The sequence below is a fragment of the Phyllobates terribilis genome, unplaced genomic scaffold (assembly GCF_046119375.1).
Source record: "Phyllobates terribilis strain yellow unplaced genomic scaffold, ASM4611937v1 Scaffold_5__5_contigs__length_657084704, whole genome shotgun sequence".
NCBI classification, from domain to species: domain Eukaryota; kingdom Metazoa; phylum Chordata; class Amphibia; order Anura; family Dendrobatidae; genus Phyllobates; species Phyllobates terribilis.
The window spans coordinates 328,317,326-328,605,683 of record NW_027362765.1 but is presented as its reverse complement, the minus strand read 5'-3'; the positions used below and the strand labels follow the sequence as shown (position 1 = coordinate 328,605,683).

Below are 288,358 nucleotides of genomic sequence, written 5' to 3'. Positions count from 1 at the left end.
TTAAGCTACTGTGACCTCCACCACTTTTCCAAGGGGCATTAAAACCGTCTTGTTAAGCTACTGGGAACTCCACGTCTCTTCCGAGGGGCAATAAAACTGTCTCGTTAAGCTACTGTGACCTCCACGTCTCTTCCAAGGGTCATTAAAACTGTCTTGTTAAGCTACTGTGACCTCCACCACTTTTCCAAGGGGCATTAAAACAGTTTTGTTAAGCTACTGCGACCTCCACCACTTTTCCAAGGTGCATTAAAACCGTCTTGTTAAGCTACTGGGACCTCCACGTCTCTACCGAGAGGCATTAAAACCGTCTTGTTAAGCTACTGTGACCTCCATGTCTCTTCCGAGGAGCATTAAAACCGTCTTGTTAAGCTACTGTGACTTCCACCACCCTCCCAAGGGGCATTAAAACCGTCTTGTTAAGCTACTGTGACCTCCACCACTTTTCCAAGGGGCATTAAAATCGTCTTGTTAAGCTACTGCGACCTCCATCACTTTTCCATGGGGCATTAAAACCGTCTTATTAAGCTACTGGGACCTCCACGTCTCTTCCGAGGGGCATTAAAACCGTCTTGTTAAGCTACTGTGACCTCCACCACTTTTCCAAGGGGCATTAAAACCGTTTTGTTAAGCTACTGGGACCTCCACGTCTCTTCCGAGGGGCAATAAAACCGTCTTTTTAATCTACTGTGACATCCACGTCTCTTCCGAGGGGCTTTAAAACCGTCTTGTTAAGCTACTGTGACCTCCACCACTTTTCCAAGGGGCATTAAAATCGTCTTGCTAAGGTACTGCGACCTCCACCACTTTTCCAAGGGGCATTAAAACCATCTTTTTAAGCTACTGGGACCTCCACGTCTCTTCCGAGGAGCATTAAAACTGTCTTGTTGAGCTACTGCGACCTCCACCACTTTTTCAAGGGGTATTAAAACCGTCTTGTTAAGCTACTGGGACCTCCACGTCTCTTCAGAGGGGCATGAAAACCATCTTGTTAAGCTACTGCAACCGCCACGTCTCTTCCAAGGGGCATTAAAACAGTCTTGTTAAGCTACTGTGACCTCCACGTCTCTACCAAGGGGCATTAAAACCGTCTTGTTAAGCTACTGTGACCTCCACCACTTTTCCAAGGGGCATTAAACCGTCTTGTTAAGCTACTGTGACCTCCACCACTTTTCCAAGGGGCATTAAAACCATTTTGTTAAGCTACTGGGACTTCCACGTCTCTTCCGAGCAGCATTAAAACCGTCTTGCTAAGCTACTGTGACCTCCACCACTTTTCCAAGGGACATTAAACCGTCTTGTTAAGCTACAGGGACCTCCACCACTTTTCCAAGTGGCATTAAAACCGTATTGTTAAGCTACTGGGACCTCCACGTCTCTTCCGAGGGGCATTAAAACCATCTTGTTAAGCTACTGTGACCTCCACGTCTCTTCCGAGGGGCATTAAAACTGTCTTGTTAAGCTACTGTGTCCTCCACCACTTTTCCAAGGGGCATTAAAACCGTCTTGTTAAGCTACTGGGAACTCCACGTCTCTTCCGAGGGGCAATAAAACCGTCTCGTTAAGCTACTGTGACCTCCACGTCTCTTCCAAGGGGCATTAAAACTGTCTTGTTAAGCTACTGTGACCTCCACCACTTTTCAAAGGGGCATTAAAACAGTCTTGTTAAGCTACTGCGACCTCCACCACTTTTTCAAGGGGCACTAAAACCGTCTTGTTAAGCTACTGGGACCTCCACGTCTCTTCAGAGGGGCATTAAAACCATCTTGTTAAGCTACTGTAACCTCCACGTCTCTTCCAAGGGGCATTAAAACAGTCTTGTTAAGCTACTGTGACCTCCACGTCTCTTCCAAGGGGCATTAAAACCGTCTTGTTAAGCTACTGTGACCTCCACAACTTTTCCAAGGGGCATTAAACCGTCTTGTTAAGCTACTGTGACCTCCACCACTTTTCCAAGGGGCATTAAAACCGTCTTGTTAAGCTACTGGGAACTCCACGTCTCTTCCGAGGGGCAGTAAATCTGTCTCGTTAAGCTACTGTGACCTCCACGTCTCTTCCAAGGGGCATTAAAACTGTCTTGTTAAGCTACTGTGACCTCCACCACTTTTCCAAGGGGCATTAAAACAGTTTTGTTAAGCTACTGCGACCTCCACCACTTTTCCAAGGGGCATTAAAACCGTCTTGTTAAGCTACTGGGACCTCCACGTCTCTTCCGAGGGGCATTAAAACCGTCTTGTTAAGCTACTGTGACCTCCATGTCTCTTCCGAGGAGCATTAAAACCGTCTTGTTAAGCTACTCTGACTTCCACCACCCTCCCAAGGGGCATTAAAACCGTCTTGTTAAGCTACTGTGACCTCCACCACTTTTCCAAGCGTCATTAAAATCGTCTTGTTAAGCTATTGCGACCTCCACCACTTTTCCATGGGGAATTAAAACCGTCTTGTTAAGCTACTGGGACCTACACGTCTCTTCCGAGGGGCATTAAAACCGTCTTGTTAAGCTACTGTGACCTCCACCACTTTTCCAAGGGGCATTAAAACCGTTTTGTTAAGCTGCTGGGACCTCCATGTCTCTTCCGAGGGGCATTAAAACCGTCTTTTTAAGCTACTGGGACATCCACGTCTCTTCCGAGGGGCATTAAAACCGTCTTGTTAAGCTACTGTGACCTCCACCACTTTTCCAAGGGGCATTAAAATCGTCTTGCTAAGCTACTGCGACCTCCACCACTTTTCCAAGGGGCATTAAAACCATCTTTTTAAGCTACTGGGACCTCCACGTCTCTTCCGAGGAGCATTAAAACTGTCTTGTTGAGCTACTGTGACCGCCACGTCTCTTCCGAGGGGTAATAAAACCGTCTTGTTAAGCTAATGTGACCTCCACCACTTTTCCAAGGGGCATTAAAACCGTCTTTTTAAGCTACTGTGACCTCCACCACTTTTCCAAGGGGCATTAAAACCGTCTTGTTAAGCTACTGGGAACTCCACATCTTTTCCGTGGGGCAATAAAACCGTCTCGTTAAGCTACTGTAACCTTCACGTCTCTTCCAAGTGGCATTAAAACTGTCTTGTTAAGCTACTGTGACCTCCACCACTTTTCCAAGGGGCATTAAAACAGTCTTGTTAAGCTACTGCGACCTCCACCACTTTTCCAAGGGGCATTAAAACCATCTTTTTAAGCTACTGGGACCTCCACGTCTCTTCCGAGGAGCATTAAAACTGTCTTGTTGAGCTACTGTGACCGCCACGTCTCTTCCGAGGGGTAATAAAACCGTCTTGTTAAGCTAATGTGACCTCCACCACTTTTCCAAGGGGCATTAAAACCGTCTTGTTAAGCTACTGTGACCTCCACCACTTTTCCAAGGGGCATTAAAACCGTCTTGTTAAGCTACTGGGAACTCCACATCTTTTCCGAGGGGCAATAAAACCGTCTCGTTAAGCTACTATAACCTCCACGTCTCTTCCAAGGGGCATTAAAACTGTCTTGTTAAGCTAATGTGACCTCCACCACTTTTCCAAGGGGCATTAAAACCGTCTTTTTAAGCTACTGTGACCTCCACCACTTTTCCAAGGGGCATTAAAACCGTCTTGTTAAGCTACTGGGAACTCCACATCTTTTCCGTGGGGCAATAAAACCGTCTCGTTAAGCTACTGTAACCTTCACGTCTCTTCCAAGTGGCATTAAAACTGTCTTGTTAAGCTACTGTGACCTCCACCACTTTTCCAAGGGGCATTAAAACAGTCTTGTTAAGCTACTGCGACCTCCACCACTTTTCCAAGGGGCATTAAAACCATCTTTTTAAGCTACTGGGACCTCCACGTCTCTTCCGAGGAGCATTAAAACTGTCTTGTTGAGCTACTGTGACCGCCACGTCTCTTCCGAGGGGTAATAAAACCGTCTTGTTAAGCTAATGTGACCTCCACCACTTTTCCAAGGGGCATTAAAACCGTCTTGTTAAGCTACTGTGACCTCCACCACTTTTCCAAGGGGCATTAAAACCGTCTTGTTAAGCTACTGGGAACTCCACATCTTTTCCGAGGGGCAATAAAACCGTCTCGTTAAGCTACTATAACCTCCACGTCTCTTCCAAGGGGCATTAAAACTGTCTTGTTAAGCTACTGTGACCTCCACCACTTTTCCAAGGGGCATTAAAACAGTTTTGTTAAGCTACTGCGACCTCCACCACTTTTCCAAGGGGCATTAAAACCGTCTTGTTAAGCTACTGGGACCTCCACGTCTCTTCCGAGGGGCATTAAAACCGTCTTGTTAAGCTACTGTGACCTCCATGTCTCTTCCGAGGAGCATTAAAACCGTCTTGTTAAGCTACTCTGACTTCCACCACCCTCCCAAGGGGCATTAAAACCGTCTTGTTAAGCTACTGTGACCTCCACCACTTTTCCAAGGGGCATTAAAACAGTCTTGTTAAGCTACTGCGACCTCCACCACTTTTTCAAGGGGCACTAAAACCGTCTTGTTAAGCTACTGGGACCTCCACGTCTCTTCAGAGGGGCATTAAAACCATCTTGTTAAGCTACTGTAACCTCCACGTCTCTTCCAAGGGGCATTAAAACAGTCTTGTTAAGCTACTGTGACCTCCACGTCTCTTCCAAGGGGCATTAAAACCGTCTTGTTAAGCTACTGTGACCTCCACCACTTTTCCAAGGGGCATTAAACCGTCTTGTTAAGCTACTGTGACCTCCACCACTTTTCCAAGGGGCATTAAAACCGTCTTGTTAAGCTACTGGGAACTCCACGTCTCTTCCGAGGGGCAGTAAATCTGTCTCGTTAAGCTACTGTGACCTCCACGTCTCTTCCAAGGGGCATTAAAACTGTCTTGTTAAGCTACTGTGACCTCCACCACTTTTCCAAGGGGCATTAAAACCGTCTTGTTAAGCTACTGGGAACTCCACATCTTTTCCGAGGGGCAATAAAACCGTCTCGTTAAGCTACTGGGACCTCCACGTCTCTTCCGAGGGGCATTAAAACCGTCTTGTTAAGCTACTGTGACCTCCATGTCTCTTCCGAGGAGCATTAAAACCGTCTTGTTAAGCTACTCTGACTTCCACCACCCTCCCAAGGGGCATTAAAACCGTCTTGTTAAGCTACTGTGACCTCCACCACTTTTCCAAGCGTCATTAAAATCGTCTTGTTAAGCTATTGCGACCTCCACCACTTTTCCATGGGGAATTAAAACCGTCTTGTTAAGCTACTGGGACCTCCACGTCTCTTCCGAGGGGCATTAAAACCGTCTTGTTAAGCTACTGTGACCTCCACCACTTTTCCAAGGGGCATTAAAACCGTTTTGTTAAGCTGCTGGGACCTCCATGTCTCTTCCGAGGGGCATTAAAACCGTCTTTTTAAGCTACTGGGACATCCACGTCTCTTCCGAGGGGCATTAAAACCGTCTTGTTAAGCTACTGTGACCTCCACCACTTTTCCAAGGGGCATTAAAATCGTCTTGCTAAGCTACTGCGACCTCCACCACTTTTCCAAGGGGCATTAAAACCATCTTTTTAAGCTACTGGGACCTCCACGTCTCTTCCGAGGAGCATTAAAACTGTCTTGTTGAGCTACTGTGACCGCCACGTCTCTTCCGAGGGGTAATAAAACCGTCTTGTTAAGCTAATGTGACCTCCACCACTTTTCCAAGGGGCATTAAAACCGTCTTTTTAAGCTACTGTGACCTCCACCACTTTTCCAAGGGGCATTAAAACCGTCTTGTTAAGCTACTGGGAACTCCACATCTTTTCCGAGGGGCAATAAAACCGTCTCGTTAAGCTACTGTAACCTTCACGTCTCTTCCAAGGGGCATTAAAACTGTCTTGTTAAGCTACTGTGACCTCCACCACTTTTCCAAGGGGCATTAAAACAGTCTTGTTAAGCTACTGCGACCTCCACCACTTTTCCAAGGGGCATTAAAACCATCTTTTTAAGCTACTGGGACCTCCACGTCTCTTCCGAGGAGCATTAAAACTGTCTTGTTGAGCTACTGTGACCGCCACGTCTCTTCCGAGGGGTAATAAAACCGTCTTGTTAAGCTAATGTGACCTCCACCACTTTTCCAAGGGGCATTAAAACCGTCTTGTTAAGCTACTGTGACCTCCACCACTTTTCCAAGGGGCATTAAAACCGTCTTGTTAAGCTACTGGGAACTCCACATCTTTTCCGAGGGGCAATAAAACCGTCTCGTTAAGCTACTATAACCTCCACGTCTCTTCCAAGGGGCATTAAAACTGTCTTGTTAAGCTACTGTGACCTCCACCACTTTTCCAAGGGGCATTAAAACAGTCTTGTTAAGCTACTGCGACCTCCACCACTTTTCCAAGGGGCATTAAAACCGTCTTGTTAAGCTACTGGGACCTCCACGTCTCTTCCGAGGGGCATTAAAACCGTCTTGTTAAGCTACTGTGACCTCCATGTCTCTTCCGAGGAGCATTAAAACCGTCTTGTTAAGCTACTCTGACTTCCACCACCCTCCCAAGGGGCATTAAAACCGTCTTGTTAAGCTACTGTGACCTCCACCACTTTTCCAAGGGTCATTAAAATCGTCTTGTTAAGCTATTGCGACCTCCACCACTTTTCCATGGGGCATTAAAACCGTCTTGTTAAGCTACTGGGACCTCCACGTCTCTTCCGAGGGGCATTAAAACCGTCTTGTTAAGCTACTTTGACCTCCACCACTCTTCCAAGGGGCATTAAAACCGTTTTGTTAAGCTGCTGGGACCTCCACGTCTCTTCCGAGGGGCATTAAAACCGTCTTTTTAAGCTACTGGGACATCGACGTCTCTTCCGAGGGGCATTAAAACCGTCTTGTTAAGCTACTGTGACATCCACCACTTTTCCAAGGGGCATTAAAATCGTCTTGCTAAGCTACTGCGACCTCCACCACTTTTCCAAGGGGCATTAAAACCATCTTTTTAAGCTACTGGGACCTCCACGTCTCTTCCGAGGGGCATTAAAACCGTCTTGTTAAGCTACTGTGACCTCCACCACTTTTCCAAGGGGCATTAAAACCGTTTTGTTAAGCTGCTGGGACCTCCACGTCTCTTCCGAGGGGCATTAAAACCGTATTTTTAAGCTACTAGGACATCCACGTCTCTTCCGAGGGGCATTAAAACCGTCTTGTTAAGCTACTGTGACCTCCACCACTTTTCCAAGGGGCATTAAAATCGTCTTGCTAAGCTACTGCGACCTCCACCACTTTTCCAAGGGGCATTAAAACCATCTTTTTAAGCTACTGGGACCTCCACGTCTCTTCCGAGGAGCATTAAAACTGTCTTGTTGAGCTACTGTGACCGCCACGTCTCTTCCGAGGGGCAATAAAACCGTCTTGTTAAGCTAAAGTGACCTCCACCACCTTTCCAAGGGGCATTAAAACCGTATTGTGAAGCTACTGTGACCTCCACCACTTTTCCAAGAGGCATTAAAACCATCTTGTTAAGCTACTGGGAACTCCACATCTCTTCCGAGGGGCAATAAAACCGTCTCGTTAAGCTACTGTAACCTCCACGTCTCTTCCAAGGGGCATTAAAACTGTCTTGTTAAGCTACTGTGACCTCCACCACTTTTCCAAGGGGCATTAAAACTGTCTTGTTAAGCTACTGCGACCTCCACCACTTTTTCAAGGGGTATTAAAACCGTCTTGTTAAGCTACTGGGACCTCCACGTCTCTTCAGAGGGGCATTAAAACCATCTTGTTAAGCTACTGTAACCGCCACGTCTCTTCCAAGGGGCATTAAAACAGTCTTGTTAAGCTACTGTGACCTCCACGTCTCTTCCAAGGGGCATTAAAACCGTCTTATTAAGCTACTGTGACCTCCACCACTTTTCTAAGGGGCATTAAAACCTTCTTGTTAAGCTACTAGGACCTCCACGTCTCTTCCGAGGGGCATTAAAACCATCTTGTTAAGCTACTGTGACCTCCACGTCTTTTCCGAGGGGCATTAAAACCGTCTTGTTAAGCTACTGTGACCTCCACCACTTTTCCAAGGGGCATTAAACCGTCTTGTTAAGCTACTGTGACCTCCACCACTTTTCCAAGGGGCATTAAAACCATCTTGTTAAGCTACTGGGACCTCCACCACTTTTCCAAGGGACATTAAAACCGTCTTGTTAAGCTACTGGGACCTCCACGTCTCTTCCGAGGGGCATTAAAACCGTCTTGTTAAGCTACTGTGACCTCCTTGTCTCTTCCGAGGAGCATTAAAACCGTCTTGTTAAGCTACTGGGACCTCCACGTCTCTTCAGAGGGGCATTAAAACCATCTTGTTAAGCTACTGTAACCTCCACGTCTCTTCCAAGGGGCATTAAAACAGTCTTGTTAAGCTACTGTGACCTCCACGTCTCTTCCAAGGGGCATTAAAACCGTCTTGTTAAGCTACTGTGACCTCCACCACTTTTCCAAGGGGCATTAAACCGTCTTGTTAAGCTACTGTGACCTCCACCACTTTTCCAAGGGGCATTAAAACCGTCTTGTTAAGCTACTGGGAACTCCACGTCTCTTCCGAGGGGCAATAAAACTGTCTCGTTAAGCTACTGTGACCTCCACGTCTCTTCCAAGGGGCATTAAAACTGTCTTGTTAAGCTACTGTGACCTCCACCACTTTTCCAAGGGGCATTAAAACCGTTTTGTTAAGCTACTGCGACCTCCACCACTTTTCCAAGGTGCATTAAAACCGTTTTGTTAAGCTACTGGGACCTCCACGTCTCTACCGAGGGGCATTAAAACCGTCTTGTTAAGCTATTGTGACCTCCATGTCTCTTCCGAGGAGCATTAAAACCGTCTTGTTAAGCTACTGTGACTTCCACCACCCTCCCAAGGGGCATTAAAACCGTCTTGTTAAGCTACTGTGACCTCCACCACTTTTCCAAGGGGCATTAAAATCGTCTTGTTAAGCTACTGCGACCTCCATCACTTTTCCATGGGGCATTAAAACCGTCTTATTAAGCTACTGGGACCTCCACGTCTCTTCCGAGGGGCATTAAAACCGTCTTGTTAAGCTACTGTGACCTCCACCACTTTTCCAAGGGGCATTAAAACCGTTTTGTTAAGCTACTGGTACCTCCACGTCTCTTCCGAGGGGCAATAAAACCGTCTTTTTAATCTACTGTGACATCCACGTCTCTTCCGAGGGGCATTAAAACCGTCTTGTTAAGCTACTGTGACCTCCACCACTTTTCCAAGGGGCATTAAAATCGTCTTGCTAAGGTACTGCGACCTCCACCACTTTTCCAAGGGGCATTAAAACCATCTTTTTAAGCTACTGGGACCTCCACGTCTCTTCCGAGGAGCATTAAAACTGTCTTGTTGAGCTACTGCGACCTCCACCACTTTTTCAAGGGGTATTAAAACCGTCTTGTTAAGCTACTGGGACCTCCACGTCTCTTCAGAGGGGCATGAAAACCATCTTGTTAAGCTACTGCAACCGCCACGTCTCTTCCAAGGGGCATTAAAACAGTCTTGTTAGGCTACTGTGACCTCCACGTCTCTACCAAGGGGCATTAAAACCGTCTTGTTAAGCTACTGTGACCTCCACCACTTTTCCAAGGGGCATTAAACCGTCTTGTTAAGCTACTGTGACCTCCACCACTTTTCCAAGGGGCATTAAAACCATCTTGTTAAGCTACTGGGACTTCCACGTCTCTTCCGAGCAGCATTAAAACCGTCTTGCTAAGCTACTGTGACCTCCACCACTTTTCCAAGGGACATTAAACCGTCTTGTTAAGCTACAGGGACCTCCACCACTTTTCCAAGTGGCATTAAAACCGTATTGTTAAGCTACTGGGACCTCCACGTCTCTTCCGAGGGGCATTAAAACCATCTTGTTAAGCTACTGTGACCTCCACGTCTCTTCCGAGGGGCATTAAAACTGTCTTGTTAAGCTACTGTGTCCTCCACCACTTTTCCAAGGGGCATTAAAACCGTCTTGTTAAGCTACTGGGAACTCCACGTCTCTTCCGAGGGGCAATAAAACCGTCTCGTTAAGCTACTGTGATCTCCACGTCTCTTCCAAGGGGCATTAAAACTGTCTTGTTAAGCTACTGTGACCTCCACCACTTTTCAAAGGGGCATTAAAACAGTCTTGTTAAGCTACTGCGACCTCCACCACTTTTTCAAGGGGCACTAAAACCGTCTTGTTAAGCTACTGGGACCTCCACGTCTCTTCAGAGGGGCATTAAAACCATCTTGTTAAGCTACTGTAACCTCCACGTCTCTTCCAAGGGGCATTAAAACAGTCTTGTTAAGCTACTGTGACCTCCACGTCTCTTCCAAGGGGCATTAAAACCGTCTTGTTAAGCTACTGTGACCTCCACCACTTTTCCAAGGGGCATTAAACCGTCTTGTTAAGCTACTGTGACCTCCACCACTTTTCCAAGGGGCATTAAAACCGTCTTGTTAAGCTACTGGGAACTCCACGTCTCTTCCGAGGGGCAGTAAATCTGTCTCGTTAAGCTACTGTGACCTCCACGTCTCTTCCAAGGGGCATTAAAACTGTCTTGTTAAGCTACTGTGACCTCCACCACTTTTCCAAGGGGCATTAAAACAGTCTTGTTAAGCTACTGCGACCTCCACCACTTTTCCAAGGGGCATTAAAACCGTCTTGTTAAGCTACTGGGACCTCCACGTCTCTTCCGAGGGGCATTAAAACCGTCTTGTTAAGCTACTGTGACCTCCACGTCTCTTCCGAGGGGCATTAAAACTGTCTTGTTAAGCTACTGTGTCCTCCACCACTTTTCCAAGGGGCATTAAAACCGTCTTGTTAAGCTACTGGGAACTCCACGTCTCTTCCGAGGGGCAATAAAACCGTCTCGTTAAGCTACTGTGATCTCCACGTCTCTTCCAAGGGGCATTAAAACTGTCTTGTTAAGCTACTGTGACCTCCACCACTTTTCAAAGGGGCATTAAAACAGTCTTGTTAAGCTACTGCGACCTCCACCACTTTTTCAAGGGGCACTAAAACCGTCTTGTTAAGCTACTGGGACCTCCACGTCTCTTCAGAGGGGCATTAAAACCATCTTGTTAAGCTACTGTAACCTCCACGTCTCTTCCAAGGGGCATTAAAACAGTCTTGTTAAGCTACTGTGACCTCCACGTCTCTTCCAAGGGGCATTAAAACCGTCTTGTTAAGCTACTGTGACCTCCACCACTTTTCCAAGGGGCATTAAACCGTCTTGTTAAGCTACTGTGACCTCCACCACTTTTCCAAGGGGCATTAAAACCGTCTTGTTAAGCTACTGGGAACTCCACGTCTCTTCCGAGGGGCAGTAAATCTGTCTCGTTAAGCTACTGTGACCTCCACGTCTCTTCCAAGGGGCATTAAAACTGTCTTGTTAAGCTACTGTGACCTCCACCACTTTTCCAAGGGGCATTAAAACAGTCTTGTTAAGCTACTGCGACCTCCACCACTTTTCCAAGGGGCATTAAAACCGTCTTGTTAAGCTACTGGGACCTCCACGTCTCTTCCGAGGGGCATTAAAACCGTCTTGTTAAGCTACTGTGACCTCCATGTCTCTTCCGAGGAGCATTAAAACCGTCTTGTTAAGCTACTCTGACTTCCACCACCCTCCCAAGGGGCATTAAAACCGTCTTGTTAAGCTACTGTGACCTCCACCACTTTTCCAAGCGTCATTAAAATCGTCTTGTTAAGCTATTGCGACCTCCACCACTTTTCCATGGGGAATTAAAACCGTCTTGTTAAGCTACTGGGACCTCCACGTCTCTTCCGAGGGGCATTAAAACCGTCTTGTTAAGCTACTGTGACCTCCACCACTTTTCCAAGGGGCATTAAAACCGTTTTGTTAAGCTGCTGGGACCTCCATGTCTCTTCCGAGGGGCATTAAAACCGTCTTTTTAAGCTACTGGGACATCCACGTCTCTTCCGAGGGGCATTAAAACCGTCTTGTTAAGCTACTGTGACCTCCACCACTTTTCCAAGGGGCATTAAAATCGTCTTGCTAAGCTACTGCGACCTCCACCACTTTTCCAAGGGGCATTAAAACCATCTTTTTAATCTACTGGGACCTCCACGTCTCTTCCGAGGAGCATTAAAACTGTCTTGTTGAGCTACTGTGACCGCCACGTCTCTTCCGAGGGGTAATAAAACCGTCTTGTTAAGCTAATGTGACCTCCACCACTTTTCCAAGGGGCATTAAAACCGTCTTTTTAAGCTACTGTGACCTCCACCACTTTTCCAAGGGGCATTAAAACCATCTTGTTAAGCTACTGGGAACTCCACATCTTTTCCGAGGGGCAATAAAACCGTCTCGTTAAGCTACTGTAACCTCCACGTCTCTTCCAAGGGGCATTAAAACTGTCTTGTTAAGCTACTGTGACCTCCACCACTTTTCCAAGGGGCATTAAAACAGTCTTGTTAAGCTACTGCGACCTCCACCACTTTTCCAAGGGGCATTAAAACCATCTTTTTAAGCTACTGGGACCTCCACGTCTCTTCCGAGGAGCATTAAAACTGTCTTGTTGAGCTACTGTGACCGCCACGTCTCTTCCGAGGGGTAATAAAACCGTCTTGTTAAGCTAATGTGACCTCCATCACTTTTCCAAGGGGCATTAAAACCGTCTTGTTAAGCTACTGTGACCTCCACCACTTTTCCAAGGGGCATTAAAACCGTCTTGTTAAGCTACTGGGAACTCCACATCTTTTCCGAGGGGCAATAAAACCGTCTCGTTAAGCTACTATAACCTCCACGTCTCTTCCAAGGGGCATTAAAACTGTCTTGTTAAGCTACTGTGACCTCCACCACTTTTCCAAGGGGCATTAAAACAGTCTTGTTAAGCTACTGCGACCTCCACCACTTTTCCAAGGGGCATTAAAACCGTCTTGTTAAGCTACTGGGACCTCCACGTCTCTTCCGAGGGGCATTAAAACCGTCTTGTTAAGCTACTGTGACCTCCATGTCTCTTCCGAGGAGCATTAAAACCGTCTTGTTAAGCTACTCTGACTTCCACCACCCTCCCAAGGGGCATTAAAACCGTCTTGTTAAGCTACTGTGACCTCCACCACTTTTCCAAGGGTCATTAAAATCGTCTTGTTAAGCTATTGCGACCTCCACCACTTTTCCATGGGGCATTAAAACCGTCTTGTTAAGCTACTGGGACCTCCACGTCTCTTCCGAGGGGCATTAAAACCGTCTTGTTAAGCTACTTTGACCTCCACCACTTTTCCAATGGGCATTAAAACCGTTTTGTTAAGCTGCTGGGACCTCCACGTCTCTTCCGAGGGGCATTAAAACCGTCTTTTTAAGCTACTGGGACATCGACGTCTCTTCCGAGGGGCATTAAAACCGTCTTGTTAAGCTACTGTGACATCCACCACTTTTCCAAGGGGCATTAAAATCGTCTTGCTAAGCTACTGCGACCTCCACCACTTTTCCAAGGGGCATTAAAACCATCTTTTTAAGCTACTGGGACCTCCACGTCTCTTCCGAGGGGCATTAAAACCGTCTTGTTAAGCTACTGTGACCTCCACCACTTTTCCAAGGGGCATTAAAACCGTTTTGTTAAGCTGCTGGGACCTCCACGTCTCTTCCGAGGGGCATTAAAACCGTATTTTTAAGCTACTAGGACATCCACGTCTCTTCCGAGGGGCATTAAAACCGTCTTGTTAAGCTACTGTGACCTCCACCACTTTTCCAAGGGGCATTAAAATCGTCTTGCTAAGCTACTGCGACCTCCACCACTTTTCCAAGGGGCATTAAAACCATCTTTTTAAGCTACTGGGACCTCCACGTCTCTTCCGAGGAGCATTAAAACTGTCTTGTTGAGCTACTGTGACCGCCACGTCTCTTCCGAGGGGCAATAAAACCGTCTTGTTAAGCTAAAGTGACCTCCACCACTTTTCCAAGGGGCATTAAAACCGTATTGTGAAGCTACTGTGACCTCCACCACTTTTCCAAGAGGCATTAAAACCATCTTGTTAAGCTACTGGGAACTCCACATCTCTTCCGAGGGGCAATAAAACCGTCTCGTTAAGCTACTGTAACCTCCACGTCTCTTCCAAGGGGCATTAAAACTGTCTTGTTAAGCTACTGTGACCTCCACCACTTTTCCAAGGGGCATTAAAACTGTCTTGTTAAGCTACTGCGACCTCTACCACTTTTTCAAGGGGTATTAAAACCGTCTTGTTAAGCTACTGGGACCTCCACGTCTCTTCAGAGGGGCATTAAAACCATCTTGTTAAGCTACTGTAACCGCCACGTCTCTTCCAAGGGGCATTAAAACAGTCTTGTTAAGCTACTGTGACCTCCACGTCTCTTCCAAGGGGCATTAAAACAGTCTTATTAAGCTACTGTGACCTCCACCACTTTTCTAAGGGGCATTAAAACCTTCTTGTTAAGCTACTAGGACCTCCACGTCTCTTCCGAGGGGCATTAAAACCATCTTGTTAAGCTACTGTGACCTCCACGTCTTTTCCGAGGGGCATTAAAACCGTCTTGTTAAGCTACTGTGACCTCCACCACTTTTCCAAGGGGCATTAAACCGTCTTGTTAAGCTACTGTGACCTCCACCACTTTTCCAAGGGGCATTAAAACCATCTTGTTAAGCTACTGGGACCTCCACCACTTTTCCAAGGGACATTAAAACCGTCTTGTTAAGCTACTGGGACCTCCACGTCTCTTCCGAGGGGCATTAAAACCGTCTTGTTAAGCTACTGTGACCTCCTTGTCTCTTCCGAGGAGCATTAAAACCGTCTTGTTAAGCTACTGGGACCTCCACGTCTCTTCAGAGGGGCATTAAAACCATCTTGTTAAGCTACTGTAACCTCCACGTCTCTTCCAAGGGGCATTAAAACAGTCTTGTTAAGCTACTGTGACCTCCACGTCTCTTCCAAGGGGCATTAAAACCGTCTTGTTAAGCTACTGTGACCTCCACCACTTTTCCAAGGGGCATTAAACCGTCTTGTTAAGCTACTGTGACCTCCACCACTTTTCCAAGGGGCATTAAAACCGTCTTGTTAAGCTACTGGGAACTCCACGTCTCTTCCGAGGGGCAATAAAACTGTCTCGTTAAGCTACTGTGACCTCCACGTCTCTTCCAAGGGGCATTAAAACTGTCTTGTTAAGCTACTGTGACCTCCACCACTTTTCCAAGGGGCATTAAAACAGTTTTGTTAAGCTACTGCGACCTCCACCACTTTTCCAAGGTGCATTAAAACCGTCTTGTTAAGCTACTGGGACCTCCACGTCTCTACCGAGGGGCATTAAAACCGTCTTGTTAAGCTACTGTGACCTCCATGTCTCTTCCGAGGAGCATTAAAACCGTCTTGTTAAGCTACTGTGACTTCCACCACCCTCCCAAGGGGCATTAAAACCGTCTTGTTAAGCTACTGTGACCTCCACCACTTTTCCAAGGGGCATTAAAATCGTCTTGTTAAGCTACTGCGACCTCCATCACTTTTCCATGGGGCATTAAAACCGTCTTATTAAGCTACTGGGACCTCCACGTCTCTTCCGAGGGGCATTAAAACCATCTTGTTAAGCTACTGTGACCTCCACCACTTTTCCAAGGGGCATTAAAACGGTTTTGTTAAGCTACTGGGACCTCCACGTCTCTTCCGAGGGGCAATAAAACCGTCTTTTTAATCTACTGTGACATCCACGTCTCTTCCGAGGGGCATTAAAACCGTCTTGTTAAGCTACTGTGACCTCCACCACTTTTCCAAGGGGCATTAAAATCGTCTTGCTAAGGTACTGCGACCTCCACCACTTTTCCAAGGGGCATTAAAACCATCTTTTTAAGCTACTGGGACCTCCACGTCTCTTCCGAGGAGCATTAAAACTGTCTTGTTGAGCTACTGCGACCTCCACCACTTTTTCAAGGGGTATTAAAACCGTCTTGTTAAGCTACTGGGACCTCCACGTCTCTTCAGAGGGGCATGAAAACCATCTTGTTAAGCTACTGCAACCGCCACGTCTCTTCCAAGGGGCATTAAAACAGTCTTGTTAAGCTACTGTGACCTCCACGTCTCTACCAAGGGGCATTAAAACCGTCTTGTTAAGCTACTGTGACCTCCACCACTTTTCCAAGGGGCATTAAACCGTCTTGTTAAGCTACTGTGACCTCCACCACTTTTCCAAGGGGCATTAAAACCATCTTGTTAAGCTACTGGGACTTCCACGTCTCTTCCGAGCAGCATTAAAACCGTCTTGCTAAGCTACTGTGACCTCCACCACTTTTCCAAGGGACATTAAACCGTCTTGTTAAGCTACAGGGACCTCCACCACTTTTCCAAGTGGCATTAAAACCGTATTGTTAAGCTACTGGGACCTCCACGTCTCTTCCGAGGGGCATTAAAACCATCTTGTTAAGCTACTGTGACCTCCACGTCTCTTCCGAGGGGCATTAAAACTGTCTTGTTAAGCTACTGTGTCCTCCACCACTTTTCCAAGGGGCATTAAAACCGTCTTGTTAAGCTACTGGGAACTCCACGTCTCTTCCGAGGGGCAATAAAACCGTCTCGTTAAGCTACTGTGACCTCCACGTCTCTTCCAAGGGGCATTAAAACTGTCTTGTTAAGCTACTGTGACCTCCACCACTTTTCAAAGGGGCATTAAAACAGTCTTGTTAAGCTACTGCGACCTCCACCACTTTTTCAAGGGGCACTAAAACCGTCTTGTTAAGCTACTGGGACCTCCACGTCTCTTCAGAGGGGCATTAAAACCATCTTGTTAAGCTACTGTAACCTCCACGTCTCTTCCAAGGGGCATTAAAACAGTCTTGTTAAGCTACTGTTACCTCCACGTCTCTTCCAAGGGGCATTAAAACCGTCTTGTTAAGCTACTGTGACCTCCACCACTTTTCCAAGGGGCATTAAACCGTCTTGTTAAGCTACTGTGACCTCAACCACTTTTCCAAGGGGCATTAAAACCGTCTTGTTAAGCTACTGGGAACTCCACGTCTCTTCCGAGGGGCAGTAAATCTGTCTCGTTAAGCTACTGTGACCTCCACGTCTCTTCCAAGGGGCATTAAAACTGTCTTGTTAAGCTACTGTGACCTCCACCACTTTTCCAAGGGGCATTAAAACAGTCTTGTTAAGCTACTGCGACCTCCACCACTTTTCCAAGGGGCATTAAAACCGTCTTGTTAAGCTACTGGGACCTCCACGTCTCTTCCGAGGGGCATTAAAACCGTCTTGTTAAGCTACTGTGACCTCCACGTCTCTTCCGAGGAGCATTAAAACCGTCTTGTTAAGCTACTCTGACTTCCACCACCCTCCCAAGGGGCATTAAAACCGTCTTGTTAAGCTACTGTGACCTCCACCACTTTTCCAAGGGTCATTAAAATCGTCTTGTTAAGCTATTGCGACCTCCACCACTTTTCCATGGGGCATTAAAACCGTCTTGTTAAGCTACTGGGACCTCCACGTCTCTTCCGAGGGGCATTAAAACCGTCTTGTTAAGCTACTTTGACCTCCACCACTTTTCCAAGGGGCATTAAAACCGTTTTGTTAAGCTGCTGGGACCTCCACGTCTCTTCCGAGGGGCATTAAAACCGTCTTTTTAAGCTACTGGGACATCGACGTCTCTTCCGAGGGGCATTAAAACCGTCTTGTTAAGCTACTGTGACCTCCACCACTTTTCCAAGGGGCATTAAAATCGTCTTGCTAAGCTACTGCGACCTCCACCACTTTTCCAAGGGGCATTAAAACCATCTTTTTAAGCTACTGGGACCTCCACGTCTCTTCCGAGGGGCATTAAAACCGTCTTGTTAAGCTACTGTGACCTCCACCACTTTTCCAAGGGGCATTAAAACCGTTTTGTTAAGCTGCTGGGACCTCCACGTCTCTTCCGAGGGGCATTAAAACCGTCTTGTTAAGCTACTGTGACCTCCACCACTTTTCCAAGGGGTATTAAAACCATCTTTTTAAGCTACTGGGACCTCCACGTCTCTTCCGAGGAGCATTAAAACTGTCTTGTTGAGCTACTGTGACCGCCACGTCTCTTCCGAGGGGCAATAAAACCGTCTTGTTAAGCTAAAGTGACCTCCACCACTTTTCCAAGGGGCATTAAAACCGTATTGTTAAGCTACTGTGACCTCCACCACTTTTCCAAGGGGCATTAAAACCATCTTGAAAAGCTACTGGGAACTCCACATCTCTTCCGAGGGGCAATAAAACCGTCTCGTTAAGCTACTGTAACCTCCACGTCTCTTCCAAGGGGCATTAAAACTGTCTTGTTAAGCTACTGTGACCTCCACCACTTTTCCAAGGGGCATTAAAACTGTCTTGTTAAGCTACTGCGACCTCCACCACTTTTTCAAGGGGTATTAAAACCGTCTTGTTAAGCTACTGGGACCTCCACGTCTCTTCAGAGGGGCATTAAAACCATCTTGTTAAGCTACTGTAACCGCCACGTCTCTTCCAAGGGGCATTAAAACAGTCTTGTTAAGCTACTGTGACCTCCACGTCTCTTCCAAGGGGCACTAAAACCGTCTTATTAAGCTACTGTGACCTCCACCACTTTTCTAAGGGGCATTAAAACCTTCTTGTTAAGCTACTGGGACCTCCACGTCTCTTCCGAGGGGCATTAAAACCATCTTGTTAAGCTACTGTGACCTCCACGTCTTTTCCGAGGGGCATTAAAACCGTCTTGTTAAGCTACTGTGACCTCCACCACTTTTCCGAGGGGCATTAAACCGTCTTGTTAAGCTACTGTGACCTCCACCACTTTTCCAAGGGGTATTAAAACCATCTTGTTAAGCTACTGGGACCTCCACCACTTTTCCAAGGGACATTAAAACCGTCTTGTTAAGCTACTGGGACCTCCACGTCTCTTCCGAGGGGCATTAAAACCGTCTTGTTAAGCTACTGTGACCTCCTTGTCTCTTCCGAGGAGCATTAAAACCGTCTTGTTAAGCTACTGTGACTTCCACCACTCTCCCAAGGGGCATTAAAACAGTCTTGTTAAGCTACTGCGACCTCCACCACTTTTTCAAGGGGCATTAAAACCGTCTTGTTAAGCTACTGGGACCTCCACGTCTCTTCAGAGGGGCATTAAAACCATCTTGTTAAGCTACTGTAACCTCCACGTCTCTTCCAAGGGGCATTAAAACAGTCTTGTTAAGCTACTGTGACCTCCACGTCTCTTCCAAGGGGCATTAAAACCGTCTTGTTAAGCTACTGTAACCTCCACCACTTTTCCAAGGGGCATTAAACCGTCTTGTTAAGCTACTGTGACCTCCACCACTTTTCCAAGGGGCATTAAAACCGTCTTGTTAAGCTACTGGGAACTCCACGTCTCTTCCGAGAAGCAATAAAACTGTCTCGTTAAGCTACTGTGACCTCCACGTCTCTTCCAAGGGGCATTAAAACTGTCTTGTTAAGCTACTGTGACCTCCACCACTTTTCCAAGGGGCATTAAAACAGTTTTGTTAAGCTACTGCGACCTCCACCACTTTTCCAAGGTGCATTAAAACCATCTTGTTAAGCTACTGGGACCTCCACGTCTCTACCGAGGGGCATTAAAACCGTCTTGTTAAGCTACTGTGACCTCCATGTCTCTTCCGAGGAGCATTAAAACCGTCTTGTTAAGCTACTGTGACTTCCACCACCCTCCCAAGGGGCATTAAAACCGTCTTGTTAAGCTACTGTGACCTCCACCACTTTTCCAAGGGGCATTAAAATCGTCTTGTTAAGCTACTGCGACCTCCATCACTTTTCCATGGGGCATTAAAACCGTCTTGTTAAGCTACTGGGACCTCCACGTCTCTTCCGAGGGGCATTAAAACCGTCTTGTTAAGCTACTGTGACCTCCACCACTTTTCCAAGGGGCATTAAAACCGTTTTGTTAAGCTACTGGGACCTCCACGTCTCTTCCGAGGGGCAATAAAACCGTCTTTTTAAGCTACTGTGACATCCACGTCTCTTCCGAGGGGCATTAAAACCGTCTTGTTAAGCTACTGTGACCTCCACCACTTTTCCAAGGGGCATTAAAATCGTCTTGCTAAGCTACTGCGACCTCCACCACTTTTCCAAGGGGCATTAAAACCATCTTTTTAAGCTACTGGGACCTCCACGTCTCTTCCGAGGAGCATTAAAACTGTCTTGTTGAGCTACTGTGACCTCCACGTCTCTTCCGAGGGGCAATAAAACCGTCTTGTTAAGCTAATGTGACCTCCACCACTTTTCCAAGGGGCATTAAAACCGTCTTGTTAAGCTACTGTGACCTCCACCACTTTTCCAAGGGGCATTAAAATCGTCTTGTTAAGCTACTGCGACCTCCACCACTTTTCCATGGGGCATTAAAACCGTCTTGTTAAGCTACTGGGACCTACACGTCTCTTCCGAGGGGCATTAAAACCGTCTTGTTAAGCTACTGTGACCTCCACCACTTTTCCAAGGGGCATTAAAACCGTTTTGTTAAGCTACTGGGACCTCCACGTCTCTTCCGAGGGGCATTAAAACCGTCTTTTTAAGCTACTGTGACATCCACGTCTCTTCCGAGGGGCATTAAAACCGTCTTGTTAAGCTACTGGGAACTCCACATCTCTTCCGAGGGGCAATAAAACCGTCTCGTTAAGCTACTGTAACCTCCACGTCTCTTCCAAGGGGCATTAAAACTGTCTTGTTAAGCTACTGTGACCTCCACCACTTTTCCAAGGGGCATTAAAACTGTCTTGTTAAGCTACTGCGAACTCCACCACTTTTTCAAGGGGTATTAAAACCGTCTTGTTCAGCTACTGGGACCTCCACGTCTCTTCCGAGGAGCATTAAAACTGTCTTGTTGAGCTACTGTGACCGCCACATCTCCGAGGGGCAATAAAACCGTCTTGTTAAGCTAAAGTGACCTCCACCACTTTTCCAAGGGGCATTAAAACCGTATTGTTAAGCTACTGTGACCTCCACCACTTTTCCAAGGGGCATAAAAACCATCTTGAAAAGCTACTGGGAACTCCACATCTCTTCCGAGGGGCAATAAAACCGTCTCGTTAAGCTACTGTAACCTCCACGTCTCTTGCAAGGGGCATTAAAACTGTCTTGTTAAGCTACTGTGACCTCCACCACTTTTCCAAGGGGCATTAAAACTGTCTTGTTAAGCTACTGCGACCTCCACCACTTTTTCAAGGGGTATTAAAACCGTCTTGTTAAGCTACTGGGACCTCCACGTCTCTTCAGAGGGGCATTAAAACCATCTTGTTAAGCTACTGTAACCGCCACGTCTCTTCCAAGGGGCATTAAAACAGTCTTGTTAAGCTACTGTGACCTCCACGTCTCTTCCAAGGGGCATTAAAACCGTCTTATTAAGCTACTGTGACCTCCACCACTTTTCTAAGGGGCATTAAAACCTTCTTGTTAAGCTACTGGGACCTCCACGTCTCTTCCGAGGGGCATTAAAACCATCTTGTTAAGCTACTGTGACCTCCACGTCTTTTCCGAGGGGCATTAAAACCGTCTTGTTAAGCTACTGTGACCTCCACCACTTTTCCAAGGGGCATTAAACCGTCTTGTTAAGCTACTGTGACCTCCACCACTTTTCCAAGGGGCATTAAAACCATCTTGTTAAGCTACTGGGACCTCCACCACTTTTCCAAGGGACATTAAAACCGTCTTGTTAAGCTACTGGGACCTCCACGTCTCTTCCGAGGGGCATTAAAACCGTCTTGTTAAGCTACTGTGACCTCCTTGTCTCTTCCGAGGAGCATTAAAACCGTCTTGTTAAGCTACTGTGACTTCCACCACTCTCCCAAGGGGCATTAAAACAGTCTTGTTAAGCTACTGCGACCTCCACCACTTTTTCAAGGGGCATTAAAACCGTCTTGTTAAGCTACTGGGACCTCCACGTCTCTTCAGAGGGGCATTAAAACCATCTTGTTAAGCTACTGTAACCTCCACGTCTCTTCCAAGGGGCATTAAAACAGTCTTGTTAAGCTACTGTGACCTCCACGTCTCTTCCAAGGGGCATTAAAACCGTCTTGTTAAGCTACTGTAACCTCCACCACTTTTCCAAGGGGCATTAAACCGTCTTGTTAAGCTACTGTGACCTCCACCACTTTTCCAAGGGGCATTAAAACCGTCTTGTTAAGCTACTGGGAACTCCACGTCTCTTCCGAGAAGCAATAAAACTGTCTCGTTAAGCTACTGTGACCTCCACGTCTCTTCCAAGGGGCATTAAAACTGTCTTGTTAAGCTACTGTGACCTCCACCACTTTTCCAAGGGGCATTAAAACAGTTTTGTTAAGCTACTGCGACCTCCACCACTTTTCCAAGGTGCATTAAAACCGTCTTGTTAAGCTACTGGGACCTCCACGTCTCTACCGAGGGGCATTAAAACCGTCTTGTTAAGCTACTGTGACCTCCATGTCTCTTCCGAGGAGCATTAAAACCGTCTTGTTAAGCTACTGTGACTTCCACCACCCTCCCAAGGGGCATTAAAACCGTCTTGTTAAGCTACTGTGACCTCCACCACTTTTCCAAGGGGCATTAAAATCGTCTTGTTAAGCTACTGCGACCTCCATCACTTTTCCATGGGGCATTAAAACCGTCTTGTTAAGCTACTGGGACCTCCACGTCTCTTCCGAGGGGCATTAAAACCGTCTTGTTAAGCTACTGTGACCTCCACCACTTTTCCAAGGGGCATTAAAACCGTTTTGTTAAGCTACTGGGACCTCCACGTCTCTTCCGAGGGGCAATAAAACCGTCTTTTTAAGCTACTGTGACATCCACGTCTCTTCCGAGGGGCATTAAAACCGTCTTGTTAAGCTACTGTGACCTCCACCACTTTTCCAAGGGGCATTAAAATCGTCTTGCTAAGCTACTGCGACCTCCACCACTTTTCCAAGGGGCATTAAAACCATCTTTTTAAGCTACTGGGACCTCCACGTCTCTTCCGAGGAGCATTAAAACTGTCTTGTTGAGCTACTGTGACCTCCACGTCTCTTCCGAGGGGCAATAAAACCGTCTTGTTAAGCTAATGTGACCTCCACCACTTTTCCAAGGGGCATTAAAACCGTCTTGTTAAGCTACTGTGACCTCCACCACTTTTCCAAGGGGCATTAAAATCGTCTTGTTAAGCTACTGCGACCTCCACCACTTTTCCATGGGGCATTAAAACCGTCTTGTTAAGCTACTGGGACCTACACGTCTCTTCCGAGGGGCATTAAAACCGTCTTGTTAAGCTACTGTGACCTCCACCACTTTTCCAAGGGGCATTAAAACCGTTTTGTTAAGCTACTGGGACCTCCACGTCTCTTCCGAGGGGCATTAAAACCGTCTTTTTAAGCTACTGTGACATCCACGTCTCTTCCGAGGGGCATTAAAACCGTCTTGTTAAGCTACTGGGAACTCCACATCTCTTCCGAGGGGCAATAAAACCGTCTCGTTAAGCTACTGTAACCTCCACGTCTCTTCCAAGGGGCATTAAAACTGTCTTGTTAAGCTACTGTGACCTCCACCACTTTTCCAAGGGGCATTAAAACTGTCTTGTTAAGCTACTGCGAACTCCACCACTTTTTCAAGGGGTATTAAAACCGTCTTGTTAAGCTACTGGGACCTCCACGTCTCTTCCGAGGAGCATTAAAACTGTCTTGTTGAGCTACTGTGACCGCCACGTCTCCGAGGGGCAATAAAACCGTCTTGTTAAGCTAAAGTGACCTCCACCACTTTTCCAAGGGGCATTAAAACCGTATTGTTAAGCTACTGTGACCTCCACCACTTTTCCAAGGGGCATTAAAACCATCTTGAAAAGCTACTGGGAACTCCACATCTCTTCCGAGGGGCAATAAAACCGTCTCGTTAAGCTACTGTAACCTCCACGTCTCTTCCAAGGGGCATTAAAACTGTCTTGTTAAGCTACTGTGACCTCCACCACTTTTCCAAGGGGCATTAAAACTGTCTTGTTAAGCTACTGCGACCTCCACCACTTTTTCAAGGGGTATTAAAACCGTCTTGTTAAGCTACTGGGACCTCCACGTCTCTTCAGAGGGGCATTAAAACCATCTTGTTAAGCTACTGTAACCGCCACGTCTCTTCCAAGGGGCTTTAAAACAGTCTTGTTAAGCTACTGTGACCTCCACGTCTCTTCCAAGGGGCATTAAAACCGTCTTATTAAGCTACTGTGACCTCCACCACTTTTCTAAGGGGCATTAAAACCTTCTTGTTAAGCTACTGGGACCTCCACGTCTCTTCCGAGGGGCATTAAAACCATCTTGTTAAGCTACTGTGACCTCCACGTCTTTTCCGAGGGGCATTAAAACCGTCTTGTTAAGCTACTGTGACCTCCACCACTTTTCCAAGGGGCATTAAACCGTCTTCTTAAGCTACTGTGACCTCCACCACTTTTCCAAGGGGCATTAAAACCATCTTGTTAAGCTACTGGGACCTCCACCACTTTTCCAAGGGACATTAAAACCGTCTTGTTAAGCTACTGGGACCTCCATGTCTCTTCCGAGGGGCATTAAAACCGTCTTGTTAAGCTACTGTGACCTCCTTGTCTCTTCCGAGGAGCATTAAAACCGTCTTGTTAAGCTACTGTGACTTCCACCACTCTCCCAAGGGGCATTAAAACAGTCTTGTTAAGCTACTGCGACCTCCACCACTTTTTCAAGGGGCATTAAAACCGTCTTGTTAAGCTACTGGGACCTCCACGTCTCTTCAGAGGGGCATTAAAACCATCTTGTTAAGCTACTGTAACCTCCACGTCTCTTCCAAGGGGCATTAAAACAGTCTTGTTAAGCTACTGTGACCTCCACGTCTCTTCCAAGGGGCATTAAAACCGTCTTGTTAAGCTACTGTAACCTCCACCACTTTTCCAAGGGGCATTAAACCGTCTTGTTAAGCTACTGTGACCTCCACCACTTTTCCAAGGGGCATTAAAACCGTCTTGTTAAGCTACTGGGAACTCCACGTCTCTTCCGAGAAGCAATAAAACTGTCTCGTTAAGCTACTGTGACCTCCACGTCTCTTCCAAGGGGCATTAAAACTGTCTTGTTAAGCTACTGTGACCTCCACCACTTTTCCAAGGGGCATTAAAACAGTTTTGTTAAGCTACTGCGACCTCCACCACTTTTCCAAGGTGCATTAAAACCGTCTTGTTAAGCTACTGGGACCTCCACGTCTCTACCGAGGGGCATTAAAACCGTCTTGTTAAGCTACTGTGACCTCCATGTCTCTTCCGAGGAGCATTAAAACCGTCTTGTTAAGCTACTGTGACTTCCACCACCCTCCCAAGGGGCATTAAAACCGTCTTGTTAAGCTACTGTGACCTCCACCACTTTTCCAAGGGGCATTAAAATCGTCTTGTTAAGCTACTGCGACCTCCATCACTTTTCCATGGGGCATTAAAACCGTCTTGTTAAGCTACTGGGACCTCCACGTCTCTTCCGAGGGGCATTAAAACCGTCTTGTTAAGCTACTGTGACCTCCACCACTTTTCCAATGGGCATTAAAACCGTTTTGTTAAGCTACTGGGACCTCCACGTCTCTTCCGAGGGGCAATAAAACCGTCTTTTTAAGCTACTGTGACATCCACGTCTCTTCCGAGGGGCATTAAAACCGTCTTGTTAAGCTACTGTGACCTCCACCACTTTTCCAAGGGGCATTAAAATCGTCTTGCTAAGCTACTGCGACCTCCACCACTTTTCCAAGGGGCATTAAAACCATCTTTTTAAGCTACTGGGACCTCCACGTCTCTTCCGAAGAGCATTAAAACTGTCTTGTTGAGCTACTGTGACCTCCACGTCTCTTCCGAGGGGCAATAAAACCGTCTTGTTAAGCTAATGTGACCTCCACCACTTTTCCAAGGGGCATTAAAACCGTCTTGTTAAGCTACTGTGACCTCCACCACTTTTCCAAGGGGCATTAAAATCGTCTTGTTAAGCTACTGCGACCTCCACCACTTTTCCATGGGGCATTAAAACCGTCTTGTTAAGCTACTGGGACCTACACCTCTCTTCCGAGGGGCATTAAAACCGTCTTGTTAAGCTACTGTGACCTCCACCACTTTTCCAAGGGGCATTAAAACCGTTTTGTTAAGCTACTGGGACCTCCACGTCTCTTCCGAGGGGCATTAAAACCGTCTTTTTAAGCTACTGTGACATCCACGTCTCTTCCGAGGGGCATTAAAACCGTCTTGTTAAGCTACTGGAAACTCCACATATCTTCCGAGGGGCAATAAAACCGTCTCGTTAAGCTACTGTAACCTCCACGTCTCTTCCAAGGGGCATTAAAACTGTCTTGTTAAGCTACTGTGACCTCCACCACTTTTCCAAGGGGCATTAAAACTGTCTTGTTAAGCTACTGCGAACTCCACCACTTTTTCAAGGGGTATTAAAACCGTCTTGTTAAGCTACTGGGACCTCCACGTCTCTTCCGAGGAGCATTAAAACTGTCTTGTTGAGCTACTGTGACCGCCACATCTCCGAGGGGCAATAAAACCGTCTTGTTAAGCTAAAGTGACCTCCACCACTTTTCCAAGGGGCATTAAAACCGTATTGTTAAGCTACTGTGACCTCCACCACTTTTCCAAGGGGCATTAAAACCATCTTGAAAAGCTACTGGGAACTCCACATCTCTTCCGAGGGGCAATAAAACCGTCTCGTTAAGCTACTGTAACCTCCACGTCTCTTCCAAGGGGCATTAAAACTGTCTTGTTAAGCTACTGTGACCTCCACCACTTTTCCAAGGGGCATTAAAACTGTCTTGTTAAGCTACTGCGACCTCCACCACTTTTTCAAGGGGTATTAAAACCGTCTTGTTAAGCTACTGGGACCTCCACGTCTCTTCAGAGGGGCATTAAAACCATCTTGTTAAGCTACTGTAACCGCCACGTCTCTTCCAAGGGGCATTAAAACAGTCTTGTTAAGCTACTGTGACCTCCACGTCTCTTCCAAGGGGCATTAAAACCGTCTTATTAAGCTACTGTGACCTCCACCACTTTTCTAAGGGGCATTAAAACCTTCTTGTTAAGCTACTGGGACCTCCACGTCTCTTCCGAGGGGCATTAAAACCATCTTGTTAAGCTACTGTGACCTCCACGTCTTTTCCGAGGGGCATTAAAACCGTCTTGTTAAGCTACTGTGACCTCCACCACTTTTCCAAGGGGCATTAAACCGTCTTGTTAAGCTACTGTGACCTCCACCACTTTTCCAAGGGGCATTAAAACCATCTTGTTAAGCTACTGGGACCTCCACCACTTTTCCAAGGGACATTAAAACCGTCTTGTTAAGCTACTGGGACCTCCACGTCTCTTCCGAGGGGCATTAAAACCGTCTTGTTAAGCTACTGTGACCTCCTTGTCTCTTCCGAGGAGCATTAAAACCGTCTTGTTAAGCTACTGTGACTTCCACCACTCTCCCAAGGGGCATTAAAACAGTCTTGTTAAGCTACTGCGACCTCCACCACTTTTTCAAGGGGCATTAAAACCGTCTTGTTAAGCTACTGGGACCTCCACGTCTCTTCAGAGGGGCATTAAAACCATCTTGTTAAGCTACTGTAACCTCCACGTCTCTTCCAAGGGGCATTAAAACAGTCTTGTTAAGCTACTGTGACCTCCACGTCTCTTCCAAGGGGCATTAAAACCGTCTTGTTAAGCTACTGTAACCTCCACCACTTTTCCAAGGGGCATTAAACCATCTTGTTAAGCTACTGTGACCTCCACCACTTTTCCAAGGGGCATTAAAACCGTCTTGTTAAGCTACTGGGAACTCCACGTCTCTTCCGAGAAGCAATAAAACTGTCTCGTTAAGCTACTGTGACCTCCACGTCTCTTCCAAGGGGCATTAAAACCGTCTTGTTAAGCTACTGTGACCTCCACCACTTTTCCAAGGGGCATTAAAATCGTCTTGTTAAGCTACTGCGACCTCCATCACTTTTCCATGGGGCATTAAAACCGTCTTGTTAAGGTACTGGGACCTCCACGTCTCTTCCGAGGGGCATTAAAACCGTCTTGTTAAGCTACTGTGACCTCCACCACTTTTCCAAGGGGCATTAAAACCGTTTTGTTAAGCTACTGGGACCTCCACGTCTCTTCCGAGGGGCAATAAAACCGTCTTTTTAAGCTACTGTGACATCCACGTCTCTTCCGAGGGGCATTAAAACCGTCTTGTTAAGCTACTGTGACCTCCACCACTTTTCCAAGGGGCATTAAAATCGTCTTGCTAAGCTACTGCGACCTCCACCACTTTTCCAAGGGGCATTAAAACCATCTTTTTAAGCTACTGGGACATCCACGTCTCTTCCGAGGAGCATTAAAACTGTCTTGTTGAGCTACTGTGACCTCCACGTCTCTTCCGAGGGGCAATAAAACCGTCTTGTTAAGCTAATGTGACCTCCACCACTTTTCCAAGGGGCATTAAAACCGTCTTGTTAAGCTACTGTGACCTCCACCACTTTTCCAAGGGGCATTAAAATCGTCTTGTTAAGCTACTGCGACCTCCACCACTTTTCCATGGGGCATTAAAACCGTCTTGTTAAGCTACTGGGACCTACACGTCTCTTCCGAGGGGCATTAAAACCGTCTTGTTAAGCTACTGTGACCTCCACCACTTTTCCAAGGGGCATTAAAACCGTTTTGTTAAGCTACTGGGACCTCCACGTCTCTTCCGAGGGGCATTAAAACCGTCTTTTTAAGCTACTGTGACATCCACGTCTCTTCCGAGGGGCATTAAAACCGTCTTGTTAAGCTACTGGGAACTCCACATCTCTTCCGAGGGGCAATAAAACCGTCTCGTTAAGCTACTGTAACCTCCACGTCTCTTCCAAGGGGCATTAAAACTGTCTTGTTAAGCTACTGTGACCTCCACCACTTTTCCAAGGGGCATTAAAACTGTCTTGTTAAGCTACTGCGAACTCCACCACTTTTTCAAGGGGTATTAAAACCGTCTTGTTAAGCTACTGGGAACTCCACATCTCTTCCGAGGGGCAATAAAACCGTCTCGTTAAGCTACTGTAACCTCCACGTCTCTTCCAAGGGGCATTAAAACTGTCTTGTTAAGCTACTGTGACCTCCACCACTTTTCCAAGGGGCATTAAAACTGTCTTGTTAAGCTACTGCGAACTCCACCACTTTTTCAAGGGGTATTAAAACCGTCTTGTTAAGCTACTGGGACCTCCACGTCTCTTCCGAGGAGCATTAAAACTGTCTTGTTGAGCTACTGTGACCGCCACGTCTCCGAGGGGCAATAAAACTGTCTTGTTAAGCTAAAGTGACCTCCACCACTTTTCCAAGGGGCATTAAAACCGTATTGTTAAGCTACTGTGACCTCCACCACTTTTCCAAGGGGCATTAAAACCATCTTGAAAAGCTACTGGGAACTCCACATCTCTTCCGAGGGGCAATAAAACCGTCTCGTTAAGCTACTGTAACCTCCACGTCTCTTCCAAGGGGCATTAAAACTGTCTTGTTAAGCTACTGTGACCTCCACCACTTTTCCAAGGGGCATTAAAACTGTCTTGTTAAGCTACTGCGACCTCCACCACTTTTTCAAGGGGTATTAAAACCGTCTTGTTAAGCTACTGGGACCTCCACGTCTCTTCAGAGGGGCATTAAAACCATCTTGTTAAGCTACTGTAACCGCCACGTCTCTTCCAAGGGGCTTTAAAACAGTCTTGTTAAGCTACTGTGACCTCCACGTCTCTTCCAAGGGGCATTAAAACCGTCTTATTAAGCTACTGTGACCTCCACCACTTTTCTAAGGGGCATTAAAACCTTCTTGTTAAGCTACTGGGACCTCCACGTCTCTTCCGAGGGGCATTAAAACCATCTTGTTAAGCTACTGTGACCTCCACGTCTTTTCCGAGGGGCATTAAAACCGTCTTGTTAAGCTACTGTGACCTCCACCACTTTTCCAAGGGGCATTAAACCGTCTTGTTAAGCTACTGTGACCTCCACCACTTTTCTAAGGGGCATTAAAACCATCTTGTTAAGCTACTGGGACCTCCACCACTTTTCCAAGGGACATTAAAACCGTCTTGTTAAGCTACTGGGACCTCCACGTCTCTTCCGAGGGGCATTAAAACCGTCTTGTTAAGCTACTGTGACCTCCTTGTCTCTTCCGAGGAGCATTAAAACCGTCTTGTTAAGCTACTGTGACTTCCACCACTCTCCCAAGGGGCATTAAAACAGTCTTGTTAAGCTACTGCGACCTCCACCACTTTTTCAAGGGGCATTAAAACCGTCTTGTTAAGCTACTGGGACCTCCACGTCTCTTCAGAGGGGCATTAAAACCATCTTGTTAAGCTACTGTAACCTCCACGTCTCTTCCAAGGGGCATTAAAACAGTCTTGTTAAGCTACTGTGACCTCCACGTCTCTTCCAAGGGGCATTAAAACCGTCTTGTTAAGCTACTGTAACCTCCACCACTTTTCCAAGGGGCATTAAACCGTCTTGTTAAGCTACTGTGACCTCCACCACTTTTCCAAGGGGCATTAAAACCGTCTTGTTAAGCTACTGGGAACTCCACGTCTCTTCCGAGAAGCAATAAAACTGTCTCGTTAAGCTACTGTGACCTCCACGTCTCTTCCAAGGGGCATTAAAACTGTCTTGTTAAGCTACTGTGACCTCCACCACTTTTCCAAGGGGCATTAAAACAGTTTTGTTAAGCTACTGCGACCTCCACCACTTTTCCAAGGTGCATTAAAACCGTCTTGTTAAGCTACTGGGACCTCCACGTCTCTACCGAGGGACATTAAAACCGTCTTGTTAAGCTACTGTGACCTCCATGTCTCTTCCGAGGAGCATTAAAACCGTCTTGTTAAGCTACTGTGACTTCCACCACCCTCCCAAGGGGCATTAAAACCGTCTTGTTAAGCTACTGTGACCTCCACCACTTTTCCAAGGGGCATTAAAATCGTCTTGTTAAGCTACTGCGACCTCCATCACTTTTCCATGGGGCATTAAAACCGTCTTGTTAAGCTACTGGGACCTCCACGTCTCTTCCGAGGGGCATTAAAACCGTCTTGTTAAGCTACTGTGACCTCCACCACTTTTCCAAGGGGCATTAAAACCGTTTTGTTAAGCTACTGGGACCTCCACGTCTCTTCCGAGGGGCAATAAAACCGTCTTTTTAAGCTACTGTGACATCCACGTCTCTTCCGAGGGGCATTAAAACCGTCTTGTTAAGCTACTGTGACCTCCACCACTTTTCCAAGGGGCATTAAAATCGTCTTGCTAAGCTACTGTGACCTCCACCACTTTTCCAAGGGGCATTAAAACCATCTTTTTAAGCTACTGGGACCTCCACGTCTCTTCCGAGGAGCATTAAAACTGTCTTGTTGAGCTACTGTGACCTCCACGTCTCTTCCGAGGGGCAATAAAACCGTCTTGTTAAGCTAATGTGACCTCCACCACTTTTCCAAGGGGCATTAAAACCGTCTTGTTAAGCTACTGTGACCTCCACCACTTTTCCAAGGGGCATTAAAATCGTCTTGTTAAGCTACTGCGACCTCCACCACTTTTCCATGGGGCATTAAAACCGTCTTGTTAAGCTACTGGGACCTACACGTCTCTTCCGAGGGGCATTAAAACCGTCTTGTTAAGCTACTGTGACCTCCACCACTTTTCCAAGGGGCATTAAAACCGTTTTGTTAAGCTACTGGGACCTCCACGTCTCTTCCGAGGGGCATTAAAACCGTCTTTTTAAGCTACTGTGACATCCACGTCTCTTCCGAGGGGCATTAAAACCGTCTTGTTAAGCTACTGGGAACTCCACATCTCTTCCGAGGGGCAATAAAACCGTCTCGTTAAGCTACTGTAACCTCCACGTCTCTTCCAAGGGGCATTAAAACTGTCTTGTTAAGCTACTGTGACCTCCACCACTTTTCCAAGGGGCATTAAAACTGTCTTGTTAAGCTACTGCGAACTCCACCACTTTTTCAAGGGGTATTAAAACCGTCTTGTTAAGCTACTGGGACCTCCACGTCTCTTCAGAGGTTCATTAAAACCATCTTGTTAAGCTACTGTAACCTCCACGTCTCTTCCAAGGGGCATTAAAACAGTCTTGTTAAGCTACTGTGACGTCCACGTCTCTTCCAAGGGGCATTAAAACCGTCTTGTTAAGCTACTGTGACCTCCACCACTTTTCTAAGGGGCATTAAAACCGTCTTGTTAAGCTACTGGGACCTCCACGTCTCTTCCGAGGGGCATTAAAACCATCTTGTTAAGCTCCTGTGACCTCCACGTCTCTTCCGAGGGGCATTAAAACCGTCTTGTTAAGCTACTGTGACCACCACCACTTTTCCAAGGGGCATTAAACCGTCTTGTTAAGCTACTGTGACCTCCACCACTTTTCCAAGGGGCATTAAAACCATCTTGTTCAGCTACTGGGACCTCCACCACTTTTCCAAGGGGCATTAAAACCGTCTTGTTAAGCTACTGGGACCTCCACGTCTCTTCCGAGGGGCATTAAAACCGTCTTGTTAAGCTACTGGGACCTCCACGTCTCTTCCGAGGGGCATTAAAACCGTCTTGTTAAGCTACTGGGACCTATTTGTCTCTTCCGAGGAGCATTAAAACCGTCTTGTTAAGCTACTGTGACTTCCACCACTCTCCCAAGGGGCATTAAAACCGTCTTGTTAAGCTACTGGGACCTCCACCACTTTTCCAAGGGGCATTAAAATCGTCTTGTTAAGCTACTGCGACCTCCACCACTTTTCCATGGGACATTAAAACCGTCTTGTTAAGCTACTGGGACCTCCACGTCTCTTCCGAGCGGCATTAAAACCGTCTTGCTAAGCTACTGTGACCTCCACCACTTTTCCAAGGGGCATTAAACCGTCTTGTTAAGCTACTGTGACCTCCACCACTTTTCCAAGGGGCATTAAAACCATCTTGTTAAGCTACTGGGACCTCCACCACTTTTTCAAGTGGCATTAAAACCGTCTTGTTAAGCTACTGGGACCTCCACGTCTCTTCCGAGGGGCATTAAAACCATCTTGTTAAGCTACTGTGACGTCCACGTCTCTTCCGAGGGGCATTAAAACTGTCTTGTTAAGCTACTGTGACCTCCACCACTTTTCCAAGGGGCATTAAAACCGTCTTGTTAAGCTACTCTGACCTCCACCACTTTTCCAAGGGGCATTAAAACTGTCTTGTTAAGCTACTGGGACCTCCACCACTTTTCCAAGGGGCATTAAAACCGTCTTTTAAGCTACTGTGACCTCCACCACTTTTCCAAGGGGCATTAAAGCCGTCTTGTTAAGCTACTGGGACCTCCACGTCTCTTTCGAGGGGCATTAAAACCGTCTTGTTAAGCTACTGTGACCTCCACGTCTCTTCCCAGGAGCATTAAAACCGTCTTGTTAAGCTACTGTGACTTCCTCCACTTTCCCAAGGGGCATTAAAACCATCTTGTTAAGCTACTGTGACCTCCACCACTTTTCCAAGGGGCATTAAAATCGTCTTGTTAAGCTACTGCGACCTCCACCACTTTTCCATGGGGCATTAAAACCGTCTTGTTAAGCTATTGGGACCTCCACGTCTCTTCTGAGGGGCATTAAAACTGTCTTGTTAAGCTACTGTGACCTCCACCACTTTTCCAAGGGTCATTAAAACCATTTTGTTACGCTACTGGGACCTCCACGTCTCTTCCGAGGGGCATTAAAACCGTCTTTTTAAGCTACTGTGACATCCACGTCTCTTCCGAGGGGCATTAAAACCGTCTTGTTAAGCTACTGTGACCTCCACCACATTTCCAAGGGGCATTAAAACCGTCTTGTTAAGCTACTGGGACCTCCACGTCTCTTCCGAGGGGCATTAAAACCGTCTTGTTAAGCTACTGTGACCTCCACCACTTTTCCAAGGGGCATTTAAACCGGCTTGATAAGCTACTGTGACCTCCACCACTTTTCCAAGGGGCATTAAAACCGTCTTGTTATGCTACTGGGACCTCCACCACTTTACCAAGGGGCATTAAAACCGTCTTGTTAAGCTACTGGGACCTCCACGTCTCTTCCAAGGGGCATTAAAACCATCTTGTTAAGCTACTGTGACCTCCACGTCTCTTCTGAGGAGCATTAAAACCGTCTTGTTAAGCTACTGTGACTTCCACTACTTTCCCAAGGAGCATTAAAACCGTCTTGTTGAGCTACTGTGACCTCCATCACTTTTCCAAGATGCATTAAAATCGTCTTGCTAAGCTACTGCGACCTCCACCACTTTTCCAAGGGGCATTAAAACCGTCTTGTTAACCTACTGGGACCTCCACGTCTCTTCCAAGGGGCATTAAAACTGTCTTGTTAAGCTACTGTGACCTCCACCACTTTTCCAAGGGGCATTACAACCGTCTTGTTAAGCTACTGGGACCTCCATGTCTCTTCCGAGGGGCATTAAAACCGTCTTTTTAAGCTACTGTGACCTCCATGTCTCTTCCGAGGGGCATTAAAACCATCTTGTTAAGCTACTGTGACCTCCACGTCTCTTCCGAGGGGCAATAAAACCGTCTTGTTAAGCTAATGTGACCTCCACCACTTTTCCAAGGGGCATTAAAACCGTCTTGTTAAGCTACTGTGACCTCCACCACTTTTCCAAGGGGCATTAAAATCGTCTTGTTAAGCTACTGCGACCTCCACCACTTTTCCATGGGGCATTAAAACCGTCTTGTTAAGCTACTGGGACCTACACGTCTCTTCCGAGGGGCATTAAAACCGTCTTGTTAAGCTACTGTGACCTCCACCACTTTTCCAAGGGGCATTAAAACCGTTTTGTTAAGCTACTGGGACCTCCACGTCTCTTCCGAGGGGCATTAAAACCGTCTTTTTAAGCTACTGTGACATCCACGTCTCTTCCGAGGGGCATTAAAACCGTCTTGTTAAGCTACTGGGAACTCCACATCTCTTCCGAGGGGCAATAAAACCGTCTCGTTAAGCTACTGTAACCTCCACGTCTCTTCCAAGGGGCATTAAAACTGTCTTGTTAAGCTACTGTGACCTCCACCACTTTTCCAAGGGGCATTAAAACTGTCTTGTTAAGCTACTGCGAACTCCACCACTTTTTCAAGGGGTATTAAAACCGTCTTGTTAAGCTACTGGGAACTCCACATCTCTTCCGAGGGGCAATAAAACCGTCTCGTTAAGCTACTGTAACCTCCACGTCTCTTCCAAGGGGCATTAAAACTGTCTTGTTAAGCTACTGTGACCTCCACCACTTTTCCAAGGGGCATTAAAACTGTCTTGTTAAGCTACTGCGAACTCCACCACTTTTTCAAGGGGTATTAAAACCGTCTTGTTAAGCTACTGGGACCTCCACGTCTCTTCCGAGGAGCATTAAAACTGTCTTGTTGAGCTACTGTGACCGCCACGTCTCCGAGGGGCAATAAAACCGTCTTGTTAAGCTAAAGTGACCTCCACCACTTTTCCAAGGGGCATTAAAACCGTATTGTTAAGCTACTGTGACCTCCACCACTTTTCCAAGGGGCATTAAAACCATCTTGAAAAGCTACTGGGAACTCCACATCTCTTCCGAGGGGCAATAAAACCGTCTCGTTAAGCTACTGTAACCTCCACGTCTCTTCCAAGGGGCATTAAAACTGTCTTGTTAAGCTACTGTGACCTCCACCACTTTTCCAAGGGGCATTAAAACTGTCTTGTTAAGCTACTGCGACCTCCACCACTTTTTCAAGGGGTATTAAAACCGTCTTGTTAAGCTACTGGGACCTCCACGTCTCTTCAGAGGGGCATTAAAACCATCTTGTTAAGCTACTGTAACCGCCACGTCTCTTCCAAGGGGCTTTAAAACAGTCTTGTTAAGCTACTGTGACCTCCACGTCTCTTCCAAGGGGCATTAAAACCGTCTTATTAAGCTACTGTGACCTCCACCACTTTTCTAAGGGGCATTAAAACCTTCTTGTTAAGCTACTGGGACCTCCACGTCTCTTCCGAGGGGCATTAAAACCATCTTGTTAAGCTACTGTGACCTCCACGTCTTTTCCGAGGGGCATTAAAACCGTCTTGTTAAGCTACTGTGACCTCCACCACTTTTCCAAGGGGCATTAAACCGTCTTGTTAAGCTACTGTGACCTCCACCACTTTTCTAAGGGGCATTAAAACCATCTTGTTAAGCTACTGGGACCTCCACCACTTTTCCAAGGGACATTAAAACCGTCTTGTTAAGCTACTGGGACCTCCACGTCTCTTCCGAGGGGCATTAAAACCGTCTTGTTAAGCTACTGTGACCTCCTTGTCTCTTCCGAGGAGCATTAAAACCGTCTTGTTAAGCTACTGTGACTTCCACCACTCTCCCAAGGGGCATTAAAACAGTCTTGTTAAGCTACTGCGACCTCCACCACTTTTTCAAGGGGCATTAAAACCGTCTTGTTAAGCTACTGGGACCTCCACGTCTCTTCAGAGGGGCATTAAAACCATCTTGTTAAGCTACTGTAACCTCCACGTCTCTTCCAAGGGGCATTAAAACAGTCTTGTTAAGCTACTGTGACCTCCACGTCTCTTCCAAGGGGCATTAAAACCGTCTTGTTAAGCTACTGTAACCTCCACCACTTTTCCAAGGGGCATTAAACCGTCTTGTTAAGCTACTGTGACCTCCACCACTTTTCCAAGGGGCATTAAAACCGTCTTGTTAAGCTACTGGGAACTCCACGTCTCTTCCGAGAAGCAATAAAACTGTCTCGTTAAGCTACTGTGACCTCCACGTCTCTTCCAAGGGGCATTAAAACTGTCTTGTTAAGCTACTGTGACCTCCACCACTTTTCCAAGGGGCATTAAAACAGTTTTGTTAAGCTACTGCGACCTCCACCACTTTTCCAAGGTGCATTAAAACCGTCTTGTTAAGCTACTGGGACCTCCACGTCTCTACCGAGGGACATTAAAACCGTATTGTTAAGCTACTGTGACCTCCATGTCTCTTCCGAGGAGCATTAAAACCGTCTTGTTAAGCTACTGTGACTTCCACCACCCTCCCAAGGGGCATTAAAACCGTCTTGTTAAGCTACTGTGACCTCCACCACTTTTCCAAGGGGCATTAAAATCGTCTTGTTAAGCTACTGCGACCTCCATCACTTTTCCATGGGGCATTAAAACCGTCTTGTTAAGCTACTGGGACCTCCACGTCTCTTCCGAGGGGCATTAAAACCGTCTTGTTAAGCTACTGTGACCTCCACCACTTTTCCAAGGGGCATTAAAACCGTTTTGTTAAGCTACTGGGACCTCCACGTCTCTTCCGAGGGGCAATAAAACCGTCTTTTTAAGCTACTGTGACATCCACGTCTCTTCCGAGGGGCATTAAAACCGTCTTGTTAAGCTACTGTGACCTCCACCACTTTTCCAAGGGGCATTAAAATCGTCTTGCTAAGCTACTGCGACCTCCACCACTTTTCCAAGGGGCATTAAAACCATCTTTTTAAGCTACTGGGACCTCCACGTCTCTTCCGAGGAGCATTAAAACTGTCTTGTTGAGCTACTGTGACCTCCACGTCTCTTCCGAGGGGCAATAAAACCGTCTTGTTAAGCTAATGTGACCTCCACCACTTTTCCAAGGGGCATTAAAACCGTCTTGTTAAGCTACTGTGACCTCCACCACTTTTCCAAGGGGCATTAAAATCGTCTTGTTAAGCTACTGCGACCTCCACCACTTTTCCATGGGGCATTAAAACCGTCTTGTTAAGCTACTGGGACCTACACGTCTCTTCCGAGGGGCATTAAAACCGTCTTGTTAAGCTACTGTGACCTCCACCACTTTTCCAAGGGGCATTAAAACCGTTTTGTTAAGCTACTGGGACCTCCACGTCTCTTCCGAGGGGCATTAAAACCGTCTTTTTAAGCTACTGTGACATCCACGTCTCTTCCGAGGGGCATTAAAACCGTCTTGTTAAGCTACTGGGAACTCCACATCTCTTCCGAGGGGCAATAAAACCGTCTCGTTAAGCTACTGTAACCTCCACGTCTCTTCCAAGGGGCATTAAAACTGTCTTGTTAAGCTACTGTGACCTCCACCACTTTTCCAAGGGGCATTAAAACTGTCTTGTTAAGCTACTGCGAACTCCACCACTTTTTCAAGGGGTATTAAAACCGTCTTGTTAAGCTACTGGGACCTCCACGTCTCTTCAGAGGTTCATTAAAACCATCTTGTTAAGCTACTGTAACCTCCACGTCTCTTCCAAGGGGCATTAAAACAGTCTTGTTAAGCTACTGTGACGTCCACGTCTCTTCCAAGGGGCATTAAAACCGTCTTGTTAAGCTACTGTGACCTCCACCACTTTTCTAAGGGGCATTAAAACCATCTTGTTAAGCTACTGGGACCTCCACGTCTCTTCCGAGGGGCATTAAAACCATCTTGTTAAGCTACTGTGACCTCCACGTCTCTTCCGAGGGGCATTAAAACCGTCTTGTTAAGCTACTGTGACCACCACCACTTTTCCAAGGGGCATTAAACCGTCTTGTTAAGCTACTGTGACCTCCACCACTTTTCCAAGGGGCATTAAAACCATCTTGTTCAGCTACTGGGACCTCCACCACTTTTCCAAGGGGCATTAAAACCGTCTTGTTAAGCTACTGGGACCTCCACGTCTCTTCCGAGGGGTATTAAAACCGTCTTGTTAAGCTACTGGGACCTCCACGTCTCTTCCGAGGAGCATTAAAACTGTCTTGTTGAGCTACTGTGACCGCCACGTCTCCGAGGGGCAATAAAACTGTCTTGTTAAGCTAAAGTGACCTCCACCACTTTTCCAAGGGGCATTAAAACCGTATTGTTAAGCTACTGTGACCTCCACCACTTTTCCAAGGGGCATTAAAACCATCTTGAAAAGCTACTGGGAACTCCACATCTCTTCCGAGGGGCAATAAAACCGTCTCGTTAAGCTACTGTAACCTCCACGTCTCTTCCAAGGGGCATTAAAACTGTCTTGTTAAGCTACTGTGACCTCCACCACTTTTCCAAGGGGCATTAAAACTGTCTTGTTAAGCTACTGCGACCTCCACCACTTTTTCAAGGGGTATTAAAACCGTCTTGTTAAGCTACTGGGACCTCCACGTCTCTTCAGAGGGGCATTAAAACCATCTTGTTAAGCTACTGTAACCGCCACGTCTCTTCCAAGGGGCTTTAAAACAGTCTTGTTAAGCTACTGTGACCTCCACGTCTCTTCCAAGGGGCATTAAAACCGTCTTATTAAGCTACTGTGACCTCCACCACTTTTCCAAGGGGCATTAAACCGTCTTGTTAAGCTACTGTGACCTCCACCACTTTTCCAAGGGGCATTAAACCGTCTTGTTAAGCTACTGTGACCTCCACCACTTTTCTAAGGGGCATTAAAACCTTCTTGTTAAGCTACTGGGACCTCCACGTCTCTTCCGAGGGGCATTAAAACCATCTTGTTAAGCTACTGTGACCTCCACGTCTTTTCCGAGGGGCATTAAAACCGTCTTGTTAAGCTACTGTGACCTCCACCACTTTTCCAAGGGGCATTAAACCGTCTTGTTAAGCTACTGTGACCTCCACCACTTTTCTAAGGGGCATTAAAACCATCTTGTTAAGCTACTGGGACCTCCACCACTTTTCCAAGGGACATTAAAACCGTCTTGTTAAGCTACTGGGACCTCCACGTCTCTTCCGAGGGGCATTAAAACCGTCTTGTTAAGCTACTGTGACCTCCTTGTCTCTTCCGAGGAGCATTAAAACCGTCTTGTTAAGCTACTGTGACTTCCACCACTCTCCCAAGGGGCATTAAAACAGTCTTGTTAAGCTACTGCGACCTCCACCACTTTTTCAAGGGGCATTAAAACCGTCTTGTTAAGCTACTGGGACCTCCACGTCTCTTCAGAGGGGCATTAAAACCATCTTGTTAAGCTACTGTAACCTCCACGTCTCTTCCAAGGGGCATTAAAACAGTCTTGTTAAGCTACTGTGACCTCCACGTCTCTTCCAAGGGGCATTAAAACCGTCTTGTTAAGCTACTGTAACCTCCACCACTTTTCCAAGGGGCATTAAACCGTCTTGTTAAGCTACTGTGACCTCCACCACTTTTCCAAGGGGCATTAAAACCGTCTTGTTAAGCTACTGGGAACTCCACGTCTCTTCCGAGAAGCAATAAAACTGTCTCGTTAAGCTACTGTGACCTCCACGTCTCTTCCAAGGGGCATTAAAACTGTCTTGTTAAGCTACTGTGACCTCCACCACTTTTCCAAGGGGCATTAAAACAGTTTTGTTAAGCTACTGCGACCTCCACCACTTTTCCAAGGTGCATTAAAACCGTCTTGTTAAGCTACTGGGACCTCCACGTCTCTACCGAGGGACATTAAAACCGTCTTGTTAAGCTACTGTGACCTCCATGTCTCTTCCGAGGAGCATTAAAACCGTCTTGTTAAGCTACTGTGACTTCCACCACCCTCCCAAGGGGCATTAAAACCGTCTTGTTAAGCTACTGTGACCTCCACCACTTTTCCAAGGGGCATTAAAATCGTCTTGTTAAGCTACTGCGACCTCCATCACTTTTCCATGGGGCATTAAAACCGTCTTGTTAAGCTACTGGGACCTCCACGTCTCTTCCGAGGGGCATTAAAACCGTCTTGTTAAGCTACTGTGACCTCCACCACTTTTCCAAGGGGCATTAAAACCGTTTTGTTAAGCTACTGGGACCTCCACGTCTCTTCCGAGGGGCAATAAAACCGTCTTTTTAAGCTACTGTGACATCCACGTCTCTTCCGAGGGGCATTAAAACCGTCTTGTTAAGCTACTGTGACCTCCACCACTTTTCCAAGGGGCATTAAAATCGTCTTGCTAAGCTACTGTGACCTCCACCACTTTTCCAAGGGGCATTAAAACCATCTTTTTAAGCTACTGGGACCTCCACGTCTCTTCCGAGGAGCATTAAAACTGTCTTGTTGAGCTACTGTGACCTCCACGTCTCTTCCGAGGGGCAATAAAACCGTCTTGTTAAGCTAATGTGACCTCCACCACTTTTCCAAGGGGCATTAAAACCGTCTTGTTAAGCTACTGTGACCTCCACCACTTTTCCAAGGGGCATTAAAATCGTCTTGTTAAGCTACTGCGACCTCCACCACTTTTCCATGGGGCATTAAAACCGTCTTGTTAAGCTACTGGGACCTACACGTCTCTTCCGAGGGGCATTAAAACCGTCTTGTTAAGCTACTGTGACCTCCACCACTTTTCCAAGGGGCATTAAAACCGTTTTGTTAAGCTACTGGGACCTCCACGTCTCTTCCGAGGGGCATTAAAACCGTCTTTTTAAGCTACTGTGACATCCACGTCTCTTCCGAGGGGCATTAAAACCGTCTTGTTAAGCTACTGGGAACTCCACATCTCTTCCGAGGGGCAATAAAACCGTCTCGTTAAGCTACTGTAACCTCCACGTCTCTTCCAAGGGGCATTAAAACTGTCTTGTTAAGCTACTGTGACCTCCACCACTTTTCCAAGGGGCATTAAAACTGTCTTGTTAAGCTACTGCGAACTCCACCACTTTTTCAAGGGGTATTAAAACCGTCTTGTTAAGCTACTGGGACCTCCACGTCTCTTCAGAGGTTCATTAAAACCATCTTGTTAAGCTACTGTAACCTCCACGTCTCTTCCAAGGGGCATTAAAACAGTCTTGTTAAGCTACTGTGACGTCCACGTCTCTTCCAAGGGGCATTAAAACCGTCTTGTTAAGCTACTGTGACCTCCACCACTTTTCTAAGGGGCATTAAAACCGTCTTGTTAAGCTACTGGGACCTCCACGTCTCTTCCGAGGGGCATTAAAACCATCTTGTTAAGCTCCTGTGACCTCCACGTCTCTTCCGAGGGGCATTAAAACCGTCTTGTTAAGCTACTGTGACCACCACCACTTTTCCAAGGGGCATTAAACCGTCTTGTTAAGCTACTGTGACCTCCACCACTTTTCCAAGGGGCATTAAAACCATCTTGTTCAGCTACTGGGACCTCCACCACTTTTCCAAGGGGCATTAAAACCGTCTTGTTAAGCTACTGGGACCTCCACGTCTCTTCCGAGGGGCATTAAAACCGTCTTGTTAAGCTACTGGGACCTCCACGTCTCTTCCGAGGGGCATTAAAACCGTCTTGTTAAGCTACTGGGACCTATTTGTCTCTTCCGAGGAGCATTAAAACCGTCTTGTTAAGCTACTGTGACTTCCACCACTCTCCCAAGGGGCATTAAAACCGTCTTGTTAAGCTACTGGGACCTCCACCACTTTTCCAAGGGGCATTAAAATCGTCTTGTTAAGCTACTGCGACCTCCACCACTTTTCCATGGGACATTAAAACCGTCTTGTTAAGCTACTGGGACCTCCACGTCTCTTCCGAGCGGCATTAAAACCGTCTTGCTAAGCTACTGTGACCTCCACCACTTTTCCAAGGGGCATTAAACCGTCTTGTTAAGCTACTGTGACCTCCACCACTTTTCCAAGGGGCATTAAAACCATCTTGTTAAGCTACTGGGACCTCCACCACTTTTTCAAGTGGCATTAAAACCGTCTTGTTAAGCTACTGGGACCTCCACGTCTCTTCCGAGGGGCATTAAAACCATCTTGTTAAGCTACTGTGACGTCCACGTCTCTTCCGAGGGGCATTAAAACTGTCTTGTTAAGCTACTGTGACCTCCACCACTTTTCCAAGGGGCATTAAAACCGTCTTGTTAAGCTACTCTGACCTCCACCACTTTTCCAAGGGGCATTAAAACTGTCTTGTTAAGCTACTGGGACCTCCACCACTTTTCCAAGGGGCATTAAAACCGTCTTTTAAGCTACTGTGACCTCCACCACTTTTCCAAGGGGCATTAAAGCCGTCTTGTTAAGCTACTGGGACCTCCACGTCTCTTTCGAGGGGCATTAAAACCGTCTTGTTAAGCTACTGTGACCTCCACGTCTCTTCCCAGGAGCATTAAAACCGTCTTGTTAAGCTACTGTGACTTCCTCCACTTTCCCAAGGGGCATTAAAACCATCTTGTTAAGCTACTGTGACCTCCACCACTTTTCCAAGGGGCATTAAAATCGTCTTGTTAAGCTACTGCGACCTCCACCACTTTTCCATGGGGCATTAAAACCGTCTTGTTAAGCTATTGGGACCTCCACGTCTCTTCTGAGGGGCATTAAAACTGTCTTGTTAAGCTACTGTGACCTCCACCACTTTTCCAAGGGTCATTAAAACCATTTTGTTACGCTACTGGGACCTCCACGTCTCTTCCGAGGGGCATTAAAACCGTCTTTTTAAGCTACTGTGACATCCACGTCTCTTCCGAGGGGCATTAAAACCGTCTTGTTAAGCTACTGTGACCTCCACCACATTTCCAAGGGGCATTAAAACCGTCTTGTTAAGCTACTGGGACCTCCACGTCTCTTCCGAGGGGCATTAAAACCGTCTTGTTAAGCTACTGTGACCTCCACCACTTTTCCAAGGGGCATTTAAACCGGCTTGATAAGCTACTGTGACCTCCACCACTTTTCCAAGGGGCATTAAAACCGTCTTGTTATGCTACTGGGACCTCCACCACTTTACCAAGGGGCATTAAAACCGTCTTGTTAAGCTACTGGGACCTCCACGTCTCTTCCAAGGGGCATTAAAACCATCTTGTTAAGCTACTGTGACCTCCACGTCTCTTCTGAGGAGCATTAAAACCGTCTTGTTAAGCTACTGTGACTTCCACTACTTTCCCAAGGAGCATTAAAACCGTCTTGTTGAGCTACTGTGACCTCCATCACTTTTCCAAGATGCATTAAAATCGTCTTGCTAAGCTACTGCGACCTCCACCACTTTTCCAAGGGGCATTAAAACCGTCTTGTTAACCTACTGGGACCTCCACGTCTCTTCCAAGGGGCATTAAAACTGTCTTGTTAAGCTACTGTGACCTCCACCACTTTTCCAAGGGGCATTACAACCGTCTTGTTAAGCTACTGGGACCTCCATGTCTCTTCCGAGGGGCATTAAAACCGTCTTTTTAAGCTACTGTGACCTCCATGTCTCTTCCGAGGGGCATTAAAACCATCTTGTTAAGCTACTGTGACCTCCACGTCTCTTCCGAGGGGCAATAAAACCGTCTTGTTAAGCTAATGTGACCTCCACCACTTTTCCAAGGGGCATTAAAACCGTCTTGTTAAGCTACTGTGACCTCCACCACTTTTCCAAGGGGCATTAAAATCGTCTTGTTAAGCTACTGCGACCTCCACCACTTTTCCATGGGGCATTAAAACCGTCTTGTTAAGCTACTGGGACCTACACGTCTCTTCCGAGGGGCATTAAAACCGTCTTGTTAAGCTACTGTGACCTCCACCACTTTTCCAAGGGGCATTAAAACCGTTTTGTTAAGCTACTGGGACCTCCACGTCTCTTCCGAGGGGCATTAAAACCGTCTTTTTAAGCTACTGTGACATCCACGTCTCTTCCGAGGGGCATTAAAACCGTCTTGTTAAGCTACTGGGAACTCCACATCTCTTCCGAGGGGCAATAAAACCGTCTCGTTAAGCTACTGTAACCTCCACGTCTCTTCCAAGGGGCATTAAAACTGTCTTGTTAAGCTACTGTGACCTCCACCACTTTTCCAAGGGGCATTAAAACTGTCTTGTTAAGCTACTGCGAACTCCACCACTTTTTCAAGGGGTATTAAAACCGTCTTGTTAAGCTACTGGGAACTCCACATCTCTTCCGAGGGGCAATAAAACCGTCTCGTTAAGCTACTGTAACCTCCACGTCTCTTCCAAGGGGCATTAAAACTGTCTTGTTAAGCTACTGTGACCTCCACCACTTTTCCAAGGGGCATTAAAACTGTCTTGTTAAGCTACTGCGAACTCCACCACTTTTTCAAGGGGTATTAAAACCGTCTTGTTAAGCTACTGGGACCTCCACGTCTCTTCCGAGGAGCATTAAAACTGTCTTGTTGAGCTACTGTGACCGCCACGTCTCCGAGGGGCAATAAAACCGTCTTGTTAAGCTAAAGTGACCTCCACCACTTTTCCAAGGGGCATTAAAACCGTATTGTTAAGCTACTGTGACCTCCACCACTTTTCCAAGGGGCATTAAAACCATCTTGAAAAGCTACTGGGAACTCCACATCTCTTCCGAGGGGCAATAAAACCGTCTCGTTAAGCTACTGTAACCTCCACGTCTCTTCCAAGGGGCATTAAAACTGTCTTGTTAAGCTACTGTGACCTCCACCACTTTTCCAAGGGGCATTAAAACTGTCTTGTTAAGCTACTGCGACCTCCACCACTTTTTCAAGGGGTATTAAAACCGTCTTGTTAAGCTACTGGGACCTCCACGTCTCTTCAGAGGGGCATTAAAACCATCTTGTTAAGCTACTGTAACCGCCACGTCTCTTCCAAGGGGCTTTAAAACAGTCTTGTTAAGCTACTGTGACCTCCACGTCTCTTCCAAGGGGCATTAAAACCGTCTTATTAAGCTACTGTGACCTCCACCACTTTTCTAAGGGGCATTAAAACCTTCTTGTTAAGCTACTGGGACCTCCACGTCTCTTCCGAGGGGCATTAAAACCATCTTGTTAAGCTACTGTGACCTCCACGTCTTTTCCGAGGGGCATTAAAACCGTCTTGTTAAGCTACTGTGACCTCCACCACTTTTCCAAGGGGCATTAAACCGTCTTGTTAAGCTACTGTGACCTCCACCACTTTTCTAAGGGGCATTAAAACCATCTTGTTAAGCTACTGGGACCTCCACCACTTTTCCAAGGGACATTAAAACCGTCTTGTTAAGCTACTGGGACCTCCACGTCTCTTCCGAGGGGCATTAAAACCGTCTTGTTAAGCTACTGTGACCTCCTTGTCTCTTCCGAGGAGCATTAAAACCGTCTTGTTAAGCTACTGTGACTTCCACCACTCTCCCAAGGGGCATTAAAACAGTCTTGTTAAGCTACTGCGACCTCCACCACTTTTTCAAGGGGCATTAAAACCGTCTTGTTAAGCTACTGGGACCTCCACGTCTCTTCAGAGGGGCATTAAAACCATCTTGTTAAGCTACTGTAACCTCCACGTCTCTTCCAAGGGGCATTAAAACAGTCTTGTTAAGCTACTGTGACCTCCACGTCTCTTCCAAGGGGCATTAAAACCGTCTTGTTAAGCTACTGTAACCTCCACCACTTTTCCAAGGGGCATTAAACCGTCTTGTTAAGCTACTGTGACCTCCACCACTTTTCCAAGGGGCATTAAAACCGTCTTGTTAAGCTACTGGGAACTCCACGTCTCTTCCGAGAAGCAATAAAACTGTCTCGTTAAGCTACTGTGACCTCCACGTCTCTTCCAAGGGGCATTAAAACTGTCTTGTTAAGCTACTGTGACCTCCACCACTTTTCCAAGGGGCATTAAAACAGTTTTGTTAAGCTACTGCGACCTCCACCACTTTTCCAAGGTGCATTAAAACCGTCTTGTTAAGCTACTGGGACCTCCACGTCTCTACCGAGGGACATTAAAACCGTATTGTTAAGCTACTGTGACCTCCATGTCTCTTCCGAGGAGCATTAAAACCGTCTTGTTAAGCTACTGTGACTTCCACCACCCTCCCAAGGGGCATTAAAACCGTCTTGTTAAGCTACTGTGACCTCCACCACTTTTCCAAGGGGCATTAAAATCGTCTTGTTAAGCTACTGCGACCTCCATCACTTTTCCATGGGGCATTAAAACCGTCTTGTTAAGCTACTGGGACCTCCACGTCTCTTCCGAGGGGCATTAAAACCGTCTTGTTAAGCTACTGTGACCTCCACCACTTTTCCAAGGGGCATTAAAACCGTTTTGTTAAGCTACTGGGACCTCCACGTCTCTTCCGAGGGGCAATAAAACCGTCTTTTTAAGCTACTGTGACATCCACGTCTCTTCCGAGGGGCATTAAAACCGTCTTGTTAAGCTACTGTGACCTCCACCACTTTTCCAAGGGGCATTAAAATCGTCTTGCTAAGCTACTGCGACCTCCACCACTTTTCCAAGGGGCATTAAAACCATCTTTTTAAGCTACTGGGACCTCCACGTCTCTTCCGAGGAGCATTAAAACTGTCTTGTTGAGCTACTGTGACCTCCACGTCTCTTCCGAGGGGCAATAAAACCGTCTTGTTAAGCTAATGTGACCTCCACCACTTTTCCAAGGGGCATTAAAACCGTCTTGTTAAGCTACTGTGACCTCCACCACTTTTCCAAGGGGCATTAAAATCGTCTTGTTAAGCTACTGCGACCTCCACCACTTTTCCATGGGGCATTAAAACCGTCTTGTTAAGCTACTGGGACCTACACGTCTCTTCCGAGGGGCATTAAAACCGTCTTGTTAAGCTACTGTGACCTCCACCACTTTTCCAAGGGGCATTAAAACCGTTTTGTTAAGCTACTGGGACCTCCACGTCTCTTCCGAGGGGCATTAAAACCGTCTTTTTAAGCTACTGTGACATCCACGTCTCTTCCGAGGGGCATTAAAACCGTCTTGTTAAGCTACTGGGAACTCCACATCTCTTCCGAGGGGCAATAAAACCGTCTCGTTAAGCTACTGTAACCTCCACGTCTCTTCCAAGGGGCATTAAAACTGTCTTGTTAAGCTACTGTGACCTCCACCACTTTTCCAAGGGGCATTAAAACTGTCTTGTTAAGCTACTGCGAACTCCACCACTTTTTCAAGGGGTATTAAAACCGTCTTGTTAAGCTACTGGGACCTCCACGTCTCTTCAGAGGTTCATTAAAACCATCTTGTTAAGCTACTGTAACCTCCACGTCTCTTCCAAGGGGCATTAAAACAGTCTTGTTAAGCTACTGTGACGTCCACGTCTCTTCCAAGGGGCATTAAAACCGTCTTGTTAAGCTACTGTGACCTCCACCACTTTTCTAAGGGGCATTAAAACCATCTTGTTAAGCTACTGGGACCTCCACGTCTCTTCCGAGGGGCATTAAAACCATCTTGTTAAGCTACTGTGACCTCCACGTCTCTTCCGAGGGGCATTAAAACCGTCTTGTTAAGCTACTGTGACCACCACCACTTTTCCAAGGGGCATTAAACCGTCTTGTTAAGCTACTGTGACCTCCACCACTTTTCCAAGGGGCATTAAAACCATCTTGTTCAGCTACTGGGACCTCCACCACTTTTCCAAGGGGCATTAAAACCGTCTTGTTAAGCTACTGGGACCTCCACGTCTCTTCGGAGGGGCATTAAAACCGTCTTGTTAAGCTACTGGGACCTCCACGTCTCTTCCGAGGGGCATTAAAACCGTCTTGTTAAGCTACTGGGACCTATTTGTCTCTTCCGAGGAGCATTAAAACCGTCTTGTTAAGCTACTGTGACTTCCACCACTCTCCCAAGGGGCATTAAAACCGTCTTGTTAAGCTACTGGGACCTCCACCACTTTTCCAAGGGGCATTAAAATCTTCTTGTTAAGCTACTGCGACCTCCACCACTTTTCCATGGGACATTAAAACCGTCTTGTTAAGCTACTGGGACCTCCACCTCTCTTCCGAGCGGCATTAAAACCGTCTTGCTAAGCTACTGTGACCTCCACCACTTTTCCAAGGGGCATTAAACCGTCTTGTTAAGCTACTGTGACCTCCACCACTTTTCCAAGGGGCATTAAAACCATCTTGTTAAGCTACTGGGACCTCCACCACTTTTTCAAGTGGCATTAAAACCGTCTTGTTAAGCTACTGGGACCTCCACGTCTCTTCCGAGGGGCATTAAAACCATCTTGTTAAGCTACTGTGACGTCCACGTCTCTTCCGAGGGGCATTAAAACTGTCTTGTTAAGCTACTGTGACCTCCACCACTTTTCCAAGGGGCATTAAAACCGTCTTGTTAAGCTACTCTGACCTCCACCACTTTTCCAAGGGGCATTAAAACTGTCTTGTTAAGCTACTGGGACCTCCACCACTTTTCCAAGGGGCATTAAAACCGTCTTTTAAGCTACTGTGACCTCCACCACTTTTCCAAGGGGCATTAAAGCCGTCTTGTTAAGCTACTGGGACCTCCACGTCTCTTTCGAGGGGCATTAAAACCGTCTTGTTAAGCTACTGTGACCTCCACGTCTCTTCCCAGGAGCATTAAAACCGTCTTGTTAAGCTACTGTGACTTCCTCCACTTTCCCAAGGGGCATTAAAACCATCTTGTTAAGCTACTGTGACCTCCACCACTTTTCCAAGGGGCATTAAAATCGTCTTGTTAAGCTACTGCGACCTCCACCACTTTTCCATGGGGCATTAAAACCGTCTTGTTAAGCTATTGGGACCTCCACGTCTCTTCTGAGGGGCATTAAAACTGTCTTGTTAAGCTACTGTGACCTCCACCACTTTTCCAAGGGTCATTAAAACCATTTTGTTACGCTACTGGGACCTCCACGTCTCTTCCGAGGGGCATTAAAACCGTCTTTTTAAGCTACTGTGACATCCACGTCTCTTCCGAGGGGCATTAAAACCGTCTTGTTAAGCTACTGTGACCTCCACCACATTTCCAAGGGGCATTAAAACCGTCTTGTTAAGCTACTGGGACCTCCACGTCTCTTCCGAGGGGCATTAAAACCGTCTTGTTAAGCTACTGTGACCTCCACCACTTTTCCAAGGGGCATTTAAACCGGCTTGATAAGCTACTGTGACCTCCACCACTTTTCCAAGGGGCATTAAAACCGTCTTGTTATGCTACTGGGACCTCCACCACTTTACCAAGGGGCATTAAAACCGTCTTGTTAAGCTACTGGGACCTCCACGTCTCTTCCAAGGGGCATTAAAACCATCTTGTTAAGCTACTGTGACCTCCACGTCTCTTCTGAGGAGCATTAAAACCGTCTTGTTAAGCTACTGTGACTTCCACTACTTTCCCAAGGAGCATTAAAACCGTCTTGTTGAGCTACTGTGACCTCCATCACTTTTCCAAGATGCATTAAAATCGTCTTGCTAAGCTACTGCGACCTCCACCACTTTTCCAAGGGGCATTAAAACCGTCTTGTTAACCTACTGGGACCTCCACGTCTCTTCCAAGGGGCATTAAAACTGTCTTGTTAAGCTACTGTGACCTCCACCACTTTTCCAAGGGGCATTACAACCGTCTTGTTAAGCTACTGGGACCTCCATGTCTCTTCCGAGGGGCATTAAAACCGTCTTTTTAAGCTACTGTGACCTCCATGTCTCTTCCGAGGGGCATTAAAACCATCTTGTTAAGCTACTGTGACCTCCACGTCTCTTCCGAGGGGCATTAAAACCGTCTTGTTAAGCTACTGTGACCTCCACCACTTTTCCAAGGGGCATTAAACCATCTTGTTAAGCTATTGTGACCTCCACCACTTTTCCAAGGGGCATTAAAACCATCTTGTTAAGCTACTGGGACCTCCACCACTTTTCCAAGTGGCATTAAAACCGTCTTGTTAAGCTACTGGGACCTCCACGTCTCTTCCGAGGGGCATTAAAACCGTCTTGTTAAGCTACTGTGACCTCCTTGTCTCTTCCGAGGAGCATTAAAACCGTCTTGTTAAGCTACTGTGACTTCCACCACTCTCCCAAGGGGCATTAAAACCGTCTTGTTAAGCTATTGTGACCTCCACCACTTTTCCAAGGGGCATTAAAATCGTCTTGTTAAGCTACTGCGACCTCCACCACTTTTCCATGGGGCATTAAAACAGTCTTGTTAAGCTATTGGGACCTCCACGTCTCTTCTGAGGGGCATTAAAACTGTCTTGTTAAGCTACTGTGACCTCCACCACTTTTCCAAGGGTCATTAAAACCATTTTGTTAAGCTACTGGGACCTCCACGTCTCTTCCGAGGGGCATTAAAACCGTCTTTTTAAGCTACTGTGACATCCACGTCTCTTCCGAGGGGCATTAAAACCGTCTTGTTAAGCTACTGTGACCTCCACCACATTTCCAAGGGGCATTAAAACCGTCTTGTTAAGCTACTGGGACCTCCACGTCTCTTCCGAGGGGCATTAAAACCATCTTGTTAAGCTACTGTGACCTCCACGTCTCTTCCGAGGGGCATTAAAACCGTCTTGTTAAGCTTATGTGACCTCCACCACTTTTCCAAGGGGCATTTAAACCGGCTTGTTAAGCTACTGTGACCTCCACCACTTTTCCAAGGGGCATTAAAACCGTCTTGTTATGCTACTGGGACCTCCACCACTTTACCAAGGGGCATTAAAACCGTCTTGTTAAGCTACTGGGACCTCCACGTCTCTTCCAAGGGGCATTAAAACCATCTTGTTAAGCTACTGTGACCTCCACGTCTCTTCTGAGGAGCATTAAAACCGTCTTGTTAAGGTACTGTGACTTCCACTACTTTCCCAAGGAGCATTAAAATCGTCTTGCTAAGCTACTGCGACCTCCACCACTTTTCCAAGGGGCATTAAAACCGTCTTGTTAAGCTACTGGGACCTCCACGTCTCTTCCAAGGGGCATTAAAACTGTCTTGTTAAGCTACTGTGACCTCCACCACTTTTCCAAGGGGCATTACTACCGTCTTGTTAAGCTACTGGGACCTCCATGTCTCTTCCGAGGGGCATTAAAACCGTCTTTTTAAGCTACTGTGACCTCCACGTCTCTTCCGAGGGGCATTAAAACCATCTTGTTAAGCTACTGTGACCTCCACGTCTCTTCCGAGGGGCATTAAAACCGTCTTGTTAAGCTACTGTGACCTCCACCACTTTTCCAAGGGGCATTAAACCATCTTGTTAAGCTATTGTGACCTCCACCACTTTTCCAAGGGGCATTAAAACCATCTTGTTAAGCTACTGGGACCTCCACCACTTTTCTAAGTGGCATTAAAACCGTCTTGTTAAGCTACTGGGACCTCCACGTCTCTTCCGAGGGGCATTAAAACCGTCTTGTTAAGCTACTGTGACCTCCTTGTCTCTTCCGAGGAGCATTAAAACCGTCTTGTTAAGCTACTGTGACTTCCACCACTCTCCCAAGGGGCATTAAAACCATCTTGTTAAGCTACTGTGACCTCCACCACTTTTCCAAGGGGCATTAAAATCGTCTTGTTAAGCTACTGCGACCTCCACCACTTTTCCATGGGGGATTAAAACCGTCTTGTTAAGCTACTGGGACCTCCACGTCTCTTCCGAGCGGCATTAAAACCGTCTTGTTAAGCTACTGTGACCTCCACCACTTTTCCAAGGGGCATTAAACCGTCTTGTTAAGCTACTGTGACCTCCACCACTTTTCCAAGGGGCATTAAAACCATCTTGTTAAGCTACTGGGACCTCCACCACTTTTCCAAGTGGCATTAAAACCGTCTTGTTAAGCTACTGGGACCTCCACGTCTCTTCCGAGGGGCATTAAAACCATCTTGTTAAGCTACTGTGACCTCCACGTCTCTTCCGAGGGGCATTAAAACTGTCTTGTTAAGCTACTGTGACCTCCACCACTTTTCCAAGGGGCATTAAAACCGTCTTGTTAAGCTACTCTGACCTCCACCACTTTTCCAAGGGGCATTAAAACCGTCTTGTTAAGCTACTGGGACCTCCACCACTTTTCCAAGGGGCATTAAAACCGTCTTTTAAGCTACTGGGACCTCCACCACTTTTCCAAGGGGCATTAAAGCCATCTTGTTAAGCTACTGGGACCTCCACGTCTCTTCCGAGGGGCATTAAAACCGTCTTGTTAAGCTACTGTGACCTCCACGTCTCTTCCCAAGAGCATTAAAACCGTCTTGTTAAGCTACTGTGACTTACACCACTTTCCCAAGGGGCATTAAAACCGTCTTGTTAAGCTACTGTGACCTCCACCACTTTTCCAAGGGGCATTAAAATCGTCTTGTTAAGCTACTGCGACCTCCACCACTTTTCCATGGGGCATTAAAACCGTCTTGTTAAGCTATTGGGACCTCCACGTCTCTTCCGAGGGGCATTAAAACTGTCTTGTTAAGCTACTGTGACCTCCACCACTTTTCCAAGGGTCATTAAAACCGTTTTGTTAAGCTACTGGGACCTCCACGTCTCTTCCGAGGGGCATTAAAACCGTCTTTTTAAGCTACTGTGACATCCACGTCTCTTCCGAGGGGCATTAAAACCGTCTTGTTAAGCTACTGTGACCTCCACCACTTTTCCAAGGGGCATTAAAACCGTCTTGTTAAGCTACTGGGACCTCCAGGTCTCTTCCGAGGGGCATTAAAACCATCTTGTTAAGCTACTGTGACCTCCACGTCTCTTCCAAGGGGCATTAAAACCGTCTTGTTATGCTACTGTGACCTCCACCACTTTTCCAAGGGGCATTTAAACCAGCTTGTTAAGCTACTGTGACCTCCACCACTTTTCCAAGGGGCATTAAAACCGTCTTGTTAAGCTACTGGGAACTCCACCACTTTTCCAAGGGGCATTAAAACCGTCTTGTTAAGCTACTGGGACCTCCACGTCTCTTCCAAGGGGCATTAAAACCATCTTGTTAAGCTACTGTGACCTCCACTTCTCTTCTGAGGAGCATAAAAACCGTCTTGTTAAGCTACTGTGACTTCCACTACTTTCCCAAGGAGCATTAAAACCGTCTTGTTGAGCTACTGTGACCTCCATCACTTTTCCAAGGTGCATTAAAATCGTCTTGCTAAGCTACTGCGACCTCCACCACTTTTCCAAGGGGCATTAAAACCGTCTTGTTAAGCTACTGGGACCTCCACGTCTCTTCCAAGGGTCATTAAAACTGTCTTGTTAAGCTACTGTGACCTCCACTACTTTTCCAAGGGGCATTACAACCGTCTTGTTAAGCTACTGGGACCTCCATGTCTCTTCCGAGGGGCATTAAAACCGTCTTTTTAAGCTACTGTGACCTCCACGTCTCCTCCGAGGGGCATTAAAACCATCTTGTTAAGCTACTGTGACCTCCACCACTTTTCCAAGGGGCATTAAAACCGTCTCGTTAAGCTACTGGGACCTCCATGTCTCTTCCGAGGGGCATTAAAACCGTCTTCTTAAACCACTCTGAACTCCACAGCTCTTCCAAGGGGCATTGAAATGTTGTTTTTAATTACCTCTAATCTCCACGACTCTTCCAACTGACATTGCATTTCCTCCTAATTTTAGTCAGTTCTTGCTTTTCAATGCAAAGGCAAAAGCTAAGGGAGACCCACTCCCCAATAAAGGTTAGAACGTTTTTAGTACGCTATAATCTACGTCTGTTTCAAGGGGCATTGCAGTTCCTCATAATTTTTGGAAAGCCTTCCATTCACTGCTTAGGCCAACAGTGTACAGGAGACCTAGTTGCTATAAATGGAAAAAACTGTTTAGTTTAGGCCCTCTGACCTCCGTGTCATTTCCAAGGGGCATTGGAGTGCCTCGAAATTTTTGGTAGGCATTGCACTCACTGTATGCCCTATAACTGTGTAGCCGAACCGCTCCTTTTGTTACAGAAACATATCCTACAAGACATATGTGGTTGACTGGCCTGATATTGATGTGAATGGTCCCTGTTCCTCCTGCTCTTTCTCCTTTGCCACCACCTCATCCATCATTTATCACCTGAAGCTTTGTTTTAACGGGAGTCATAGAACTGGGATAGTAGCGGGAAAACATCCAGCAATCCTCGGAGGAGGTAGGATATGCGCCAAAACGCTGACCACCTCAGGCCTAGCCGCTACTACATACATGCGCTTGTATGGCACCGCAGGTCTGGTTGCCACAGTGGCAGCAATGTCATGTCTGAGAGCAGGTGGGAGGTTCCCTGGTTGGGGACAATTAGCATGCAGCGCATCCTGCCTCAGTCCAGGGAGGGGAGAAATCTGCCCTTTATAAACTGGATCTGGGGCGGGGTTAGAGAGACAAGTTAGAGACAAGTTCCAGACAAGGTTCCAGTGAAGTGGCAGATAGGGACAGGTCAGCAGCAGGCTGAGGAGTCCCTGTAGGCAGAGGAGGAACACGAGGTCAGGAGTGGAGCTAGCAGAGCTCGTCCTGGCTAGAGACTTACAAAGCCGGACACTGGAGTCCAAGGCTGTGAGGGTTTTAGGCCCAGCAGCAGTAAACCACCACGCAGGGGACTTCAAGTCCTCTGGCCCAAAGAAGACCGGAGTCTCAGCCACACGAGAGGGACCACTACTGACCCGGAGGTGTGAGAAGTACGGAAGGCCCGAGTCGCCAGTCATACAGGTGAGAACAACACAGTACACTCAGAGACGTGGGCTACCACCACACTACAGCGGGATAGCCAAGAAAGAGTGAAGTCAGCACGGTGGGCCTACAAACTCCCCCTGACCAGCGGGATTTCCCACTTTCTCTCAGACTGACCAGGCCTCCATTGTTAACCTGTATTCCGGAAGGGTCCCTTAATACCGCCAACAGTAAAGACCCTGAATTGCATGACAGACTCCGTGTGGTTACTGCTGCTCCCGCGCACCATCACCACCAACATCCCTATTTACTGCCCTGAGGCTATGCTCCTCCCGTGGGGAGTTATACTACCCTCCGCTGCACCCACAACACCAGCCTCAGCGGTCTGCCCAGCAGCGGCGGCTCACTCTGACCGCAATCCACGGGTGGCGTAGTCGGACATTTAAGCACAAAACCCTATAAATAGACAGCCATTTGGGTTGACTACCCTGAGCCACGGGACCGGGTCCCCACCACGCAAGGACTACAACCCCCAGCATCCACAACAGGTCCGGTTCCGGGTATCCCCCCACACACACACGGCCCAGAGGGTGCGTCACTTGCATTCCAAGAAAACAAAGCAGATGCTAACTACTATCATCATCATCATGCTCCTCACCTTGGCACTCTCAACTCCCCTGATGGAGAAGCCAGGGCCCACCGGAAGAGTCTGGTTCTCTGGTGGGCTCGTCCAATGCTGCCCTAAAGCAGGCCAGGCTAAGAAAAGTGTGTGGGAGGGTGACAGGAGAAATAGGGGCGGGTACCGAGTATGGACAGCCGGCCGCCCTCTGGTGGCTGGGGACCGAGTGTGGACACCCGGCCACCGGGCGACTGGGGACTGAGTATGGATACCAGACCGCCAACTCAGCCATGACGTGGTGGCCAGATTCCGCCTCCACATTCCTAAAAGGCCCAATTTAAAGTGCAAGCAAGCAGTATGGTATTGCAGCCTGGGGGTGGGTGGGTGGCAGGCTGCATACTTGCGCTTTCATTGCAAGGAATGGGAGAGGTACAATTGAACACTGCCCTGGGACAAGGACCTGAACGGGGATAGTTGCAAGTCTGCAACGACAGGTGCAGGGTGGGAGGCATCTTCGCATATACCATGAACAGGGGTTTGGCATGCACACACTACAACGGAATAGGCTGTCCTTCCCACTAAATGCACTGGGGAGGGCACAGGTAATGTTTTGGTATGCGGGCTTATTCTTATGTATAAGTCGCACTGGGACAAATAGGGGCGGCTGGGGACCGAGTATGGATACCTCGCTGCCGAAGCAGCCATGAGGTAGTGGCCAGCTTCGGCCTCCTCCAAACTAAAAGGCCCCATTTCAAGTGCAAGCTAGAAGTATGGTATTGCAGCCTGGTGGTGGGTGGGTGGCAGGCTGCACACTTACGCTTGCATTCCAAGAAAACAAAGCAGATGCTAACTTCTATCATCATCATCATGTTCCTCACCTTGGCACTCTCAACTCCTCTGATGGAGAAGCCAGGGCCCACCGGAGGAGTCTCTGATTGTCTGGTGAGCTCGTCCAATGCTGCCTTAAAGCAGTCTAGGCAAAGAAAAGTGTGGGGAAGGTTCCCGGGACAAATAGTGGCGGCTGGGTACTGAGTATGGAGACCTCGCCGCCGACGCAGCCATGAGGTAGTGGCCAGCTTCAGCCTCCTCCAAACTAAAAGGCCCCATTTCAAGTGCAAGCTAGCAGTATAGTATTGCAGCCTGCGGGTGGGTGGGTGGTTGGCTGCATATTTGCGCTTGCATTGCAAGGAATGGGGGTGGTACAATTGAGCACTGCCCTGGGACAAGGACTTGCATGGGGATAGTTGCAAGTCTGCATCTTCTGATGCGGCAAGGATCACTTCTGATGGGCACACTTTTAGGCAGTGACCTGGGTGTCAGAGATGTTTCCAGGGGTCTTCCCCATGCTGTTCCCAAGTCTTTTCAGCACTGTATGCATGTGTCACACAGCACATGGCCAGTTAAGGTTGTAAAATGTTAAAATGTCATTTCCCGGTGAATGCATTTGTCACGGTTGAAAGTAATACAAAAGTGCAAAAACGCATAAAAAATGCTACTTGTGAACATAGCCCAAGGTGTGGAGGAGTATTTTTTGGGGGGTTATTTATTTTACCTTATACACAAGTCTTTACCCTGGAAAGAAACTTCCTTAACATATTTCACAGGAAAGCAGTTTCAGTTTCGTTTTTGAACATTTTATTGTGAGCCCTTAAAAGTGGCTTAATACCTCTGACCACGTTGTTGACAGCAGTGACCTGGGGGTCAGAAATGCTTCCTGGGGCGATCCCCATGCTGTCCCCATCTCATTTGAGCACTGTCACTATCGTTTTGGGCACTTTTTAGGCTTTCTACAGACTGCCGGGGGTGCTGCCGCAAAAATGCTCGGGTCTCTCATAGACTAACATTGGGCTCGTTGCTCGGGTCGAGCACCCGAGTATCACGGCGAGCTCGGCCCAAGCTTCGAGCACCCGAGCATTTTAGTGCTCGCTCAACACTAGTCCTTATCCATTAGATTTGGTGTCTGTAAGGGAGGACTCATATTGTCTAGTCTGGGGCGTTGTTTGTGAGGGGTTAAGTTAGGTGAATAGTCCTGTGAGTCTTCATCTGACTCAGGCTGAAAAGATGCTGCTGCCCCTTGTAACATCGCTGTTGTCACTAACTAGACTCTTCCTTTTGTTTCTCATAATGGGTTCTTCATGTAATATTAAGGATTTATTGGCATCGATATCTTTAGGTGCCTGTTCTTTTTATATGAAGGCTCCTTTATTTTGGGCCTGGTAATGGCCTCTGTGTCACTATGTGTTCTGGGATCTGCTGCATTCTGTGTCAGTGGGAGGGATAGAGCTTGTGACTCACTGAATCCTTTCTGCTTGAGGGAATTTCCCCGAAACAGAGACTCTTCCAAACACTGAGGGGATGACTCCTTGTGAGAGACAGCATAGCTGTAATATTGGGGAAGGATGTAGCCTTCCTTTGGCACTAATGTAGAGAATGTTTCCGAAGTTAGACCTCTCTGAGCTGTTGGTAGGCTAAGCTAAGGGGTTATCTGCAGTGGTCTGGTCAGTAGAGTAGAGGGGGAACTTAGTGCCATGGTCAGACATTGAGAAATGTCTAGAGCTTAGTTTAATTCCATGTGGGCTGCAGTACTTGTATCCAGCCACAAGATGCCACTGTCCCGGATGCAGATGCCAGGTTGAGTCTGCCAACAGTATTGCAGACAGTGATGGGGTTAATGGTTGTGATGCCAGCCCACAGAGGGTGGGCACATTAGGAAAATCTCTGCTTAGTTTCCAGAAGCAGGAAGTGATGAGTGAGTGAGAGTTTGGACAGTGAACCTTATGGGCAGCCTGAGTATATGGTGGCTGCTAGGGTAGACGTGAGCTTCGTTCCCTCAGACAGTGGGATCACCAGTGTGAAGATCTCCCTACGCAAGAGTCCTGTTAGCCGGCCGGAGAAACTCAACGGAGGTATTGAGGACCCGGGGCACTTCTAGTCTGCAGGTAGCAGAGGAAGATAGGACTCCAGGCTAAGACGTGGGGGAGATATAGTATCCAGAAACACTGTTGATATTGAAGAAGATTCTCTTGGGCTAGAGATTAGAGTCACAGAGATGCTTCACTTAAAGAGGGAACCAGGGCTGAAGATGTTTCCAGCGCCTGTGAGGGAGATGATAACCTGTCGGGCCTTATCCATTATATCTGTCTGTAAATATTGTACATATTCCTCTTCCCCAAGTAAAGTTCAAGTTATGGTTAAGAACCTCGTGTCCTCTGAAATTATTGCTGCCCTGGTTCCAGAAGAGAAATGCCTGGAGACAGCCGCAATCGGATGGTCTGAAGTAAGTGGAGAGCCCCACATACACAGACACATATCAGAGGGAGGACACATATTGTCTGTGGGGTGCCAGAGCGAGCAGGGGCTACAGCTCGCCCACAACTACCGCGCTGGGGCACCTTACAGAGTAGCCCGTGCGAAGCCTAACATGTCGCTCTGTGTCACTCCCAGTGCGAGTGACGCTGCGCTGAGGTAATGGAATTTCACTTACATTTGCGGCATTTTCAGATCATCCTGTAGTGACAGGATGTTTCTTCGGAGGTAACGGCTCTTTCTTCCGGACACCTGACGGATGACCAATTGGGTCTTGGGTAGGTGGCACCGCATCTTCCTGTCAGTACAGCTATTGAAGGCATCTCAGACATGAGAGGAGAGCTAGCTCTTGTGTAACTGCGTTCCATCAGCGGTGATGTCTGACAGGAACCAGGCTCCTCTTTTATTTTTGTTTTCCTATTATTCGGCATTATTTTAATCCAAATGGCTCAAAAATTATCCAAAAGTAATCCAGGGAAGTTCTTGAAGGCTTCCAAAAAGAAGGTTTGCTTCCAGGTCCCTCTTTTTTCTGCTTTAAATCTTCATTACAGACTCAAGCAGGCAGAGCTTCAGAAGGATGCGACCATCACACTGCTCCTTCAGGCCATGCCCCTTCGGACACCTTATTTATGCATCATATCATCTAATTTCAAAATGTACATTTGCACTGTGGTTTAACTGCAATATTTGACTACCCTGAGTAGTATTTCATACTAATTGTGTATAATTCTTGCATCTGAGCCTATATTGAATATACACCACTAGGTGGAGATATTGTGCCATGATTTATTTTCAGATGTGAGTTTTGATATATTTGCACATTTCTCCATATGAGTTCTACAGTATATTTAAATAATTATACATTTTGTTAAAGAATACGTAATTTGTATTACATGTATCCATTCTGAAGGCAAACAGTTTCTGGGACACATATAATATTTTATACTTACCCAGTACCTTTCTCTACAGTACTACTCTTTTTATGGGATTTTATTTATTGTTATTGTCTGTTATTTGTTTCAATAAAGATTTGGTTTTTTTAGTGATTTCTGTTTATGGGAGTACTTCTATTGGCTTTATATATCACATCTATGATAATTTATGGGGCCATTCACATGTCCGTTTTTTTTCTCGGACTGAGTGCTTCGAGAATATATCGGAGACATATCTGATTTTGATCCGCGGGTTGGATCAAATCGACAATGCAGGTCAATGGGTCCGTGAAAATTACATCCGAGAGCGGTCTGATCTTCACTGACTGTTAGAATGGAGAAGGTGTAGAAATGTACAAGAAAATCAGATGACACTCATACGTACGGCCCGCGGGCAGATACGTACACTGTATATGGGCAGCACTGTAAATATAGACGCCTCTCCTTCCGACTACCATGTTGAAAGTAGATGGACACCCTGACCCAGGCGACAGCAAATGATGCAGGAAGAAAACTCCCGGCACTTGACTAATAGTAGCCCCAGGACTGGTCACCTGATCCGCTGATTTAGTCACTTATAGGCCACATGAGGGTATTGTCACGTGTCAGGGTGTCCACTAACAGATGACCTTTCTAGTATCAGTGTGGTGCCATTAGTTTGGTACACAGGACCCACCTGTCACTTTGCCACTGTGTCACTAGGGAGTCTGTCACTAATCTGTGCTCCTCTGTGCGCCTCACACAGACACTAGGGCTTCTGCAGTGGTAGACATTCAGACAGTACTATCCCATCCAAGCATGCACAAAGCCGCCTGAATGCTCATGCGCACAACGTAACCACGCAGCTTGTTATCAAAATAGCGCAGTCATCTTTGCCTGGTACCATGGTAGGTTGTGTTGTTCGGAACGTGGAGCTCAGCTTTTCCTATGTGTCAAGCAATCGTAATATTAGCGCCATGTTATACTGTGTTAAGTGTCTACTGGGCTAATGTGTGCCGCCAGGACATTGTGGTTGAATGATCACGAACCCTTCAAAATCCCCTTATTAACCTTTTAATGACCAGAGACATTTTTATTTTTTGTGCTTTTGGTTTTTCCTCACATTCTTCCAAGAGCCATCACTTTTTTTTTTCCGCTGACACAAACATGTGAGGGCTTATTTGGTTGTGGGACGAGCTGAAGTTTTTGAGTGACACCATTAATTTTACCTAGCAATGTACTAACAAAAGGGAAAAAAAAATCAAGTGTGATAAAGTGGTAAAAAAAATTGCAATTCTGTCATTGATTTTTGGGTTTTCTTTTACGGTGTTCTGTGCATGGTAAAAATGATTTGGAGACATGATTGTCCCTATCAGTGCGATTTACCGTATAAACAAACACACATTGGTAAACAATAATGTACCCTCACTCTCCATAATGATCCTCTTTATTACTGTGCCCTCATTCTATATACTGACCACTCCTACTGTGCCTTCACTCTATAATGACTCCCCATACTGTGCCCTCACTCTCTATAAAGGCCCCCATAATGTGCTCTCACTCTCTATACTGAACCCCCTTACTGTTCCCACCCTATATTAACCCACCACACTGTGCCCTCACTTGCTATACTGACCTCATTTACTGTGCCCTCACTCTTTATAATGACTCCCTATACAGTGCCCACACTCTATTCTGTCCACCCATAGTGTTCTCACTCTGTACACTGCACCCTATTCTGTGCCTCACTCAATATACTGATCCCTTATGCTATACCCTCACTCTCTATACTGACCCCCTATACTATGCCCTCTCACCTCTGAACCCCTATACTGTACCCTCACTCTCTAAACTGACTTCCTATACTGTTCCCTCACTCTCTATAATGAACCCCCATAATGTACTCTCTCTCCATAATGACTCTCTATACTGTGCCCTCATTTTGTATACTGACCACCCATACTGTGACTTCGCTCTATAATGACCTCCATTTTATGCCCTCACTCTCTATAATGAATCCCCATAATGTACCCTCTCTCCATAATAACCTTCTTTACTACTGAGCCCTCATTCTTCTGTATACTGACCACTAGTGATGAGCGAGCATGCTCGCTACTGCTCGATACTCGCCCGAGCATCCCACTGCTCGAGATGCTCGGCGCTCGCCGAGTATTTCCGGGGTTGCACGGCAGGAGCTAGGGTCCCCTCCCTGCATGTTTGGGGCTCTTTAGAGAGCCAATGAACAGGCAGGGATTGTCTGCCACACATTGTAATACCACAGCCATATTGGTTGTGGCATTACAGTGATTGGCTGGCCGCACAGCGTCATCAGGTCTATATCAGACCGCCATGCTCGTCACAGTCTACTCCGGAATCAGGCAGTGTAGGGAGAGGTGCTGCTGAGCTAGATAGAGATTTGCTTGTTTCTTAGTTAGTATAGCACCATATATTATAAACATATCCATCTCAACTAACAGTCCTTCTGAGGACTAATCCAGCGGCATAGATATCAGTGCTACACAGGCAGGCAGTGTATGTCGCAGACTACAGTGCATATAGCAAGAGGGTCCATTCCAGTTCTGTCTGCTGCTGGTGCTTTTACAGATATTTCTAGAAATAGCCCCAGGTATCAGGGGCCAGGAATAATTTTTTTTTGGATCTTAATCCTGATTATTTGCTTACCAAGCAATCCAGAGAACACAGTTTTTCTGCTCCATTTGCTTGTTGGCACTGCAGAATACAGCCAGATACTTTCCATATTTCAGCGCTTAAAATCCATCTATTTAAAACTGTGGTTTGTCCGTCACATGGATCACATATAAGTGCGCTAAAAATTCTGCCATTTCTGGCCTCCATTGAAAATTTGTTGCAGTGTGTTAGCAAAGTTATTGACACCAGTTCGCTGTTAAAAATAGTTACCTACAGGCCAGCTATTTAAAACTGTGGTTTTCCGTCACACGTATCACATATCACTGCGGTTCAAATCCAGTCATTTGTAGTGAACGTGGAAAATATTCTCCTCCATTTAAAATTGGCAAGGTACGTGGCAAGGGATGGAGAAGTGGACGTGATGGTGCATGCAGAAGACGAGGCCGAGGCCGTGGGTTAGCTGAAATTGTGCCACAACAAACACCCACATCTTCTCGCTTGACCTTCTTGTCCCAATTAATAGGGGACTGCAGAACACCACTATTGAACACAGAGCAGTGTGAAAAGGTTATTGGTCGGATAGCAGATAATGCTTCCAGTCACTTAGCCACCACCACCCTGTCTTCCACACGGTCAAGTCTCAGTAGCCGTGAGTCAGGACTGCATATTCCTCACCCTGACCCTCTTTCCTCCCACCATGCCGAGTGCCCGGAGACAACTGATCCCACACTTGGACACTCCTAAGAGCTGTTCACTTTTCTATTTATAGATTCGGGCCTCTCGCCCGGTCCACTTGAAGCGGGGCAAGAAGAGATCGCATGTAGCGAAGCCCAAATATTTGAGCAGCCACAGTCACACGAAGGCGTCGGTGGGAAACTGTCACAAGTGGTGGATGATGATGAGACACAATTACCAGAAAGTCAGAAGGAGGACCAGGGTGAGGAAGTGGAAGACATGGTGTTGGATGATAAAGTGACTGACCCAACCTGGCAGGGGGACACACAGAGCAAGGACAGCAGCACACAGGGGGAGGGAGGTTTAGCACCACAACAGGCAGGAAGAAGCAGTGTGGTGGCCGCAGACAGAAGGCGGGAAACCATTCCCCTTAACATCAACATGATGGAAGTTGCCAGTACAACTGTGAGGTCTTCCCGAGTCTGGTTGTTTTTTAAACACTCTGCCAATAACCCCAAAAAGGCCATTTGTACCACCTGCCAGTCCAGCATCAGCAGGGGTAGCAAAACTACCAGCCTCACCACCACCAGCATGATCAGGCACATGGCAGCAAAGCACCGACTAAGTGGGCCAAACTCCAGGGTCCAGGAACAGTGTCAGCGGGTGACGCCACTGCTTCTTCCGCTGTTGTGCGTGCAAGCCAATCCTCTGTCCAGGGTGCATGCGAAGATGCCTCCTTCCCTGCACCTGTCGTTGCACACTCTCAACTAGCACCATCAGCAAGCACGTCCACGTCCTTTTACCAGCGCAGCGTTCAGTTGTCCCTACTCCAGTCCTTGGATCGCAAGCGCAAATACACAGCCAACGCCCCACAGACCACACTACTAAATTCACACATTTCGCGACTGCTTGTGCTCGAAATGTTGCCTTTTAGGCTTGTGGAAACGGAAGCTTTCCACAATCTGAAGGCGGTGGCCATCCCTGGGTACTCTGTCCCCAGCTGCCACTATTTCTCCTGGTGTGCCGTCCACGCATTACATGAGCACGTGTCCCACAACATTAGCTGTGCTCTCAACAACGCAGTTACTGGGAAAGTCCACCTAACCACAGACACGTGGACAAGTGCTTGTGGGCAGGGACGGTACAGTGGGCACAGTGGGTTAACATAGTGGAAGCCGGGACCCAGTCGGAGCTTAGGATGGAACACGTCCTCCTGATGCTGAGGATTGCGGGCCCTAGGTCAATCTGGGTTGCCCCCACATTTTACATCCGAAATGACCACATCAGTCGGAAGCACTGCAGCACTGCCTCGGCCAAGCGGCAACAGGCTGTGCTGAAGCTAATATGCTTAGGTGACAAACCACACAACGCAAAAGAGTTGTGGACAGCTCTGAAAGAGCAGGCAGATCTGTGGCTGACATCACTGAACCTACAGCCAGGCATGGTGGTGTGTGACAATGGCCAGAACCTGGTGGCGGCTCTGAGGCGAGGCGAGCTCACACACGTACCATTGCTAGCCCATGTGCTTAACCTTGCGGTTCAGTGGTTTCTCAAAACCTACCTGGAGCTGCCAGATCTGCTTGTCAAAGTATGCCGCCTGTGTGCCCATTTTAGAAAGTCATATACAGCTTCCGCCTCCCTTGCCGTGTTTCAGCAGCGTTTGCAGCTTCCGGCTCACCGACTAGTGTGTGATGTCCCCACACATTGGAACTCTACATTGCAGATGTTGGGAAGGATTTGGAAGCAGAAGAGTGCAGTTATTGACTACCAGCATCAACAAGGCCGTCAGTATTCAGTTCAGACTCGACACATAAGACCTCAGGAGTGGACATGAATGCCAGACATCTGTACCATCCTCCAAAACTTTGAGGACTCCACCAAGATGGTGAGCGGCGATGATGCCATAATTAGCATCACCATCCCGATTCTCTGTCTTCTGAAACGCTCTCTGCTCACAATCAGAGAGGAAGCATTGCAGCCGGAGCACGATGAGATAAAGCAAGGAACCATACAGGGTGATTACACACAACCCAGCCTCTTCTCATCCCAACATGGATTGGGTGAAAATGAGGAAGAGGAGGAGCTAGTTTCATGCGCTATAGACGGTACTACCTGCACAACTGTTATACCGTCTGTTCAGCGTGGATGGCCTGGGGACTGGGAGGAGGAGGAGGAGAGCATGGTCAGTCGTCCTCTTGGTGAGGACACGGAAGTCTTGTCTGTTATCAGTCTGGCACGCATGGCTGAGTTTATGTTACGTGGCTGTTCCCGTAACCCTCGCGTTCTCCAAATTTTGGGTGACAGTAATTACTGCTTGGTGACACTTCTAGACCCATGCTACAAGGAGAACTTTCTATCTCTTATTCCAAAGGCGGACAGGTCTACTAAAACGAGGCAATACCAGAAGGCCCTTGTTGCAGAATTATTAAAAAAATTCTCATCTGAAAACGCTAGCGGCAGAGGTCACAGTTTGTTGGACAACCAAGGAGTACTGGCGAGAGAGACACAACTCCAATCCAGCAGAGCCAGGGGAACACTGTCAAAGTTGTGGGACAGTTTTCTCAGATCCTCCCTTCTTACAGGCCCTGAGGCGCGGGGTACTCTCACAAGGAGTGCAAAGTTTGGGAAGATGGTGAGGGAGTACCTTGCCGACTGTACCAACGTCTTTCGTGTTTCCTCTGTGCCTTATGATTATTGGGTATCCAAGCTGGACACGTGGCATGAACTGGCTCTACGCTTTGGAGGTCCTGGCCTGCCCAGCCGCTAGCGTTTTGTCAGAGCGGGTTTTTAGTGCCGCTGGTGGAATTATAACTGATAAGCGCATCCGCCTGTCAACTGAAAATGCTGACAGGCTGACTCTTATAAAAATGAATAAGGGCTGGATTGGGCTGGACTTCTCAACACCACCGAATGATAGCAGCGTAACATAAACTCAAATCCAGTATCTTTTTTTGGGAGGTCTATTCCCATGCACCTCTTCACACCTACACATGGGTATATGCTTCCTGATTTTGTCTGTTTGCTCTTGTCCTCCTCCTTCTCCTCATCCTCCATCACCATGTCATTCACCACCATATCACCTCCTCTGTCTTGCAAGGGGCATTGGAGTTCCTCCAAATTTTTGGCAGCTTTTGCATTCACTGCATAGGCAAACACTATGGGAGACCCACTTCCTAATAATGGGAACATTGTTTTTAGGAGGCTCTCTGACCGCTACGTCTCTTGCAAGGGGCATTGGGAGTTCCTCCAAATTTTTGGCAGTTTTTGCATTCACTGCATTGGCAAACACTATGGGAGACCCACTTCCTAATAATGGGAACATTGTTTTTAGGAAGCTTTCTGACCTCTACGTCTCTTGTAAGGGACATTGGAGTTCCTCCAAATTTTTGGCAGCCTTTGCAGTCACTACATACGCAATAACAGTGTAGGAGACCCACTCGTTATTAATGGGAACAACAAAGCATAGCCGGCTGATGGTTCTCTAACAATAGCAAGGGCCGATTGCTGACACTTTAAGAATAGTAAGGGCCACCTGATGGCCCTATAAAAATAGGCTTTGTGACTTTCAGAGTCCCTCCATCATCAATGAAACAGGATGTGTCTGATGATGTATCACACACCACATGGCCAGATAAAGTTGTAAAATGTTAAAAAGACATTTCCCAGTGAATGCATTTGTCTTGGTTGAAAGCAATGAAAAAGTGCAAAAACGCATCAAAAACGCTACATGTGAACATAGCCCAAGGTGTGGAGGAGCATTATTGTTTTTGGTTATTTATGTTTCCTTATATACAAGTCATTACCCTGGAAAGGATGTTCCTTAACATATTTCCCAGGAAAATCCATTTTGGTTTTGTTTTTGTAGTCCGTAAAAGTGGCGTAATATCTTTGACAACATTGTTGACAGCAGTGACTTGGGAGTCAGAAATGCTTCCAGCGGTGTTCCCCATGCTGTTTCCATGTCATTTGAGCACTGTTCCCATCAATTTGGGCAATTTTTAGGCCCTCTGCGGACCGCCGGGGGCAGTCGCCTTTTGGAAATTTTGAAGTTAAACTTAAGATCCAGTATGCTTCTCTGAGAGTAAGTTCCCTTTGCCAGTTGCCACCTCGTTTGGAATACGCAATTTTTTTCCAAGCCGAAAAACGCAAAAATGTTTAAGGTCACCTTTGTGAGCCGTAACAAAGTGTTTGCACAGTTCTGAATAAGAACTGTTCTTATTATTTATGTTGGCAATATGCTCTGCAATTCTTCTTTTGACTTTTCTAGTTGTGCAGCCTATGTAATTTAACCTACAAACATCACAGGTAATGCAATACACGACATGATGAGAATCACAGTTCATGAAAGAAGTTATGCTATACTGAATATTAATAGGGATGCTGAATGATCGTGTCTGTGCCCTCACTCTCTATAAGGGCTATACCGACCTCCTTTACTGTGCCTTCACTCTCTATAATGACTCACTATACCGTGCCCTCACTCTGAATAATGCCCCCTATCCTGTGTCCTCACTCTCTATACTGATCCCTATTCTGTGCTCTCATTCTCTATACTGATCCTTTAGGCTGTGCCACTATGACAAAGTCACTGGCAAAGTGCTGGAGGGGAGGAATGTTTCACTAAGGCTATTAGCTTCAGTGATTTGGAACCCAGAAGTTTTGCTTCAGCGCACTAAGTGCTGTGAGGGGTTAAGCAGCCATTTTAAGGGCTTAGTTTTTTAGAACAACCATAGAGCGGGTGGGAGGTTGTTATCCATATCTCCACCCCAGGTTGTGGTCTAGGGTTTAAATAGACAGCCTGCTGAGGCATTCCGTGTTCAGCGTGTCTGGAGAGGCTAACTCCAGAGAGGTGCTGGTGTCTTGTGCTAAACTGAACTGAACTGTTTGTTTGCTAAACCCTGAATTGGCGGATCCCGGCTACCACAAGGACTGTGCTTATTTGTTACCACTTTGTTTTGTTTCCTGTTTTGTCCAAATGGCCGTGTTTATTTTTAGTTCATCATGGTTTATGCCCCCTGTATAATAAACCAGGGAAGGTTTTAAAGAGACAGTGTTCCTTTGTCTACCTCCATGTACAGCTAAGCGAGCCGATCTACTACACCACCCATACTGTTTCCTTACACTTTATACTGTACCTCTATATTGACCCCCTATACTGTGCCCTCACTATACTGACCCCCATAATGTGACCTTCCTCTCTCTATACTGCTCCCATACTTTTCACTTACTGTCTATACTGTACTCCATAGTGAGCACTCACTCCCTATTCTGACCTCCTATACTGTGCCATCAGTCTCTATATACACCTCATATAGTGTGCCCTCACTCTCTATAATGACCCCCATACTGTGTCCTCACTTTCTATACTGAGTTTCCTTACTGTGCCATCACTCTCTATACTGATCCCCATACTGTGCCCTCATGCCCTATACTGACCCATATACTGTGCCCTCACTCTCTATACTGATTCCCATACTATGCTTTCACTCTCGACACTGTACCTGTATACTGTACCTTCACCCTCTATACTGACCCCCTATACTTTCCCCATACTGTCTCCTCACTCTATAAATTGATCCCTTATAATGTGCTCTCATGCTCTATACTGACCCCATATACTGTGCCCTTTCTTTATACTACCCCTATTCTGTGCTCTCACTCTATACTGATCTCCCATACTGTGCCCTCACTCTCTATACTGCTCTCCATACTGTGCCCTCACTCTCAATATGGACGCCTCCATTCTGTGCCGTAACACTCTATACTGATGTCCATATTGTGCCGTCACACTTAATACAAAGCCCTTCTCCCAGTTTATAGTAAAAGCACCCTGAATATTCATCTCTATAAGAGCTTACAAGCTACCAGCTCCCTTATCTTCTTCTCTTCTGCAGCGCTGATTGGAGCTCCTCTGACCCGGCATGCTCGGAAGTTCATTTGCATTCATGTCTTAAAGACGCGAATACAAATGAATTAATCCCCCCCTCCTTCACAAAAATGCTTGTTTTGTCATGTGGTTTGGCAGAGGGAGATTTAAAAATGTATATAATTTTTTCACCTCTGTCCTGGTGCCGCTCTACAGACCGAACCTCTGGTGCCTAGTGGCAAATACGGGTTTGGTTATAATATCACTGGATATCTTTATGGTAGGGTCCCAGCCTGTGGCCTTTTCATGGCGGTCACAGAGACTTTAAAATGGATAATTAGAAAATAAGTATAAATTGACTGCTTATTGCCAATGACTGCACAGTTTTATACAACATATGCGACAAGTAATAAGTCAGAAATTTACACTAAATTTCTAATAATCTATTTGAAAAATGTGGTGCCTTTCATGTTGCTGGATGAACATGGCAACAAGAGACCCTATCCTTACACTCAGTAATGATCGGAACAATGGTTGTAATGAATGAATGTACAGGTGATTATGTCAAAAGATCTTAAAGGGATAAAGCTCCCTTCTGGGATCCAAATCTATCTCCACACTTCATGCCTCTGGGAATGGAGAGGTAATTCCACATGCATGGCTCTCTCTGCATTCACTTTATGGGAGTTCCAAAAATAGCTAAGTGCCTGGAATGGAGAAGAGACTGCCCAAAGAAGTGATTGGAAAGAGCCACTTAGAACGTGATTTTCTCTGATCTCAAGATTGGCTCAGTTCCCAGAGACTGAATACACATCTATCAGACATTTATTGGATATCCTATGGATATAGAATACATCTCTGAGATGGCAATATCACACAAGTAACCAAAAGTGGTTTCCTGCAATATGTTTTGGATTACAGTATATAGAATTTGTTTTAGCCTAAAGATGTACTGATGGTTTTTTAACTTCCAGGATCAAACCTGTTTTCAATCACAGCTTTAGTGTAGACCCATTTTTTGACTCATTAGCTTAATTCCCTGACCTCAGTACCATCTGTACTTAATGTATACCAGCCACCAACAAAAAAGTAGAATTCCAAAAAAGTGAATCAGTGGCAAAGAGTTACTGTTCCTCAACATTATCTACCACTGCAAACAAGTAAACTGCAGGTTGTACATGGGCGCCTTTATTGTAGCTCACCTCTATGGCAGTAAATAATAATATTAATCTTTATTTACAAATTGGTACATCGACAGAGAAATCAGACATTACAGAGTAATAAACTAATCAGTCATTAGGAGTTAGGGTCTTGCTCACAAGAGCTTACAATAAATGGGGCAGAAAGAATCAGAACGCAACAAGCTTCAGGACGGACTCTGGTCCATGTCTAGACATAAACATTTGTTGGTTACATCTCATGATATCAGATGGTGGAGCCTTTGATGACCCCCTTTATGACTTTTGGACCGCAGTCTGGCTTGTTGAACTTTGCAGCACCATAATAAAATATTATTATCATCAAAATCCTTTATTTGTATAGATCAGTGATTCAGCATTATCTCTCATGACTAATTTTGAATGAACAAATTCTAATGTCAGTAATGTCCAGGTACCAGTTGTGTATGACTTTGCTTGAATATACAGGATTTAAATTTAGACCCTATACAAAAGTGATACTATCTGAGTCATATTATATCACATTGATCAGCCATAACAGTAAAACTACTGACAGGTGAAGTTAAGCTGACACTATATACTATGCACAGCCAGCCTAAGCACAATACACTGAGAAGACTGTCATAGCATACACCTTAGTTGCTGTTTCAGGTGTCAGGAATCCATCTGACACTGCCCCTTTTATATCTTCATCCAGTATGAAATAAGATAACAGATCCCAGATCTCCCCTTTGTTTGCATGCAGCACTCCCAGTCCCCCTTCCCTTCTTCTCCCAATATACTGGAGCTCAGAAGCAGGAAGCCTACCTCAGCTGTCAAGCTAGCCAGATGACAGAGACCCGACCTTTTGTTTTATAGGATGAGTTAATATCACAAAATTAGATTTTTAAAAATTGTTTTCCTCAATATATATATTTGAGAAAAGTTATATTTTTTTTCTCCATTTTCTTCCATGAAGTTTAGCAGAAAGAGAAATAGGTCCTCTTTAAGGTGGCTATTCATGTTAAAGTAAGCTGAACCCGGTGATTTCAATGGGACCATCTTATGTGTATAGGACGCCTCCTCTTTCCCTGGATGGAAGATGTCTATTCTATAGCCTTCAGAGGTCTTATACTGCGTGCCCACTATGCATTTTTCAAGTGTTTTTGCAGGGGAATTTCCGCAGTGAAAAGGCTTGGTAATACGTGCCTCATGGTCCCCAATGATAATCCACATGTGCTGTGTTTCCGCTGCGGATTATCATTGCGGAAAAATCCGCAGCATGTCCATTAATTTTGCGGACACGCAGTGTAATTGCCGCCATGACATTAGCCAGCTTTTTTAATTTCCAATTCAATATATATATAATATAGTGATAAATATATAGACGACTATTGTACTTGGACACTATGGTCTCAGTATCTTAGCTCGACTTATGTCATTTTATTCTCCAGCAACACTATTCCCACCAAGTCTTATACTGTAATAAAATCAACAGTTCTCCAGCTTGGACAATCCTGCATATAATGCTATATGTGATTGTCGCCTTGTTTTTACCTTCTTTTTTTTTTTTGGCACAATCCAAAAAATATCTCCATAATTTGTAATATCCGTATCTAATAAATGGCAGTTTTTTAAAGTGAACTTATTACTAGGACAGTTGGACATGAATTATGGGATATTTTATATATATATAAATTGTGACTGGGTAGCCACCCAATCTGATGTGGGCTGGAACCTCCAGTATATTGCAACATAGTTAAAAGCTTCACCAAAGCTCATGAGTAGCACATAAATTTGGCTTGTTGAGGCATGTTCCCACTTACTAGATTGTTCTATGTTATTAACTCAAATGACAGAAAACATGCACTGAAACTAATTAGGAGAACTGAATGACCAAACGTAATGAGAGCTAAAAACTTTTTGGGAACATATAAATTAATCTAATTCATAGATACTTGTTTCATAAACAAATTCACATTTTATAGTGCCTTGAAAAAGTATTCATACCCTGTGAACCTTTCCACATTTTTTCACATTACTCCCATAAGCTTAAATGTTTTTTTATTTTGATTTTATGTGAAATACCAATACAAAATAGCAAGGATTTGTGAAGTATAAAGGAAATGATACATGGTTTTCTAATAATTTTAAAAATCTAAAAAATGTAAAGGGGATCCCTGAGACAGTACTTTGTTGGACCACCTTTTGCTGCAATTACCTTTTGGGGTATGTCCCTACCAGCTTTGAACATCTAGAGGCTGAAAATTGTGTTTATTCTTTGAAAACTAGCTGTAGCTCAGTGAGATTGGATGGAGAGTGTCTGTGAACAGCAATTTTCAAGTCTTGCCTCAGATTCTCAGAGGGATTTAGGTCTGGACTTTGACTAGGCCATTCAAACACATGAATTTGCTTTGATCTAAGCCATTCTATTGTACCGCTGACAGCATGTTTAGGGTTGTTGTCCTGCCTAGTAGGTGAACTTACGCCCCATTCTGAAGTTTTTTGCAGCCTCTAACATGTTTTTCCTCCAGCATTGCCCTGTATTTAGCTCCATCTTTTTTCCCCTCAACTCTGATGAGCTTCCCTGTCCCTGCTGAAGAAAAGCATCCCCACAGCATGATGCTGCCACCACCATATTTGACGGTGGGGATGTTGTTTTCAGAGCAATGTGTAGTGATAGCTTTCCACCACACATAGCATTTTGCATTTAGTCCAAAGTTCTACTTTGCTCTCATTTGACCACAGCACCTTCTTCCACATGCTAGCTGTGTCCCCTAAATGGCTTTTTGCAAACTGCAAACGGGAGTTCTTATGGCTTGCTTTCAAAACTGGATTTCTTCTTGCTACTCTTCCATATAGGCCAGATTTGTGGATTATATGACTAATAGTTGTCCTGTGAACAAATTCTGTCACCTGAGCTGTGAATCATGTGACCATGGGCCTCTTGGCTGCTTCAATAGTTAGTGCTTATGTCTTAGAAGGTTTTCAGTTGTGCCACACTCCTTCCATTTTTGGATGATGGATTGAACAGTGGATTGAACAGTAATCCATAAGATGTTCAGAGCTTGGGCTATTTTTTATAACCTAGTCCTGCCTTACTCTTCTCTACAACTTTATCCCTGACCTATCTGGTGTGTTCCTTGGTTCTCATGATGCTGTTTGATACCTAATGTTCTCAAACAAACCTCTGAGGCCTTCACAGAACAGCTGTAGTTATACTGAGAAGAAATAGCACACAGGTGATTTCAGGAGGAAATTGGTCACTCAGGATTTTATTTAGGGGTATCAGACTACAGGGGGCTCAATACAAATGCAAGTCACAATTTTCAGATTTACATTTTTAAAATATGTAGAAAACCTTATATCATTTCCTTTACACTTCACAAATACTTGCTACTTTGTGTGGGTATATCCCATAAAATCCCAAATAAAATACATTCAAGTTTGTGGGTGTAACGTGAACAAATGTGAAAAAGTTCCTGGGTTCTAAATTCTTTTTCAAGGCATTGTATGTTCGCAAAATAGCTTGACAAAAGTGACAATATGTAAAAGCTGCAAAAAGACTTCCAAAATATGCCAAATACAAATAATTATTTGCTAAAAATTGCATAAAGCCGACAAAGGGAAAAAATTGTCTTAAAACGCGCCACAAGGCATTATCGAAGGGGGTGACATCATAACAAATGTTTTGTATCTTTAACCATAATCACTCAAAGTCAAGTATATCTCATATGCTATAGTGAATATCAATATAGACAACATAAATACATAATATATTGACTAAAATGGCATGGAACTTTCTAATGCTCAGCAGAACAAGATAATAGTAATAGTGATAATAATACAGAATAACAAGTGCATATAGCGATACTCTGCAAAAAGTGCTAGATAAACATCTCAGCAAAGAAATGCATGGTGAAAAATTGTGGCTTCCTTAGGAGATGTTGGGTCTCTTTGCTGATTGTCCCCATCCCACCTCATTCCATTACTTCAACATAACACTTTTTATATAGGTCTCTGGTACTTGCATCTTATATGTATTCCTTTTGCATGGTTTACACCATTATATATATTTATCTAGCAGTTTATTAATGCTGTATTCACTGGTTATTCTGTATGATTATTACCAATACTACTATTATCTTCTACTGTTGAACATAATTTTATACTGTGAATTTAAACATATATTTATTTTGTCCATCTTGATATTCTCTATAAGATATATGGTTTATGGATGAGATACTTTACTTTAATGGAATTATTGCTAATGGTACACCATCAGGTTGACCCCTGCTGGTTGTTATTAGTAACTCGTGGTAGGTTTGAATTGTCAGCTTTATGTAATTTTCAATAAAGAATTATTTGTACAATATTTGGTATATATCGCAAATCTTCTTATATGCCACCTTATTTTCTGGTGTTATACATACCGTAGAGTTAGGTGTATAATCCAAAAGTGAAATATGTCAGCACTGCTCATTTACCAGCTTACAAGAGTATAAATCCAAGTGATCAACTAATCATCTTTGGTGGTGCACAAAAATAATAGAAGAGTCTTAGATATATTATCTTAAAATTAAATTGCGGAGCATGGCCTAGGGGACATTTCCTTGTCTTTCATGACACATTCTCAGGCCCTGAAGAAGCATCATGGATGACGTGAAGTGCCAGTTGGCCATGGGCTAATTGTTTGTATTCTCTGTCTTAGTTATGTGCTTCAACAACTGGTGAGTACCGCAATTGAATTCCTTTTAAATAGTAGCTTTAGGTGTATGGCAACTGAGGAAAAAAGGAAAACAAATGAAAGAAGATGAAGCCAGAAAATTACAAGCCAGTGAGCCTTACCTCTATACTAGGACAGATCTTTGAACAAATTATTAAGCAGCATGTATGTAAGTACTCGGATAAGAATACAGTAATTAATCAGAGCCAACATGGATTTGTAGTAAACAAGTCATGCCAGACTAATCTAATTTCTTTCTATGATGGAATCACTGACTGAGTAGATCAGGGAAATGCGGTAGATATAGTATATCTCAACTTCAGCCAAGCATTTCATAAAGTATCTCATACTATCCTTATTGAATAAAATTACCAAGTATAGGATTGAGAAGGCTACGGTTAGGTGGATTCATAACTGGCTCAGTGATCGTACTCAAAGAGTATATAAATGGTTGCACATCCAATTGGAAGAGTATTTCAAGTGGGGTACCACAAGGCTCTGTCCTCGCCCCAGTGTTGTTCGACATTTTTATAAATTATCTAGATAAGGAAACTGAAGGTAAGCTAATCAAATTTGCATATGATGCAAAGGTAGGAAGGATAGCTAACGCTAGAGAAGACAGTGAAAGGATTCAGAAGGATCTATATAAGCTTGAAAAATGGGCAGCGATTAATATAATGGTATTTAACAGGGAGAAATGCAAGATTCAACATCTGGGCAAGAAAAATAAAAATAAAAATTACATCTACAAAACTAAGCAACAGCACGTGTGTGAAAAAGACTTGGGTATACTAATAGATAACAGACTCCACATGAGTCAACAGTGTGATGCAGCAACAAAAAAGGTAAACATAGTTCTGGGATGTATTAAGCGAAGTATAGAGTCTAGATCACGTGAAGTAATTATCCCCCTCTACTTCTCCTTTGTCAGACCTCATATGGAATACTGTGTCCAGTTCTGGGCACCACATTTTAAAAAAGACATTGAAAAACTGTAGCTATTCAGAGAAGAGCTACCAGGATGGTGAGCGAACTGCAAAGTATGTCCTTCAAGGAATGGTTAAATGATCTGGGAATGTTTAGCTTGCAAGAAAGAAGGCTAAGAGGAGACGTAATAGCTGTCTACAAATATCTGAAGAGATGTCACAGTGTAGAGGGATCATCCTTATACTCATTTGCACAAGGAAAGACTAGAAGCAATGAAATGAAACTGAAAGGGAGAAGATACAGATTACATATTAGAAAATACTTTTTGACAGTGAGGGTGATCAATGAGTGGAACAGGCTACCAAGTGAGGTGATGAGTTCTCCTTCAATGGACGTCTTCAAACAGATGCTGGACAGACATCTGTCTGACATGGTTTAGTGAATCCTGCATTGAGCAGGGGGTTGGACCAGATGACCCAGGAGGTCACTTCCAACTCTAATATTCTATGATACATATTTGTTTAGATTTGTGCCAGCCCATTCTGTGAGTTTCCTAAGTCACAATTGATAGGTCTGTACAGATTTGTGGAATGAGACTCCCAGGACTTTCTGGCTTGGTGGGGCTTTCTTTGATTGGTAAAACTTGCAAACATACTAATAACTGTTGCATCCAGATAAAAGTTCCGTTATTAATAGCAACGATCTTCATTTTCTTTAGAATGCCAGTGCTCTCATTGCCTGCCAAGTAAATATAATCCATCAGTCCATATACAGTAACAATAACATTGATTTCAGAGCTGGTACAAATTCTGAACATATATACATACAAAAACACCAGAACGGAAAATCTGATGCGTATTGGACTACTGTGAACACACCATTAAAAGCATGATCTTCAGATATCGGCAGTGCTTTGCTGAAGGTGTAGGTATTACTTTTAGTAAGGTATGGGGGAGGCATTACTTTTAATAACATAGATAATTAACATCAAGAATTTGAATACCTACCTATGATTGTAACATATACTACCGAATATGATTTTTTAAAAATAAAATCAAGTAAACATAACGTAAGTTTCTTCTCACCTCATCTGGTTCTTGTAGATCCTGGTATGCTGGATCAATAAACAGATCATCAATGGGAGTTTGCGATTCCTTCATAAGTGAAATCTTTGAAAGAAAAAATACACATTATTTACGTGTTAATTATGCCGAATATTGACAGGCAGTGGCTATATTGCAAGCTACATCTGGGTGGGACTTTCTTGATATCAGTTATGTTGAAAATTCAGAGCATAATTTTAGCTCTTTAACAGGTTCTCCAGTCTTCGTTTTTCATACCTTCTCTAGTAGGGGATCATGTCCATTTCTAAATTGCTGTGTATTTTCTAAGTGCAAGACAGCATCATGAACCGTGAGGAAAAAGACATCAGGCTTGATGGTGTCATCAAAGAAATTGCAGACCTCCAGTTTCTTAAACATGTTATCTGAGTAAAATAAAGATGTGATTATTTCCAAATGGCTAGGTTTCTCAGAGGACTGTGGAGCCATAATAGCATTTAATTTGTGAAGCTAAACCTTTATTAATGTATTACATACAAAACAGAAAATATTTCTGTGTACTGCTGCTGCCATGTTGATACATTTTGCCTTCTCCAAGTTTCTGCTGCCACATTTAGATTTGTCACCATGCTTGTTTCACATAGGTTTCTGTCTGCTAATGGTTGGAAAATTCAGCCATTTATTAGATGTAATTTACTGTTCTGTGTTAATTAATGAACACTTTGAATTAGTTTCTTATTCTGATGACAGATCTTAGGCAGGATGACTAGATCAACCTCAACATGGCCTCCATGAGAATAGTGGTGAGGGAACAGGAACACTAGGAAATTATTTTTACCTCATAGATGATACCTTATACTTTTGACACATCTGGATTCCTGACAAAAACACACTTTGACTAATCAGACTACCAACTCAACACTAATCTTCACCCACAAGATTCATTAGCTTGTTGTCCAGTATTGTGTAGCTAAGAAGGCAATTTTTTAACATAATGTGTATGTGTAAAGAACTCAAAGAACTCTGCAGTAGTTAAAGGGGCTGTCTAATCCTGGTTTATTTGGAAAAAAAACATTTCAAATGCAGTAAAACTGCTGTTTTTACTTACCATCACAAGCAGCAATGTAAGGATCTACATCAATTCTCTTAAATTCTTTAAAAACCTGTGGGAGAAAATACATAGATTGAAGTGATCACTTTCCATAAAGCAATTTGCATGAAATGTTACAAATAATGTGAAATTACCAGCTTTAGGACTTTCACAGCCACCACATCTAGAAAAGTTATCTGACTAAAATCTAAAATAATGCTGTGGATGGACACTTTTGGAACAGAGACTTTAACGGGCAACTCCGAGTTCCAGTCTACTTGGATCTCAATCTGTTTTGTTTGAATGCCATCATTCTCAAGTCCTTGAGGATCCTCGGGGTCATCTTCTGATTCATATCCCAGGTTGTCTACGCCCACCTGACTGATTACACCATTCTGAAAAAGACATAGAAATTGATCTATGTGACTGGTTGATTAAAATATGTACCATCCCATATTGAAAAGGTGCTTATTCTTTACCAAATATGTTTAATCTAGTAGTCATCATTTGCTATTAATAAAATAAAAAGCAGACATCTTGCTTTGGAGTTTATAAAAAATTTGAGTAAAATCAGGCAATGTGATAAAATAAAAAATAATCTATATTTACTCATTATATCCCCCACCACTCAATTCCAACTGCTCTGGTCTTTATTTTAATACTGAAGCTCCAACAGTGACATACCTCTCTATACATCACTAAAGTAGCAGACCATGTCCAAAACAGGTGATATTCCAATTGTTAGGTGTTGGTCTGGTTCTGGATTTTAAATGTGTCCAGGAACTTCTGTGGTTTCCCATTTCAGTCCAGCCAGGGCTGATGCTGCTCAGCATCATCATCAGCCCCAACGCCTAGCTGGTCCACGAGACATACAGATTGTCTCCTATGTATTGGTACCTAGCAAGGTTAAGCATAGGTTGCAGAGGGAGACAGGATGCTTGGAGTTTAAGTCCAGTATTCGCCGTACTGAGCATGCCCGTGACCTGGCGGATCGTGATTGGTGGTTTGGCACCCACCTGACCAGGTGACCTGGCACCGCCTGATTGGTCCACGGGTAACGTCAGCAATGTCGCGTCGGTGGGCAGGGCTTAGTCTTTAAAAGGCCCGCTCACAAACATGGCGGCGCGCTCGGATCATTGAGCGTGATGCTGTTGTGTAGATGACTGTGCTCCACGTGTAGTTTCCTCAGGCAGGTCTAGTGAAAGTAGGCAGGCTAGTGAAAGTAGGCAGGTAGCTTCGCCTTTCAGTCTGGCTCTGTCAGAGGGGGTCGCCTTATACCCCGAGCAGCCTGCAGACGTCCTACTCCCGGTAGACACCTGTGGACCACGTGGAGAAATACTCCTCTGTCTGGTAGCACGCCGCCAGAGGGCACGTAAGTCGGCGTGAGTCACACACGCATCTTAGCGGCAACTCCTACTGCGTAGCGCCTGTATCGAAGACAGGGCTACTGCTTTTCCCTCGGTCGCACGTCTTCCTGCGGTTCTTGGAGATTGTGTGAACCACTGAAATCCGCTCCGTGTGCTTTAACACGGAGTGGTTTATCAGTTAAGTAGGTTCTATCCCAGATGCTCTTCTCCCGTGCAGTTAACTGAGATAGAGCGAACCGCTATACCCGTTCCTGTGTGCAGAAACACGGAAGGGTTTAACATTTAAGTTTGTCGCTTTCCTTTCCACCCGGAAAGTGTTCGGCAGCAGTCCACCAGGCTGCATTGCGGACCCCGGGGTCGGTTGCGTTCCATTTATTAAAGTTGTTTGCAACCGCCCTCCTAACACCAATCAAGACATCTTTTATTATAACATATACAAGTTTTTTGTATATGTATAAGTTTATATACACAGCTCAAAAAAATAAAGGGAACACTTAAACAACAGAATATAACTTCAAGTAAATCAAACTTCTGTGAAATCAAACTGTCCACTTAGGAAGCAACATTGACAATCAATTTCACATGCTGTTGTGCAAATGGAATAGACAATAGATGGAAATTTTTGGCAATTATCAAGACACACTCAATAAAGGAGTAGTTCTGCAGGTAGGGACCACAGACCACATCTCAGTACCAATGCTTTCTGGCTGATGTTTTGGTCACTTTTGAATGTTGGTTGTGCTTTCACAATCGTGGTAGCATGAGACGGACTCTACAACCCACAGAAGTTGCTCAGGTAATGCAGCTCATCCAGGATGGCACATCAATGCGAGTTGTGGCAAAAAGGTTTGCGGTGTCTGTCAGCGTAGGGTCCAGAGGCTGGAGGCGCTACCAGGAAACAGGCCAGTACACCAGGAGACATGGAGGGGGCCGTATGAGGGCAACAACCCAGCAGCAAGACCGCTACCTCCGCCTTTGTGCAAGGAGGAACAAGAGGAGCACTGCCAGAGCCCTGCAAAATGACCTCCAGCAGGCCACAAATGTGCATGTGTGCACAAACTGTTAGGAACTGACTCCATGAGGGTGGTATGAGGACCCGACGTCCACAGATGGGGGTTGTGCTCACAGCCCAACACCGTGCAGGAGGCTTTGCATTTGCCACAGAGCACCAGGAATGGCAAAGTCGCCACTGGCGCCCTGTGCTCTTCACAGATGAAAGCAGGTTCACACTGAGCACATGTGACAGACGTGACAGAGTCTGGAGACGCCGTGGAGAGCGATCTGCTGCCTGCAACATCCTTCAGCATGACCGGTTTGGCAGTGGGTTACTAATGGTGTGGGGTGGCATTTTTTTGGAGGGCCACCAAGCCATCCATGTGCTTGACTGCCATTAGGTACCGAGATGAGATCCTCAGACCCCTTGTGAGACCATTTGCTGGTGCGGTTGGCCCTGAGTTCCTCCTAATGCAGGACAATGGCAGACCTCATGTGGCTGGAGTGTGTCAGCAGTTCCTGCAAGAAGAAGGCATTAAAGCCTTTGAACTGGCCCGGCCGTTACCCAGACCTGAATCCAATTGAGCACATCTGGGACATCATGTCTCGCTCCATCCACCAACGTCACGTTGCACCACAGACTGTCCAGGAGTTGGCGGATGCTTAGTCCAGGTCTGGGAGGAGATCCCACAGGAGACCATCCGCAACCTGATCAGGAGCATGCCCAGGCATTGTAGGGAGATCATACAGGCATGTGGAGGCCACACACAATACTGAGCCTCATTTTGACTTGTTTTAAGGACATTACATCAAAGTTGGATCAGCCTGTAGTGTGTTTTCCACTTTAATTTTGGGGGTGACTCCAAATCCAGGCCTCCATTGGTTAATAAATTTGATTTCCATTGATGATTTTTGTGTGATTTTGTTGTCAGCACATTCAACTTTGTACAGAACAAAGTTTTCAATGAGAATATTTCATTCATTCAGATCTAGGATGTGTTATTTGAGTGTTCCCTTTATTTTTTGAGCAGTGTATATAAGTTTTTACATGGCAGAATAAAAGATGTCTTGATTGGAATATCACCCGTTTTGTTTTTCAATAATTTTTATTAAATATTATATCACCTGTTTTGGACTCTGTCTGCCACTTTTGTGATCTATACCGTTTCCAAGTTGGTTCCTTTATCTTTTGGACTTTGCGTCCTTCTGAAGGAGAGTGCTGTCGACCATATGCCTACTATGGTGCCTGTCTATACCCACTTCACCTTTAAAGGGAACCTTTTACGTTGTACATGCAGTTTGATCTGTGGACAGCATGGTGTAGAGAAGGAGAAGCTAAGCAGAATGATTATACGTCTTTTGGAAAATATTAAATAGAATTTGTACTTTATTCATTGAAATCCCTGGTGTTATCATACATATGAGCCAAGTGGGCATTCCTACTCAGTGACTGACATCTAGCTCTGCATCCACAGTCATAAATCGAAGACTGCTAATCAATGAATTGGACTGCCCACTGGACTCATCTTAAGTATGCAAATGTTTCCCATAAAATGTATATCAATCTGATCAGACAGGATGTTATAGAGCAGGAGAAGCTGAAGATCAGACACCATTTTCAACAGGACAGGTTCCCTTTATCGTATGACTGATTAGTGTACATACCATTAGGAACAATAGTATCTATGTTTTTGCTCCTAACGGTGCTAATATACTGGATATCCTGATAAACAAATATGGAAGCCACTTATCAGGAGCCTCACTAATGGTCAACTGAGCAGAAATAATTGCAGTTTGAAAAGTTGAGTACTGTTATCTGCTGGTTGCCATTGAGTAAGAAAACTCACCTTTGTAGTTGTCAGCTTTCCTTTCTTTATTAGTTTATGGATCTTTCTCAAGGCTTTTGTCCTTTTTGTAAAAACTTTGACAGAATCAAATCCAACCTTTAAAGAGAGAAATATTTAGTAGGAAATTGAACATCTTTGACAGGGAAGGTCCACATGGGACAAATCTACACTGAATCCGCAATGGACAAAACGCCTCCAAATGCTTCACATTCCACTGTGGAATTGCTGCAGCAGAAATTGAAATATTGCCAATGTAAAATCTGCAGATGCAAGTTAAAGCTAAATAATGCAAAGAAGAAGCCATACATCACCACATTCCAGAAACACTGCTGTCTTGTCCAGGCCAACCCCTTTCCGACGAGGCCAATTTCCATTTTTGCATTTTCGTTTTTCCTCCCCTTCTACCCAGAGCCATAACTCTTTTATTTTTCTGTTCACATAGACATATGAGGGCTTGTTTTTTGTGGGACGAGTTGTACTTTTGATTGACACATTCATTTTACCATATAGTGTACTGAACATGTACTGTGGCCATTTTGTGGAAAAATGACCTTGCAATATGAGTCTGCTCATCAGTACTATTGCGTCGATACCAAACATGTCACGTTTTTCTATTATTTTAGTAGTGAAAAAAAAATCCTAAGCTTGAAAATGTGTTGCCTTTCTTTTCCGAGACCCATAACTTTTTCATTTTTCATTACATGGAAATGTTTGATGGCTTATTTTTTGTGGGGCGAGACAACGTTTTAATTTATACCATTTTTGAATGGATATATTTTGATCACTTGATACAGCATTTTTTGTGGTATTGCAGCGACCAATAAAACATAATAGTGTTTTGCTCTTGAATTTTTTATCATTACGGAGTTTATCTATCGGGTTAATTATTTTTATAATTTCATAGATCGGACTTTTCTGAACATGGAGATACCACATATGTGTACATTTTTTATCTTTTTAAATTATTTTTAATGAGAGAAAAGCGTGGTGATTTGAACTTTTTTGGGGTGGTTTTTTTTCATATTTTTTAAAGCATTTTTATTTACTTTTCACTGTACTTCTTAGTCCCCTTAGGGGACTTTACCCTGCAATCGTCTGATCACTTGTGCTGTATACAGCAATACCACAATATTGCTGCATACAGAGAAAATCACGACCACAAGTTGGGTTTTAGTTGAGCTTCGTAATGACAAGCACGGGGGTCTTCAACTGACTCTCTGCTGTCAGCAACCCATTGGGCGCTCCTATGGCCACATTCAGCGATGTGCCCCCTTTGGTACCTCTTTCTTAATGCTGTTGTTAGTTTGTCAACAGCATTTAACAGGTTAACAATCATTAGAGGCAAGTCTTGGCTATAACTCACAGCTATTAACTGTCGGGTATGGGGCGAGCTCACCCCATGTGCGCGCTCCATACACCCACTACCAATTTGCGCCGTATATGTACAGTGGATGTCGGTAAGGGGTTAAAAAGGATTTATGCAAAATAATAGAAAACTGCTCTGTGGTCAGGTGAATCAAAATGTGATATTCTTTATGGAAACCATTGACGCCGTATTCTTTGGACTCAAGAGGAGAGGGACCACCCAACTTATTATTAGCACACAGCTCAAACGCCTGCAACTCTGATGGTGTGGGGCTGCATTAGGGCGTATGGCAGGACAGCTTGGCAAGGTAAGGTGCTATTAATGCTGAGCATTATATAGAGGTTTAAGAACAACATGTAATCCCATCCAGACAACGTCTCTTCCAGGAAATGCCTTACATATTTCAGCAAGACAATGCTAACCCACATACCACATCCATCACAGCATCATGCCTACACAGAAGAAGATTTCCGATGATGAATGGACCGCCTGCAGTCCAGACCTTTCACCAACAGAAAACATTTGGCGCAATATGAAACAAATACTCTGGCAAAGACCCCGGGCTGTTGAGTAGCAAAAATCCTATATGTGACAAGAATGGTACTCCAGCAATTGGTCGCCACTAGTGTTGAGCGAGCACTAAAATGCTCGGGTGCTCGAAGCTCGGGCCGAGCTCACTGTGATACTCGGGTGCTCGACCCGAGCAACGAGCCCAATGTTAGTCTATGGGAGACCCGAGCATTTTTGCGGCGGCTCCCCCGGCAGTCTGTAGAAAGCCTAAAAAGTGCCCAAAACGATAGTGACAGTGCTCAAATGACATGGGGACAGCATGGGGATCGCCCCTGGAAGCATTTCTGACCCCCAGGTCACTGCTGTTAACAACATGGTCAGAGGTATTAAGCCACTTTTACAGGCTCACAATAAAACGTTCAAAAACGAAAGTGAAAGTGCTTTCCTGTGAAATATGTTAACCCCTTAACGACCATGGGTCTTTCTGTTTTTGTGTTTTCCTTTTTTGCTCCCCTTCTTCCCAGAGCCAGAACTTTTTTAATTTTCGTTCAATATGGCCATGTGAGGGCTTATTTTTTGCGGGACGAGTTGTACTTTTAAACATCATCACTGGTTTTACCATATCGTGTGCTGGAAAATGGGAAAAAAATTCCAAGAGCAGTGAAACTGCAAAAAAAATGCAATTCCACAGTTGTTTTTTGGGTCCTTTTTTTACCACGTTCACAGATTGCTAAAACTGACCTGCCATCATTATTTTCCAGGTCGTTACGAGTTCATAGACACCAAACATGTATAGATTCTTTTTTATTTAAGTGGTGAAAAAAAAATCCAAAGCTTGCTAAAAAAACAAAAAAAAATGATGCCATTTTAAGAGACCCTTAGCTTCTCCATTTTTCGGGATCTGGGGCCAGGTGAGGGCTTATTTTTTGCGTGCTGGGCTGACGTTTTTATTGATACCATTTTGGGGTAGATCCGATGTTTTGATCGCCCGTTATTGCATTTTATTGCAAAGTTGTAGCGACCAAAAAAACTTAATTCTGGCGTTTAAAATTTTTTTCTCGTTACGCCGTTTACTGATTGTATTAATTCTTCTTTTATATTGATAGATCGGGCGATTCTGAACGCGGCGATACCAAAGATGTGTATGTGGTTTTTTTTTTATATATATATATTTTATTTTGAATGGGTTGAAAGGGGGGTGACTTAAACCTTTATATATTTTTTATTTTTTTTATTTTTTTAAAAACTTTTTTTTACACTTTCTGCTTGCTTCTATAGTCTCCAGAGGAGACTAGAAGCAGCAGTTGTCTGATTGCTTTTACTGCATACAAGCGATGAGCAGATCGCTTGTATGCAGGAGAAATGCTCACTTGCTATGAGCGCTGACCACTAGGTGGCGCTCATAGCAATTGAGACATGACAACCACAGGCGTCTGCTGCAGACCCTGAGTTGTCATGCCCACCCATTGTTGACCCGCGATCACGTGACGGGGTCACTGATGGGTGGGGCTTAGGACTAGCGGAAGCGCGAGTTAAATGCCACTGTCAGAGATTTAACATGTTAACAGCCGCGGGTGGATTGCGATTCCAATAATCAGCTGACATGTGCTCGCTTCAGTGCGGCCTCACCGCCGGAGCCCCCGCTGAACCGGCCTTCCCGACCTGGTGCGTACTATTACTGACCAGGTCGGAAAGGGGTTAAGGAACATCCTTTCCAAGGTAAAGACTTGTGTATAAGGTAAAATAAATAACCAAAAACAAAAATACTCCTCCACACCTTGGGCTATGTTCACAAGTAGCATTTTTTATGCATTTTTGCACGTTTGTATTGCTTTCAACCGTGACAAATGCATTCACCGGGAAATGTCATTTTAACATTTTACAACCTTATCTGGCCATGTGCTGTGTGACACATGCATACAGTACTAAAAAGACATGGGAACAGCATGGGGAAGACCCCTGGAAGCATCTCTGACACCCAGGTCACTGCCTAAAAGTGTGCCCATCAGAAGTGATCCTTGCCGCATCAGAAGATGCAGACTTGCAACTATCCCCGTGCAAGTCCTTGTCCCAGGGCAGTGTTCAATTGTACCTCCCCCATAACTTGCAATACAAGCGCAAGTATACAGCCTGCCACCCACCCACCCCCAGGCTGCAATACCATACTGCTAGCTTGCTTGCACTTGAAATTGGGCCTTTTAGGCATGTGGAGGTGGAATCTGGCCACCACGTCATGGCTGCGTCGGTAGCCTGGTATTCATACTCAGTCCCCAGCCGCCCGGCGGCCGGGTGTCCACGCTTGGTCCCCAGCCACCAGGGGGCGGCCGGGTGTCCATACTCAGTCCCCAGCCGCCCCGCGGCCGGGTGCCCACACACAGTCCCCAGCCGCGTGAGGGTGGCCGGGTGTCCATAAACGGTCCCCAGCCGCCCCTATTTGTCCCGGTGCGCCTTATACACAAGCGCGCATACCAAAACATTACCTGTGCCCTCCCTAGTGCATTTAGTGGGAAGGACAGCCTAACCACAAACACGTGGACAAGTGAATGTGGCCAGGAATGGGCCATCTCACTGACGCCTTCACACTGGGTTAATATTGTGGAAGCTGGGACACAGTTGGACACTGGGATGCAACACGTCCTCCAGACATAGAGGATTGCGGGTCCTGGGTCAATCAGGCTTCAACACAAAGTTCAGAAGGTAGACAGCAGCAGTGGTCGGCCTCCTACACAGCGAGTAAATTATTCATGATCATGAGGCCATCCACCTCCTTAGCTTTCTGTTCCTTGGAATGCAAGCGCATGTATGTAGTAGCAGCTAGGCCTGAGGTGGTCAGCGTTTTGGCGCATATTCTACCTCCTTCGAGGATTGCTGGATGCTTTCCTGCTACTATCCCCGTTCTATGACTCCCGTTAAACAAAGCTTCAGGTGATGAATGATGGATGAGGTGGTGGCAAAGGAGAAAGAGCAGGAGGAACAGGGACCATTCACATCAATATCAGGCCAGCCAACCACACATGTCTTGTAGGATATGTTTCTGTACCAAAAGGAGCGGTTCAGCTACACAGTTATAAGGCATACAGTGAATGCAATGCCTACCAAAAATTTCGAGGCACTTCAATGCCCCTTGGAAGTGACATGGAGGTCAGAGGTCCTTAACTAAACCGTTTTTTCCATTTATAGCAACTGGGACTCCTGTACACTGTTGGCCTAAGCAGGGAATGGAAGGCTTTCCAAAAATTATTAGGCACTGCAATGCCCCTTGAAACAGACATGGATTACAGCATATTAAAAGCCTTCTACCCATTATTGGGGAGTGGGTCTCCCTTAGTGTTCGCCTATGCATTGAAAAGCAAAAGCTGACAAAAATTAGGAGGAAATGCAATGCCCGTTGCAAGAGTCGTGGAGGTTAGAGGTAATTAAAAACAACATGTCAATGCCCCTAGGAAGAGCTGTGGAGTTCAGAGTGGTTTAACAAGACGGTTTTAATGCCCCTTAGAAGAGACGTGGAGTTCAGAGTGGTTTAACAAGACAATTTTAATGCCCCTTGGATGAGATGTGGAGGTCACAGTAGCTTAACAAGATGGTTTTAATGCCCCTTGGAAGAGACGTGGAGTTCAGAGTGGTTTAACAAGACAGTTTTAATGCCCCTTGGAAGAGTGGTGGAGGTTACAGTGGAATAAAAAGACAATATCAATGCCCCATGGAAGAGACGTGGAGGTCACAGTAGCTTAACAAGACGGTTTTAATGCCCCTTGGAAGAGTGGTGGAGGTCGCAGTGGAATAAAAAGACAATATCAATGCCCCTTGGAAGAGTGGTGGAGGTTACAGTGGAATAAAAAGACAATATCAACGCCCTGTGGAAGAGACGTGGAGGTCACAGTAGCTTAACAAGATGCTTTTAATGCCCCTTGGAAGAGTGGTGGAGGTCGCAGTGGAATAAAAAGACAATATTAACGACCCTTGGAAGAGACGTGGAGGTCACAGTAGCTTAACAAGACGATTTTAAAGCCCCTTACAAGAGCCATGCAGTACAGCATATTAAAAACATTATTCCCATTATTGGGGAGTGGGTCTCCCATAGTCTTTGCCTATGCCTTCCAAGCAAAAGCTGCCAAAAATTAGGAAGGGGGAACTTGCAATGTCCCTTACAAGAGCCATGCAGTACAGCATATTAAAAACATTATTCCCATTATTAGGGAGTGGGTCTCCCATAGTCTTTGCCTATGCCTTCCAAGCAAAAGCTGCCAAAAATTAGGACAGAGGAACTTGCAATGCTGGCAACATGGACCACGGTCACCCTGGTGGTATAGTGGTCGTGGAGGCTGAGGATAAGGAGAAGAGCAAAAAACAGCCGAAATGAGGAAGCGTATAACCATGTGTGGGTGTGAAATGATGCATTGGAATACACCTCCCGAAATAACACAGTGGATTTGACTTTATGTTACTCTGCTGTCATTTGGTGGTGATGAGAAGTCTGGCCCAATCCAGCCCTTGTTCATTTTGATAAGGGTCAGCTTGTCAGCATTGTCAGTTGACAGGCGAGTGCGCTTATCAGTTATAATTCCCCCAGCGGCACTAAAAACACGCTCCGATAACACGCTAGCGGCAGGGCAGGCCAGGACCTCCAAGGCATACAGAGTGAGTTCATTCCAAGTGTCCAGCTTGGATACCCAATAATTAAAAGGCACAGAGGAATCACGGAGGACGCTGGTACTCCCTCACCATCTTTTGAAACTTTCCACTCCTTGTGAGAGTACCCTGCGCCTCAGGGCCTGTAAGCTGGGCAGGTCTCAGAAAACTGTCCTAGAACATTGACAGTGTTCCCCTGCCTCTGCTGGATTGGAGTTGCGTCTCTCTCGCCTGTATGCCTTAGTTGGGCAGCGAACTGTGACCTCTGCCGCTACCGTGTTCAGATGGGAATTTTTTTAAGAGTTCTGCAGCAAGGGCCTTCTGGTACTGCCCCATTTTTGTAGACCTCTCCAACCCAGGAATAAGAGAGTGAAAGTTCTCCTTGTAGAGGGGGTCTAAAAGTGTCATCAACCAGTAATGACTGTCACCCAACATTTTGACAATGCGAGGGTCACGGTTAAGGCAGCGTAACATAAAGTCAGCCATGGGTGCCAGACTGGTAATGGGCAAGACTTCCGTGTCCTCACCAAGATGACGACTGATAGTGTTGAGCGATCACTAAAATGCTCGGGTGCTCGAAGCTCGGGCCGAGCTTACCGTGATACTCGGGTGCTCGACCCGAGCAACGAGCCCAATGTTAGTCTATGAGAGACCCGAGCATTTTTGCGGCAGCACCCCCGGCAGTCTGTAGAAAGCCTAAAAAGTGCCCAAAACGATAGTGACAGTGCTCAAAAGACATGGGGGCAGCATAGGGATCGCCCCTGGAAGCATTTCTGACCCCCAGGTCACTGCTGTCAACAACGTGGTCAGAGGTATTAAGCCACTTTTGCGTGCTCACAATAAAACGTTCAAAAACTAAACTGAAACGGTTTTCCTGTGAAATATGTTAAGGAATTTCCTTTCCAGGGTAAAAACTTGTGTATAAGGTAAAATAAATAACCAAAAACAAAAATACTCCTCCACACCTTGGGCTATGTTCACAAGTAGCATTTTTCATGCGTTTTTGCACTTTTGTATTGCTTTCAACCGTGACAAATGCGTTCACCGGGAAATGTCATTTTAACATTTTACAACCTTATCTGGCTATGTGCTGTGTGACACATGCATACAGTGCTGAAAAGACAAGGGATCAGCATGGGGAAGACCCCTGGAAGCATCTCTGACCCCCTGGTCACTGTCTAAAAGTGTGCCCATCAGAAGTGATCCTTGCCGCATCAGAAGATGCAGACTTGCAACTATCCCCGTGCAAGTCCTTGTCCCAGGGCAGTGTTCAATTGTACCTCCCCCATTCCTTGCAATGCAAGCGAAAATATGCAGCCAACCACCCACCCACCCGCAGGTTGCAATACCATACTGCTAGCTTTCACTTGAAATGGGGCCTTTTAGTTTGGAGGAGGCCGAAGCTGGCCACTACCTCATGGCCGCTTCGGCAGCGAGGTATCCATACTCTGTCCCCAGCCGCCCGGCGGCCAGGTGTCCACGCTCGGTCCCCAGCCGCCAGGTGGCGGCCAGGTGTCCATACTCGGTTCCCAGCCGCCCTGATTTCTCCTGTCACCTTCCCCCACACTTTTCTTAGCCTGGCCTGCTTTAGGGCAGCATTGGACGAGCCCACCAGAGAACCAGACTCCTCCGGTGGGCCCTGGCTTCTCCATCAGGGGAGTTGAGAGTGCCTAGGTGAGGAGCATGATGATGATGATAGAAGTTAGCATCTGCTTTGTTTTCTTGGAATGCAAGCGCATGTATGTAGTAGCGGATAGGCCTGAGGTGGTCTGCGTTTTGGCGCATATCCTACCTCCTCCGAGGATTGCTGGATGTTTTCCTGCTACTATCCCAGTTCTATGACTCCCGTTAAAACAAAGCTTCAGGTGATAAATGATGGATGAGGTGGTGGCAAAGGAGAAAGAGCAGGAGGAACAGGGACCATTCACATCAATATCAGGCCAGTCAACCAGATATGTCTTGTAGGATATGTTTCTGTAACAAAAGGAGCGGTTCGGCTACACAGTTATAGGGCATACAGTGAGTGCAATGCCTACCAAAAATTTCGAGCCACTCCAATGCCCCTTGGAAATGACATAGAGGTCAGAGGGCGTTAACTAAACCTTTTTTTCGATTTATAGCAACTGGGTCTCCCGTGCACTGTTGGCCTAAGCAGTGAATGGAAGGCTTTCCAAAAATTATGAGGAACTGCAATGCCCCTTACAAGAGCCACGTGTGGCACCCCAGGGGTCTGGTCACCACAGTAATAGAGATATTACGTCGGAGAGCAAGTGGAAGGTTTCCTGGTCAGGATCCCTTAAACATGCAACATCCTCCTGCCCCAGTCCTGGGAGGGGAGAATTCTGCCCTTATAAGCTGGATCTGGGGCTGGGTTGAGTGAGTCAGAGAACAGTCAGAGTCAGAGTGAGAGCAAGGGAAAGAACAGCAAGGAGCTCTGTAGGAGCTAGGAGCTAAAGACCAGGGGCTGGAAGCTGAGCAGAGCTCGCCCTGGCAGAAGACAATAGGAACCGGACACAGGAGTCCGAAGCTGTGAGGACTTATATATCCAGCAGCAGAAACCAGCCGGCAGGGGATTTCAGGTCCTCTGGCCATAGAAGCCCGGAGGCTCAGTCACAAGCAAGGGACCAGCACCGCCGTCGTGGAGCAGAGGCTAACAGAAGGCCCCAAGTCACCAGCCATACGGGTGAGCACTACACGGTACACTCAGGGACGTGGGCTTCTTCTACCCGCTTACAGCAAGGTAGCCAGGAAGAGTGCAGACAGACGGGGAGGCCTACAACTCCACCTGGCCAGGGGAACACCTGCTTGCTCACAGACTGACCAAGCCTCTTATGCTAGCCAGTACTCCCGGGAGGGTCGACCGTATAATCATCAGTAAAGACCCTGAACTGCACTGCAAAGACTCTGAGTCGTTCCTGCTGTGCTCGTGCACCATCACCCCCATCATCCACACTCACTGCCCTGAGGCTATACTCCTCCCGAGGGGAGTTATCCCATTCTATGCTGCGCACACAACACCAGCCTCAGCGGTCTGCCTCGCAGCGGTGGTACTCCCTGACTGCAATCCACGGGTTGCGCAGTCGGACAATTATCCTCGAAACCTAAGAAAGACTGCCACTGGTTTGACCAGCCTGAGCCACGGGACTGGGTGACCGCCACGGAGACTACAGACCCCAGAGACCCGGCACCGGGTATCCCACACACGTGTACACACGGCCCAGGGGGCGTGTCACATGCAGTACAGCATATTACAAACATAAGTCCCATTATTGGGGAGTGGGTGTCCCATAGTATTTGCTTATGCCTTGCAAGCAAAAGCTGCCAAAAATTAGGATGGAGCAACTTGCAATGCCCCTTACAAGAGCCATGCAGTACAGCATATTACAAACATAAGTCCCATTATTGGGGAGTAGGTCTCCCTTAGTATTTGCTTATGCTTTCCCAGCAAAAGCTGCCAAAAATTAGGACGGAGCAACTTGCAATGCCCCTTACAAGAGCCATGCAGTACAGCATATTACAAACATAAGTCCCATTATTGGGGAGTGGGTGTCCCATGGTATTTGCTTATGCTTTCCCAGCAAAAGCTGCCAAAAATTTGGACGGAAGAACTTTCAATGCTGGCACCCTGGTGGTATAGTGGTGGTGGAGGCTGAGGATAAGGAGAAGAAGATTAAACAACCGAAACGAGGAAGCGTATACCCATGTGTGGGTGTGAAGCGGTGCATGTGAATACACCTCCCGAAATAACACAGTGGATTTGACTTTATGTTACTCTGCTGTCATTTGGTGGTGATGAGAGGTCTGGCCCAATCCAGCCCTTGTTCATTTTGATAAGGGTCAGCTTGTCAGCATTGTCAGTTGACAGGCGAGTGCGCTTATCAGTTATAATTCCCCCAGCGGCACTAAAAACACGCTCCGATAACACGATAGCGGCAGGGCAGGCCAGGACCTCCAAGGCGTACAGAGCGAGTTCATTCCAAGTGTCCAGCTTGGATACCCAATAATTAAAAGGCACAGAGGAATCACGGAGGACTCTGGTACGATCGGCAAGGTACTCCCTCACCATCTTTTGAAACTTTCCACTCCTTGTGAGAGTACCCCGCGCCTCAGGGCCTGTAAGCTGGGTGGGTGTCAGAAAACTGTCCCAGAACGTTGACAGTGTTCCCCTGCCTCTGCTGGATTGGAGTTGCATCTCTCTCGCCTGTACGCCTTGGTTGGGCAACGAACTGTGACCTCTGCTGCTAGCGTGTTCAGATGGGAATTTTTTTAAGAGTTCTGCAGCAAAGGCCTTCTGGTATTGCCCCATTTTTGTAGACCTCTCCACCTCAGGAATAAGAGAGTGAAAGTTCTCCTTGTAGCGGGGGTCTACAAGTGTCACCAACCAGTAATGACTGTCACCCAACATTTTGACAACGCGAGGGTCATGGTTAAGGCATCGTAACATAAAGTCAGCCATGCGTGCCAGACTGGTAACGGGCAAGATTTCCGTGTCCTCACCAAGATGACGACTGACCATGCTCTCCTCCTCCTCTTCCTCCTCCCCCGTCCTCAGGCCACCCACGCTGAACCGACGGTATGACACTTGTACAGGTACTACCGTCTACAACGCATGATAGCAGCTCCTGTTCTTCCTCCTCCTCCTCCTCCTCTCCCTCATTGTCCCCCAATGCACGTTGGGATGAGATGAGGCTGGGCTGTGTGTAATCGCCCGCTACGGCTTCTTGATCCATCTCATCATACACTGGCTGCAATGCCTCCTCTTTAATTCTCTGCAGAGAGCGTTGCAAAAGACAGACAAGTGGTGGGATGCTGACACTAATGATGGCGTCATCGCCACTCACCATCTTGGTGGCCTCCTCAAAGTTTGTCAGGATGGTACATATGTCAGACATCCAGGTCCACTCCTGAGGTCTTATGTGTGGAGTCTGACCTGAATATCGACGGCCTTGTTGCAGCTGGTACTCCACAACTGCTCTCTTCTGCTCACAAATCCTTTGCAACATGTGGAGGGTAGAGTTCCAACGTGTGGGGACATCACACACCAGTCGGTGTGCCGGAAGCTGCAAACGCTGCTGCAACACAGCAAGGGCGGCGGAAGCTGTAGCCGACTTGCGAAAATGAGCTGACAGGCGGCGTACTTTCACGAGCAGATCTGGCAACTCGGGGTACGATTTAAGAAACCGCTGAACCACGAGGTTAAGCACATGAGCCAGGCATGGTACGTGTGTGATCTCACCTCGCCTCAGAGCCGCCACCAGGTTACGGCCATTGTCACACACGACCATGCCGGGATGTAGGTTCAGCGGTCTCAGCCACAGATCTGCCTGCTCTTTCACAGCTGTCCACAACTCACAAGCAGTGTGAGGTTTATCACCTAAGCTTATGAGTTTCAGCACAGCCTGTTGCCGCTTGGCGGAGGCAGTACTGCAATGCTTCCAGCTTGTAACTGATGTGGTGATATCTGAGATGGAGGCTGAACATGAGGAGGAGGAGGAGGAGGAGGATGCGCAGGAGCTGTACACTGTGGGGGCAACTCTGACTGACATAGGGCCCGCAATCCTCGGTGTGGGGAGGATGTGTTCCGTCCCAAGGTCCGACTGGGTCCCGGCTTCCACTATGTTTACCCAGTGTGCCGTCAGAGAGATGTACCGTCCCTGGCCACAAGCACTTGTCCACGTGTCCGTTGTCAGGTGGACTCTCCCAGTAACTGCGTTGTTGAGGGCACGGCAGATGCTTTGGGACACGTGCTTGTGTAGTGCGGGGATGGCACACCAGGCAAAATAGTGTCGGCTGGGGACCGAGTACCGAGGGACGGCCACCGCCATAAGATTGCGGAAGGATTCCGTCTCCACTAGCCTAAAAGGCAGCATTTCCAATGCAAGCAGTCGTGAAATGTGCGAATTTAGGACTGTGGCCTGTGGGGCGTTAGCTGCGAATTTCCGCTTTCGTTCAAAGGTCTGGGATATGGACAATTGAACGCTGCGGTGGGACGTGGACGTGGACGTTGATGCTGTTTCTTGAGAAACGGCCATAACAAGTGAAGACTGAGAGGAGGGGGCATCTTTACATGCAGTATGGACAGGGGATTGCCTTGCACACACAACAGGGGGTTCTATTGCACGCACAACAGTGGAAGAAGCAGTGGTGACACCCGCTGACACTGGTCGTGGACCCTGGGTTTCGCCCCACAAAGTCGGGTGCTTTGCTGCCATGTGCCTGATCATGCTGGTGGTGGTCAGGCTGGTAGTTTTGCCACCCCTGCTGATGCTGGCATGGCAGGTGGAACATATGGCCTTTTTGGGGTTATCAGCAGAGTCTTTAAAAAAATTCCAGACTCTGGAAGACCTACCGCTTGTACTGGCAACGTCCCTCGTGTTGGTGTTACGGGGAACGGTTGCCTGCCTTCTGTCTGCGGCCACCACACTGCTTCTTCCTGCCTGTTGGGGTACTCTGCCTCCCTCCCCCTGTGTGCTGCTGGCCTGACTCTGCATGTCCTCCTTCCACGTTGGGTCAGTTACTAGATCATCCACCACCTCCTCCTCTTCCACTTGCGCACCACGATCCTCCTCCTCACTTCCTGGCAATTGTGTCTCGTCATCGTCCACCTCTTGTGACAGATTGCCAACGTCGACTTCCTGTGGCCGTGGCTGTTCAAATATTTGGGCATCGCAACATGGGATCTCCTCTTTCACCACTTCAAGCGTATCAGGCGAGGGGCCCAAATATGGAAATGGACCAGTGAACAGCTCTTCAGAGTGTCCAAGTGTGGGATCACTTGCTGTCTGACGACACTCGGCATGGTGGGAGGAAGGAGCATCAGGGTGAGGAGGAGTATGCGGTCGAGACTCACGGCTACTAAGAGTTGACCGTGTGGAAGACAGACCGGAGGTGGTGGTGCCCAGGTAACTGGAAGTATTGTCTGCTATCCAATTAATAACCTGTTCACACTGATCAGTTCTCAATACTGGTGTTGCTCTGTGCTTCCCTAGTAATTCGGTCAAGAAGTGGGAGCGAGAAGATGTGGCTGTTGGTTGTGGCACATTTTCACCTTGGCCACGGCCCCGTCCTCTGCACGAACCATCACCAGAACGTCCACTTCCACGTCCCTTGCCACGCGCCTTGCCCATTGTAAATGAAGTAAAATAGCTTACACTTGCACTATCAATGGAAAAAGGGTAATAAAGAGTAGATTAGAACCGTGGAAGAGGAAAACCACAGTTATTGTTTACTGGGGTATACCACTCTTTTTTAAATAGAGATATTTGCGGCTGAACAGTGAGCAACGCACTCAAACTGCTTTTTTTTTAGATACCAAAGGCCCAAAACTGGATAGTACAGCGATTTGACCCGTGGAACTGCGAAACCACACTGGGATGTCGGGCCTACACAAGACTATTTTCAACAGATATATTTTTGTGTCACAACAGTCAGGAGTCACTACTGTTTTTCTTTACGGAAAAAAATACCAAAACCTGAATAATAGAGATTTTTTACCGTGGAACAGCAAAACCACAGTTATAATTTACTGGTGTATACCAGGCTTTTTAAAATATATATATATTTGCGGCTGAACAGTGAGCGACACACTCAAACTGTTTTTTTTAGATACAAATGGCCCAAAAGTGGATAATACAGAGGTTTGTACCGTGCAAATGCAAAACCACACTTGTATTTCTCGGGCCTACACCAGACTATTTTCAACAGATATATTTGTGTCTGAAAAATCAGGGAGACACAATTTTTTTTTTTTTTACAGCAAAAAATGCAAAAAAGCAGGATAATAGAGATTTTTTACCGTGGAACAGCAAAAGCACACTTCTGTCTCTCTGGCCTACACCAGACTATTTTCAACAGATATATTCGTGTCTGAAAAATCAGGGAGACACTATTATTATTTTTATACAGCAAAAAATGCCAAAAACAGGATAATAGAGATGTTTTACCATGGAACATCAAAACCACAGTAATAATTTACTGGTGTATACCAGGCTTTTTAAAATATATATATATTTGCGGCTGAACAGTGAGCGACACACTCAAACTGTTTTTTTTAGATACAAATGGCCCAAAAGTGGATAATACAGAGGTTTGTACTGTGGAACTGCAAAACCACACTTGTATTTCTCGGGCCTACACCAGACGATTTTCAACAGATATATTTGTGTCTGAAAATCAGGGAGACACTATTTTTTTTTTTTTTTACAGCAAAAAATGCAAAAAGCAGGATAATAGAGATTTTTTACCGTGGAACAGCAAAAGCACACTTCTGTCTCTCTGGCCTACACCAGACTATTTTCAACAGATATATTTGTGTCTGAAAAATCAGGGAGACACTATTTTTTTTTTTTCTTTACAGCAAAAAATGCAAAAAGCAGGATAATAGAGATTTTTTACCATGGAACAGCAAAAGCACACTTCTGTCTCTCTGGCCTACACGAGACTATTTTCAACAGATATATTTGTGTCTGAAAAATCAGGGAGACACTATTATTATTTTTATACAGCAAAAAATGCCAAAAACAGGATAATAGAGATGTTTTACCGTGGAACATCAAAACCACAGTAATAATTTACTGGTGTATACCAGGCTTTTTAAAATATATATATATTTGCGGCTGAACAGTGAGCGACACACTCAAATTGTTTTTTTTAGATACAAATGGCCCAAAAGTGGATAATACAGAGGTTTGTACCGTGGAACTGCAAAACCACACTTGTATTTCTCGGGCCTACACCAGACTGTTTTCAACAGATATATTTGTGTCTGAAAAATCAGGGAGACACTATTTTTTTTTTTTTTTTACAGCAAAAAATGCAAAAAGCAGGATAATAGAGATTTTTTACCGTGGAACAGCAAAAGCACACTTCTGTCTCTCTGGCCTACACCAGACTATTTTCAACAGATATATTTGTGTCTGAAAAATCAGGGAGACACTATTTTTTTTTTTTTTTACAGCAAAAATTGCAAAAAGCAGGATAATAGATATTTTTTACCGTGGAACAGCAAAAGCACACTTGTGTCTCTCTGGCCTACACCAGACTATTTTCAACAGATATATTTGTGTCTGAAAAATCAGGGAGACACTATTTTTTTTTTTTCTTTACAGCAAAAAATGCAAAAAGCAGGATAATAGAGATTTTTTACCATGGAACAGCAAAAGCACACTTCTGTCTCTCTGGCCTACACCAGACTATTTTCAACAGATATATTTGTGTCTGAAAAATCAGGGAGACACTATTATTATTTTTATACAGCAAAAAATGCCAAAAACAGGATAATAGAGATGTTTTACCGTGGAACATCAAAACCACAGTAATAATTTACTGGTGTATACCAGGCTTTTTAAAATATATATATATTTGCGGCTGAACAGTGAGCGACACACTCAAATTGTTTTTTTTAGATACAAATGGCCCAAAAGTGGATAATACAGAGGTTTGTACCGTGGAACTGCAAAACCACACTTGTATTTCTCGGGCCTACACCAGACTATTTTCAACAGATATATTTGTGTCTGAAAAATCAGGGAGACACAATTTTTTTTTTTTTTACAGCAAAAAATGCAAAAAGCAGGATAATAGAGATTTTTTACCGTGGAACAGCAAAAGCACACTTCTGTCTCTCTGGCCTACACCAGACTATTTTCAACAGATATATTTGTGTCTGAAAAATCAGGGAGACACTATTATTATTTTTATACAGCAAAAAATGCCAAAAACAGGATAATAGAGATGTTTTACCGTGGAACATCAAAACCACAGTAATAATTTACTGGTGTATACCAGGCTTTTTAAAATATATATATATTTGCGGCTGAACAGTGAGCGACACACTCAAACTGTTTTTTTTAGATACAAATGGCCCAAAAGTGGATAATACAGAGGTTTGTACCGTGGAACTGCAAAACCACACTTGTATTTCTCGGGCCTACACCAGACTATTTTCAACAGATATATTTGTGTCTGAAAAATCAGGGAGACACTATTTTTTTTTTTTTTTACAGCAAAAAATACAAAAAGCAGGATAATAGAGATTTTTTACCGTGGAACAGCAAAAGCACACTTCTGTCTCTCTGGCCTACACCAGACTATTTTCAACAGATATATTCGTGTCTGAAAAATCAGGGAGACACTATTATTATTTTTATACAGCAAAAAATGCCAAAAACAGGATAATAGAGATGTTTTACCATGGAACATCAAAACCACAGTAATAATTTACTGGTGTATACCAGGCTTTTTAAAATATATATATATTTGCGGCTGAACAGTGAGCGACACACTCAAACTGTTTTTTTTAGATACAAATGGCCCAAAAGTGGATAATACAGAGGTTTGTACCGTGGAACTGCAAAACCACACTTGTATTTCTCGGGCCTACACCAGACGATTTTCAACAGATATATTTGTGTCTGAAAATCAGGGAGACACTATTTTTTTTTTTTTTTACAGCAAAAAATGCAAAAAGCAGGATAATAGAGATTTTTTACCGTGGAACAGCAAAAGCACACTTCTGTCTCTCTGGCCTACACCAGACTATTTTCAACAGATATATTTGTGTCTGAAAAATCAGGGAGACACTATTTTTTTTTTTTCTTTACAGCAAAAAATGCAAAAAGCAGGATAATAGAGATTTTTTACCATGGAACAGCAAAAGCACACTTCTGTCTCTCTGGCCTACACCAGACTATTTTCAACAGATATATTTGTGTCTGAAAAATCAGGGAGACACTATTATTATTTTTATACAGCAATAAATGCCAAAAACAGGATAATAGAGATGTTTTACCGTGGAACATCAATACCACAGTAATAATTTACTGGTGTATACCAGGCTTTTTAAAATATATATATATTTGCGGCTGAACAGTGAGCGACACACTCAAATTGTTTTTTTTAGATACAAATGGCCCAAAAGTGGATAATATAGAGGTTTGTACCGTGGAACTGCAAAACCACACTTGTATTTCTCGGGCCTACACCAGACTATTTTCAACAGATATATTTGTGTCTGAAAAATCAGGGAGACACTATTTTTTTTTTTTTTTTACAGCAAAAAATGCAAAAAGCAGGATAATAGAGATTTTTTACCGTGGAACAGCAAAAGCACACTTCTGTCTCTCTGGCCTACACCAGACTATTTTCAACAGATATATTTGTGTCTGAAAAATCAGGGAGACACTATTTTTTTTTTTTTTTACAGCAAAAATTGCAAAAAGCAGGATAATAGATATTTTTTACCGTGGAACAGCAAAAGCACACTTGTGTCTCTCTGGCCTACACCAGACTATTTTCAACAGATATATTTGTGTCTGAAAAATCAGGGAGACACTATTATTATTTTTATACAGCAAAAAATGCCAAAAACAGGATAATAGAGATGTTTTACCGTGGAACATCAAAACCACAGTAATAATTTACTGGTGTATACCAGGCTTTTTAAAATATATATATATTTGCGCCTGAACAGTGAGCGACACACTCAAACTGTTTTTTTTAGATACAAATGGCCCAAAAGTGGATAATACAGAGGTTTGTACCGTGGAACTGCAAAACCACACTTGTATTTCTCGGGCCTACACCAGACTATTTTCAACAGATATATTTGTGTCTGAAAAATCAGGGAGACACTTTTTTTTTTTTACAGCAAAAAATGCAAAAAGCAGGATAATAGAGATTTTTTACCGTGGAACAGCAAAAGCACACTTCTGTCTCTCTGGCCTACACCAGACTATTTTCAACAGATATATTTGTGTCTGAAAAATCAGGGAGACACTATTATTATTTTTATACAGCAAAAAATGCCAAAAACAGGATAATAGAGATGTTTTACCATGGAACATCAAAACCACAGTAATAATTTACTGGTGTATACCAGGCTTTTTAAAATATATATATATTTGCGGCTGAACAGTAAGCGACACACTCAAACTGTTTTTTTTAGATACAAATGCCCCAAAAGTGGATAATACAGAGGTTTGTACCGTGGAACTGCAAAACCACACTTGTATTTCTCGGGCCTACACCAGACTATTTTCAACAGATATATTTGTGTCTGAAAAATCAGGGAGACACTATTTTTTTTTTTTTTTTAAGCAAAAAATGCAAAAAGCAGGGTAATAGAGATTTTTTACCGTGGAACAGCAAAAGCACACTTCTGTCTCTCTGGCCTACACCAGACTATTTTCAACAGATATATTTGTGTCTGAAAAATCAGGGAGACACTTATTATTTTTATACAGCAAAAAATGCCCAAAACAGGATAATAGAGATGTTTTACCGTGGAACATCAAAACCACAGTAATAATTTACTGGTGTATACCAGGCTTTTTAAAATATATATATATTTGCGGCTGAACAGTGAGCGACACACTCAAACTGTTTTTTTTAGATACAAATGGCCCAAAAGTGGATAATACAGAGGTTTGTACCGTGGAACTGCAAAACCACACTTGTATTTCTCGGGCCTACACCAGACTATTTTCAACAGATATATTTGTGTCTGAAAAATCAGGGAGACACTTTTTTTTTTTTTTTTTTTACAGCAAAAAATGCAAAAAGCAGGATAATAGAGATTTTTTACCGTGGAACAGCAAAAGCACACTTCTGTCTCTCTGGCCTACACCAGACTATTTTCAACAGATATATTTGTGTCTGAAAAATCAGGGAGACACTATTATTATTTTTATACAGCAAAAATTGCCAAAAACAGGATAATAGAGATGTTTTACCGTGAAACATCAAAACCACAGGAATAATTTACTGGTGTATACCAGGCTTTTTAAAATATATATATATTTGCGGCTGAACAGTGAGCGACACACTCAAACTGTTTTTTTTAGATACAAATGGCCCAAAAGTGGATAATACAGAGGTTTGTACCGTGGAACTGCAAAACCACACTTGTATTTCTCGGGCCTACACCAGACTATTTTCAACAGATATATTTGTGTCTGAAAAATCAGGGAGACACTATTTTTTTTTTTTTTTACAGCAAAAAATGCAAAAAGCAGGATAATAGAGATTTTTTACCGTGGAACAGCAAAAGCACACTTCTGTCTCTCTGGCCTACACCAGACTATTTTCAACAGATATATTTGTGTCTGAAAAATCAGGGAGACACTTATTATTTTTATACAGCAAAAAATGCCCAAAACAGGATAATAGAGATGTTTTACCGTGGAACATCAAAACCACAGTAATAATTTACTGGTGTATACCAGGCTTTTTAAAATATATATATATTTGCGGCTGAACAGTGAGCGACACACTCAAACTGTTTTTTTTAGATACAAATGGCCCAAAAGTGGATAATACAGAGGTTTGTACCGTGGAACTGCAAAACCACACTTGTATTTCTCGGGCCTACACCAGACTATTTTCAACAGATATATTTGTGTCTGAAAAATCAGGGAGACACTATTTTTTTTTTTTTTACAGCAAAAAATGCAAAAAGCAGAATAATAGAGATTTTTTACCGTGGAACAGCAAAAGCACACTTCTGTCTCTCTGGCCTATACCAGACTATTTTCAACAGATATATTTGTGTCTGAAAAATCAGGGAGACACTATTATTATTTTTATACAGCAAAAAATGCCAAAAACAGGATAATAGAGATGTTTTACCGTGGAACATCAAAACCACAGTAATAATTTACTGGTGTATACCAGGCTTTTTAAAATATATATATATTTGCGGCTGAACAGTGAGCGACACACTCAAACTGTTTTTTTTAGATACAAATGGCCCAAAAGTGGATAATACAGAGGTTTGTACCGTGGAACTGCAAAACCACACTTGTATTTCTCGGGCCTACACCAGACTATTTTCAACAGATATATTTGTGTCTGAAAAATCAGGGAGACACTATTTTTTTTTTTTTTACAGCAAAAAATGCAAAAAGCAGAATAATAGAGATTTTTTACCGTGGAACAGCAAAAGCACACTTCTGTCTCTCTGGCCTATACCAGACTATTTTCAACAGATATATTTGTGTCTGAAAAATCAGGGAGACACTATTATTATTTTTATACAGCAAAAAATGCCAAAAACAGGATAATAGAGATGTTTTACCGTGGAACATCAAAACCACAGTAATAATTTACTGGTGTATACCAGGCTTTTTAAAATATATATATATTTGCGGCTAAACAGTGAGCGACACACTCAAACAGTTTTTTTTAGATACAAATGGCCCATAGAACTGCAAAACCACACTTCTATTTCTCTGGCCTACACCAGACTATTTTCAACAGATATATTTGTGTCTGAAAAATCAGAGGCACACTTTTTTTTTGGGGGGGTGGGCACCAAAAGGTTAATAAGATGGGTATTTGTACATTGTGAAGGAGGGAAAAAAAAGAGGATTTAGATAAAAAAAAAGGATTTTTCCTGGCTCCCGGGACCTGGAGCTAAGTCCAGAAATTTCAGCAACAGGAGCACACAGGACTGTAATGCAGTGTTTGTTGGTATAACCACTGCGTCTCCTATACAGCCTGCCTGCCTGCCTGCCTGATATACCTGGGATGGATATTAGTCCTGAGAAGGACTGTTTGTTTGGCAGCCTTTACAGACCCTACACTAACTATTTTGCAGGATATATCTCTCCCTAAATCAGCAGCGCTGTCCCTACACTGTCTGATCCGGAGCGACTGTGTCCAAGATGGCGGCGCCTGGTTTTAAATACTCGAGGTGACGCTGTGCGGCCAGCCAATCACTGTAATGCCCACAACCAACATGGCTGCGGCATTACAGTGACTGGCTGGCAATCCCTGCATGTTCATTGGCTCTGTAAAGAGCGCCAAACATGCAGGGCGGAGACCCGAGCTCCCACCCGAGTAACCCGGAAATGCTCGGTGCTCGCCGAACATCCCGAGTAGCGTGATGCTCGGGCGAGTACCGAGCAGTGTCGAGCATGTTCGCTCAACACTAGTCGCCACACTTCCCAGACATTTACAGACTGTTGTAAAAAAAAAATGTAGACTTGGCCCTGCAACAACTGTTTTTGAGATGTGCTGCTGCCATCAATTTCTAATGAGTTATTGTTTTCAAATGAGAAGGAAAAGTGTTCCACTTTCACCTCCTGATCTGAATAAAATCTGGCTATAAGACATTTCTAAATCATTGCATTCTTGATTTCTGTACATTTTACACAGTGTCCCAAGTAGCCCCGCCACAGGAGCTCAGCGGAGCCGCTCTATTTTCATAACGCCCAAGTAAATAAGTTATGTGCTGAGCTGTATCCGTTATTGTTCTACTTACAATTTTTCTAATGCCGCTCTTCAGCCCTTCTATATTTCCATAGAAAATGCCACTCGAGAAGCGGACAATTTTCACTCCATCAGACTCCACAAGCTGTAAAGTACACTTTGTTAAAGATCTGTAATATTTAGAGCTGATTTTTATGTAATAAAGTTGTGACATAAATACCTACATTTTTGTAAACTTTCATATCTTTGTAGAGCTCAGTGTTTGCAACATTCCCAAGAGCACAACAGGAAGGGCTGAAAAACAAAATATATTGTTTTTTTAAGAATATTATTTTAACAAACTATCATTTTAATTTGGATAGCACATAAAGTGCAATTTTTTATATCAACATACAAGGGACAAATAAAATCTGAAAGCAACATCACCACATAGCCACGCTGTGGTCAAGGAATAAGAGTGTGGAGCTTGGAGCCCCAATTCTAGTGACTTATGAAGCCCCCATAAATTAGACATCCGTCACCTACCCTGTTGATAGATGATACATGTTTTTCATAGGATTAAACCTTCAATAAGAATTAGCTCGCCAGAAAGTAGACTGCTACAAAAAGCATATCTCTTATTTTGAGATACCTATCATGTATCAAGACTTTTTAATTTTAATGTATCTTGCTGTCTATTACTTCAACTCCACTGCAGTGAACATAGTGTTTGTATCTTTATAAAAGTGTTGTTCTATTTTTCTATTACAAAGCTCTAGATCTACAGAAACAAAAAAATGACCAGCACCTCCAAACAGAATAAAGCAAGTGAGAACAGATGCAAGCTGCTATGACTGCATGATATACACAAAAACAAAACAATACAGCAGCACTCTGTATGCTCTAAGATGTATACAAACATAGCTCATAAATTGGCCAATTCATGAGAGCCCATCAACCACTGCAAAGAGACCTTTCTTTCATGGGACCCAAAACCTAATGTTTATCTAACATTCCTCTCCTGGGCTAAAAGCCTTGAAATTTAAAATTAAAGTCAGATCCAAGACTAATTAAAAACACCCTTAAGCCACGGGCCCACTATCAGTATTTGGTCAGTATTCGGTCAGTATTTTTTCTCAGGAGTGGGAGCCAAAACCAGGAGTGGGTGATAAATGCAGAATTGGTGACTTGTTTCTATTATACCTTTTCTCTGATTGTTCCTTACCTGGTTTTGGCTCCTACTCCTGAGAAAAAATACTGACCAAATACTGATAGTGGGGCTGTGGCCTTAGGCTGATGGAAGGAGTGCACAGTCAGAAAGGAGGCAGTCAACATCTCTGATAGTATACTACAAAAACAAAAAAACTGACCAGCACCTCCGAACAGAATAAAGCAAGTGTGAACAGGTGCAAGCTGCTTTGACTGCATGATATACAAACAAAAGAATACAACTGCGCACTCCAAGTGAGAACATTGAATATATGTAATTTTAATTGTATTTTAATTGTATTACTACTATATAGAATATACTTATAAAAATCAAGGTATTTAGCATATAAATTGGCCAATTCATGTGAGCCCATCAACCACATGAAATTTGTAGGCTTTGTCATGCCTTTATAGAAATGCATATATCAGTTTTACTATGCTTTTGTAATAAGATTGAATGGTAGTGTATTGTGATAACTTATCCAACAGTGCCATCACTACAGCCTGTTTATTTCCTGTTTCATTGGTTACTGTGCAATCTAATCTTTGCTCATCAAGGCTTCCGTAGTTTCCCATCAGCCTCTGCACTAGCCTTGCCGCCTTCTTCCATAGCGGCCATTATAGCCTCATGGATGCTACACGCGGAATAATGCATTGATAGGAAAGAGTTTAGCTGTCTGTCAACTCGCTCTTCTTAGGCACAGAGGGAGGGTGCCAGAACAGGCTTTTAGCCCAGGAGAGGCATGTTTGATAAATATTAGGTTTAGGGACCCATCAAAGAAAGGTCACCTTGCTGTTGTTGATGGACTCACACAAATTGGCCAATTTATCTGCTAAGTTCCTTCATTTTTATAAGTATATTCCATAGAGCTGTAATGCAGTCAAATTTCATATGTTCAATATTTGCATACACCATAGCTTACAGTGTTCTGCTGTATTCTTTTGTTTTGCTTTGCTCACAAAGTTCTATATCTGTTCATATGCCTCACATAACCACTAGGCAAAGCATACTACATATAAATTTCTGCAGCAATTATCCTTGTAAGGAGCGCCAAATCGGTGTAAGGAGACTAATAGGCCATGCAATGCTCCTCTCGGAATTTAAATATGCAAACATCCTCTTCAGAGAAGAAGAAAACTGGAGCTCTATTGCCACCTATTAGATGTGGTAATGCTAAATGTCAATATTGACCCTTTAACAAGCCCTTTATGGAATACTAGATTTGACTTGGTCATTATATGACTTGTACCCTGCATTTTCACCAATTTTACCCTCTGCAGGCTCTCTAATTTGCAGTTGACTCTCAGCTGATGGAAGGAGACTAGCTGCTATAATGTCTCCTAAACAAATATAACAAAGAATTCCTGTCCTTTTTTCTTTTGGTGGCATACGGACAGAAGCAAGAATGGAAGATAATATACAGCAGTACTGAGCAATGTAGATGTGAATCCAGCTCTGGGGTGAGATGAACTTTCAGAACAGCTGCTTCTCTGCCTCTCCCTACTGCTTACTTTTTCTCCTCTCCATAGACTTCAATATGCTGTATAACCTGATACCTCACAGTGCTGGTAGTCCACCTTATGTTGAGCAAGATGGATCTGAGCAGTTTCTTTTCAGAGTGAATAATAATTTCAGGGGGGAGGAAGAGAAGTGTTCCATAATTGGAGAAATAAGCAGATTTCTCTTTATTGCACAATCTCTTATATCAGTTTGTACGACTGATTTAGGCAAAGTTGTTTAAAGTACAGTTCACATTTAGGTTATCCCTTTTCTTTCACTGGCCAAGTCAGAAAAGGGTACTGGCTTAGCTACTAAAATGGGCCAGTCCCCTTCATTCATAGCACTGACTAAGTGATGGCCCAGAAAACTGTCCTCTATAAAGCTCAGGATCGGAAATGGAGCTGCCAGACTCTGAATAGAATGGGATAGCTAAAAATGGGAGCACCTGTGAAAATAGAAGCATATTAGTAACTGTATACCGTACAATTTTCAGCACAGTTAGGCATGATTTTGTTTAGGTGAACATCCCTTTTCACTCTATGACTGTGTAGCTGCTTCCCTGAGCACTGCTGTTTGTGTTACTTAGTTGTTCCCTCAAGCTCTGCCCTGCACAAGCTGCAGTTACAAACAGGCTTAAGTTCAAGAAAGTGGCCCAATATAATAATAGAAAATAAAATGCTTCAAAATACTGAATAAATTAATGTACTTACAACTGGACGCGCAGAACGACAGTCAGTAATCCAAACACCAGACCGGCCAACAACCCTAAATCCAGGCCCAGGATAATTGCTGCGATACATGTAAATACCCAGATAAGCTGTAAAAACATATTAATCCATTATATCAAGAAATCCTAGGAGAAAATGTCATGTCTTCTGTGAGCAAACTGAAGCTTGGGCATCATTGGACAATGATCCCAAACATACCTCGAAGACCTGTAGAAGAAGTCCTGGAAGATTCTGGATTGGCTGTCAGTCATCTGACTTGAATCCCATAGAAAATCTTTTTTGGGATTTGAAGAAGGTAGTTGCAGCACACAAACCCAAGAATATTAAACAGCTTAAGGCTATTGTCTATAAGGGATGTGCTAAAATTCCCCAGGAAAATGGCAAGAAACTGAGCTCTAGTAAGCACTAAGTACTTGTTTTGTAGTGCTGAGGTCCGGGGTACAAATCTCATCTGCAATTAGTTTGTATGTTCTCCTTTGTTTGTGTGGGTTTTCTCCAGGTACTCTGGATTCCTACCATACTCCAAAGATAGGGGACTGATAGGGAACTTAGATTGTGAGCTCCAATGGGGACAGTGATATCTGTAAAGCGCTGTGGAATTAATAGCGCTGTATAAGTAATATTAATAAATGCTAAAGATCCTTATCATGAAGGGGCTGCATAATTCTGAGATTATAGCACATAGTAAGTGTGGCATTTTTTGCTGAATTTGGAGGAATCAAAACTTTAAATTGTTCTTGGTTGATTGGTTTATTGTTAACAGTTTGTACATTTTGCTAATAAACCAAATTTCATAGTTTCATAGTTTATAAGGCCGAAAAAAGACAATCGTCCATCCAGTTCAGCCTATTTCTTGTGCACTGCAGCTATTCCGCAGCGTTGATCCAGGGGAAGGCAACAAAAAAACATGCGGTATAGGCCAATTTACATCATTGAGGAAAAATTCACTTCCCGACACCAATCTGGCAGTCAGATTAAATCCCTGGATTAATTAACTAAGCATAAGATGTAATTTTATTGTTCTCAAGAAAGGTGTCCAGGCCTCTCTTGAACTCGTTAAGTGAGTTGGACATCACCACTTCCTCTCCCAGAGAGTTCCAGAGTCTCACGGCTCTGACCGTAAAGAATCCCCTTCTATGCTGGTGCAGGAACCTCCTTTCCTCCAGACGCATAGTGTGCCCCCTCGTCTTTGTCACCATCCTTGGTATAAACAGGTCATGGGAGAGATCTCTGTACTGCCCCCTGATGTATTTATACATGTTTATGAGGTCTCCCCTAAGCCTTCTCTTTTCCAACGTAAATAGGCCTAATTTTGACAACCTCTCTGGGTATTCTAGTCCCTCCATTCCCTTTATTACCTTAGTCGCCCTCCTTTGTACCCTCTCTAGCTCCAATATGTCTTTCCTGAGCACCGGAGCCCAGAACTGTGCACAATATTCTAAGTGCGGCCTTACCAGCGCTTTATACAGAGGAAGAACAATGTTCTCATCACATGCTCCTATTCCTCTTCTGATGCATGCCATGACTCTATTTGCCTTCGCAGCTGCTGCCTGACACTGGGCACTCCAATTTAATTTGCTATTAACCAAGACGCCCAGGTCCTTCTCCATGTCAGATTTCCCCAACGGTTTCCCATTTAATATGTATGGGTGACTGCTGTTTTTCTTTCCCATGTGCATGACCTTACATTTATCGGCATTGAACCCCATTTGCCATTTTTTGGCCCAACTCCCCAAATTGGTAAAGGGGTTCAATAATTTGATTGCAACTGTAATTTTGATTGCTACTGTATATTTGTCAGTGCTACAAAATCATGTCCCCACTCCCCAACATATTTGTAAAAAGAAAAGTAAAGGGGACAATCCCTTTCAGAGACTTTTAAAGGGTTTCTGTCATCAGCCTTTTGCTGCCTGAGAGCAGCATGATATAGAAGCAGAGACCATGATTCTAGCAATGTGTCACTTACTGGGCTGCATTGTGCAGTTTTGATAAAATCCCTGATTTCTCTGCTGCAGATCTACCAGTTCTCAGATTGCTGAGCTCTGTATAACCTCGCCCACACCCCTGATTAGCAGCTTTCTAAGTACACTGTACATAGGTAGAAAGCTGACAATCAGTGGTGTGGGTGGGGTTATACAGGCCTCATGAATATGGAGGACAACATGGCAGTAGATTTATTAGTCATCTAGCAATAAACTCCTGCTGATAAAACAGTGATGTTGAGCTGCACCAAGCAGCCCAGTAAGTGACACGTTGCTGCTATCAGGGTGTTTTGCCCCTACATTGTGCTGCTCTCAGATTAGGTTGCAAAAACCTGGTGACAAATTCCCTTTAAAGGCCCCGTCACACTTAGCGACGCTGCAACGATCCCGACAACTATATGACCTGTCAGGGATCGTTGCTGCGTCGCTATGTGGTCGCTGGTGAGCTGTCAAACAGGCAGGCTCACCAACGATCAGGGGAGCAGCGACATCGTGGAAAGATTCTTTCCACGATGTCCTGCTCCTGGTTACCAGCCTGCTGAAGCAGGAGCAGGCTGGTAACCATGGTAAACATCGGGTTACTAGGGGCACACGCGCACCTAGTAACCCGTTGTTTACCATGGTTACCACTCTGCTACAGTGAGCGGGAGGTTACCGCTCACTTTAGCAGGCTCGTAACCATGATAAACAACGGGTTACTAGGTGCGCGTGTGCCCGTAGTAATCCGATGTTTATCATGGTTACCAGCCTGATCGCTGCTCCCGCTGGTCACACACAGCGATGTGTGCTGACCAGCGGGAGGGCAACGACCAAAAAATGGTCCAGGACACTTTGCAGCGATCAGCGACCTCACAGCAGGGGCCTGATCGCTGCAAAGTGTCACACATCGCTGGTGAGGTCGCTGTTGCGTCACCAAAACCGTGACACAGCAGCGATCTCGCTATGTGAGACGGAGGCTTTAGAGGCTCTTCCTAACAATGGCATATCATTTATGGACAGACTGCTAAGACCACCACTGATTGTTCTGGCCGAGCAGCAGTGGCACAAATTTGATTTCTCACTAGTGATGATTTAACTCTTTCGCTGAGTGCTCGGGAGCTTTCCAAGTATCTTCGGCATGCTCGTGTGATTTATGGCTGTTAGTCAGCCTCAACACATGTGAGGATTCCCTAACAAACAGGCAATCTCTGCATGTGTGGAGGCTGTCTAACAGCTGCAAATCATGCAGAAGCAGAGACTCGAACATAATACACGAGCACGCCGAAGATATTCAGAAAGCACCCGAGCGTGCTCGGCAAAAGGGTTAAACGAGCACGCTCGCTCATCACTATTTCTCACCATTATCGAGGTTTAAGGAAATGCTATTTGAGCATGATCTGCTGTTTTTCCAATGTCAATGCACTTAAGTGGAAATTAATTACAAACTCCACAAAAATGTATGAATTTATTGATATCTAGACATTGCCCTATTCTTTATGAAGAGTTCTTGCACAGATTGATATTGCCAGTGATTATTGGACACTCAATGTATGGAGGGACATGCCTCTTTGATCTGGAAATAGCCTCTTCAGAGAAGAAGAGGTCTCAAACCTTAGTGCCACCTTAAATGGGCCTTGCCACATGACTTAGGATTAAAAGCAAAACCAGAAAATTTGTTTGCAGACATATTTCGGAATATTTGCCCCTCAGCAGTGCAAAGGAGGAATTACTTTTACTAATTTGGCTGAGTGAGAGGCCTATGACAGGGCATTTCCTATAAGTAGCTACAGGGAAAAAATATATACCGTATTTTTCGGACTATAAGACGCACTTTTTTCCTCCAAAACTTTAGAGGAAAGTGGGGGGTGCATCTTATAGTCCGAATACTATATACATGGCTGTGCATGGTGAAGGGGTGGGGGGGAGCGGCAGCGGGGGATCAGCGTGGCACAGGAGGCAGCAGTCGCCTGCTGCAGGCTACGCTGTGCCCGCTATGAAAGCTCATGAATATCCTCTACAACCCACTCCCATAGGCTGTAGTGAATATCCATGGTTTTTAATAGCAGGCACACTGACCATATAGTGGCAGCAGGAGCCGCGCTGCGGCTCCAGTGTGTCGGTTATTGAACAGACTGAATGGTCACTGCTCCCCATGCACAGAGTCCCGGCATGGGGAGCAGTGACTATTCCAGCACAGCGTCTTACACTGTATGAGGGCGCATGGCAGGGACGCCATGCGCGCCTGCCATGCACGGCTCACACAGTGAGAGAGTGTCGGCAGCAGAGCGGGACAGCACTGGAGGAGAGAGGAGGTGAGTATGATTGTTTATTTTTTTTTGTAGGCAGCGCGATGGGGGGGCTCAGAGGGTGCCATGCATACCAGGATGGGGGCTCAAGGGGTGCCATGCATACCAGGATGGGGGCTCAAGGGGTGTCATGCATACCAGGATGGGGGCTCAAGGGGTGCCATACATACCAGGATGGGGGCTCAAGGGGTGCCATGCATACCAGGATGGGGGCTCAGAGGGTGCGATGCATGCCAGGATGTGGGCTCAAGGGGTGCCATGCATACCAGGATGGGGGCTCAAAGGGTGCCATGCATGCCAGGATGGGGGCTCTAGGGGTGCTATACATACCAGGATGGGGGCTCAAAGGGTGCCATGCATACCAGGATGGGGGCTCAGAGGGTGCCATGCATACCAGGATGGGGGCTCAAGGGGTGCCATGCATACCAGGATGGGGGCTCAAGGGGTGCCATGCATACCAGGATGGGGTATCAAGGGGTGCCGTGCACACCAGGATGGGGGCTCAAGGGGTGCCATGCATACAAGGATGGAGGCTCAGAGAGTGCCATGCATACCCGGATGGGGGCTCAAGTGGTGCCATGCATACCAGAATGGGGGCTCAAGGGGTGCCATGCATTCCAGGATGGGGGCTCAGAGGGTGCCATGCATACCAGGATGGGGGCTCAAGGGGTGCCATGCATACCAGGATGGGAGATAAAGGAGTGCCATGCATACCAGGATGGGGAATCAAGGGGTGTCATGAATAGCAAGATGGGATATTGTAGCGTCTGCGTCTCAACCATCTGCCGGGCAGAGACGCCGTTCCCCTCACCGCCGCGGTCCCGGTCCGGCATCCTCCAGCTCCCCTGCTGCTGCTTTTACGCGCAGCTTCCCGGGCACTGTGCTTAGGGAGCGCGCGCTCCCTCCCTCTTAAAGGGGCCACACGCACTGTCCTAAAGAGTCCCCGGCCAATGGCCGGAGGACCACTCCTATTTAAAGCACCTCCTCCAAAATGGAGGTGCCCATGCATGATTGTTGTTTGTGTGCTAACACTCTCCTCAGCCCTCAGGTTCCAGTGCCCGCCAGTCTGTAGATCAGCAGTGCCCGTCTGCCTGTCTATCAGCCGTGCCCGCCAGCCTGTCTATCAGCCGTGCCTGCCTGTCCATCAGCCGTGCCCGCCAGCCTGTCTACCTGCCGTGCCCGCCAGCTTGCCTATCCGGATCACCTGTCAGGTTACCTGCTATGCCCGCCTGCTTGTCTACCGGATCACTTGTCTGGCTACCTGCCATGTCCGCCTGCTTGCCTACCCGGATCACCCATCAGGCTACCTGCCGTGCTCATCCACTGTACCTGTCAGCCTCAGCCACCTGACCCGTGGGAGTTGCCTGCTCTCACACTAGGTCAGTCCCAGAGTGGCACATGGTTCACCTGCCCGATCTCTCCTTGGTCCACGGAGTTGACTAAGCCGTCATGTGGCCAGGGTCGGTCCGAGTTGGCACTTAGTTATGCCCCTCTGGTCCCTCCTAGCATTGCAGCACAGAGGTTCCACCACCCGGATCCGTAACAGATATAAAGGGGTGCCATGCATACCAGGATGGGGGTTCAAGGGGTACCATGAATACCAGGATAGAGATGAGGGCCAGGTATACCAGGATGGGATGGGGATCACTTATACCAGGAAGTAGGGGCCATACATACCAGGATGGAGGATATTAACAGAAATGGGGGACATTACCCCAACACCAGTGTCAGCAGCAGACCCCCTCCCCCATAACAGGCCATCATGACCACATTTTTTGCTTACATTTTTTTTCCTATTTTCCTCCTTTAAAACCTAGGTGCGTCTTATGGTTCGGTGCACCTTATAGTCCGAAAAATACAGTATATATTTTTGTACCGCGTTAGCCTGTAGATAAAAAAATATTTAGATTTGAGAGTCCTCAGTGGTTGATACCTTTTAATGGCTAACTGAAAAGATGGTAACAGGTTGCAAGCTTTCGAGGCTACTCAGGCCTCTTCATCAGGCTTATATAACACAAAATCTGAAGAGTCACATATTTATACACATTAGGACACAGAAATAATGCAATAGATGAGACAGGTAACGTTAAGCAGAGCTATTATTGTGGGAGAAAGATAAACAGTTCTGGCTGTAAATATTGGATTGGTTCATAGACTGTTATGAAGCTCTGAGGACCACATTCCTTAATTGATGTAGAATGACATAAATCCATGTGACACATTCATTCCTGCTCTGAAGGTGTCAAAGGTCGCCATTAGTTTATATTCCGAGACTCTTCTGTCTCTCTGAGATTTAAAGTTACATTTTAATACCAGTAATTTCATGTCTAAGATGTTGAGATCAGGTAAACAAAAATGCTTGGCCACAGGTAGATCTATTTTTTCTTCTTTTATTGTGTGGCGATGATAATTCATCCTTGTCCTACATTTTTGCCCTGTCTCCCCTACATACAGACCCTCTGATGGACATTTGGTGCATATAATTAAGTACATTACATTAGATGTGATACAGCTGAAAGTACCTGGGATCTTGTATTCCTGATGTGAGTTGGGTAAATTTATCTTGTCAACCCTAACTACAAAAAGATGCCCGATTACAATCCATATTTCCAGATTTTCCAAATTTAAGAAGCATCATTGTCAGAAGCTCCCTGTCATCTCCACCAGCTACAGGTACCTTTCCCTGCAACTAGAAAAAATGTAAAACCTGTCCATTTATAATGATGACAGACAAGATACAGAATGATGACAGACAAGATACAGAAAATACAGGAGCTGATGCCGATTCTGTGGTGAAACGTACAAAATTCATCCTCACCCACAATTGCTTTGAATTTGATAACAACATATATATTCAGGAGACTGGTACAACGATGGGAAGTAAAATGGCTCCACGGTACGCAAATCTTTTCATGGCCAAGCTTGAAAGTGACTTTTTGTCCTCATCAGGCTTCTGACCTACTATCGTTTCATTGACGATATTTTAATCATTTGGACGGGGTCTGAGCAACAGCTGAAGACGTTCCATGAACACTTTAATCGATTTCATCCCATCATCAACCTAACACTCAACTACTCCTGTACTGAAATTAACTTTTTGGACACCATCATCAAACTACAGAGCAATGAAATAGAGACATCCTAGTACCGGAAGCCAACATACCTTAAATGGGACAGTTTCCATCCGAAACACATAAAAAACTCTATTGTCTACAGCCAAGCAATCAGATACAATCGGATATGTTTAAACCCTATGGATAGAGACAAACACCTTGGTGGCCTCAGAAAGACCTTTTTGAATCAGGGCTACCATCCAAGAACAATTGAGAACCAGATTACAAGAGCCACCAGAATATCAAGGAATCATCTCCTGCATTACAAAACTAAACAAGAAAGCAACTGGGTGCATCTAGTAGTCACCTACAACCCAAATCTGGAGGTGCTAAGGAGAGCTGCATGGAAACTACAACCCTTACTACAAAAAGATGCCCGATTACAATCCATATTTCCAGACCCCCCACTTCTGTGTTTCAGGCAGCCCCCAAATCTAAGAAGCATCATTGTCAGAAGCTCCCTGTCATCTCCACCAGCTACCGGTACCTTTTCCCTGCAACTAGAAAAAATGTAAAACCTGTCTGTTTATAATGACCACAGACAAGATAAAGATACCCAACTCACATCAGGAATACAAGATCCCAGGTACTTTCAGCTGTATCACATCTAATGTAGTGTATTTAATTATATGCACCAAATGTCCATCAGGGGTCTGTATGTGGGGGAGACAGGGCAAAAACTTAGGACAAGTATGAATCATCATCTCCACACAATAAAACAAAAAAAATAGATCTACCTGTGGCCAAGCATTTTTGTTTACCTGATCACAACATCACAGACATGAAATTATTGGTATTAAAAGGTAACTTCAAATCTCAGAGAGACATAAGAGTCTCGGAATATAAACTAATGATGACCTTTGACACCTTCAGAGCAGGAATGCATGTGTCGCATGGATTTATGTCATTCTACAGTACAGACCAAAAGTTTGGACACACCTTCTCATTTAAAGATTTTTCTGTATTTTCATGACTATGAAAATTGTACATTCACACTGAAGGCATCAAAACTATGAATTAACACATGTGGAATTATATACTTAACAAAAAAGTGTGAAACAACTGAAAATATGTCTTATATTCTAGGTTCTTCAAAGTAGCCACCTTTTGCTTTGATGACTGCTTTACACACTCTTGGCATTCTCTTGATGATCTTCAAGAGGTAGTCACCGGAAATGGTCTTCCAACAATCTTGAAGGAGTTCCCAGAGATGCTTAGCACTTGTTGGCCCTTTTGCCTTCACTCTGCGGTCCAGCTCACCCCAAACCATCTCGATTGGGTTCAGGTCTGGTGACTGTGGAGGCCAGGTCATCTGGCGTAGCCCCCTATCACTCTCCTGCTTGGTCAAATAGCCCTTACACAGCCTGGAGGTGTGTTTGGGGTCATTGTCCTGTTGAAAAATAAATGATGGTCCAACTAAACGCAAACCGGATGGAAAAGCATGCTGCTGAAAGATGCTGTAGCAGCCATGCTGGTTCAGTATGCCTTCAATTTTGAATAAATCTCCAACAGTGGCACCAGCAAAGCACCCCCCACACTATCACACCTCCTCCTCCATGCTTCACGGTGGGAACCAGGCATGTAGAGTCCATCCGTTCACCTTTTCTGCGTCGCACAAAGACACGGTGGTTGGAACCAAAGATCTCAAATGGACTCATCAGACCAAAGCACAGATTTCCACTGGTCTAATGTCCATTCCTTGTGTTCTTTAGCCCAAACAAGTCTCTTCTGCTTGCTGCCTGTCCTTAGCAGTGGTTTCCTAGCAGCTATTTTACCATGAAGGCCTGCTGCACAAAATCTACTCTTAACAGTTGTAGTAGAGATGTGTCTGCTGCTAGAACTCTGTGTGGCATTGACCTGGTCTCTAATCTGAGCTGCTGTTAACCTGCGATTTCTGAGGCTGGTGACTCGGATAAACTTATCCTCAGAAGCAGAGGTGACTCTTGGTCTTCCTTTTCTGGGGCAGTCCTCATGTGAGCTAGTTTCTTTGTAGCGCCTGATGGTTTTTGCAACTGCACTTGGGGACAATTGCAAAGTTTGCCCAATTTTTCGGACTGACTGACCTTTATTTCTTAAAGTAATGATGGCCACTCATTTTTCTTTACTTAGCTGCTTTTTTCTTGCCATAATACAAATTCTAACAGTCTATTCAGTAGGACTATCAGCTGTGTATCCACCTGACTTCTGCACAACACAACTGATGGTCCCAACCCCATTTATAAGGCAAGAAATCCCACTTATTAAACCTGACAGGGCACACCTGTGAAGTGAAAACCATTTCCGATGACTACCTCTTGAAGCTCATCAAGAGAATGCCAAGAGTGTGCAAAGCAGTCATCAAAGCAAAAGGTGGCTACTTTGAAGAACCTAGAATATAAGACATATTTTCAGTTGTTTCACACTTTTTTGTTAAGTATATAATTCCACATGTGGTAATTCATAGTTTTGATGCCTTCAGTGTGAATGTACAATTTTCATAGTCATGAAAATACAGAAAAATCTTTAAATGAGAAGGTGTGTCCAAACTTTTGGTCTGTACTGTACATCAATTAAGGAATGTGGTCCTCAGAGCTTTAGGGTCATCATAACAGTCCTTATCTATGAACCAATCCAATATTTACAGCCAGAACTGTTTATCTTTCTCCCACAATAATCGCTCTGCTTAACGTTACCTGTCTCATCTATTGCATTATTTCTGTGTCCTAATGTGCATAAATATGTGACTCTTCAGATTTTGTGTTATATTATGCCTGATGAAGAGGCCTGAGTAGCCTCGAAAGCTTGCAACCTGTTACCATCTTTTCAGTTAGCCATTAAAAGGTATCAACTACTGAGGATTCTCAAATCTAAATATTTTTTTATAAGTAGCTAAAACCAGCCCTACCTCTTAGACACAACAACATGGAGAATGGTAACAATCAGCTGTCAATGTTTTCATACATTTCCAAGAGGAATAACCCAAGTAACAGAGGAATGTCACAACACAGAGTTCTATGAAAATATGCTAAAGAATTAAAATATTATGGGGAAAATAAATATTTTCTTAACCTGATAGACATTAAACATTTTTTCTTTAGACTTTCTCTCTTATCAAGTAATACTTAAATGAAACATACCGAATCCCACTTGTTCTCTCTCCAAAGTCTAGGCACATCACGAACCTGCCAGAACATGCCTTTCAGGTTGGCTATGCAAATAGCTGCCAAAACAGACTTTAAAAAAAAGGTAAATGGTTAATCCTGTGTCCACATAATCTTTAAAAAAAATTTGATTAAATGAAGTGTCAAGTTTGAGTGTAAGATGTTACACTAATTTATACTGTTACATGATTTGTCAGGCATCATAACAACTCTTTAGACTCTACCTGCTTTCAATCCAAAACTTTTGTTGCTTATTAAGTCGCAATACCATGACTGACCACATGGTGCACTGGTAAAGATAATTTCCAAACAAAATATGACATTAGCCATCTCGCAATGGTGGTATATTCAAAGAAGATGGTTATGGCAGAATAGTATGTATAAATATATAAATCTTTAAATTATGTATTTATTTGTTAATGAGCAGGTATTTGAAAGATATTAATGGGGTTTTCCATTTATTTTTTAATCCTCAGGCTTTCTCTACACCAGCATAAGACTGCTCAATGATTGACTGTTGTGGCCACGTACTGTAGTCGTGACGTTGACATTACAGCAATGTAAAAAAGATATCTAGGGTTACCATTATCTACAGATAGGGTGTGAGGTAAGACGACTCTCTCGGCCGCTTTCAGAAGTAGACTCAGGAACCGGATTATCTCTGCAGGTTTATTGTATGGCATAAAGCCCAGCAGCTCCAGCAAAGATAAACACGGCCTTACTGGCAAAACGACAAAACAAAAGATAAACGATAGAACAGTCCATTAGTGGTTATCCTCGAGGAACATTAAGTTGAAGTTTCCTTCTTGGAAATTGGGACCCAGGTTCATCGCTCCCTATAAGATTGTGGCCGTCGTTAATCCAGTAGCATTTTGCCTTGCTTTGCCATCCACTTTTAAGATTCATAATGTGTTTTACTAATCACTTCTCTAAAAATATATTGTTTTCTCTGAACCATCCTCACCCCCACCTTCCCCAGTCATTGTTAATGGGAATCTGGAATTCCAGATAGCAAAGATAATGAATTCTTGCTTGGTACGCCGGTTTCTTCAGTATCTGGTACACTGGAAGGGTTTCAGTCCTGAGGAGAGAATGTGACAGCATCTAACGTTCATGTGATCAGGTTGGTCCGGTCTTTTCACACTGCTTATCCAGCCCTGAGGTCTCTCTTAGAAGGGGGGGGGGGGGTACTGTCACGGGTATACCATGACAGAGAGAGGCCAGAAGATCACGGCATCTGGTTACCCTATCTACTGCACTGGTTAGAACACCATCATATAAAATAGTGCAGGATTTCTTTGCTCTGACATTGCTAGGGTTAATCAGCTCAGTTGATCTCCTTGCACTCTCCATCATGGTTTGCCACTGGCATTTGGGAATTACCAGTGATAGTTCATTCAGCCTGGTTTGGAGTTGGAGGAGTTGATTGATGTTTGGGTTGACGTTTGGAGAGTTTTCATTTATCCCTGTCTGTCTTCCCTTTGTCTGTCTGGTTAGTGTAATCCTATACACTTTGGCCACACACGTTCCTGGGTAGGGGGAGGGAACAGATAAGGGTAAATCAGAAGCATAGCAAGGCACATCTCCACCTTCCGGGGTAATCCGGGGGGCAAGGATAGATTAGGGTACCCCCAAGCGTGAGGGATAGGGGAGGAGCCCCTAGCCCCGAGAAATACTGCAACAGTACCATTTGGTGTTCTGAACATGAACAAATAACTCTGGATTTAGTTTTTTTATGACATATTATGCTTTATGTTAGTTAGTGGTACATTTACCTTGATGTGTTTTGTGTATATTACTACCCGGCGATTTTCCGTTTTTTCAGTTTAATTTTTTACTTTCCTTCTTCCAAGATTCATAACTTTCTTTATTTTTCTAGCCATATAGCCATATGAGGTCTTGTTTTTTTGCGGGATGAGTTGTACTTTTTAATGACACTATTAATTTTACCATATAGTATACTGGAAAATGGGAATAAAATTCCAAGTGTGTTGAAATTGCAAAAAAAGTGCAATTTCAAAATTGTTTTTGTTTTTTTATTTGCCACGTTCACTATATGGAAAACTGATCTGGCAATATGATTTCTCAGGTCAGTGCAAGTACGTAGATACCAAAGATGTATAGTTTTTTTTTTATTTAGGTGGTGAAAAAAATTTGGAACTTTGTAAAAAACATTTTCCGAGACCCTTAAGATTTTCATTTTTTGGCATCTGGGGCTGTGTGAGGGCTTATTTTTTGCGCACTGAGCTGATATTTTCATTGATACCATTTTGGGGTAGATACGATGTTTCGATCGCCACTTATTGCCTTTTATTGCAATGTTGTGGCAGTAAGAAAAACGTAATTCTGGTGTTTTGATTTTTTTATCATTACGCTGTTTAACGATCGGACTAATTTATTTTATATTTTGATAGATCGGACATTTCTGAATGCAGTGATTTCAAATATGTATTTTTTTCATTTTACTTTGTTTTTTTTAAATGGGGGCAAAAGAGGAGTGTTTTGAACTTGGGTGTTTTTATTTTTTTTCATATTTTTGAAAACTTATCTTTTACAGGCTTCACTAGTCCTCTGAAGTTGGCTGGATCGCTAATTGAAATGTTAATTTTATTCTGTGGGTCAATAAAATAATGATACCAAATTTATGTTTTACTACTTGTAACATCCCTGGCGGTGTGCTGGCATGGTTTACTATCTCCCACCATGCAAGACCGCCAACTTACTTACCAGTCCAGTGCACTGTGCTCCTCTACTTGTTGTGTGCATGTCTCTTGTTTGCAGGCTTAGGGTGGCGGTGCTGAAACTTCCTGAGTCTTAAAGGGACAGTGCACACATTCCTAATGCGTTCCCAGCCTATTGCTGTGAGGCACTGGATACTTAAGGCACCCCCGCCCAGTGGGAGGTGTCTGAGCAACACTTTCTTTCAGTGTAACAGTGAGTTGCCAGGTCCTGTCCTGTTTCTGCCACCCTGGGGGCTGAGTACCCAGGCCTGTACCTGTGTTCCTGTATCTATTCTGTTCTGCTACCCTGGGGGCTGAGTACTCAGGCCAGTTACCTGTACCTGTGACTTCTAGTCTACTTCTGCCACCCTGGGGGCTGAATGCCCAGGCTTGTACCTGTATCTCGTTCCTGTGTCAGTTATTGTCTGAACTGTGTCCTAGCCTGCTACCTGTTTGTCTCTATGTCCGATCCTTCCCTTTGCCTGCAGTGTCTGAACCAGTACCTAACTCCAACTTGTTGTCTCTGTACTTCTGTTTGTGAGTTCTGTGTCCACTCGCTACTTCATAGCAAGTACTGTAGCATCGGCGTCTCTGCCCACTGCTAGGCAGAGATGCCGTCCCTCTCACCTTCCCGCTCCTGGCGCGGCGTCCTCCTGCGCTCCCCTCCTCGCTGCTGCCGGCGCGCGCTCCTTCCCGGGCTCTGTGCTTAGGGCGCGCGCGCGCTCCCCCTCTCTTAAAGGGACCGCGCGCGCCGTCCTAAGGAGTCCCCGCCCAATGGCCGGAGGAACTCCCATATATAAAGCACCTCCTCCAAAATGGAGGTGCCCGAGCAAAGTTGTTGCAAAGCATACTCACCTCTGCTTCAGCCCTCAGGTCCCGTTGCCAGCCTGACTACCAGTCCTGTCTGCCAGCTTGTCTTCTCTCCAGCCCAACAGTCTGTCTCCAATCATCCGCCAGTCTGTCTATGGGCGAGTCCACCTGCATACCAGGAAGCACCTGCCAGTTACCTGCCTGCTACCTGCCGTACCTTTTAGCCCGCTCTCCTGGGAGCGCACGTCTGCTACTCGCCTGCTGGCCTACCTGGAGGCTCTGCCGTTACATGCCGTGACCACCTGCCTGCTAGCCAAGAGACTTCTACCTGCTCTGCCGTCACATGCCGTGACCACCTGCCTGCTAGCCAAGAGACTTCTACCTGCTCTGCCGTCACTTGCCGTGACCACCTGCCTGCTAGCCAAGAGACTTCTACCTGCTCTGCCATCACATGCCGTGACCACCTGCCTGCTAGCCAAGAGACTTCTACCTGCTCTGCCGTCACTTGCCGTGACCACCTGCCTGCTAGTCAAGAGACTTCTTCCGTCACGTACCGTGACCACCCGTCAGCTAACCCAGAGACTGCAGCCTGCCTGTTGTGTCCACCTGCTATATCGGTCAGTCCCAGCTATCTGACCCGTGGGAGCCACCTGCTCTTTTACAAGGTTGTCCCCAGAGTAGCACCTGCCCCTCTGGCTCCCTCCTTGTTCCAAGGCACAGAGGTTCCACCACCCGGACCCGTTACAGTTTGCTCGGGCCATGGAACCCTGTGGCACCCAAGCTCCCTCGCTCTCTGACCTGTTCCACGAAGTCTCCCGTCAGAGATCCCAACAGGAATCCATCCTGAACCACCAGCGTAATGTCAACTCCCGCCTGGACACACTGATTGCTTCACCAGGACCTGCCTCCAGTCGTACGACTCACACCCTGGCAGCGCCGCTGCCCATCAATACCATGGTACCCGGTCCGGGTCCCCGGCTCTCTGCACCGCCTCATTTTGGTGGAGACCCCACCTTGGCTCGAGGCTTCATTAACCAGTGCACCCTGCACTTTGAACTCTTGGCACATCACTTTACCACCGACCGGGCCAAAGTGGCCTTCATCATGTCCCATCTCACTGGGGAAGCACTGGCTTGGCTAAATCCCCTGTGGGAGAGAGGGGATCCCCTGGTATCCAACTTGTCAGCTTTCCTCACTGCTTTCCGGAAAGTTTTCGATGAACCGGAATGAAAGACCTTGTCAGCCTCCTCTCTGCTACGTCTCCGCCAAGGGAGTCTCACCGTGGGCCAATATGCCATACGGTACCGTACCCTCGCTTCTGAGCTTGCCTGGGATAACGAGGCCCTGGTGTCCGTCTTCTGGGAGGGCCTCTCCGGTCGGATTAAAGACGAACTTGCCGGTCGGGACATTCCAACCACCCTGGATGACTTGGTGACACTAGCTACCCGGATTGACATCCGGTTCCAGGAACGTACCAAAGAGACCACCCATGAGAGGAGGTTTCCCTGCCTTGCTCCTACTTTCCAGAGACCTGTCTCTTCATCTGTCACTTCCCGGGCGCACTCACCCGAACCCATGCAGATCGACCAGACCAAGATGGTCAAATCTCGCCAAGAGTCACGCCGAGCCGAGGGGAGCTGTTTCTATTGTGGCAGTAAAAAGCACCTGATCCGTTCCTGCCCGGAGAAGCCGGAAAACTCCAGTGTCTAGGTCCGCTTGGAGAGGTCGTCCTAGACAAAAGTAAGCCCTCTCCATCTCTAACCTTGTCTGTTTCTATCTCCTGGGGAGAGAATCGCCACTTTGAAATCGGCCACCTGGACTCTGGAGCTGCTGGAAACCTCATCTCCCAGTCTTTGGTAGAGAGATACCGTATTCCCACCAAGCCCCTGGCTGAACCATTGTCAGTCGCCTCCGTGGATGGAGGGCTTCTCCCGGTGACCATCCTGCTCGTCACTGAACCCATAACCCTGCAGGTGGAAATGCTGCACTCTGAGGAAATCTCATTCCATGTGCTGTCCGGACTCTCTCACTCCCTATTGCTTGGTCTACCCTGGCTACAGATACATGAACCCGTATTGAACTGGCGATCCGGTGAAGTACTCCGGTGGGGACCAGACTGCCATAAGACCTGCCTGGTTCCGGTCCGCCCAGCTCGCCCTCCGCCTACTCCAGCTAATCTACCCGGTCTCCCGGCTCCATACTGGCCCTATGCGGACGTCTTCGGTAAAAAGGAAGCAGAGACGTTGCCACCCCATAGGCCATATGATTGCCTGATCGACCTGGTACCTGACGCCACTCCGCCCCGAGGGCGTATCTACCCATTGTCTGCGGCCGAAACCCGGGCCATGTCTGAATACATTGAAAAGAATCTGGCTAGGGGATTTATTCGAAAATCTACCTCTCCGGCTGGAGCCGGATTCTTCTTTGTCAAAAAGAAAGACGGCTCGCTACGTCCCTGTATTGACTATAGAGGACTCAATCAAATCACGGTAAAAAACAAATACCCCCTGCCGCTCATCTCCGAGTTGTTTGATCGCCTCAAAGGCGCCAGGATCTTCTCCAAGCTGGATCTTCGGGGAGCATATAACCTGGTACGTATCCGTCAAGGAGACGAGTGGAAGACAGCATTCAATACCCGGGACGGTCACTATGAGTACCGTGTGATGCCCTTCAGTCTCTGCAATGCTCCCGCCGTCTTTCAAGAACTGGTCAATGACATCTTCCGCGATCTCCTGTACTCCTGCGTGGTGGTATACCTGGACGATATCTTGGTCTTCTCTCCGGATCTCCCCACACACCGGAGGGATGTTCGTCAGGTCCTGCTTAGGCTGAGGCAGAACCACCTCTATGCCAAGTACGAGAAGTGCCTCTTCGACCAGACCTCCCTTCCATTCTTGGGCTATGTTATCTCCCAGACAGGCTTGCGAATGGATCCCGAGAAGCTCTCTGCTGTCCTGAGGTGGCCCCGTCCGGAGGGGTTGAAGGCGATACAGCGATTCCTGGGCTTCGCCAATTACTATCGTCTCTTCATCCCACACTTCTCATCCCGGACTACTCCCATATCTGCGCTCACCCGTAAGGGGGCTAATCCCAAGGTATGGTCACCCGAAGCCGAGGAGGCCTTTCTTTCCTTAAAGAAAGCCTTCGCCTCTGCCCCAGTCCTGCACCGTCCGGACTGTAATAAACAATTCTACCTGGAGGTTGATGCCTCCTCCTCCGGAGCCAGAGCGGTACTCACCCAAAAATCTTCTACCGGGAGAATGGTAACCTGCGGCTTCTTCTCCAAAATCTTCTCCTCGTCTGAGCGCAACTACTCCATAGGAGACCGAGAATAGCTAGCCGTCAAATTGGCGCTTGAGGAGTGGCGCTACCTGCTTGAAGGGGCTCTATACCCGGTGATCATCTACACGGATCACAAAAATCTGGCATATCTCCAAAATGCCCAGAGACTTAATCCGCGTCAGGTGGTCTTTGTTTTTTGCCCGCTTCGACTTCATCTTACATTTCCGCCCGGCGGACAAGAATGTCAAAGCTGATGCCTTGTCCCGATCCTTCCTCTCCTCCGATCAAGAGGAGGGGCCTATGCACATCATCGACCCCTCCAAGGTGATGAATGTGGCCCCCTTGGATCTGACTCATCTTCCACCCGGTAAGATGTTTGTAGCTGTACCAGATCGTGAGAAGATTCTTCGCTGGGGTCAATCTTCTAAACTAGCTGGCCATGCTGGACAAAAGAAGACCTTCCTGCTCATTACCCGACATTACTGGTGGCCTACCCTGCGTAAGGATGTTGTAGACTTCGTCACGGCCTGTTCGTCTTGTGCCCGCAACAAAGTTCCCAGACATCTACCAGCCGGTCATCTTCTGCCCCTTCCCTTACCCGCTGCTCCATGGCAGCACATTGCTATGGACTTTATCACCGACCTTCCTGTTTCTGCCGGGTGTACAGTCATTTGGGTGGTTGCTGACTGCTTTTCTAAAATGGCCCACTTCATTCCCCTGCCTGGTCTTCCATCTGCACCCGAGCTGGCTAAGAACTTTATCCGCCACATTTTCCATCTCCATGGCCTACCCCTCCACATCGTGTCGGATCTAGGGGTTCAGTTCACCTCACGCTTCTGGAGAGCCACATGTAAGCTGCTGGACGTCACCCTGGATTTCTCCTCCGCTTACCACCCACAGTCCAATGGTCAAGTGGAGCGGATCAATCAGATCCTTACCAGCTACCTCCGGCACTTCATTAATTCCCACAATTCCGATTGGGTGGACCTCCTACCTTGGGCCGAGTTCTCTTATAATAACCATGAGAGCGAATCCTCTTCCAAGTCCCCATTCTTTATAGTTTGTGGCCAACATCCCCGGATTCCGGTTCTTGTCTCCGCTTCTGTGGACAACCCTGCTGCGGAGTCTCTTGTCAGTGAATTTTCTACCATTTGGGAGAGTACTAGGTCCGCTCTTCTTCTGTCTTCCGAGCGGATGAAGAGATATGCTGATAAGAGACATCTGGATCCGCCTCTATTTCGTCCAGGAGACAAGGTCTGGCTCTCCTCCAAACATGTGCGGCTCAAAGTACCCTCCTACAAGTTGGGCCCTCGATTCATCGGTCCTTTCGAAGTCCTCAGGCAAATTAATCCAGTAGCCTACAAATTAAAACTCCCGGCCACCCTACGCATTCCCATCTCCTTCCACGTATCTCTCCTCAAACCCGTTATCCTTAACATTTTTTCCAACAATCCAGGTACTCCTCCTGCTCCGGTTTCTGCTGAGGACGTCTTTGAGGTAGAGAGTATTCTGGCCACCAAAAGGGTAAGGGGGAGAACTTTTTTTTCTGGTGGATTGGAAGGGGTTTGGTCCTGAGGAGAGAACGTGGGAACCCAGGGAGAACACCAACGCCCCGCTTCTTCTTGAGAAATTTCTCTCTGGCCTAAAAAAGGGGGGACCTAAAGGGGGGGGGTACTGTAGCATCGCCGTCTCTGCCCACTGCTAGGCAGAGACGCCGTCCCTCTCACCTTCCCGCTCCTGGCGCGGCGTCCTCCTGCGCTCCCCTCCTCGCTGCTGCCGGCGCGCGCTCCTTCCCGGGCTCTGTGCTTAGGAGGCGCGCTCCCCCTATCTTAAAGGGACCACGCGCGCCGTCCTAAGGAGTCCCCGGCCAATGGCTGGAGGACCTCCCACATCTAAAGCACCTCCTCCAAAATGGAGGTGCCCGAGCAAAGTTGTTGCAAAGCATACTCACCTCTGCTTCAGCCCTCAGGTCCCGTTGCCAGCCTGACTACCAGTCCTGTCTGCCAGCTTGTCTTCTCTCCAGCCCAACAGTCTGTCTCCAATCATCCGCCAGTCTGTCTATGGGCGAGTCCACCTGCATACCAGGAAGCACCTGCCAGTTACCTGCCTGCTACCTGCCGTACCTGTTAGCCCGCTCACCTGGGAGCGCACATCTGCTACTCGCCTGCTGGCCTACCTGGAGGCTCTGCCGTCACATGCCGTGACCACCTGCCTGCTAGCCAAGAGACTTCTACCTGCTCTGCCGTCACATGCCGTGACCACCTGCCTGCTAGCCAAGAGACTTCTACCTGCTCTGCCGTCACTTGCCGTGACCACCTGCCTGCTAGCCAAGAGACTTCTACCTGCTCTGCCATCACATGCCGTGACCACCTGCCTGCTAGCCAAGAGACTTCTACCTGCTCTGCCGTCACTTGCCGTGACCACCTGCCTGCTAGTCAAGAGACTTCTTCCGTCACGTACCGTGACCACCCATCAGCTAACCCAGAGACTGCTGCCTGCCTGTTGTGTCCACCTGCTATACCGGTCAGTCCCAGCTATCTGACCCATGGGAGCCACCTGCTCTTTTACAAGGTCGTCCCCAGAGTAGCACCTGCCGCTCTGGCTCCCTCCTTGTTCCAAGGCACAGAGGTTCCACCACCCGGACCCGTTACAAGTACCTTGTGTGTATCGGGCTCTCCTGGTCCTGTTTCCCTGTCTGTTCCATGTGAACAGAGCCCTGTCCCGCCTGGCCGCTCCGGCGGCTCTGCCCTGCTCTGCTCCGCTTCCCATCCAAAACCTGCGGCTCTGCCCTGATCTGTTCCGCTTCCCATCTGCACCTGTGGCTCTGCCCTGCTCCGCTTCCTGTCCGCACCTGGAGCTCTGCCCTGCTCTGCTCCGCTTCCCGTCCACACTGATCTCTATCCAGCCTGTATACCAGCCTGCCTGTATACCAGCCGTGGCCGCCAGTACCTGCCCTTTCCAGGATACCCCGGTGTGGATCAACAGCTGTGTGACCGGGGTCTGCCCTGGAGTAGCACCTGGGCCACCTCCCTCGTCCCTCCTTTGTTCACGGAGTCGACTAAGCCGCTGTATGAGCCAGGGTCGGATCTGGCGAGGCCCCTAGTCAAGCCCCTCTAGGCACTCCTCGGTTCGTGGCCCAGTGGGGCCACTAACCATGCTCACACCAGAAGATCCAGGCGTGAGCGTAACCCTACGTTTGCAAAAAAAAAAAAATCACGTATTCTGAGAATTAAGCTATTTCATTAGGAAAATTCAGATTTTTATGGAGTGATTTTACATTTATTTTAAAGACGTAAAAACATTTTATTATTTCTTTTTTTGACAATATTTATTAGTCTTACAAGGGGCCTGGAACATAGGATCCTTGGACCTTATAAATAGCACACTGCATTACTTACAGTGCTGCTCACCATTATTGGGACCCCCTTTATTTTTTTCATAGACTGTACAATATCTTTAGAAATAAATGGTAATGTACCAAAGTTATATCCTCAGGATTTTTTAATTAGTGATCAAAAGTAATAAAGCATTATTTTTCATGTTGCAATTTCAAAGAAGAAACAGAATATGCTCTTGAATATTTGAAGGGTTCTTTTTCCCAATGGCAGATTTTAGTTCACCCCAAAGATTTTCAATGGGATTGAGGTCAGGACTCATTGCTGGCCATTTTAAAACATGCCAAGTTTTCTTTTTCAACCATTCCGGTGTACTTTTTGGATGTGTGCTTTGGGTCATTGTCTTGTAGGAGGACCCATGATCTTCGCCTCAAACCAAATTATCTTACACTGGCTAGGACATTTCACTCTAAAATCTCTTAATAATTCTCTGATTTCATGATTCCTGTGATACGGTCAAGGCCTCCAGTGCCAGACGCAACAAAGCAACCCCACAGCAATATTGATCCTCCACCTTGTTCAACTGTTTGTAAGGTGTTCTTTTTTTTATAACTTTCATCGCTCCATCTGTAAGCAAACTGTTGCTTTGCATTGCCAAAAAGCTCTATTTTTATTTCATCTGTCCACAGAACATTTTCCCAGAAAGATTGTGGTTTGTCAAGGTGCTCTTTGGCAAAGATCAGTCATTTCCTTTTGTCTTTTCTTCAGCAATGGTTTCTTCCTTGGCATGCAACATAAAGCTTTGCTTGGTTTAGTGTGCGGCACATTGTACTTGTTGAAACCATGACCCCAGACTGTTCCTGGCTAGCCTTCAGGTCTTTGAATTTTTGATGTGGTGTTTTTTCCACGATTCGCACCAACCTTCAAAGACCTCTCTTGTCAATTTTCCTTTTCCCCTATGTTCAGGGAGGTTCTTGATGGTTCCATGCTTGGCAAACTTCCTATTAAAATTGTGCACTGTTGTAATTGGGATACTACAACCATGTGGTGTGTGACATGGGAACAGCATGGGGAAGACCCCTGGGGCTGGAAGCATCTCTGACTCCCAGGGCACTGTCTAAAACTGTGGTAATCTCATCAGACGTGATCCTATATTACTGCGGTAATAATAGACATTTTTGGCAACGTGACAAATCTTAAACTCCATTTAAGATGGGCAAGGTGTATCTCAAGGGACGGGGAAGTGGACTTTATGGTGATGGTGATCTTGCCCACGGCCTCTGCGTGCACTATGAAACTGTGCCTGCTCAGGGAGCACTACAAACACCCACGTCATGTTGAACTACCTTCCTGTCCCAATTTCTAGGGGGCCGCAGAACACCACTATTGAAGCCAGAGCAGTGTGAAAAGGTTGTTGGTTGGATAGCAGATAAAGCTTCCAGTCAGTTTGCCACCACCGCCACCCTGTGTTCCACATGGTCCAGTCTCAGTAGATGTGAGTCTGGATCACATTATTATTATTACTTTATCGCCATTTATTCCATTGCACTTTACATGTGAAAAAGGGGTATATATCGCAAAAACAATTGCAATAATCTTGAACAAAAATGTGACAGCGACTGGAAAAGGAGAGGAGAGAACCCTGCGTGCGATGGCTCAGTCTACAAGACATGGGTGAGGATACAGTAGGTGAGGATAGAGCTGGTCTTGCAGCGGTATGGTGGAGTGAGGGTTACTGCAGGTTGTACGCATGTGGCAAGAGGTGCGTCTTCAGCTCCTTTTAAAGGTTTCAACAGTAGGGGAGAGTCAGAAATGGTGGAGTAGAGAGTTCCAGAGAAGGGGAATGCACGGGTGAAATCTTGTATGGACTAATCCAGCTGCAGAGATATCAGTGCTAGGCAGGCAAGGTATATAGCAGACTGCAGTGGACATAGCAAGAGGGTCTATTCCAGTTCTGTCTGCTGGTGCTTTTACAGATATTTGTAGAAATAGGCCCAGGTATCAGGGGCCAGGAATATATATATATTTTTTAACTTAATCCTGATTATTTGCTTAAAAATCAATTCAGAGAACACCGTTTATCTGCGCCAGTTGCTTGTTGGCACTGCAAAATACAGCCAGGTCCTTTCCATATTACAGCGCTAAAAATCCAGCTATTTAAAACTGTAGTTCGTCCGTCACACGGATCACATATAATTGCGCTGAAAATATTGCCATTTCTGGCCTCCATTGAAATTTTGTTGCAGTGTGTCCGTGAACTTATTGACACGAGGTCGGCGCTGATAAAAATAGTTACCTACAGGCCAGCTATTTAAAACTGTGGTTTGTCCATCACACGGATCACATATAAGTTCACTCCAAATTCAGCCATTTGTAGTGAGGGTGGAAGATATTGTCCTCCACTTAAAATGGGCAAGGCACGTGGCAAGGGACGGGGAACTGGACCTGATGGTGCACGCCGAGGGCGTGGGCAAGCTGAAATTGTGCCACAACAAACACCCACATCTTCTTGCTCGACCTTCCTGTCCCAATTAATAAGGGACCACAGAACACCACTATTGAACACAGAGCAGTGTGAAAAGTTTATTGGTTGGATAGCAGATAATGCTTCCAGTCACTTAGCCACCACCACCACCCTGTCTTCCACACGGTCAAGTCTCCGTAGCCGTAAGTCTGGACTGCATATTCCTCACCCTGATCCTCCTTCCTCCCACCATGCCAAGTGCCCAGAGACAACTGATCCCACACTTGGACACTCCGAAGAGCTGTTCACTTTTCCATTTACAGATTCAGGCTTCTCGCCTGGTCCACTTGAAGCAGGGCAAGAGGAGATAGCATGTAGCGATGCCCAAATATTTGAGCAGCCACGGTCATATGAAGGCGACGGTGGGAAAGTGTCACAAGAGGTGGACGATGATGAGACACAATTGCCAGAAAGTCAGGAGGAGGACCAGGGTGTGGAAGTGGAAGACAAGGTTGTGGATGATATAGTAACTGACCCAACCTGGCAGGAGGACATGCAGAGCAAGGACAGCAGCACACAGGGGGAGGGAGGCAGACCACCCCAACAAGCAGGAAGAAGCAGTGTGGTGGCCACAGACAGAAGGCGGGCAACCGTTCCCCATAACACAAACACGACGGACGTTGCCAGTACAACTGTTAGGTCTTCCCGAGTCAGGTTGTTTTTTAAAGACTCTGCCGATAACCCCAAAAAGGCCATTTGCACCACCTGCCAGGCCAGCATCTGCAGGAGTGGCAAAACTACCAGCCTGACCACCACCAGCATGATCAGGCACATGGCAGCAAAGCACCCGACTTTGTGGGCCGAACCCCAGGGTCCAGGAACAGTGTCTGCGGGTGACACCATTGCTTTGTCTGCTGTTGTGCGTGCAAGCTAATCCCCTGTCCATAGTGCATGGGAAGATGCCTCCTGCCCTGCACCTATCGTTGCACACTCTTAACTAGCACCATCAGCAAGCAAGTCCTTATCCCAGCGCAGAGTTCAGTTGTTCATACTCCAGTCCTTGGAAGGCAAGAGAAAATACGCAGCCAACGCCCCACAGGCCACACTACTAAATTCCCAGAGAGAGAGAGACGGAAGCTTTTCGCAACCTGATGGCGGTGGCCGTCCCTCGGTACTCGGTCCCCAGCCGCCACTATTTTTCCCGGTGTGCCGTCCCCGCATTACACAAGCACGTGTCCCACAACATTAGCCGTGCCCTCAACAATGCAGTTACATGGAAAGTCCACCTAACCACGGACACGTGGACAAGTGCTTGTGGGCAGGGATGGTACATCTCGCTGACGGCACACTGGGATAACGTAGTGGAAGCCGGGACCCAGTGGGACCTTAGGATGGAACAGATCCTCCCGACGCCAAGGATTGCGGGCCCTAGGTCAATCAGGGTTGCCCCCACAGTCTACAGCTCCTGCATATCATCCTCCTCGGCCTCCTCCTCCTCTTCAGCCTCCATCTCCGAAATGACCACATTAGTCACAAGCTGGAAGCTAATATGCTTAGGTGAAAAACCGCACAATGCTGAAGAGTTGTGGACAGCTCTGAAAGAGCAGGCAGATCTGTGGCTGACATCGCTGAACCTACAGCCAGGCATGGTCATGTGTGACAATGGCCGGAACCTGGTGGCGGCTCTGAGGAGAGCTCACACATGTACCATGCCTGGCCCATGTGCTTAAACTCGTGGTTCAGCTGTTTCTCAAAAGCTATCTGGAGCTGTCAGATCTGCTTGTCAAAGTACACCGCCTGTGTGCCCATTTTAGAAAGTCAGCTACAGCTTCCGCCGCCCTTGCCTTGCTTCAGCAGCGTTTGCAGCTTCCGGCTCACCGACTGGTGTGTGATGTCCCCATGCATTGGAACTCTACACTGCAGATGTTGGGAAGGATTTGGGAGCAGAAGAGGGCAGTTGTTGAGTACCAGCATCAACAAGGCCGTCGGTATTCAGTTCAGACTCCACACATAAGACCTTATGAGTGTACATGAATGTCAGACATCTGTACCATCCTCCAAAACTTTGAGGACTCCACCAAGATGGTGAGCGGCGATGACGCCATAATTAGCATCACCATCCCGCTTCTCTGTCTTCTGAAATGCTCTCTGCTCACAATCAAAGAGGATGCATTGCAGGTGGAGCACGATGAGCTGGAGCAAGGAACCATACATGGTGATTACACACAGCCCAGCCTCATCTCACCCCAACGTGGATTAAGTGACAATGAGGAAGAGGAGGAGGAGGAAGAACAGGAGCTAGTTTCATGCGCTATAGACGGTACTACCTGCACAACTGTCATACCGTCTGTTCAGCGTGGATGGCCTAAGGACCGGGAGGAGGAGGAGAGCATGGTCAGTAGTCCTCTTGGTGCGGACACGGAAGTCTTGCCTTTAGCAGTCTGGCACACATGGCTAAGTTTATGTTACGCTGCCTTTCCCGTGACCCTCGCGTTCTCAAAATTTTGGGTGATAGTCATTACTGGTTAATGACACTTCTAGACCCATGATACAAGGAGAACTTTATATCTCTTATTCCTGAGGCCGACAGGTCTACAAAAATGGGGCAGTACCAGAAGGCCCTTGTTGCAGAACTATTAAAAAAATTCCCATCTACAAACGCTGGCAGCAGAGGTCACAGTTTGTTGGACAACCAAGGAGTACAGCCGAGAGAGACACAACTCCAATCCAGCAGAGGCAGGGGAACACTGTCAAAGTTCTGGGAGAGTTTTCTCAGCCCCTCCCATCGCACAGGTCCTGAGGTGCGGGGTACTCTCACAAGGAGTGCAAAGTTTGGGAAGATGGTGAGGGAGTACCTTGCTGACCGTACCAACGTCCTCCGTGATTCTTCTGTGCCTTATAATTATTGGGTATCCAAGCTGGACACATGGAATGAACTGGCTCTCCAAACCTTGGAGGTCCTGGCCTGCTCTGCCGCTAGCGTTTTATCAGAGCGGGTTTTTAGCGCCGCTGGTGGAATTATAACTGATAAGCTCATCCGCCTGTCAACTGAAAATGCTGACAGGCTGACTCTTATAAAAATGAACAAGGGCTGGATTGGGCCAGACTTCTCAACACCACCGAATGATAGCAGCGTAACATAAACTCAAATCTAGTGTCTTTTTTTGGGAGGTGTATTCCCATGGACCTTTTCACACCCACACATGGGTATACGCTTCCTGATTTTGGCTATTTGCTCTTGTCCTCCTACTTCTCCTCATCCTCCACCACCATATCACCAGGGTGACCGTGGTCTGTGATGCAACACCCACATAATTTTTTTAAAGGGTGTTTATGATGCCCCTAAATTATTTTTTTTACACAGTATGTTCATGTATACCCCCCAGGGGTAAATGTTTGTCAGCCCATACACTTAGTGCATGGGCATTACAAGTATAGGAGACCCACTCCTTTCTAATGGGAGCATTTTTTTATGAGGCCCTCCTCCACGTCTCTTTCAAGGGGCATTGGAGTGCCTCCCAATTTTTGGCTACCCTTGCATTCACTGCATAGGCCAACACTATGGGAGACCCACTTCCTAATAATGGAAACATTTTTTCATGAGGCCCTCTACGTCTCTTCCAAGGGACATTGGAGTGCCTCCAAATTTTTGGCAACCCTTGCATTCACTGCATAGGTCAACACTATGGGAGACCCACTTCCTAATAATGGGAACATTGTTTTTCAGGAGGCCCTCCTCTACATCTCTTCCAAGGGGTATTGGGGTGCGTCCAAATTTTGGGCAAAACTGCCACTCACTGCATACGCAATAACAGTATAGGAGACCCACTCTTTATTAATGGGAACAACAAAGCATAGCCAGCTGATGGCTCTCTAACAATAGCGAGGGCCGACCCTTGGCCCTTTAAGAATAGTAAAGGCCGCCTGATGGCCCTATAAAAATAGCCTTTGTGACTTTCAGAGTCCCTCCTTCATAAATGAAACAGGATGTGTCTGATCATGTCTCACACACCACATGCCAGATAAGGTTGTAAAATGTTAAAATGACATTTCTCGTTGAATGTCATGGTTTGTTGTCATGGGAAAGCAATGCAAAAGTGCAAAAATGCATCAAAAACGCTACGTGTGAACATAGCCCAAGGTGTGGAGGAGTACTTTTGGTTTTCGCTATTTATTTTGCCTTATATACAATTCATTACCCTGGAAAGGATGTTCCTTAACATATTTCCCAGGAAAATCCATTTTGGTTTAGTTTTTGTATGTTTTATTGTGAGTCCATAAAAGTGGCGTAATACCTCTGACAACGTTGTTGATAGCAGTGACCTGAGAGTCAGAAATGCTTACATGGATCTTCCCCATGCTGTTCCCATGTCATTTGAGCACTGTTACCATCGATTTGGGCAATTTTTAGGCCTCTGCAGATCGCCGGGGGAAGCCGCCTGAAAGATGCTCGAGTTTCCCATAGACTTACATTGGGCTCGTTGCTCGGATCGAGCACCCGAGCATCCCAATTTGCTCAACCCGAGCATCGAGCACCCGAGCATTTTAGTGCTCGCCCATCAATACTGTTTAGATAACCCCACATTTATGGACTGCTTGCACTTGAAATGTTGCCTTTTAGGCTCGTGGAGGCGGAAGCTTTCCACAACCTGATGGCGGAGGCCGGGTGTCCGTACTCGGTCCCCATCTGCAACTATTTCTCCCGGTATCGTCTCCGCCTTCCACAAGCGTGGGTCCCAGAAAATTACCCGTGCCACAAACACGTGGACAGGTGAATGTGGCCAGGGACGGTACGGAGCCAGTCCACAGTAAATAAAAACACAAAACAGCCATAGAGTGTCCGTGAACCTTCCCACACACTTTTCTTAGCCAGGGCTGTTTCTCTGCAGGGTTAGACAGGCCCACCAGAGAACCAGAGAATCCTCCGATGGGCCCTGGCTTCTCCTTCAGGAGTGTTCATAGTGCCGAGGTGAGGTCATGATGATGATAGAGGCCATCATCTGCTTAGTTTTCTGTTACTTGGAATGCAAACGCAAGTATGCAGCCAGCCACCCTCCCACCCACAAGCCGCAATACTAAACTGCCACATTTCTGGACAGCTGCTTGCACTTGAAGTGTTGCTTTTTAGGCTTGTGGAGGCGGAAGTGTGGCGCCCCTGAGGGTTCAGTCGCCACAGAGGTACTGCATCTCACCCAGAAGTGTGGTATCCCACTCTCAGGTAAGGATAGAGTGTTGCCCGGGACCCTAACACCTGCATCCAACACATCCACTTCAGTAGGGCAGGGCGAGATTGCTCCTAAGGGAGAGCACAGTCCCTGGTCCCTGGCTGGAGTGGGGGGGAACCAAGTGAGGGGGAACCATGTAGTGGGTGTGGGTGGAGGATGTAGTTCAGGGGAGCACAGGAAAAGAAGTAATATAAAAGAGGGAACCATCTTGGGAAGAGAGTTCAGTTCAGTTGGAGGAGGAAACTGAGGGGAGCAGGGGCTCTGTACGAGCTCTGCTCCAGAGTGGGCCTAGCAGAGAGGCCCAGGACTGAGGAGAGGAGTGGAGCAGGAAGGAAGGCTCCAGGAGGAACGAGGGGATCCTAGGGGTACGTGCAGTGCTGAAGGCCACCCGTACACCCGAATCTACCTGGTGTGGAAGGATCAAGCTGCAGAGGGGACCGGCCCCTCAACTAGTGGAGAACTACAAGGCTCAGCTAGAAACCGGAGGCTGCTGTACTTGCAAGGTGCAGTGGCCACAGCCACAATTACATCACCGAAAAGATGGCCACAGAGGGTCCAGGGGACTGCAGGTCGCCCGACAAGACCCGAGGCTACCGGATTGGGACACTGATTGTGAGGCGCAGGGCAGGAAGGTGAGAGCCAGCGCAGGAAGACGGCTGAGGAAGGCACACAGAAAGGGGTCCCGTTAAGTGCTCTGGAGGTACCTGAGGGATTGCTGAACCCCTGCCTGGTGAACGCAGCGCGACGTGGGAGGCTGTAAGCTGGACAGTGCAACCTGAGGAACTTAACAACTGTGAGTAAACTCTGAAGACTGCACCCCACTGTCTCTGTGAAATTATTGCTGCGCCATCACTCCCTGCACTACACTGCACTACAACACCCAGCAACATCTACAACATCTACACTGCCCTGGAGCTAAGCTCTACCTGTGGAGAGCTAAACCAACTCTGCTGCGTCAACAACAGCTCCAGAGGATCTGCACCGCAGCGGCAGCTCCACATAGCCGCATACCACAGGTGGAGTCATGAACTATATATAAAAACTATAAATCCCCTGTAAATATCCCCTTTTGATTGACCGCCCTGGGTCACGGACTGGGTCACCGCCACTGTGACATCTCCCCTACCAACGACCTGCCTGGCACCAAGTACCCCACGACCCAGGGGGCGCGTCAGAAGCTTTCCACAACCTCATGTTGGCGGCGGCCAGGTGTCCATACTCGGTCCCCAGCCGCCACTATTTCTCCCGGTATCATTTCCGCCTTCCACAAGCGCGAGTCCCAGAACATTACCCTTGCCCTCCCCAGTGCACTTAAGTGGGAAGGATCGCCTAACCACAAACACGTGGACAAGTGAATGTGGCCAGGGACAGTTCATCTCACTGACGTATTCCACTGGGTTAATATTGTGGAAGCCGGGACCCAGTGGGATCCTGGGATGGAACATGTCCTCCTGACGCAGAGGATTGCAGGCCCCGGGTCAATCAGGGTTACCCCTACATTCTACAGCTCCTGCACCACTTCCTCTTCTTCATCCTCTATCTCCATCACTTGATTTATTTTTTCAGGACATATTCCGTATTATTTACTTAAACTTCGTGTGTGCCAATAACAATAAGCAGGACTGTATGCTTAGGCGACAAGCCGCACACCATTGCGGAGTTGTTTAAAGCTGTATCAGAGAACCTGGTGTCAGCTCTGAAGCTAGGGAAGCTCGCACATGTACCATGCCTGGCCCATGTGCTCAACTTAGTGGTTCTGCAGTTTCTCAAAATCTACATGGATCTGCCAGATCTGCTTGTTAAAGTACGCCGCGTGTGTGCCCATTTCAGAAAGTCAGCCAGAGTTTCCGCCGCCCGGCAGGGCTTCAGCAGCGTTTGCAGCTTACAGTTCACCAACTGGTGTGCGATGTGACTACACTTTGGAAATCAATGTTGCAGATGTTTGGAATGATTTTGAGCAGCAGAGAGCAGTTGTTGAGTACCAGCTTCAACACGTCCGTCGGCATTCAGGTCAGCCTCTGCACATAAGAGCTGATGAGTGGACATGGATGTTTGACATCTGTGCCCTCTTCCAAAACTTTGAGGACTCCACCAAGATGGTGAGCTGCGATGACGCCATAATTAGCGTCACCATCCCACTTCTCTGTCTACTGAAACTCTTGCTGCTCACAATTAAAGAGGAGGCATTGCAGGTGGAGCAAGGAACTGTACGGGTGATGCTACCCAGCCCAGCCTCACCTCAGCATGGATTGCATGATAATGAGGAGGAGGAGGAAGAGAACATAGACAGTAATACTCTTGGTGAGAACAGGGAAGTCTTGGCTGTTGGCAGTCAAATATATGACCCTGGCTGCTGCATTCAGAAGGGATTGGAGAGGAGACAGTTTGTTTAGAGGGAGACCAATTAGAAAATGAACATGGAAGAAATGGCTGATTTTGGAACACTCTTATACATGATATGTCTGACAGAGAACCTCAGTTTTAAATAGCAGGCCTGTAATTTACTAATACTATTCTACACAGACATCTAGTGTGAAAAGCTTGACGACACACTGCAACAGAATGGAAAAGGAGGCCAATATTTTCCACGTTCAGTTTAAATTTCTGGATTTTTAATCGCTGAAATATGGAACAGATCTGGCTTTATTCTGCAGTGAGAACAAGCAAATGGAGCAGAAGAATGGTGTACTCTGGATTGGTTTTTAAGCAAATAACCAGGATTAAGATTAAAAAAAATTTTCCCTGGCCCCTGATATCTGGGGCAATGTCTACAAATATCTGTAAGAACAGCATCAGCAGGAAAGTTCAATGGACCCTCTTGCACTATATGCACTGCAGTCTGCCACATACATTGCCTGCCTGCCTAATTCCTGCTATCACAACTGAATATATGCAGCTGGATTAGTCCTCAGAAGGACTGTTAGTTCGGATACATAGATATATATATATGTTGTGGAATACTTATACTAACTATAAACTAGCAAATCTCTCCCTGACACAGCAGCATCTCTCCCTACTCTGCCTGATTCTGGGGTAGACTGTGGCAAGCATAGAGGCGCCAGGTCTTATACAGACCTGATGATGCTGTGCTATCAGCCAATCACTGTAATGCCCACAACCAACATGGCTACGGCATTACAGTGCGTGGCTGGCAATCCCTGGATGTTCATTGGCTCTCTAAAGAGCACCTAACATGCAGGGAGGGGACCCGAGTTCCCATCCGAGCAGCCTGGAAATACTCACCGAGCACAGTGATGCTTGGGCGGGTACAGAGCACGTTCGCTCATCACTAGTGCCAATACCAGTATCACAGCTTTAGATTTTTCTACCCCCCCCCCCCCCATTGGTTTTTGTTTTAAATTACTTATCATTTTCTCTTTTGTATTTAACATGAGTTCTCTATACAAAGAAACTGTTTCACTTGATTCATTTTTTCAGGATATATTCCACATTATGTAATTAACCTTCATGGGTGCCAATAACAATGAGCAAGACTGTATATGGTGACAGGCCACCTATTAGACCCTGCCACTGGCAGTATCTTCAGGCTAAGGTTGTATGGCAGGTCCTTATCAGGCCATCATTTGCAATAGTAATCCATTAGCACTCGTGATCGCATTGCAGAGGGCAATGGACTGATAGTGAGAGCACTTTCTCTCTTTGAAACTCATCATATGTTACAACCTGATTCCATTGTGGATGGTTCGGGCTCAACGCCTGTGCCTGCACTAGACTTTAACTCCAGCCTGGACAGCCCCTTTAATTGTAACAACAGATTTGATCTGTACATCCCATTCTTAAACGTCAGTTTTCTTGTACGAGTTCTAAATTAACTCATACCTGTTATAGTCTATGGAGCTGTTCACGTCTGTGCATTTTTGCTGACCGAGTGGTCCGCACAAAATTATGGAGATATGTCCAATCTTGATCCGATTCTCGAATCAAAATCATTAAAGCAAGTCTTTGGACCAAATTCATCATTACATTTCCAGATGTTTGGTTGAATATCTCTCAATTAGTAACCTTGTGATTTGTGGAAAATTCATGTAATGATTTGCTCTGGCTTTCAAGTTGTCTTTTGTTGTTTTCTTGGTTTTCTGATTTTTATGTCAACGTGGCTTTTTCAGATGTTTTAAACTAATTTTATGCAGTGATAATATATATGTAAGGGGTTTTTTTTTGCAGCATTTTGAAAAATGTATGGTTTTTGAGCTAAAAAGTCACAAAACCAGTTAAAGGCAAAAAATAAAGACATTTTTGGGCATTGTGCAAAATTCATGAATCACATGCACCAATTTGATAAATTTGGCACAAAAAGTCAGCAAATATATACCACAAGCCGAAAAAGAAAAGTGATTTACAAAACCTGCAAATTATGAATCAGGGCCTACGGATCAGTGAAAACATTGTGCCATCTGTGTTCTGTCTGTTTTTCGTGAACTGTTTAAAAGGAGAAGGTTGAGAAACCTCCATTATTTATTTATTTTTTTCAGCTGAGAAAAACTGATGAAACTCGGACCAAACTCACATGGTAAAAACTGACACTGACCCAACGCTGATAAAAATCTCATCACAAACACTGATGAAACTTAGACCAATTTTTGCGTATGAGAAAAATTGTTGTTGTCAAAATGAGCCCTTATTAATTTTAAGCATAGCAAAGATATTATAGTTCCAATTTATTGATCTACTACCTTCTGCAGCGGTTCCAGGAGCCTTCCTAATGCCAGTATTGCAATCATTACCACCGCAGCTGAAACTAGGCTGGCAAGCTGGAAAGAAGAGAAAATAAGGAACATTCTTACTGATTAATGCACTGCGATCTGTCACATTCAATGCAGTATTATAGCAGTTCTTGTTCATAGGAGGCAGCATTTTAACATTTTTATTATTGTCTACATCAAGCACAATATTGCCTCATTTTTGTGATAGCCGAAAAATCAACACTGGTCTCAATACAAATAGTAGTTCACGCATACTATTGTGTAAAAAATGTCATATATGCCGTTAATTGTTTAAACATTTTGTGATTAAACATGGAGGTAATATGGATATGTTTTATACAATAGAGAAAGTAAGTAAACTTGTACAGGAATGGAATTAGATGAATCAGGTACTTCCCAAGGCTGCATTTCGGATCCTGCATTTGGGGACTTAGATACCCATTGAGGCTTAAACTATAAGAATGTTCTTTTTTACATTTATTAAATAATAATTAGTATGGGTTATCTGTACATGACAATATTTCATATATATATATATATATATATATATAGGATAATGCTTCATAGATTATTGTATTGTATATGTTTATCTATTTAACTTCTTAGTAGAGATGGAATGGTCTGATATGGTTTTAAAATATTATGAATGCAGGTATTTTCTTGTATGTGGAAAGCAGTACTATTGTACCTACACTTTTGTACATAGTATTTATAGTAGTTATATTATTGTATGTAGTGTGCAGAACTTAGATGTATATATGTGTCAATTTAAAAGTAAAATGATTGTGTTTACACCGGACATAATAGTAGATATATTCTTTTACATGGGGCAGTAATATAATAGTTATATTTTTGTGCATAGGGGCAGTATTATAGTAGTTACATTTTTGTACATAGGGGCAGTATTATAGTAGTTATATTCTTGAACATAATGATCAGTATTATAGTAGGTATATTCTTGTACATAATGAGCAATATTATAGTAGGTATATTCTTGTACAGTATTATAGTAGTTATATTCTTGCACATAATGAGCAGTATTATAGTAGTTATATTCTTGTACATAATGATCAGTATTACAGTATATATACTCTTGTACATAATGAGCAGTATTAAGTAGTTATATTCTTGTACATAATGAGCAGTATTATAGTAGTTATATTCTTATACATAGGAGCAGTATTATAGCAGTTATATTCTTGTACATAGGGGGCAGTATTATAGTAGTTATATTCTTGTACATAGGGGCAGTATTATAGTAGTTATATTCTTGTACATAGGGAGCAGTATTATAATAGTTATATTCTTATACATAGGGAGCAGCATTATAGTAGTTATATTCTTGTACATAGGGGGCAGTATTATAGTAGTTATATTCTTGTACATAGGGGCAGTATTATAGTAGTTATATTCTTGTACATAGGGGACAGTATTATAGTAGTTATATTCTTGTACATAGGGAGCAGTATTATAGCAGTTATATTCTTGTACATAGGAGAAGTATTATAGTAGTTATATTCTTGTACATAATGAGCAGTATTATAGTAGTTATATTCTTTTACATAGTGAGCAGTATTATAGTAGGTATATTCTTGTACATAGGGGGCAGTATTATAGTAGTTATATTCTTGTACATAGTGGGCAGTATTATAGTAGTTATATTCTTGTACATAGTGGGCAGTATTATAGTAGTTATATTCTTGTACATAGTGGGCAGTATTATAGTAGGTATAATCTTGTACATAATGAGCAGTGTTATAGTAGTTATATTCTTGTACATAGTGAGCAGTATTATAGTAGGTATATTCTTGCACATAATGATCAGTATTATAGTAGATATACTCTTGTACATAATGAGCAGTATTAAGTAGTTATATTCTTGTACATAATGAGCAGTATTATAGTAGTTATATTCTTATACATAGAGAGCAGTATTATAGTAGTTACATTCTTGTACATAGGGGACAGTATTATAGTAGTTATATTCTTGTACATAGGGAGCAGTATTATAGCAGTTATATTCTTGTACATAGGAGAAGTATTATAGTAGTTATATTCTTGTACATAATGAGCAGTATTATAGTAGTTATATTCTTTTACATAGTGAGCAGTATTATAGTAGGTATATTCTTGTACATTGGGGCAGTATTATAGTAGTTATATTCTTGTACATAGGGGGCAGTATTATAGTAGTTATATTCTTGTACATAGTGGGCAGTATTATAGTAGTTATATTCTTGTACATAGTGGGCAGTATTATAGTAGGTATAATCTTGTACATAATGAGCAGTGTTATAGTAGTTATATTCTTGTACATAGTGAACAGTGTTACAGTAGTTATATTCTTGTACATAGTGAGCAGTGTTATAGTAGTTATATTCTTTTACACAGTGAGCAGTATTATAGTAGGTATATTCTTGTACATTGGGGGCAGTATTATAGTAGTTATATTCTTTTACATAGGGGGCAGTACTATAGTAGTTATATTCTTGTACATAGTGGGCAGTATTATAGTAGTTATATTCTTGTACATAGTGGGCAGTATTATAGTAGGTATAATCTTGTACATAATGAGCAGTGTTATAGTAATTATATTCTTGTACATAATGATCAGTATTATAGTAGATATACTCTTGTACATAATGAGCAGTATTAAGTAGTTATATTCTTGTACATAATGAGCAGTATTATAGTAGTTATATTCTTATACATAGGGAGCAGTATTATAGTAGTTATATTCTTGTACATAGGGAGCAGTATTATAGCAGTTATATTCTTGTACATAGGGGGCAGTATTATAGTAGTTATATTCTTGTACATAGGGGGCAGTATTATAGTAGGTATATTCTTGTACATTGGGGGCAGTATTATAGTAGTTATATTCATGTACATAGGGGGCAGTATTATAGTAGTTATATTCTTGTACATAGTGGGCAGTATTATAGTAGTTATATTCTTGTACATAGTGGGCAGTATTATAGTAGGTATAATCTTGTACATAATGAGCAGTGTTATAGTAGTTATATTCTTGTACATAGTGAACAGTGTTACAGTAGTTATATTCTTGTACATAGTGAGCAGTGTTATAGTAGTTATATTCTTGTACATAGTGAACAGTGTTACAGTAGTTATATTCTTGTACATAGTGAGCAGTGTTATAGTAGTTATATTCTTGTACATAGTGAACAGTGTTACAGTAGTTATATTCTTGTACATAGTGAGCAGTGTTACAGTAGTTATATTCTTGTACGTAGGGCAGTATTATAGTAGGTATATTCTTCTACATGGGGAGCAGTATTATAGAAGTTTTATTCTTCTACATAGGGGTAGTATTATAGTAGTTAAATTCTTCTACATAAGGGGCAGTATTATAGTAGTTATATTCTTGTACATGGGGGCGATATTATAGTAGTTATATACTTGTACGTAGGAGGCAGCATTATAGTAGTTATATTGGTCCCTTTGCTGTGACACTGAAAATATATCTCCCATAAATATTGGATCGATGCAAACCCCAATATTCATCACTGACCATTGGCTCCAAAAACTCTGTGATCAGTGCTTTGATCAGAGGAAGCTTTTGCCTTGGAAGTGTACTTCTCTGCCTCTGAATAAACAAATCCCAAGTTTTGTGTCTGGATTTCAGAGCAAATCTCCTGCTGTGATTACCTAGTCACTGTAGGAGGTTCCTACTTCAATGGAGGTTGAAGTGTCAGCTCTCCCTCACTTCCCCTATTATAATTAGTTTCTCTCATCCCCAGTTTTAATTAATCCCATATGTTCAGTGTGAAGTCCTACTTCAATGGAGGCTGAAGTGTCAGTTCTTTCTCACTTTCCCAGTTAATTAATCCCATATGTTCATTGTGAGGGTGAAATGTCCCTTCTCTGAGATGCCTTTATAGATTTTATTTTTTCTTTACGATAGTTATATTCTCGTGTATAAAAGGCAGTAGTTATGTTTTTGTCTAAAGGCGCAGTATTATTGTAGTAATATATGTTTGCAGACAAGCGGCAGTTATGTTATTGACTGGGCTCAGTATGATAATAAACCTATGCCATTTTACAATTTACATATGCTTTATATACTTTGTTACTTTACATAATAAGGTAACTTTATAAGTATATTGCACTAATTTAGACTGAACATGATTTACGGGTTGTAATATATTCCAGATTTGCACTGCCGATTAGTATTTTAGAAAGTATAGTCCTTTCTTCACACAGCGTCAAATATTTTTTTTTAGCATTCTATCGGATGTCTTAACTGCTGACTGTTTCCAATAATAAAAATAATTGTGATTTCATAAATTATGAGGCCCAGTTCACACAGTGTGGGATTTGTGTTGTGGATTCCACACTGCAAGTTGACAACAGTTTACAATACAAGTACATGGGTTTTTCAAAATCCTATTAACACGATGCATAAAAAAATACACACAAAAGTGAAAGTATAGTGTAGATATCAACTCTGCAGTATGATTTTTCTTAAGTGGGTTTACATTATAAATTGCACCCTAAGTATCACATGTAGATTGTTTATAAATTAGTTGTGGAATTCTTTTTAATTTGTGACCAAGTGCACAGCAGGAATTTTCCGCAATGTGTGAACATGGCCTTAAACAGGCTGTGGATGGGCACAAGACTGGTAATACCATGAAGATAAACTGTAAAATGATTCTTAAATGTGGACATTCTCTGACCACTTCATCACTGAAATAAGGTTAGGTCACATATTACAATACCTGAGTTTTTCCACCAGTGCCCTCCTGGATTGCAGTCCGTGAGAGAGCAGTACTGGCACAGAAGCAGGAGAAGATGCCACCGAACAAATTGCTGATTCCATTGGCAATAAATTCCTGTTAGAATAAAGAGTTATGTATTTACTAGACAATGTTCATTGTACCCGTATGCCATGGGTGAAAACAGGATCAATGTATTATTCCATCTAAATATCATGCTGAAAAAGCAGAGGGCAGCATAACCTCCCCACACCATTCAAAAGTCATGGCCCTAACTCATCAAGAATGGCATTTTGCATTTCAGTCTTGTTAAACAGTGCCCTGGAGTAAGAAGAGACACATTAATTAGTGCATGTCTCTCATTGAATTTGGCACAACTTTTAGCTGCCATGTACCACCACAAGAAATGTACTCCAGTCAGATGAATTTGCCATACCCCCTTCTGGCAAAACTCTGCCCACTTTCCAAAAAGTTCGCAGAGTCATCCGGCCTGGCATAAAAACAACACGTCGCAATTTTTTTTGGCAATTTCTTGTTACGCAAGAGTTGCCCAAAAATGTATTCTGGCGAAAACTGCTTGATGCGTCTGAGCCATAGTTGGCCAATTGAGCTTCAACATGGGACACATCTCATCTCTGCATGTAATAAAATATTTTTTATTGATATATGGTTTGTGTAAAGGGGTTGTCTCCCCTTGAAAGACGTTTTGCAATGATGGGGTGGTCCTCTACTATTTTAGTTCATATAATGGGAAGTCCCAAAAGGGAAGTATTGTCTTTATGAGACCATCTTTAAAAGCAACATAAACATGTCTGCTTGACTATGATACCAAATTACATAATAAATTCCTGTTATTTGGTTATCAGCTGCTTGGAAGGAGATACAGTGCTTTCATAGTCCATTGTATTCATGAAGAGAGCACTTCCCTGTCCTCTCTCTAACCCCTCCAGTGCCCCCTAACAACTATTGATGGCAGGTGTGTATACAAGCAGGTACACAGTGGCTGCCAATCATTGGTGGCAAAAGTTCTTGTTTGCAGTGCAACCCTGAGTTTTCATACCTTTATGAAAGAGGTATTCCCAACGCAAACATATAAGGCATATCCAAAAGACCTACCTATATAGATAATTGATGTTTCCATAACTCCCATAGCAGTGAATAGGAAGAGCAATGCACAGGTGCGGCTACATTTACTTTTTCTTCCTCAGCTGGCAACCCCCTGGTTCTGGGAACCCCCATTCTTCATTCTCTGGGGCACTTTTGGATATTTTGTTTTGGGAATACTAGTATACTAATACTAGAATAATAGTTTCTATTATATAGAGCGGGCTCAGGTTGCAACTGTTTAAACTCTTAAATGAAGCTATCAGTCATGACACATGAGGTTAGGAATGGGGGTTGGGTGGGAGCCAATCAGCTCACTTGCCACGTGACCATGGGGTGCCAATGGTAGTTATCTCAGACAAGGGCCCACTAGTTACCCCTGTGTCTGCCATGTTACTACACCTGTGAAGCCTAGTCTGTCGGCAATCACAGCTTCAAGTCTCCTAAGGAAATTATTTAAAAATGGAAAAAACATTAAAAATGTTTAAAAAAAATCAACACTAGCCCTAACAAAACCTAAAAGTTTTAGTTACACCCCTTTTCCTCAAATGTAAATAGCAAAATCTAAAACGTTAAAAGTATTATAATATGTGGCATCGCTGCATGTCTGAACAAAAAACGCTAAAATGACAAAAAAATTCACATAGAATTGCTGTTTTTGTTAATTTTCACCCCCAGTAAAAGGGAATAAAATGAAATCAGAAAGTCATATGAAATGGACCCCAAAATGATACAAGTATAAACCACAGCTTGTCCCGCAAAAAAACAAGTCCTTCCATAACTCCAGCGACTGAAAAATATAAGTTATTGTTCGCTGAATAAAGTAAAAGAAGTAGGGATGAGCGAACCCGAACTGTAAAGTTCAGGGTCCGTACCGGATATCTAGTGTCCGTTACCGAACCCCAAACACGGACTTCTTACTGTAAGTTCGGTTTACTGTTCGAGTTTGACAGACTAATAACGCTTGTTGAAAATCTGCATCACAGCCAATCTACAAGATTTTCTGGTGTGGGCACTTCCGGCACCATCACAGCCATGCCAAGTATTGGCATGGCTGTAAGGCTGGCAAACCATCTTAGAAAAAAAAAACTTATAAAAAAAAAAAAAAGACGTGGGGTTCCCCCTACTTTTGATTACAAGCGCAGGTAAAGCAGACGGCTGTGGGCTAACGTGTATGGGGGACTTTGGGCTTGAGGGCTCTAAAAAGCTTCACACTTCATTCATTGTTGGTCTGAGCTTATTGACTACATAGATATTGTCTTTTTCCACAAAGACCATTTGTACGTTCCTCATTTCATCTCCCCACCCCAGGATGATATATCTTCTCATCACATGTAGAAAATTACCTGGTTCCCATCTATAGGATAGTTGTGTTTGGTTCCATAGACTTTTGCCACAGACACAGCTACTGCATATGCAACTATTCCGATGGAAAACGCAGAGCCAATCATTTGAGAAAACATGCTGACATCTGGAGCGATGGGGTTTATGAACCTAAAAGAGATTATATACAGCCATTATTTACCTGCCCAATTTTCTTATACAGAACCTTGTTTCAAGAAGTACATTTTGAGGGACTTTTATCCCCGCTGCTGCCTTGTAAGTGCTTTATTAGGCGTAGAATGTAACATCTCCTCTATATGCCATTTTAGTGATCAGATAATTATCAGATTATAATTTATTAATTTTATCTTTCCCTTAACAGAATTAAAGGGAGCTCTCACAAAGGCACACAAAACTATAAAATAATACATATTTATCATTTAGCTAATTAAATAATTATTTATATTTAAGAACATGAAGCTTCATATTAACTTTTACTACATAAAATGTCCTATCTCTTCCTTTCTATGCTCTCTGTAAACGTTCAAAATTCTCCTTAGTACTCAAAAAGAATTACGGTAATGCTCAGATATCAGTGATTATATACTCAAAAAAAAAGGGTACGAGGGTCATCAGTGTTTTGTATCCGAGATTCATCAGTGTTCGGTCAGTCACTTTTTACCATCAGTGTGTCTTTTTATAATTTTAATATATGAAAACATTTTTTACAAAGCTTCATTAATGCCATATGTGTGCTATCTGTGATTTTCCTGGACTAGTATTGCCACTTTTCATCCGTGATGTCGGGAAAAACTGACTTGTCTCCATGATTTTTCCCACGTACAAACAATGACATGTGTACAGCCCCATTGATTATTAGGGGTACGTGTTGTATCTGTGACAGTGAAAATCACAGATAGAACGTACTTGAATAGCGGATGTCTGAATGTGGCTAAACACAGTAAATAGACGGCATCTTTATCCTCTTCCTTCCTTTCATCTGTCATTTTGTGTTGCAGAGTGGGGAAGGAGAAGTTTGGGGGGCTGAGAACACAGCAGTGCAGCCCTTACATTACTAGAAAAAATGTACATCTGCAGAAACCAGCAGCAGGGAGGAACAGAAATGTACAGGTGAACATATTTCTTGCTGTGTTACATCAAAACACATTTTAAATTGCCTAGGGCATGTATTGTTTCTAGTGTAATTATGGTTGTGCGTTATATATATGCAGTCATGGCAAAATGTTGTTACCCTTGAAATTGTTCAAGAAAATGAAGCATTTCTCCCAGAAAATTATTGCAGTTACACATGTTTTGTTATACAGTTTATTTTCTTTGTGTGTATTGGAACAACACAAAAAAACTGTGAAAAAAAGGCAATTGGAAATAATTTCACACAAAGCCGCAAAGACAGAGACATGAAAAAGCTAGACTGTAGTTTGCCAAAATGTACATGAGTACCATTTCTGGGTGCTTCTTTAAGTATGTTTAGTGTCAATGTCCTGCTGTAAGACCCATGACTTAGGATGCAAACCCAGCTTTCTGACACTGAGCAATACATTGCGACTCAAAATCCTTTGGTAATCTTCAGATTTCATGATGCCTTGCACACAGTCAAGGCACCAGTACCAGAGGCAGCAAAACAACTCCACAACATCTTTGAACCTCCACCATACTTGACTATAGGTACTGTGATCTTTTCTTTGTAGACCTCGTTCCGTTTTCAGTAAACAGTAGAATGATGTGCTTTACCAAAAAGCTCTATTTTGGTCTCATCTGTCCACAAGGCGCTTTCCCAGAAGGATTTTGGCTTAATCACGTACATTTTGGAAAACTGCAGCCTAGCTTTTTCATGTCTCTGTGTCAGCAGTGGAGTCCTCCTGGATCTCCTGCCATAGCATTTAATTTCATTAAAATGTCAACAGATAGGGTGCATCAGTATCATCATGACCTGAGCCTGCAGAACAGCTTGAATTTCTTTGGAACTTGATTGGGCTGCTTATCCACCATCCAGACTATCCTGACTTGCAACCTTTCATCAATTTTTCTCTGCCCTTCACATTCAGGGAAATTAGCTAATGTTTACATGGGTTGTAAACATCTTGATTGTGTTGCGCACCGTGGACAAAGGAACATCAAAATCTCTGGAGATAGACTTGTAACCTTGAGATTGTTGATAATTTTTGAACAATTTTGGTTCTCAAGTCCTCAGACTGTTCTCTTTTCCTCTATCTGTTCTCCATGCTTAGTGTGGCGCACACAGACACACAATGATTGAGTCAACTTCTCTTTTTATCTGGTTTCAGGTGTGATTTTCATATTGCCCACACCTGTTACTTGCCACGGGTGAGTCTGAATGAAAATCACATGCTTGAAACAAAGTTGTTTGCTCAAAATTTTGGAAAGGTGCCAACAATTATGTCTGGCCAAATGTTGGGGTTTTGTGTGAAATTATGTTCAATTTGCATTTTTATTTCTGTTTTTTTTTTTGTGTTGGTCCAATATGTAGCGCCCCGAGGGTTCGGCCGCTACAGGGGTATTGCACCTCAAACCAGAGGTGTGATATTCCACTCCCGGGTAAGGATGTAGGGTGCACCAGGGCTCGGTAGGCTGCATGCATCACACACACCCCATTTCCAAGGGACAGCTCAACGGTGCTCCCACTAGACAGAAGTGCAGGCACGACAGCATCTGTCCCTGGCTGGAGTGGGGAGGGGGGAGGAAAACCCAGTGATGTAGGAACAGGAGGGGACAGTTCCTGAGCCCATTGGTTGCAAGTCACCTGGGCTCATGTTCTAGAGGGAGGTATATAAGGTGGGCACCATCTTAGGACAGAGAGTCAGTTCAGAGAAGTTCAGTCAGAAGGAGGAGGGGAGAGGAGCTCAGCCGGAGAGGGCTCACAGGGAGCTGTGGCTCAGTCTGGGCCCAGCTTCATGAGGCAGGCCTGGAGCGAAAGCCAGAAACCGCAGAGAGGAACAGAAACAGCAAGGAACAGGAACAGGAACAGAAAGGAAAGGAAGAAAGAAACAGAACACTGGGAGAGACCCAGAGACACGAGGGCAGAAGGAACCCCAAAGGCCCAGGAGATTGCGGGTGACGGGTTGGCAGAACAGGGTACCGGATCCCAAGTTGGTGGAGGCGACTAATCCTCAGCCAAGGACCGGCGGTCGTGATCACATCTTGGTGCGACCCCTCACTACACCTACTAGAAAGGCATACCACATAGGGTCAGGGAGGTGAGCACGAAGCCCTCCCAAGAGAAGGCCCGCAGGAGCTGGACAGACGTAGTGTCACTGGTGGGGCACGGCCAGAGAAGGGAATAGAAGGGAGTCCTGTGCCACACTCTGGAATTGCCTGGGGGTTGGCCGAGCCCCTTGCCTGGTGGACGCAGCGCGGCTTGGGCAGTCACTACCGGTACCGAAGTGATTTGGAATATAAAGAACTGTGAGTAAAGCAATTGAACTGCAATCCCACGTCTCTGTGCTTCATCGCCGCACCAGCACTATTAGTGCTGGGACGCCCGTACCATCACCCCCACCATCTATTACACTGCCCTGGGGCTGCACTCTTCCCATGGGGAGTTACATTACCTCAGCTGCATTCACCATCAGCCCCAGCGGTCTGCCTTGCAGCGGCAGTTCGCACTGACCGCAATCCACGGGTGGCGTAGTCGGACAATTAACTTAAAACCTTACAAATAGACTGCCACTGGTTTGACCACCCTGAGCCACGGGACCAGGTCGCCGCCACGGAGACTACAAACCCCAGCATCCCCCAGAGACCTGGTTCCGGGTAACCCACTACATGTGTACCAACACTTTTGGCCATGCCTGTATATATACATATATGTATGTATGTATATAATGTGTTAAAGATAAGATGCTTTATTCATTTAAAGCTGGCATTTCACTGGATTCATAAATTTAATCTGAGTACATCCTCCAATTGCCGCTGTTCCATTGATTGTAGAGCAATTTTTCTTTTTCTTCTGTGCCCTTCCGTTCCAAAATTATGTCCCTGGTAATAATGGTGCAAATTTTCCCTTCAGCCAACAAGGAATATGCCACATAACTTCGCTCGGGGCACGGCCATATTTTGATTGGTCAACATTAGAGGATACAAAGCAAAACCACAGAGAAGTTCTGTGGTATATGACCACAGGTAATATTTGCACCATTATTACCAGGGGCCATAATTTTAGAAAGGAGGAGCCCAGCAGAAATAGGAAAATTGTTCTAGAATCAGTGGAGCAAAGGCAATTGGAGGAGGCACTCAGTTTCAACTAAAAACAAAACATGAAACAAGAAAATACTGGGGCATTTTGTGTCTTGCAGGTTCTGATCAGTTTTCTCTAGACCAGTTGTGCATAACCTATAGCTTAGGGTCCACATACGCCCCAATATGACATTCTATGTGGACCCCAACAACCTCATCATAGCCATATGTAATCTATGTCACAGAGAGGAGTAGTAGCACATGGCATTGGCATGGGATGGGTAGGTACTAATGATGCACTGTGTGGCCATCCCTGGAACCAACATATATTGGCACACTGTGGGTCTCTGGACCCTTATATGACACTCCAGAAAGAAATAGATTAGTTGCCATTCATGAGTGTGGCTGTCTTCATTGTATTTTATGGGAGAAGTGACACACTTGTCTGTTTCAATAACCAACAAACTATAATGGAGAGAGCTACATACCTGGTCTCTTCCTTTCTGGAGTGTGAACAGAGTAGATGAGGACCCCATTCTTGCAATAGTTGGGAAACTTTTAAATGGAACAGGCACCTTCTCAGACATTTATGGTATATATATACTTATTAAATGCCACATATGTCTCATATGGTAATACCCCTAAAGTTTGTTGTGGCCTTTGATTCAACCTGAACTCAAATCAGAAATGGTTATGCGCCAGTGGTCTAGAAGCTGCATGTCAGCCCATTGATTTTGAGCCCATGTTCCTGCCAAGTGGAGTTGACCCATGATGAAAAAGCAAAAATGTTTCTCTAGTATCGCTGCTACTGATAAATGGTATGGATTAAAGTGGTCATAATATATATATTTTCCCTGTCGTATATTATCACTTTATGTACCTGGTGGCCCAGTGGTATATTAGAATCAGGTCCCTTTCTCTCTATTACTCTATATGAATGTCAGTCGAGTCTAATGTCCAGCCTCAATTTACCTAGTGAAATAGTCCTCATGAGTCATGACCATTGACCTCATTATTTCTAGCACCCATTTTTAGAAAATTACACTATTTGATCTTTAATGACCCAATAGTGATAATTTCTTGTTGGAAATACATTTTATTAACAATAAGAGTAATAATACAAAGACTCACCCGCTAGGGATGCTCTTAACAATTGCAGCACCATACTTCTTTTCAAAATTTACTCCATAAGAAATTCCTGTAGCTACTATTGTCTGAAATAAAAGAAAATATTCATTATCTCATTTATACTGATTTCTCTCTTCTGAAACAACAGAGACTGGAAGGAAAAAGATACTGTGTATTTAGTACTCTATACATAAAAGCACACCAAGTGCTCTGCAGTTATGGTTTCCTTTAACCTCTTTGTGTTGTTAAATTGGGTTGTTCGGTTAAAACAAGTTATCACCTATCCACGGAATAGGTGATATCTTGCTGATCGGTGGATGTTCCATCACAAGGATCCACACCAATTAGTAGATCGAGAAGTTTTTAACCCTGATGGGGAACTTTTATCTCAATTACAAAATGGTGTGGCTGGTTGCATGTCCAACCACCACTCCATTAATTTTCTACGGTTCGGCCAGGAAAAGCTGAGTGCAGCGCTCGGCAGCCCCATAGGGAATGAATGGAGCACAGTTCTCATATGCGCATTGCCGCTCCATTCTAACAGGGATAAAAGTTTCTCATTCTGCCAATCGGTGCAGGTAGTGGTTGGATCTCCACCAATCGGCAAGTATCACCTATACAGTAGATAGGTGATAACTTTTTTTTAACAGGGCAACCCTTTAAAGTGGTTTTCCAGTAATAGGAAAAATAATAACTGCAGGAAATGTCATGAAATATAAATTTTTAAATATATTTAATTAGCAAATCACACTCGTTTTGTATAGGGAGGTAATCACTATAGAATTAAAATGGCAACCATCTTGATAAACTGAAATGAACTTGTCCCGGAATGTTAGTACAGGGACCTGTGAGCATGAGCAGGAGAAGCTCTACCTCCTTCCTTCATATGTATAAGGATTTACTTCCTTAATACCGCTGAGGTAAGAGGAGGCCACTCAAATTTCACAGCACCCTGCCTCTGAGTGACTATACATTGTATAGCTTATCTCCATGTCACAGCGGAGGAGCGGAGGAGCCAGTGGTGTACTGCCAAGGGCAGCAGGCCACGCCACTGCTATGGGGCTTGTGAACCAGTGGGCCCGCAGCGGGCCCTCACCACGCCAAGCCACCTGCACCCCTTAGCACTCGCACTGCCCTGCCTGCCACCCACACAGAATGATGAGGGTGGAAGCGTCTGCTGACGCTCCCTCCTCCATCATCATTGCTTGCGGTCACAGTTGTTAGGGGGTCCAATGCAAGCAATGAAGATGGAGAAGGGAGCATCAGCAGATGCGTCTGACATCTAAAAGCAGCAGGTGCGATGATGTCATGCATTATGCTGTATGGAGGACCATAAGGGGTGCGTTATGCTGTATGGAGGACCATGAGGTGCATTATAGTGTATGGAGGACCATGGGGGGTGCAATATACTGTATAGATGACCATGGGGTACATTATACTGTAAGGAGGACCATGGGGGTGCATTATGCTGTATTGAGGACCATGGGGGGTGCATTATACTGTATGAAGGTCCATGGGGGGTACATTATATTGTGTGGAGGACAATGGGGGGTGCATTATATTGTGTGGAAGACCATGGGAGTGCATTATACTGTATGGAGGACCATGGGGAGTGCACTATATTTTATGGAGGACCATGATGAGTGTATTACATTCGATGGAGGACTCTGGTGAGTGCATTATATTCTATGGAGGACCATGGGAAGTGCATTACACTATATAGAGGATTATGGGGTGCGCATTATACTATATGGAAGACTATGTGGGGCGATTATAATATGTGGGGGTCCATTATACTGTATGCAAGCAATTGTACAGTTTGAAGGTTTGTGTGGGGACCATTATACTGTTTGGAAGGCTCGTGCGGGCCATTATATTGTATGTAGGCCCATTATAGTGCATGGAGGGCTGCGTGGGGGTCACAGTTGGGGGATCAAACTGTGTTGGGGTCACCATACTTTACCTTGGGAGTTTAGGTGAGATACAGTAGGGTCATTATACTGTGCATGTGGAGTAATTCACCATTGGGGTATCATACTGTGTTTGGGGGGCACTTTTGTTTGCATAAAACTTTATGGGAGCAATGAAAGAGGAATCTAGGACTTCTTCAGCAGGAGGAAAATTACTGTGTAAAGGCTGGAAAGTTGTGAGATATGCCCTTCTCTGACCCTGACAATTATTATTATTATGTTTTTTGGGGGGGGGCCCATTTAGAATTTATGCTATGGGGTCCCATGATTTCTATGTATACTCGTGGGCGGAGGTTCTCCTGCACATGCTCACAGACCCCTGTACTAACATTCTAGGGCAGGTTCCTGTCAGTGTAACAAGATGGCGGCCAATTTATATCTATAATTTTCTTTATTTTTCCTATTCACGGAGAACCCCTTTAAGGAATAAACATATACACTAATATGTTGGGAACAAACTATTAACTGTTCTTTGAAACTCTGCAATTTGCAGACACCCCACTAAGCATTGGGGTCTATTAGTTTACCTGGCATGATTCTGTATGTGGGTCAAGGAAGGGAGGCGATTTCTGCACTGTGACATACTATTATATGTCCTCAGGGGCAGACACTGAGAGCAAAGGGCCCCTGTGCAAGAATTGCATATGGGCCCCCCCTTCTTAAAGGGTACTTCCATTTTAATATTTTTTGTGCTCATTGGCTTGCGCTATGGAAAGCATAATAGACAAGGTGAATATGAGTAATCCTGATTTTATGTCTCTCTGTTACTGCTCTGTCTATGTTTACAAGCTGCAATGATAATGTCACATGTGACCACTTTAGCCAATCACAGGGTTCAGCAGCTTGTTCCTTCTACCACAGCATGACTGCTGAGCTCAGTGATTAGCTGCAGTACTCACATGTTTTAGTCATGACATCATGGCAGCACCCTGAAAACAAAGACCAGGCAGTAGCAAAGAGGAATTGCTGGACCTGAGGAGGATGAGTATCCCTGATTTTATTGTTTTTCCCTAGGGTAAGCCTAAGGGAATAAAAAGAATTAAAACAGAAAATCCTTTTAAAGCACCACCCTTGCGTTTTTTTATTGCACCGCTGAAGTGGTGCTTTAAATGTAATTCCCCTGCCCTGCCACATACTTACCTACTGCCACCTTCATTCTTTTCCAGTGTTGCTCCTGACGATCTCCGGTGAAAAGTGACCTGCAGGCAGCGCCAGTGTTTCATGCAGTGCGCTGGAGGTCACTTTCAATACAAGTCTATGGGAGCCTTGTTCTGGCTTCGTTCTGGCTCTCATAGACTTTGAGAGCATGTCCTGTAGCTTCTGACTTCCGGCCACTTAGAAGCTACGCTGACAAGATGGTGCTGCAGACTGCCATTGGAGCAGTGCCGAAAACTGGTGAAGATGCCAGAGGGTGAGTATATGCAGGGCCGGCTCCAGGTTTTTGTGGGCCCTGGGCGAAAGAGTCTCAGTGGGCCCCTTTAACACATACCATGATTCATGATGCATAGATACCGCAGAAAAGTATATATATATATAGTACAAGGCCAAAGATTTCACTTCTTACATTACGTGAGTGATATCTATAGTAAATTCCACAATAGCTCAGAAACCGGCGAATCCTCGCAGCGCACAGTGCAGACCGGACAGTATAGTCCTCCATACAGTATTATGGGCCCCATGTAACGCTCCATACAGTATTATGGGCACCACATAGTCCTCCATACAGTATTATGGGCCCCATATATTGCTCCATACGGAATAATGGACCCCATATAATGCACCATAGAGAATAGTGGCCCCCATATAACGCTCTATACTGGATACTGGCCCCCATATAACGCTCCATACAGGATACTGGCCGCCATATAATGCCCCATGCAGGCTGTGCCCCCCCACATAATGCCCCATGCAGGCTGTTCCCCCACGCACACAGATAATGCCCCATGCAAGATGTCACTTCCCCCTCCCATATAATGCGCCATGCAGGATGTCACTCCCCACCCCCATATAATGCCCCATGCAGAATGTCACTCCCCCCCATATAATGCCCCATGCAGGATGTTACCCCCCCCCATATAATGCCCCATGCAGGATGTCCCCCCCCATATAATGCCCCATGCAGGATGTCACTCCCCCCTATATAATGCCCCATGCAGGATGTCACCCCCCCCCCATATAATGCCCCATGCAGGCTGTTCCCCCACACACACACATAATGCCCCATGCAGGATGTCACTTCCTCCCCCCCATATAATGCCCCATGCAGGATGTCACCCCCCCCATATAATGCCCCATGCAGAATGTCACTCCCCCCCCCTTTTAATGCCCCATGCAGGATGTCACTGCACCCCCCCATATAATGCCCCTTTCAGGATGTCACTCCCCCCATATAATGTCCCATGCAGGATGTCACTCCCCCCCTATAATGCCCCATGCAGGATGCCACTCTCCCCCCTTATAATGCCCCATGCAGGATGTCACTCCCCTCCCCCATATAATGCCCCATGCAGGATGTCACTTACCCCCCCATATAATGCCCCATGCAAAATGTCACTCCCCCCATATAATGCCCCATGCAGGATGTCACCCCCCCATATAATGCCCCATGCAGAATGTCACTTCCCCCCCCTTTTAATGCCCCATGCAGGATGTCACTGCACCCCCCCCCATATAATGCCCCTTGCAGGATGTCACTCCCCCCATATAATATCCCATGCAGGATGTCACTCCCCCCCTATAATGCCCCTTGCAGGATGTCACTCCCCCCATATAATGTCCCATGCAGGATGTCACTCCCCCCCTATAATGCCCCATGCTGGATGCCACTCTCCCCCATATAATGCCCCATGCAGGATGTCACTTACCCCCCCATATAATGTCCCATGCAAAATGTCACTCCCCCCATATAATGCCCCATGCAGCATGTCAATCACCCCCCATCATATAATGCCCCATGCGTCCATACATAAAAAAAAAAATTAAATACTCGCCTCACTTCTCACTTGCTGCCACTGCTCCAGACTCCTCACCTGCTGCCGTCTTCCCGCTCTGCACTGCCTGTGACGGCTCAGCAGAAGGTGCGGTTGAAAGATGTCACAGTGCCCTCTGACCTGAAACGTCACAGTGCAGCAGCCGCGGAAGATACCGGACCTGCTGCGGAGGCACGAGGAGAGGTAAGTATTGTGCCGCCGGACGCCGGGGCCCTGAGCAAGCGGGGGTGGTGGATGTAGGGAACCGCACCGCTCACTGATCCCATAGCGCAGGGGTACCCGACGGCGAGTAAGCACCCCCGCCTGCTCAGGGCCCCAACACTTGCCCGGGTGTGCCGGGTGCTGACACCGGGCCTGAGTATATGAGCGGGGGACAGGGGACTTACATTTAAAGTGTCATTCCAGCGCTGAAGAAAAAAAACTGCAGTAGTGGTGCTTTAAGTAACATTATTTGATACAACAAAAACATGTTGGACACACATCAAAAAGATCACAATCACACACGTAAATGAGTACAGACACATCACACAAGCACAGTGTAGACATGAGAGATGTCACACAAGCACAGCGCACAAATCACACAACTGCACATATTATAAACATACGAGTACGCCGCACACTTCACAGAAGTGCAGGAGACACAACGAACACATACATCAGACAAGCACAAACGAGACACCGTATGTGCACAATTATTACTGCATAATCTACATCATGAGTCAGTCACACTACTAAGAATATTTATCACAGGCAGATACATACATACCAGATATACATGTAGATAAACAGATATACAGGCACATGCAAATTACAGGCATATACCACATATACAGATACATAGCATATATACCAGCCAGAGGCGTAGCTAGGGTTTTGGTTCTGGGGGGCAAAACTTCTGAGTGGGCCCCTAACCAGGTAACCCTGATTACAGTTATGGTGGCGCACGCAGATAGTGAATATAGGAGAACCCCAGCAGATGACTGCGCTGTTACTAAAAATAATCTCTATACAAAGACCAGCACTGATACCAGGGGTGGATTAAGAGTAGCAAGGGCCCCGGGCAGTTTAGAAGGCGCGGGCCCCCCACCCCACACACACACACCTGATGTATCACGTGACATGTCACATGATCCCCTGTGATAGATCATGTGATAGTTCACGTGAAATTAATTTGGCACAATATTAATTATAAGAATTTTTTTTAGCTGTGTGCCCACTATTCATTTTTTAAGCGTTTCCGCAGCAGCAATTCCGCTGCAGAAACGCTTAAAAAACGCTTGGTAGAAGGTCTGCCATGTTCCCCAATGATAATCCGCATGTGCTGCGTACATGCTGCGGAAATTTCCACTGCGGATTATCATTGCGGAAAAATCCACAGCACTACCAATTATTTTGCGGAAGCACGGCACTTTCGCCACCATTGACTTGCATTAGAACGCATAGAATCCGCATCACTGGATCTGTACATGCAGAATCCATGCGTTTCAATGTGCGGATGGTACCCGGGTTTGGAGAAGAGGAGACTCTCCTCTGGACCCAGGTGCCATAGAACCAGTAAAAAAAAGAATAAAATAAAAAATAAATATCATACTTACCTTCTCATGGCCCCCGGTGTCTTTATCCGATGTGTCCTGGCTTGCCGGCAGCTCGCGATGGTCTGAAAAGGACCTGCCGTGATGTCATTTAGTCATGTGACGGGTCACGCGACCGCTGACGTCGGAAGGCCATCAGAAGGTAAGTAAATATTTATTTTTTACCATTCTTTTACGGTCACACTATATAAATCCATGCCAGTTGCATGGATTTATAAAGTGTGACCAAGTTGTCAAGCACTTTCCAAGTGATGCTAAAATCGTTTGGAAAGCGCTTGTCAACCCGCAAGCGGAAATGCATGTGAAGAACGCTTCACATCCGCTTGTCCCTGGCAGGAAAAACGCATGTACAATCCGCATGTACAATCCGCATGTACAATCCGCATGTACAATCCGCATGTACAATCTGCATGTACAATCCGCATGTACAATCCGCATGCGTTTTTTCTGCTAGGGAGATGCGGAAACGCTCAAAAAAAATCTGGAGCATTTCTGCATCGTGGGCACATAGCCTTACATTAATTGTATGACTCAATATTGAGCACACGTAGCCATCTATACACAGCAGGAGGCCGCACGTAGCCATCTATACACAGCAGGAGGCCACACATAGCCATCTATATACGGCGGGAGGCCGCACGAAGCCATCTATACACGTCAGGAGGCCGCATGTAGCCATCTATACACGGCAGGAGGTCGCACGTAGCCATCTATGCACGGCAGGAGGCCGCACGTAGCCATCTATACACGGCAGGAGGCCGCACGTAGCCATCTATACACGGCAGGAGGCCGCACGTAGCCATCTATACACGGCAGGAGGCCGCACGTAGCCATCAATACACGGCAGGAGGCTGCACGTAGCCATCTATACACGGCAGGAGGCCGCAAGGAGCCATCTATACAAAGCGGGAGGTCGCACGGAGCCATCTATACACAGCGGGAGGCCGCACGTAGCCATCTATAAACAGCGGGAGGCCGCACGGAGCCATCTATACACAGCGGGAGGCCACACGTAGCCATCTATACACAGCGGGAGGCCGCACGTAGCCATCTGTACACAGCGGGAGGCCGCACGGCACTATCTATACACAGCGGGAGGCCGCACGTAGCCATCTGTACACAGCGGGAGGCCGCACGGAGCCATCTATACACAGCGAGAGGCCGCACGGAGCCATCTATACACAGCGGGAGGCCGCACGTAGCCATCTATACACAGCGGGAGGCCGCCCGCAGCCATCTATACACAGCGGGAGGCCACAAGGAGCCATCTAGACACAGCGGGAGGCCGCACGGTGCCATCTATACACAGCAGGGAGCCGCACGGAGCCATCTATACACAGCAGGGAGCCGCACGGTGCCATCTATACACAGCAGGGAGCCGCACGGTGCCATCTATACACAGCGGGAGGCCGCACGGCCCCCCCCTCCAGAGACAGAGACACGCAGCCATCTATACACAGCGGGAGGCCGCACGGAGCCATCTATACACAGCGGGAGGCCGCACGGAGCCATCTAGACACAGCGGGAGGCCGCACGGTGCCATCTATACACAGCAGGGAGCCGCACGGTGCCATCTATACACAGCAGGCAGCCGCACAGCGCCATCTATACACAGCAGGGGGCCGCACGTAGCCATCTATACACAGCGGGAGGCCGCACGCAGCCATCTATACACAGCGGGAGGCCGCACGGAGCCATCTATACACAGCGGGAGGCCGCAAGGAGCCATCTAGACACAGCGGGAGGCCGCACGGTGCCATCTATACACAGCAGGGAGCCGCACGGCGCCATCTATACTCAGCAGGAGGCCGCACGCAGTCATGCACACAAACATATACAGACATATACATACACGCATAAACACATTTGAAACACAAAAATACATATAAACAGACATCACACAATGATATCTGCCTGCACACACACATACATACATACACATACACACACACACTCACTCTCACACATACACACTCACACACACACACACACACACACACTCACCATCCCCCGGCTCGGCTCCAGTCCTCCTGGCTCCTGCTCCTCTCCGGTGGTAAGTAGCAGTGCAGGCCGGGCGCGCACTGCGTGACGTCACAGCTAGGAGACACGGCCGCGCACAGGGCCGTGTCTCCTAGCAGTGACGCGGCCGGGCCAGCACACAGGGAAGTTAACTGCTGCAGTGCTGGCCCAGCCGAAGAAGAAGCAGCGGCCGTGCACCGCTGCTGGGGCAGTGGTCCGGGGGCCCACCCACCGCCACTGTCTGCCGGTATGTGCCGCGGGGCCACACATATAATGAGGGCAAGCCGGCCATAGCCCCCCCCCGGAGCCCCGGGCCCCCTGGAGACCCGAGGCCCCGGGCGGTAGCCCGGATTGCCCTCATTATAATCCGCCTATGACTGATACTATCGCCATATGGTGACCATATATTGATAGATGCCAGGCCTGCAGAACATATAAGAGATCACAGCACAGTAATATATAGTAACTTACAGCTGATGTTCTTTCTGATTAAATTGTTCACTTTTCCTGTCTTTTCCATCTGGCCCAGACCGACACGACGACTTCTCCAGCCAGGACTCAAGAGTCTCAGGTCTGCAGAGATCACAACAAAGACACATTTAACTCCTTACATTTCAGGCCCCGTCCCCATCTATTCCCAACCTGCTCAAGCTCCTCTTCCTGCTGATACCCCAGTACTGAGCCGCTGCTGCCGTGTCCCTATTACTGCACCTGCTGTGTGCCCTATAGATGGTAAAACAACCCTCTAGAATATAGTAATGCCGTGTGCAAGTGCCCTAGAAAACAGTGCCCACATTGTGCCCCATATAAAGTAATGCCCTCTGTGTGCCCTGAGTTCCCCTATAACGATAAGTGCCCACTTAACATTTAATAGTGTGCTGAGTCTCCCCCCATGTACAGCTCCCATCTACACAGTATGATGCTCTCTTATACACAATATAATTCACCCTCACTGTTTAGTACCCCCACCAAGTATACTGACTCCTTAGTAGCCCCCAAACTGATGGCTACAACAATGTATGATGGCCCCACATTATCTCCCACACTGTATGATGTCCCCCACGTTGTGCAAAGACCCCACATTATCTCCCACATTGTATGATGGCCCCCACACTGTGCAAAGACCCCACATTATCTCCCACACTGTATGATGGCCCCCACACTGTGCAAAGACCCCACATTATCCTCCACACTGTATGATGGCCCCCACACTGTGCAAAGACTCCACATTATCTCCCACACTGTATGATGGCCCCCACACTGTGCAAAGACAACACATTATCTCCCACACTCTATGACCCTAACTATAATCCCCACACTGTATAAATAGCCTACATATAGTATAATGCACCAGATAGTCCTCAATATAGTATAATGCACCGCCCATAGGCAGAGTCTGTAGTATAATCTCCCCATAGGCAGAGTCTGTAGTATAATCCCTCACAATAGGCAAAGTCTGTAGTATAATCCCCCCCACCCAATAGGCACAGTCTGTAGTATAATCCCCCCCTCACCCAATAGGCAGAGTCTGTAGCATAATCCCCCACCCCCCATAGGCAGAGCCTGTAGTATAATCCCCCCTATAGGCAAAGTCCGTAGCATAAATCACCCCCCCCGCCCAATAGGCAGAGTGTGTAGCATAATCCCCCCACCCACCCAATAGGCAGAGTCTGTAGTAGAATCCCCCCATAGGCAGAGTCTGTAGTATAGTTCCCCCCATAGGCAGAGGCTGTAGTATAATCTCACCCACCCCATAGGCAAAGTCTGTAGCATAATCCCCCCCACCCAATAGGCAGAGTCTGAAGTATTATCGCCCCCCCCACCCAATAGGCAGAGTCTGTAGCATAATCCCTCCCTCCCCATTAGAAAAAATAAATAAACACAATACTCACCTCTCTCTCCTCCTCGTTTCCCCGCTTCTCCGAGCGCCCGGACAGCTTCAGAACAGCGGGCCGGGCGCCAAGTGATGACACCAGTGACGCAGAGTGGGGACTGATGAGAGAGGGAGCGTTGCGCTTCCTCTTTCATCACTGAACTTGTGGTGATGGGTAGGGGGGCCTGATGCTGGCACCGGAGGCCCGCCCCTCCTGCCAAAGGACCCGACAGTGGCCACTGGGCAGTGCAGGGACATCGAGTCTCCCTACTCTGCCCCAGGGTGCACGCCGATACAGTTACACTAGCGTAGCTCTGGGTGGGTCCCCTGAGAGCGCGGGGCCCGGGGCCACTGCCCCCTCTGCCCCCCCAGTAGCTAAGCTACTGATACCAGCATATAAACACATATCTTATATATAGGCACATCCACATATACGGTATAAACACACATACTGTATACCATATATATAGGCACATACACTCGTATATACAGGAAAATTCACACATACCGTTTAAACAGTATACACACATATATAGGTTCATACACACATACCATATATACAGTATGCACATATGACTCGCCCCCTGCGCCGTGGGGCACCCGGAACGGGGCTTCGGTGCAATGTTGGGGGTAGTAGTGGCAACCCGATCCCGTGGCTCAGGGTGGTCAGACCAAAGGCTGTGGCAGACTATTTATAGGGTTTTGAATGTCCGACTACGCCACCTGTGGATTGCGGTCAGGGATGACCGCAGCTGCAAGGCAGACCGCTGAGGCTGGTGTTAGTGTGCAGCACAGGGATAGGATAACTCCCTACGGGAAGAGATTAGCCTCAGGGCAGTGTAATAGGATGCTGGGGGTGATGGTGCAGGTGCAGCATAAATAACACAGAGTCCAATGATGCAGTCCAGGCCTTTTCTCACAGTTGTTATCCATGTCATTTCTGTCAGCAATGACTGCCCAAGCCGTGCTGCGTCCACCAGTTGAGGGGCTCGGTCAACCCCCAGGCAATTCAGGAGTATGGCACAGGACCCCCTTCTGTCCTTTCTCTGGCCTCTTGTGCCGAACCAGTGACCAAACTTCTGTTCAGCTGCCGCGGATCTATGTGGGCAAACGTGGGCCCCGTTTCCAGCTATCCTATATGGTGCCTTCCTAGCAGGTTTGGCGGGGGGGTCGCACCAATAGATGATCACGACCTCCGGTTTTTGGCTGAGGGATAATTTACCTCCACCAACTTGGGAATCCGGTACCCTTATTCTGCCTGACCCTTCACCCGATATCTCGTGGGTTCTTAGGGTCCCTTCTGCCTTCTTGTTTCTGGAGCCTTTCTACTTCTCTGTCTCTTCTCCTTCTCTCCTGTTCCTTCTTCTCCTTCTCTTCTCCTCTCTGGCTCCAGCCTTCACCCTAGGCCTGCCTTCTGAGCAGAGCTCCTACAGAGCCTCTGCTCCCTGTCACCTCTCTACTGTACTCACTTTCTCTTTCTCTGACTGAACTAAGATGGCTCCCACCTTTTATCTGCTTCTCTGTGTTGCGCTCAGGTGACCAGCACCCAATGAGCTCCTTCCTATGCTCCAGAAACCGTCCCATTCTGCTCCTACATCACTGGGTTCTCTCCCCCCTCCCCACTCCAGCCAGGGACATGGTCAGTTGTGCCTGCATATATATAAATGAGAGCACTGTCGAGCTGTCCCCCGGAAATGGGGTGAGTGTGTGTATGCAGCTACTGAGCCCTGGTCCATACTCCATCCTTACCCGGGAGTGAAATATCACACCTCTGGTTGAGGTGCAATACCACTGTAGCAACCGAACCCTCGGGGCGCTACATTCCCCCCTGGTAAACCACAGCACGTCCTCGGGCTGGAAAAGAGCAAAAACATTTGATTTACAAGACATGCAAAACTTTTTCAAAACTTTTTACATTAGAAAAGGGCTGGCATTATTCACTTCCCTTTATGGGAAACCTCTTTCTCTTTTCCAACACTTTTCTTTTACTAGACATTATAAAATAATTTTAACACTACCGGAACTCTTTTATCAGAAAACATTTTCTAGTAGCATATAAAACTATTCAGTATATCAAACTTTTTCAGGTAAAACATTTTCAAGTAAACTCTGATTCACTGGCCACGGTGCAACTTGCGACCTGGTGTGTATTCTTTCAATAAGGTGCAACCTTCAAGCTTTGTCCAGGGGTAGACGTTGCTGTACTTTTATAAAACCAGTAGGGGGCGCTTTAAGAAGCACAACTATTTTGCAGGGTTGGCCGCTCCTAGTCCTCGGCCGGATGGGAAAGGGGAATGGCTGCTCTCAGTCCTCAGCCAGGTAACTTAGGGGAGCACTTTAAACGGGCAACAGTCAAATAACAGTTCCAACGGGGGCAACTAAACAGTTCTTTGTACCCAGACGGGTAACTATGTACAGTTATACTCTACCGTTTACTGGTAACGGTATCCTCCGTATGCGCCTTGCTCCTCATGGTGGTGATTTTCAGACCCGTCCGGGCCCTCTTGGTATCCGCGTGCTGAGTAGTACTGCTCCTCCTCTTCTACTACTCTGTGAACGTGGATGGTGTACCACCCCTTCACGCCTCGGTGTCGAGTGTAGGACACCACGTCTCCAGGATACAGATCCCGCCCACGATGACCTTCCGGCAGGTGGCTCTCCACATCCCTTTGGGTCACGAACACGTCGCTAATCGTGTTTGGGTCTCTTATGAAACCTCAGCCATGCTCTTGCTGGAATTTCACCACGGTCTCGGTGACTCGGGGACCGCGGGCGGCTTGGGGGTCTCGCCGGGTACACATCTTTTGCTCGGCGCTCTGGGCCTGCAGCTGCTCCTGCCTCTGACGCCGCTCTCGCTGCTCCCTTTCAAACAGCGCCACCTGTTGGCTGCAGGTCTCCCGCCTGCGGGCTACGTCCGCCCGCGTCTCTTGAGCGAACCCGATCAGGTCCTCTCCGGTCGGGTCCCACTCATACTGGGCATCTTCAATCGGGGGCTGGGGAACTTCCACGGGCTCCAGAGCAGGTATGAGTGGATGAAGTAGGGCTCCGGCCTCCGCGGATGGGCCTCCCCTTTGCCGAGGATTAACCCACCCGGGCGGCCAAATAAAGGGCTGTCCATCCGGACCCGTATGTTGGGCATACAGGTCCGCGCCCAGAGGTGGTGGTACTGGGGCTGGGGACGCTATCGGGCGAGCGGCGCCCGGGAGCCTCGAGCCTTGCGACCAGGCCCGAGGCAAACTGCTTCCGGTCACGCCTGGGGTCAGAGCGCACGGTGTGGGACGTGGCTCGGTGACGGCGCCCGCGGCTTGGGGCCTAGGTGGAGGCGGTGGGAGCGTGGTGGCGGCAACGGCTCCCGGGGGTTCTGGCTCCGTGACCGGATCCTGGGGCAGGTTCGTGGCATCCGGACTCGGGGTAGGTACGTCCCCTCTACTTGCCTCACATGCGGTGTTGTCCTCGGCCTCCGGTCCGCTCTCCCTGTTCTCGGGGGCAGGCACGCTGCTAGATGTTGGCAGCATCTCCTGCGGCCGGGTCACGACCCGCCGGGCCATCTCCTCCTTCCACCCAGCGATGACGTCCTGCTGCGCTTGGACCATCCTCCGGTCCAGCTCCTCCAGCACAGTCTGCATGAACTCCGGGTCCTCCTTGGGGAGCTGTGCTATCAGCTCCGTGAGGCTGCATGGGGATTCGGCCTGCAGTTGGCCCCTCGCCAGGGTGCTGGAGCTGGTTCCTCTCTCCATCTCCGGGTGTGGTCTGGTGAGACTGATCCAAACCACACCCTGCCCCACAGTTTTCTTCTCTTTCCGCCCCTGTTGGGGGTGGTCCTGGGGCAACCTGCTGACATTGACTCTCAGTGGCAGCCCCCCCACCTTGATGGATATCTCCACAGCCGCACTCATGGCTGTTGGGGGTGGGCTCCTTCTTTGGCACCATTCTGGGACCTGGCCCACGATGGGAGGTGGCTTCCTGTTGTCTTTTGGCGCACACATTATGGCGTCTGTTCTTCTGGGGCGGGCGCCATTTTAATACAGTGAAACAGTCTATTTTCAGGCACGCAATACCCGTTTGTGGCGGGTTGGTCACGATCCTGCCGACTAAGCCACAACTGACTCGCCACCTGGGCCGTGGGGCACCCGGAACTGGGCTTCGGTGCAATGTTGGGGGTAGTAGTGGCAACCTGATCCCGTGGCTCAGGGTGGTCAGACCAAATGCTGTGGCAGTCTATCTATAGGGTTTTGAATGTCCGACTACGCCACCCGTGGATTGCGGTCAGGGATGACCGCTGCTGCAAGGCAGACCGCTGAGGCTGGTGTTAGTGTGCAGCACAGGGATAGAATAACTCCCCACGGGAAGAGTGTAGCCTCAGGGCAGTGTAATAGGATGCTGGGGGTGATGGTGCAGGCGCAGCATAAATAACACAGAGTCCAATGATGGAGTCCAGGCCTTTACTCTCAGTTGTTATCCATGTCATTTCTGTCAGCAATGACTGCCCAAGCCGTGCTGCGTCCACCAGGTGAGGGGCTCGGTCAACCCCCAGGCAATTCAGGAGTATGGCACAGGACCCCCTTCTGTCCTTTCTCTGGCCTCTCGTGCCCCACCAGTGACCAAACTTCTGTCCAGCTGCCGCGGATCTATGTGGGCAAACGTGGGCCCCATTTCCCACTATCCTATATGGTGCCTTCCTAGCAGGTATGATCATGACCTCCGGTTTTTGGCTGAGGGATAATTTACCTCCACCAACTTGGGAATCCGGTACCCTTATTCTGCCTTACCCTTCACCCGATATCTCGTGGGTTCTTAGGGTCCCTTCTGCCTTCTTGTTTCTGGAGCCTTTCTACTTCTCTGTCTCTTCTCCTTCTCTCCTGTTCCTTCTTCTCCTTCTCTTCTCCTCTCTGGCTCCGGCCTTCACCCTAGGCCTGCCTTCTGAGCAGAGCTCCTACAGAGCCTCTGCTCCCTGTCACCTCTCTACTGTACTCACTTTCTCTTTCTCTGACTGAACTAAGATGGCTCCCACCTTTTATCTGCTTCTCTGTGTTGCGCTCAGGTGACCAGCACCCAATGAGCTCCTTCCTATGCTCCAGAAACCGTCCCATTCTGCTCCTACATCACTGGGTTCTCCCCCCCCCTCCCCACTCCAGCCAGGGACATGGTCAGCTGTGCCTGCATATATATAAATGGGAGCACGGTCGAGCTGTCCCCCGGAAATGGGGTGAGTGTGTGTATGCAGCTACTGAGCCCTGGTCCATACTCCATCCTTACCCAGGAGTGAAATATCACACCTCTGGTTGAGGTGCAATACCCCTGTAGCAACCGAACCCTCGGGGCGCTACACATACATAGACACAAACATGCATATACTATATATACACAGGCACATACACATATATATACAGTAATATATATCCATATATATACAGGCACACACTTATATACAGTATACGCATATACACATATATAAAGGGAACACTCAAATAACACATCCTAGATCTGAATGAATGAAGTATTCTCATTGAATACTTTGTTCTGTACAAAGTTGAATGTGCTGACAACAAAATCACACAAAAATCATCAATGGAAATCAAATTTATTAACCAATGGAGGCCTGGATTTGGAGTCGGCCCCAAAATTAAAGTGGAAAAACACACTACAGGCTGATCCAACTTTGATGTAATGTCCTTTAAACAAGTCAAAATGAGGCTCAGTATTGTGTGTGGCCTCCACGTGCCTGTATGACCTCCCTACAACACCTAGGCATGCTCCTGATGAGGTTGCGGATGGTCTCCAGTGGGATCTCCTCCCAGACCTGGACTAAAGCATCCGCCAACTCCTGGACAGTCTGTGGTCTGTGGTTGGTGGATGGAGCGAGACATGATGTCCCAGATGTGCTCAATCGGATTCAGGTCTGGGGAACGGGCGGGCCAGTCCATAGCTTCAATGCCTTCATCTTGCAGGAACAGCTGACACATTCCAGCCACATGAGGTCTGGCATTGTCCTGCATTAGGAGGAACCCAGGGCCAACCGCACCAGCATATGGTCTCACAGGGGGTCTGAGGATCTCATCTCGGTACCTAATGGCAGTCAGGCTACCTCTGGCGAGCACATGGAGGGCTGTGCGGCCCTCCAAAAAAAATTCCACCCCACACCACTGCTGACCCACTGCCAAACCGGTCATGCTGAGGAATGTTGCAGGCAGCAGATCGCTCTCCACGGCATCTCCAGACACGTCTGTCACATGTGCTCAGTGTGAACCTGCTTTCATCTGTGAAGAGCACAGAGCGCCAGTGGCGACTTTGCCAATCCTGGTGTTCTGTGACAAATGCCAAGTGTCCTGCACGGTGTTGGACTGTAAGCACAACCCCCATCTGTGGACGTTGGGCCCTCATACCACCCTCATGGAGTCGGTTTCTAATCGTTTGTGCAGACACATGCACATTTGTGGCCTGCTGAAGGTCATTTTGCAGGGCTCTGGCAGTGCTCCTCCTGTTCCTCCTTGCACAAAGGCAGATGTAGCGGTCCTGCTGCTGGGTTGTTGCCCTCCTACTGCCCCCTCCATGTCTCCTGGTGTACTGGCCTGTCTCCTGGTAGAGCCTCCAGCCTCTGGACACTACGCTGACAGACACAGCAAACCTTCTTGCCAGAGCTTGCATTGATGTGCCATCCTGGTTGAGCTGCACTACCTGAGCAACTTCTGTGGGCTGTAGAGTCCGTCTCATGCTACCACAAGTGTGAAAGCAAAACCAACATTCAAAAGTTACCAAGACATCAGCCAGAAAGCATTGGTACTGAGATGTGGTCTGTGGTCCCCACCTGCAGAACCACTCCTTTATTGAGTGTGTCTTGATAATTGCCAATAATTTCCATCTGTTGTATATTCCATTTGCACAACAGCATGTGAAATTGATTGTCAATCAGTGTTGCTTCCTAAGTGGACAGTTTGATTTCACTGAAGTTTGATTTACTTGGAGTTATATTCTGTTGTTTAAGTGTTTAAGTCTTTATTTTTTGATCAGTACCGAGATGAGATCCTCAGACCCCCTGTGAGACCATATGCTCGTGCGGTTGGCCCTGTGTTCCTCCTAATGCAGGACAATGTCAGACCTCATGTGGCTGGAGTGTGTCATCAGTTCCTGCAAGATGGAGGCATTGAAGCTATGGACTGGCCCACCCGTTCCCCAGACCTGAATCCGATTGAGCACATCTGGGACATCATGTCTCGCTCCATCCACCAACGTCACGTTGCACCACAGACTGTCCAGGAGTTGGTGGATGCTTTAGCTCAGGTCTGGGAGGAGATCCCACAGGAGACCATCCACAACCTCATCAGGAGCATGCCCAGGCGTTGTAGGGAGGTCATACAGGCACGTGGAGGCCACACTCAAGACTGAGCCTCATTTTGACTTGTTTTAAGGACATTACATAAAAGTTGGATCAGCCTGTAGTGTGTTTTTCCACTTTATTTTTGGGGGTGACTCCAAATCCAGGCCTCCATTGCTTAATATATTTGATTTCCATTGATGATTTTTGTGTGGTTTTGTTGTCAGCACATTCAACTTTGTACAGAACAAAGTATTCAATGAGAATATTTCACTCATTCAGATCTAGGATGTGTTATTTGAGTGCTCCCTTTATTTTTTTGAGCAGTGTATATCTCCATCTCAGTGAAATAATTTAACAAATTTTTAGAACTGTGGGGAGGCCCAAATAGAACTTTTGCTATGGGGCCTGTGATTTCTATGTACGCCCCTGCTTGCAGGACGCTAATGAGGGCAACCTGGTCTATTGCACGTAGCTGAAGGCTCCGGGGGTCCCATTGCCAGATTGCCATAATCATAAGCGGCGTGCCGGGAAGGGAGGGGGCCCAAAGCTGTCAGTGTCCGCCCCTGATATAAACACAGGCATATATGCATGTACCTAGATGATTACCACTCTTTTGCTTCCTCTCCTGCTTTGTCCTGTGTAACCAGAAGCAGTGAATGTGGAGTTATAGGACCTCCATTTTCCTGCTGTCCCCTCAGCTCTGCTCTCCCTGCCCTCCTCTCCTGCAGGCCTGCTCTCATCATTGGCTGCTGAAGCTGCAGCCTCCATCCTCTCCTGAGCAGGGAGCCCGGCCATCTTCTCCCCCGCGCTCTCACCAGAGGGAGGGACGGAGCTATTGCAGAGCTGTAGGGGAACTTTTTAATAGAAGCCCCTCTCACTGATTCCGGGGCCCATCGGATTCACCAGTTTACAGGTGAGCTAATAATCGGACCCCAGCAATATTACTGTTCATGTCCCTCTTGTAAATGTGAGGGCCCACCTTCTCCTCTGGGCCCCGGTGCAGCTGCACCGGCTATATGTCCGCCCCTCTTTGTCCTGTCAACACATGATAGCTTCCCCATTAACAATCCCATATGGCTTCCTTTCTGCACTTTTTTGCATTAGTTTACAACCCTTCATTAGTCTATCTTGTGACAATAACTTGACTATATGAAAGTGCGATAGTGGGCATCATGGAAATGTATGGCATTCATGTGTGGGCCCATGGGAGGTGTGGGGTACCTCTGCCTCCCTCTTCCCATATACCCCCCCCCCTTTTTCCTCTTTTTCCCTTCAACACCCTTTACTTCTTCCTTCCTTTAGGATAATGTGTTTTTCTGACAGTAAATTGTGTGAATTATTCCTTGCTGCTTACAAATAATGCTTCATTGCCATAATTAATTTGTGATTCTTATATCACTTACACCAGATTTTAGGTGACTTTATATTTTTGCTTTATATACTGTTCTTTTTGGCAATCAGACTGTTGGTAATCAATGATCTGCATTGATTTGCCAAAATATGTATGTGCAATATTACACATTTATTACCATATCTGTTTGCTTATATTTGTTTCCTAATAAAACTCAACCATACACATTTATACACAATTACTTGTGTGACAATTGCATGTAAAGTAACCGCAAACTTACCACGATAATTTCTATAGGAATCGGCACACGGAGCCTATGCTTGAATCTTTCATTGACTTCTTTTACCGCCACACATACTAAAAAGGCCAGCAGTCCAGCAATAAAGTCACAGATGTTGGTCTTAGCAATATTCTTGAAGATGTCAATTATTGTCTAAACACAAAAAAATATGATAAAAAAAGAAATAAAAATGTAATGTGTAAAATTTCAATGCAACAATTTCCGTAGCATAATGATAGGTCCCTGCCTCTCGTACCATTGTACCATTGGTTCCATGCCCATGAACACGTGCCTGACGTGTGTGATATAGGGACCAGTAAATTGGTTCACTAAATGCCACTTACATGTAAAATATATTATTCCTTTATTTCTGGGAAGGTTTTCAGCCAGACTTTGGAACTGGTCTGCTGAGATTTGCAACCATAGAGGTGGAAGAAGAGGATTTGGAATGCCTTGTTACTCAACTTTGATGGGGTATACATAATAAAAAAAAATAAAACAATAATTATGAAACAATACAAGTGACCGATTGGTAATGGAGGAGAGAGGTGTCTGACCAAACAGATGGATGGATGGGATCTGAGTGCTGTTAGATTTTTTTCATGGATCCATTGACTTGTATTGGTGAAACTGAGCGGAGATTGGGATCAAAGTCAGACAAATCTCTGAATTTATGCAGACCACTAGTTTAAAAAAAATACATGGAAAAATGTGAACAGTTCCATAGACAATAATAGATACAAGTTATATCTGTGAAAAACACAGATAGAACTCATACGAGAAAAACTGACATCTGAATGAGCCCTTAACAGGTACAGTACAGACCAAAAGTTTGGACACACCTTCTCATTTAAAGATTTTTCTGTATTTTCATGACTATGAAAATTGCACATTCACACTGAAGGCATCAAAACGATGAATTAACTCATGTGGAATTATATACTTAACAAAAAAGTGTGAAACAACTGAAAATATGTCTTAGATTCTAGGTTCTTCAAAGTAGCCACCTTTTGCTTTGATGGCTGCTTTGCACACTCTTGGCATTCTCTTGATGAGCTTCAAGTGGTAGTCACCTGAAATGGTTTTCACTTCACAGGTGTGCCCTGTCAGGTTTAATAAGTGGGATTTCTTGCCTTATAAATGGGGTTGGGACCATCAGTTGTGTTGTGCACAAGTCTGGTGGATACACAGCTGATAGTCCTACTGAATAGACTGTTTGAATTTGTATTTGTTAGAACTCTCCTGTTAGGTTTTTTTTAGTTTGCTGGTCACATGACCATTTTTGCCTATTTAATCTGGCTCCGCCCTCCTGGTCTTGCTGGACTTCATTGTATTTTCTACTCTTGAGCTAGCTTGGTGCTCTGTTGCCGTTCTCTGTTAGTTTTGCTAGGTATTCTGACCTCTATGCTTTTTGTTGTGTGTTTGTCTTTGACTGCTACTATTTCTGCTAGGAGGTGTCCAACTTATCCCAGTCCCTAGTTCTTGTAGGGATCCCTCCCTCACATCTATAGGTCTTCGTTCAGACTAGCCGAGGACTTTAGCGGGTCTGATCGCAGGATCAGGTTCCCCGTTACATCGTAGGGACAGTTCTCCTGTCTTTCCTTAGTCCCTGTGTAGCACCCTGAGGATTCGGCTGCTACAGGGGTATTACACCTCAAGCCAGAGGTGTGGTATTCCACTCCCGGGTAAGGATGGAGTGTGGAACTGAGCTCAGTAGGCTGCATACACTACTTACATCCCATTTCCGGGGGACAGACCGACGGTACTCCCACCAGTTTATGTGCAGGTACGATAGTGTCTGTCCCTGGCTGGAGTGGGAGGGGGGTGGAACATCCCAGTAGTGTAGGGGCAGATAGGGGGAGCAGTCTGGGTAATGCTAGGAGCTCATTGGGTGCTGGTCACCTGAGCTCACACATAGAGGGAGTATATAAGGTGGGAACCATCTTAGATCAGGGTCAGACAGGCAGACAGCTACTAGTCAGTCTGTTGTAGAGGGTCAAGCAGTCCTGAAAGAAGAGAGAGAGAGGAGTCAGAAGGACCCAGAGGGGAAGAAGAGGGAACCCCAAGAGCCCAAATACAAGCAACAGGGTGAAGGGTTGGCACAAGGGTACCGGATCCCAAGCTGGTGGAGGGCACTAATCCTCAGCCAGAGACCGGAGGTTGTGGGCAGGATCTGCCACGACCCCCCACTAAATCCACCAGGAAGGCAGACCAAGTATAGGGTCAGGGAACCCAGAAGAGGTGTACCCACCAAGAGACCCGAGGGAGCCGGACATAGGTGGATCCCTGGTGGGGAAGGCCAGAGAAAAGGAATGTCAGAAAGGGAGCTCAGGATCACGCTCCAGAATTACCTGGGGGTTGGCCGAGTCCAGGACCTGGTGGACGCAGCACGGCTCGGGCGGTCACTCAAGGCCGGAGTGACCAGAACAACAGCAGTAAGTAAAAACCCTGAACTGCACAGCCCGACTCTGAGTCTTATTGCTATCCTCACTGCACCACCACAACCACCACCCTCTACAACTGACCCCCTGAGGCTATACCCCTCCCGTTGGGGGTTATACTACCAGAAGCTGCACACACACCACCAGCCTCAGCGGACCCTGCTGCAGCGGCGGCCGTATTGACCGCAAATCAACGGGTGGCGTAGTCGACACTAAAGAACATCCAGCAACATCTGTAGGACTGCCACACACTGAGCTTGACACCCTGGGCACGGACCGGGTCACCGCCACTCGGAGACTACAACCCCCATCTGATCCGGATCCGGGTATCCCCCAAACAACACTGGCCCAGGGGGCGCGTCAACTTTGGCGTAGTCGGCAGGATTTCGTGCCCACAACCACCGGGTACTGCGTGCCTGAAGAGAAGTTCAAATTTACCTTAAGAAGAAGTCTCCCGCCGGTTCCAGAGGGTCCCCGCCATGGGACGCCATCACGGATCGTTTCCCGCCGGTTGCCCGCCATCTGCAGCTTTTTCCCGCCATCCACGGAGTTTCCCGCCACTGGGAGACGATTCCCGCCATTTCCAGAAGATTTCCCGCCTTGGAAGAGCGGACGCCATTATGGGCGTGCCAGAGGGTGGCAAAAGGCCACCTCCCATCGTGGGCCAGGTCGAAGAATGGCGCCAAAAGCGGAAACCGCGCCCACCAACAGAGACTGTGATGCTGGAAGTGTCCATCAGCGTGAGAGAACTGCCCCTGGAACTGACAATCACTAAGTTGCCCCGGGACCTCCCTCAATGTGGGCGGAGACAGAACAAGAGAGCGAAGATGGGTGCAGCCTGGAGGAGTCTGGAGAGAGCGCACCCGGAGACAAGAAGTCTGGAGAGGAGTCCAGAGAAAGCGTACCCGGAGATGGAGGGAGAGACAGGCAGCACCGACCCAGTGGTCAGGAGCCTGCTGCAAGCAACAACGCCACTAGACTTAGTGGAAATCCTGGCACAGCTCCCCCGAGACCGGTAGTGTGCACAGACCGCGCTGGAGGGCCTCGCACGGAGGATGGCCAAGGTGCAGCAAGACACGCTGACGGAGTGGAGCCGTGAGATGGCCCAGCAGACCGGAACCCGTCAGCGGAGCACGCCACCCGAGACGAGGAGACAGACCGCCTCTGAGGATGGTGCAGGAGGAGTGAAGGCTGGAGACGGCGCCGAGAAGGGAGCTGGACAACTGGAGGCAGGTAAAGGGGACGTCACTACCCCGAGCCGAGAAACCGTGAGCCTGCCCCAGCTCCCCGTCGCAGAGCCCGAAAATCCCCCTGCCGTGCCCGTCGCTGCATCGTCACCGTGCCGGACTAGGCCTCAAGTAGAAGCCGCGGCCGCGACCCCTGTGACGTCACACGCCTCGACCCTGAGCGCGGCAAAACAGGAAATACCATCGGCCTGGTCGCAAGGTCTAGTACCTCCGGGCGCCGCAATTCCAACAGCGCCCCCTACCTCCGCGGAGCCACCGGCCTGGTCGCAGGGCCGAGTACCCCCGGGCGCCGCCGTCCTTACGGTGCCCTTTACCTTTAGGGTGCCCCAAGCCTGGTCGCAAGGCCTGGTCAACCCGGGTGCCGCTACCATCAACGTACCCTCAACATCTCGAGTGCCGCACCTGGGCGAAGATCTATTTGCCCAGCACACGTGCCCGGATGGGCAGCCCTTTGTATGGCCCCAGGAGTACTACCAACTGGAACTCCAAAGAGCAAGGCCCCTGTGCGAGCCCCTGATTCCGGCTCCGAAGCCCGTCAGGAGAACCCCGCTCCCGCTAGAAGAAGCACAATTCGAGTGGGACCCCACCGGAGGAGACCTCATGGGGTTCACTCAAGAAACGCGGGCAGCCGCAGCAGAGCGAGTGGAGTGCTGCCGCCAGCAGTTGGCAGCCTTCGAGCAAGAGCGGAAAGAGACGCGGATCCGTGAGCAGCGGCTGCAGGAACAGAGCACAGGGCAGAAGAGCCGGACCAGGAGGAACCCCCGTGCAGCTCATGGTCCCCGTACCACCGGGACTGTGATTAAATTCAACCTGCAGCATGGGTGGGGCCTCATAAGAGACCATCATACCCCCGGCGACGTCTTTGTAACCCGCAGAGACGTAGAAAACCATCTGCCGGAGGGACACAGAGGTCATGACCTGTACATAGGGGACGAGGTCACGTTCACCCGGCACAAATGTGCCAAAGGACCCTACGCCCTCCATGTGCATCGCCTGACGGAGGAGGAGCTGCGGTGTGAGGAGGAGCAAGAGGACCAGGACGGGTCTGAAGATAAAGAAGGAGCAGGAGGACGCCGTCGTTAAAGTACGGTAAAGAGACTGTAAATAGTTACCCGTCGGGGTACAGTGAACTGTTGCTGCTTTAAATATGTCCCCGTTAGGACAAGTGTAAACTGTTACCCGTATTTTCCCTTAATCCCACTGACCGAGGACTGAGAGCGGTCATTCCTTCCTTATACCTGGCCGAGGACTGAGAGCGGCCACTTTCCCCTTGTAAATAGTTGCGCTTCCTAAGGCGCCCCCTACCGGTTTTATAGGAAACTGTTGTTTTTCTTGAAGAGACTGTCGCACTTTACCCGGTCACAAGTTGCACCGTGGCCGGAGGAACAAGAATGTTATTTATGAAAAGTTTATGCTGATATATATATTGTTTTATATGTTTATGTTTTATGATAAAAATTTGTATGTTTGATGTTTTTGTTCTCTTACAGCCCGAGGACGTGCTGTGATTTACCAGGGGGGAATGTAGCACCCTGAGGATTCGGCTGCTACAGGGGTATTACACCTCAAGCCAGAGGTGTGGTATTCCACTCCCGGGTAAGGATGGAGTGTGGAACTGAGCTCAGTAGGCTGCATACACTACATACATCCCATTTCCGGGGGACAGACCGACGGTACTCCCACCAGTTTATGTGCAGGTACGATAGTGTCTGTCCCTGGCTGGAGTGGGAGGGGGGTGGAACATCCCAGTAGTGTAGGGGCAGATAGGGGGAGCAGTCTGGGTAATGCTAGGAGCTCATTGGGTGCTGGTCACCTGAGCTCACACATAGAGGGAGTATATAAGGTGGGAACCATCTTAGATCAGGGTCAGACAGGCAGACAGCTACTAGTCAGTCTGTTGTAGAGGGTCAAGCAGTCCTGAAAGGAGAGGAGTCAGAAGGACCCAGAGGGGAAGAAGAGGGAACCCCAAGAGCCCAAATACAAGCAACAGGGTGAAGGGTTGGCACAAGGGTACCGGATCCCAAGCTGGTGGAGGGCACTAATCCTCAGCCAGAGACCGGAGGTTGTGGGCAGGATCTGCCACGACCCCCCACTAAATCCACCAGGAAGGCAGACCAAGCATAGGGTCAGGGAACCCAGAAGAGGTGTACCCACCAAGAGACCCGAGGGAGCCGGACATAGGTGGATCCCTGGTGGGGAAGGCCAGAGAAAAGGAACGTCAGAAAGGGAGCTCAGGATCACGCTCCAGAATTACCTGGGGGTTGGCCGAGTCCAGGACCTGGTGGACGCAGCACGGCTCGGGCGGTCACTCAAGGCCGGAGTGACCAGAACAACAGCAGTAAGTAAAAACCCTGAACTGCACAGCCCGACTCTGAGTCTTATTGCTATCCTCACTGCACCACCACAACCACCACCCTCTACAACTGACCCCCTGAGGCTATACCCCTCCCGTTGGGGGTTATACTACCAGAAGCTGCACACACACCACCAGCCTCAGCGGACCCTGCTGCAGCGGCGGCCGTATTGACCGCAAATCAACAGGTGGCGTAGTCGACACTAAAGAACATCCAGCAACATCTGTAGGACTGCCACACACTGAGCTTGACACCCTGGGCACGGACCGGGTCACCGCCACTCTGAGACTACAACCCCCATCTGATCCGGATCCGGGTATCCCCCAAACAACACTGGCCCAGGGGGCGCGTCACCTGTAGCAGATCATAACAGTAAGTCCAGCCCTAAAAGAAAAAAAAAATAATAATTTTCTCTAAGGAAAGACCTCCAGTTTTCCATCATGGTCTCGGTTCAAGATTTGGCTCAACGCTTGCAGGGACTCTCTCTGGAGGTGGCCAAGCTCCAACAACACGTGAGTAGCTGTTCTGGAGCACATTTTGTGGAACCAAAGGTACGTCTGCCTGATTTATTTTTTGGCGAACAACAAGATTTTTTTTCTTTTAAAAATGCTTGTTTATTGTATTTTCGTTTGAGACCCGGATCCTCTGGTGATGAATCACAGCGCATAGGGTTCATAATGTCACTTTTGCGCAAAGATCCTCAGGGATGGGCCTTCTCTCTCCAACCTAGTGATCCGTGCTTTAGATCAGTGGATAGTTTTTTTTCTGCTTTGGGTTTGTTGTATGATGATCCTGATCGTGTCTCATCTGCTGAGTCTGAATTGAGACGTTTGAGGCAGGGATCAGGTAATGTGGAAAAATATTGTTCTCACTTCCGTCGGTGGTCTGCCCAGGTGGGGTGGAACGATTCAGCTTTGAAAAGCTTGTTTCTTGCAGGGCTAGGTGAAAGGGTTAAGGATTTACTGATTGCTTATCCCACACCTGGAAACTTGCAGGAGGCTATGCAATTAGCTATACGGGTGGACAGGAGACTGCGTGCAAGGGTTAATGAGAGCAAATCCTCTGCTATGTCAGCTCCGAGTCTTGAGAGGGTCTGTGCTGACAATGGAGAGCCGATGGAGATTGCGGCGATGCCACCCCGCTCTCAGGAAAAAGATCGCAGGCTTTCTGAAGGCTTGTGCTTCTATTGCGGAAATTCTGGTCATTTTATTAAGAACTGTGTGCTTCGTTTGAAGAAAGAAAAAAAAAATGGTCAGTTATGCCCGTATTGCCTGTTTAAATTCTAAGGGAGTATTCCTATCTGTCACTACTGCTGCTCAGGATGAATTAATTGAATTTCGGGTATTTGTGGATTGTGGTTCTACTCTGAATGTGATTGATGGGGGATTCTTGGAAAAACTTAGATTAGAACCTAAAACTTTGTCATCCCCTATTGCTGTGGTTTCTGTTGATGGCTCTCCCTTGAAGAGTGTTACTCATAAGGTCTGTGAATTTCCCCTCACTATTAATGGTATTCACCAAGAAAATTTGGATTTGGTGGTATTGGATAATTTGCCTTCTCCAGTAATATTGGGGTTACCCTGGTTAAAATTGCACAATCCTGTACTGGATTGGTCTACCAATGAAATTAAGTCCTGGAGCATTAAGTGTTATGACAAGTGTTGTAACGGACGTATTGCTGCTGTGGATAAAGGGGAATTGCCTGTACCTATTCAGGATTTTTGGAGAGTTTTTTCTGAGGAGGAGTCACAAATTTTGCCTCCCCATAGAGACTACGATTGTACCATTGAATTTGTCCCTGGAGCGACTCTTCCTAAAAGTCGTTTATTTAATATTACTATTCCTGAGAGAAAGGCTTTGGAGGAATACATACAGACAAGCTTGGCCGCCGGTCACATTAGGCCTTCCAAGTCTCCTGTGGCTGTTGGATTTTTTTTTGTAAAAAAAAAAGATGGCGGTTTACGTCCTTGTCTGGACTTTCGTGAGATTAATAAAATTACTGTACGCAATCCTTACCCACTGCCATTGATTCCTGATTTATTTAACCAGTTAGTGGGGGCCAAGTGGTTCTCTAAAATTGATCTCCGGGGGGCATACAATTTGTTGCGCATGAAGGAGGGTGATGAATGGAAGACTGCTTTTAACACTCCTGTGGGTCATTTTGAGAATCTGGTTATGCCTTTTGGTCTTACCAATGCTCCAGCATTTTTTCAGAATCTTATTAATGACATCCTTAGACCTTTAATCGGCAAAAATGTGGTTGTGTATTTGGATGACATTCTGATTTATTCGCCTGATCTGGAGTCTCATTGGCGGAGCGTACGTGAGGTATTACAGTTATTAATGGACAATTCGCTTTTTGCTAAGCTGGAGAAATGTGAGTTCGCTGTACAGAGAATTAGTTTTTTGGGCTACATTATCTCCAGTGAAGGTTTTGAGATGGACCCGGTTAAAGTTCAAGCTGTGCAGGAATGGCCTAGGCCTATTGGTTTGAAATCGATACAGAGGTTTTTGGGTTTCGCCAATTATTACAGAAAATTCATAAAAAAAATTTCTATTATTGTCAAACCGCTGACCGATCTCACCAGGAAAGGTGCTAATGCGGTTCAGTGGACTTCTGAGGCCATTGAAGCTTTTGTGTTTCTAAAGGAGAGGTTCACCTCTGCTCCCATCCTTATGCAGCCTGATGTGACTAAGCCGTTTTTGGTTGAGGTTGATGCTTCTTCGGTGGGGGTCGGTGCGGTGTTGTCTCAGGAAAACAAGGATGGAGTACATCCCTGTGCCTTTTTTTTCAAAAAAATTTTCTGAGACTGAACTTAATTACGATATTGGTAATCGGGAATTGCTGGCGATTAAACTCGCATTTGAACACTGGCGTCACCTCTTGGAAGGTGCTGAATTTCCCATTCAGGTTTTCACTGATCATAAAAATCTGATCTATCTTGATGCTGCCAAGCGCTTGAATGCCCGTCAGGCTAGGTGGGCACTTTTTTTCTCGCGGTTTAATTTTTCCGTTACTTACATCCCGGGTACCAAGAATGTTAAAGCGGATACTTTGTCTCGCAGCTTTTCTCCCATGGTCGGTGTTGAGGAGGAAGAGGAGAGCATTTTACAAGAAGGTGTTGTGATTGCTGCTTTGGACTCCGTTTTGGAGGATGAGATTCTTAAAGCTCAGGAGAATGCCCCATCTAACACTCCCCATGGGAGGTTGTTTGTGCCTAGGACCTTTAGGAGAGATTTGTTTATTGAGTGTCATGAGTCTCGGTTGGCAGGTCATCCAGGAATTTCTGAGACCAAGAGACTTGTGGGTCGCAGTTTTTGGTGGCCTGGATGGCAGAAGGAAGTCATTAAGTGGGTGCGCCAATGTACTGTGTGTGCTAGATCCAAGTCTTCGCATGCTCCTGCTGCGGGGTTGCTTTGCCCTCTGGAGGTTCCTAGTGCACCTTGGACACATCTGGCTATGGACTTTATTACTGACCTTCCCACCTCTGAAGGTTTCACGGTCATCTGGGTGGTCGTGGACCGTTTTAGCAAGATGTGTCACTTGGTTCCCTTCATCAAACTGCCTTGCGCTAAGACACTCGCTAAGGCCTTTGTCAAGGAAATTGTCAGACTACATGGTGTTCCTACTGATATTGTTTCTGAAAGGGGACCTCAGTTCGTGGCTCATTTTTGGCGTGCCTTTTGTGACAGGTTGGGAGTTCATTTGTCGTTTTCATCTGGATATCATCCTGAGTCTAATGGCCAGACAGAAAGGAAGAACCAGGATGTTGAGCAGTTCTTGCGTTGTTTTGTGGCAGACAATCAAGAGGGGTGGTCTGAGTTTCTGCCACTTGCTGAATTTGCTCTTAACAACCATACAACCTCTTCTGCTGGGTGTTCGCCTTTTTTTTGTTGTTCTGGGAGACATCCGTCTTTTGGGTCATTCTCCAAATTGGTTTCGGCTGTGCCTGAGGAGGAGAGTTTTTCCGGTGATTTGGAGAGAGTTTGGGCGGATGTGCGTGGTAATCTTCAGGAGGCTAACAAAAAATCTAAGAGGTACTTTGATAGGAAACGGCAAGAGGTTTTGTTTGCTGTTGGTGACATGGTTTGGTTGTCCTCTAAGAATCTGCGATTGAGGATTCCTTCTAAAAAATTGGGTCCCAAGTTCGTAGGGCCCTTTAAGGTGCTTCAGATAGTTAACCAATCTGCTGTTAGGTTGGAGGTTCCTACGTCCTGGAAGATTAACCCGGTGTTTCATGTTTCTCTGTTGAAAAAAGCTGATGTGTCTGATGGTGACGCCTCTGCCTCTGTTCCTCCGGTGGTGGAGGACGGGGAATATGAAATTTCCCGCATCCTAAATTCTAGACGGTATAGAGGGAGTTTGCAGTATCTCGTCGCTTGGAAGGGTTTCGGACCTGAGGATAACTCATGGGTGAGGGCGGATGATGTTTCTGCTTCCAGACTTGTCAGAGCGTTTCACAGGAGGTTTCCTGGTAAGCCTGGGCCTAGGGGATCCGGAGGATCCTCTTAGAAGAGGGGGTACTGTTAGAACTCTCCTGTTAGTTTTTTTTTAGTTTGCTGGTCACATGACCATTTTTGCCTATTTAATCCGGCTCCGCCCTCCTAGTCTTGCTGGACTTCATTGTATTTTCTACTCTTGAGCTAGCTTGGTGCTCTGTTGCCGTTCTCTGTTAGTTTTGCTAGGTCTTCTGACCTCTATACTTTTTGTTGTGTGTTTGTCTTTGACTGCTACTATTTCTGCTAGGAGGTGTCCAACTTATCCCAGTCCCTAGTTCTTGTAGGGATCCCTCCCTCACATCTATAGGTCTTCGTTCAGACTAGCCGAGGACTTTAGCGGGTCTGATCGCAGGATCAGGTTCCCCGTTACATCGTAGGGATCTAGTTTAGTTCTATTGTAGGGACAGTTCTCCTGTCTTTCCTTAGTCCCTGTAGCAGATCATAACAGTATTATGGCAAGAAAAAAGCAGCTAAGTAAAGAAAAACGAGTGGCCATCATTACTTTAAGAAATGAAGGTCAGTCAGTCCGAAAAATTGGGAAAACTTTGAAAGTGTCCCCAAGTGCAGTTGCAAAAATCATCAAGCGCTACAAAGAAACTGGCTCACATGAGGACCGCCCCAGGAAAGGAAGACCAAGAGTCACCTCTGCTTCTGAGGATAAGTTTATCCGAGTCACCAGCCTCAGAAATTGCAGGTTAACAGCAGCTCAGATTAGAGACCAGGTCAATGCCACACAGAGTTCTAGCAGCAGACACATCTCTTCAACAACTGTTAAGAGGAGACTTTGTGCGACGCAGAAAAGGTGAACGGATTGACTCTACATGCCTGGTTCCCACCGTTAAGCATGGAGGAGGAGGTGTGATGGTGTGGGGGTGCTTTGCTGGTGACACTGTTGGGGATTTATTCAAAATTGAAGGCATACTGAACCAGCATGGCTACCACAGCATCTTGCAGCGGCATGCTATTCCATCCAGTTTACGTTTAGTTGGACCATCATTTATTTTTCAACAGGACAATGACCCCAAACACACCTCCAGGCTGTGTAAGGGCTATTTGACCAAGAAGGAGAGTGATGGGGTGCTACGCCAGATGACCTGGCCTCCACAGTCACCAGACTTGAACCCAATCGAGATGGTTTGGGGTGAGCTGGACCGCAGAGTGAAGGCAAAAGGGCCAACAAGTGCTAAGCATCTCTGGGAACTCCTTCAAGATTGTTGGAAGACCATTTCAGGTGACTAACACTTGAAGCTCATCAAGAGAATGCCAAGAGTGTGCAAAGCAGTCATCAAAGCAAAAGGTGGCTACTTTGAAGAACCTAGAATATAAGACATATTTTCAGTTGTTTCACACTTTTTTGTTAAGTATATAATTCCACATGTGTTAATTCATAGTTTTGATGCCTTCAGTGTGAATGTACAATTTTCATAGTCATGAAAATACAGAAAAATATTTAAATGAGAAGGTGTGTCCAAATTTTTGGTCTGTACTGTATATCTATATCCATCTGAACCAACAGTCCTTCTGAGGACTAAACCAGCTGCATATAATCAGTGCTAGGCAGGCAGGCAAGTGTATGTGGCAGACTGCAGTGTATAATACAGCACAAGAGGGTCCATTGAACATTCTGTCTGCTGCTGCTGTAATAATTGCAGATATTTCTAGACTGCCCCAGATATTAGGGGCCATGGCAATTTTTTTTTATCTTAATCCTCGTTATTTGCTTAAAAAGCAATCCAGAGTACACCATTTTTCTGCTCTCTGCAGAATAAAGCCAGATCTGTTCTATATTACAGCGATAAAAATCCAGAAATTTAAACTGAACTTGAAAAATATTGGCCTCCTTTTCCATTCTGTTTCAGTGTGTTGGTGAAGCTATTCACACTAGGTCTCCGTGTAGAATAATATTAGTAAATTACAGGCCTACAATTTAAAGCCTTGGTTCTCTGTCAGACATATCACCAAAATTATTTAAAAAATCATACATTTCTTCTATTTTCATTCCATTGCAGTGTGTCTGTGAAGCTATTCACACTAGGTCTCTGTGTAGAATAATATTAATAAATTACAGGCCCACAATTTAAAGCCATGGTTCTCTGTCAGACATATCACCGAAAAGACTTCAAAAATCATACATTTCTTCCATTTTCATTCCGTTGCAATGTGTCGGTGAAGCTATTCACACTAGGTCTCCGTGTAGAATAATATTAGTAAATTACAGTCCTGCTATTTAAAATCGTGGTTCTCTGTCAGACATATCACATATAACTGCGTTCCAAAATCAGCCATTTCTCAACAACGTGGAAACTATTGTCCTCCATTTAAAATGGGCAAGGTGCGTGGTAAGGGACAGGGAAGTGGTCGTGATGTTGATGGTGCTTTCAGAGGCCAAGGACGTAGCCGAGGGCAAGGTGAAATTGTGTCACAACAAACACCCACATCTTCTCGCTTGACCTACCTGTCCCAATTACTTGGTGACTGCAGAGCACCACTATTGAACACAGAGCAGTGTTAAAAGGTTCTTGGTTGGATAGCAGATAATGCTTCCAGTCACTTGGCCACCACCACCTCCACCCTGTCTTCCACACGGTCAAGTCTCAGTAGCCGTGAGTCTGGACCGCATATTCCTCACCCTGATCCTCCTTCCTTCCACCATGCCAAGTGCCTGGAGACAACTGATCCCACACTTGGACACTCAGAAGAGCTGTTCACTATTCCATTTGTAGATTCGGGCCTCTTGCCCGGCCAGCCTCAAGCGAGTCAAGAGGAGAACGCGTGTAGCGATGCCCAAATATTGGAGCAGCCACGGTCACATGAAGGCAATGGTGGTAAAGTGCAATTACTGTCTCAAGAGGTGGATGATAATGATGAGACACAATTGCCAGAAAGTCAGGAGGAGGACCAGGGTGCAGAAGTGGAAAACAAGGTGGTGGATGATATAGTAACTGATCCAACCTGGCAGAGGGACACACAGGGCGAGGACAGCAGTACACAGGGGGAGGAAGGCATAGCACCACAACAGGCAGGAAGAAGCAGTGTGGTGGCCGCAGACACAAGGCCGGAAAGCTTTCCTCGTAACGCCAACACGACAGAAGTTGCCAGTACAACTGTTAGGTCTTCCTGAGTCTGGTTATTTTTTAAAGACTCTGCAGATAACCCCAAAAAGGCCATTTGCACCACCTGCCAGGCCAGCATCAGCAAGGGTAACAAAACTACCAGCCTGACCACCACCAGCATGATCAGGCACATGGCAGCAAAGCACCCGACTAAGTGGGCCAAACCCAAGGGTCTAGCAACAGTGTCTGCGGGTGACACCACTGCTTCTGCCGCTGTTGTGCGTGCACGCCAATCTCCTGTCCATGGCGCGTGCCAAGTTGCCTCTCGCCCTGCACCTGTCATTGCACACTCTCAAGTACAACCATCAGCAAGCACGTCCATGTCCTTGTCCCAGTGCAGCGTTCAGCTGTCCCTACCCCAGTCCTTGGAACGCAAGCGCAAATATGCAGCTAACACCCCACAGGCAACACTACTAAATTCACACATTTCGCAAATGCTTGCGCTCGAAATGTTGCCTTTTAGACTCGTAGAGACGGAAGCTTTCCGCAACCTGATGGTGGCGGCCGTCCCTCGATACTCGGTCCCCAGCCGCCACTATTTCCCCCGGTGTGCCATCCTCGCATTACACGATCACGTGTCCCACAATATTAGATGTGCCCTCAGCAATGCAGTTATTGGGAAAGTCCACCTAACCACGGACACGTGGACAAGTGCTTGTGGCCAGGGACGGTACATCTTGCTGACGGCACACTGGATTAATATAGTGGAAGCCGGGTCCCAATCGGACCCTGGGACAGAACACGTCCTCCCGATGCCGAGGATTGCGGGCCCTGAGTCAATCAGGGTTGCCCCCACATTCTACAGCTCCTGCACCTCCTCCTCTTCAGCATCCATCCCCGAAATGACCACATCATTCGGAAGCTGGAAGAACTGCAGCCCTGCCTCGGCCAATCGGCAACAAGCTGTGCTGAAGCTAATAAGCTTAGGTGACAAACCGCACAACGCTGAAGAGTTGTGGACAGCTCTGAAAGAGCAGGCAAATCTGTGGCTGACACTGCTGACCCTACAGCCAGGCATAGTCGTAAGTGACAATGTCCAAAATCTGGTGGCGGCTCTGAGGCGAGGCGATCTCACACACGTACCATGCCTGGCCCATGTGTTTAACCTCGTGGTTCAGCAGTTTCTCAAAACCTACCTGGATCTGCTTGTCAAAGTACGCCGCCTGTGTGCCCATTTTAGAATGTCAGCTACAGCTTCCGCCATCCTTGCCGTGCTTCAGCAGCGTTTGCAGCTTCCAGCTCACCGACTGATCTGCGATGTTCCCACACGTTGGAACTCTACATTGCAGATGTTGGGAAGGATTTGTGAGCAGAAGAGGGCAGTTGTTGACTACCAGCATCAACAAGGCCGTCAGTATTTAGGTCAGATTCCACAAATAAAACCTCAGTAGTGGACATGGATGTCAGACATCTGTATCATCCCCCAAAATTTTGAGGGCTCCACCAAGATAGTTAGCGGCGCTGACGCCATAATTAGCGTAACCATCCCGCTTCTCTGTTTTCTGAAACGCTCTCTGCTCTCAATTAAAGAGGATGCATTGCAAGTGGAGCACGATGAGATGGAGCAAGGAACCATACAGGGTGATTACACATAGCCCAGCCTCATCTCATCCCAAAGTGGATTGGGTGACAATGAGGAGGAAGAAAAGGAGCTAGTTTCCTGTGCTATAGACGGTACTACCTGCACAACTGTCATACCGTCTGTTCAGCGTGGATGGCCTGAGGACAGGGAGGAGGAGGAAGAGGATGAGGAGGAGAGCATGGTCAGTCACCCTCTTGGTGAGGACGGAAGTCTTGCCTCTTTGCAGTCTGGTACACATGGCTGAGTTTATGTTACGCTGCCTTTCCCGTTGACCCTTGCGTTGTGCCAAATTTTGGGAGACAGTCATTACTGGTTGGTGATGCTTCTAGACCCATGCTACAGGGAGAACTTTCTGTCTCGTATTCCCTTGCAGGACAGGCCTAATAAAATGGTGCAGTACGGGAAGGCCCTTGTTGCAAAATTATTTTAAAAATTCCCATCTGAAAACGCTGGCTGCAGAGGTCACAGTTCGTTGGACAACCAAGGAGTACAGCCGAGAGAGACACAAATGCAATCCAACAGAGGCAGGGGAACACTGTCAAAGTTCTGGGACAGTTTTCTCAGACCCTCCTATCGCACATGCCCTTCTGCGCGGGGTATTCTCACAAGGATTGCGAAGTTTCAGAAGATGGTGAGGGTGTACCTTGCCGACTGTACCAACGTCCTCTGTTATTCAACTGTGCCTTATAATTATTGGGTATCTAAGCTGGACACGTAGCATATACTGGCTCTCTACGCCTTGGAAGTCCTGACCTGCCCTGCCGCTAGCGGGTTTTTAGTGCTGTCGGTGAAATTATAGCCGATAGGCACATCCGCCTGTCAACTGAAAATGCTGACAGGCTGACTCTTATAAAAATGAACAAGGGCTGCATTGGGCCAGACTTCTCAACACCACCGAATGATAGCAGCTTAACATAAACTCAAATACAGTGTCTTTTTTTTGGGAGGTCTAACTCTATTCCAATGCACTTCTGTCTTCACACCCAGACATAGGTATACGCTTCCTGATTTTGTCTATTTGCTCTTGTCCTCCTCTTTCTCCGCATCCTCATCATCCACCACCATATCATCACCATATGTACCATATCAACATATCTACGTCTCTTGCAATTTTTGGCAGCCATTGCTTCAGTGCATAGGCAAACAGTATGGGAGACCTACTTCCTAATAATGGGAACATTGTTTTCAGGAGGCCCTTCGACTTCTACGTCTCTTGCAAGGGGCATTGGAGTTTCTCCAAATTTTTGGCAGCCGTTGCTTCAGTGCATAGGCAAATAGTATGGGAGACCCACTTCCTAATAATGGGAACATTGTTTTCAGGAGGCCCTCCGACCTCTACGTCTCTTGCAGGGGGCATTGAAGTTCCTCCAAATTTTTGGCAGCTGTTGCAGTTACTGCATAGACAAACAGTATGGGAGACCGACTTCCTAATAATGGGAGAATTTTTTTCAGGAGGCCCTCCGATGTCTACGTCACTTTCAGGGGGCATTGGAGTTCCTTCAAATTTTTGGCAGCCGTTGCTTCACTGCATAGGCAAACAGTACGGGAGACACACTTCCTAATAATGGAAACATTGTTTTCAGGAGGCCCTCCGACCTTTACATCTCCTGCAAGGTGCATTGGAGTTCCTCCAAATTTTTCGCAGCCGTTACTTCACTGCATAGGCAAACAGTATGGGAGACACACTTCCTAGCAATGGGAAGATTGTTTTCAGGAGACCCTGTGACCTTTATGTCTATTGCAAGGGGCATTGGAGTTCCTTCAAATTTTTGTCAGCCGTTGCTTCACTGCATAGGCAAACAGTATGGGAGACACACTTCCTAATAATGGTAACATTGCTTTCAGGAGGCTCTCCGACCTTTACATCTCCTGCAAGGGGCATTGGAGTTCCTCCAAATTTTTGGCAGCCATTGCTTCACTGCATAGACAAACAGTATGGGAGACCCGCTCCTTTCTAATGGGAATATGTCGTTACTGAGGCACACCTCTATGCGTCTTTAAATTGTTATTGGGGTTTTTCCTAAATTTTGGCAGTCGTTGGACTCACTTCATACCGTATAACTGTATAAACAGTAAGGAATTACCAGCTCACCTGAGTATTAGCGTTCTGGGGCACGGAGCACGAGGAACCACTTCGGAGCCCATGCAGGTGGAGGAAAGAGCAGACCCTCTACTTTCTAATGGAAACATGTCGTTACTGTTGCCCTGCTCTATTTGTCTTTAAATTGTTAGTGGGGTTTTTCCTAAATTTTGGCAGCCGTTGGACTGCATATCCTATAACTGTATAGCAGACCTTCTCCTTTCTAATGGGAACATGTCATTACTGTAGCCCAGCTCTATGTGTCTTTAAATTGTTAGTGGGGTTTTTCCTAAATTTTGGCAGCCGTTGGACCCACTTAATACCCTACAACTGTATAGCAGACCCTCTCCTTTCTAATGGGAACATGTCGTTACTGTGGCCCTGCTCTATGTGTCTTTAAATTGTTAGAGGGTTTTTTCCTAAATTTTGGCAGCCATTTGACTCACTGCATACCCTATAACTGTATAGCAGACCCTCTCCTTTCTAATGGGAATATGTTGTTACTGTGGCCCAGCTCTATGTGTCTTTAAATTGTTAGTGAGGTTTTTCCTAAATTTTGGAAACCCTTGTAGTAACAGCATGGGTATTACCACTCTAGGAGACTCGCTCCTTTATAATGGAAACATTTCTTTTACTGAGGCCCTCCTCTATGTCTCTTCAAAGGGGTATTGGGTTGCGTCCAAATTTTTGGCAGCCCTTGCAGTCACTGCATATGCAATAACAGTATAAGAGACCCACTCGTTAATAATGGGAACAACAAAGCATAGCCGGCTGATGGCTCTCTAATAATAGCGAGGGCAGACTGCTGGCCCTTTAAAAATAGTAAGGGCCACCTGATGACCTTTTAAAAATAGGCTTTTGTGACTTTCAGAGTCCCTCCAACATAAATGAAACAGGATGTGTCTGATGATGTGTCACACCACATGGCCAGATAAGGTTGTAAAATGTTAAAATGGCATTTCCTGGTGAATGCATTTGTTTTAAAAAAATAACGTAAAAAAATAAATAAACAAAAAAAATAAAAACGCAGTAGGATATTTCTTTAGTATAAAATCAGACTCGCCAATGTAACCTCAATGTAATCACATTGTTCAGCTTCTGCACCTCCTCCTCCAGTTCGACCTCCATCTCCAAAATTACCACATCAGTCACAAGCTGAAAGCACTGCAGCACTGCCTTGGCCAAGCGGCAACAGGCTGTGCAGAAGATAACATGCTTAATGCTTAGGTGACAAACCGCCCAGTGCTGCGGAGTTGTTGAAAGCTGTAACACAGCAGCCTGATCTACGTCTCCCACCGCTGAACATATAGCCAGGCATGGTCGTGTGTGACAATGGGCAGAACCTGGCGACGGAGAAATTACAGCAGGAGTAGATACAGTTTCCTCCAATGCCAGTCCTTTCATTGAGCTAAAAAATATGGCTGTGGTGAAATACAACTCTCATCGACAAGCTGTGGACTGGCACCGTACCGTCCATGGCCACATTCACTTGTCCACATGTTTGTGGTTAGGCGGTCCTTCCCAGTAAGTGCACTGGGTCGGCACAGCTAATGTTCTGGTCGTGTGTGACAATGGGCAGAACCTGGCGACGGAGAAATGACACCAGGAGTAGATACGGTTTCCCCCTATGCCAGTCCTTTCATCGAGCTAAAAAATAAGGCTGTGGCAAAATACAACTCTCATCGACAAGCTGTGGACTGGCACCGTACCGTCCCTGGCCACATTCACTTGTCCACGTGTTTGTGGTTAGGTGGTCCTTCCCAGTAAGTGCACTGGGTCGGGCACAGCTAATGTTCTGGGACCCGCGCTTGTAGAAGGCGGAGACGATACCGGGAGAAATAGTGGTGGCTGGGAACAGAGCATGGACACTCGGCCGCTGCAAAAGGTGAGGTTGTGAAAATCTTTCTCCTCCACGAGCCTAAAAGGCTTTTTTAAATGTGGATTGGACATGCTTGATTGCATGTTATTTCTGAAACAGCATTGCAGATCAGGCCATCGCCCAACTCTGTAGTCATGAAATTAAAAGGCAAAGAAAGATGTTTGTGTGTCAAAGCACCACCAAGTGCGAGTCGATGTTGGACGGGCTGCCATTGCTTATGCGCCTAGCTGCATTAGAGGACTTCCTGGGAGAAATGACAGCTGGAGTAGATATGGTTTCCCAAGTCAGTCCTTTCACCGAGCTAAAAAATATGGCTGTGGTGAAATACAACTCTCACAAAAAGCTGTGGACTGGCTCCATACCGTCCATGGCCACATTCACTTGTCCATGTGTTTGTGGTTAGATGGTCCTTCCCAGTAAGTGCGCTGGGGAGGTTACGGGTAATATTGCAGGACCCGTGCTTGTGGAAGGCGGAGACCACACCGAGACAAATAGGGGCGGATGGGGACCAAGTATTGACCAAGTATGGACAAGTTGTGTTTGGGGAGCCCCTAATGTGCCTAAACAGTGGAAACCCCGAACGTTGAACCCCCCAGGTGCTCCACAGAAGTTTATAACGTAGAGAAAATAAAAAAATCAAACTTTTTCCACAAAAATGATTTTTAGCCCAAATTTTTTGTTTTCACAAGGGTATGAGGAGAAAATGAACCCCAAAAATTGTCGTGCAAGTTCTCCTGAGTACGCCGATACCCCATATGTGGGGAAAAAACAGTGTTTAGGCACATGGCATGGTTCAGAAGGGAAGGAGAACTATGTGACTTTTTGAACACAAAATTGTCTGGAATCATGTCGAGTTTTGAGAGCCCCTGATGAGCCTAAACAGTGGAAACCCCCACATGAGTGACCCCATTTTGGAAACTACACCCCTCAAGGATTTTATCAAGGGGTATGGTGAACATTTTGAACCCAGAGATACGACACAGATTTTGATAACATTAGGTCATCATATTGAATATGTTGTCATTAGTCTTGAGCACAAGTGCTCTCTACTTGAGTTAATATCGGATACTCGGGTATGCACCAAGTATCGCGGGTGCTCGAGTGACATGGTCGAGTCCCCGCCCTGCATGTTTCAAGGTTGTTAGACACCCAATAAAAACATTCTGGGATTGGGCAAAAAGATATGGGGCGGAGACTCGGTACATACCCGTGCAACCAATGCAAACTCAAGTAGCGAGCACTTTCACTCAACACTAGTCGCTATATCGTCATCATTTTTTTCTTTACTTTTGAAAAAATCACAACTCTAACACAACCCTAACCACAACCTTAATACAACCCTAACCCTAACACAACCCTAATCCGAACCCTAACACTAACCCTAACACAACTCTAATCCTAACCGTACCTCTAATCCTAGAGTTTATTTTTTACGCCGTTCCTCGTGCAGTATAAATGATTAGACGACTTTATTCTTCGGGTTGGTGCGATGACCGCAATACCAAAATCATATTGGGTTTTTATGTTTGGCTGCTGTCACACACTAAAAGACGCTTTTTTATTGCAAAGACTAGTTTTTGCATCGCCATAGCTATACATTCTCCATATTTCGGCCGACAGAGTCATGTAAGGGCTTGTTTGTTGCGGGACAAGTTTACGTTTTTATTGGTACCATTTTCGGGCACGTGGCATTTTTTTATCGCTTTCTATTTCGATTTTTGGAGGCGGAATAAACAAAAAACAACAATTCAGGAATTGTTTTTATGCCGTTCCGTGTGTGGTAAAATTGATAAGGCAGCTTTATTCTTCGGGTCAGTACTACATTTATATCTTTTTTTATGTTTTGCCGCTTTTAGGCTATGTGCCCACGATGCAGAAATGCTCCGGATTTTTTCCTGAGCGTTTCTGCATCTCCCTGGCAGAAAAAAACGCTTGCGGATTGTACATGCGGATTGTACATGCGGATTGTACATGCGGATTGTACATGCAGTTTTCCTGCCAGGGACAAGCGGAAGTGAAGCGTTCTTCACATGCATTTCCGCATGCAGGTTGTCAAGCTCTTTCCCAGGGATTTTAACTTGGAAAGTGCTTGACAACTTGGTCACACTATATAAATCCATGCAACCGGCATGGATTTATATAGTGTGACCGAAAGAATCCTGAAAAATAAAAAATAAATCTATACTTACCTTCTGATGGCCCCCAGAGTCTTGCTTCGCTCCGTCCTGGCTTGCCGGCAGCTCGCGGTGGACTAAAGGACCTGCCGACGTCAGCGGTCGCGTGACCCGTCACATGACTACATGACGTCACCGCAGGTCCTTGAGTCCACCGCGATCTGCCGGCAAGCAGAGACAAGGACACCGGGGGCCATCAGAAGGTAAGTATAATATTTATTTTTTATTTTATTCTTTTTTTCACAGGTACTATGGTACCCGGGTCTGGAGGAGAGTCTCCTCTTCTCCAAACCCAAGTGCCACCCGCACATTGAAATGCATGGAATCAGCATGTACAGATGCTGTGATGTGGATTCCATGTGTTCCAATGCAAGTCAATGGCAGCAAAAACGCCGCGCTTGGTAGTGCTGCGTATTTTTCCGCAATGATAATCGGCAGCGGAAATTTTCGCGGCATGTGCACAGCACATGCGGATTATTATTGGGGAACTTGGCAGACCTTCTACCAAGTGCTTTTTAAGCCGCTGCGGAAACGCTTAAAAAAACGCATAGTGGGCACACAGCCTTACACAATAAAAACTATTTTATAGAACAAATAATTTTTGTTGCATCGCTTTATTCTGAGAGCTATAACTTTTTTATTTTTCGGCCGATGGAGCTGTATGGTGGCTTGTTTTTTGCGGTGATGTTTTCAGCAGTACTATTTTTATTTACATTCATCTTTTTGATCACGTTTTATTCCATTTTTTGTTCAGCGGTATCATGATAAAGCACCGTTCTTTGCTTCGTTTTTTATTTTTTACCGTGTTCACTAAAGGGGTTAACTAGTGGGACAGTTTGTTTATTTTTTCACATAATAATATTTATTTATGGGTACAATATATTTTTATTTTTTTTAGTTATTATTTTTTTAATTTTTTTTTTTTTTTTAATTCACTTTCTTACACTTATTTACTTTGTCCCACTATGGGACTTTTCTTTTTTGCATGCTGATCGCTTGTATAGCATAGGGATGCAGCAGCATCCCTATTCTATGTGGGCTGTCAATGCTGCACTGACACAAGTTAGATAGATCATGCACTGCGCAATGACGTCATGGGGTCTCCGATCCAAGGTAAGAGGGGTCGTCTTACCTCTGCCTGCTCCCGAAATGCTGTGATCGACTTAGATCACAGTATTTCATGGGTTAATGTGCTAGGAGTGGTGTGGGACTGCTCCTGGCACAGAGTGCCGGGTGTCTGTAGTCAGAATCAGCTGACATCCGGCGGCGATCACGGCCGCACAGCCTCTGTGTGGAAGCGATTGCCGAGGTGTAATAATATGTGCCTGGTCATTAAGGCCAGAGGCACAGGGACATATTATTAAGCCTCATGTCAGAAAGGGTTTAAAGCGAACCTGTCATCAGGATTTTGCTAAGTAAATTACAGTCAGTGTCAGGTTGGCACCATTACACTGATTAAAACGATACCTGGGTTGATGAAATCCGTCCTGTGGTTGTTGTTTAATCTTTGATTGCAGTTTGGAGATAATGGTATGCTCGTGCTTTGTGGTGGCCTGTGGGCGGGTCTTTTTTTAGTTCTTGGTTCTCATAGTCATCCGCATAGGCTTAAATGACAGGTCACTGAACCTTCAGTGATCTGCCTCCTATTTTAAATACTGCTCTTGCGCAGTTCATATTGTGTTCTTTTAAAAAAAAATTGGCTGCAGCAAAATGCAGCCGGCGGACGCACAAGTGCAGTAGCATCTATTGCTTGCCAATAGATGCCACTGCGCAAGCGCCCACCGGCAGCCCCATTTTGTTGGAGGAAAAAAAATTGGCTGCAGAAAAATGGCGCCGCCAGCGGCACTTGCACAGTAGCATCTATCGCTCGGCGATAGATGCTACTGCGCATGCACGTCCGCCAGTGTCATTTTGCTGAACTTAATTTTTTTTAAAAGACCACAATATGAACTGCGTAAGCATATGTGGGGGACTAGTCTACTTGTTACTTGGCCAATTGCTTGTCTACTTGGCCAATTAAAATTAATAGCTAATTCCCTGTTTAAAATCTGATTAAAATCTATGACCACATCTAGTGCACACTAGGACCACTATGTTCCCTCTCAAATTATATTGCAGTAAACTGTATTTCATTTGTTTTGCTATAAGATGTGACTTTTTCTTTATATCGTTATTTACACCTCAGAAGTTTACAGAGTTGTGGGTTACCTTTTCTGGTACTTACATATATTATTGACAATACTCCATTGTAGTTTTCCGTTGGGACACTAAGGAGTTGCTTTATTTGTGACACGAGAACCTGAAAAGCTGCAGCAGTCGTAAATCCTCCAACCAGTGGTTCCCCAAGATATCGGACAATAAAACCAATCTGAAGGACACCAAGAGCCAACTGCAGAAGCAAGGTAGATGTCATGTATTACCTCATAGAAAGAAAGAGTCATGAGATATTGTGAGAATTATCTATAATTGTCTTTAAAGGGGAGTTCTCCTGTGAGACATTTATGGCATTTTGACAGGATATGCAATAATTGTCTTAAAATACAAGTCTCACCGCTAGAATCCACATTTATGTAGAGAAAAGGGCACCAACATGCTCTCTCTCTATTGTTCTGTATGGGAGGTCTGAAAATTGCTAAGCGGTGAAACACACAAATCTATAGGGCATTTATGACATATCCTGCTGATAAGTCATGACTGTCCTACTTGGGTCCAACCCTTTAACTCAAGTCATATTTTAGCACTTCCTTCGAATAGTATGGTATAAATATACAATATTTTTCGGACTATAAGACGCACCGGACCATAAGACACATCTAGGTTTTAAAGGAGGAAAAATAGGAAAAAAAATGTTAGCAAAAAATGTGGTCATGATGGCCTGTTATGGGGGAGGGGGTCTGCTGCTGACACTGGTATTGGGGTAATGTCCCCCATTTCTGTTAATATCCTCCATCCTGGTATGTATGGCCCCTCCTTCCTGGTATAAGTGGCCCCCATCCCATCCTGGTATACCTGGCCCTCATCCCCATCCTGCTATGCATGGTACCCCTTGATCCCCCATCCTGGTATGCATGGCACCCCTTTATCCCCCATCCTGGTATGCATGGCACCCCTTTATACCCCATCTTGGTATTCATGACACCCCTTGATTCCCCATCCTGGTATGCATGGCACCCCTTGAGCCCCAATCCTTGTATGCATGGCACCCCCTTGAGCCCCCATCCTGGTATGCATGGCACCCCTTGAACCCCCATCCTGGTATGCATGGCACCCTCTGAGCCCCCATCCTGGTATGCATGGCACCCGTTGAGCCCCCATCCTGGTATGCATGGCACCACTTGAGCCCCCATCCTGGTATGCATGGCACCCCTTGAGCCCCCATCATGGTATGCATGGCACCCCTTGATACCCCATCGTGGTATGTATGGCACCCCTTGAGCCACCATCCTGGTATGCATAGCACCTCTTGAGCCCCCATCCTGGTATGCATGGCACCCCTTGAGTCCCCATCCTGGTATGCAGTCATGCATGCCACCCCTTGATTCCCCACCCTGTTATGCATGGCACCCTCTGAGCCCTCATCCCAGTATGCATGGCACCTCTTGAGCCCCATCCTGGTATGCATGGCACCTCTTGAGCCCCCATCCTGGTATGTATGGCACCCCTTGATACCCCATCCTGGTATGTATGGCACCGCTTGAGCCCCCATCCTGGTATGCATGGCACCCCTTGAGCCCCCATCCTGGTATGCATGGCACCCCTTGAGCCCCCATCCTGGTATGCATGGCACCCCTTGAGCCCCCATCCTGGTATGCATGCCACACCTTGAGCACCCATCCTAGTATGCATGGCACCCCTTGATCCCCCATCCTGGTATGCATGGCACCCGTTGAGCCCCCATCCTAGTATGCATGGCACCCCTTGAGCCCCCATCCTGGTCTATATGGCACCCCTTGATTCCCCATTCTGGTATTTATGGCACCCCTTGAGCCCCCATCCTGGTATGTATGGCACCCATTGATACCCCATCTTGGTATGTATGGCACCCCTTGAGCCCCCATCCTGATATGCATGCCACCCCTTTGAGCCCCCATCCTGGTATGCATGGCACCACTTGAGCCCCAATCCTAGTATGCATGGCACCTCTTGATCCCCCATCCTGGTATGCATGGCACCCTCTGGGCCCCCATCCTGATATGCATGGCACCCCTTGAGCCTCCATCCTGGTATGCATGGCACCCATTGATCCCCCATCCTGGTATGTATGGCACCCTCTGAGTCCCAATCCTGGTATGCATGGCACCCCTTCAGCCCCCATCCTGGTATGCATGGCATCCCTTGAGCCCCCATCCTGGTATGCAGGGCACCCTCTGAGCCCCCATCATGCTGCCTACAAAAGAAAAATAAACAATCATACTCACCTCCTCTCTCCTCCAGCGCTGTCCCGCTCAGCCGCCAACACTCTCACTGTGTGAGCCGCACATGGCAGGGCGCGCATGGCAGTGTGAGACGCTGTGCTGGAATAGTCACTGCTCCCCATGCCGGGACTCTGTGCATGGGGAGCAGTGACCATTCAGTCTGTTCAATAGCCAGCACACTGTACCGCAGCGCGGCTCCTGCTACCGTTCTGTGGTCAGTGTGCCCGCTATTAAAGACCATTGATATTCACTATAACCCATGGGAGTGGGTTGTAGGGAATATTCATGAGCTTTAATAGTGGGCACACAGACCGCAGAGCGACAGCAGGAGCCGCGGTGCGGCTACAGTGTGCCGGCTATTAAGAAAAATGAATATTCAATGCTCTCCACGCCCATGGGCGTGGGGAGCAGGGAATATTCATTTTCTTTAGTAGCAGGTACAGCATAGGCTGCAGCAGGCAGCTGCTGCCTCCTGTGCCCCGCTGATCCCTCGCTGCCGCTCCCCCACACCCACCACCACGCATGGCCATGTGTATAGTATTCGGACTATAAGATGCACCCCCCACTTTCCTCCAAAATTGTGGAGGAAAAAAGTGCATCTTATAGTCCGAAAAATATGGTAATCATCACAGGGGTTCTTAATGGGATATCCTAAAAGCTTGATGTGCTGGGGGTGCTTGAAGACTGTAGCAGAGATACATTGGCAACACATTATTCCACTCTGCTGTTCTATTTAATATATTATATATTTAATATTTAATGTAGTATTTACACTACCTGCTGGAGGAACATCAAGATCTGTAATACCACACCCTTGGATCTGTATATCTTCTTGATGAATTGTGCTTATAGTCTTTGACTGGTCATATTCTTCCCATATCATTTCTTAGTATTAATGATCAATATAATATAATTTTCTACTTTATATATTATGTTATAGATTACATTTTGCACCATATTTCATACTTTACATCACATTTTGACTGGAAACCCGTTTTCATACTTTTTGTATCTCATTGTATAGTATATGCTGGCTATCACAATATTATATGCTTGCCACATTCAATTACCTGGCTTAGAGTCCAGCTTCCATGTCTTTTAACAAAGGGTTTCAAAGCAGGAGACCTGCAATCTCCATACATCCAGCATGTGTGAAACAAACAGCTCAGAGTTTTCACCTCCCGGCCCACCCCACACCAAATGCTGTAAAGGCTGTGAATTTTATCCTCTGACCTTCTGCCTCTCTACAGGTGTTCAATCACCCTAGTCCTAAAAATGGCTGATTAACCCCTTTGTGTGCCTGAACCTTTTTCCTATGTTTAATTACTGGAGCTAATAATTTCAGTGCTACATATCTCCCCTTCAGTATTTTGCCAGTGACTTTGTCACTATATATTGTGGTAAAGCGACTTGCTTGACTCTCCAGAGGCAGACACAAAACACACGGTTTGGGTAAACGTCCTGTGGGTGTATTGTGTGGCATAAACTCCAGCAGCGTCCCATAAAAATAACAGTCCCTCTCAGGGTTAACGGGAAAACAAAAGATAAAGTATAACAGAGTCCTTTAGCCAGCGAGGCTTTGCCTGCTCCAGGTAGCACAGTTAAGTCTCAGCAACACCAGTCCTCCAGTGTTGCTCTCTGGCTTCAGCCCAACACAGCCTGGAGACTTCACTCTGCAGACCACACACTACAGACAGGAAAAATAGTGACTGAGCATTTAAACCTTGCGAATGGCTTCCCACCATCTTTGCCATTCACAAAAAAACACACCCTTTAAGTGAGTTAACCCCCAGCATATAACATGGTGGCAGAAATGTTGTAGGTTTCAGTTCACACAGGTTAGCAACCTGAGTGACATATACCTCCCCTCGTATATCACACCAGTGACTCTGTCACATATTCCCCACTTCTGCCGAAAGCCAGAGGTTTGGGCACTTTCCGATACAGACAGCGAATTCTGGAAAGGGCACAAGCGTTCCCGTGTGACTTCCCGGGCCTATGCTCCACGTGAAGTCCTGAAGACCTAGGAACAATCTAGTTACCCTGGCATTTTTACCCCTCCACTATCTCGACGGGGCATGGTCTGACACCAACTTAAACTTCTGGCCTAGTAGGTAATACCTTAGTGTATCTACTTCCCACTTTATGGCTCAACACTCTTTTTCTACTATTCCATAGTTCTTCTCGCAGGACGAAAGCTTCCGGCTCAGATAGAGAATGGGATGTTCTTCCTCATTTATTTCTTGAGAGAGTACTGCTCCTAGACCAACCTCTGAAGCGTCTGTCTGGACCACGAAATCTTTCTTAAAGTCTGGTGCGACCAGGACCGGCTGCTTACACAGTTCTAGCTTCAACTGTTGAAATGCGGTCTCTGTTTCCTCCATCCACTTCACCATGGTAGATCTGGTGCTATTTAGGAGTTCCGTAAGTGGCACAGCCATCATGGAAAAATTTGGAATAAAGCGCTGGTAATATCCCACCATTCCCAGGAACGCTCTTACTTGCTTCTTGGAGAGGGGTTTGCTGCTAGATCTGGAATACCTCCACTTTATTGATTTGTGGTTTTATTTCGCCTCTCCTGACGACATAGCCCAAGTACTTGGCCTCCTCTTTTCCGGAGGCACATTTTCTAGGATTTATAGTAAATCCCGCCTTCCTCAACGTATCCAGAATGGCCTGTAGTTTAGGCAGATGACTAGCCCAGTCTGGGCTAAAGACTATAATGTCGTCAAGGTAGGCTGTGGCATACTTCTTATGTGGGGCTAGGATCCGATCCATAGCACTCTGGAAGGTGGTTGGGCCCCCTTAACTCCGAACGGCATCTGATTGTATTGAAAGCACCCATCACGTGTCAAGAAAGCCGTCTTCTCCTTGGCCGTCTGGGACAAGGGGATCTGCCAATAGCCCTTCTTCAGGTCTAGAGTGGTGATGTACCTCACCGGTCCAAGCCTCTCAATGAGTTTGTCGACGTGGGGCATTGGGTATGCGCCACACTTGGACACCTCATTCAGTCGGCGGTAGTCATTACAAAACCTCCACTCTCCTTTGGGGTTTGGCAAGATGATGATTGGGCTCGACCACCCACCCTTTAACATCCTCCTCACCTCGGCCAAGATCACCTCCCGGCATGCTTCCGGAATCCGGTACGGCTTCAGATTCACTCTTACATGTGGCTCTTTTAGCACGTCATGCTCTACCACCTGAGTATACCCCTGCAACTCTGAGAACAGCTCCCAATTCCGATGTAGTAGTTCTCGGCACTTGCTTCTGGGCCGGCAATAGAATCTCTGCAATAGTGACCTCCTCCACCTTGTCTTTGGAAGCGGCTCCCAGGCAAGGAGTTTCCACACGTTCCCGGTCCTGCCACGGCTTGTGCAAAATCACATGGTATACTTGGTGCGGCTTTCTTCGGCCAGACTGGTGTACTTTGTAATTAACTTCGCTGCCTTTCTCCACCACCTCGTACGGACCTTGCCATTTGGCCAGGAACTTGCTCTCGACTGAGCGGATTAGCACCAACACACGGTCCCCTGGCTGAAAGTGCCTCAGCCTTGCCGATGGGTCATAGACCCTTGCCTGGGCTTCCTTTTCCTGGAGGAGGTGCGCCTTCACGATCGGCATCACTTTTGCTATTGTATCTTGCATCTGGGCAACATGTTCAATGATGCTCTGGCGTGTCGTAACCTCGGCTTCCCAGGTTTCCTTAGCGATATCCAGGAGCCTTCGCGGATGTCGTCCATACAGCAGCTCAAATGGAGAAAAGCCGGTAGAGGCTTGTGGAACCTCTCTTACTGAGAAGAGCAGGAACGGCAGCAGGTAGTCTACGACTTTCTTGAGCATCGCTTTCAGGGTCTTATTAAAGCGCTCTACTAAGCCGTCTGTCTGCGGATGGTAAACAAAGGTTCGCAGCTGGGTAATCTGGAGGACCTTTCACAGCTCATTCATTACCTTGCTCATGAACAGGGTCCCTTGATCCATTAGGATTTGCTTTGGTAGACCAGTCCTGGCAAACGTATGGACCAGATTCCTGGCTATGCATTTGCTCGAAGCGTTCCTTAGCGGTACCACTTCTCGATACCGGGTTGCATAGTCCATGATCACCAGAATGTATTGGTGGCCTCGGGCTGACATGATTAAGGGCCCTACTAGGTCCATAGCAATCCTCTCAAAGGGGATCTCTATCACTGGTAGTGGAACTTATGGACTATGGAAGTGGGAAGAGGGAGCGGTTATTTGGCAGGTAGGGTAGGACCTACAATAGTTCAGAATATCTCGCTATCACCCTGGCCAATAAAACCTTCTTAATATTCTCTCCTGAATTTTCTCGAACCCTGGGTATCCCCCCAGAACATGTGAATGGGCCATATCTAGCACCCTCCATCTGTATGGTCCCGGCACTAGCAGCTGCGCCACTATCTCACCGCCCCTTAGTTTGGCCACCCCATATAACAACTCCCTCTGAACTGCAAAGTGGGGGAACCTGGTGTCGGCCCCAGGCTCTTGGGCAACCCCATTACATACAGTAACCTGGTCAAATGCCCCCTTTAAGATCAGGTCCCGAACTTGAGCAGTCTCAAAGTTCTCTCCGGACACATCTAACTCAGGGAGGTAGGCCTCCTTGGTCACCATCTCGCCCTCATCGCTGGCAAGGACGCACAGTTGGAACTCATCCACTTAAGACTTTTTCGGGGATTCTTCTTCAGGGACCTGACTTTTGCCCACGCTACTTAGTCCAGTACCCTTTCCCCACAAGTCCCAAAACAGAGAAAAATCGTGGCCCTGTATGACGGGATGTATCAGGTCCTTAACCACCCCGACCTTGTGAGACTGGGCACCACAGTCTGTTCCTACTGTCACTGTGGCCACGGGGTAGTCCTTGGCGTCCCCATGGATGCACCAAACACTCACAGTTTTGGAAGGGACCAACTGGTGGGGAAAGGTAGCTCTGATTAAGGTCACCAGACTCCCAGAATCTAACAGTCCAGGCACCTTTACTCCATTAATTGACACGGTACACGCCTACGGCCCCTCACCGGGTCGACAGTCCACACTGCAGGCTGGATAAGCATAATAGGAACACCGTCTGCTGAGGTTGCAGTCCATGGGCTCAGGGGAGATATGACACACAGCGGCAACGTGTCCAGGGTTGTGACACCGCCAACAGACTATATCCTTAACAACAGTCCTTGCGGAACCTTCAGTTGAAGTGGGACGCCCCCCCAGTGGTGGCTCCAAACCCCTTCCATGGTGAACCCGCCCCCTTCTGGGGATCCCAGTACAGGGAAGTGACTATATCCGGTTTCCCAAGGGATTTCTCAACTACCTGGTGTTATGCACACGCCCGGACTGACTGGCATATGCGTGTTTAGTGATCCCACTGGACCATGAACTGGAGAGTGCCTGGAGGGGCGTAACTAAGTATCTACCCGATCCGACCAAGGTCGCACGACGGCTAACGACGCCTGTGCACCAGGGAGGAACCGAGCAGAGGGACCAGGTGCGACTCCAGGTCAGACCCCGGACACGGCTGTTGACCCACACCGGGGAATACAGGAACAGGCAGGTTAGAGCACAGGCTGGGTAGGGTCCAGTACAGACTAGGAGACGGGTTCAGAGCCACAGATGTGGTAATCAAGCAGAGCAAAGCGAAACCGCAGGTGCGGTGAACAAGGCTGAGCAGAGCGAAACCTCAAGTGCGGTGGTCAAGGCTGAGCAGAGCGAAACCGCAAGTGGGGTGGACAGGGCTGAGCAGTGCGAAACTGCAGATGCGGTGGACAGGGCTGAGCAGAGCGAAACCGCAGATGCGGTGGACAGGGCTGAGCAGAGCCGGCAGAAACCGCCAGAGCGGTAAGAAGAGCAGAGCAGAGATAAACCGCAAAAGCGGTGAGCAAAGACAGAGCAGAGGGGACAGGGCTCTGTTCACACGGAACAGACTGGAAGGGAAAGGCAGAACCAGATACACACAAGGTACTTGCAAAGAAGTAGCGAGTGGACTCCAAACTCACAAACTGAAGTACAGCGACAACGAGTAGGAGTTAGGTGCAGGTTCAGACTCTGCAGAAAAAGAGAGGAAACGGACACAGAGACAAAACAGGTAAGAGGCAAGGAGACAGTTCAGACAAGAACTGTACTGCAACGAAATACAGGAACGAGCCTAGGTAAAGCCAAGTGCTGGTTCAGACACTGCAGCAAAAGGGAGGAAACGGACATAGAGACAAAACAAGTAACAGGTTAGGAGACAGTTCAGACAGGAACTGTTACTGCAACGAAATACAGGAATGAGCCTAGGTAAAGCCAAGTGCTGGTTCAGACACTGCACCAAAAGGGAGGAAACGGACATAGAGACAAAACAAGTAACAGGTTAGGAGACAGTTCAGACAGGAACTGTTACTGCAACGAAATACAGGAACGAGCCTAGGTAATCCCAAGTGCTGGTTCAGACACTGCAGCAAAAGGGAGGAAACGGACATAGAGACAAACAAGTAACAGGTTAGGAGACAGTTCAGACAGGAACTGTTAGTGCAACAGAATACAGGAACGAGCCTAGGTATAGCAAAGCGCTGGTTCAGACAATGCAGAAAAAGGGAGGAAACGGACATAGAGGCAAAACAGGTAAGAGGCTAGGAGACAGTTCAGACAGGAACTGTTACTGCTGCGAAATACAGGAACGAGCCTGGGTATATGGCCCCCAGAGGCAGAAACGAACAGGCTAGGAGCGTGTTCAGACAGGCCTGGAAATACAGCCTCCAGGAAGGCGGACAGGCAGGGAAAAACAGAACAGGACCTGGCACATTCAGAGTCAAGGAGCACACTGAATGTTAAAGTTGCTCAGGCATCAGCTTCCAGGTGAAGCTGGTTTAAATATCCTGTGACAGATAGCAATAGGCTGAGGACGCATTAGGGGTGTGCCCACAGCAGCTACAAGAAACAGGAAGTAACCGGGCCGCCGCCCTAAGCAGTCAGAACAGAGACAAACAAACAGCATGAATAGAAGCCAGGCTAGCAGACTGGACTGAAGATCAAGTTTGCGATCTTGCATAGTGAGAGATGGTGCACCATGCAAGCCTGCCACCAGGTATGTTACACCTGGTACCTCTATCAGGCCAATGAAGTCATCTACCTTCTGGGGATCGCCCTGGGCAACCAAAGTCTGCACCAACTTGGGAAGGGAGTGGATGAATCTATCAATCACCACCCGCTCGACCAGTTTAGTTTGGCATATTCCTTGGCATCCTGCAGTGCCAGGTCATAATATGTCTTTTGGGGTTCACCCGACAAATATGGCGCCAGAACCTCTGACCACTGTTCTAGTTGAAGTCTCTGCCGATCAGCTACCCTCTCAAAGACTGTCATAAAGGCTTCTACATCATCCCCGGGGGTCATCTTCAGCATGGCCCATCTTTCCACCTTCCGGACGTGTGAGCCATCAGTTGGCCCTGGGGGTGGGGCAGTTGCTCTGCCCTGGATGGCGTCCGCCAGAAGCTGTATCTGCAGTTCCTGGTGCTGCTGCTGCGCCTTTTGCTGCAACTGGATCTGTTGTAGTAACAGTTTGGTCATCTCCTGTTGAGGTTGCAACTGCTGTAGCTCCTAGTGTTGCTGTAATTGCTGCAGGTGCTGCTGATGTTGCTGCTGCTGGCTCTGGACTAAATGCTAATTAAGCTCCTCTATGTTGCCGGACATCTCTGGCTTGCTGACGGCCTTTACCCAGGACATCCACCGTTCTCTATGGCAGGTACACATGTTCCTGGAATCTTGCCAGCACTCTCACGCCACCTGTGGTAAAGCGACTTGCTCGGTTCTTAAAAGGCAGACACAGGACACACAGTTTGGGTAAACTTCCTGCGGGTTTATTGTGTGGCATAAACTCCAGCAACGTCCCATAAAAATAACAGTCCCTCTCGGGGTTAACGGGAAAACAAAACATAAAGTATGACAGAGTCCTTTAGCCAGCAAGGCTTTGCCTGCTCCAGGTAGTACAGTGAAGTCTCAGCAACACCAGTCCTCTGGTGTTGCTCTCTGGCTTCAGCCCAACACAGCCTGGAGACTTCACTCTCCAGACCACACACTACAGACAGGAAAAATAGTGACTGAGCATTTAAACATTGCTCAGCCACACCCTCAGGGGAGGTAGTGTGAATGGCTTCCCACCCTCTTTGCCATTCATAAAAAAACACCCCCAGCATATAACATGCTGGCAGAAATTTTGTAGGTTTCAGTTCACACAGGCTAGCAACCTGAGTGACACATACCTCCCCTCGTATATCACACCAGTGACTCTGTCACAATATATATATATATACATATATATATATATATACATTGTAAGGTGGCTGTTAGACACCTAGTGGTTGGAAGATAAACTTGAAGTAATGCTTTAGTGCATATACGACTTAAAGGGGTTAATCGGCCATGATTGGTTGATTATGAGCTGCTGAATGGCTGCTCACCATATCTCCACCCCTAGGTGTGATTCAGTGGGTAAATTGGGAGCTGTTTGTCTCACACATTCTGAAGGTATGGAGGTTGCAGATCTCCTGGATTGAATGCCCTTGCTAAAGGACATGGAACCTGGATTCTAAGCCAGGCAGGCTAATCAGCACTTTTGTATGGACTTGTTACTTTATGTTGTGCCAGACAAAGATAGTAATGGTTCCTGTTATACCGCATATCACTCCTATATATATATAAGTCAAGTCATACATGTCTGACATGTGCAGGTTTCAGTTCCTGATCCCCCACTTATTGGGAGAATTAGGATCCTTTGCCAGGATCCACAAGCATGGTCAACACTTTTCTATCTTCTATAGTCCTTTTTGAAGTGCCACGTTAGGTAAAGTGGCCACATTCTCCTTATATGTGGTGCACCTATGGCTACACAGTGCATTATTAGTTCTGTGTTTTTGATTTATGTGCTGCTTCTCTTCTATGTGACATTCATTTCTGTATTCAGATGATTTGAGACCACACAAAATGGAATTGCAAGTCATTAATTATTTATTAAACCCCTGAACTATTGGAAATGACCATCACATAACCAAGTAGCTCACTAGTGAGAGGCATAAACTTCTAGTTTGCCAGTTATGCATAATAAATAACTGCATATCTAGGGACGTTGACAACACTCTGTTATTAAGTGAGGTTTGCATAAAGGGTTGTGATAACATTGTGGGTTGTATGTATGGAATACACAGTTCTGATACTTTTAATAACCTAAAGAGCCCCATGAGACACATCCATTTGATCTGACTGACTATATAATGCCCATGAAAATTGTGCCGTACATCAAGTTCATGCTGTAGCTCAGGATTTGTCTGGAGGGTCACACCTTCCCCTTAAGAAATGTAAGTGATTGGGGTTTATTCTAGCAATCGCAAACATTAGCCATTAAATGGAACCTGTCTGTCACGCACAGTGTAGGAAAGACAAAGTGTAACACGAAGGGATGAGGAGAAGGGAGCCCAGACACTAGGGAAAGGGAGAGTGGAGATCTCCTAGGCTGATCTAATATCACCCTGTCTCCCCTACCGTCTCTATATTGGTTCCTCACCAATCGCCAAATAGGAAATCTAAGCCCTGTAAATCCTTAGAGCTGGGCCCTGGATAGGGAAGGGGGTGAGCACTGGTCAGTCCCCACTATAAACTAAAGACAACAAGGGAGACAAACACAGGGGGAAGAAACTTAGCTTGAGCCGACTTCACAGAGATTACACCAAACGTCCTCCAAGCACCAGAGAGGAAGTAATCAGACTACAATGGCTCCAAGCCTTCAGAAGGGAACATATGAATATCACCGGCCCCTTGCTGTAGCAAACTGAAAGTATTTAAACACCCAGGCCAGAGTGTCAATCAGAGCAGGAGGGAGGTAACCACTGGGTCCTAAAGTGAACCAGATTTAAGAACGCGTCTGTAATGCCAAACAAAGTGACCTTCTGCAATCAGCTGCAGAAGGACTGTTTGCTACATCTGACACACCCGTGACACTGTCAGGTCAGTTAACACTATTAACCTGTAGATGTCGGGTTAACCTGGACACTGTACTGAAAGTGTGGCACCTGGGAGAAAATTAACTTTATTCCTCCTGACTGGTTCCTTTACCTGAAGTCACACAGCATAGAGGCTGGCAGTCACCCCTGGGCGGGAAATAGAGCTGGAGTGACACAGGCTTCAGATCTACAAATAGTTCTTTAGCCTCATTTGCATATCAATTCAAACACGGATTTCTCAGTAATGGAGGAATGGACTGGCCATGTAAAGCCCATGCTTGGCTTGTCTTTGAAAGAACTATATGCACATATAAATAGTTTGGGGGATGAAATCCTGTTGATAGATTCCAATTAAGATACTTAGATCTTTTTTTAAGAAGCTTTGCATCTTATGAGGATGACTAAATCATTGTTACCTGTATAATTCCAATTAAGAAGCAGAGTGTTCCTGAAATTAAAACCCTTCTGGTTTCCAAGTCTGTGATATTGTCTTTTGTACTGTTGGCTGCTGCTGCTTTTGCATCATTGTCATCTGGAGCCATTTGGAGAACAACCACACCCACCATCAAACTGACCACAGGGAATGGTCCTAATAAAGAAACGAAAAATTTCTTAAGACAATAATAAGCTTTATTATACAGTCCATTAGACCATACATGACAGTTTGTCCCCACTTATCCCAAAAGGGTTCACTGTTTGCCTACATAGGAGTATATAGTGTATCATTTGCTACACAAATTGGCTTTGGTCATTATTTTTGCTGTCTATGTCCATCCACAATCATCTACAGTGCTCTTATGGCATTGTCCGACCACATCAATGATCTAAAGCATGTATTTTCTGAAGTGCTGCAGGTTCTTGCTGATTTTCACCATCACAGCTTAAAATCTGTTCCATAGAAATAAGGAAAGGGGTTGGCATGTTAATTAGCTGCTACTCCATTATAAAGAATGCCTTTCATAGAGTTAGGCCATGTTCACAATTAGAGCTTTTTTGCTGCGTTTTTTATGCAAATTAAAAGCTTCCTTTCACATTATCATCAAAGCTATGAGGTTTCAGAAGTCTTATACACAGGCTTATTTTCTTTTCCTGACTGAATTTTAAAACAGCAGCAATTTTTAATCTTCAGAATGTCAATTTTTGAAGCATTTTGGCAGCATTTTTGCAGCATTTTTTCACCCATAGAAAGCAATGAGACAATGAAAAAACTTATCAGAAACGTTTTTTGCGATGTTTGTGCTGCGTTTTTCATAGCGTTTTTCCCAGTGTTTTTAAAGCTTTTTTGGTGAATAAAACTAATTTTATTAAACATGTACTGTGGACAAAGAACACATTTAATCCACACACTAAAACCACCCACCATTGATTGGCAGAGTTTTGTCTATACACAGTGTAAGCAGAAAACAGTCAATCAATGGTGCAAGTGGGGTTAGAAGGGACTCTTTTTTTAGAGGACTAGCAGAGCTACTGCAGTCCTCTTTATTAAATCTACAGCAAGGAGCCCAGAACGTGACAAAGCACTAGATTTATCTCTGTTCCTATTTTATGCTGCCCTCAGACTGTAAAGCATAAATCTGGTGAGGACTCAGACTCGCTTTAAGACAATTATGCATTTAGTAATGCAATTATGGACTAAGGCAGCAGTGGACGCTCTTCTGGATTATGATTGTCAGCCGAATTGGACCATCTCTGAGCAGTACACTAACCGTCTACATGATTTTGCTGATGGTGTTCAGAGCTGTTTTTAGATTTTTATCAAAACCTTGAAGACGTTAGGTGTTGCCGGAGGGCAAGATCAGTGGTCTTTGCTGCAGAACATGTTGATCTAACACAAAAGTCTACACGTGATCTGCAGATTAGACTATCCTGTTGGCCTATCTTGAGATTTATTCAGGATTAGCCTCTAGCAAATCAGATATTTTACAGGTAATTCTTGTTGATACTTGTATTTTTGCTGTGGATGTGCCATGGAATCACAGAAGAATTTGTATTTGTCAAATTGTCATCAATGGGGCTAATGTGCACCTTTCCTTTGGGGAACATACAGTGCTGCTCACCATTAATGGCACCCCTTTATTTTTTTCATAGACTGTACAATATCATCAGAAATAAATTGAAATGTACCACATCCTCAGGATTCTTTAACTAGTGGTCCAAAGTAATGTAGCAATCAAACATTGTTATTCAACTTCCATGTTGCAATTTCAAAGAAGAAACAGAATAAACAGCACGTGCAGCAATAAAAGCCCCCCTAATTAATACTTGGTTGCACATCCGTTTGCATGGATTTATATAGTGTGACCAAGTGGTCAAGAACTTTCCAAGTGATGCTAAAATCGCTGGGGAAGCGCTTGTCAACCCGCATGCGGAAATGCATGTGAAGAACGCTTCACATCCGCATGTCCCTGGCAGGAAAACGCATGTACAATCCGCATGTACAATCCGCATGTACAATCCGCATGTACAATCCACATGTACAATCCGCATGTACAATCCGCATGTACAATCCGCATGTGTTTTTTTTCTGCCAGGGGAGATGCAGAAACGCTCAGGAAAAATCCGGAGCATTTCTGCATCGTGGGCACATAGCCTCATTCTGCATTTTTCTTATTTAGCATCACAGATTGTGGAACATGTGATACATTTTCAATTAAGCTGATTACAGTTTTCTATTTCAGTGTAAATTTTGGCAATAAAGTTTATTTTCTATTCTGCTCTATTCTACTTTTTAATAACAAATGGATTTGCCTGAATTCTGGAACGAGGGTAAAATATGCTCTTTTGCATTCATAATAATCTTAGATCAGGTCACTGCCGATATGGACCATTGATGGTAGCAGATCAAGTTCAAGGTGATTAGTTAAACGATATAACTATCAAGACTTGTATTGGTAAATTCAAGGGCTGTTTTTAAGGTTTCAAAATTGGGATGGAGGTAAATGTTTTAATATGTTTGCATAGTTTATCCAGTGCAAAGATAGCAGTGCTAATATAAGATACACAATAATCCTTAGTTACTAGACATGGTCCTATCTGTTTGGCCAGTTATTCAGCAAACCTAATAACTAAAATAGATTTCAGTGGGAAACACTTTGCACTTACCAATTGAAAGATGCCTGGAGGTCCCAAAAAAGACATACGTCAATACAGGAAAGAAAGAGGAATACAGGCCATAACCAACCGGGACTGCAGCAAGTAAGGCAAATGACAATCCTAAAATCACAAGTGACATCACATAAAAGTATTGTTATTTCTTAGCTTACAACTTCTACAATCTGTTCACATAGTGTATTACAATAGAAGACCAGCAAAACATACAGATAAAAGGTCAAAAAATACTAGGATGAAGGGATAACTTCTTGGACTAAAAATAGCCTTTATTGCAAAATATCAGGCATGTGGTGGCACGAAAGGCGCTCACAGAGAATATCAAAATATATAGTGTAAAAGTAACGCGATAATAAAAAACAAATAGTATATACAGTATGATATAGTATCCCAAGCAAAGTGCGACGTGCTAGCAGCAAATCCTACATAATAAACTGCACATCCAGAAACCGATCGAAAAAAATAGAGAGAATGGGCACAGATAAGACCTCAATATCTATAGAGATAATCCAATAAAAATACATAGTAGTCAATAGTATGTCAGCCCACTATTCACTATGGTATGTATTCAAATAGCATGCAACCTAGCATCACCCATCCTGATCTCTATCTGTCATTACAGTTCAGTACTCAGCATTGACCTGAGTGATATTGGACAGGTTAAAGATCTTCCTTTTGAATATATATTTATACTATTGACTACTATGTATTTTTAATGAGCTGTGGTACCTCTATCAGACTCTTGGCTACTCAAACCATTGCTTAGCAAAATATGAGAATCACGTGTCTATCACATCTATTAATCAATGACTGAGAGCAGGGCACGACTCAACAACCTCAAAATCTGGAGCCTTCCTGACATAGTACAAGACTTTTGAACTTTACAGACTTTACACTTTTCGATTTTGGTTTTTCTCCATGAATTGGATTACACCAGATCTGTCCAATCAGATCAAGTGTGTGACGCGCACGCGCATTATGATTTCCTAGAAGTGCGCATATCATTTGACCTAGTCTGAAAGTTGATCACGGAGATTCATAACTTTGTTTTATCTCTATGTCAATGGAGCTGTGTGAGGACTTGAGGTGACAAAAAATGGTAATTCTGGTGTTTTGACTTCTTTTTTTTTTTCGCCATTTAACGTATAGTTTAAATAGCTTTAGATTTTGATGGAATGGAATTTTTTGGACAATAATTTAGACTTATTTATATAAATTAAATAAATAAAAGTCAAGTTTTATCTATTAACCCTAAGATAGGGTTCTTTTGCCCCTCGAGGTAATTTGTTAGAAACAATTTTTTTTTCACCATTAAAATAATAATAAAAAAGTTTGGTATTACTATAATTGTACTGATCTGGATAATTATGTTGGCAGGTCATTTTTATCACACAATGAACACCGTAAAAACAAAACCGAGAAAACAACGGAGGAATTGCATTTTATGGTAAAATGAATGTTATAATTCAAAACTAGTCCTGCAAATGACAAGCTGTGATATGGCGACGTCACCAGAAAAATACCACAAGGGGAGTGAAAAACTAAAGCGCAAAACCAAAACATTCTCGGTTTTTTAAGGGGTTAAACCATGTTTTCCATTCACAGGGAAAAAAATTCTTGCAGTAACTCATACGCAAGTGTTTATAAGCCATTCCAATCCCAATAAACAAAACTCATAAATTGTGAACATTTTCTTCCTTTAGAACAATACTTGCTGATCTCTCACGTGTTGACAGGTTCGAATAGCCTCAAATTACACAAACTTCATCATGTTGAAGTAGAAAACTGCCGCTCATCCACTTTCCCACTCACCAGAGGGTAAAGAAGTAAAGGGGGTACCACTTAGCTGCAGTTGTGCCTCAAGACTTGATTTAAGCTGCTTCAGATAAGATTATTTTTCCCTGTTTGTGGACCACAATTGAAGGGCTCAATATCACATTACAAGGACCTTACTGACCTCCAAGATTTTCAAAAGACTGGTTTTGCCTTTTGGAACAGGAGTCTACTATATGTGATCAGATAGACCCCCACTATGGTGTTTTGTCCTCCCCGAGGTCTTTCAGGCTCCCCAAAGAAGACGTCCTCTTTAACCTTTTTTTCTCCACTTACGCTACATTTTCCACTTCAGTCAAAGTTCAGATCTCAACTGAATATTAATGCTATGTAGAAATCAATAGGACAGTATAAAGGGCTTGTTAGGAAGGGTAAAAATATAGCAATAAACACATGATGGTGGACAAATGTCCACAAAGCTCCATGAATTCACTGGATCTTAAATTTAAACTGAGAACTCCCTCTATTTGTTCCAGAACCAGTGAAACAGTGGTAGTTGGAGGGGTACTCATTTTAAATAATAAAAATTGAGTGCAAGGTCCTCTATAAGCAACGTTGTAAAGAAGAGGGGGCCAAAATTCCTCCAGAACGATTTGAATGACTGATAAATTCAAGCAGAAAATTATTACTTCAAATTATTGCTGCTAAAAGTGGTTCTGAAAGCTATTAATTCATGGGGTGTACTTAATTTTCACAGACTTCTTCATTTTGGACTAGTTTTTGGAAAATAACACCACTGTGTAATGCGTCTTTCATCTGCGGTTGTACTGTATATGCCTAATTTTAAGGCCTTCTAATGATCAGGTTTTTTTTTATTATGGCCTGATACAAAAAATTATAGAGTTTAAAGAGGGTGTACTTAGTTTCCTCATTCCTGTATAACTGACCATACTCATTACATATACTATATTTTTCCACCATGCCCAGTATCTGCTACACCCTTACATGTGTTGTTATCTTACATTTTAAGGGCACAATCCTTTCTTTCTCGTCAGAACTCTCAGAGTCCTTATAATATTCACTGATGATTATCTTGCTCAGATAACTCATCTATAAAAATAATTTTGTTACTCAAATGAAACGTAAGTGTGAACAGGCTCTATAAAGCCTTTGTTTTATTGTGATGATTGGGCTGTAGCTAGATCAGCTGTGCTTTAAAAGGTTACATGGAATTTTACCAGGTAACTTTCCTTGAATCCTTCTTATATAATGGTTAAGCAAATTATCAGTTTGGTTCATGTTATTTAACGAGGTATTCTCAAGTTTGGAAGCTATCCTATATCTATTGGATAGAATATTTCTCCCTGATCACTGGGGTCTGACCCCTGCAATCTCCACTGATCCTGAGAACCAAAAAAGGTGTTGATGCGCACTACCACTTCATTTATCCTTAATGGGACCGCAAATCCCACCAAGGACTTCTGCAAGGAGTTTGTATTTCTCCTCATGTTTGTGTGGGTTTCCTCCGGGTTCTCCGGATTTTTTCCACACTGCAAAGATAGGAATTTATGTTGTGAGCCCCAATGGGGACAGCGATAACAATATCTTTAAATCGCTGCGGAATATGATGGCGCTATATAAGCAACGCGTAAGTCTGCTAGAAGTATTCAAGGCCAACTATTTATCAACAATTCCTTGTATATCAGGGTCCTTGGGGACAAAGCAACCTGTGCTATATGGGTTAAAGGAAGCAATGACTGTTAATAACACAATTACTTGTTAAAAAACAAAATAAGATGACGCAAATCCAAAACAGTGAGCATTATGGTTGGCTGTTATCTCTTTTCTTATGATAAAAGCCACAAATCCTTGCACTTATGTTACTTATTCTGCCTATGAGATTACAAGTGAAGTAACGCACAGTTGTACAGAAGCCAAAAGAATAAATGAGTATGTTTTTGGTGTTACTTATTGTGCAATACTGGAAAGTTGACCTTCTACTATAGTGGAAAGTGGACCTGTAGAACGTTCTTGAAAATGGCCCACATGGTGGCAGCTTTAAATGGCTGCTTCAGGACATAGCAGCAGGGTAAGGCACAGTAAAGTTGGAATCAGAAAATACAAAGCACCGGGCAGCATACAAAAGAAGTACTCAAAGCCTACCGAGGTCACAGCTAGCAGAGTAGTCAGCAAGGACAAAGATCGTACACAAAGAAACACAATAATATATATAATATCTTATAATGGGGCGCCACTGGTTAGTAACGGAAGGGTCTGAAGACTTATGACCATGTGATATTTCAGTTTTTCTTTTTTAATAAATTTGCAAAAATTTCTACATTTCTGTTTTTTTCAGTCAATATGGGGTGCAGAGAGTACTTTAATGAGAAAAAAAAGAACTTTTTAGAATTTACCAAATGGCTGCAATGAAACAAAGAGTGCAAAAATTTAAAGGGGTCTGAATACTTTCCGTACCAACTGTATATATATATATATATATATATATATATATATATATATATATATATACAGTACAGACCGAAAGTTTGGACACACCTTCTCATTTAAAGATTTTTCTGTATTTTCATGACTATGAAAATTGTACATTCGCACTGAAGACATCAAAACTATGAATTAACACATGTGGAATTATATACTTAACAAAAAAGTGTGAAACAACTGAAAATATGTCTTATATTCTAGGTTCTTCAAAGTAGCCACCTTTTGCTTTGATGACTGCTTTGCACACTCTTGGCATTCTCTTGATGAGCTTCAAGAGGTAGTCACCGGAAATGGTCTTCCAACAATCTTGAAGGAGTTCCCAGAGATGCTTAGCACTTGTTGGCCCTTTTGCCTTCATTCTGCGGTCTAGCTCACCCCAAACCATCTCGATTGGGTTCAGGTCTGGTGACTGTGGAGGCCAGGTCATCTGGCGTAGCACCCCATCACTCTCCTTCTTGGTCAAATAGTCCTTACACAGCCTGGAGGTGTATATAATTCCACATGTGTTAATTCATAGTTTTGAAGCCTTCAGTGCGAATGTACAATTTTCATAGTCATGAAAATACAGAAAAATCTTTAAATGAGAAGGTGTGTCCAAACTTTTGGTCTATATATATATATATATATATATATATATATATATATATATATATATATAGTCTAACTTCCTATTGTTTCAGGGAATTTTTTTTTATAATATATACAGTACATATTATATATATACAGTATCTATAAAGAATTATCCATCATGGTCAGATCCAGGCCCAATATTTTCTATTGAAGCCTTAATTGAGCTGCCTGTGCAAAGTCATTGTGAAGGGAGGGGGAGCGGGTGACCTGTGACATCACCTATTGTGATAGGTGGATTCTGTTATCAGCTGTGTATAGCGGTGTTACCTGTCATTGTAATCCTGCACTGACAGTATTGAGCCTTGTTGTAAAGCCTTCCTGAAAGAACTAGAAGCCTGAGTCTAAAAAGCCCCAGTGGCCAGTGTGAAGATTGCAAGATTACTAATTTGGTTTTTTTATTTGGATAAATATCGTTTTATGAAAAAAAAAAAAAAAAAAATTCCATTTTTTTTAAATAAACGTAACAAAACAACTTTAATTTAAACAATGGGTAATTGTCTATTGACACACTCCCTTTAAGTCTATAGTTCATACTGGTTTAAAAAAAAAAAACAGCTGTAGTACACGCTTGTCTACGGGGATGATGGCATCACAGGCACTAGGCTGATTTCTCAGTGTGTTCAAGATAAGAAAACAAAAGATAAATATCTAATTGTGCAGTACAAGCATGAAAATGCTGTCACCCCATCAAAAGTGGCCAGTTTTTGCTCGTATTTTATTCCTGCTACTCTCCTGAGTATTTTTTTTTTCAATCCACCAAACAGTTCAAGAGGTATACGGTAATCCTTTTTATTTAGTAGTAGTAGTTTTTTGTTTTTTTATCTTTAGGCTGCTCTGTATAATTACCCCTCTTAGCAGAGACCATAAAAATTAGCACTAAATAAAAAGGCCCATATCTCTGGAATCATATGGGGAGCAGTGGGAATAAAATAGGTGCAAAAATTGACCACTTTTGTCTTGGTGACAGGTCTCATTTCATTCTGCCATCAGCAAATTACTAATTGCTTCACGTTACAAATCCAACCAACTTCTATACAGAAGCACAGTTTGGTTAACTACGACCACCATTCTGAACAGATAAGCAAAACTGTTGTTCTCCATTAGATTGAATTTACTACATATACTTTATTATATTGCTCCATGTCTCTAAATTCCTGGAAATGTTTGATCTCCCTTTGACCTAAAATCTAGACTTAAAAAGGCTTTGATAGCTTTATCATACTCTTGAATTGTTAATAAGTAGTTTTATATGTCCATATTTCTTGCTGGAACCAGTTCTTTCCACATGAATCATCACAGGTCACCACTTGTACGACTTGTAACCCAGCAGTCTGTGCTGTTAGGATATCATAGTATAATTCCATCCTATTGAATAAGCAGTTATGAACGTCTAGAAAGTCTTTGAAACTTTGCGCTTGATACATTACTGCATTTGCTCCTATTTTTTGTCTAGTTTTTGGTGTTTTGTGGTTTCCACCAAATTCATCTTTTGTTTTGCACCTTTGTTGAAGTCTATTTTATGTGTTTGCCTGTTTGTTTTTAATTCCCCACTCTTGGTTGGATTTAGGGTTTTCCAGATGTTTTTTTGCCTGATTCATCATTTGCGACTTTTCAAAACAGTTGTATGCCAGTCCCCCACTGGAGTGATTTTATGTACTCCAAAAATTTTTGCAACATTTTGTTCTAAAAAATTGTTAACCCCTTGCCAACATATGACGTATAGTTACATCAAATACCAGCTCCCTGACTTTAAGGCTCAACATTGCAAAAAAATGCAATACGAGACGATCAAAACATTGTATCTACCCTAAAATGGTATCAATAAAAATGTCAGCTCAAAACCCAAAAAATAAACCCCGTCGACCAAAATTTGAAATTTGTTTTTTTCACAAAATTCTGACATTTAAAAAAAAATAAATAAATGCATGTTTGGTATCTCCATAATCGTACTGACCAGGAGAATTATCTTGCCAATTCAAAATTACAAATCGTTCCGCAAAAAGCTACGTCGATGGAAAAATAAAAAAGTTATTGCATTTGGAAGAAGAAGAGAAAAAAACAAAAATGCAAAAACAGCAAATAGTCATGTCAGGAAGGGGTTAAATACAGAAAATAAGACCATTTTTAATTTTGTGCAAAATTCAAGAACCAAGTGCACCCTTATGATGAATTTGGCGCAAAAAACATCAGCGATTAACACAAGACAAAAAAACGAAAAGTATCTTAAAAAAATCAAATGATGAATCAGGCTGTTTATCTAATAAGTCTTAGATCAAGAACACAAAACCTCAGAATGAGAAGGTTAGCACACCAACAACTATGTAGGCAGGGTCTCAAAGATATCAATCAATAACACTTTGGGCTGCAAAGAAATACTGTATACAGTGATACTTGGAGGTCCTGGAAAATGGCACACTGATCCTTTAGATCAGCAGTAGGCAGAATAGGAGATAATAAGCAAAAACTGTCAATCCAAAGTTCATTATCGTCATCCACCCCATTTTATCACCCGTGAAAAGAGTTTATATCATAATATAGTAGAAATAGTTAGTAAACATGATCTGGTGGTTTAATTTTTTAAAAGATGTTAATGAATAGGGTATGCTATAAAATAAAAAAATAATATACATGTAAACCTCATCACTGACTGGTGGTAGAAAGATGGACAGGACATCATTACTGCAGGGGGTCTCTGTTGATGCCAAGTGTGTTGGAATAAAAACTGAATATTATTTTATTATCACCTGTACAATCGCTTGATATTTATGAGATAGACAAAGCACCAACTTAAAGGGGTTGTCTGGTCAAAAGTGATAAGTCTGCAGTCACTTTGTCACTTGTATGGAGCAAGGCGGCGCCGGCTGACCGGGTGTAATGTATAACTCATACATACCCTCCGTTACCGAGTCTGAAACCGGCAGAAGTGCGTGTGACTGCAGAGTGACTGCACACTTATCACTTTTGACTGGACAACCCCTTTAAGTATCCATTATTTTACTTATTTTTTGTCAGTCATTAAATCACAATCCCACTCCTGATGATAACATCATGACTATAGTTAGAAAGAAGGTTTCTCAGTTTGGCACTAATCCCCCTTTTAGAGGGCTTTTTGGTTCAGCTGGACCATTATAGATACTTGGTATGAATGCTACGTGTATCTGATGTCATTGTGAATGTGAATGGGCATACAGGATAATGTACATATTAAAAAGTTGGTCCAGCACCTAAAATGTTCTGTCTAAATAGCTATCTTTATGCTCTAATTTGCTTTATTATACAATACCTTACACTTCTCCCTATCTACCTAATCCCTAATTCTTTTTTTACTGCACTTCCTTTGATGTTTAGTTTGAGAGGAGTCTCAAACAGGATGTCACAGGAGGCTGGGGCTGCACTCACTTCCCTTCAGCATCTATCGCCCCTCCTGGAAAAGGACATCATTAGGAGGCAGCATTGCAGGTACTTATTATAGTTTCTTGTATCGACACCCTGGTGATAGACACTGTGGGAGAGGTGAACACAGTGCTGGCACTCTGCTTCTATGTCCATCGTACCTTCTAACTGTGAAACAAGACGTTGTCAGGGGGCAGAGATAGAAGCAATGAGTGACACCAGCACTGTCCCACAGCTTCTAGCACTGTCCTCAAAAGAATCGCAATCTAGAAGCGGTGATAGAAGCATTGAGTAACACCAGCACTGCCCCCTGATGACAATTTGTTTCAGGACAGTGCTAGAAGCTGTAAAGCGGTGCTAGTGTTACTCCCTACTACTATCTCCACCCCCTAACGACGTCTTGTTTCACAGTTAGAAGATGCAGTGGAGTGGAGATAGAAGCAGAGTTCCGTAGCTGCTCTCACCTCTCCCACAGCTACTATCATCATGCATCCATCTTCAGAGGGTGGCTATGGAGACACGGGGGGCAGTGGATGCTCTCATCCGCTGGCCCGGCTGCCTTTAGAAAGACCGCATGGACCAGGGTTCATCCCACTGAACGTCCGTACTCCTTTCCTGTGGGCAGAACACTACTCAGACAACACAGGGTGAGGGTAAAACAGTGTGGCAATAATTTATTGAACCACCAAGAGACAATAACATATAGTACAGTCCCAGCAAGTACCTAAGATGGTGCAAATGACAGAGTCTCACCCTTCTGCTGGCTCCCCGGGAATTAGAACATCTGCGACTTCGGGGCTTCCAGGGCCAACTACCCCAACCAGTGGCACCCTGCTTTTGGTGGGCACCCACAGAGAGGAGTTAGCAGCAAGTTTAGGAAACTGACAGAGTCCATTGAGGTATGTGACCTGATTGTCCCAACCTGGGTTCTCCAAACGTCTCCATGGGTTCAGTGAGGGACAGTGGATCAAATCTGTATTACTTTGGTTGGAGACATGGTGCCTTTGCTGCTGTCCTCTTGAGTCAATGTTCAGGCTCATATGAACAATAGCTCTTGTTCCTGGACCTACTGAATAATATGTCTGGCATAATTAAGAATAAATGTAGTGTCGTCACAGTGGTAATGAAAAACTGTAATACGTAACAGCAACACCACCTCCTGATTATGTCCTGTTCCAGGAGGGGCGATAGACACTGCGTGAAAGTGAGTGAAACCCCAGCCTTTTGTGTTGTCCCATTTGAGACTACTCTCAAAAGAAATGTCACAGGAAGTGCATTAAAAAAACACATTTAGTGATTAGCTTGATAGGGTAGGGTAGGTTAGGGTGAAATTGTAGGGCATTTTATAATAAAGCTAATTACAAAAGTGGTTAGGGTGTAAAGATAGATATTTAGAAAGGACATTTTAGGTGCGAACCCCCCTTTAACAAAAAACTATCTGTGATCTCTATATAAGTCTAAATAAGTCTACAGCAAGTGTTAAGTGCCCCAGGATTCTTAAAGGGAATCTATCAGCATGATTTAATCCCCAAAACTATTGATATGCACTTGTAGCTCTGTCAAAGACAAGTCCAGCAATACCTTTAGTTGGCCAGTCTGTTACTGAGAAATCAGTGTTTGAGTTGATATACAAATGAGTTTGAAGAGCTATTGGTAGATCTGAAGCCTCTGTCACTCCAGTTCTATTCGCCGTCCAGCACCACCTCCTCCTGCTTGACTGACAACCTCTATCCTGTGTGACTTCATACAAAGGAGCCATCAGTCAAGCAGTAGGAGGAGCTGGATGGGGAGTAGAGCTGGAGTGACAGAGACTTCAGATCTATAAATAATTCTTCAGCCTCATTTGTATTTCAATTCAAATGCTGATTTTTCAGTAATAGAGTTAAAAATGGACTGGCCATGTAAAGGTATTGCTGGACTTGTCTTGGAAAGAGTTACATGCATATATAAATAGTTTGGGGTGTGAAATCCTGCTGACAGATTCCTTTTAGGAACCCAACAAAAGTGTATTTGTTCCTGCTTTACATTAGTATTAACCTGATTTCTCTTCTTAACAACATGTACTTGACCACTGTTCTGACTTTTGCCTCATCACGATTTATGACCAAACCTGTCTGTCTCATTAAGCTCTTTTTTATCTGCTGCCTTAGTACAGTCATTGGGGGACTTCAGATCATCTTCATGTCAGTTGCTAATGATGACTACTCCTGGGTAGCAAACTGGTAAAGTCTACACCCCTTGTGAGGATTGAGGTGATGGTGGATTGGCGACTATTTACATTGGTTAAACTCTATGCCAAATCAGTTAGTGACCCAGTGAGTCCGCATCTCTAGTTGGCTCAATTTGCTCAGATGATGACTTCATTGGCTCTCCCTTTTCTGATGTGTAGGAGAGGACTACAGAGCTTGTTCTGCAGCACATTTGCCATGCCAAATATTTCAAGGTCCTCCTAAGTATAACAATTTATCTGAAAGTTTGTGCTCCATCTTCTGCCACAGCATCTGTTCCAGTTACAGCATCAACTCAGCTCATACTTTAAGGCAGTCTGCTTCTTCGTTTGATATACAATTGAGATATGATAGTAACTCCAATACCTTCAGGGGTATTCTTGATCAGTGTATAATTTAGTTCAAGTTTTGGCCCATAATTTTCTTACGCATCGAGTTAAAATCGCTTTTATTTTGTCTCTCAGTCGAGTAAATTTGGAAAATCGAAGCATTGCAAATTTTCCGATTTCATTTGATTGAGAGACTGATGTACTCTTTCAATTATGCAGAGGCTTTTGATGTATGAGAACAGGACTATATAGAGCATATACTTTTTTCTAGATTTTGTATACTCTTAATCTATTGTGTGTCAAAATTCTATCCTGGGCCTTCCTCTCTGGGAATCTAAGGATCCAAAGATGTCTAATCTTCGATTACTTCTTTCCACCTTCAAAAAGGTCTTTGAGAAACTCATATGAGCCGCTTCTGACACTTTATATATGCTTTGACTAAGTCAAAGAACATCTACAATGTTACAACTTCCATTTAAGATTTACTATCTTCTCTGGATTCATTTAGTACCCCTCTGCTAATTGAGTTTATATAAGGTTTTGTAAAAAGAAAGTTCTCGCAACTGATGTATGCACTGAGTTTTCTTACTAACTCTCACTTTTCAGAGATCTCTGCAAGCTCCAGTACAAGTTTCTCAATATGAGCCCATGACAGTTGTGAGGCTCAAGCTAATAGATAAGGAATGACAATGCTGGCAAACTAATAACCTTTATATCTATGGGATGACATGAAACATTCTTCCAAGTTGGTAGGTCATCCAAGAATAAGGAACACTCTGGTTCAGGATGTATATGACTTCTGGAAACATGTTCTTCCTGTGCCCAAACAAAAGTTCTACACATCCTATAGGATTACTCCTTATATTGTCTGTTCCAAATTGTACATGGTCATCCTTCATCCTTGGACTTTATTATGGACCTAAAAATCCATCACTTTTCCAAACAGGCTAATTTTATTCCTTCAGATGTTTTTTCTTTAGCAGCAACTTTATACTCTCTGTTCATCAAAAAACTACATTTTTTCCTCCATTGCTTCCAATAACACATTGTATCTGGTAGGGGAATTTCATTTACTCGTAAATTCTGGTGAGCATTCTGGAAGTCAAATTGGATTTTTCAGCAAATTACCATCCGCAATCCAACCGTCAACTGAAAAGTCAAATCTTGGCGCTACCTTCTTGTGAAATTCATATTCTCTCAGCAAGTCACCTCAGTAAACTTATCTCCCTGGGCAGAATTTGCTTAGAATAATTATGTTGAGAAATCATCTTATCATGCATGCATGACATCCCAGATTGCCATTTTCATAATTCCATTCCTTCTGAAATGCTCAAAGCCAATTCTGGTCGGACAGATTTTATTGAAAGCTTGCAAAAAAAAAAACCCAAAGCCTAAACTAAAAATTCTTAATGCAAGGCCACTTCTCATTTTTAAATGCAGACAAAACATGTAGACGTAGCCCTCAATTTTCATTCTGTGACAAAGTTTGACTTTTTTTTATAAATGCATACTCAAGACCGTCTGTAAACTTGCTCCTCGCTTCCTTGGACCCTATACCTTTTTAAAATAATCTTGTGTGTTACTAACTTTCCTCTTCTCTACAAATATTCAATTACTTCAGGTTCCTTATCTCAAATCTCATACTCTTAAAGGGTTATTCATAAAATAAGTTATCCCCTATCCATGGCCAAGTGGATTGCTTGATGATTCCTGAGAGTCTGGCCACTGGGATCCCCAGTGATCCCAAGAATGGGACTATGTATTGCCTAAACAGGCTCTGCAGAGCCACGGCCTGAATGGAGGAGAGGGGTAAGTCTTCAGTCTCCGCTCCGTTCACTGTCTATGGTAATGAGAGAGGAAGCTGAATACAGTACTCATCTATTTCCAGCACAGCACCCACAGACAATGAATGGAGCCTGGGCTGAGCAAGCAAATCACTATTCCATTCAGGCTGGGACTCTACAGAGCCCATTCTAGGGGCTCACAGGATTGCTGGAGGTCCCTGCAGTCAGAACCATGGCATTCACCAAGTTATCCACAGTCCTATACATAACTTGTTATTTGGGAATAACCCTATTAATTGTTTTCACAAGAAAACTGTTACTTGTCTGGTTTCCCTGATGCTGGTTCTGATACTGAATATGATATCAACCAGATTCTGGACTTCAAGAAATCAAAACTGACATTATTGAGCTCATTGACTGAAAACATTTAATTCTGAGAAAATATCCTGAAAACCTGTGGAGAAAATCATGTTCCTCCCATATCCATACATTTTGTACAACAATTTTGAAGTGTCATGATAAACCAGTTCATCACCTGACTGCCGCCCTACTTCTTTGTGCCATTCTATTTATTGGTTAGGACCATGCGCCAGCTTAAGTCTATTGAAGGGCCAGTGGGCACTATTCACGTCTTACACGTGGGAATACCCAAGTGCAGCAGCGTTCCTAGGGATCTTTATCCTAATGTTTTGTGCCTAAAGAGTAATATGGTAACTATATGGCAAGTGTTCTTGGTCCCGTCTGCTTATCTGCTGTACTGCCTGTCCAATGCAAGAATCTGTTAGATGCTGCTCTTTTAGCATTTGGTAACTCAGTTGGTCAATATCTCTAGTTGGCCAATGTTACTCTAAATTGGAAACAGCTAGATGACTGGTTCAAAGCAACTCAAATTGTTCAGATCCTGTGGGGAGTTTCTAGCATACAGTGGCTATTAGTTACCAAAAGTGGGTTAAGGAATGACAACTAGTGAACCGGCGGCAACAGACATGAGTGCCTAAAACTAATTCTAGCATGTGGGTAGTTTGGTCCGTTCCCAAAAGAAGAGCCGCTATAGCACAAATTGCTGAACCAGTCAATGCTATATTACGATAGAAAGTTGTTCAAACACACATTGCTTTTCAGCTTGCAGAGTTCCCATGCTGACCTGTCGACAGGTGAAAGTGGCTACAGTGGGCATGTGAGCATCAAAATTGGACCATTGAGCATTAGAAGCCGGGTCCGATGAATCATGCTTCCTTTTTGTTTTGTAACCCTATGGAAAGCTGTTTGTATGTATGATATTTACATGGGAAAGAAATGACACCAGATGCACTACGGAAGAAGGGAAGCTCGCAGAAGAAGTGTGATTCTCTGGGAAACCTTGGTTCCTGTCATTCATGTGAATGTTATTTGTGACACACATCACCTAACTATACAGTGTTACAGACCAAGCTCACCCCTTGATGATGCCAGTACTCTCTAACGACACTGACTTCTTTCAGTAGGTTGATCTTTGTTGCCACATAGAAAAAAAATGTTCAATAATGGTTTGAGATTCTTGACTCAATCCAATTGAGCATTTTGGAAAGTGCTGGGAAAGAAGTCAAATCCACTTTCCGTACTTAAAGGGTCTGCAACGCTGTACATTTGGTCAGAGTCGCAGTCATTCAGTTCAGGACATGATGTTAGTATGCTATAACATCAATTCCCGTTTTATCTTACTCATGGTCATGCATACTGTTGTGGAACGTAGTGGGGTGAAACGCACGCCTCACTAAAAAACATCACTCCTGGTCTTCTTTGAAAATAAGGCGGGTACAACAAGGTGGAACGCATGCCACACCATGGACGTCATGCCTTTGCACAGTGGATGTTTTTTTAGCAGCTCTGGTTGATCCTTATTTCCCCTGATGAACCTATCCCTGAGGGGAAACACATTGGTAAAATGATCCGTCTCCTTCTATTATGAATGAACTAAGATATTTACAGAATCCAATAGAGATCTCTTAGATATGTTATCAGTGGAATGAGATATCTTTTATTAAATGTTTTTGTATATCTATTACCCTTTCTAAGGTATTATTTATAAATCTAATACCCTGTTGGAGGAGTGACAAGTTTAATATTAATATTTTGTAAGCATATAGGGATATAATTAGGGCATATAGAGCTAGTTATTGTAGAGTGGGGGGTGTCATTGTCGTACATTGTAGGATGCCAACCTCTGTGGCCAGCTAAGGAATCCTTAGAGTATATTTAGGGCTTTACATAGGGCCTTGTTCAATGATATTTATATTGATCCTGTGGCTGTTTTGTTATTCTTTGTGTATGATATCTTTTTTTTCCCTGAAGCCTACATAGGTGTATTCACACCAAGTGTTGCTAATAATATCCTCCTATACATTATCGTGCTATACAGTATTTAATGCAGTACGGAGATATCATTAACCGGTTTTAAATATTCTTGATAAAGTTTTTAAGGGGGTTTTCAACTCTATTATATTTTTCATTAAGTCAGGTCCCAAACCTATATTTTAAGTCCTTTCTTTAGATAAAACAGGACATCTTCAGAAGTCTTGTGCAGTACATCTGTCAGATCTTTATTGGTGACAAGTCGGGGACCTACACAATACCAGCCCTGGAGGATTTAATAATGTGGCTGATTGATGTATATTATTTAGGTAATGTCCAACATATAAACTAACACAAAAGCAAGCTGTTCCTAAGAGTTTAGCTCCCATTAGACATGTCTGCTTAGCGGGCAGACTCTTCTTGGTGAGATCTAAGAGCTGTGCTATGTGCTCTAAGCCAATCAGATTCTGTTACTGCCCCTCCCTCATGACCAAAATCAGAACATTTAATTCCTGATGCCAGGACCGCCATTGGATAGCCCTCCAAATGGCGGGAAGCCCCCAAAATGCCTACTTTTGGGTAGGGTTGGCATAAATTCTGCCCCTATTGTTGTGTGATTTGTGGGATTGTTTCAACAAAAGCAGGACTGTTTGCAGGTATGTTCACAGGTACTACTTATTTATGCAGAATAAAAGGTATAATGGATATATGCTTTAAAGGACACCGATCTTTTTACTACATACTATATATACCATGTATCCCTTACTTTATTGCTTGATGACCCAGTGAAGTATGGTTTGAAGCTTGTTATTATGATGTGCACTTCTCTGTAACACAAAGAGGTTCTACCCTAGCTCACTTACTGTTTTTTCCATAAATGCTTAAGGATTATGCCCCTAAAATCCACATGTGCCTTTTCTGCCAACTTTCATGTTGTTCTGTACCTTTCTGAGTCACTACCTGTGCCCTGGCGGCAGCTCTGCTGTCTCAGCCATCACCTCCTCCTAAGATTCCTCTGACTATATTTCTCACTATTCCTTGTGCTGGGCTGCCAGTCCATGGTCAGCACACCCCCTTTAATTCTGCATAAGCCCCGCCCACTGGACCCCCAGTGTCACACAAAGCATCAGCAGGATCTCCTGTATAAAGAATAGAAATAATGGTTTTCCCCGGACCTTCAGGAGGGGAATACATGGCATTATCTGGTGTCTTGTATTCCTCTGGTACTGAAGGGGTTAAATGGAAGGAAGATGTTTTCCTGCTATTTTTCTTAGGTCACGTCAACAAGGTGATAGGGTGAAGTGATTGGTGAGTGGGTCCGGCCACTCAGGGGTCAGTAGTAGGGCAGACAGTATTTTTTGCCCTGGTGACTGCCCCTGATTGGTCTGGACTTTGGTTACCGGGGAAGTGCAGGGTGATATAAGTGGGCAGCGCCGGAGGTGTGTGTCTGTTCTCCGGCGCTGTCATACCTGGGAGCTGCAGGACATCTGGACATGGAAGCCCTCCTGGACGAGCTGTGGGTGAAGATGGGAGAAGAATGAGCGCGGGCTGTAATCCAGCGGTGCCTTGCCGAAGCAAGCGGTGATGTTGCTTTGCCTGCGGTCGGAGCGCAAGTGAGCAGGGACCAGGAAGTGAGCGGGGACGTCACGGATGATGCGACGCCTGGTGAGGAAGCGTCATCAGGACCCGCCGGTGTGCGCGCTGGAGCGTGCATGAAGAAGAGGAGGATTGCCTTTTCACCACCACAGGGCACCGTGGCCAGACGTTCTGACAGGAGGAGGAAGCAGAGGGCACCAGGAGAAAGTGCAGAGTGTCTGCGGGCTGGCCAGGACTCGGTTGACCTCCGGCTGCCTAAAGCCGTTGATGGTCCCGGGTCAGGCAGTGTGCAGGCTGGAGGTGCTGGCAGTCACAGCGGCAGGATCCAGGACAGCACATCAGGTGGTGAGTACGACACTGCTCATCCCCAATTCCCCACTACCTTGTCTCAGCTAGCTAGTTTATTGGGGTCGCTGAAGGGTATGCTCCCCTATCAGTCTGACATGTCAGCCTCTGCGAGCCGGTCTTCTCAGCTTCAGGATTCTGCTGAAGTATGGAGGCATTTGGATGAGGGTCTGGACGGGCCGGTGGGGGGGCATGACTTGGTAGTGACACCCATAGCGTCAGGAGCCAAGGGGGTGGGGGAGACATGTTATAAAGAGGCACTAACCTGCGCAGTTTCACCATTAGGTTATCAATTGCCTATGGCTATTAAAGAAAAAATATGGCGCGGTGAGTTTATAGATGTATTGTCATTACTACCAGCGTCTAAAGAAGTGTTAGCTCGTATACAGAGGAAGGATGAGGAAGATAGGAGGAGACCTATTGCGAGGTCTTTTAATAACTGGTTGCAGGCATTTTGTATATACGCTATCATAATGGGGGAATGGTTCCCTGGCAGATGTTCAGGCTTATTCCAGCATGTAAATATTGTCCTTGAAGCATATAGAAATTTTAATGGATTAAGCTGGTTCTTCTATGATGAGAATTTCAGGCAGAAATTAGCTGTGCACCCGTCCTTAAAATGGGGGGTTAAAGATGTGGGGTTGTGGTTAAATTTAATGACACCTACTAAGGTTAATAATTTTCAGAAGCCACAAACCCATGGGCTGAGTTCGGATACACGGAGTGCTTATCTGCTGAGAAAAGGGACGTGTTTTGCATTTAATGAAAATCAGTGTAAATGGCCTAACACCTGCAGATATAGGCACGAGTGCTCCTTTTGTGGTGGGGCTCACCCAATGGTGAGATGTTTTAAAAAAGCCAGCTTGCTAGGGCAGCCCTCCTCAAGGGAGTACATTAACAAGGGCATTGACGCCGGAAAGGTGGAGAACATGCGGGCATGGTTAAATCAGTACTCAAATCACAGGACAGCCAGTCTGTTAATTGATGGGTTTACAAATGGTTTTGTTATACCGTCTTTTGGTGGTACTGGTTGTCACTGGGTAAATAATTTAAAGTTTGTAGCTTTACACCCGGAGGTGGTGAAGGCGAAAATTGATAAGGAAATTGCGGCAGGTAGAGTGGCAGGACCATTTGATGTTCCACCTTTTGTCAATTTTCGTTTATCACCGCTTGGGGTTGTACCCAAGAAAGAACTTAATGCGTTCAGACTTATTCATCATTTGTCTTTTCCTTATGGTGCATCCCTTAATGACAGTATTGATGAGAATCTAAAGACAGTGTGTTATACTTCATTTGATACTGCAGTGGAGATAGTAAAGGGGTTTGGGACGGATGGCTAAGGCTGATGTGGAAGCTGCGTTCAGATTATTGCCTATTCATCCAGATAGTTTTAACTCTTTAGGTTTTCAGTTTAACGGTTCATTCTATGTTGTTAAATGTCTTCCGATGGGTTGTGCGTTGTCATGTTCTTATTTTGAGGCATTTTCTACTTTTATAGAATGGGTTGTTGCCATGCAGTGTGCTAAAGATGGCGTGGTCCATTATTTAGACGATTTCTTGTTTGTAGGGCCTAAGGAGAGTGAGGTTTGTTTGGAATTGTTGAGGACATTTGAGAATATTTGTCATGATTTTGGTATACCACTAGCATTTGAAAAGACAGTTTATCCAACTTGTTGTATGGAGTTTTTAGGATTGTCATTGATTCATTGAGAGGGGAGCTCAGATTACCAACTAATAAGGTTGAGAAATGTAAGACGGCAATATTAGAGCTGTATGTCAAGAAGAAAACTAAAGTTAAGGAAATTGAATCTGTTCTCGGCTTATTAGCTTTTGCTGCTAGAGTGATTCCTATGGGTAGAGTGTTTTGTAGAAGATTATCATTGCATATAGCAGGTATTAGGAATTCATCATTTTATGTCCGTGTTACCAAGGAGATTAAGGAGGACCTTGAAGTATGGTTGGAATTTTTACAGGATTTTAATGGAATGGCGGTTTGGCAGGAGCCGTTTATAACAAGTGATGAGTTGAATTTGTGTATAGACGCTTCAAGTGCAGTAGGTTTTGGAGTATATTATAACGGTAATTGGTGCGCAGAGGGTTGGCAGCATATGTGGGTAGCTAATAAGGTTACAAAGAATATGGTGTTGGAGCTTTTTTTCAGTGGTAGTCACTTTAGTTTTATGGGGCAGAGTTAGGCTAATAGAAGTATTTTGTTACAGTCAGATAGCAAAGGGTTAGTTTTTGCTATTAATTGTGTGTACTCTAAATACTCTATGGTGGTGAAGTTGTTGCGTCATTTAGTCCTTATTTGCCTGAAGCGTAATATTTGGTTGAAGGCTGTGCATGTTGAAAGGAAGGTGAATTTAATAGCCAATGCACTTTCTCATTTGCAGTTCGGCAAGTTTTTTCGAGCTGGTGCCGGAGGCCAGAGCAACAGGAGAAAGGTGTCCAGATTACTTATGGGGCTTAATATGGTCCTAGTTATGGAATTGTTGAAGCGTTCGGTTGCAGCGTCCACATGGAAAGGTTATTTAGCGGCGTGGGAATTGTGGGTGTTATTTTGTAGTAGTAGAGGTGGGGATAGGTTTAGGAGCACTAGAACAAGCGCTTTGTCTTTTTGCAGGTCTATCTGTGAGAAAGGTTTGGCATATAGGACGTTAGTGAAACAGTTGGCAGGTGTTTCATTTTTCCTGAAAATAGCATGTCCCTTTAATAGTTATTTTGTAGTTAAACAGGTATTGAAAGGGTATAGAAAGGATCATTGTGTAAGAGATGGTAGGTGTCCTATCACTCCAGGTATACTAGTTGATTTATGTAAAGCAGCCGAGTCCGGTTGTTATAAGGCTTTTGAAGCAGTGCTTTTTTCCACAGCAGCATCTTTGTTATTTTTTGGGGCCCTTAGAATTGGGGAATTGTTACCTAGGGGGAAGAGAGGAGGAGACGGTTTGAAGTTGGGGTGCATAACAGTTGGATTCGGGCTATATGTTAATTAATATTGCTAGATCCAAAACTGATCAGTTAGGCAAAGGGATTTGTTTAAAGTTGATGTGTTTTCCGGAAAGCAATATATGTCCAATATGTTTAACATGTAAATATTTGAGTATGCGCCATATCAAGGGTGAGCTTTTACTGTTCCACCAGTCTGGCGTGCCTGTGACGCAGGGTCAGTTTAGAAGCCACTTTCACAGGTGTATGGCTGACATAGGTTTTGGTCATAAATTCTTCTCCACACATTCTTTTCGCATTGGAGCTGCTACAGAGGCTGCGAGACTGGGTTTGGACGCATCAGTTATTAAGAAGCTGGGGAGGTGGCCGTCAAATTGTTATAAATTGTATATTAGGAAGTAATATTTAATGTCTATTTATGTAGTTTTTACAGGTTTCACAGTTTGGATCCTAGGCCATTCATTTGTACATTGGGCGGAGCAGAGAGCGCTGGAGAGGTGTTATGGACACAATCTATCTTTGCCCACGGAGCGGGTAAGAGTGTATTGGATGGGCGTGAGAGGGCAAAAATGGGATGGACTACTGGAGCAAATTTCTGTCATGGGTGATACCTTTCCAGCGCCGGACATTATAATTGTGCATCTTGGGGGTAATGTTATCGTAAAATTAGAAACTGTGGACCTTTTGTTTATGATGAAAAAATGTTTACAGAGAATGACCAGTTATTTTCAGGAGTGAAGATCATCTTTTCAGAAATTATCCCAAGATTGGTGTGGTCGGAGTCAAAGGAGCTGCGCTATTGTAACAAGAATAGAAAAAGGTTGAATAGATATATGTGTAATTTTTTTGCCATCCTTAAGAGATTTTGCATTTCGACACATTGATTTAGAGGGTGATATCCGCGGCCTGTTTCGGAATGATTTGGTTCATTTATCGGATATTGGTAATGATATCTTTAATTTAAATTTGCAAGCAATGGTGGAAATAGCCCTTGGTGGGGTGTGGCCATGCTTGCCTGGTTAGGCAAGATGGCCGGTTGGGGTTAGTCGTCCAGGGATCTGGATATACAGGTAATTTTGGTTAACAGGCTTGAGCCTTATGGCTAAGCTGCGGGTTGATAAAGGTTTGAACTTGTTAAATTGAAATATTTATTGGTTTATACTTAAAGTTATGAGTTTTTAATATTTTAAATATTTAAATAAAGGCCGTGGCCAATTGTTTTCCATCTTAATCAATGTGTCGAGTATGTTGTTTTTTGCGCTGTTTAGATAAAGGTTGGAGTAATGTATAATGCCATGCACAAAGCACCAGAACAGCAGTGTTGGTAATAAAGATGATCCCTTCTGCCCTTCTCTTACTAATGGATGGATGGGAGAGAGATATGAGAGATATCACTGTATTCATATTATAGAGGAATACATACAATACACTGGGTATACAGCAGTGTGTGCATATATACACCTGACTATATACCTTTAGCTACAAGGGAGAGCTGTGTCTTCAGGGAGAGTTGTGTCTGCAGCAGCATGCACAGGAGCAGTCTGAGCTCTGATGAATGCAGCCATGCCCACCCACACAGCAAGCCATGACCACCGGTCAGTTTCCGGAGTCTGGAAGTGAGGGATTATCTGATGTGACATCACTGGAAGTCAGGGGATGGTCAGCCAGAGATTATGTGAACAAAAGAGAGCAGCTCAGATTATAGAAGGATTTAAAAAAAGCAAAGTATTTAGTAAAGTGCTTATCTACAGGTGCTGGTTCACATGAAAGGGACATGTAAAGTAGTGGCCAACCCCTTTAAGCTTCCATGTAAGTGGAGACATGCCATGGAATTCTTTGATTTCTTATAGATAAAATTTACGGGCAGTATTGTATTGATATACTTATTTCCAGCGTTCTATGTGCCCAAGCTTTTACCATATTATTAAAGCAATTATATGTAGTGCTCTTGTGATATCCACCTTCATCAAACATGTCCTTTCAAGAGAAGACCAGCATCAAGAAGGATGAGGAGCATGTTTTTCTATCAATAGTCATTCTGTTACTAACAAGGGTAGGATTGTGACAACTTCCCAGTCATTTTTGTGACAAGTTTTGTATTTGGAGTCTGGTTGACCTCAAAAATGTCTGGTTGAAATGTCAAATGAATGCACAGTTGAAATAAGGACTAAATAATAAAAGTTTACTTTTTTATTACAACACTTGGCATCACCAGACAGATCCAGTTTATCAGCTGTTCATTTGCTTTATCCAAATGTAGGTGCTTTTCATGGGTGATAAAACAGGGCGGAGGATGATAACCAAGCTGGTTTTTGGTTCATAAACTCTTGTTTTTGCCAAATCCTTCTACCATAAAACACTGTGCTGTCAGTAACTTATTTTCCAGGATCCCATCTTTATAATGTGAACTCTACACCTACAACCTGAGCAATGTACATTTATTACAGTATATACATATAGGCGAAGAGGAGAATCAGGAGGACATTAGATAAATGTATGGTTGACTTCATATGTGTGTTCTGGGGGTAGTCAGCATAGGTTTTATTTTATTTCACCATGAGTAGGCAGTGACAAGATGAATCGTAAGAACTCAAGACTACTTTTCACCACGAGGTGCTTAAAGTGTATGGCTATATTCACATGTTGATTTTTTTAGGTGTTTTTTTTTCTGCAGCCAAAACCTGATCTGTTGGCATTAAAAAGCTAGCAGCTAAAATTTAGGTTTTACTGCCTTTTTTGCTGCTTTTCTTGCTGCATTTTTTTCTGCATTTTTCAGGATGCCGGAGTTCAGCTTTACTTCCACCTTGCAAGCGAGATCAAAACAAGGTGTTAGGCCACCAATGCAAGATGTCTTTTAAGCCATAAAACATTTTTGGAAAAAAAAGGGCAATTTGATAAAATTATTTAGGGGGGAAATGTTTTTTTATATCTGAAAAAATTCTGAACTTAAAAGCTGGATTCAAGTATGAAAATCAGTCATGAACAAAGGTTATATGAGTCCATGAAAAAATACACAATTGCAAAAGTAAAACAGCAGGGGAAGTTGAATTGGTCGGGCATTGTTTACTTGATAGATTGGTAGGACATTGAATTGGTAGGGCATTGCTTACTCAACACATTGGTAGAGGGCTGAAGTGGTAGGGCATTGCTTACTTGACTCATTGGTAGAGGGCTGAAGTGGTAGGGCATTGCTTACTTGACTCATTGGTAGGGGGCTGAAGTGGTAGGGCACTGCTTACTTGACACATGGGTAGGGGGCTGAAGTGGTAGGGCATTGCTTACTTGACTCATTGGTAGGTGACTGAAGTGGTAGGGCACTGCTTACTTGACACATTGGTAGAGGGCTGAAGTGGTAGGGCATTGCTTACTTGACTCATTGGTAGGGGGCTGAAGTGGTAGGGCACTGCTTACTTGACACATTGGAAGGGGGCTGAAGTGGTAGGGCATTACTTACTTGACACATTGGTAGGGGACTGAAGTGGTATGGCATTGCTTACTCAACACATTGGTAGGGGGCTGAAGTGGTAGGGCATTGCTTACTTGACACATTGGTAGGGGGCTGAAGTGGTAGGGCACTGCTTACTTGACACATTGGTAGGGGGCTGAAGTGGTAGGGCATTGCTTACTTGACACATTGGTAGGGGGCTGAAGTGGTAGGGCATTGCTTACTTGACACATTGGTAGGGTGCTGAAGTGGTAGGGCATTGCTTACTTGACACATTGGTAGGGGGCTGAAGTGGTAGGGCATTGCTTACTTGACACATTGGTAGTGGGCTGAAGTGGTAGGGCATTGCTTACTTGACACATTGGTAGGGGGTTGAAGTGGTAGGGCATTGCTTACTTGACACATTGGTAGAGGGCTGAAGTGGTAAGGCACTGCTTACTTTAAGGAAAGAGTGAGACGGCTGTATATCTCGGACGGGGATTGCAATGCAATATTCAGACTGGCTGGCGGCTCTCCTGACCCAAGCTTGACACCATGTATTTCTATGCATCTGTCACGCTCATAGAACGCTGCAAAAACACTGACAGAATTGACATGTAGTTTTCCAATTCAGTCAAGAAAAAACAAAAGCAAGCGTGTGTAGGAGATTTCTGAAATCTCACAGCTTTTCTGGTACTGTAAAAAGCAGCTTTTAATTTGCATAAAAAAATGCAGCAAAAATGCAACGTGCGAACATAGAATAACCATTGTTTTAGTTTTTATTTCACAAAACAGCAGTACACAAGAAAATAAGAAACTTTGTAATATTTCTTATCGGCGAAATCTGCTTCCTTCTCCTCCTGGATTGAGCTTCCATTATCAATTCCTGGGCAAAATCTGTAAAATCTGTATTCAGTGAAGACAGGTTATCCCATTGATGAGATAACAGATGACAGCTGGTACTTTTAAAGTTCTATGGAAAGGCAGAGGAGAGGGGGGAGCTAGAGGCAGACACAGACATTCTGCTGCAAGTTCTCCAGAAATAACAGTTACAGTTCTCCATGGAACTTTATGAGGACCAACTGTCATCTCCTATCTCACTAATGGGAAAGATTTTATTTGTGAATTATTAATGATCAGCTCAGCAGGAGAAAAAAAGCCGATTGCTTTGATGAGCTCTATTATAACATTTTTTATTTTTACATGTACTATTGATTTATGAAAAAAACCACGTTGAAACCACGGTTACGCTTTAAATGTCATTGTATGCGGGTCTGCAGCTGGCAGTAGCCATGGCGTTGTTCACAGTGGATAAATGTGTAAGCTCACCTTGTAGAGTAGATACCAGCCCAGTACTGACTCCCGCAATGATGTCGTTGATTATCCACTCCTTCCATCTGTATTTAGGAAGCCAGTCCAGTATTGGCAAAATAGATTTGATTATCAAGAATACTCTTTTACCTGAGCAGCTATGAGAAAAGAATGTAAAATTACAATTCAGCACCGTACACCAGATAAACAAAGTGCAGACCTCTTACTAACATCATACTCATAGTTATGAAATATCATAATTGACCCTTTTGGCATATACTTTTCTTTTGGTTAATTTTTAGTGTTTCAGTCAATGAACTTGGTCTCCGATTGCTAAAATGATCGTGTAACATGAGTGGCAATGTGTGACCATGGCTTATATTAAATTTTATTAGCTCCAACAGGGCTGTATGTAGAGAAAATATGGCCCTATAGCACAAAACCATTCCGACTTCTGGTGCTGGTTCACACCACCACGTACCGCCTGAGACGAGACGACTTGATGCTTTGTTGCCTTCGTTGTCCTTTCCATAAACAGTGGGCTTATTCCACACCACAGTGTTTGCTAACATTGTAGATCCTGCACAGTTTATTATCCCCTATTTAATCCAGATCTGTCATCAGATTTCATAATACAAATATTATTCTACAAATCTGTTGGACTGGACAAAGCTGGTATACTTACTTTGAAAAACTATCACAGAATGACTGTGTAATCCTGATATTAAAATGAGCATTTTATGAGTCCAGTTGGAAATGGCAGAAAAACTTTCAAAAAGAAGTATGCAGCATTTGTGACATTGATTTTCAAAGTTAGTACATCAGCCTTTTCAGATCTATGAGATCGATTTGCAGTTCATATTGTGAAATAAGAGATGTCTAACAGTCTTAGACCTAACTTTCTACAAAGTCCCATAGTAATTATATTATCTACCTCTTTGAGTTCAGGTACTCAGTAGTTGAAATTTCCACCTCAATGGAAAGGTGTGCTGGCCTGCTTGTTTTGAGCAAGGTAACATTTTCTGAGAGTTTGTTACTCCTTGATGACTATATTACACCAATGAAACTGCTTTATAGTCACTTCAGTGTTATTGATTAACTCAATCAAAATATGTTTTATTCCCTCTTTACATTCTTATCTTATATGCCTACTTTCATTTGTGTCATATTCTACAGCAACAAAGGAACAAGAAGCTGATACAATGGGGAAAACAATACAATTATTTTTGCCCCAGAATTCTGGCATTAATTATCCTGAAATTCTGCTGAAAATAACTTACAGGGAATCTATCAGCAGCTTTTTTTTCTATATAATCTGAGAGCAGCTTGATGTAGGGACAGACACCCTGATTCCAGAGATGTGTTACTGGGCTGCTTGTTGTGCTTTTGATATAATCCCCGTAGATGTAGCAGGGCTATGAATGCTGAGCTCTGTATAATCCCACCCACATCCCTGATTGGCAGCTTCTTATGTATACTGTACATCCCTGACTCCGACTCCACAGCACGGCCTCACTACTGAGCGTGTACATAAAGTGCAGCACAGATTCATCTCACTGCCTCACTACTGAGCGTGTACATAAAGTGCAGCACAGATTCATCTCACTGCCTCACTACTGAGCATGTACATAAAGTGCAGCACAGATTCATCTCACTGCCTCACTACTGAGCGTGTACATAAAGTGCAGCACAGATTCATCTCATTGCCTCACTACTGAGCGTGTACATAAAGTGCAGCACAGATTCATCTCACTGCTTCACTACTGAGCGTGTACATAAAGTGCAGCACAGATTCATCTCACTGCTTCACTACTGAGCATGTACATAAAGTGCAGCACAGATTCATCTCACTGCCTCACTACTGAGCGTGTACATAAAGTGCAGCACAGATTCATCTCACTGCCTCACTACTGAGCGTGTACATAAAGTGCAGCACAGATTCATCTCACTGCTTCACTACTGAGCGTGTACATAAAGTGCAGCACAGATTCATCTCACTACTGAGCGTGTACATAAAGTGCAGCACAGATTCATCTCACTGCCTCACTACTGAGCGTGTACATAAAGTGCAGCACAGATTCATCTCACTGCCTCACTACTGAGCATGTATATAAAGTGCAGCACAGATTCATCTTACTGCCTCACTACTGAGCGTGTACATAAAGTGCAGCACAGATTCATCTCACTGCCTCACTACTGAGCATGTACATAAAGTGCAGCACAGATTCATCTCACTGCCTCACTACTGAGCATGTACATAAAGTGCAGCACAGATTCATCTCACTGCCTCACTACTGAGCATGTACATAAAGTGCAGCACAGATTCATCTCACTGCCTCACTACTGAGCGTGTACATAAACTGCAGCACAGATTCATCTCACTGCCTCACTACTGAGCATGTACATAAAGTGCAGCACAGATTCATCTCACTGCCTCACTACTGAGCGTGTCATAAACTGCAGCACAGATTCATCTCACTGCCTCACTACTGAGCGTGTACATAAACTGCAGCACAGATTCATCTCCCTGCCTCACTACTGAGCGTGTACATAAAGTGCAGCACAGATTCATCTCACTGCTTCACTACTGAGCGTGTACATAAAGTGCAGCACAGATTCATCTCACTGCCTCACTACTGAGCGTGTACATAAAGTGCAGCACAGATTCATCTCACTGCCTCACTACTGAGCGTGTACATAAAGTGCAGCACAGATTCATCTCAATGCCTCACTACTGAGCGTGTACATAAAGTGCAGCACAGATTCATCTCACTGCCTCACTACTGAGCGTGTACATAAAGTGCAGCACAGATTCATCTCACTGCCTCACTACTGAGCGTGTACATAAAGTGCAGCACAGATTCATCTCACTGCCTCACTACTGAGCATGTACATAAAGGGCAGCACAGATTCATCTCACTGCCTCACTACTGAGCATGTACATAAAGTGCAGCACAGATTCATCTCACTGCCTCACTACTGAGCGTGTACATAAAGTGCAGCACAGATTCATCTCACTGCCTCACTACTGAGCATGTACATAAAGTGCAGCACAGATTCATCTCACTGCCTCACTACTGAGCGTGTACATAAAGTGCAGCACAGATTCATCTCACTGCCTCACTACTGAGCGTGTACATAAAGTGCAGCACAGATTCATCTCACTGCTGAGCGTGTACATAAAGTGCAGCACAGATTCATCTCACTGCCTCACTACTGAGCGTGTACATAAAGTGCAGCACAGATTCATCTCACTGCCTCACTACTGAGCGTGTACATAAAGTGCAGCACAGATTCATCTCACTGCCTCACTACTGAGCATGTACATAAAGTGCAGCACAGATTCATCTCACTGCCTCACTACTGAGCATGTACATAAAGTGCAGCACAGATTCATCTCACTGCCTCACTACTGAGCGTGTACATAAAGTGCAGCACAGATTCATCTCACTGCCTCACTACTGAGCGTGTACATAAAGTGCAGCACAGATTCCTCTAAACTAAAAGCCTAAATCCTTAGATCAGGAACAGAACAGACATTTATAGGACTTTTCATAACTTTCCCAAACTCTTATGAAAATATTTACAGCACATCCTGCATTGTACTAATGAACCCAATTTATTATATATTTTAGGAGTCGGAGTTGGTTCATTTTATACTGACTCCACCAAAATGAACTCCGACTCCACGACTTCGACTCCACAGCCCTGGTCATAACAGAGGACTATGAGAGCACTAAACCTATCAAGCAGCATTTACACTCTGATACATTTAGGGCTTCTGGCTCATCTAGGCTCATGCGGTTATATTCTTACTAGCTATTGAACCCGTTCTACCATTTTTATTGGTATATGGTCTCCCATGCTGGTATTTGTGCTGCCCCCCTCCTGGTATTTGTGCTGCCCCCATCCTGTCCCCACCATCCTATCCTGATATGCATGGCACCCCTCATCCCTAATCCTGGCATGCATGGCACCTCTCACCCCCAATCCTAGTATGCATGGCACCCCTCATCCCCAATCCTGGTATGCATGGCCCCCTCATCCCAAATTTGGTATACATGGCACCCCTCATCCCCAATCCTGGTATGCATGGCACCCCTCATCCCCAATCCTGCTATGCATGGCCCCCTCATCCCACATTTGGTATACATGGCACCCCTCATCCCAATTCTGGTATGTATGGCCCCCCTCATCCCCAAATCCTGGTATGTGTGGCCCCCTTCATCCTCCAATCCTGGTATGCATGGCCCCCCTCATCCCCCAATCTTGATATGTATAGCCCCCTCATTCCCCAATCCTGGTATGTGTGGCCCCCTCACCCCCCAATCCTGGTATGAATGGCCCCCCTCATCCCCCAATCCTGGTATGTATGGCCCCCTCATCCTCCAATCCTGGTATGTGTGGCCCCCTCACCCCCCAATACTGGTATGCATGGCCCCCCTCATCCCCCAATCCTGGTATGCATGGCCGCCCTCATCCCCCAATCTTGGTATGTATGGCCTCCTCATCCCCTAATCCTGGTATGTGTGGCCCCCTCACCCCCCAATCGTGGTATGCATGGCTCCCCTCATCCCCCAATCCTGGTATGTATGGCCCCCTCATCCCGCAATCTTGGTATGCATGGCCCCCTCATCTCCCAATCCTGGTATGTATGGCCCCCCTCACCCCCCAATCCTGGTATGTGTGGCCCCCTCACCCCCCAATCTTGGTATGCATGGTCCCCTCACCCCCCAATCCTGGTATGCATGGCACCCCTCACCCCCCAATCCTGGTATGCATGGCCCCCCTCACCTCCCAATCCTGGTATGCATGGCCCCCCTCATCCCTTTCACGCTGCACACATACAAAAAAATAAACACTTATACTCACCTTTCTTCCATGTACTCCGGCGCTGCTGTGTCCTGTTCTGCCAGAGGCCGGGGGAGGAGTGCGGTGCCGGAGTACGTGCGTGCCCATACCGCGCTGTCACGGCGCCATTTTGCTGAAGACACACTGCAAATGTGTTTTCAGTAAAATGGCGCCAGATAGCACTATGCGCATGCGCCGATCCGATGCCTTCACTCCGCCCCCGGTCTGCGGCGAAAAGAGACGCCACGGCAACACTCCTCCCGGTCAGGTAAGTCTGTAAGTATGGCGCCGGAGATCGCAGTATGCGTTCAGTGTCTACACATACCGCGATCTCCGGCGCCATACACTCCTCTTACCTGTAACAGCTCCATGCGGTCTTCTGTCTGGAGCCAGACTGCGCAGGCGTGTTGCGCTTGCACAGTCTATAAAGGCTTCAGTCAGAGACACGCATCTCCCGTTATATTATAGATATCGAGGAAGCAGAACTATAGTAGTGATATTCTTGTACACAGAATGTATAGGGTGTAATAGCATTGTGATCTGCCAGTATATAGTAAGGGGGAATTCAATGAAACATAATCTGAGGGATAGACATTATAGAATTGTGGATATTTTGTGATAAAATGAAAATAAAGCGTCATACAGGCCACAATTAGTCACATTTAGGCCTAATTTATATAACCTGGTACCTTACCCTGTTAAAGGGGTCCTGAAATGAGCAGAGACAGACATGAATATATAACAGAGATGTGCATGGAGTAGGAAAGTGACTGTCAGTAACACATTATTATTGTCTATAGTGACATCTTATTCCTATATTTTAGAACATATCTTCACATGTCACCACTTGAAACATTTATAACGCTAAGTATTGTCTGTGCACATTTGGCATATTCTAATTTTACATAAGAAAGCCTATGTTTTTGGTTAGTCTAATTTTTTATTCATGTTTATAATTTATTGGTTACACAGTAAAAGCATTTTTAGTGATAAAAGAAATTCTTTGGTAAAGTTCAAGGCCTACTTACTGTACCTGCAACTCTTTTTCAGTCGTTCACGGTATGTTTTAGGCACAATCTCTTTTTTTTCATTATCTTCTTGAAATGAAGGCTCAGCATAAATCGTCCTTCGCACCAAATACTGGGTATTCCCAGCTTTGGGTAAATCCATATTTGGCAACACCATCATACATGTAACTGTTAGGATTAGGAAAAATAAAGGTTTCTTTGTGCAAGATCAATTATCAGTCGTCAAAGAGCATGAAAAGGTGTAATATTAAAGGCTTCAATGAGACGCTACCACCAGGGCAGTCTCAGGAAAGAGGTTTTCCTATTGAGAAGTTCTGCCTCAATGATCTGTTAGGTGCTCCTGTTAGGATCTACCTTTTTATCTATAGCTGCTGAAAAGTTCCTCCAATCTGATAAACCAAGCTCTCACTGGTAAACTTAGTTTTATGACAAATTTTTTTGGGTGAACCGTAAATCTCTACGGGATAGGTGATAACTTACTGATCGGTGTGAGTCTGAATGCTGAAACCTGCACCAATTGTAGTACGCATGCGATAACACCGCTCCATTCATTCCTTATGAGGCTGCTGAATGCTGCGCTTGACTTTTTCTGGGAGCTTCATAAAGAATGAATAGATATGAACAACCAACCTGCGAAGATAAAAGTTCCCCGTTGGAGATAAATGTGCTTAGTTCTGCCTAATGGTGCAGGTCCCAGAGGTCAGAGCCTCACTGATCAGTGAGTTATCAACTATCCTGAAGATGTTGAAAACATTTAGATGGAGGGTATGGAGTAAACCTTAAAATGGACCTTTGACTGGAATTCTGGAGAAGACTGTAAGACATGTAAAAAAGAAAAACTGAAATATCACATGGTCATAAGTATTCAGACCCTTTGCTCAGACACTCATATTTAAGTCACATGCTGTCCATTTCCTTGTGATCCTCCTTGAGATAGTCCTATTCCTTCATTGGAGTACAGCTGTGTTTTATTAAACTGATAGGACTTGATTTGGAAAGGCACACACCTGTCTATATAAGACCTCACAGCTCACAGTGCATGTCAGACCAAATGAGAATCATGAGCTCAAAGGAACTGCCCAAGGAGCTCAGAGACAGAATTGTGGCAAGGCACAGATCTGGCCAAGGTTATAAAAGAATTTCTGCATTACTCAATGTTCCTAAGAGCACAGTGGCTTCCATAATCCTTAAATGAAAGAAGTTTGGAACCACCAGAAGTCTTCCTAGACCTGTCCGTCCAGCCAAACTGAGCAATCATGGAAGAAGAGCCTTGGTGAGAAAGGTAAAGAAGAACCTCAAGATCACTGTGGCTGAGCTCCAGAGATGCAGTAGGGAGATGGGAGAAAGTTCCACAAAGTCAACTATCACTGCAACAGTCCACCAGTCGGGCCTTTATGTCAGAGTGGCCCAACGGAAGCCTCTCCTCAGTGCAAGACATATGAAAGCCCGCATAGATTTTGCACAAAAATACATGAAGGACTCCCAGACTATGAGAAATAAGATTCTCTGGTCTGATGAGACAAAGATAGAACTTTCTGGTGATAATTCTAAGCGGTATGTATGGAGAAAACCAGGCACTGCTCATCACTTGCCCAATACAATCGCAACAGTGAAACATGGTGGTGGCAGAATCATGCTATGGGGGTGTTTTTCCGCTGCAGGGACAGGACGACTGGTTGCAATTGAAGGAAATATGAATGCGGCCAAGTACAGAGATATCCTGGATGAAAACCTCTTCCAGAATGCTGTGGATCTCAGACTTGGCCGAAGGTTCACCTTCCAACAAGACAATGACCCTAAGCACACAGCTAAAATAACGAAGGAGTGGCTTCAGAACACCTCTGTGACCATTCTCGACTGGCCCAGCCAGAGCCTTGACCTAAACCCAATTGAGCATCTCTGGAGAAACCTGAAAATGGCTGTCCACCAACGTTCACCATCCAACCTGATGGAACAGGAGAGGATCTGCAAGGAAGAATGGCAGAGGATCCCCAAATCCAGGTGTGAAAAACTTGTTGCATCATTCCCAAGAAGACTCATGGCTGTACTAGCTCAAAACGCTGCTTCTACTCAATACTGAGCAAAGGGTCTGAATACTTATGACCATGTGATATTTCAGTTTTTCTTTTTTAATAAATTTGCAAAAATTTCTACATTTCTGTTTTTTTCAGTCAAGATGGGGTGCAGAGTGTACTTTGATGAGAAAAAAATGAACTTTTTTGAATTTACCAAATGGCTGCAATGAAACAAAGCGTGAAACATTTAAAGGGGTCTGAATACTTTCCGTACCCATTGTATGTCATTTTTTACAAATGTGAAAGTTCTTTTGAATCTGACATTCTTTTTCTTTTGTCCTTGTGTCTCTCCATTTCTGAAATATGTCCCTTATTCCCTGTATGTAAATTCACCTCTTTAGTCAACTGGGCATGGCCCTCACATATACTCCCATAGAGTAGATTTGAAAACCGCACTCACTTGGCTAAAAAGGCTATATTTACTTACAGGGTAGAGTTGGTCATATCTTAGTAACGGGAAGGTTAAGGAACGTTAAAAAAAAAAAAAAAACATTCAGGAGAACAACAACATTCACATCAAGTAGAACAAATCAACATATTTATGTCAAGTAACAGTTCCTCTTTAAGAAACAAAGAGATCTTGATAATAAATGGGTGGTTTCAGAATAATGAAGACTTTGTTTCCCAAGCATTAGAAATAAAATTAGGAGTGACTGGGTATTTCTAACCAGACGTTAATATAACAACTTCTATACTATGTTGGGAAGGTTGTTTGGTTGGGTCACATAAGATTCAAGCCATCTTGTAGAAGAATATTCACTCATCCAAGCCTTAGGTGGGGTATTAGGTTAATGTGGGCTAAAATTGTCACAATAGAGCTTAGATAATGGTGGCCAGAAAGGTATGGTTATGTACATCAATGTAGGTACAAGCTTCCCAAAATTAGAGGTAATGGCATTGGGGCAGGACTGTTTAGAAGACATTTCATGAATTTTGCTGAGTTCAGAGATCTTAGTGACCCTTTCTGATCTTTCCTGATTTTCTATCATAAAAAACAACACACATAAAGCCATATTTGCAAAGAATGTCAGCACATAGTGGCATACATTTTCTACAATTTGGCACATGAATCAGAATTGAATCCCAACTTAAAAGCCAGAAAGAGTCTTTCTTAAAAAAATCTCTTTTAAATCACCTTCTCTAAAGGATGTTTCTGAATTCTAGAGGTTTTGCTTTAATACAGATTTTGAATTGTTAATAAAGTCCTAAAATATCTTCAAACGGTAAAAAAGGAACAATAAAATGTCTGTAATCGAACAGTAGCCAAATAACTGTATATTAGATCAAAACCACTCAAACTGAGAAACCTAATTGTTGGTTGTTTTTTGGTCTTCCATACATAATTTAAAGGTAACTATTATTAATAATACTTAAGATAGTCAAAGTGGTCTGCACACAAGCCTTTTGCCTACCTGCGCTGTTCCAGCAACCTTGGAAGATTCTTCTGTGTTTACCCTGCTCAATATATAGTGCCAATAAGTAAGGGGAAGATCGCTTTATGAGTCTCTCATCTACATTTTTAACGAGAAAAATGTGACATGGAGTTACACATAAATATGTAGTGTGTTTGGAAGTTCACAGTAGTTCTTGCTTATGATAATTAACCCTTCAATTGTACGCCCTTTATGCTGTATTTAGATATGCGCACATGACAGGGCATTTCAGAGATAGGTTATAATCGACTTGTGCAACAGATTTTAGAAATGAAGCACAGCAATCAAAAAGTTGGCATCCAAGGTTGGGTTATAGAGCTATCTAGACGGTGCAGCTAGTTAATGACTAACTTCATTTAAAAAGTTCATGGTCTTCTTATGGAACAACAACAAGGAATTATTTATCATAAAAAATAGCAGTCCCTATCCACCCTAGTTTTTGGTCATTTATATCACAAAGTTCTCTATTGACCATCATTAACCTTGTGTTTTCTTGCCCGTTTTGCTCTCGCAACCTTTCTTTTGTTTTAAAAATTTTCCCTCTGGAAAACCTTCTTTTCCCCTATAGTTTATCTAAAATAGTGCGCATTTTTCATTTTGATATTCACAGATATCAGATAAACTAAGTTTATCTGTAGTTCTAGGTAAAACCACAGACATTCTAAACAATAAACCTAATGACAAGATGCTTAAAGAAAGAGCAATACCAATAGCATCACCCATAGCATCAGCTTTTCCTCTGATTTGTTTTATAGTTTTGATATTTTGTTGGTCCAAGGACTTTAGTAGATATTGGTGTCCAATAATAAAACCAAGAAAGAAAAAAGTGAAATGCTGTCATACCTGGTAAGAATGAAGAAGCACAAGTTAATTAAAGTAATTTGCTGGATACATGGTAAGACTATTTTCAGATTGATGGTTACTTTTACCTTTATGGCATATACTTTGGGTTGTACCATGGACAAACACAGTAACTTTGCCATACTACTAGCCTGTAATAAAGCAATCACATATTAAACCCTGGATCACACATACAAGCTCAGGCACTACTTTAATTAAACTAGGGGAGTTGGGATCCCCTTTTAGTGATTGGAGGGGGGTGCTAGTGGATAAGTAGGGGTAACCCCTGGATTTTAAAAAACATATCCTTATTATTTATTCACTTTTTTGTCAATATTTTGGAGCACATATAAAGTAATGTTTCATTTATGTTATGTTGTATAATGCAAGCTGTTCTCTCCCCATATTTTTATTAACACCATTCGTTGCCAGATTAGATTTATTAATAAACTGCATTCTATAGGTTTTATGTTTATGATGATATCAGATATTCAATCTTCAGAGATATGTATTCAGTAGTGTTTATTTGTTGATGAAAGTTTAACCTCTTGATAACTTCATGATTGTTCTTTTTGTGCTTTTGTTTTTCCTTTCCTTCTTCCAAGAGTCTTAATTTTTTTTTTTACCATATAATATACTGCAAAATAGGAAATAATTTTAACTGGGGCGAAATGGTGAAAAAATATGCAATTTTGCATTTAATTTTGGTATTCTTTTTAGTACATGAACAGTACAGTAAATATGACATGGCAATCACTTGTTCTGTATGCTGCAATACTACAAAACTGCAGTATATAGTTAAAATGATGGTGAATGTGATGCTGAGTCACTACTTATGGGCAAGCCATGAGACAAGGGAGTCAAGGAATCCGGGGTCAAATACCAGGAGAGCACGTCAAAGGCAAAAGGGTAAAGCAAAAGAATGGTCAGAAGGCAAAGTTCGAGGTCAAGCAACAGAGGTCAGAGTTTGGTAAAGGCAAAGGGGCAATATAAAAGAATTATCAAAGGCAAAGTCTGAAGTCAGTCAACAAAGATCAGAATAGCAGAACTCTTAAGATCAAGGCGCACACATCACCGAGCAAAGCTATGACTGGCAATGGTCTGACCACTGTCAGCCAGCTGAATAGCCAGGTAATCACCCTGAACGGGTGACACCTGGAGGAAACCCAGGAGGCCCGGCCAGATTGGATGGCTGGGCTGTCACTCACAATACTGACAGCCCAGCATACCCCTGATTCTATAGAGCAGCTGAGCTGTCACTCACTGCATCTCTAGGACACTGGGCTTTAAACTTTGTGCTAGCTACTGTTACTATCCAGTCCCAGTAGAGCACTCGCCTTTACCTTTAAAGAAGTTGGCCACAACTTTTTATTATGCCCCCAATGTATCTCCCCGGGGCCCATAAGTGTCTTTGTAATTACTTTCTGTTGCAGGTTCAGCCTGTGAGTGGTGCTATTGGTGGTTTTCACAATGAATGGCGAGCGGTGGATGCTGGGTGTGACGTGCGGGGTAAGGCGCCTACAACTCAGCATCCACCGGTGGAACGCAGAGGAGGGAACCTCGGCTGCGGCCTGGACTTGTCGTGACGTCAGCGGATGTCAGAGGCGGCTGCAGCCGGGGGTCACGTGATGCCTGTGAGCGGCCAGCGATAGGAGATAATAAGTAGTGGAGAACCCCTTTAAACCCCTGTATAGAGATGTGGATTTTCACAGAGACCCACTGATCTGTGAAGGGGACTGACGGGAATGCTCAGATCACTGGGTTGGAAACAGATGGTATGACAAGTGACAAACCGTAAGTTAGAGAAATAATCAGGAAACAGGCTGAGGTCAGAATGAGAATGAAATAGGCAGAACAGGAGCCGGGAGCTGTATATGTGTATATACAGTATAGACCAAAAGTTAGGACACACCTTCTCATTTAAAGATTTTTCTGTATTTTCATGGCTATGAGAATTGTACATTCACACTGAAGGCATCAAAACTATGAATTAACACATGTGGAATTCTATACTTAACAAAAAAGTGTGAAACAACTGAAAATATGTCTTATATTCTAGGTTCTTCAAAGTAGCCACCTTTTGCTTTGATGACTGCTTTGCACACTATTGGCATTCTCTTGATGAGCTTCAAGAGGTAGTCACCGGAAATGGTTTTCACTTCACAGGTGTGCCCTGTCAGGTTTAATAAGTGGGATTTGTTGCCTTATAAATGGGGTTGGGACCATCAGTTGTGTTGTGCAGAAGTCTGGTGGATACACAGCTGATAGTCCTACTGAATAGACTGTTAGAATTTGAATTATGGCAAGAAAAAAGCAGCTAAGTAAAGAAAAACGAGTGGCCATCATTACTTTAAGAAATGAAGGTCAGTCAGTCCGAAAAATTGGGAAAACTTTGAAAGTGTCCCCAAGTGCAGTTGCAAAAACCATCAAGCGCTACAAAGAAACTGGCTCACATGAGGACCGCCCCAGGAAAGGAAGACCAATAGTCACCTCTGCTTCTGAGGATAAGTTTATCCGAGTCACCAGTCTCAGAAATCGCAGGTTAACAGCAGCTCAGATTAGAGACCAGGTCAATGTCACACAGAGTTCTAGCAGCAGACACATCTCTTCAACAACTGTTAAGAGGAGACTTTGTGCAGCAGGCCTTCATGGTAAAATAGCTGCTAGGAAACCACTGCTAAGGACAGGCAACAAGCAGAAGAGACTTGTTTGGGCTAAAGAACACAAGGAATGGATATTAGACGAGTGGAAATCTGTGCTTTGGTCTGATGAGTCCAAATTTGAGATCTTTGGTTCCAACCACCGTGTCTTTGTGCGATGCAGAAAAGGTGAACGGATGGACTCTACATGCCTGGTTCCCACCGTGAAGCATGGAGGAGGAGGTGTGATGGTGTGGGGGTGCTTTGCTGTTGACACTGTTGGGGATTTATTCAAAATTGAAGGCATACTTAACAAGCATGGCAACCACAGCATCTTGCAGCGGCATGCTATTCCATCCGGTTTGCGTTTAGTTGGACCATCATTTATTTTTCAACAGGACAATGACCTCAAACACACCTCCAGGCTTTGTAAGGGCTATTTTACCAAGAAGGAGAGTGATGGGCATGCTACGCCAGATGACCTGGCCTCCACAGTCACCAAACCATCACAATCGAGATGGTTTGAGGTGAGCTAGACTGCAGAGTGAAGGCAAAAGGGCCAACAAGTGCTAAGCATCTCTGGGAACTCCTTCAAGATTGTTGGAAGACCATTTCCGGTGACTACCTCTTGAAGCTCATCAAGAGAATGCCAAGAGGGTGCAAAGCATTCATCAAAGCAAAAAGGTGGCTACTTTGAAGAACCTAGAATATAAGACATATTTTCAGTTGTTTCACACTTTTTTGTTAAGTATATAATTCCACATGTGTTAATTCATAGTTTTGATGCCTTCAGTGTGAATTTACAATTTTCATAGTCAAGAAAATACAGAAAAATCTTTAAATGAGAAGGTGTGTCCAAACTTTTGGTCTGTACTATATATATATATATATATATATATATATATATATATATGTTTCTGTAAAAGTCAGAAGGCTGGTAAAACCTAGGTTTTACCAGTCAATCTGGACATTTACCGAGGCCGTCGGTAAAAGCTCAAAATGAAAAGTAAAATTGGACTTTTACCTGTGAAGTCTTGGTAAATGTTAACATTTACCGTCGAGCATGGTGAAAGTCAGAAATATCAGGTGTGAAGATGGAACATCTGACTTTAACCAAGAGCAGTTGGTAAATGTGCACATTAAAATGTAGCTGAGAAGAGTGTAATAAAAAGTGTAAGCCACCGCGGGAAAGTTGTCTGATTAGGCAGATACGGCGAGGAAATGGAGGACACAGTGGGAAAGTTGTCTGATTAGGCAGATACGGCGAGGAAATGGAGGACACAGTGGGAAAGTTGTCTGATTAGGCAGATACGGCGAGGAAATGGAGGACACAGTGGGAAAGTTGTCTGATTAGGCAGATACGGCGAGGAAATGGAGGACACAGTGGGAAAGTTGTCTGATTAGGCAGATACGGCGAGGAAATGGAGGACACAGTGGGAAAGGTGTCTGATTAGGCAGATACGGCGAGGAAATGGAGGACACAGTGTTCAAAGTTTTTATAAATGTAATAAGAGTAAATGGGGAAAATATGGTAATAACAATGAACAAAATCTGCCCTGCACACTCGCACCATCCATGCCTTCCGATGATGCATGAAACATGCATTATCGGAAGGCACGGATATATCCGACAGATATCGGGATTATCCGTATCCGTACAGCCCGTTATCCGCTCGGATAACGGGTCTGGACGGATCTATCCGCTTATCCCTAGTCACAATTACAGAATTACATAGTTTTGAAGTTGCGTTATTCTTGTATTTGCGGTAATTTGTCATTTTTGAGAAGTATTTTCCTACATAAATGTTTTCTATTTGCATTTTCCTATTTGTATTTGTTCATTTGCATCTGCATTTTGAAGAATAAAAATATTTCTAACGATTAAGGCCTTCATCAGAGTCAGAAATTGCTGGTAAGAGTCAGAATTCTGTGACTCAAAGTTACTTTTACCAACACATGCTGGTAGTTACTTTTACCAACACATGCTGGTAAATGTAAAGATTTACCAATTTGCCCAAAAGTAAAAGTCCAAAATCGTTCGTTTATATGGAATACATCTGACTTTTACCAACGCTGTTGAGAAATGTTAAGATTTACCAAGACTTCACCGGTAAAAGTCCAATTTTACTTTTCATTTTGAGCTTTTACCGACGGCCTCGGTAAATGTCCACATTGACCGGTAATCCTAGGTTTTACCGGCCTTCTGACTTTTACAGTAACATATATATATATATAATACACGCTTCAAAGAGCATATATGTTACAAAGAGCAGATTCATCCGCCCGGGACCCAGGAGGAATGCCTAATCAATACAGACCAGACCAAATGGATTGACAAGACTCATATCTGATAATCTGATCATAATCTGAATCAGGCACTAAATGTTTCTGCAATCGCCTTTCAGACTACAAGACTTATGTCTGATGAATTATAATACGTAAATATACGTCTTTCTCATGTTTCTGAAATCACCTCTTGATAGACTATATTATTTATAGCATAATGCTGGTTACATATGCACATATATATTATTCAGAGAATTGAAAAGCTGGTTACTGTTTCTTTTAAATGTCAGAAATGTATTTTTGTCCATTTTGCGTTGTTTGGTATTATTCTCACTTTAACAAAAAGAAAATAAATAACTGAGGTGGGAAAATTTCCGTTTTTCATTTAGTTGCTCAATAATTCAGCACGCATAGATATTCTCCTAAGAAAGACGAAATCTCACTTTCACTTTCTTAAATATTCAGGTTTATTAACCTTTTGGATTTACTGACAGCACTGTAGTTATTCAATAATTAAATTAATCATCGAAAAACAAAATGCCTAATACTGTTATTGTGCACACAGTGGATTATCCAGGCTGTAAAGATACCAGGTTTTTGCTATGTAATCTGAGAGTAGCATGATGTAGGGACAGATACCATGATTCCAGCGATGTGTTAATTACTGGTCTGTTTGCTATAATTTTTATAAAATCACTGTTTTTTACTGCTGCAGTTTTCTGAATGCTGAGCTCTGTATAACGCTACCCACACCACTGATTGGCAGATTTCTGTGTACACTGTGCATAGGCAGGAAGCTGCCAATTAGTGATGGGCATGAGGTTACACAGAGCTGGAGGACTACATGGCACACGACACCTAGTCCTCTACTGTTAATTTGCTGATAAAAAACTGATGTTATTAAAACTCCAACTAACAGTGGCATAAGTGACACATCAGCGGAAACAGGGTATCTGCCCCTTCATCATATTGCTGTCAGATTAAATAGCAAAAAATTGCTGACAGATTCCCTATAAAATATTATTTTTTACTGAACTGAAAAAGTAAAAACCTTTTCAGAAATGTTTCAGAATGAAAGAGAATGTTTCAGTGACCATTATCCCACTTACATAACTTCAAGGATCTCTTAAATGGGCAACTTTCTTATTTCACAACAGGATATAAGAATGTAACAACATCTGATGTGGAAATAGAGAGTTACAAAGGTGAACTGTAATACGGAGAAAGTACTCATCTATGCTCAAGACCATGGAAAATACATCCTTGGATCCTTATAAAACAAATGGTCGGTGGACTCAGTTATTCAGGAAGGACATTGACTTCAATGACATTTGAGGCTATTAAGGCCTCAGTTATATCAGATAAGTTTTAATATAAAGCCTTTCCATGGCTTCTATGTCCACAGGAACCTTTCTCTAGTCTTGCTAACATGACAACTCTTCCATTAGGGAAACCTGTTGCACTTTGCCCATCCATAGAGCCATAGAGTGTGGTCCATAAAGCCAATTAGGGTAGTCCAAAGAGTCACTGTGTTAAGTGTGGCCATGATTTTTAAGGTGTTTGAGCATATATGATAGGGTGCCCAAAAGGGTTGTATCTTGGAGTAGTGCCACCAAATATGTAAAATATTACTAGTGTATGTTTCACACCTCCTAAAACTGTTGGTATGGGAAATCTGGGGTTCTATCTTGTTACCAAATTATATGAACTATCAGCTATATCATACTGTATACATACATCAATTTGTAGACAACTTTGACCTCTGTAAGGAAAATCAGCCAGCCAAATATTAATTACAGGGACAGCAACCAGCTACCTAATGCAAAGATTCTCCAACTAAAGTGCCTTGAAACGGTATTCATATCCTGTGACCCTTTCACATTTTTTCATGTTACACGGACAACTTAAATTTTTTTTTATTGGGATGTTATGTGATATATCAACACGAAGTAGCAAGAGAATTTGTTAAGGAAATTATATGATGGTTTTCTATTTAAAAATATATATCTGAAAATGATGGCGTGTGACGCGCCCCCTGGGCCCTGGGGTACCCGGTGCCGGGCCGGTCATTGCTAGGGGAGATGTCACAGTGGCGGTGACCCGGTCCGTGAACCAGGGCGGTCAGTAAAAAGGCGATTTTATAGTTTTTATAGTTTTTATGTGCAAAGTTTGTGATGCCACCTGTGGTATGCGGCTATATGGAGCCGCCGCTGCGGAGCAGGTCCTCTGGAGCTGATGTGAGTGCAGAAGGGATGGTGTGGCTCTCCACAGGAAGAGCTAGCTCCAGGGCAGTGTAGATGTTATAGGTTGTGCTGGGCTTTGTAGTGCCGCAATAATCAGTCCACAACTTAATGGCGGTTTCCTCTTATCTTTACTGGCGGTGATTAGACAAGCCGGGACTAGGGTACTGGCTAGAAGTGGAAGTCCGGGCAGCCTGGAAGCAAGTAAGGAATCCATCTCGCCAGGTGAAGTTGGAGGCCTTCCCTTTCCACTAATCTCTTTGGCCCTGCTGCTTGTAACTGTGCAGTGGCCCTCGTCCCTGAGTGCAACGTTTCTGTGCTCACCAGTATGGCAGCAGCTCGGGCCTTGCTGATACGTCGCTCCCACGTGGTGGTGCTGGACCCTGCGGTGCTGCTGAGCCTCCGGGTATCTGATGGGGCCAGGAGACCTGCAGTCTCCTGCCCTCCGGTTTCAGCGGCTGGGCCTTCAGTGCCCCACAGCCTTGGACTCCGGTGTCCGGTTCTTCTGTGTCCCTCTGGGGTGAACTGCCGCGCAGCTCCACTCCCCAGCTCCTCTATCCTCGACGTCCTGACTTCAACTCCTCACACCAAGTCTAACTAACCCCGCCCCCAGATCCCAGTTGCCAAGGGGAGGAACTCCCCTTGCTGGTCTGGAGCCAGGAAAGTGTTGCATGCTTAGTAAAACCTGATTAGGGGACCCCTGCTTGCTTCCAGGCATGGCATCACCTCTTGTGAGGGAGGCAATGCCACTGTGGCAACCGGACCCCTGGGGTGCCATATTCCCCCCTAGTTAACCTCAGTACTCCCGGACTGAGGATACCTTTTAAAATTAACAATTAACAATAATAATTCACATTACAAACAGGTTACAAAAGTCAAAAGTTACGAAAACCCAACAAACATTGAAAGCAGGCACTGCGGCGCTTAGTCCTTACGCCACAATCCTGGTAACTGTAATTTGGCTGGTGGGAACTGTATCAACCCACTTTGTGAATCATCCCTGGGCGTGGCTTCAGGGCACTCTTTCGTTGGGCCTGGTCTTCAGCCACGCCTGCGGTTTATTTTCTAGGACTATTAGTAACTATATTCAATATTGTCCTGACCACACCTAGTCCTGTGGCCCAATTGTCCATAAATTCAACAAATATACTTTTCCAAGACTATTTAACAGGTACAACTATAAACAACATACACTTTAGTTCTCTTATACTTTATACTTTAGTTTCTCCAGCGGGCAGGGAGCTGACCTTTAGTACTCTGGGTTGATCTACGGAGTACATTTGTTGTCATTGACCTACCCTGGTCCCTAGTGTCTACCCCTGGTGTGGTGGGTTCAGTGTGAACTACACTACAGGTAGTCTGAGGTAACACTGGTAGGCTGGGTAATCTCCTACGAATTCTTGGGCTCACCATGGGTACGACAGGTTCACTGCTAGCAGAGGGTCGATTCTCCTGGTCAGTTGATGATGAAACCTCTGTCTCTGGGGCCGACTGGTGAGGCCGCTTGGAGAAAAGTGAGGACCGGTACTACAATTGCACTATTCACCTGCGTCCAAGACCGGGGAAATTATCCGAGGACTGCCTGAACCATTTCCTCCACTTTTTCTGTGGGCCGAGGGCTGTCTTGATCTTCTTCTGTGTGTTTCAACTGTTCAGGACATACCTTCAAGTGGTCTCTTGAGACTGCCGCTGAAGTTTCCCCTCCATCTTTACTGATGAGGCACACTTTGGTGTTATCATAATTCGAAGGTAGGATGGTGTATGGCTCAACCTCCCACTGGTCATCTAATTTATGGACTCGTCTCTTCCTTTTGAGTACTTGTTCTCCAGGTGACAAGGGAACTGCAGGTGTGTGCTGATTGTAAGTTTTCTACTGCTTTTGTCTCGCCTGGGACAAACTTCTCTCCACACATTCTTGCACCTTGCGGTATTGTTGCTGCCGCTCTGTATCCCAATCTGCATCTGGTGATGTCGTCTCTGGTGTTAAGACCCCCATGTCTAAGTCGATGGGTAGCTTACCAGGTCTTCCTCTCATTAGGTAAGTGGATGTACAGTTTGTGGCGTTCACTGGGATGTGGTTATATAGGTCCACCAAATCAGGGAACTTCTCTGTCCACAGGCTACGTTCTTCAAGGGGCAAGGTCTTCAACAGGTGTATTACCACCTGGTTCATCTTCTCACACAACCCGTTGGTCTGGGGATGATACGGCATCATCCTTATTTTCTTGCAGCCGTACAAGTTACAGAATTCCTGGAACACCTCTGCTTCAAAGGCTGGACCTTGGTCGGTAAGCACCCGTTCAGGGTAACCGTGCGGGCGACAAAAGTGCTGTTGGAACGCTTTGGCTGCCGTCTGAGCCGTCTGGTCTTTTACTGGCACTACTACCAAGAACCTGGAGTAGTGGTCTACTATGGTGAGAGCGTAGACATAGCCTGACTGGCTTGGGGCTAGCTTCACATGGTCCAAGGCTACCAGTTCGAGTGGTTGCTTGGTGATTATGGGCTGCAGGGGAGCCCTCTGGATATCATGGTCTTTCCTTCTCAGGTTGCATGGACCACATTCTTGACACCATCTCTCGATTGCTTTCCTCATGCCAACCCAGTAGAATCACTCACATAGCAGTACTTCCAACTTCTTCCACCCGAAGTGTCCTGCTCCATCGTGGTACACTTCTAAGACCATTGGCGCATCCCGCCTCGGAACTACCACCTGCCAGATCAGTTTGCGTGTCCGGGAGTTGATACTTCTTCGACACAGCTTTCCCTCGTAGATGAACAGTTTGACCTTCTCCTTCCACAACTGTTGGGTCTCCTGTGGAGCATCTGGATCAGGGTGCGAGTCAGCTTGCGTCAGCAACTCCTTGACTAGGCGGACAGCCGGGTCGCTATCCTGCGTCTCTGCCCATCCATGGTGGGGCAATGGGTTGAACGTGGCCTCTCTTTTGGCGGATCGCTTGTCCCTCTCACAGTGGGAGCACTGGGCCACCCCATGACGATGGAAAGTGGGTATCTCTATCTCCTCCAGCTCTTCCGGGTCTTCTCCCCCATCTGGCAAGGTGGGCATCCTGGACAACGCATCAGCATTTGAATTTTTATGCCCCGCCCGATACTTGATGGTAAACTCGTAGTTAGACAGTTGGGCCATCCATCGTTGCTCTAGGGCACCAAGCTTCACAGTCTCCAGGTGCATCAGCGGGTTGTTATCCGTGAAGACTGTAAATCTGGAGGAGACGAGGTAGTGCTTGAAGCGCTCTGTTACAGCCCAAACTATGGCTAAAAACTCCAACTTGAAGGAACTATAGTTGTCGGGGTTCCTTTCCGTAGGACGGAGCTTCCTGCTGGTGTAGACAATCACTCTCTCTCTGCCTTGCTGTACCTGGGACAGCACCGCTCCCAATCCCACGTTGCTGGCATCTGTATGAAGTATAAAGGGTTGGCCATAGTTGGGGTAGGCCAGGACTTTGTCTCCGGTGAGAGCCATTTTCAGTCGGATTTGTCCTCTGGTTTATCCCATTTGAACGGAGGTTTCTGTTTTTTGGCCTTCTTGGACTGGCCCACTAGAAGGTCCTGCATTGGTGCCGCTATCTTGGTGAAACCCTGGATATATCTCCTGTAGTAACCTACCACCCCGAGGAACTGCCGCACTTCCTTAATAGTGGAGGGTCTTGGCCAGTCTTTAATCATGGTGACTTTTTCTGGGTCTGGTGCTACACCTTCGGTGTTTACCACATGACCTAGGTACTGCACCTTGGGCTTCAGCAGGTGGCACTTGGACCTTCAGGCCAAAACCAGATAGAGCTTAGAACACCTCGGCCAGGTGCTCCAGATGGTCTTCATATGTCTTTGAGTAGACAATTACATCATTTAGGTACAGCAGGACGGTTTCAAAGTTTTTGTGTCCTAGGCAGCACTCCATTAACCGCTGGAAGGTTCCTGGGGCGTTGCAGAGCCCGAACGGCATGCAGTTGAACTCGCTGAGGTCCATTGGTGTTGTAAACGCGGTCTTTTCCTTGTCCGCCTCGCCACGGGAACCTGCCAGTACCCACTGGTGAGATCCAAAGTGGAGAAATAGTTAGCTGATCTCAATGCTGCTAATGACTCCTCAATTCTGGGTAATGGGTAGGCGTCCTTATGTGTAATGCGGTTAATCTGCCTGTAATCAACACACATCCTCCTTCTTTCTAACGAGAACTAATGGAGCTGCCCAGGGGCTACAACTATCCCTTATCGCCCCAGCCTCCTTCATCTCCCGTAACATCCCTTTGGCACATTGATAGTGAGCTGGGGGTATAGGCCGGTACCTCTCTTTAATGGGCGGATGATCTCCTGTGGGGGTATGATGTTGAACCCCTTTTACCTGCCCAAAGTCTAGCATGTGTTTGCTGAAGACTCGTTCATACTCTTGGACCACCCGGTATACTCCATGCTTTTGGTGCAAAGAGGTGGAGTCAGTGCCCACTTGTAGCTTCTGACACCAGTCCTCCATCTGCCCCTTGGAGCCATTATCCTCCGCCGGTTTGGATGGAAGTAAGGGTTCCACTGTCTTTATTGCATTGTTACTGACAGTAAACAGCTTAGCAAGAGTGGCATACCGGGGTAAATGGACCTCTTTCTCCCCACAGTTCAGGATGCATATCGGTACTCTCCCTTTGCGGACATCGACTACCCCCCTGGCTGTCAAGATGGTAGGCCTACTGTCAGAGTATACGGGCTCTACCAGGGCCTGATAATCTTGACCCCTGAGACCAATTGCTGCTCGACACCACATCAACATTTCACTCCTAGGGGGCATTGCAATGGGGAACGGATCACTCATCCTTACACTGCCAACTTCACCACCAGACAGTTCTACCTGTTGTCTTTTCATCAGGGCTCTGATTTCTTTCTGCAGAACCCGCTGCTGACTGGAACTGGCAGTCTCTGCGACCTGTTGTAACAAAACAATAATTTCTCCAAGACAATTTTCTATCACATTAGTGCCTAAGGTTATCATGGGATGACTTTCTCGGGCATCAATATCAACAATAATCATTCCTTGTGATGGCAATTCTACTTTTCCAACTTTTATGGTCATCTCTTTATACCCCACCTGAGGCAAGGGCTGACCATTGCTGGCATAGATACTAAGATGTTCATCTGGACGGCAGGTAATGTCTGAATCAGTCCAGTATTGTTTATAAAGGATATATGGCATCGTGGTCACCTGGGACCCAGTGTCCAGCAACGCGTTCATTGGGATGTCATCAAGCACGACAGGTAGGACCGACCGTCCTCCCACGTACTTATCTCGCCAACTTTGTGGGCCTGGTCGTCTTACTCCTGGGGGTTGGCCCTCTGCCCCAGGTGTTGCTCGTTTAAATTGCAGAATCTTGCGTAGTGTCCCGCCTTTTGACAGCGGCGGCAGATGGGTTGTCCGTCCTGGTCGTAGCGATCGCTGTTCCTCCCTCTGATCGGTGGAATTCTCTTCTGTCGCCGCCATGGGACGTCATCTGGACTGGAAGCCAGCTGGATCTTTTCCTTGGGGGACACTTGAATGGCCTGCACGGTTTTGGTTAACGCAGCCACACTTTTGGTCAGCTCCTGGACATGAAGGCGCAAGTCTGCAGACGGGTCATTGTCCAGAGTCTGCGCGTCAGCCTCTACAGGTTCTGGGGAAAAGGATGCCACCTCCTGGTGGTAGGTGATAGCTGGGCGCCGGTGGGATGCAGCGCCGCCTGGTGTTGATTCTTGCAGCACCCGGATGGCTCTGTCTTTAAATTGTGCAAAGTCCAGATCGGGGTTTTGCAGAGCCATAATGCGCAGCTGTGTCCGGTGAGCATTAGACAGGAGCCCCTCAATAAACTGCTCAGTTAGCAGTCTGTCCTCATCTCGCACACTGTCGGGGTCTACCTGTTTGATGGCCCGCAGCGCCTCCTGCAGGTTAAGAGCATAGTCCCGTACACTGTCCTGCACCCTTTGCTTGCACCTGTAAAACTTCATTTTAATTTCTGCTGCGGTGCGGGTGTCAAAGGTATCCTTCAACCAGGCCAGTATTTCTTTTACAGTGCCTTTGTCTCTGCCTGGCCAGGACTTCACTTCTCTCTGGGCTGCACCGATCAGCTGGCCTATGAGGATGCTGACTTTCTGCTCCTCCGACAGGGGGTACACTTTAAACAAACTGCGCAGTCTCTCCTCAAAGTCGTTCAGGGTGTGCGACTCTCCTGAGTACTGGGGCAACCACGCCGCCCCCGGTATGTATGGCATTGATAAAGGCATTACAGTGGCAGCGGCCGCGCCTGCGGCTGAACCCTCCTCCATGTTGGGCGTCTTCCTCCCCCCTAGTGAACCTCATCCAGGTCCTGGACGTCTGCTGACGTACCAGTATGCTGCTCTGCAGGCGGAAGGATCTCTTACCCGGCGGTTCCGGATCGGGGCTTCTTTCTTCCAGCTTGGCGGGCGGCAAACCACGTGATAACACAGTTCAATAAAGTCTATGGCACACAGGACCTGCTTATACCGGGCTTCGTGAATCCTGTTCGTGAGGCCAAGTTGACGCGCCCCCTGGGCCATGGGGTACTCGGTGCCGGGCCAGTCTTTGCTAGGGGAGATGTCACAGTGGCGGTGACCCGGTCCGTGAACCAGGGCGGTCAGTAAAAAGGCGATTTTATAGTTTTTATGTGCAAAGTTCGTGCCGCCACCTGTGGTATGCGGCTAAAGGGAGCCGCCGCTGCGGAGCAGGTCCTCTGGAGCTGATGTGAGTGCTGCAGGGATGGTGTGGCTCTCCACAGGAAGAGCTAGCTCCAGGGCAGTGTAGATGTTATAGGTTGAGCTGGGCATTGTAGTGCAGGGGTTGATGGTGCTGCAATAATCAGTCCACAACTTAATGGCGGTTTCCTCTTATCTTTACTGGCGGTGATTAGACAAGCCGGGACTAGGGTACTGGCTAGAAGTGAAAGTCCGGGCAGCCTGGAAGCAAGTAAGGAATCCACATCGCGAGGTGAAGTTGGAGGCCTTCCCTTTCCACTAATCTCTTTGGCCCTGCTGCTTGTAGCTGTGCAGTGGCCCTCGTCCCTGAGTGCAATGTCTTTGTGCTCACCCGTATGGCAGGCAGCTCGGGCCTTGCTGATGCGTCGCTCCCACGTGGCGGTGCTGGGCCCTGCGGTGCTGCTGAGCCTCCGGGCGTCTGATGGGGCCAGGAGACCTGCAGTCTCCTGCCCTCCGGTTTCTGCTGCTGGGCCTTCAGTGCCCCACAGCCTTGGACTCCGGTGTCCGGTTCCTCTGTGTCCCTCTGGGGTGAACTGCCGCGCAGCTTCACTCCCCAGCTCCTCTCTCCTCGACGTCCTGACTTCAACTCCTCACACCAAGTCTAACTAACCCCGCCCCCAGATCCCAGTTGCCAAGGGGAGGAACTCCCCTTGCTGGTCTGGAGCCAGGAAAGTGTTGCATGCTTAGTAAAACCTGATTAGGGGACCCCTGCTTGCTTCCAGGCATGGCATCACCTCTTGTGAGGGAGGCAATGCCACTGTGGCAACCGGACCCCTGGGGTGCCACACGTGCATTTGTATTCAGCCCTGCTGAGTCAGTACTTTGTAGGACTACCTTTCGCTACAATTACTGCTGCAAGTCTTTTGGGGTATGTCCCTACCAGCTTTGCACATCTAGAGGCTGACATTTTTGGCAGTTCTTCTTTGCAAACTAGCTCTAACTCATTGAGATTTGATGGAGGCGTCTGTGAGAAGCAATTTGCAAGTCTTGTCACAGATGCTCAATTGGATTTAGGTCTGGACTGTGACTGTGACTGGGCCATTCAATCAAAAGAATACGCTTTGATCTAAACTATTCAGTTGTAGCTCTGACAGTATGTTTATGGTCGTTGTCCTGCTGGAAGGTGAACCAACGCCCCAGTCTCAAGTGTTTTGCAGCCTGTAACAAGTTTTCCTCCAGGATTGCCCTGTATTTAGCTCCATTCATCTTCCTATCAACACTGACCAGCTTCCCTGTCCCTGCTGAAGAAAAGCATCCCCAGGGGTGGGGTTTTCAAAAATATGTGTAGTATTAGTCTTCCGCTGCATATAACTTTTTGCATTTATGTGACATGCAGAAGTAGTGCTGTTGCTCCAAAAGCTTCCAGCAACTATTAGAGTTATCACAATCACAGGAAACAGGAAGTGTTGTGCTTCAGAAGCATCCAGCAACTAGAGGGATTAACACAGTCACAGGAGACAGGGAGTGGTTAGCTGAGCCCCAGGGGGATTGTGGGGAACTTATTTATTAGTCTGGCTGGATCCGAAGGGAAAGGTGGTGTGTGTGTGATCTGTATCTCACAGAAGCGCCCAGGAAGTGAACAGGATTCAGATCAGGAGTGAAGCTAAACACAGGTCAGATACACTTCCTCAAATAATAACTGCAGAGTTTTATCAGGCAGAAAGATAAAGGACTGGAAGGAATTGTGTGACAGGGATCATCTCCCTCATCAAACCCTCCCCCCTCCATCTCAATGCAGGATAAAGAATGCTGTGTACTACTGTGCCTTTGTGAAGGAGAAGCCTGTGGTTGTGGGTGCATAGAAGTGTGCTGCTAAAGAGACCTGATCTGTGCTGTACTGTGCTACTGGAAAGACTGTTTATTCTTGTGCTTTAAGAAGAAACTGTACTGTTTGTGACTGGAGACTGTTGCTCAAGAGACTTAAATTGCACTGGCCGTGCGGCTTAATATTAAATGCTACTGTTCTACCGTTTATGAGGACTCTTGTCAGATGTGTTTGGTCAGCAAGTGAATCCACCCACCTGCCTGAGGGTCAATACTACTGTATGTTCCCCCAAGATTCCAAAGAATTCATGTAACCTGTCTCGCCCCTACCTGAACTTAAGCGGTGTGCGTGTAACATTTAGCACAAAAAGTTCTACTTTGGTCTCAGACCAGAGAACTTTCTTCCACATGCAATTTGGCTTTTTACAAATTCAAAATGGGATTTCTGATGGCTTGCTTTAAAAAAAATGTCTTTCTTCTTGCTGCTGTTTCATAAAAGTCAGATTTGTATAATATATGACTAATAACTATCAGTGGACAGATTCCCCAACCTGAGCTGTGAACCTCTGCAGCTCCCCCAGAGTGCTTGGGAAGTCAGTTTAGGTGGATGGCTATTTTTTTAGAACCTAACCCTGCTTTACTCTTCTCCACAATTTTATCTCCAACCCCTCTGGTGTGTTCCTTGGTTATCATGATGCTGTTTGATCCCTAATGTTCTCTGACGCCTGTACAGAACAGCTGTAGTTATACTGAGAATAAATTACACACAGGTGAACTCAATTTACTAATTATGTAACTTTTAGAGGCAATTGGTCACTCAGGATTTTATTTATGGGTATCAGACTACAGGGGGCTGAATATACATCACAATTTTCAGATTTATATTTTTAAAACACTTAGAAAACTATGTATCATTTTCTTTATACATCACAAATCCTTGCTACTTTGTGTTGGTATATCACATAAAATCCCAATAAAGTACATTTAAGTTTGTGGGTGTAACGTGAAAAAATGTGAAAAAGTTCACAAGGTATGAATACTTTTTCAAGGCACTGTATTTTAACTGGGACTTCACCAGCTAGCACATAGTGTTCTCTAGCCCCCACCATGGTTCATGATCTAATTCTTACAACTCATATCATAATGAGAATCTGTCACCAGGTTTTTGCTAAGTAATTTGAGTGCAGCATAATATAGAGACAGAGGTCCTGATTCTAGTGGTGTCACTTACTGGGATGCTTCCTGTAGTTTTGATAAAATCACAGTTATATCAGCAGGAGATTATCACTAGAGAACTAGTGAGCCTGCTGTCATGTAGTCAGGGTCGGACTGGCCTGGCGGGGTACCGGTGAAATGCCCAATGGGGCCCGGCCCCCGCCCCAGAGAAGGAGAGAAAAAAAAAACGAAAAAAAAATTTTCAGGGCACGGGGCCTTTAAAAGACGGGGCGCGCACATGCAGGGTCCTTTCCTGACCCGCCGCGGCGACGCAGGACCTAGTTTGCAGCGGTGAGAGGGCGCTCTGCTCTTATAGGCTGCGCGCTGACGTCACATAGCAGTGACATTAAATGGCTCCCGGCCTATCAGAGGCCACACTTGTCAGCTTGCGGTCTCTGACAGGCCAGCGGCCTTTCAATGCTCCTCCTATGTGTTGTCAGAGTGCGGCCTGTCAGAGCAGAGTGCCCTGACACAACTGCAGCCGGTGGCCATTTAAAAGACCGTGCCAAATATGAAGCCGCAAGAGGACACCAGGGAAGCGCAGGAAGGTAAGAAGAATTTTTTTTTCATTCCCCCCACCCTCTGTGACTGGACAGTGTAGAGGATATGGGATCTGACAGACGGCCTCAGGAAGGCAACAAAGCATCCCAGGATGGGGACATTACTAGGTGGAGAGGCCCAGGATGGGGACATTACTAGGTGCAGGGGCCCAGGATGGGGACACTACTAGGTGGAGGGGCCCAGGATGGGGACACTACTAGGTGGAGGGGCCCAGGATGGGGACATTAGTAACTGGAGGGGCCCAGGATAGGGACATTACTAGGTGCAGGGGCCCAGGATGAGGACACTACTAGGTGGAGGGGCCCAGGATGGGGACATTAGTAACTGGAGGGTCCCAGGATGGGGACATTACTAGGTGCAGGGGTCTAGGATGGGGACATTACTAGGTGCAGGGGCCCAGGATGGGGACATTACTAGGTGCAGGGGCCCAGGATGGGGACACTACTAGGTGGAGGGGCCCAGGATGGGGACACTACTAAGTGGAGGGGCCCAAGATGGGGAGAATACTAGGTGGAGGGGCCCAGGATGGAGACATTACTAGGTGGAGGGGCCCAGGATGGGGACATTACTAGGTGGAGGGGCCAAGGATGGGGACATTAGTAACTAGAGGGGCCCAGGATGAGGACATTACTAGGTGCAGGGGCCCAGGATGGGGACACTACTAGGTGCAGTGGCCCAGGATGGCTTGCGCACTGTTTGCTGTCACCCACGCTTGTGACGCGCCCCCAGGGCCGTGGGGTACTCGGCAGCCGGGCCTCTGGTTGCTGGGGGATATCACGGTGGCTGGCCCGGTCCGTGACCCAGGGCGGTCAGTACAAAAAGGGGATATTTTTATATGGGATTGTTCGTGACGCCACCTGTGGATTGCGGCAAAAGGGTGCCGCCGCTGCGCAGCAGTCCTCTGGAACTGGTGTTACGGCAGCAGGGGTGGTGTGGCTCTCCACAGGTAGAGCCTAGCTCCAGGGCAGCGTGAGGTAAATGGTGGTGGTGCTGGGCGTTGTGGTGCAGAGAGGGAATGTTGGCGCAGACTAAATAATTGGACAGAGGCGGTGCGGTGCAGTCATCCGTGTCTTTACTCACAGTTCTTTAGTTCCACAGGGTGCACTGTCAGCTTACAGCCTCCCACGTCGCGCTGCGTTCACCAGGCAGGGGTTCAGCTCTTCCTCAGGGGATTTAGGAATGCCTGACAACCCCACTTTCTCGTGTTCCTAGCTAGACCGATTTCACACTAGGTCTCTCTCCCTCCTGCTCTGCGCTGCCCACTCTCAATCCCGTTCGGGTGCTCTGAAGTCCCTCCTGTGAGTCGGATCCCGGACCTGCTTGACCCTCCCCTCCTGGGGATTAGAATGCGGCTTACGATCCCTCTGTCTTCTGACAGATTCGGGGTGTACGGGTGCCGTCCTGCACTCGCCGTACCCCCTAGGATCCCTTCTTAGAACGGAGCCTACTCCCTGCTCCCCTCCTGGGCCTCCAGACCTGGCCCTACTTGTGGAGCAGAGCTCCTAATGAGACTCTGCTCCCGGACTGTTCTTCTGAACTTTCCCGAGCTGTTCTTCTGAACTGCTCCCACTTATCTACTGTTCTGACCTGCCACCCTAAGATGGCTTCCCTATATATACTCCTACCAAAGTGCTCCCCCTAACTACTTCCTCCACCCACACCCACTACTGGTTCCACCTACCTTTGGGTTCCCCCCACTCCAGCCAGGGTCAGGGCTCAGCAGCTGCGCTCTGCATCTTGCCCTTCCAGCCGGCCTGGAGCAGTGTAGTGTTGGATGCAGGTGTTTGGGGTTCCGGGCAGTACTCCCTCCTTACCTGAGAGAAGAGAGACACCACACCTCTGGGTGAGGTGCAGTACCTCTGTGGCGACTGAACCCTCAGGGGCGCCACACTTGCGCAATGTTTATTGTAAAGCCGCGTGTCGCCACAACGATTGGCTCCGTGCGAAGTAACAAGCGGTTCCCGTGCATGCAGTTGGGAGCATGGGAGCCAATCGTTACTGTGCGCAGCTTTGCAATACACATTGTGCAAGCGTGGGTAACAGCATACAGTGCGCAAGTGCTGGACCACAACGAGCCTAATCACGTGACGTCGGCGCAAACTGGGGACAATTCAAATTGAGTGGACGGCGACAAGACGGACTGAATAAAGAAAGGAACACCCCTATGACTAAATGAGCAAGTAGATATAAATATACTGTATAAAGGGTTTTTTACTAAAGATTATTCATGCAAAAAGCATGTTAGTGATGCACATTGCAGTGGAGAGTATACATGCTCCAACTGACATGACAGGTTCCCTTTAAATAAAAAAGGCCCAGGATGGGGAAACTATTAAATAAAGGGGCACAAGACAGGGACCTTATTAAAGTGGACATAGGGGTCCAGGATCTGAGACCTTATTAAATAAAGGTGTGACATAATTACTTCATGGGGATCAGGATGAGGAACATACATTATTGGTTTATGGTGGCAAGTGGGCGACATAATTACTGTAGGGGCCACTCAGGGGACATTACTGCTTTCATTTAATATACTTTAGAGGATATTGTTTTCCATGAGGAGGAACAAAAGGGAGGTCCTGTTACTGTGCAGGGCGGCACTATGTTGCTTTATTTCTTCATCTAATGTAGTGTAGAAGTCGGGGGTGGGGGGGAGTGTGCAATGTGCTTTAGAAGTGATCAGCTATTGATGACTGTGTGTTATTTTATGCAGAGATGATTCCAGGCTGGAAGAAGTGATGGCGGTCTGTGCTGGATGAAAAAGAAAAGTGAAGATGAAGGACTTCATCTAGAGACGTCACTGGTGAGTTAGAGTATTACATGTACACTTACACTATATAGTATATACAGAGCTCTATGTATATCATCACTGGTGATCACAGTATTACCTGTACACTGACATTATACACTGTACACTATGCACAGAGCTCCCGTATATAATGTCACTGGTGATCCCTTTATTACGTGTACACTGAAAAAAACAAAGACGAAAGCTAAATATACTAATACCTAAAAGTAAATGGATAAATCGCACAGTGCATAGAAATAATGATAAATAATAAAGGGTATTTAGTTAACATAAATTTTGATCAAAATAATGTAAAAGCCACCCCGCAACGTCACGGCAACCCTTATGGGACAGTCCTAACTCTAATATTAAAACCTTACCATTTGTCAAGTGACATACATATGGATAAGGGCAGAGAGACTGAACCCTTAGTAGAGGCATGGACCTGAGAGGCAGAATGAACCGTTCAGTTCAGACAAAGGGCGGCCACACCCTTATATGCACTACATGTACACTGACAGTAGATACAGTGCTCCTGTGTGTAATGTCACTGGTGATCCCTGTATTATCTGTATACTGACACTATATACAGAGCTCCTGTGTATAATGTCACTGGTGATCATTGTATTACCTGTACACTGACACAATATACAGAGCTCCTGTGTATAATGTCACTGATGATCCCTGTATTACCTGTACACTGACACGATATACAGAGCTCCAGCGCATAATGTCACTGGTGATCATTGTATTACCTGTACACTGACACGATATACAGTGCTCCTGTGTGTAATGTCACTGGTGATCCCTGTATTACCTGTACACTGACACTATATACTGAGCTCCCGTGTATAATATTATTGATGATCCCTGTATTACCTGTACACTGACACAATATACAGAGCTCCTGTGTATAATATCACTGATGATCCCTGTATTACCTGTACACTGACACGATATACAGAGCTCCTGTGTATAATGTCACTGGTGATCCCTGTATTACCTGTACACTATACACTATATACAGAGCTCCTGTGTATAATGTCACTGATGATCCGTGTATTACCTGTACACTGACACGATATACAGAGCTCCTGTGTATAATGTCACTGGTGATCCCTGTATTACCTGTACACTATACACTATATACAGAGCTCCTGTGTATAATGTCACTGATGATCCCTGTATTACCTGTACACTGACACGATATACAGAGCTCCTGTGTATAATATCACTGATGATCCCTGTATTACCTGTACACTGACACAATATACAAAGCTCCTGTGTATAATGTCACTGATGATCCCTGTATTACCTGTACACTGACACGATATACAGAGCTCCTGTGTATAATGTCACTGGTGATCACTGTATTACCTGTACACTGACACGATATACAGAACTCCTGTGTATAATGTCACTGGTGATCCCTGTATTACCTGTACACTGACACTATATACAGAGCTCCCGTGTATAATGTCACTGGTGATCACTGTATTACCTGTACACTGACACTATATACAGAGCTCCTGTGTATAATGTCACTGATGATCCCTGTATTACCTGTATACTGACACTATATACAGAGCTCCTGTGTATAATATCACTGATGATCCCTGTATTACCTGTACACTGACACTATATACAGAGCTCCTGTGTATAATGTCAAAGGTGATCACTGTATTACCTGTACACTGACACAATATACAGAGCTCCTGTGTATAATGTCACCAGTGGTAATATTGGTATTGTAGTATTCGGTCACTGTAATATGTGATCTGGCCATGGAGTGGTGGTACTTTTTCTTGTATGTGGTATTATTCAGTCACTATGTGGTGGTAATATGTGATCTGGTCGTGGTGTGGTGGTATTCATCCCCTGTAAGTGGTATTATTAGGTCACTGTGGTGGTAATATGTGATCAGGCCATGGAGTGGTGGTATTTTTTCTTGTATGTGATATTATTCAGTCACTATGTGGTGGTAATACGTGATCTGGTCGTGGTGTGGTGGTATTCATCCCCTGTAAGTGGTATTATTAGGTCACTGTGGTGGTAATATGTGATCTGGTCATGTTGTGGCGGTAGTTGTCCATTGAATGTAGTATTATTGGTCTTGGTATAGTGGATTGTGCTGTGAATGGAGGTAATTTGTTCTCTCTAATATCAATAAGGGAAAGATTCTTGATTTCCAGTAGAGATTAATTACTTGGACATTTAACCCCTCCTTGTCCTGTGACTATTACACAGTATCAAATATGCACTTACAGGAGTTCTACAGTAAAAACAAGTAATCACCTATCCTAAGGCCATGTTCACACTTTGAGTATTTGGTCTTTTTTTACCTCAGTATTTGTAAGCCAAAACCAGGAGTGGGTGATAAATACAGAAGTGGGTAACGTGTTTCTGTTATACTTTCCTCTGACTGCTCCACTCCAGGTTTTGGCTTACATATACTGAGGTAAAATACTGAATGTGTGATTGTGGCTAAAGGATAAATTATAAGTTATTTATTGGTGGGGGGCAACTGCTGGGACCCGCACCGATCTGCATATTGTGGAGCTTTTTTTTCTTCATTAGTATGGCATGTACGACTCGACCACTGATCCATTCATTCCCTAAGTGGCTGCACTTTTCTGGAAGCCCAAAAAGAATGGGGGAATGGAGCTGTGGTCAGACATCCCGCCTGCTGCTCTATATCAAAATGGGGATAAGTGTCCTGTCAGGGATAAAAGTTCCCCATTCTTCTGATCAGTGCGGTTTCCAACGCTCAAATTCCATTGATCAATAAGATATCACCTACCTAACCTGTGGATCAGTGATGGCTTGTTTTCATCAAAGAACCCCTGTAATATAAACTACTGTAATTGTACATCCCAGTTATAGTGGCGCACAGTAGATGGAGCCGCCTGTGATTTACAGTCAATGCTCCACTATAACAAGGTAAACGGCTAACAGATATTTGCATATAGCTGTAGGGTGGGCCCCTAGGGTCAATTCCCCCTGTGGGCCGCAGACACCCCAGTCCGACCCTGCATGTAGTCCTCCTGCTCTGTATAACTTCGCCCCTCTCACTGATTGGCAGCTTTCTGTCTATGCACAGTGTACACAGAAAGCTGCCAATCAGTGGTGTGGACGGGGTTATATGAAGCTCAGCATTTAGAGAACTGCTATATCTCCAGCAGATAAATATTTTTTATAGATTTTTATAGATTTATATAATTGAATTTATTTATTTAAAGTGCAGGCAATCCAAAAAGTGAAGACATTTTGGTCAAGTGACCTTCATTAGTATGGCAGATTGCAAGTTGAAGAACGTTGCTGCATTGGCAGGAAGCTCTTGAAGGTTATACTTGACCGAAACGTCTTCCTTTTTTTTGATTTCCTGCACTTTAACTAAATAAATTCAAATATAAAAGTCTTCTCCGATTTTACTATGAGTGCCAAGTTTTTTTCACTGCTTCACAAAAGAGAGGATCTTACTTGTGCACCCTACATAGTGCTGTGGTACTATTCCACTGATATTCTGGAGGCCATTCATAACTAAAGTCCTGCTTTGAACTACATAATAGGAAATGACAATCTTAGTACAACATGGTCAATGACTTTCATATCAATAAAATAGAAGTAGAACTGTAGGTAGTATTTATGGATTCTAAAGATCCATGTATTTGAGGAGCAATGCTTGAAAGAATGTTGTCATGTGACAGATATTTATTGGGTTATTTCATAGGAGGTAAAATATGGTTAAGTATCTTGTTACTATTTTCGTTCTCACACCTTTATTTATCTTCATATCTCAGCATTCAGGGCAGATCACCTTATAAACAGCTGATAAGCTCATTTTACAAGAATGTATAGTTCACTTGCAAAGTGTTAGGGTCAAATTTACGCAATTTGATGTTCAAGAAATATTTACAGTCTGTAAGTCTTACAAAATAAAATGTTTCCATCCTGGTCTTTATGAGAGCTATGCTAGCTTGTCTAGAAGAACAGGACAATGGATTTACATAATCTAATACTAAATCTTTGACTGTCAGAAAACCATAATGCCAGGCTAAAAGGTGATAATAATAATAATAGTTTTTATTTCTATAGCGCCAATTTATTCCCCAGCACTTTACAATTAAGTAGGGACATGTACAGACAATAAAGACATTACAGAGTAACACATAACTCAATAGATACCAGGAGGAGTGAGGGTCCTGCTCACAAGCTTACAATCTATGAGGAAATAGGGGGACACAATAGGTAACAGAGCAAAAACACCAGACACCTGTCTTGGTCAAGGAACCACTGTACACAGGGAACTTTGTTACATAGTTACATAGGTAATACAGCTTAAAAAAGTCAAATGTCCATCAAGTTCAGCCGAGAGATGTGAAAGGACAAAAGAAATGGGCACATGCCTAATCACAATGGATGATCCAGTCTGCCTCCAAATAGGTAATATTTCCCAATTTTCATTAAATGATTTAGGGACTGAGATGATAAATTGTGGGACTGTAACACAGAACTATTATTCCTCAGGGACTGTAGGTCACCAGGGACAAAAAACAGCTTGACACAAGAATGTAGGGTGATCAACCTTTGGAATATTATACTAGACAATAGGGAATTATATTATTGAAGACCAATAGAACCTTTACGTGCTGACTCCAACATTTTCCCCAAGTGACATGGGGACAGACTAAACTGTATTTTTAGAGTGTAATTACAATGTAATTTCAGACCAGACAATCTTTAAATTTCACAAATTTATTATTACTGTTTGGTTAATTTGGTATATCTTTAGACTCTTTATCTAACTTTACACCACCTATTAATTAGTCACAGATATTTATGTATTTCATTTCATGCCCCTTTCCCGTCAAACCATGCCTCATTTCTGCTAGGAAAGGAGGTCAAAACAGCAGAAAAACTGTTTAAAACATAATAAATTTATCACTCCATACTGGACATTAGATGGTAGAAAGGTAAACTACTACACTTTAGATACTTGACACAAGCAAATGAACACCAAGACCTTGGACACTGTACAACTGAGCAAAGATTATGGGGATTGGCACGTGAAGGTACGATGAGCACATTTCCCAGATGACTCTTCGTTCCATAATTTCTTCCTTAAAACCTACTTCCTAACCTAGCCATTGGTAAAACAGGGTTTAGATCCCCTAGGACTGATCGACTAATGTTGAAACCCAGGTGAAACACTCATATTTGGGTGGGGCTAACATAAGACACCTCCCTTTTTCACAGAACCATTTCCAAAATTTTAGGATAGTCCAAGCAACAAAGGCAACGTAGCTGGTTTTTAGGGATTAGTGATATCGGATCTCCTAATATTAGCCACTGACTGATATAGTAATGAGAATATGTAGAATTGAGGGTGACCCACAGAAAAGATGATTAACCCCTTAGTGACCAGACCAATTTTTTTAAATCTGACCAGTGTCACTTTATGTAGTAATAACTCTGGAACACTTCAACATATCCCATTGATGTTGAGATTTTTTTTGTGACACATGATACTTTATAATAATGGTAAATTTAGCTTGATCTGTTTTGTATCTATTTATAAAAAAAAAACAGAAATGTGTCAAAAATGTTTTAAAAATTGCAATTTTCAAACTTTGAATGAATATCCCTTTAATCCCAATAGTCATACCACACAAAACATTAATAAATAACATTTACCTCATGTCTGCTTCATATCAGCACCAGGGGCGTACATAGGAATCATGGGGCCCCATAGCAGAAGCTCTAATTGGGCCACCCCCCAAAAAAAAAAAAATTTAAATAATTGTCGGGGTCACCAAAAATCAGATCTCATAACTTTCCATCCTTTACATAGTAATTTTCCTCCTGCTGACATCCTAGATCTCTCTTTCATTACCCCATAAAGTGTGATGCCAATAAAAGGGCCCCCCAAACACAGTATGAAAGCCCCATGGTGAATTCCTCCACATGCGCAGTATAATGACCCTACTGTACCCCACCTCAACTCCCAGGGTAAAGTATGCTGACCCCAACACAGTATGATCACCCAACTGTGAGCCGCTAGAGAGGATGGTACATAATAAGGGACGGCGCTATACATAATAAAAGAGGAAACTATATAACTAAGGATGGCGCTATTCATAATAAGTGAGTACACTATATACTAAGGGACTGTGCTATACATAATAAGACTACATTCCTGCATCTGTGTGCAGTGTCGGTGTGCTGCCCTGTTTTACTGATGCATTGAGCATGTCCTATTCTAATCCTCAAAATTGGATCAGAACAGGACATTCTCTGACCTCACAGATCTCATTCTCAGATCCGTGATTTTCATGGATGTGTGAATTGATCTATAAAACTGTACGAGTCCGTAGACCATCCGATAAAAAGATCAGGCAGCACACGGACATTTCACACAAATGTGAGAATGCAGCCTAAGGGATGTTACAGATAACATTATCACTTCAAGTCACACAGTGCAGATATAGAATAATATTTACATCCAGGCACTTACCGCTGACGTCTCATCAGATCAGAGTCGGTTTCTGCTGCTTCTTCTCCATCTGGTCAGACCTTCATGTCAACATCTCCCAGCCACGACTCGTCTTGTCACGATGATCTCCAGCCTAGAAAATAACAAGGTCACATATTTTATGCATACATGTGTCTCCCCCGCTCTGTGTCCTCAAATACAGATATGTACCCCACCATTAATATACTATTAGCCACTTAGTAATCAAAATATAAAGTGATAAGCAGCACTGTGCCCCCCATTAACTATAATCTGCACCGGCCAATAATATAAATTATTCAGTCTCTGTGACTCTCCCCAATTAACTGTAAGGCTATGTGCACACGGAAAATATACAAGGCTTCACAGTACAAGCAAAGTGAAACCTCCATAATTACTCTCTCCCAGCACCCCCATCATTGCTCTCTCCCAGCACCCTCGTCATTGCTCTCTCCCAGCACCCCATCATTGCTCTCTCCCACCACCTCCATCATTGCTCTCTCTCAGCACCCCCATCATTACTCTCTCCCAGCACCCCCGTCATTGCTCTGTCCCCGCACCCCCGTCATTGCTCTGTCCCAGCACCCTCATCGTTGCTCTCTTCCAGCACCCCCACCATTGCTCTCTCCCAGCACCCCCATCATTGCTCTCTCTCAGCACCTGCATCATTGCTCTATCCCACCACCCCCATCATTGCTCTCTCCCAGCCCCCATCATTGCTCTGTCCCAGCACCCCCATCATTGCTCTGTCCCAGCACCTCCATCATTGCTCTCTCCCAGCCCCCCATCATTGCTCTGTCCCAGCACCTCCATCATTGTTTCTCCCAGCACTCCCATCATTGCTCTCTCCCAGCACCCCCATTATTGTGCTCTCCCAGCACCCCCATCATTTCCTCTCAGCACCCCCATCAATACTCTGTCCCAGCACCTCCATCATTGCTCTCTCCCAGTCCCACATAATTGCTCTCTCCCAGCCCCCCACCATTGCTTTGTCCCAGCACCACCATCATTGCTCACTCCCAGCACCCCCATCATTGCTCTCTCCCAGCAACACGTCATTGCTCTCCCCTTCCCCACCATCCCCATCATTGCTCTCCCCAGCCCTATCAGCCCCATTATTGCTCTCCCCAGCCCCATCATTCCTCTCCCCATCCCCATCAGCCCCATTATTGCTCCTCCCAGCCCCATCATTCCTCTCCCCAGCCCCATCAGCCCCATTATTGCTCTCCCCAGCACCATCATCCCATCATTCCTCTCCCCAGCCCCATCAATTCCATTATTCCTCTCCCCAGCCCCATCAGCCCCATTATTGCTCACCCCAGCCCCACCATCCCATCATTGCTTACCCCAGCCCCACCATCCCATCATTGCTCTCCCCAGCCCCACCATCCCATTACTCCTCTCCCCAGCCCCATCAACCCCATCATTCCTCTCCCCAGCCCCATTATTGCTCTTCCCAGCCCCATTAGTCCCATTATTCCTATCCTAAGCCCCATCACTCCTCTCCCCAGCCCCATCAGCCCCATTATTGCTCTCCCCAGCCCCATCAACCCCATTATTCCTCTCCCCAGCCCCATCAACCCCATTATTGCTCTCCCCAGCCCCATCAACCCCATTATTCCTCTCCCCAGCCCCATCAGCCCTCTCCCCAGCCCCAATATTTCTCTCCACAGTCCCATCAGCCCCATTATTGCTCTTCCCAGCCCCATCATTCCTCTCCCCAGCCCCACCATCCCACCATTGCTCTCCCCCCACTCCCCTCCCCAGCATTTCAGTAAAAAAAAAAAAACAACAACTTACCTCAGCTCAAGTCGCTCCCCTGCAGCAGCATCCTCCTGGTTGCCGGCAGCTTTCTTTCTGACCCAGGCGCGCGCTGCATGATGACGTCATCAAGCTGCGCGCGCCTGGGTCAGGGAGGAAGCAGAGGACGAACCCTCCAGCTCCGCTGCTATTCTCCTCCTGACAGCAGCAGAGCTGCAGGGATCGCTCCCTGACCGCCGCATGCAGGGAGCAGCTGCACCCTGAGGGCCCCTTGATGCAGCTGCATGGTGGGGACCCGGCGCAGCTGCATCGGCGGCGGTATGTCCACCCCTGGACTGCTATGGGGCCCCCCCTGGCTCACGGGCCCCATAGCAGTCGCGTGGTCTGCCGCCATTGGCGGTACGCCACTGATCAGCACCATTTGTAAAGTGTTGTTTTATTTTGTTATCATTTTAGAAGGTTTTAAAATGTAGCAGTAATTTTTCATTTTTTCAAGGAAATTTACAAAACTTATTTTTATAGGGACCTGTCCAGTTTTGAAGTGACTTTGGGGGTCCTATATGTTGGAAACCACTCAAAAGTAATCCCATTTTAAAAACTGCACCCCTAAAGGTATTTAAAATTGCTTTCAGGTAGTTCATTAACCCTTCTGGTTCTTTTCAGGAAGTAATGGAAATTTTGATAACTTCTGAACAAGCCGCTATAGCCAGCAGATTCTAAGGCCATTATTTGGCCTTAGAATCTCAGGTCTCAGGGTGATGAGGTTAAAGAGGGAGCCCCCACACTCTGCTAACTATTTAGATTCTGTAGTCACTATTGACCGCAGAATCTAAGGGGTTAAACGTCCATGGCCGGTGCCAACACTGATCGTGGCTGATACAGCAAGTTGTCAGCTATAATGTACAGGTGACAGTTATAGGATTGTCACCTATCGGGGAACGCTAGTCTCTTATATCACAGAAAAAAGACGTCCATTTTTCACTAAGGGGTTAAAAAAAGCTGCCTTCTGCTGCTGGATAACCTCTGGGAAAGGCTTATTTGTCCCCATCCACTTTCCATGATAATTGGAGTAAGTCACCACACCATTGTTGTAGGACCTGTATACAGGGGATCTTTGTAAAGCTTTCATCATCTATTAAAAAACAAAGGATGCAGCCAAGCTGGCATGGGCACGCTCTTTTTGGGGGACAAAAAGAGTCCACATAATATTTTACAAAGTGTGGAAATGATTTGCTGGATTCTGTAAATGTCTATCAGACAGACAGGTTGTCCATGTGCTGTTCATAACCTATGCCCTGTCTAACTCTTAAATACCTTTTTGTAAACTTATGATTTCCCATTACATGATGCCAATCAAGCATCCAAACTGCCTTCCATTTGTTTGTTTTTCTCATTGCAGTCACTCATAAAGTGGTTGCAGCCAATAATATGGGATTTACAGCATTCTTCTTACCTATTACTCCATCACCAAGAATGGAACGATGATAAATGTTTATCTATAGCTCATAAATCACATTCTGAGTTACAGCTGCCTACCATTTAAAAAAAATCTTACAGCATGAGTCCAAAGTACTTTGCAATGGAAATGCCAAACACGTACCTGCACAGAAGGTGCGGAGGTGCTGAGGGTACAAACGCGATAGATCTGCTTGGACCATTCATAGGTTGTAGTCTAGTGTCATACTGGAGTCGATTGGGCTTACCAGAGAAAATGATTCTGAGGGTCCCCTCTCCATTTACAGTATACCAAACATTTGCATGTCCTCACTTAAATTTTAGGATAGAGAGAAGTAAACACAGAGGGAGAGAGACCTGGAGCTCTACCATTTGACGTGATAGCTGATAGGTGACAGTCATTTTTTATCAATTCACAAGAAATCGAATTCCTCATTGTTTGAATTGGCCGGAACTTGTGGATTTCTGGAAATCCAACTCAAATCGAATCAATTCGATCATCTTAGCTTCCTAAAGAAATGTACTTAACTAATAGGCAGGAGACTACAATTTGACTTTAATCATGCCCCATAGTGTAGACTTTAGGAGCAAATTCCAAGATCAAGTGTGATTTTTTTTCTTTGCAGACAGGCAATTATGCTTTTAACCCCTTTACAACCCAAGGTGGTTTGCATGTTAATGACCAGGCCAATTTTTACAATTCCGTCCACTATCACTTTATGAGGTAATTACTCTAGAACGCTACATCGCATCCCGCTGATTCTGAGATTGTTTTTTCGTGACATATTGTACTTCATGATTGTGGTAAAATTTCTTCAATATCACTTGCGTTTATTTGTGAAAAAAATGGAAATTTGGTGTCAATTTTTAAAATTTGAATTTTTATGCCCTTAAATCAGAGGAATATGTCACACAAAATAGTTAATAAATAACATTTCCCACATCTCTACTTTACATCAGCACAATTTTGGAACCAATTTTTTTTTTTATTAGGGAGCTATAAGGGTTAAAAGTTGACCAGCGATTTCTCATTTTTCCAACAAAATTTACAAAACCATTTTTTTAGGGACCACATCACATTTGAAGTGACTTTGAGGGGTCTTTATGACAGAAAATACCCAATAGTGACACCATTCTAAAAACTGCACCCCTCAAGGTGCTCAAAACCACATTCAAGAACTTTATTAACCCTTCGGGTGCTTCACAAGAATTTTTGGAATGTGGAAGAAAAAAATTAACATTTAACTTTTTTTCACAAAAATGTTAATTTAGACCCAATTATTTTTATTTTTGCAGTGCTAACAGGAAAAAATGGACCCCAAAATGTGTTGTGCAATTTCCCATGAGCATGCAGATACCCCATATGTGGGGAAAAAACACTGTTTAGGCGCACGGTAGGGTTCGGAAGGGAAGGAGCACCATTTGACTTTTTGAATCTAAAATTTGCTTGAATAATTAGCGAACGCCATGCTGCATTTGGGGAGCCCCTGATGTGCCTAAACAGTGGAACCCCCCCACAAGTGACAATATTTTGGAAACTAGACCCCTCAGGGAACTTATCTAGATGTGTGGTGAGCACCTTGAACCCCCAGGTGCTTCACAGAAGTTTATAACATTGAGCCGTAAAAATAAAATTTTCACATTTTTCCCAAAAAATGTTTTTCAGCCTCCAATTTTGCATTTTCGTAAGGGTAACAGGAGAAATTGCACAATGCAGTTTATTGTGAAATTTCTCCTGAGTAAGCAGATACCCCATATGTGGGGGAAAACCACTGTTTGGGCGCACGGCAGGGTTCAGATGGGAAGGATCACCATTTGACTTTTTGATTGTAAAATTTGCTTGAATAACTAGCGGACACCATGTCGCGTTTGGAGAGCCCCTGATGTGCCTAAACAGTGGAAACCCCCTACAAGTGACACCATTTTGGAAACTAGACCCCTCGGGGAACTTATCTATATGTGTGGTGAGCACCTTGAACCCCCTAGGTGTTTCACAGAAGTTTAGAACATTGAGCCGTAAAAATAAAGTTTTTACATTTTTGCAACAAAAATGTTTTTCAGCCTTCAATTTTGCATTTTCATGCATGAGGGTAACAGGAGAAATTGCACCATGCAATTTGTTGTGCAATTCCTTCTGAGTACGCCAATACCCCATATGTGGGGGAAAACCACTGTTTGGGCGCACGGCAGGGCTCGGAAGAGAAGGAGCGCCATTTGACTTTTTGAATGTAAAATTTGCTTGAATAATTAGCGGATGCCATGTTGCGTTTGAAGAGCCCCTGATGTGCCTAAATAGTGGAAACCCCCCACAAGTGACTACATTTTGGAAACTGCACCCCTCAAGGATTTTATCAAGGGGTATAGTGAACATTTTGAACCCAAAGGTACGACACAGAATTTGATAACATTAGGTCATCATATTGAATAAGTTGTCATTAGTCTTGAGCGTAAGTGCTCGCTATTTGAGTTTCCATGGGGTACTCAGGTATGAACCATGTATCGCGCGTGCTCGAATGACATGCTCGAGTCCCCGCCCGCATGTTTCACGCTTATTAGACACCCAAAAAAAAACAAGCGGAGATCGCTCGTGCATGGCAGGCAATCCCCGCAAGGTTTTTTTTGGCCGCGAAGCATATGGGGCGTAGACTCGAGCATGTCACTTGAGCGCCCGCGATACTCAGTGCATTCCTGAGCACCCGATACAAACTCAAGTAGCAAGCACTTGCGCTCAACACTAGTCGCCATATCGTCATCTTTTTTTTTTTTCACTTTTGAAAAAAATCCTAACCCTAGCCCAACCCTAACCGCAATCCTAATCCTAGCCCAACCCTAATCCCAACCCTAGCCAACCCTAACCCCAACCCTAGCCCAACCCTAACTCCAACCCAACCCTAACCCAACCCTAACCCCAACCCCAACCCCAACCCCAACCCTAACCCTAACCCTAACCCAACCCTAACCCTAGCACAACACTAACTCTAACCCTAGAATTTATTTTTTTACTCTGTTCCTCGTGCGGTATAAGTGATTAGACGATTTTATTCTTCCGGTCGTGCGATTACAGCGATACCAGAATTATTTTGAGAGCTATAATTTTTCCATATTTTGGCCGACAGAGTCATGTGACAGCTTGTTTTTTGCGGGATTAGTTGACAATTTTATTGGTGCCATTTTCAGGTACGTGACATTTTTTGATCGCTTTCTATTCCGATTTTTGGGAGACAGAATAAACAAAAACCAACAATTCAGGATTTTTTTTTTACATTTTTTTATTTTGTTATGCATGTGGTAAAATTGATAAGGTAGCTTCATTCTTCGGGTCAGTGCGTTTACAGCGGTACCACATTTATATAGTTTTTCTATGTTTTGGTGCTTTTACACAATAAAAGCTATTTTATAGAAAACATTTTTTTTGCATCACTTTATTCTGAAAGCTATAACTTTTTTATTTTTTCAGCTGATGGAGCTGTATGGCGGCTTGTTTTTTGCTGGACGAGATGATGTTTTCAGCGGTTTGACGGTATGATGATAAAGCATTGTTTTTTACTTGTTTTTTTTTTTTTTTTACCGTGTTCACTAAAGGGGTTAACTAGTGGGACAGTTTTATAGGTCATTTCGTTCCAGACGCGGCAATACCAAATATGTGTACTTTTATTGTTTATTTTATTTTTTTATAATATTTATTGATGGGTACATTATTTTTTTCTTTTTGGTGGATTTATTTTTTTTTTTTCATTTTTTAACACTTTTTTTACTTTTATTCTTTGTCACACTCTGGGAATTTCACTTTTTTTTATTCTGATCGCCTGTATAGCATAGTGCTATACAGGCTGTCACTGCTGCAGATGCAGAAGATACTTTGGTCATGCACTGCGCATGACCAAAGTATCTTCCTGCTATCTGGTGACCTGGATATTGTCATGACGACATCGGGTTGTCATGGCAAACTCCAGGAAGCCGCAGCAGACAGCGTTGGACGCCGGCAGGAGAGGTGAGTATCGCGATCACCTCCCCTTGCCACCGCAATGCTGCGATCGACTTCGATCGCAGCATTGCGGGGGTTAATGTGCCGAGAGCGGTGCGGGACTGCTCTCTGCACATAGCACTGGGTGTCAGCTGTGATCGCCATGACGTACTATTCCATACCTGGCTCTTAAGTACCAGGGCGCAGGTACGTATTAGTACGTCTTGGGCTTTTAAGGGGTTAATAGACAAGAGGTTTCTAGGAGCATTGCTTTCCTAGCTCCAAGGATTTATCCAACCATGCCACACTGAGAGAGACCCAATTCTTTATTCCTTACATCTGTGAGACATGGACTATGATTGGAACGCAATACTCAGCTCAGCAGGTAACTGCCTTCTACAATATTGTGGAAAAGTTTTAGGTGGTGTGGAAAAAATGATGCAAAGAAAAAATGCTTTAATACACCATAATCATTTTTATTTCAATTGTGCCAAAATATTCCGCAGCACTTCCGCTGCTTTCAAAAATAGAAGTGTTAATAGTTTATTTTTATCCATTAACAAAATACAAAGAGAATGAACAGAAGAGAAATCGAAATCAATATTTGGTGTCACCGTCCTTTGCCTTCAGAACAGCATCGATTTTATCTAGGTACACTGTATCATCTCTTCCAGGACTCCTTTTGTTCTTTACCCTGAAGATCGTTCTTAATGACATTGACTGTGTATTTGAACTTATTGGAAGAAAAAGCACTACATAGTAGACGAGCACACCTCCAATCTAGAATAATGTAGAGAAAAGTTTATTGGACCACACATGATAAAAACGTTTTAAAAAAAGCCATCAATTGGCATACAAACTGCCCCCCGCATGACTGATGTCAATAATCAAACAGTGATGTACACCCCCAAATACATACGGGTATAACAGTGAGTAGGGAATAATGCTGAAATAATTTAGAAAAATCCCCAATAATATATGACTGTGTATTTGGGGTAATTGTCCTACTGCAGAATAAGTATGGAGTCGATCAGACGCCTCCTTGATGGTATTACATGATGGATAAGTTACATAGTTATAGTTATATAGGTTAAAAAACAAACACAGGTCCATCAAGTTCAACCTTCAATGTTCTCTATGACTAGATAATTTATAACCCATATTCACATTTGTTGTGAGAAAAGCATCTGGCCCTTTTTTAAATCCAGATATAGTATCTACCATTACTGCTCTTGCTGTAGGGTATGCCACAGCCTGACTGCTCGAACTCAAAAGAATCCTTTCCTAATTAGATGCCTTTACTCCAGCCATAATGAGTGTCCCCTGGTCCTTAGTATGGTCTTTGGAAGGAATAAGTCAGTTCCCTGTGCTGACCACACATATAGTTATACATATAAATGAGAACTGACTGTAAGTTCTGAATATCCTTTATAAAATATAGAGCCCAAAACTGGATCCCATGCCCAAGTATCTGCCAATCCTGATGGCAGATTGGTTATATGTACGGCCAGATATTTGGCAATTTGGTAGATAACAGAATAGTAGTATATGCATATGTGAAACTTTCTATAATACATCTGTGTTTGGGAATTTCTATCGAAACACAATGATAAGTTGCAGAATGTTAATATAATAATGATGTAGAAGGGTTCCATTGATTATAATGGGGTCCATCCCTTCTGTTATGTGTCACTTTTTAGAATGCAAAAATGTGTATTATGCATAAAAAAATCCACTCTAGCTGATATAATGGAGCTCAGACAGACCCCATAATAGTCAATGGGTCACTTCTGCTTCCATGTACATTAGTTCTGTAACTGATCTGTTTTGGGCATGAAATCAGTTTGTCTTTTTCTAAAAGGGATCAAAAAGAATTCACAAATGTAGATCCAAACCCCAGGTAAGATTAGAAAAGCTCTTTAAGGATTTGTACACACAATGTCTTTTTCCGGTGAATTCTACCAGTAACCCGCCTGATAAAGCCCTAAAAATACACCCCAAAAGGATTAACATGAACTCCACAATGTAAAAATGACTTGCTGTGCATATGATCAGCATTTTTGGACTTCTTGTAATTGCTTCGGGCTTCTAAAGCTGCAAAATGGTTAAAAGAAATGACCTGGTGGCTTCTGTGTATTAATAGCTGCTTACTTTTAATGCATTCAATAATAGGAAAAAAAATGCAAAAGGCGTCAGAGAGGATGTAAAAAAAGGCGCTTCAGGAAAAGCATCGGCAGAGTTTTCTTGAATTGTCTTTTGCAGGAAAAACTGCCGATGTCTAAAAGATGCCATGTGTAATTGCCCTTATTATGAACCATTACAATTCTATCAGGTCCTGTTATGAAACCAGATCAGTCCACATCAGATCTAAAGCGAAGACATTTTTGGATTGTGTGCTATAAGACTTTTCCAGGAAATCCTAATGGGAATTGTGGGCCTCATGGTTTCTGGTTTATCTGAATATTTCAGTACTATTTTCCATTTTATTTCCATTCAATGCGACATATACTGGAGAGGTTATTTGGTGGGAAGGGGCAGAAAATCCTTGGCATGTAAAAGTTCTAGGAAAGAGGATTTAATTTCATGAAAACTCATGAAAGACGATGTTGAACTGTGAATTTTCTTTTTTTTTTCTCTTTTCCGTATAAGCTTCTATTGGGAGCGTCAAAAAGACACATGGAAAAAACCTATTTGCAATCTTAAGCGCAGAATCCCTGTGTTTCTGCAGTAAAAAATGGATATAAATGCTGCAGCAGTTACGACCTATCAATAAAGGGGAAATACATAAAGCTGCAAAAACACAATAGTGAAGAGTGCAGAAGCGTATATTGTTTCAGACACCATAAAAAAAATACAGCAGGAAAAAAGCAGCATTATTGGGGATTTTACTTAGGCATGTCACATCTTAGGACTTGAATAGGCCGACACTGCCACCAGTTGGCCAATTTAGACCATACATGACATTTCTGGTACTGAATAGACATCTAGTGGAGGTTTGTGGTAAAACAAGGAATCTAGTCTGGTATCAGACACACACAGATATGGACCAGTTTTCTTGGACACAACACAAGTACAATAACAGTCACTGCCATTAAAGAGTTTTTCCAACCACTGGATTATTTTTCACAAAGGATAACATTTTTTATATAGTTTTAAGTAATTGGTTTCATTTCTATCTGCCCCTCTGCACATCCACATTCACATAGATGAATGGGCGGTCATATTCTTACAAACTACATTTCTGAACAGAACCTTGCTTCTCCTTAGTGCTGGAGATCCCTACTCCCTGTCCTGGATGCTCCTGACAAGTCCCACATTTCTGAGTTATTATCAAGCTAATCTAAGTGTAAGATTCACCTTAGGGCGCGCTCACATTAGCATCTAAAGAAATAGCTCCGATGTTGCTCCTGAAAAGTTGTACGAGTGGAATCCATATGGTTCAACTTATATCGAGTGCTATGTGTGTGCGATTTTTTCCTCACCTAGCATCTGTATGACATCTGTATGCAATGTGTTTTTAACATCATCTTTTACATCCTGTAATAATTTATGCAATTTAAAGCTAGTTTACAAACAAATAAAGCAATCTTATATACAGGTATAGATGGTTACTGTAGAATATATAGATATCCTGTAGACACATCATTTCACAAGCCTCCTACATCTCCTGCATATTATAAACTTGCACCCTTTAGTGCCTTTCACTGAAGGGTGTTTAGCCTTATTTAACCTCTTAAAGAAATAGCTGCTCCCTCAATGCCAGGTGACGACACATACGTCCAGACAGCTGTAAGACGAGTGATGCAAAAGGTGACCCCAGGCGATGATATTGAGGCATTTTTGACTATGTTTGAAAGGGGGAAAAGCTGCTGCCAGAGCAGTGAGCAGAGGTGATGTGACATCATTATGTATATTACCCCTGTACTGTGACATCACTGTGTATATTACCCCTGTACTGTGACATCACTATGTATATTACCCCTGTACTGTGACATCACTATGTATATTACCCCTGTACTGTGACATCACTGTGTATATTACCCCTATACTGTGACATCACTATGTATACTACTTCTATACTGAGACATAACTATGTATATTACCCCTGTACTGTAACATCACTGTGTATATTACCCCTATACTGTGACATCACTATGTATACTACTTCTATACTGAGACATAACTATGTATATTACCCCTGTTCTGTGACATCACTATGTATATTACCCCTGTCCTGTGACATAACTATGTATATTACCCCTGTACTGTGACATCACTATGTATATTACCCCTGTACTGTGACATCACTATGTATATTATCCCTGTACTGTGACATCACTATGTATTTTACCACTGTACTGTGACACCACTATGTATACTACTTCTATACTGAGACATAACTATGTATATTACCCCTGTACGGTGACATCACTATGTATATTACCCCTGTACTGTGACATCACTATGTATATTACCCCTGTACTGTGACATCACTATGTATATTACCCCTGTACTGTGACATCACTATGTATATTACCCCTGTACTGTGACATCACTGTGTATATTACCCCTGTACTGTGACATCACTATGTATATTACCCCTGTACTGTGACACCACTATGTATATTACCCCTGTACTGTGACATCACTATGTATATTACCCCTGTACTGTGACACCACTATGTATATTACCCCTGTACTGTGACATCACTATGTATATTACCCCTGTACTGTGACATCACTATGTATATTACCCCTGTACTGTGACATAACTATGTATATTACCCCTGTACTGTGACATCACTATGTATATTACCCCTGTATTGTGACATCACTATGTATATTACCCCTGTACTGTGACATCACTATGTATATTACCCCTGTACTGTGACATCACTATGTATGCTACTTCTATACTGAGACATCACTATGTATATTACCCCTGTACTGTGACATCACTATGTATACTACTTCTATACTGAGACATCACTATGTATATTACCCCTGTACTGTGACATCACTTTGTATATTACCCCTGTACTGTGACATCACTATGTATATTACCCCTGTACTGTGACATCACTATGTATATTACCCCTGTACTGTGACATCACTATGTATATTACCCCTGTACTGTGACATCACTATATATACTACTTCTATACTGAGACATAACTATGTATATTACCCCTGTACTGTGACATCACTATGTATACTACTTCTATACTGAGACATCACTATGTATATTACCCCTGTACTGTGACATCACTTTGTATATTACCCCTGTACTGTGACATCACTATATATACTACTTCTATACTGAGACATAACTATGTATATTACCCCTGTACTGTGACATCACTATGTATATTACCCCTGTACTGTGACATCACTTTGTATATTACCCCTGTACTGTGACATCACTATGTACACTACTTCAATTCTGAGACATCATTATGTATATTACTCCTGTACTGTGACATCACTATGTATATTACCCCTGTACTGTGACATCACTATGTATATTACCCCTGTACTGTGACATCACTATGTATATTGCCCCTGTACTGTGACATCACTTTGTATATTACCCCTGTACTGTGACATCACTATGTACACTACTTCAATTCTGAGACATCATTATGTATATTACCCCTGTCCTGTGACATCACTATGTATATTACCCCTGTACTGTGACATCACTGTGTATATTACCCCTGTACTGTGACACCACTATGTATATTACCCCTGTACTGTGACATCACTATGTATATTACCCCTGTACTGTGACACCACTATGTATATTACCCCTGTACTGTGACATCACTATGTATATTACCCCTGTACTGTGAAACCACTATGTATATTACGCCTGTACTGTGACATCACTATGTATATTACCCCTGTACTGTGACATCACTATGTATATTACCCCTGTACTGTGACATAACTATGTATATTACCCCTGTACTGTGACATAACTATGTATATTACCCCTGTACTGTGACATCACTATGTATATTACCCCTGTATTGTGACATCACTATGTATATTACCCCTGTACTGTGACATCACTATGTATATTACCCCTGTACTGTGACATCACTATGTATGCTACTTCTATACTGAGACATCACTATGTATATTACCCCTGTACTGTGACATCACTATGTATACTACTTCTATACTGAGACATCACTATGTATATTACCCCTGTACTGTGACATCACTTTGTATATTACCCCTGTACTGTGACATCACTATGTATATTACCCCTGTACTGTGACATCACTATGTATATTACCCCTGTACTGTGACATCACTTTGTATACTACTTCTATACTGAGACATCACTATGTATATTACCCCTGTACTGTGACATCACTTTGTATATTACCCCTGTACTGTGACATCACTATATATACTACTTCTATACTGAGACATAACTATGTATATTACCCCTGTACTGTGACATCACTATGTATATTACCCCTGTACTGTGACATCACTATGTATATTACCCCTGTACTGTGACATCACTATGTATATTACCCCTGTACTGTGACATCACTATGTATATTACCCCTGTACTGTGACATCACTATGTATATTACCCCTGTACTGTGACATCACTATGTATACTACTTCTATACTGAGACATCACTATGTATATTACCCCTGTACTGTGACATCACTATGTATACTACTTCTATACTGAGACATCACTATGTATATTACCCCTGTACTGTGACATCACTTTGTATATTACCCCTGTACTGTGACATCACTATGTATATTACCCCTGTACTGTGACATCACTATGTATATTACCCCTGTACTGTGACATCACTATGTATACTACTTCTATACTGAGACATCACTATGTATATTACCCCTGTACTGTGACATCACTATGTATATTACCCCTGTACTGTGACATCACTATGTACACGACTTCAATTCTGAGACATCATTATGTATATTACCCCTGTCCTGTGACATCATTATGTATATTACCCCTGTCCTGTGACATCATTATGTATATTACCCCTGTACTGTGACATCACTATGTACACTACTTCAATTCTGAGACATCATTATGTATATTACCCCTGTCCTGTGACATCATTATGTATATTACCCCTGTACTGTGACATCATTATGTATATTACCCCTGTCCTGTGACATCACTATGTATATTACCCCTGTACTGTGACATCACTGTGTATATTACCCCTGTACTGTGACACCACTATGTATATTACCCCTGTACTGTGACATCACTATGTATATTACCCCTGTACTGTGACACCACTATGTATATTACCCCTGTACTGTGACATCACTATGTATATTACCCCTGTACTGTGACACCACTATGTATATTACGCCTGTACTGTGACATCACTATGTATATTACCCCTGTACTGTGACATCACTATGTATATTACCCCTGTACTGTGACATAACTATGTATATTACCCCTGTACTGTGACATCACTATGTATTTTACCCCTGTACTGTGACATCATTATGTATATTACCCCTGTACTGTGACATCACTGTGTATATTACCCCTGTACTGTGACATAACTATGTATATTACCCCTGTACTGTGACATCACTATGTATATTACCCCTGTACTGTGACATCACTATGTATATTACCCCTGTACTGTGACATCACTGTGTATATTACCCCTGTACTGTGACATCACTATGTATATTACCCCTGTACTGTGACATCACTATGTATATTACCCCTGTACTGTGACATCACTATGTATATTACCCCTGTACTGTGACATCACTGTGTATATTACCCCTGTACTGTGACATCACTATGTATATTACCCCTGTACTGTGACATCACTGTGTATATTACCCCTGTACTGTGACATAACTATGTATATTACCCCTGTACTGTGACATCACTATGTATATTACCCCTGTACTGTGACATCACTATGTATATTACCCCTGTACTGTGACATCACTGTGTATATTACCCCTGTACTGTGACATCACTGTGTATATTACCCCTGTACTGTGACATCACTATGTATATTACCCCTGTACTGTGACATCACTATGTATATTACCCCTGTACTGTGACATCACTATGTATATTACCCCTGTACTGTGACATCACTATGTATATTACCCCTGTACTGTGACATCACTATGTATATTACCCCTGTACTGTGACATCACTATGTATATTACCCCTGTACTGTGACATCACTATGTATATTACCCCTGTACTGTGACATCACTATGTATACTACTTCTATACTGAGACATCACTATGTATATTACCCCTGTACTGTGACATCACTATGTATACTACTTCTATACTGAGACATCACTATGTATATTACCCCTGTACTGTGACATCACTTTGTATATTACCCCTGTACTGTGACATCACTATGTATATTACCCCTGTACTGTGACATCACTATGTATATTACCCCTGTACTGTGACATCACTATGTATACTACTTCTATACTGAGACATCACTATGTATATTACCCCTGTACTGT

At 45.0% G+C, this 288,358-nt stretch overlaps 1 protein-coding gene across 1 annotated transcript; it reads right to left on the bottom strand.

Moving 5' to 3' along the window:
• Window positions 1-70,117: 70,117 nt before the first annotated feature.
• LOC141273150 (pendrin-like) lies at window positions 70,118-245,152 on the bottom strand. The gene is made up of 21 exons (XM_073684596.1): window positions 245,024-245,152; window positions 241,542-241,704; window positions 235,676-235,815; window positions 211,060-211,170; window positions 208,374-208,546; window positions 195,784-195,948; window positions 172,190-172,342; window positions 152,803-152,885; window positions 147,480-147,627; window positions 145,033-145,146; window positions 140,261-140,338; window positions 117,707-117,802; window positions 107,193-107,299; window positions 104,018-104,087; window positions 103,846-103,938; window positions 82,079-82,174; window positions 78,027-78,266; window positions 77,890-77,944; window positions 77,061-77,206; window positions 76,806-76,889; window positions 70,118-76,458 (listed from the first exon to the last, which is right to left on the bottom strand). The coding sequence occupies exons 2-21, from the start codon at window positions 241,694-241,696 to the stop codon at window positions 76,435-76,437; spliced, it is 2,331 nt and encodes a 776-aa protein (XP_073540697.1). The 5' UTR covers window positions 241,697-241,704; window positions 245,024-245,152; the 3' UTR covers window positions 70,118-76,434.
• Window positions 245,153-288,358: the final 43,206 nt, after the last annotated feature.

Coding starts and splice junctions, on each gene's coding strand:
- LOC141273150 (XM_073684596.1), bottom strand. CDS start 241,696: ATGATGGTGTTGCCAAATATGGATTTACCCAAAGCTGGGAATACCCAG. Junction 117,803..140,260: donor TCCTGGAACCGCTGCAGAAG/GTAGTAGATCAA, acceptor TTTTTTTTAAAG/TCTGTTTTGGCAGCTATTTG. Junction 76,459..76,805: donor ATCTACAAGAACCAGATGAG/GTGAGAAGAAAC, acceptor TTTACTTGGCAG/GCAATGAGAGCACTGGCATT.